Below are 288,358 nucleotides of genomic sequence, written 5' to 3'. Positions count from 1 at the left end.
TTTTTTAGATTTCACATGTAAGTGATAGCATACAGTATTTGTCTTTATTTGTCTGACTTATCTCACTTAGTATAACGCTCTCCAAGTCCATCCATGTTGCTGCAAATGGCAAAATTCTGCTCTCTTTTATGACTGAGTAGTATTCCACTGCATATATGTACTACACCTTCTTTATCCATTCATCTGTCGATGGACAAATCTGTGCTGTTTTAAGCGGCAACAGGAAACTAATACAGATGATGCCAAAGTTTTGTCATGACCGAGTAGAAATATGGAGTTGCCATTTGGTGACGTGGGAAAGACAGTGGGTGGAGCAAGTTTGGGGGCAAGAATCACGAGTTCCGTTTTGAATATGTTTTATTCTTAGAGAGAATCTGGCACACGTGCACCAGGAGATGTGTGTGCGTGTTCATAACTGCATAAGAGTGAACAACTTGACTTCTCCCAAATGTCCGATGACAGGAGAATGAACATACTAATGGTGGTGCACCCTCACCATGGAATGTTACCCAGCCATGAAGTGGATGAGCTCCGTCTTTAACAATACGGATGAACATTAGTCATATGTTTAAAAGACTAATAGTCTTTTGTGTGCCTCAAACTCCAGATAATTTTTTAACGTCCCCAATTTGATTGCTAGACTGCTACACTCTTCCTCCGTTACCTACACCCCGTCACCAAGCGCAGCTGCAGAATCAGCTCATAGGTTCACCAGTCTGCTTTTCAGTTGCTTCTATGATTTTGGCCCCAGAGGATTTTTTTTTTTTGCCTTTTCTTTTTCTTCCCAGAGGATTTTCATTACTGTCTTAAGAGCTCGGTTATACGTGTAACTGGCATTTCTAGATATCTAACACTGAGAGGGTTTTCTAATTAGCTATCCCTCTGAAGAGCTTATCAAAAATTCCGAGGCCTAACACCTTAATCAATAAATCAGAATTTCTGGATCAGTGCTCAAAACATCTCTTTGTTTTTAAAGGTATATGTGTGACTATAAAGAGAAAAAAAAAAAGCAAGCTTAATAAATCACTGATTGACTAGCTGGGGGAGGCAGGAGGCTGTCCTATCTCAAACCTAAATTATGTCTAATCCTGGGGTTGAGACCTACGTGAGCACTTCTGGGGCAGACCCACCAGATGTCTGCCCAAGGGGCTAAAGGGCTCCAGGGAGATAATACAGCCCAAAGGAAGAAATAACCAGGTACAGGATTGATTCCAAGTAGCATTCAGTGTCTGTGACTCAGGCTTTCAGGTAAGAAGGACAAAAATCAGACACACCAAGGTCAGATCCTCTGTGATCTTGGCCTTCAGGTACCTCAGTCTCAGCTTTCTCACTTGGAAAATGGAGATGCTAGGAGTACTATCTCTTGGGGCTTCTGTACATACAAAATGAGGCCATGTTTGTAGAGTTTCTCCCATAGTGCCTAGAGCACAGTATGTGCTCAGTAAGCATTAACTTTGTAAATTAAAACGGAAATCTCCTTTTCACTAAAAGCTTTGTTTCTCTGATTGCTGTTGCAGCAGAATACAAAAGGAGAAAGAGACTGAAAACGGGATGGAGGAAGTCACCCCTGAATGGCCGAGCCCACCAGCTCTGGCACTTCTGGGAGTTGGAGACAAGAGTGCAGACACCCAGGTGATGTCTAGCAAGAAGGGCTTGGGTGTCTAGCGGAGGCCGCATGGCAGAAGCAAGGACAGCAACATTCAAATTGCACAAAGAAATCCTCCAATAGGTTTACTTTCAATCCCAGTGTGAGTACCATCCAGACAGGCATAAAGATGAGTCTTTGTTTTAATATTTATTTATTTGTTTGTTTATTTATTTATTTTTGGCTGCATCGGGTCTTAGTTGCAGCACGCGAAATCTTTCGTTGAGGCGCACAGGCTTCTCTCTAGTTGTGGTGCGTGGGCTCCAGAGCACGTGGGCTCTGTAGTTGTGGCACACGGGCTTAGTTGCCCCGTGGCACGTGGGATCTTACTTTGCCAACCAGGGATCAAACCCACGTCCCCTGCATTGCAAGATGGATTCTTAAGCACTGGGCCACCAGGGAAGTCCCTAAAGATGAGTCTTGATCCTAAAATAAAGAGTATATCAAACTATTCCAGAGGAGATGAGCTCTCTTGAAGCTCTGTGTTCTCCTAAATCCAGTGGCGTGCTGGTAAACCAGCTCTCACAAAATGAAAAATAAAAGTCCTCACTTACAGTGTTTGCCAATTTCCATGTCAAAAATTCTCCTACCCTGGCTGAGACGTCCACTGATATCACTGAATACTGCCTTGGGGAGAGGCATGTTCATCTGGCTGTCATGCTCTCCAGCACACTCCTGCTTCGTCCTTTGAATGACAGGGCCTCTAAAAGCCAGGTGTAGTGACAGACACCTTGTAGCGTTTAAGTGATTATACTGTCCCCGGAGAAGGAATATTTCTATACACGACTTAGCTCATCTTTATCCTAAGACTGCCGTGTACATAATGTATTCTCCCAGCCTAACGGGGACATTTACTGCCCACGAGGGAAATATTGTAAATAGTCCATACATCCCCCTGTTTGCAGACTACCTGATGGTACTTTGTCCCACTCCTCTATTATAACCCTGTGTCTTTGTGGGAAAGAGAACATTTTTAAGGTGCTATTGGAAAAATCGTTTACAATGCTATCAGGTGAAAGAGTTATTGTGATGTGGGTTCCAGTGGTGGAAGTTATACCTGAAACTCGAAGTATATAGGAGAAAAGTCTGTCACAGGGCTTTTTAGCAAGTTTTACATAGAAAGACTCAGAATGATATTGACTGAAAATGTTGAAATTATGAAAAACATCCATCAGCATGCATCAGAATCCCCTGTATGGCAATTAAAGTACGGATTTCTGGACCCTACCCCTTGATTTTCTGATTCACTGGGTCTGGGACCCCAGAATGTGCATTTCAAACAAGTTCTCAGGTGATGCTCTTGCTGATCGTCTGGGGACGAAACTCCAACATGCGTGACACCTTAGTACTGGGATTTCTCCTGAACTAGTCTACTCATGGCCAGTATTTTAAAATTAATCACGCACCATTCATTGAAAGAGAACTGAAGTTCCCTGTTACACAATAAAAACATTTCAAATCTATGCTTGGACTGAAATGAGACTTCCAGAAGACTGATAACATTAGCATGAAGTTTTAAATGAAATTTCTTTTAGGGGTTTCAAGGTGATGTTCGGTTCTTTTTCTCCCCACTAATAGTGATTATTCTATTTTTAGCCTCAGCAGACAGAAGGGTTACACAAATTGCTTGAGATTGCACAGCAAAGTGGAAGAACGTCGTCTCCACAAAGGAGCTTTCTACTTTCTGCCTCCCTCCAGCGCCCAGAACACAGTAGATGTTCAGGAAATGCCCATGGACTTGTGACATTGTGGAAGGGAGGGAGGGAGGGAACCACAGTCCCGGTAGATGAATCTTCAAGGTTCTCAGTGGTAGTCAGAGCTGGGCCCTCACATTTCTGTATTTTTTAGCCATACTCTGAAATTCCCAACTTCCCTTTTCTTTGGATGAAGTTGCTCTATGTACAAAGGTGGTTGGTTTCAGAGCCTATGCCCAGGAGACTCTAAAACAAAAACCCCCAAATGCTAATTTTAACACCTGGTGTAAGCAGGATGTGGAGGTCATTGTTTTAAAATCACATCTCCCAACAGAGAAAAATAATCGTGATTGAAGTGTTTTGTTTTGGTTTGGTTTTTCTGTCTCACAATACTCTGCCCTCCTTTTCTAATTGGCCTGGAAACTGCTATGTCATCCTTAGTATTTCTTTTTGAGCTATTATTTTTGTAAACAACCTTGAATTGAATTAAGATCCACCACCTGCTTTTTAATTTTACCCATATTAGGTGTGATGGTCCAGTGGGGTTTCCCTGTCAGGTGTCAAGATGGTTTTGCAAACCACCACCCAGCAGTCCCCTCACTCCAGTTGCCCTGTCGGACCTCAAAGGGACCCCTCAGCGAGTTGGAGCAGGTCTGTGCACGTTGCCCACGGTGCTGCCGGTAGCTGTTATGGACCACTCTCATTCCTGCCTATATCCTACAAGCTAGTCAGATGGCACAGGTTTGGTTTTTCGGTTTGGTTGCATTGTTTTTATTTTTCTCCTGCTGGTCTGATAGCTTTTAGAGTCGGTGAGCAAGAGGCATTTTAGAAGTGAGATGTGCTCAGCAGTTTGAGGGGCGAATAATCCATTTGAGGGGATTTAGCCCAGTAACCCCATCCCTGGCTCATCACTGGCTGATGGGCCTCAGGAAGAGTGGTCCCTTGGGGGCTGTACAGAGCAGAATGGGACTTCAGGTCCTCATTTTATCCTCTGTTTAATGAGAGGCAGGTCTTCTTCGTACAAAATTTGTTGTTTCTAGAACTTGGGATTTTATATAATAGCTAATATTGCTAAAAACTGCTATTTATTCAGCTTCCCTGATCTGTCAGCCAACATGCTGGCAGCGGCCCTGGGAGGTAGGTTTTATCATTGTGTCACTTTACATAGAGGAAACTACAGTTTAGAGAAGCTGGGTAACTTGCTATAGAAGACAAAGTGGCGGCCAGTTCTATTTGTCTCCGAATAATAATAACTAATGCTTATTGTCTTGGTCAGCTGGGACTGCTCTAACAGAATACCACAGACATTTACCTCTCACTTCTGGAGACTGGGAAGCCCAAGATCAAGGTGCAGCTGATTCGGTGTCTGATGAGTTCCCTCTTCCTGGTTTTCAGACTGCCACCTTCCCACCATGTCCTTACATGGCGGAGAGGAAAAAAACACCAAAATCTCTGGTCTCTCTTCCCCTTCTTATAAAGACACTAAACTCATCATGGAGACCCCACTCTCATGAGCTCATCTAAACCTAATTACCTCCCAAAGGCCCCATCTCCTAGTACCACCACACTGGGGGTTAGGGCTTCAACATATGAATTTGGGGGAACACAAACGTTTACGCCATAACATATATCGAATTCTTTATGTTAACCCCCCTGTGACCATTACTTCTTTTTTTTTTTTTTAATTTGTTTTATTTATTTATTTATTTATTTTTGTCTGTGTTGGGTCTTTGTTTCTGCACGAGGGCTTTCTCTAGTTGTGGCAAGCGGGGGCCACTCTTCATCGCGGTGCGCGGGCCTCTCACTATCGTGGCCTCTCTAGTTGCAGAGCACAGGCTCCAGACGCGCAGGCTCAGTAGTTGTGGCTCACGGGCCCAGTTGCTCCGCGGCATGCGGGATCTTCCCAGACCAGGGCTCGAACCCGCGTCCCCTGCATTGGCAGGCAGATTCTCAACCACTGCGCCACCAGGGAAGCCCACCATTACTTCTTATGATCCTCACAGCAGTCCCAAGAAGAGAACACTATGTCATCTCCATTGTACAGCTGATGAGACGAAAGCACACAGAGGTTAAGCACACTGCTCCAGGTCACACAGCTAGGTGAGGGCAAAGCTGGGACGCAAACTCAGGCAGCCAGCTCCAGAACCCACGCCTAACCACTGGGCCACAGTGCCCTCGTTTATACGTGTATATTTAGAACTGCTTCTCCTGTGGTACCAGCACGACTTCTCCCCAGAACTCCAGGGTCAGGGGAAAATTTGTCACCGACAAGAAAGACACAGTGACTGGGAGGTGGAGGCGTGGGTTCTAGTTCTAGAACTTGCTCTACTTTTCTATCTCCCTATGTGAGTTGGGTCCTTCTTTCTGTATAAAAGGAGGGAGTTATGAGTATCGCTAAGCTGGCTCTCAATTTTAATTGGTGTTTCTCTGCTTATGTCCTTCCGGCCGGCAGCTTCTCTCAGCGCTGATAGCCTCACTCACTAGTGCTTACGAGCATGATAAGGATCCAGCGGAAATCTCGGAACTTGCCGGGTGCTGAGTTGTCGCTTGATAAGGGCTCTCTCAGGAGCCTCCCCCGGTGTCAGCGCCTGGATCCAGACCCCCTCAACAGAAACGCACTGCCGCGGTTCCTTCTGTGGATAAGGGGACCCCCCACACACACACCCACAGAAGGGCCCTGGCTTATGCTCTGCTGTCCCTGTCCTAAATTCTTAGCAATTTTTGAATAAGGGGCCCTGAGTTTTCGTCTTGCCCTGGGCCCTCCCATCTCTGGAGCTGGTCCTTCCCTCCTCCCCCCTCATCAATGGCACTTGTCCTCCAAGTCCACAGGTTTGGTTCTCTCTGAATGGTGATCCCTCATAACACCCTACTTTATAATGAAAGTAGAACCCAGAAGAGCTATGGGGTGTGTCCAAGTCACATAGGAAGATAGAGAAAGTACTAGAGCAAAAACCCAGGCTTCCAGCTCCCCGTCCACTTGTGTCTTTCTTGTCCTTGACACAAATCTCCCCCCTGATGCTGGAGTTCCGGGGAGGAGTCATGATGGTAACAATAGGAGAAGTAGTCCTTAATACGAGGGCACTGCGGCCCAGTAGTTAGGTGTGGGCTCTGGAGCTGGCTGCCTGGGTTTGCTTCTATCTCGTCCTCTGTACAAAGGAAAGGACATCTTCCTCCTAGGGCTCTTGTGAGGATCATTCTAGTGAAACAGGGCCTTTTGATCAATCATTCTAATTTCTTGTGTACGTAGAAGAAAAAATGTAGTTGATTCTTTCTCCATTTTTTTCTGTTCTGAAAAAAAGGGGGGGATGTCATAACATTGAATGTTCTGGTTTTACTCAGAATGATGGTGATGAGATTTCAGGTCATTAGGATTAGCTCAGGGAACAGGTAAGATACTAACTAAAGAAATTAGGGTAAGTAGATAATTAAAGTCTTGAAGACACTAAATAGGGATCAGGTCACACGGCAAGTTCCAATTCTCGGCATCCTCAAGGGTCCTGAATTTTCTGGAAACACTACCAGGAAAGGACAGTCCAGAAGAATCCTAACCTTAAAGAAGGAAAAAAAAAAAAAATCATGTTTAAATTAAAGAGATTAACCAAAGTTAGGATTGATGTGAGCTGAGGTATTAATACTTGGGCAATTGTATAAATGGTGACTTTAACATAATGACTGATGCATACATATGCCCCTTTCAAAGTGGCAAGACATAGACTCTCAGAAATAACTTTTAAAACCAAGGTAGGGGATAGTGGTGATGGTTGCACAACATTGTGAATGTACTTAATGCCATTGAATTGTGCAGATCTAAAATGGCTAAAGTGGTTAAAAAGTTCAAGGCTACCCTTGTCCGTTCATGGAGAGTTGTTCAAGGGAGTTCTCCCCTAGAGGACATGCTCCCCAATTCAAACCCTTGCGAGCCTCCGGCATGTTGCTCACACATGGTCTACTCACGGTCTAATGGTCAGTGATGCTGTAATGAGTGAATGAAAATCAAATCAAGAAGATATTCTTAGTGATTCAACTTTGCAACAAACAGTTCCTGCCACTCTTCTTCCAAATTTCTGGATCAAATTTAAACGTAGAGTATCCTGAGATTGCAAGAATGAGGTGTTTCTGAAACGTTTACAGTTTGCTATTACTTGATTGGATCGGTCGGGATTTTTCTCAATACTGTGCACACAAACAAAACAAAGGAAGAAGTAGATGGCTGAGTCTGACAACTGCAAATGCCATCTGCGAGTTCAAGTTCGCATTTGTCTGGATCAAAATTGCCTCATTTTATTATTTGTTGCTTATATTTATAGTTGTCATAAGTCTGGAACGTTGACATGTGTTTGTGCTAAAAAAATGCCATTTTAATTATTTTTTAAAAACCAAAGTGGGGCTTCCCTGGTGGCACAGTGGTTAAGAATCCGCCTGCTGATGCAGGGGACACGGGTTCGAACCCTTGTCCAGGAAGATCCCACATGCCATGGAGCAACTAAGCCCGTGTGCCACAGCTGCTGAGCCCGCGTGCCGCAACTACTGAAGCCCGCGCACCTAGAGCCCGTGCTCCGCAGCAAGAGAAGCCACCACCACGATGAGATGCCCGCGCACCGCAAGGAAGAGTAGCCCCCGCTCGCAGCAACTAGAGAAAGCCTGCGTGCAGCAACGAAGACCCAACGCAGCCAAAACAAAACAAAACAAAAATCCAAAGTGGGACAATTAGAGAGTAGTTCATTGTCCCTATTATTCATTAAATATGTGTTATACAGCTAAAGAAGAATTATGTGCACTGGGACCCTTTTTTTCACCCCCCCCCCCGGGATGATTGTACACCCCCAAATTAGACATGGCTGATCCTCAAAACTTCAGGAAAAGTGACCAGGGGGAAATAATCAACCTCCCTGCAGAGGCTGATGCAGAAAAGAACAAGAGCTTTGAGCCAGCAGTCCTGTGATGCCCTCCTAGCCAAACTCCGTGTACTAATTCATAAAATAGGGATAATAGTCTTGCAAATTTAACAACAAATGAGGAAGGGGAGTTGGAATTTAATTTCCATATGGAAAAAAGGAAACTTCTTTCTTTTTTCCTTTCTTACTTTTTTCTTTCTTTCTTTCTTTCTCTCTCTTTCCTTTCTTCCTTCCTTCTCCCACGTTTAAATTTTTCTGTGACAACAAGATGAAAACACATATGCTTTGGAGTCTTTGGTTTCTCTGGGAGAATAAGAGATTCACTGGATAATGGGAGATAATTCATATGGTTCAATTTTTTTTCACTGCCACTGCTCTGTGATTCGGAGTTATTCTGTAGGCCAATGTTTGTCATTTAGTTTTGCCTCGTGGTTTGATTGGACAGATTAAATAAAAGTAATTTAACATGGGAATTTGGTGTCGAGGGCTAATTTTTTTTTCTTTTTTAATATATTTATTTATTTATTTATTTGTTTGTTTGTTTTTGGCTTCGTTGGGTCTTCATTGCTGTGCGTGGGCTTTCTCTAGTTGTGGCAAGCAGGGGCTACTCTTCGTTGTGGTATGCGGCCTTCTCATTGCAGTGGCTTCTCTTGTTGCAGAGCACGGGCTCTAGGCACGTGGGCTTCAGTAGTTGTGGCACGCGGGCTCAGCAGTTGTGGCTCACGGGCTTAGCCACTCCACGGCATGTGTTATTTTCCTGGAGCAGGGCTTGAACCCATGTCCCCTGCATTGGCAGGTGGATTCTTAACCACTGCACCACCAGGGAAATCCCTTTTTCTTTTTTTTTAATTGAAGTATTAGTTGATTTACAATGTGGTATTAATTTCTGCTGTTCAGCAAAGTGATTCAGTTATACATATACATACATTTTTTTTAATATTCTTTTCATTATGGTTTATCATAGAGGGCTAATTTTAAATCTAGAATCAAGGCACTCAAATGCACTCAAAAAACTCAATGCCCTGTCTTGCTCTATTTTAGAAGCTTCTCAGGGAAGCATCAAAGGGGCATTTTTTTGAAGGTCATTGGGGGTTAGGAGGTGGAACCCCCTAATTTCCTTGCTCTCAGGAGAAAACCCCGGGGCTAGGGAAGGGGGGTGGATGGGTCTATGTGAACCATGGGCCTTACACGATATTGCACTAATTTCTTCCCCCACACACGCACCCACCCAGGGAGGTGGTATATCACAATACTGACTGTCAAGCCTAGGGAGTTATCAGGAAAAAGAACAAAAAGCCAGAGGAAGCTGACCTACAGGTGAAGAAATTCAAGGCCCCTCCCCCATCCTAAACCTTCTCCTCAATATTTTTTCAAAAGAAAAACTGAAGTCTACAGGTACTAAAACAGAGCATTCCCAACAACTACTTTGGGCAAGGGTGTGTTTAGGGTACACTGTAATTTTCCTGGTTTCACACTGTCAGATCACTGTGGTTTTAACTTATGTTTTTGGACAATTCTGAAGAGTCGTCTTCTGATCTCTGCCACATAGACACTCAATGCTGCCCTGCAGAAGCCTGTACGGAGCGACTCATGATGACTGAAGGCCGCAGGCTGTAGAGAATTAAGAATTCCAGTTCAAATATGCAGCACTGTCTACAGCTCCAGGGCTGGCTTTTTTCAGGCTGTTGACTTTCACGGTTATTAAGGGCGTTGCCGTTTTAGAGACGTGGGAAGAGCCAAGGTTAATATAGCGGTCTTTTTCTTTCCCTTTAGTGTCAAGGCCTAACAATTACAGGAATTAGGACGAGACTTCTAGACTTCCTATTTCATTTTTAGTTTTTAAATTCATACAGATTTAGCAATTGCAAATTTTTTTAAGCGTCTCACTGTTGTTCTCATTAGAAGTGAGGTAATTTAAGCACACTATTGAGGGCTCTCTCTCTGCTATTCTCCTGAGATATTCCACGACCTTGTTTAAAAAGTGAGCATTGTATTAAAAGATATCTTTTTGTGTATCACCTTTCCCGAAAGAATATAACTACAGACTCCAAATTAAGCATAACAAGAAGATCAATTAGGTTTGCTTCATCCCTTGAAAATGATTAATCAATTATTTTCACCACGACTTATTCCAAATTGGATTTTTCAAGGTCAAAGGAGAATCCTTTGAGAGACTGTCATCAGTTTATCCTGGCATCCTTACTCACTGCAACGTACAAACCAAGTATGCTCATCCTCTGTGCCATGGATGGGACTATATGCCCCAAAATTATATGCAAAATGTTGTGTGTGGCACCTTTTTCTGGGAAAAGGGTCTATAGTTTCATAAGATTCTAAAAAAGCACTGGTAAACCAAAAAAGTTAGGAATTGGTTTGACTGAGAATATCACCACTCACACATAGCCAAAAACAATATCACTTCTTGGAATTTCCTTTTGGACTTCATCACTCCAAATGGAACAGGGATCAAGGTTTTCTGGGTAAATGATGGCGAGGCCAGCCTGCCAATGTGTCTTATTGGGTTTGAGACAGGAGATAGATGAGCCCCAGGCTGAGCAGCTGGAGTTTGTCCCCTGTGGACAGGTAGTCCAAAATAGCAGGAGCAAGAGAAGAGCTGAGCCCTGCCCAGATAAAAGATAGAGACCACATATTTCTCATCTCGAGGTCAAGGCGACCTTCTCGAATACACATGCGCAGAAAGGCTCCTGGGAGGTCAAAAGGGGAGTGACGTCAACCTACCCATAGGCCTCTTCACTGGAATCCATCTTGGTTAAGAAATGTGCACACGTACACGGGAGGACCCTGAGATAAACCAAATGTGGACTCAGAACCAGGTAAAGCAAGATGACTGGCCAAAGGAAACCTGGAAGAAAAGCCCCACATGAGTGATTCAAACTACCATGAGGGCGCGACTCTCTCTCTGAGCCCAGCTGTGTGTCTAACCACACGTACCCTTTTTCCTCCTAATAAACACTTTCCTTGTTTCACTACTTTCCAGCTCTTTGTGGAAATTTATTTCTACAAGGCTGACAAGGCCTTGTCACTGGCACTGGTCCCTTGTGATCTAGTGGCTGGGATTCAGCGCTCTCACCGCTGCAGCCTGACTTCAGTCTCTGGCCGGGGGACTGAAATCCTGCTTCAAGCCGCTGCAGGCTGAGGCCACCCGAGATCAGGTTGGAGCCTCCCTTGAGCAACTTTATTGGTTGGACACAATTTCTCTGTTCAAGCAGCCCTTACTCCAACGAACGGGAAATGAATTGTTCAGGAAAATGAAGCCCCTTAAGACCCCTGACTTGACAGTTTCAGATATAATAAGCCCCATTTTGTGGAGGGTGGATGCCTCAATAAGAAACCACGTAACAGAAGACCATTCCTTCTAGGAGTTTGAAGTCAGGTCTTAGGGCTGAGCTAAGTTTCAATTTCCATCAATCCATGACCCGGACCCATTATTAGTGTGGTGGTCCGCCCACCCACCTCTTCCACCGTCATGGACCGTCGCCACACCCACTCCCCACCCATTAGCCATGAAGCTTGGCAGACATCAAAGCCAATCTTGAAGGGGGGAAAATGCCCCAAAAGGACTGCTGTAGAAACAGTGCCTGAAAGGCAGGACTCAGCCCTGGAGATCAGGAATTTGACATGGGTGGTGCGATAGACTGAATGTTTGTGTCTCCCAAAATTCAAATGTTGAAACTCTAACCCCCAATGTGACGGTGTCTGGGGAGGGGGACTTTGAGAGGTAATTAGGTCATAAGGATAGAGCCCTCATGATGAGATTAATGCTTTTATAATATAATGAGAGTATGAGAGCTCGCTTTTCTCTCTTCACTCCACCACGTCAGGACACAGCAAGAGGACAGCCATCTCCAAACCAGGAAGAGAGTCTTCACCAGACCCAGCCAGGCTGGCACCCTGACCTTGAACATTCCAGCCTTCAGAACTGTGAGAAATAAATATCTGTGTTTAAGCCACCCAATCTATGGTATTCTGTTATGGCAGCTCAAACTGACAAAGGCAGTGGTTGAGAGAAGCACAGAAGTCTCTCTTTTAGCATCAGCTACTAGAGTCCCAGACTCCAGCCACAGATGGATGGATCCAGGCATGGAGCCTGAGAAAAGGCGCTAAGGCTGGTGCTTGAGATTAAACATTCCCACCACCTCCTACTCTTTCTTGCCTCTCTTTCTCCCTTTGAAATGTTGTAAGTACCATGTGGACTTAAACCTTGGTTCTAATTCTTCTACTTACTGTCATTTAATTTTTCTGGGCCTTTTATTTCTTCAACTGGGAATAATATTCCCAGGTGCAATAAAGGATTAAGTGTGACAACGTTCATAAAGCTCTGAGCACACACCTTGGCACTTAGTAAGGGCTCACAGAGGCAATCTATTAAAATTAACTCCCAGCCAATTCAATGAAAATTGGGTACCAAGCTGTTCCTTCCACTTGGACAGCTCCACCCATCTGTCCTCCTACTGCCCTTTGCTTACCTAATTTCAACTCACTTTTCAGACCTGGGTTTACATGTAACTTCCTTGGGAAGCTTTTCTAGGAATTCCAGATAAGGTTGCTCATGGCACTAATCTATGGCACTGTAATGTCTTGTCATGTTTCTTCTGTAGAACTATAAGCAAAATTATCTGTTGACTTCTGTAAACAAATTTGTTTACTCTCCCTTTCCTCTTCTCTACCATGAACTCCATGAGAGCAGAGATTAAATCTTCTGAATTGTCTCCCCAGCCACGAGCAGGGTGTCTAGCATTTATAGCTGATTAATAATTACTGGTTGCAAGAGTGCCTGAAGGAATCAATGAATAAATGAAGCAGTTCTTAGTGAGGACTTGGCAGTTGTGTGAGCCTTAGTCTATATATTCCAATTACTCCTCCCTTACATTCTCCTCCTAGTGGTGTTGGGGGGAAAACATTATTTTCCCATTCGGAGCTGAGAGAGCTTATGCTGAGCACACACCAAAAAATATCATCACATTCAATAGAATATTTGTTTCTCTTAAGTCGGTCCCCTGTGTTTTATTTTCTTTGTCCTTAAAAAGGACTGTGTGGGCTGTTATAAATAGGCACAGGTGACTGACAGGAGACCTTTGTGCGCTTGGCACATGCCGTGCAGCTGGGAGCCCCAGGGGCTCGGATGCACCCTGGAGCGCGCCTGCAGGATGTTATGACCCCCATGCTTCCTCCAGGGTGGAGATTTTTTCCTCCACTGTCTGTGGGCTTGTCTCCTCTCAGTATGACCAAATGATCATCTTACCTTGTGATGGGGGATTCTTCACGGGGTCCAACTCCCAGGGCTGGGACCAGTAGAGGGAAATGTACATGGCTCAAAGCAAACCAGAGCTCCATGGGTTCCATCAGCACGCGGCCCAGACAAGACAGTGAGCAGACATCTGCCCCTTTCTCTGTACTCACTTGTTTCTTTTCCCTTTTAAGAATGTACATATTTTTTCTACACAGAAATGTAGAAATACTATGATAAATGAATTATCCAGCTCCTTACCCTTCCAGAAAGGATCTCCTTTCATGATCAATCCACAAACCCCTCAAGAAACAGCCCTACTCTTTCCTACACAGAGAAGTTATTTTGAAATTTTGCCAAGTAGTAGTGGCCTAATTTTGTCCATATACATAGAAAGGATAATGTAGATATAAAGAAATCCATCTTGAGCAAGAAATCATTTGGGTTCACTCTCAACATTAATAAAAGTAAACAAATTTTGTCTAGCATCCTAGCAGCAAACTAGATGTGTAAGCTTACAAGGAAAAATATTTATTTTCTATTTCTTTGATTTGGTATCTATATGAGATTTTGGATGTTCACTAAAGTTATTGTGATAATCATTTCATGATGTATGTAAGTCAAATCATTATTTTGTACTCAAACTTATATAGTGCTGAATGCCAATTATATCTCAGTAAAGCTGGAAGAAAAAAAAAAACTAGATATGTAAACTTAAATAAGGTTTAAAACCCACTAAGTCTCAGTTTATCCACCCATAAACTGAGGACAATAATTTAATTAACATAAAGCAACTTGGTTCAATCAATAATTGATACAAGTTGGCTATTATTATAATTGTCATCATTCTAATCATTGCTAAATACCTACAGCTCCAAGGCCACAGTGCGAACAAGGAATTTGGCTGTTATTCAATCTACAGCATAGGATGAACTTGCAGCTGCCTTAAGTTTTCAACTAAATAAACCACTGTCCATTATTAAATTCCACAAGCTCAAGCTGATCACACAGTCTATAGTGAGGAAATAATTTAACTAGTTGTGCAATATTTAACAAAAAGGCATGGATATTTGTGGGAAGGGGTGGGTGTAGGATTCCAAGAACAGCTCAAGTCAACACTTATGATATGAAAATAGCCCCCCAGATTGTCAGTGTTTTGTTGCAGCATAATTTTAGTTCTACAAATTTAGTGCTACAAATATTACCAGATGGTATAGGTTGACACTAAGCCCCCAAAGATCACATTTTTATAAAACATTTTTGAATTACCAGTGGAAGTCATGGCCACTAGAGGCATCTTCATTGACCTACATGGATTTGGCTGACAGCAGCTAACAGGCATTTAGAAACTTCCTGTCCAAATGGGGCTGAGTACATCTAGGTTGGAGACAGCTGTCCCATGTTCTAAGTTCTATCAGGAGAAGAAAACAAAGATTTCGCTTTGAACCTTATAGGACTTCTGTGATGGTTAATTTTATGTGTCAACTTGATGGACCATAGGGTGCCAGATATTTGGTCAAACATTGTTCTGACTATTTCTGTGAAGGCGTTTTGGGATGAGTTTAACATTTAAATTAGTAGACTGATTAAAGGAGATAGCCCTCCTTCATGTGGGTGGACCTCATCCAACCCACTGAAGGCCTGAATAGAATGAAAGTTACCCTGAATAGCACTCTGAATAAGAGGGAATTTCTCCTGTCTGACAGCCTTCGAGCTGGGACACCAGTTTTTTCTTGCTTTTGGATTAGAACTGAAACACTGGCTCTTGAGAATGCTAGCATTTGGACTGGACCTAGAACATCAGTTCTTGTGGTTTTCAGGTCTTCAGATTTGAACTGGTACTACACCACTGGCTTTCCCAAATCTCTCGCTTGCCTACTGAAGGTCTTGAGACTTCTAAGCCTCCATAATTGCACAAGTCAATTCCTTATAAGATACATATGGTATATAGGATATAAGATATATGATACCTTGTAAGATTGGTTTCTCTCTCTCTTTCTCTCTCTCTCTCTCTCTCACACACACACACACACATCCTACTGGTTCTGTCTCTGTTTCTTTGGAGAATCCTGCCTAATACAACCTCATGCCCTGCTTATCCTATAACAAGACAATTGCTCAAACATGACATGTCAATTCACTGAATAGTCCATGCTCCATGTCTCTCTCTCTGCCTGGGGTGCCTTCCCCCACCTTCCTGTTCTGAAAAACATGTACTGACACTCCAAGACCCAGCTCAAGAGCAAACCCCTCCTAGATGCCTTCCACAAGTCCCTCAGCCAAAATTAGTTGCTCCATTCTCATTTCTGTCAAGCATGGTATAAATTCCTCTATTATAAAACTTATGAAAGTTACGTGTATGCCTATCGTAAAACTCTGGGCCAGTAGTGTGCTGAAAAATATTTATCACAGAGTTCACCATCCAGCACCCCTCTGTATTCCCAGAAGCTAGCACAGAGCTGGAAAATGGTAGATGCCCAAAACTTCTAGACTGCTCTCATTTTTTCCTAAAGTGGTCCCATTCAGGTTCAGCTTTTGGCAGGTTCATGAGGTAGAGAATAGGATTGTCTTCAGAAAATACTCTACTTTCTGTACTCCTTCTTTGTCTTGATGCTTTTACTCTTCCCAAGGCTCTTCCTGGCAGTAAAACTGATTCAATAAACTAATTCAAAGAAGACATTAATGAAAAGCTAGGTGTTAACAGTTAAAAATATACATTAGTTTAAAAGAGAATGCCTGTAGAAGGCAATGCTTAGTCCAAAATCACAGGAACTCAATAGTGGAATTTCATTCACTTTATTTATATCAGTGAGGTAGAAATACGGAGACTAAAAGCATTTTTACCAGAGCATCTCAAGTCATATAAACCAGCCATCTTCATGCTGCAATGAAGGTCCAGTGCCTCCACTTTCCAAGTCTGGAACCACAATCAGCTCTGTAAGCCGTATAGCAGAGTAGACGTTTTCCTGATGGACCTCCACTTAACCAACTCGTTGGGTTAACCAACACCCTCAAATCCATCTGTAAAGCAAAATGACTGGGACCCATAACATGCTGAAAGCTTGGAGCTAACAGGCTCCTGTAGAGCCACAACTTTCAGATGCAAGCAGATAGCCGTGTGCTTATCAAAATCATCTGTGTTTGTTCCGAAGTCTTTTTCTCTGAACTGGACTTGTTTTAACTAAGGATTTGATTAAATCCGTTAACTATTATGAAAACCAATGAGACATGAATTTGAAAAGAAAGATTACCTTTTCTACAAAAACGCAGTTGAATACTGTGTAAAGATGGAATAAAAGTGAGAAAATAACCATTGCTGTCAAAGTAAATAAGGGTGAAACAACCATGAATGACTAGAAGTGGGTGAGGGAGGGGCATCCCCCCAAATCTAGGATTATGTACTTTGATTGTTCCACAGGTGTCCTTAAATTCTCCCTCCATTATAAGGAAACTGAAGTTAAAACTCATAGATAGTATATTAGGGAATGTTATCTACCCAAGAAAGATGACACTGTACTCCAATCAGTAGACCCAAACTCAAAGACAAAAACAAAAAACAAAAAAATCCTCAGCCCTGTATCAAAAGATTGGCAAGACTGTACCTGTAAATGTTTTAAATCAAAGAAATTGTATCACTTTTTTAAACGATTCCCTGCCTTAATCTGCTTCTTCAGTTAAATGAACAGCCTCTGGTCTCATGTGACAATTTCAATCCCATTGGAAGAGAGGTCCTATAATCTCCTTAATTTTTCATTAACCCAATATTTATGAGAGCTGTTCCCCCAGCAACTGGCTCTAATCTCAGTCCATTTCCTTTCTACCTTTCTTTCTCATATTCCCAACCTCCAAAAGGAAGAGAGGATGGGGAGGGACTTTTGATCACTTGATTCTTTTTAGGTGTTACCATGTCATTCCAGACAAACAAGGATGCTTTTGGAATCAAGGACCACGGAAGAGCAAGTCACAAAACCAAATAACTGAGAAAGACAAGCTGGCTTGTCAGGAAATAAAGAAGAGGGCAAATGAAGATGTAGAAGAGGGCAAATGAAGATGTTAAAGAGGGCCGTGGCAGGTTGGGACCCAGGCATACTGATCGTGATTGGAAGCTGAGAAAGAAAACCGTTTTATAGTTTCAAGCCTCAATTCCATTTACCCAATTTGGCTCCCAGTCTTAAAGGATCAGATATAAATGGATCCCAAATTGACACTACAGTCTCCCTGAAAGCTCTTCAAACTCTTCCTTTTACTCTCATTCAGCCTAATTGATGAATTACCATACTCTGGATGTAGCATAAATGTTCGAAAATAACAGCCCTGTCAATGCAGTTAAGCGTAAGAAAAGTTCATCAGACAGGCCTTAAAAATGGAACTAAATGTGGAATATTCTTGTGTGGGAAAGGGTAAATTTAGCGTCTTTGCAAAGCTTGCCCTCTTGGCTGGAGTGGAAACAAGTAAACCAATATCAGCTCTCGAGAGTTCACGTCTTCTTAGTTTTGCCAGTGCTCCCACGAATCAGGTAGCACGTGCTATTATGCCCAATTGTCCAAATTGAAGTTTTACAATTTTTCCAGCATCAAACACCAAAGGCCCAAAATTGGAGCCCAGCTGATCAGTAGGAACCAGGAGCAGTCTGGAAGTCTTTTTCTCCTTGATGTGTCTTTTCTTTTTTCTATGTATGTATGTATGTATGTATGTATATGTGTCTGTATGTATGTATGTGGCTGCGTCGGGTCTCAGTTGCAGCATGCAGGATCTTCGTTGCAGCACGTGGGCTTCTCTCTAGTTGTGGCGCAGGAGCTCCAGAGAGCCTGGGCTCAGTAGTTGCGGCGCACAGAGACGCACGGGCTCAGTAGTTGCGGCACACAGAGACACACGGGCTTAGTTGCCCCACGGCATGTGGGATCTCAGTTCCCCGACCAGGGATCAAACTTGCATCCCCTGCATTGGAAGGCGGACTCTTAACCACTGGACCACAAGGGAAGCCCTCTCCTTGATATGTCTTTTCTTGATGACATGTTTATTTTTTAAAAAAGTTTCTCTTCATATTTCTTCCTCTTTGATTATTGTCTTAGATGATATTTAGTACTGCAATCATTTTCTTTTAATTACCAAGTAGTATCCATTGCATGAATATATCACAGTTTGCTTATTTATTCTCCTGTGTATGAACGCCTAGACTGTCTCAAGTTTTTGGTTATTATGAAAGACACTGTGAATATACTTACATAAAATTTTTATAGACATGTATTTTCACTTCTCTTGGATAAATATCTAGGCTTGGAATTTTGTTTGTAAATTAGATGTATGCTTAGCGTACAAGAAACTGTCAGATCTTTTCCCACAGTACTTGTGTCATTTTACATTCCCTTCAACAATGTATGTGAGTTCCAGTTGCTCCACATTCTTACCCCAACATCTGGCATTGCCAATCTTTTTTGTTTTAGCCATTGTGGTATATGTATAGTGGGACAGGTGATTTTTAAAAGTACTCATTTCTGTACTTTTTGTGTGGACCTTATTAACTACCCCATCTTAGTTGCAGATTGCTGTAAAATTATCACTGGAAACGCTGAACATGGGGAAGAATAGTCCCATTAGAAGATGAGCTCCATGAAAACAGGTATTTACAAAGCTAGCACATAATAGGAGCTTAATAATATTTGTTGGGTGATATGAATGAATAAGTGAATGATTGTACATACCCAGACTTAGTGAAATAGGGACACAGAAAGACTGTATCTGTGAGCACATCTGTGTAATCCCCTTCCAGGCTCTTCCCTGCCATGCTGACAGCCGCTTTTCTTCTCCCTCTGGTGTATTTTTGTTACATCCAAAGGGTATAGTCTAGTGTAAAGACCATTCTCTTCTCTTTTTTTATTACCAGTGTCTGAACTGAAGTATCTAGGGGACCCTTCATCTACCTGGGTCTCATCAGCCTAATGTGTAAAACAAAGGGGAAGTTATCTTAAATTTTTCTATCACTGAGGTAGAGTAATTCTGATTCCTTCCTCACCCCATCTAAAGTCAAGATTCCCATGGCAGCCTTGCTTGTTTTTTCACTCTTTCCTTCCAGTATCTACACAATAGGGACTGGGACTCAGGATTTGCTAAGAGGTTTCTGCACATCGGGAAATTTATGTTAGAAAATAAATAACACTGGGGACATTTCTAGCTACCAAATAACCTTAACTCGTGTTTTCTTTTGAGCTAAGCTCTTTCCTTCTTTGTCAAATTTCACAGTTGAATGAAGGATGCCGTTTACTCAATATAAAAGAAAATTACTTCTGGTCTTCTATTGCAATGAATAGATATTGTTATTTCTGGTAAGAGTTCATGGAATAGTAATAAACCTGGCATTTATTTTAAATGTTCCCAACGCTCTGCTTATGTCCCACAATTTGCTGCCTAATTCTAACCAGGGCAAAGTTTACAAATCCAATGACCTCATCAACAACCTTCAATTTGTAAAGTTATCAGAAACCATCACAAGGGTTAAGTAAAAAAATGTTTTAGGCTTGCAAGTTCAAAGGGTAATATGAAGTAATAAAAGGGGTAGGTGATGTTTTAAAAACTGTGAGAAAAATATAAGTATGTGAATAACTGCCATATGCAAATTATCTTTAAAATATGTAAAAATGCTGCTTTAAAAAGCATTTTCTTTGCAAAGATGGCAACCTGTGTTCCTGGCAGTTGGTAACAGGATTATTGGAACTTTGGTTTTGAATGAGAACCCTCCTGTCTGAATGAGCAGAGCCCAAGGGGTAATTCTTATCTTTAAAATCAGAGAATGTGGGCAGTATCATACTAATGCTGTGAAATGTATTAAAACTTGCTTTTTGGCCTAGAAAATGATCACTTTTTGTAACTTTTCTCTGAGTGATTAAGCAGAATGGGTGGTTTTAATCTTTTTGTATCCATAGGTTCTATTTGTATCCATTGGTTCTATTTGTATCCATTAAAATCAAGCTTGTTAATTGGATTCTCAAATCTTTTTTATCTTTACTAATTCTTTCGTTGCTTGATCGATCAACAATTGTCGAAAGTTTTATTTTATTTAATTATACTTTACTTAATTTTACTTAATTATAATTAATTTTTAATGTAATTTAATAATTATTGAATTTTTTTGACAAATTATGGATACATACATAAGATCCTTAAATATCCATCTTTGGGAAGATGGCTAATTATCTGCCCAAACCTGGGCTTCCTCTCATCATAACTTTGTTGCTGGGAAGTACTCGGGAAACAGGGACTAGGTGAAGCTGTACAATTAGAGCTCACCAATAGAATGTGGGCAGAGATAATATAAGTTTCTTCCTGCCCGAATTGGTAAGAAGCAGTGGACCTTCTCCTACTGCTCCTTCCCAATCTTCTAGCTTGATGGAGCTAAGCACAGGGACCTTGGAAGCCACATGATAAAGAAAGCAGAGCTGCAAGATGTAAGGAGTCTAGTTCCCTGAATCATCTTTGGGGGAGAGACGTCCACCAATCAGGAACACCCAATTTGAAATTTACACAAGTGAGGAATAAACATATCATGACTGTGCCATTACACATTTTGGGGTTTGTTTGTTATGACAGCTAGCATTATCCTTTTTAAAGCATTACTCCTATTTTAAGCCAAAATACATTACTGTCCCTAAAGGTATGAGCTTAATTTCTGATCCTAAAAGCAAATATTTCAGAACAGCAACAACAAAGCCATTTGTTAATTGCAAAAGTAATCATAAATAAATACATGTCTAATAAAATAGTATTTATTTTTAAGATAATAATCACTCTGTCCTTCCTGTTGAGTCATCTGTGAGACTCCAGAATGTTCTGTTGTTCCCTCAAATTATTTTAGCATGACTTAATCTCACTAGTCATTCAATCCTCTACCACCATCATTTCCAATATTAACACTCATGCTAAGGACATTCCTAAAACGTAGATCTCACAATTCCTCAATTTCCTCTTTAATAATGTTCATCTCCATTCCATTTAAGATATTGGGTAAGACAGGTAACCATTCATTGCCAAGGGGGAAGGCGGTGGGGGAAGGATGGATTGGGAGTTTGGGATTAGTAGATGCAAACTGTTATATATAGAATGGATAAACAACGAGGTCCTACTGTATAGCACAGGGAACTGTAGTCAATATCCTGTGATAAACCATAATAGAAGAGAATATGAAAAAGAATGTGTGTATATATGTATAAGTGAATCACTTTGTTGTACAGTAGAAATTAACAAAACACTGTACATCAACTATACTTCAATAAAATAAATTTTTTTAAGAAGGCAGGTTGGGCTTCCCTGGTGGCGCAGTGGTTGAGAATCTGCCTGCCAGTGCAGGGGACACGGGTTCGAGCCCTGGTCTGGGAAGATCCCACATGCCGCGGAGCAACTAGGCCTGTGAGCCACAACTACTGAGCCTGTGCGTCTGGAGCCTGCGCGTCTGGAGCCTGTGCTCCTCAACAAGAGAGGCCGTGATAGTGAGAGGCCTGCGCCCCATGATGAAGAGTGGCCCCCGCTTGCCGCAACTAGAGAAAGCCCTCGCACAGAAACGAAGACCCAACACAGCCAAAAATAAAAAATAAAAAATAAATTTTAAAAAAATAATAAAAATAAAAAAAAAATAAAGTACTACAGTTAATAGTATGTTTAAAAAAAAATAAAAAGCAGGCAGGCGCTTCCCTGGTGGCGCAGTGGTTGAGAATCTGCCTGCCAATTCAGGGCACACGGGTTCGAGCCCTGGTCTGGGAGGATCCCACATGCCGCAGAGCAACTGAGCCCGTGAGCCACAATTACTGAGCCTGCGCGTCTGGAGCCTGTGCTCCGCAACAAGAGAGGCCGCGATAGTGAGAGGCCCGCGCACCGCGATGAAGAGTGGCCCCCGCTTGCCACAACTAGAGAAAGCCCTCCCACAGAAACGAAGACCCAACACAGCCAAAAATAAATAAATAAATTAATTATTTTAAAAAAAGAATAAAGAATAAATTAAACAAACAAACAAAAAAAGGCAGGCAACCACTCAAATCCATCAGTTCACCAAGATATTATACTCTAGTATTCTTTGCCTTCTTTTTTTCCCCTTTATCTTGTCCTGAGTATAGTATGTTCTATCATTATGAGTTCTAGTCTTTCACCCCATCATTATTATCCATGTCTATGCTTCCAATCATAAATGCTGAGCTTACAGCTCACCCCCATGGATACTTTACTAAATGCTAAGGAACAAATGTAAGGATGAGATACTGAATACCGTGAGTCACAGGTCTCTAAAGGGGAAAGAGAGTTGCAATAAACATCCAGGATGAAGCAGTATTGGAGAAACGTTTCTATCCCCTTCTCCACCTCTTTCTTTCTTTCTTTCTTTCTTTCTACACGCAGGGAGGAGAAGTGCTTTATCCAGATGACCCCAAGTCCAGAGTCCTCTCCCCAGTCCTGTTCCCATGCTGGGGGCACGTATGACTCAGAGCCACAGGCCTGTTGTCTTTCTGGAAACAGACCTGGAGGTCCATGCCCACAGCTCACTGTCTCCACTATGGAATCAGCATTGCTCCAAATGGGTCTGAGGTCTAGACTCAGGGAGCTGTGTTTATGCAGATTTAGGGTAGGGGTAGTAGGGTTTACTGAATAATTTCCTGAGTCAAGGTGGATCTAGCCTAATGCCCCAACAAAGTACACCAGAAGTCTTGTACGTGGAGGTAGAAGGTCCCTGATTCACATCTAAGTCCTTGTCTGCTCAGGACCCCAAGCACAAAGAAGGACAAAGTATAAAACACAGACCCTGGTCTGAATATATAGCCTAGAGCAGAGATGGATATAAAAATCAGTAGTTATATTAGCGTGTGTGTGTGTGTGTGTGTGTGTGTCTGTGTGTTTGTGTTAGATGTGATCATAGCATATGTATTAATTGCTATGGAAACAAAGAAAAAAGAGAATGGATGAGATAAAACTCACTTTGCCCAGGGATGAGTGGAAAATAGGAAAGAAGCAAAGATCAAGAGAGATTTCCAAGATGAATAATGTCTGTGCTGAATCTTTGGAACATGAAAAAGTTAGCCAGCAAAAAAGTGAGGAGGCTTATCTGGCAGAAGAACAGTATGTGCAAAATATGGAACCAAGAGAAATCATAGCACTTTCAGGAATTTTAAGTAGTTTGGATATGACAAGGGTATTGGACAGGGAGTGGTTAAAAAAAAAATCAAGATGAAGAGACAGAGGCCAATTCAGAGAGGCCTTTAGAACTAAATTTTTTAAAGCTTTGGTCTTGAATCATTATTGGACTGTGGAATCAGTTTAGTGAGTCATGACAGTTTTAAAATGGACAACATCAGAGTATTTTTGCACTTAGTAAATTTAAATATTTTTTCGTGAAATTTGGGTAGGGAGGTTGGTACCTATGAGTGTTGACTAACTCATTGTGTAAAATGTATTTGTTACCACACAGCTGTTGCTCTCCTCTGGGGGACCCCCCTCCCCAATGAAAATGTTGGCTCTCCACCTTGAAGACACCCACCACAGTCCGGAAGTCCTAGTCCAAGACACACACAGCTGCCAATCAGCTTGTTTGGTGCCTCACTCTGTATCTACCTAGCTAGCTATTTAGTGTATAAAAATAGGAATCACTATAATCTCTAGGGTATTTTACATTTTAAAGATAATCTTCTGTCCCTAATTCTGATTTATAACTCGGGGAGTATCTTTTAGTCACCAATAGATGAGCATCTCATCAATAATAATATCATTCCTTTTCATAATTACAACCAATCAGTCAGTAGGTTAGCACAGGAAATTATTTAGATAGTGTTTTACTTAGGCACTTCAGTAATTTCTAAATCATTGTGCCTCACAATTGGACATATTTAAGTAGCCAAAGATCATCAGATTTTTGAAGAAAGTCTCTGAGACAAAAAGACATAGGCCGATATCAACAAACAAACGGAAGAAGAAACAGAGACAATCCTGAGAACAGAATGAATTCTGTAAACCGCAATTAGTATCCTTAGGAAGAGAAGAGAAGCTATTGTAACCGAGAAGAACAAACATGACTCCATACTGGATCTCTAACCCTTGTTCTCTGTTGCCTGGGCTTAGTCATTCTTTTGTTAAAGAATGTTGCCTATAGGCTGAAATATACAGGATTGCTCATTTTCAAGGCTCTGGCCTTTAAAGGTATAACACTCTTCCATTCATGTAGAGATAAAAAGTTGCAGAACAGAGAATAACATTTGTCTTGTTGGAGGTTTGTAGGAGCATGGTGACCAGATCTATGCGGACAGCTGCAAGAATGAAGGATTCCGGCACCAAGAGGTCTGCAACGACCAGCCACACACCCTCCCCTTCTAGAATAAAAGAAGCCTAAGTTCTAATTCAGGTAAAATGGTTCTTTGGGACACTAGTCCACAATCTTCTTGGTCTGTTGGCTTTCCAAATAAAGTTGCTATTCCTTGCCCCAGCACCTCATCTCTCAGTTTATTGAACCATCATGTGGCAGGCATTACAAGCTTGGACTCTGTAATGGTATCAATCCATTTTAAAAATGGAATCATTAGAGAATGAAAAAGAGATGTTGGAAATGAAAAAGAGATTGGGGAAAAAAATACTCAGGAGATGGGTTGAAAGATAAAGTTAAAAAATATCCCTAAACAAGATAAATATCCCCAAAAGATTAAGAATTCAGAAACCACTACACATGTATAACTGGGATTGAACAATTAAGTAAATGGGTGGCAGATGGTGGGAGCCAGGTTTCTCTCTGTTGGAGCGGGAGGTTACAGACAGACAAGGGAAGGAGGCTAGAATAATCCATGTGGTACTGGATTAGAGTTGGCGGCATCAGTATGAACTCATGTTTAACTTCATATAAAGATGGATACATGCAGAAATACTTACAGATGCATGTATATACAAGGGTTCAAATATGCACACACACTTCCTTGCTCTGTTGGCTGAGTGGACCACCTAGAAGCAATGACAGCCCAGTAGAACAAGTACACCTCACCTTTCTAGTGCCAGGATAAAAAAAGAATTCTTCAATTTTAAAAAATCATGCCGCTTAGAGAAATGACTGATTCTAGGACTAGTACAGGGAAGGTACAGGATGAAACTGGAGGATCTTATAGTGCTGGAAAATAGAAAGTGCTTTAAAAAGAACATGAGGGGCTTCCCTGGTGGCACAGTGGTTGAGGGTCTGCCTGCCAATGCAGGGGACACGGGTTCGGGCCCTGGTCTGGGAGGATCCCACGTGCCGCGGAGTGACTGGGCCCGTGAGCCACAACTACTGAGCCTGCGCGTCTGGAGCCTGTGCTCCGCAACAAGAGAGGCCACGATAGTGAGAGGCCCGCGCACCGCGATGAAGAGTGGCCCCCGCTTGCCGCAACTAGAGAAAGCCCTTGCACAGAAACGAAGACCCAACACAGCCAAAAATAAATAAATAAATAAATTTATTAAAAAAAAAAAAAAAAAAAAAAAGAACATGAAAGGGAGGGACTTCCCTGGTGGCGTAGTGGTTAAGAATCCGCCTGCCAATGCAGGGGACACAGGTTTGAGCCCTGGTCTGGGAAGAACCCACATGCCACGGAGAAACTAGGCCCGTGAGCCACAACTACTGAGCCTGCGCGTCTGGAGCTTGTGCTCCGCAACAAGAGAGGCCGCGACAGTGAGAGGCCCGCGCACCGCGATGAAATAGTGGCCCCCGCCTGCCGCAACTAGAGAAAGCCCTCGCACAGAAACCCAACTCGCACAGAAGACCCAACACAGCCAAAAATAAATAAAATAAATATTTAAAAAAAAGAATCCCTCTGTCCTTCCTGTCTTGCATCTGTGGGTTTCCAGAACATTCTGCCCTACCCCTAATCTGATAAACACTATCTCAGCCTGGTGATTAAGGTTAATATCAAGAGTAATAAATCATGTCCCTTCCAAGAACTCATAACTCCAGTCAAATCATGAGAAAAACATCAGATGGATCCCAACTGAGGGACATTCTACAAAATACTCGATCAGTCAAGAGTCCTTGAGTCTGTCAAGAATATCAAAACAAAATAAGAAAAGTCTGAGAAACTGTCACAGCCAAAGAGGAGCCTGAGGAGTCATGATTTAATGGAATGTGGTGTCCTGGGTGGGACAGCAAAGTAATATTAGATAAAAAGCTAAGGAAATGTGAATGAAGTATGAACTTTAGTTAGTAATACCGACCATATTGGTTAATTAATTTTGACAAATGTACTATACTAACGTAAGATGTTATTGATAGGGCAAACCGAGCATGGAGTATTCGTAAACTCATTAGTACTATCTTCAAAACTTTTATGTAAAGCTTAAAAAAACCTTAAAATTAAAAGTTTATTTTTTAAAAAATCCTAGAATGTAGCACAAAATGGGAGAAAAAAAATCAAAGAAAATATTTAATGTTATTTTAAAAATTAAAATACACTGAATTAAACAAAAAGTTATTGGGTGTCTTACCCAACGCTTATATATAATTTAACATTTCCAGTGTAATATTTAAAATACGGGGTCTCTACTTTAGAATTCATATAAAAATTCTGCAATATATTCAGACAGAAGATTATGGGGAGAAAACATATAAAATTTATGAGTTTTTAAAAAAATCTAGCATCCTGCAGAGAAAGCATTAAAATTGAAAGCCTAGGAAAATATGACAACCAAACCCTCTGATCTAAATTAGGTGAGGTGCATTAGACAAGGCGCAGGGCTTGGATTCTAGTTTGTGTGATACCAGCTAACACTCTAGACACTAATAGGCCTCAAGTTTCTCCAACTAAATAATGAGTAAGATTATCCTAAACAATCCCTAATGTCCCTTGGCCTTCTGATGGCCCATCAGTCTATCAAGTGTAATGGGAGAACCAAGAAGTACCTTGGCCTAGCGCCCAAAGGATTTAGGTTAGAAAGTGAAAAATAATCTACCAACAGTAAGAGTTGATTTGCTTGAATGCGACAATTTTTAAAGGTCTTCAGTAATAATCTAGACACTTTATGACTTTGTATCCAAATGTTTTATCAGAAACAGAGAGGATTGGCTGAGTGCATACGTTGTTTTGCCACTAAAAGCCCCAAAAGGAAATACATAGCAGAATTTTAGAAGGTTTCCAAATACCCCCCCAAACCTTCACTTCTCAAGCAGCATTTGGTATTAGTCTAAAAATATTTACCATTTTTTACAGTGCCTTTGGCCTTCAATGTAAAGTGACCTGTAATATGGCATCTGACCCCATTTTGATGTTTGACCCCTGACGGCTCTCACGTGCCACCACTCCCCCTTTTCCTTCTCCTCCCACTTCCCATCTTGTCTAGCTGATGAGGAAGCCTAGGCGCTCCCCTTTCTGACACCAGTGGGAAGTTCAAACCGCACAAGCTCTGGGACGCGTGTGGAAATCCTCACCTCTGGCTATCTCCGAATATAGTAAAAAGCCAAGCTGGCCTCCTTTCCCTGCTCTCTGAAGCCCATTTTGAACCTGTTTGGGAGCCTGCCCTGCTCCCCGCAGAAATCCTCACCATGTGGGTGATCCAACTTTTCCTACCCTCTTGGCACTTGTGTGGTATCATCAGCCTTGGCCTCCCAACCAAATCTGGGGTGGGATTCCTTCAGGCCTCCACAGGATGACCACAAGAGAGGGGGACTTTTTGTTTTCATGAAACAAACAAGTAAGACTCATTTTCCAGGTGATTCCTACTTAAAAGGACTGTGCCATCTCACAAATCATCCTGACAGCACTGTGCCCAGAGGTAAAATATGATAGTTAAGTCATGTCTTTAGAAAGACGAGAACCATCTGTTTTAAGTACCCAGTTGGGTTTTGGCACAGGTTTATTTAGTTAGAACAAGAGTAAGATGGCAAGTCCATTTCTATCTGTTAATAAACAAACACTAGAAGGTTCGACAAGGCTTATGGACAATCTGTTCATAAAGTAGCTTATGATTCAATACAACCCATCCGTCCTGAGTGAAAAAATGCCCAAGGGTCTGATCATTTGACAGAAACTCTGACAAAGAAAGGATTAGATGAGGCTTTAACCCTCAGGATTTTTAAAATAGAAAAGAGCACAGCTGGCTTTTAGATCATCAGAGGGTGTACATTATTTAGCAACTCCTTTTATAGCCGTTTGTGCTACAGGTGCAATAAGAGAATACTAATTTTATCTGCCAGGGTATTTCCATTTTGTATACGTGTGTGTCATATGATTCTTTCTTAAAAGCCTCGCTTGAAAGCTTCAGTCAAGATGGTTCTGACGAGGTAGAACTGGGGCAAAATGCTTTTATTCTATCCCGGCACGAGTGGGGTACTCTGCCATGGACAGTAGAGGATTTTCTCATTAATATTTCTAAGCTCTGTAATGCTTCCATTTTCAGCTGGATTAAAAATAAAAGACGTCCTAATAGCCCCAACAAAGTATTTTTATCAGGGTAAGAGTAGTAAGTGGCTGAGGTAGCTCCACTGGGATTACTGTATTACATTCATGGAAAACCACCAAGGCAACCTAGGCGACATTCAAGTTTGCCGTTAAAAGTAATATATAGTTGTCTTGTGCTGAGGTCAGACTAATCTGGATAAGAAAGAAAAATGCTCTAAAAAAATAAAAGAAAGAATGAAGAGAAAGACAATATTCCCCTTGTTGGCTTGTTCCTCAAGCTGGGGCCCGTTCAGTACGCACACCCCACTGCTTCCTGCTGGCATGGTGGGAATCAATCTGCTCTTTGTAGCTGTTAAGAAATTGTGGAGGCATTAAAAGGGGAAACACTGAATAGATCTAATGTAGTTGGAGACAAAGGATTGAAGTGATTTGGAGGGAGAGGGCAAGGGGAAAACTGGTCAGGATCTGGGGTGACCGGTCTCCCATTGGAAGGAGTCTGGGACTTTGAGGTCACACAAGGGTCCACCCAGCAGCTCAGAGGTTACCCCTGTTTCTGCTACTGTTAATGTTTCATGTCACCAACCAAATGCAAACAACTGATTTCACTTGGGACTAAATTTAAAAGGGACTTTCACAAAACACCTGAAATGCAATGCTTCTTAAATGTTCCATTTTTAATTAGCCTTTGTGTGTGTCTGTGTAATTTACTCATCCTGCACGCAGTCATGGGAATATATTTTTCCTTTGCCTTTTAGGAAACTCAGGCTCTGTATACATCAATGCTAAGGTGCACATCTATTTTAGGTCTGAGGTACAAAATTGTTTTAATGATGACTTAACTGTGACTGTTTAAAAGTTTCATTCCATACTAGAGAATAAAACAGGATTTTCCTTTCTTTTTGAGTGAATGACCAAAGCATTATTTTGCTAAAGCCATAAACCTCAACTGTAAATCATGCCACGCAGTAAGTAGGTCACTGAAAACTAAAATGATATCAGATGTAGTCTAGGATTTCAGTTCAGCAAGATTATCTTTTTGTAATTGCTGTAAAAAAAAAACAAAACTATTTTTACTAAAAGCTTGGGGGAAACTTAGAGTGTTTTTAAAGCTGTGTTATAAGCAGAAAGTTCTTCTTCTCATGCTAAGTATTTACAAAACCCCATCGGTTCACCTTCCTGCTTTAGTAAAGTTGTTTGCTGAATAGAATTTTACTGACATTAAAGGTTGTGGGTCTTATGGAACCACAGGGCCACTGTTAATATGGATTTTCAAGCATGCACTTGACTTGCCTTTCCTAGACCAACTCTATACACTATTAAGTAAGCAAATAATAAATGAGGGGAAATTACTCTCTATAGGATTCCAGCCAAAGAAGGAAAGATAGAATTAGAATAGGACCACTTTACAACCTTTATGAATGAATAGCCCTAACCATTGACCATCAATGGCTGCAAACATCTCTAAAAGAGAGACCACCATCGGCCATGTGCCTTCTGAAGGATATGGCCCACACTCTCTGTGAATTAATCTCGGCCCATCTACTGCCCCCCCCCCAAAAAATTGAACCTGAACCTGAAAAAGCCTTTAAATCTAACACAATATTTATAGGAAATAGAAGGAATAGAGGAAAATGAAGATGCAATTAGCCATATCCCTCTATGGAATACCCTGCAAGATAAACAACCCAGCTTTTTCAGCAAATAGATTATAAGGAATGAGAGAGAGAGAGAGAGAAATGGAGGGGGAACCTCATATAGATTAAGGGACAGTTAAGATTAAGAGACCCATTGCAAGATACACCTTTTGCATCCTGATTCATCCAAACCAACTAAAAACTAATGTGACATGTAGAGGACTATTGATAATCGACCATGTATTATACTATAGTTAAGCAACCATTATTATTACTTTTAGGGGTAATAATAGTGTTTCATTTATAAGAGAAAGAGAGAATCCTTACCTTTTAGAGACACAAGTTGAAACACTTACTGATTTTTTTTAAATCAAGTCTTATTTGACCAAACACATATTTGGGGGATTACTTCCAGGAATTTCCCCTGACTATTCCTCCCCACTCTCCCCAGCCCCTCCATCATATCTCAGTGATACCTTGTACATATCTCTATCTTTGCACCTACATATTGCATAGTAATCTCTTCAGGTAAGTGTCTTTGCCACTGGACTAAGCATCACAATAAGTCAAGTCATAATTGACTTGGTGTCCCCAGTGCCCGGCACATGGTGAATCTATAAGTGAGTGAATGCAGGAATGGTTCATTAAAACCAGTACTTTATTTTCGGCTATACATGTGTATAGCAGCCACGGAGAGTTTTTTTCCTTCTTTTCCACTTTATTGAGGTGTAATTGACAACCAAAATTGTAATATATTTAACATGCACTTGATGATTTGATACAGTCACTGAGTTTTGAACTCTCCAATGCAAATACAAAAGGGTCTCTGAATCACAGGCAACAGACCTACCACACCAGCCTTCACCCTCACTGTTTTAGCCATGTTTTCCTCCAAAGAAGCAATGATTAATGGTAATAACAACTAACTTTTACGGCCCAATTCCTACATGCCAGGCACTGTTCTGAGCACTTCACAGGTTTTAAATCATGTTTCACAGCACCTTATGATGTAAGATCTATTGTAGTCATCCTCCTTTTAGAGATGACAAACCTGAGGCACAGAGATGTGGGCAAATGCTTGAAGTCTCATCTTGTAAGAGGCAGACACAGGATTATTGCCAGGAAGTCTGGCTCCAGAATATCTTTGCTTGAGTACACTCAGCAGCACCCTTAAGATGACCCGATTCTGCTAATCTAGTACCACGACTTCACAGAAAACAGCAACTCTTAGCCATGGCAGTTTCAAGCACCTGATTCATAAGTTATTATTTCACCCCAACCAGAAAACACTCAGAACTAAATGCAACCTCAGGAAGATAAATAATTAGTATAGATCATTATCAGAATAATTTGACTTTCTTCAGCTATTTACTTGAGTCAGTCAAGTTGCTTTACACTTGAGTCCAGATATTTTGTCCAGCTAGTTAAAGAGTGTCTTTGCTCAGGGTGAGATCAGAAGTAGCACTGACCACATTTGTAAGACATCCATCATCTGGCTGGGATCAAAAACAGATTCCCGATTTAGCTCTTTCCTTTCCACCTCTTGCCCCCATAGGGGTTTGCCTCCTTCTTTGGAATAATATCAGTTAGTCAAGGTTACAAAAACACTGAACATTCCTCCCTCGTTGGAGGAATTTGGGGTTGGTCAAAAATCATTGTTGAATAAAATACACAAGATAGAGTAGATAGAATAGACTTGGCCCCCTTTTTTTTTCCCCAAGGAAGAAAGAGTCTGACTGACTCCAGGATTCTTGGCTCGGCCATTACTCAAGCCCCAAAGACTCCAGTTATCCAGTGAGTCAGCGGCCTTCACCACACTTTAAATAAAGGCCTTCTATCATGATATTTTTCACATGTGTTTTACTCCCAATTGTGTACCCTATAAATGCTAAGCTGTTGAAATTTCTTTCCTCATTTCTTTCTGCAGAGATAATGCCCCAACAGTAATTTCAGGAGGACTATTGCCTGTTCTCTGCTAAGGCTCAAACAACAAACGTTCCAGTTAATTCAACGGTAACATTCCGTAGCCAGTCCTAGAATGACTCCTTCTTTTTTCTTTCTTTTTTTGCCTTTATTTATTGTGGTAATGTATACATACATAAAACGTGCCATTTTAGCCATTTTTAACTGTGCAGTTCAGTGGTACTAGTATATTCCCTTTGTTGTGCAACCATCACCAATATCCGTCTCCAGAACTTTTTTTATCTTCCAAATGGAAACTCTGTGCCCATTAGACACCAACTCCCCAACCCCCTACCAAATCCCTAGCAATCACCAACCCACTTTCTGTCTCTATGAATTTGTCCTTTGCTTTTTTCATGGTTTCAGTAAATGTGATGATCATTATAAGGGTAATGGGTTACTAGAGCAAGGAAACCTCTATCTTTTTATACTTAATTTTCCATTTTTTCAACCTACAATTATTAAATTTGTAAATGCTGTCAGTTCTGATTCTGTGTCAGTCCACTGCCCACCAGACTGCCTGAGGTGCATTTTTATAGTTCTTAATATAATCAAATATTGGACAGGAAAGGGAAAGGGCCTCTGCTTAAAAGTATCCTAGAGAAATAAGTTGCACCACTGGTTTACCAAAATTTTTTAAATGATGTGTATCTCGATGGTATCTCTCCACATGGACACAGCCATGGAGAATTAAGAATTTTCTGGGAATTCCCTGGCAGTCCAGTGGTTAAGACTCAGTACTTTCACTGCCGTGAGCCCGGGTTCAATCCCTGGTCGAGGAAATAAGATCCCACAAACCACGTGGCCCAAAAAAAAAAAAAAAAAATTTCTAAGTTTGAGGCAGTTGATTGATTACTCACTTACTTAACAAGTTTTAAAATAAATAACATTTTCTCTTTCTCACGTGTCTTTGAACTAATACATCAGAAAACAGGCAAAATAGTGAACCTCAGAAGGGAAGAATCAGGGAGAAGCCAGTCAGAAATGAGCAACCAGTAAAACAACTTCTCAGCCCCCGAGGGCAAACGGAGAAGCAGAAAAAAAAAAAACGATTGCTCTGTGTTAAAGGCCAAGTGAACGGAAGGCGGCACCTGGATTCGAAGGCAAAGGGGGCGGGTCCCCGAGTCCGGCGGCAGGTGAAGAGGTAGCCGGGTTAACATGTGTGACTTTGGGCTTGAAGAACAAATTCCGTAAGAGTTATTTTTTGTTCTCATACAAACAGGGGGTGAAAAAAAAGAGTCTGGATAGTAAAATCTGTCCCAATCCCAAAGCCCTCAACTCTGTAATAAAGTAGAAATAAAAAGTGGGTCAGGGGACTAGTGAGCAATGGGGTGGTTCTTCAATGAGTTTTCAAGGGTCTAATTTATTTTTTTGAATTTCTGTTGAAATATAGTTGATTTACAATGTTGTGTTAGTTTCAGATGTACAGCAAAGTGATTCAGTTATACATATACATATATATCTATTCTTTTTTAGATTCTTTTCCATTATAGGTTATTGCAAGATATTGAATATAGTTCCCTGTGCTATACAGTAGCTGCTAGTTGGTTATCTATTTTATAGATAGTAGTCTGTATCTGTTAATCCCAAATTCCAAATTTATCCCTCCCACCCCCTTTCCTTTGTGGTAACCATAAGTTTGTTTTCTATATCTGTGAGTCTATTTCTGTTTTGTAAATAAGTGCATTTGTATCATTTTCTTAGATTCTACGTATAAGCAATACCATATGACATTTGTCTTTCTCTGTCTGCCTTACTTCATTCAGTATGATAATCTCTAGGCCCATCCAAGTTGCTGCAAATGGCATTATTTCATTCTTTTTTATGGCTGAGTAATATTCCATTGTGTATATTTACCACATTCAAGGGTCTAATTTAATAAAATGCCTTTTATTATCATTAGTGTCTTGTTTTTGAAAACGTCTCTCACACCCAAATATCATCGGAGTGATACTACACATACTTTTAACATCTTTAAACAACCTTTCTATGCACTGTGTTTTATTAAACATATTCAATATAATTACATTCAGTATCACTTATATGTGGTGTGTGCGGGTATGAGTGTAGAGAGATCTAAAATGTGGATTAACAAATGAACCACTGCTTTTGGATATTACTCTCCTGATAGGCAAAGTATAAAGAAAAGGGATTTTTGCCTTGGTGAGATTCTCCTTAGGCTAAAAGGCCGAACATTGATCATTCAGTGGTCCCACAACCCCTTCAATTTAGTCCTGAGAACATTCCTGATGGGGTAATTACAGGGAACTTTCTATGAGCACAGTTTCTGCTCACCATTCTACACGCTAATTATCCTTCCAGGGAGCAGGGTTTTGCCCAGAGGTTCCTCCCTCTAGACCCCCAGCCACTTTCCTCTGAGGAAAGCATTCATCTCTTCCTTCCAGCCCAGGCCTAAACTGTGTTGAATTGTTTTGCTAGAGGCTCTTCACAAGTCTAAAAACGATCGTATTTGTGGTGCGATTTTATCCCTTGAAGACAGAGAGAAGAGATTTTCAGAGCTTTCAAACTCCTGTCAGTGACAACCCCAAAAAGCCCTTGGTCTTCAAAAGTGATCAAAATCTCAAACAGTTTTATAGTAAATCTATCACCCAGAACCACTAAACACTTGCTGAAATAAAGCAGAATCTTGAGGAAAAAAACCCACCAAAACTAAAGGGATAAAAAGATGTGATGAGGAGGTGGACAAAAGCCTAGAGCCCTTAATCTTTTTAGACAAAACAACTGTAAAGCTCACGTCAAACATTTCCATTTTTCTTACATAGACTGGACACAGCCAGGCTGTTTCTGTCTTCTGGAAGTGTTTTTTCCCTTGCTTATCCTAACATCTAAACGTAACCTCCAAGAGAACACAGTATCTCAAGTCCCAAACGTTGCTTCTCTGTTGGATCCACTTCTGTCTCCAGCTGAGAAGTTCATCATACCCTAATTTAGTAGCTATTCTTCTTCAAGTTGCAGTAAACATCATCATAGACACAAACACACAGCGGCAGGTAGTGAGAACATCCCTGCCAAAAATATCACAAGCACCCCGCTGGCAAACTTCCTTTCTCTGACTTCCTTCAGCATTTCAGGGATGCGTGAGCGTTTGCCATATGACAAAGCACGCTGCCGTCTTTCATGGAGTAACAACACCCCTCTCGCTTTCCTGCTCCAACGACTGGGTCTGTGTCTGGAGGCTGTGAGCCAGTGACCTGGACCAACAATTGGTTCGGGGATGAGTGTCCATTAGGGGAGAGAAGAGGTCGTTTGTAAAGGAAATCTGCTGGGGTAAGTGCCTTGCTCAGCAAGATGTAATGAGTATCCAATTCACACAGAGATCAATTGTTATAATAGTTTATTGGTGAACAGAGCATTAACAGCTTTGGAAGGGAGGAGAAAATATGTCCTTTCTCCCTCCCAGCTATCTGGCAGCGAGCATCCTGACTTCTGGTTGGAGAGGATGGGGCACAGCCAGGGATTGTCTCCCATTGTCCTGGGTGTCGCGAAGCCCCCAGCCTGGGCCACAAGACGGAAAAGGGATTTCTAAGCAGCACGGTACAAATTTTAAACCTTTTAGATTTTGTTATTCCACTCAACGGAAGCTCTTTAATAAGAGTAAAATATAACTACTTTTTAAAAGTTCTCTTGGGGCTTCCCTGGTGGCGCAGTGGTTCAGAGCTTGCCTGCCGATGCAGGGGACGCAGGTTCGAGCCCTGGTCCGGGAAGATCCCACATGCCGCGGAGCAATTGGGCCCGTGAGCCACAACTACTGAGCCTGCGCGTCTGGAGCCTGTGCTCCGCAACAAGAGAGGCCACGATAGCGAGAGGCCCGCGCACCGCGATGAAGAGTGGCCCCCGCTCGCCGCAACTGGAGAGAGCCCTCGCACAAAAACGAAGACCCAACACAGCCAAAAATAAATTAATTAATTAATCAAAAAAAGTTTTTTTTAAAGTTCTCTTCATATGTATCTCAGGACACAAGTATAGCTAATTAAGTCTTCCCATATTTTAAAGTCTGATTTCCGCTCTTAACTGTAAATTCTTGGAGATAAGAGAATAAGACTAATTGGTCTGCACGGTCAGGGTCCTGGCAGAATCATTTGCACATAGTTGCTTCTGAATTAATTTTTTTTTGGTTTTGTTTGTTTGTTTGTTTGTTGTTTTGGTTTGTTTCTTTTTGGCCTCACATTGTAGCTTGCGGGATCTTAGCTCCCCAACCAGGGACTGAACCACTGGACTGCCAGGGAATTCCCTTGTTCTTTTTTTTGAAAGAGCACATTTGAACCTTTTCATTTTCTTGTCCACTTTGTTCATTCCATCAATTTCTTCTTTCTTCAATTCCATAGTTCTCTCCTACCTCTGTTTCCTTGATTTCTTCCTCTTTGCACGCTTCAACCCATCTCTCCCCTTTTCCTTCCAATGTTCATTTCATAGGTGTCTGTCTTCTAGCATTAACTCAGGCTTTCAGAATAGGTCTTGAAGTTATGATAGAACTAGCAGGTGCTTATTGAGGAAATTGATGAATGAATGACATGGCCATTCCTTCAGATAATCTGGGTCTGCTCCGGAGACTCAACACAGAAGAGTGAGAGGGGAAATGTAGTGGAAAAGTGAAAGAGAAACGGATTCTGTTGGGAGAGAAGACTGGCCACTTCCCCTCTATCCTGTTCTTCTTGACTAATGGGAAGAAGGGGACAGGCTTGTTGAAATAATTGACAAATCATGCCCAGCTGCAGGAAATGAGCAAGCACATAAGAAAAAGTCCCTAAAAGAATAATGACGGAAAAAAAATAGTCATATGCCAAGCAAAAGTTACCAGCTCTCCAGGAAAAACTCATTCATAAATCGGAACAAATGAGTGTCTACCTACTTAACAAAATACAAGAGAAAGAGCCTTCCACGTGTAACCTGTACTACAAAGACCACAAACACTGCCATCAGACAAAAGACAGGGGAGGGAACATCTGTGAAACGCCACAGCTAAGCATAAAATCACTTCACACAGCCGAGGCCACCACCATACAGACGCCTCCCGTATACATCCAACTATCAGAACAGATATCAAAATATTCTATAATAAGAAATGTGAATGGTTCAACAAGGCAGCAGCATTCTATGCTGTACGAGGAAGACCATCTATCTCCTTTTCCTTTAGTTATCTCATTTGAACACAATGAATTTAATTTCATCATGGTGTCTTCCAGTCCTGGGCAATTCCACGTGTGGACAACACCAACGTACCAAGGTATCAAGGGTTATTTCTGCCAGTGTTGCTATATGTTTCAGCACCACACCCCACATTAGTCATAAAGCTCAACAGAACACAAATCTATGCAGAGGTGACAGGCAAAATTCATTCTAGGAGGCTTGATTTTCCCTCCCACCAACTGTTAACGTCATTGTGGTTCAACTGGCAGTCAGATCATTCCCTTCATCCACATTTCCAAAGAGGTCCATGTAGGGAGGAATGAGGGCAGAAATGGAAAAAGGAAGAGGGAAGGGAAAGAAAGATCATGTATCTCCATTTTTTTTTTAATGAAGAAACAAATGAGAAAACATAAAGTCCTTTTTTGAAATTCATTAATATAATTTCTTTCTTGGTAACTAAAATTTAAAAATCAGTAACCATATGGCATTATACATACTTTTTTTTTTTTAACAACTTATTCTTCTGTCATGTCCAAGACTTTGAACCATGGGCTCCATGCAACTCCTCAATTTTTTTTTTTTTTCTGTTTTTTTTTTCTTTAAATTTCTTAAGCTAACTCAAATCACGTCAGCTTCACAGGTTTTCAGCTGATGATGTAACTTCCAAAAAACAAACGTTGGTGGAAGGAATACACTTTTATCCACTACATTCATACCCCGGGCTAGACTCTTTACTGGTCTTCTGTTTCCTAAACTGTTTAAAGTAAATCTTAAGAGAAAAGTAAATATCCTCCAGAGCGACCCTACTCTGTCATTGGTGGTTAACTCATACTGTCTAAAAACCAGGTTTCCAAAGAGAAACAAAAGGTATTAGTCCCAAACGCTGTGGCTTTATTTTAAATAATTCCATTTTAGGCCAGATTAAGCCCACTCATGGATCATTTTCTCTTCTCAAAATATCAAGGCACTTTATAGAGATGTACTAATTTAGCCTCATAAATCTTTTTTGAAGGTGAAAAAAAATCACACTTGTTTACAGAAGGACAAAATTTCAGTTTTCTGTTTTCTCCCTTTCTTTCCTTCTTTCCTTCCTCTTTCTTTCTTTCTTTCTTTCTTTCCCTTCCTTCCTTCTTTCCTTCCTTCCTTCCCTCCCTCCCTCCCTTCCTTTTTTTCCAGTGGTAAAGCAAAGATGACAGCTCCAAACAGCGTGAAGTGTTGGAGAGATGGTGATAAGACTACTCTTTACTCTCACTAGGAAATAGCCAGGCTGACCCTATACCTTCTCTTCACGGAGAAGAGAGATACGGAAGGTTTCCCATGAAAACCACTCTGGCGCAGTGGGAGCCCCAGAGACACTGGACTCGCAGACTGAAACTCAGTCTGTTGGGTTCCCACAGGACTTTCCTCTTTCTGTAATTGTCCCCATCTCAGCCTGCGTTTGGCAATTTGGGGCCTTTCTTGCCATTGTGATTCTGGTAGACTCTATATTTTCTTGCAGCCTTCCAAGGCTTCCCATGCCCCCCAGTTAAATGCAGTGTACCCAGATGGGGAGGGAGGGAATCTTTTAGAAAATAGATCAGTTCTCCCCTTCTACCTTCTTTCTCTTTCCTCTACCTCTTGTCCTAAAATAATCCCATTTATTCTTTCGATATTTTAGTGTCATTAAAATTAAAATGCTCTAATGAGGGGATGGGGGCGTGGGGAGTTGCTGTTCACCAGGTACCAAGTTTCTGTTATGCAGGATGAAGTTCTAGAGATTGAATGAACGAGATGTGCGAACAGTTTACAATACTACGTGGACACAACAATTTAAGAGACTAGATCTCATGTTTTCTGTTCTCACCACAGTAAAAGAAAAGAGAGAAATTAATATGAAATGACTCAAAAAAGTTTCAAACAGAAAAAAAATCCTCTAAGAAGAGTTAATATGTTAAAATGTTTGGGAACCTTGGATAAAGGATCTAAGAGAAACAACAAAAAAAGAGGAAATGCAAGCACATCTCATAAATTGTTTCAACATCCATGTTGAGAGATTAAAAGCAGGCAGAAAACAAAAGGCCTTTATGAAGGATTTAAGAGATAAATTGTATCCTGATCTACAACTGCAGCGTTGTTACAAAGGGTTCTTTAAATATTTCTGATGGGAATGAAGTGAATTACTGCTGACAAGTGGGGAAGGAGGAATGGAAAGGGCAGGAGGTTGGGTAAATAAAAACGGTGAATGTCCTTGTCAGCCAGCCAGACCTGCCTCACCTCTTCAGTGAGGTTTTTCCTCTTTATTTAAGACTTGGGAGTTAATTATCCTGTGCATAATTTGTTTCTCACCTCAGTAGAATCTAGTTCAGAATTTCTTACGTTCTGATTACCCCTAAGCATTGTATTTTTAATGTGATTAATACACAAATACATTCTAAGTATTGTATTTTTAAAGGTATGAAATTATATGGGATTCTCATATAATTCACTAAAAGACATCACCATCCTCTGAAGTTTACAAAAAGCTCTCACCACTCATCATTCATCCATCCAGTCGTTAGATAAGCTTTGATTCGGAACCAAACACAGCACCAGGCCGTGTGCTGTGGGCTGAATTACGTTGTAAACGGAGTCCTTTGTATGGAGACCTGGGCCAAGTAAAATCCACACTATGTGACTTCTTTCAGACATCAGTGCTGTTCATAACTAACACTTCACGAGAACTAGCTAACTGCCAGGCCTGCATTATATCATTTAAGCTTCACGAGTCCTCTGGGGAAAAGGAGCGCCCGTTATTCTACACTACAAAAGAGGAAACTGAGGCCCTAAGCTGCTGAGTAATTGACCTAAGGCGCCAGACGAGGCTCACCCGCTGTGTCTGGCAGCTGCCACCCACCTCTTGTCAGAAATAGTGGAGAAAGGCTGGATCCCAGTTCTTCAGTTCTCCAATCCAGCTTTTTTTAAAGGCACCAACAGTAAAATATATGTGTAGAAAATCTACTGGACCCCAACATACACAGAGCCCCCTCCCTGGTTCTGCTCCTACATGTGAATCCAGGGGTCAGCAAGCATTTTCTGTAAAGAGCTAGCTAGGAGCATTTGGGGTTGTCCAGGCTCTATGATCTCTGCTGAAACTACTCAACTCTGTCTTTGTAGCTCCAGAAAGCAGCCACAGACAGTTCATAAATGAACGGACATGGTTGGGTTCCAATAACTTTATTTTTAAAACGGCCCATGGGCCTGCTTTAATCCACCCTCTTCTGCCAAGCTGTACTTTCCTACAGGGTCTCCTTCAACAACAAAATTCTTAACCTGGGGTCCTCAGGCTTCTAAACTCCCTGAAATCTATGGCAAAAATGTGTCTATACATCTTTTTGTTTGCATGGGGATTTTTCAGGGGTAGGCCCCATAGCTCTCATCAGATTCTCAAATGTTCTAAGACTCAGAAAAGGTTAAACCTAGGTCCTCAGTTCCAATACTCGCTGCAGCCTACGGGGCCGGCTCCATGGCCTGCGAGGACCCTTAACAACCTGCTGTATTTTTACAGTTACTTTTCCCTTTGATTTCTGGGCACCACTCACACTAAACTATTATTACCTGGGTCCCCAAAACATGTGCACAACTTTCAAGTGTCTGAGCCTTTGCAGATGCTTTTCAATCTGTTGGATGTGGACTTCTGATTTAATTTGATTCAGTTCATGAACATCTATTTATGAAGCAGTTTCACACAGCCAGGCCGTATGTCCTGGGAATAGAGAAACAGATCTTATGGTTGAGTCATTTAGAAAAGCAAACATGCAGTTACCAATTCAGAGTAAAAAGGTGCTGTCTGAACCCCCGGGAGGGGTGCCTACCCCAGATTTGGGGGCATCAGGCCATGTTTCCTGAAGGAAATGCTGGTTAACGGGGACCTAAAGAATGCTTAGGATCCTATCTCTGGAGCCAGAAGTTTGTTGAACAAAGAGAAAGAGGGTGAGTGGAAGAGAAGTTACACGCAAACATTTGTAGACAAAACACAGGTGAGTCTGTCAGAACAGAGTACAGGATGGTAAGGGAAAGATTAGACCAGAGAGGTTGGATCACAAAGGATCTTGTGTGTAGATTAAGTGTTTGTTCTTTCTTACAAAGACAATGAGAGGCCCTGTGTGGTCGGCTGACCAGAAGCTTCACTGTAACCGGGAGCTGGTTAGAAATGAAATCACGGCCCCAGCGCAGAACTACTGAATCAAAATCTGCTTTTCAACACGGCCCTGGGTGATTCCTATGCACACAGAAGTTTGAGAAACTCTTCTTTATCGTGGGTGAACTCTGTTCCCTGTTTCACCTGACGAGCTCCTACTCACACAAGTTTCCCAAATGGCCCTCGGGTAACAATCCTTGGTTTGTAATTTGTAAATTACAGTTGCTTTGTAATCAGATTCCTGGGCTTCTCCCTGGACCTTCTCATTCTTCAGGTCTGGGTTGGAATCAAAGAATCTGTTTTTCCAGGAAGTGTTTCAGGATGATTCTTACTTTAGGAAAGTTTGGGACCACACGAGTCCTGATCCCCAACTCAGCAAAATGAATTACTTCCAGGTTCCTACGTTGCTTTATCCTCACTTGTATCACAGCATTAATGGGCTGTTCTATAATTATTTTTTTACATCTCTATTTTCCTTGGTAGACTCTGAGCTCTTCCCTTCTGATTTCCTTTTGTGTTGCCACTTCCTGGCACAGGGCCTTCAACTCAGTCACTGCCCAAGTGCATCCTCGAATGACAATAACCCCACATGACCCATCCTCTGGGCAGACCAAAGGTCAAAGGTGGCATTAAAACGAAAGTAGCTTCAGTTTTAACGAGCGAGCAATGTATCAGTAGGATCTTGATCTGAATATTCAAATCAAGGTCAGGAGAGCCTTCCTGTTACCAGTTAAGCCGAAACTCTTCTTCGCCCTAAAACTGGACACCTCATCTCCTCTTAACTGCTGATGATCAGGGCAACCCTTGCCTGCCTTCCTCCAGACCCCTGCCCTTCCTGCAGCCATCACACCCTGGAAATGCCTTCCTTCCACTGGCCTTTCAGGTCATCTAACAACTGCATTTGACCCTTTGACCTTTTGTGACATCAGATGCCTCTAGGCGACCACAGCTGCATGAAGAAGTTATTTCCTTCAACTTGTTCTAAACTTCCTTCTTAGCCAGTTAGCCTAATTTAAGGAATAACTTTTAAAGAAGAAATTAATTCAATCATTCTGTTGTGGTGGGGATAGGGAGAGGCCAGGGGATATAAATGTTTTTATTTTATTATTATTATTATTATTTTTTTTTTTTTTGCTGTGCCGCATGGCATGTGAGATCTTAATTCCCTGACCAGGGATCGAACCCGTGGCCCCTGCATTGGAAGCATGGAGTCTTAACCATTGGACCGCCAGAGAAGTCCCTAAATGTTTTAAAAATCCCCTCAGAATCCCTTATTTAGTTTTAAGTTATACATATATTTTTTTTTCTGGGTATATAAATAATGTGTCCATTTTGCAAATTTTGGAAAATAAAGAAAAATGTAGAGACTATAAATCTTACCACCTAGAATGTTATGGTTATATTATTTATTAATAGGATTTAGTTTCAAATAGTCACATTAGCATTTTCTCATATGTAAATCATTTTGTCATCTAAGCCTCCTGTAGCTAGATTCAAACGCAGGTCCATGCAATGCTTCTGACGCCTGAAATATTACTGCCTCCCAGGCAGAAAAGTGATGTGAGGAACCCATAGAACCAAGACAACCTGTGGCTCCAATGGAAGGGAAGAGATGGGAACTATGCTCCCATAAGGAATTCTGACTTTGGCAATGAAATTGCTAGGAGGATTTGTCACTCCAACTCTGGGGTTAAGGAAGAAGCAGAAACACCGAAAGGACAGTGTGAAAAATCCAACTCACTTCCCAGATGTGCTTTTCCTTGAAACAGATCTGTGTAAGTACTTCTTGGGACCCTTTTTCAACCATTTTCCTCATTAACCAGTTCTGACTCTGAATTTCTCAAGTCTCTGAAATGTATTGGATTAGGTAAGTGATAGTATACTCTCTGTTTAGTCTGACAGGGAAGACAGCTCACAGGGTGATGAATCACTTTAATTAGTCCATGGGAGAGCTAGTTTTTGATTGGCAAGCTGAAATCTCTTCCCTAAGAGGATCCATGGGAAAAGCCAAAAAAGGGCTTTCTCGAGATTGGGTTTTTTATGGGCTTCTTTCTTTTTCTTAAGTGTCTGTGACTTTATTGTTTTATTTTTTAAGGGCCTTCACTCATTACAAAACATTTAAGTGATGACGAATACAAAGATTAAACTATGAAATCATCTAACACCCAACACCTAGGCTCTGCTCTCCTGTCTAAGTTTATATTAAATGGTTCACTCCATCGAGTCAGGGATGTAGCCTATGTTCACGAAGGTTCCTGAAGGACTCAGCCCCACAGTTTAGTGATGAGCCCTGGAAAATGGAAAAGCTTGACATATCCTTTGCTCACTGCTACATTCTAGATCGGTAAGGTAAGGCCTTGGCTCCTGCTACCTTTACCTTATCTTTTCCCTGGACCTACCCCCTCAGTCTCCTTCTCTCCAAATTGGGGAAGCTTGATGAGCATTTTTAGAGGCTGAACAAAACCACACCAGAATCTTCTGTTCCCCTGCTTGGCATCCAACCCCATATTGTAGGTAATGACATGAGGCTATACCTTTTGCCTTGTTTGGCTATAGCTGAAGCTATAGCGTTGGTTGACGTTATTATTCATTCATTTCACAAATATTTTATCTATCCACTACATGCCAGGTGATGATCTAGCAAGAGCATAAAAGAAGAAGGAAGAGATTATAAGGGTAGTATTTCAGAGAGTGTTAGTATTCAAGGTAGTGGATAATTAACTTTAAGGAGCAAAGGATTCAACTAGGGAGCTGGCTAAGAACTGAGATTCTCAGGCCCCACCTCTGTGACCCTGGCATTATTAACCAGTACCCCTGGTGATTATGATGCATGAGAAACATGATCTCATGATCTCAAAGGATGGCTGGAGGAGAAGGAGATAGTAAAAGAGACTGCAAAGGCATAGAGGAAAGAGGGAAGTCCGACTGTGAGAAGACCTAGCCTTAACTCTTAAGCTCTACAGTTGACCATGGGATTTAAAAATAGATGGGATAATTCACAGGGTTCACTCCAGAACTCATTGGCCTCCTCTTTAGACCGCTTGAACCTCAGTTTACCTAAGGCAAAGCCTTATTCTCTGGGTCTTTTGCTTCAACTCCTCCTTCTAGGACCTCTGAATGGGCACCTTCCTGCCTCCAGACATCTGGATTGACTTCTTCTAATCTGAACTACACATGTTCCCTTTGACCCTCCCCTTTACCAACCAGTGGGCCAATAATGAGCCCCTTATTGGCACAGCCCCAGGACCTCCCACACCTGGGAACAACACTGTGGTCACTCATCCAGTAACCATCAGGACTAGATGCAGGAGAAAAGACAATCATGGAAGGGACGGGAGAGGTCATTTATCAAAATCTTCTACCCAAAGCAGGATTCTCTCCGACAATATCCTTGACCAGTGGGTGATCCAGCATCTTGGAATCTCCATCCAGTGGTACCAAGACAACATGTTCTAATGTCGAACAAGCTTCATTCGTGTCGTGAGCCAAACCCTCTAACTCACTGATCAAGTTCTGGCTTCTGGGTCCTCACAGAGCAGCCCTCACCCATGTCTGCGAGACCGCCCTTGTATATGAAAGCCTCTGTTGTATTTTCTTTTTCAGGTTAAACATCCTCAGCAGCTGCAGAAGCTCTGAGTATGACGTGCTGTTGAGCCTCTTTATTATTCTGATTGTTTCATCTGGAAACAAAGGAACTTTGCTTTAGATTCTGCATTAGTGTTATGGGAGGATGAAATTATATAGATAACCCAGGGAAATTGCACAGAATAAAGTAAGTGCTCAATAAATGCTTTAATACTATGTAAGATTTCCACTTGTATAGCAGGGCATGGAGATAAATAATCAATAAATTAATTTGCTGGTCAATAGTACATGAAAAGGGGGCACCTATTTCTTGCTAAACTCTTATGTGAGATAAGACAAACCATGATGAGTTAAGTATAGTCCAGATGTTGTCTAGTCCTTGGGGAATTTGATTGTAACTTCCTTAAAAATGTGAGGTTGCATGCCTTTGTAGTTCTTTCTCCCAGACAGATGGCATAGATTTAACATGACTTAGGTTGTAAAGATTAGACACATCTTGATTACTTTCTGTAGTATCACTTGGCTATCTTAATTGACAGTAGATTAAAAGTGGCAGATCATCAGAGAAACTCGGAGAAAATCACCATTTCTTTTAGTTTTCTCTATCGAGAAAACAAGTTTGCCATGCAAGGATGTATTTAGAATTTCCAAAAGAAAAAAAAAAAAAAAACTTCTAAGTCACTAATCGAAAATATTTGATATTCTTTTTAGAGTAACTTTTAAAGAAAACAAACTTTTAAAATCTGTCAAAGGAGAGCAGGACTGTTATTTCTGTTACTGATATTATGTCTGATATTTGTTGGCTTACTTGAATTGCCATAAAATATTTATGTTAAAAAAATCTAAAAGGCTGAGGCATGACAATTGAGTTTATTTTTATTTTATTGATCAGTTTATCAAAATAAAGTCTTCTTTAATATCCTTCAGACTGAAGTTTATACTGATTTTTTTTTTAATACTTATGTATTTATTTTTGGCTGCTTTGGGTCTTCATTGCTGCGCGCAGGCTTTCTCTAGTTGCGGCGAGAGGGGCTACTCTTCGTTGTGGTGCCCGGGCTTCTCGTTGCGGTGGCTTTTCTTGTTGCGGAGCACGGGCACTAGGCACGCGGGTTTCAGTAGTTGTGGCTCGTGGGCTCAGTAGTTGTGGCTCGCGGGCTCTAGAGTGCAAGCTGAGTAGTTGTGGCCCACTGGCTTAGTTGCTCCGTGGCATGTGGGATCTTCCCGGACCAAGGCTTGAACCCGTGCCCTCTGCATTGGCAGGCAGATTCTTAACCACTTGCCACCAGGGAAGTCCCTATAATGATCTTTGAATGAACAAAAAATTTATCTTTCATATGTCTTTCATAACATTATCAATGATACAGAGCCTATTATTATCCTTCTTTTCATTTATAAGTCTTTTTTTGTGTGATATGTTATATTTAGTGAAAAAGGAAGCTCATCTGACTTGTCTGTCCATGTCTCTCCCTTCCCCCCTTCTCTCTTTCTTTAAAACAGGATATCTGTCATTCGTTTGGTTTCGAGAATGCTGAGACAGTGTATAATGAAAGCCTGAGTATCCAGCCTCTTTCATCTGTGTGCTTATTTTCTGAAGTGCATTCCTTCACAAAATCATGGTCAACTCCACCCTTCCTAAAATAACACCATGGCACTTCAAGCTCTACCTCACCCCTCCCCACTACCCTAATTGCACATAAAACTACTGTTGTAGCATTTGAGAATAGGGGCTGTCAGGGCTGGCTACATAATTTATGGGGCCCGGTGCAAAACAAAAATGCACGACCTTTTGTTCAAAAAGCAAGAAAAAAGTGCCACTGAAAGCACTAAAATAAAAAGCTTTTTCCTTTCTGTATTCTCTCTCTTGACTTGTCATGGTGTTGTTTTATTTGCTAGCTAATGTCATTTAAGTAAAGAAAAATTAAAAATGTACATTATTAGCAGGGATTTCACTGTCCCTCTTTTGACTGTGCAATGCCAATCTTAAATAAAATATCAGAGCACTTGACTCATAAGCAGAATCACAGAAATCACACAATTCATATTTCATTGCTTGTATGCACATCATATATATTTTATTCTTACACGAACACTGGAAATGCACAAAACTCAGCGAACCGTTTTAATTTCACTTCTTGCTGCACACATGTTTGACCATCACTTTCTGTCTTTGAATTAATGATGAGTAAGGAAGGTTGAAAGGAAAAGTAACCAGGCACTGCCCTGTCTTTCCCTTTCCTTCTATACCATCACTCTCAGCAGTCGTAGTTGGTGAATAAGGGAAATAACATGAATAACAAAGGATACGATACAGTTCCCTGGTGGTTGGTTTCTGCGTTCAAAGCAAAAAGAAGTGAGGCCACTTGGGACATCAGCAGCCCCTCACCCATTTTACCCAGTCAGAGAAGGTGAACACACTCACCTGGTGCTCATTTGGAGTCTCACTCGACCCCCATGCCTCCTGGTCCTCCAGATTTCTGTGCTCCTGGGGCAATACGAACACTGTGCAAATGGAGCAGCAAGGAATGGCTGAGAACAGGGATGCCGGGCATCTCTCCATTGTCCTAGCGGACTTCACTTACAAAACGCAAGTCCAAAGACAGGATTATTAAGAATTTCAGGATGGTGACAGCAGAGGATGAACCTACGCATGGAGCCCTTCTCAGCACCAGGCTTTTCTGAGTGTGGGCTCCTGAGCATGGGGCCCTGTGAAATGGCACAGGTCATGTGCCCAAGAAGCCGGCTCTATGTGCTGTTATGTTGGAGCCCAGTGGCTGTTCTTGTGTAATAGGTAGCCTGTAAACAGTTAGCAGGGGGTTCAGCAGATCTTCAGAAAGCTAAACATAGAACTACCAAATGACCCAGAAATTCTACTTCTGGGTCTCTGTCCAAAAGAATTGAAAGTAGGGACTCAAACAGATACTTGTACGCCTATGTTCATTGCAGCACTGTTCACTTCAGTGAAAAGCTGGAAACAAGACAAACGTCCATTGACAAACGAATGGATAAACAAATGTGGTACATGTGTACAATGGAATATTATTCAGCCATAAAAATAAAGGAAGTTCTGATATATCACAACATAGATGAAACCTTGAAAACATTATCCTAAGTGAGATAAGCCAGTCACACAAGGACAAATAACGTATGATTCTATTTGGATGAAATATCTATAATAGGCAAATTCCTAGAGAAAGTAGACTGGAGATTACAGGGCCTGGGGGAGGGGGAATGGGAGTTATTGCTTAATTGTTACAGAGTTTCTGTTGGGGAGTGATGAAAACATTTTGGAAACAGATAATGGCGATACTTGCACAACATTGTGAAGGTACTTGATGTCAATGAATTGTACACTTAAATATAGCTAAAATGGCAAATGTTATGTTATATATATTTTTCCACAATAATTTTTTTAAATGAATAGGAGCAAAACCCCAAACAATCCAATAAAAAAAAAATGGGCGCAGGAACTGGAGAGACATTTTTCTGAAGAAGACCTACAAATGGCCAATAGGTACATGGAAAGGTGCTCAACATCACTAATCACCAGGGAATGCAGATCAAAACCACAAGGTGATCTCACCTCACAAGTGTTGGTGAGAATGTGGAAAAAAGGGAACCCTTGTGCACTGTTGGTGGGAATAAAAATTGGTGGAGCCATTATGGAAAATAGTATGGAAGTTCCTCAAAAAATTAAAAATAGAACTACTATATGATCCAGAAATTCCACTTCTGGGTATTTAGCTGAAGGAAATGAAAACACTATGGCAAAGAGACATCTGTACCCCCAAGTTCATTGCAGCGTTATTTACAATAGCTAAGATACGGAAACAACCTCACTGTCCGTTGACAGAAGAATGGATAAATAAGATGTGACATAAATATATATACATATATACATGAATATTACTCAGCCGTGAGAAAGAAAGAAATGCTGCCATCTGCAACAACATGGATGGATCTTGAGGGCATTATGCTAAGTGAAATAAGCCAGACAGAGAAAGACAAATACTAGATGGTATCACTTACATGTGGCATCTTAAGAAAAAAAAAAGGCAAATAACAGAGAGTAGAAAAGTAGATGCCAGGGGGTGGGTGGGGGTGAGGCAACTGGGGAGAGGTTGGTAAAAGGGTACAAACTTTTACCAACAAGCTGGATACAAACCTTCACCTACAAGCTGGATCGTTCCGAGGAGCTAGCATAAAACTTGGTGACTATTGTTGATAACACCGTATTGTATACTTAAAATCTGCTACAAGAATAGAACTTAAATGTTCTCACACACATGCAAAAAAGATAAATATGTGAGGTGATGCGTGTGTTAAATAAGTAGATGATGGGAATCGTTTTGCAATATGTGTGTGTATATATATATTAAATGACCATGATATACACTTTAACTATCTTATAAGTTTATCAATTATACCTCAATAAAGATGAAAAAAAAGTAATAAAAATAAAATAAATATATAAAATTAAAATGAGTAGGAAATGAGGATCCCAACATCTAACCTTTTTGGTCAATGCCTTTTGGTTTTTTGTTTTTTGTTTTGGTTTGGTTTTGGTTTTGGTTTTGGTCAATGCCTTTTGGTTTTTTGTTTTGTTTTGGTTTGGTAAGGTTTTGGTTTTGGTTTTGGTCAATGCCTTTGGTTTTTGTTTTGTTTTGGTTTGGTTTGGTTTTGGTTTTGGTCAATGCCTTTTGGTTTGGTTTGGTTTTGGTTTTGGTTTTGGTCAATGCCTTTTGATCACAATCACCTTACTTCACAGGCTAATCTTCAGCTCTGTTGCTGTTACTACATCACTCTGCTTGCTCCAAGTTAAACTTCATCCTCTTAATTATAGAGAGTGTGCAACAAATTTGTGAACCTGGATTGGAAATCAATTTGGGGAGATCATTTTGATAGTTCACAGGATTCTCCCGAAAAGAGACCCAAGTGCCTAAAATAATGCTTTCTTAAATCTAGAGCAAGTTCACCTGTATCTACATACGAACCACCTGAGTAAACTGCTTAAATGTATTTTTAAGAAGCTCACCAGATAGTGTTGCCAAATAAGATACCAATATTGCAATGGGACATACTCTTACTAAAACATTATTTGTTTTTTGTTTTCTGTTTTTATTTATTTATTTATTATTTATTTGGCTGTGTTGGGTCTTCATTTCTGTGCGAGGGCTTCCTCTAGTTGCGGCAAGCGGGGGCCACTCTTCATTGCGGTGCGCGGGCCTCTCACTATCGTGGCCTCTCTTGTTGCGGAGCACAGGCTCCAGACGCACAGGCTCAGTAGTTGTGGCTCACGGGCCTAGTTGCTCTGAGGCATGTGGGATCTTCCCAGACCAGGGCTCAAACCCGTGTCCCCTGCATTAGCAGGCAGATTCTCAACCACTGCGCCACCAGGGAAGCCCACATTATTTGTTTTTATCTGAAATTCAAATTAACAGGGCGTCCTATGTTTTTATTTGCTAAATCTGGCAGCCCTATTCCTTGGTGATTTTGAGGCAGATGGGACACATCTAAACTCCCAGGTTTTCCCATGACGAAGCAGTTTTTAAGTCCTGAAAGCCTTTTGATGAGCAGGTGTGAGATTTTTGACGGTAGTATCTCTCAAGTCCCTGAACATTCTATACCGCCAGCCATGCCCTCCTTGAAACGGTCTTCTCTCTGACTTCCAAGAATCTTCCTGATTTCTTCCCCTCCTCAAGGGCTCCTCCTCCTCAGCCCTACTCAGGGGCGGATCCTGGTTTTGTGGGACCCAGAGCTTATGCAACTTGCAGAACTCACTTCATAAAAAATAATACACCATACAAGTACAACATGAGGCCAGAAGTGAGAATTATGGAGGATGAATACAGAAATCACCACAAATTGCAAATTTTAAAAAGCTTGTTATTAATGAACACTCAACTCTAAATAATGTTTTCCTACATTTTTTGTCGGCCTACCCTTTAATCACTTCTTCAAATGATAGGTGGTTTGGTAATAATATTTTCTATAGAGAGACTAAGAACGGTAATTCAGTCTTTCTCTAGCACGATGAATAGAATTTGCTTTTTGTTATTGATAGTGTAAAAGAGTTTCTTTCCACTTCACAAAGAATAAATGGCAATGTCATGTACATTATTAGGATTATTGGCAAGTTTGGGCAGACTCTGTTCAAATTTCTTTTATATTGAGCTGGGAGATTTGGAAGAACTTTCCACAGACTTGCTTCGTTTATTTCAAACACAGTATTTCCTCTGCTTCTGGTGCTGGGCAGCATGGGGTCACAGTCACGTCTTCATAAGACCTCTGGTTTCACGTCCACAGGTTCCATCCCAGCAGAGTCAGCCATGTACAAGGCAGGAGTATCCTCTGAAGCGATTCTTGCACTCAGCACGCATTCACCTGAAGACAAACAGAAAACATTCCCAAACACACAAAAATACATCTCATCTGTGATGGTTAATTTTAGGTGTCAACTTGGCTGGGCCATGGTGCCCAGATATTTGGTCAAACATTATTCGGGATATTTCCGTGAAGGTGTTTTTTGATCAGATTAACATTTAAATTGGTAGACTGAGTAAATAGGTTACCTTCCATAATGTGGGTGGGCAACTGCAACCTTTGAAGGCCTTAATAGAATGAAGACTGAACTCCCCTGAGCAAGAAGCAGTTCTGCCAGCAGACCGCCTTTGGACTCAGACAGCAAGCCTTCCCTGGGTTTCCAGCCTGTCAGCCCACCCTGCAGATTTTGCACTTGCCAAGCCTCCACAATCATGTGAGCCAATTCCATAACATAAACCTCTCTCTCTCTCTCCTTGTCTCTCTCTCTCCATTTATATATGCACATACACACACACACATACACACGTGTATGTGAGTGTGTGTGTACACATTCTACTGAATCTGTTTCTCCGGAGAACACTGACTAATACACCACTTAACTCCCCCTGACACACATTCCAAAAATGCTCCCACCACACCAGTGTCCCAGAATGTACAGCAGTGCGACAGAGTAGACTCGGAGTGAAAACATACAGCATTCTTCAGGTTATAGCAGAATCGATTACAGTGAAAGCATCTCATAAAATGTTTACAAAACCCTGGGACCACAGGAACACAGTGCCAAGGTCCCTCCCAGGCCTTGGAAGACACTGTACCAGGGAGAGGACCTCGAGCTTAAGTTAGGTGAGCTCCTTGTTCAATTCCCCTCCTGTCCTACCTCCAAGGTGAGAACTCCACCTCTTTCTTCTCTGCAGCCCTCCTTCTTACTCAGCTCTCACTGTACAGTCTGGGTTCTAACTCTACCCCGCCTCACCAATGCAAATACATCTCTCTGACTATGCTTCCTCTCCTCTATCTCCCTTTCCCTTTCAATGGGGCCATTCCCATCAGTATCCAAACCTACATGGTTTCTCCATCTTCAAATAAAACGTCTCTTTTGCTTTTACTTTCCTCTGCAGGCACCTCTCCGTTTTTCTGCTTCCCTTTATAACAAAACTCCCAGCAGCTCTGTATTTAATGCCATCCTGTCTTCTTCGTCCACTGTCTCTTAAACCCATTCCAACTAGCTTTATAGAATATAGAGGAACCAGAAGGCCCCGAGAGCCTTGGACCCCCTGCCAGCTGCAGACAGCTTAGTATCTTATTTTAATGAGAGAAACAATAAGCTTCTGTCTAACCAAAGCCCTGATTATTGGGATTTTCTTTTTTATCATGTGTTCATGTACAGCTGGTCTTCATCAGTGGGAATCCTGACTATGTTGGGATGAGAGTGAATTCTGACCCAGAAGATTTGCCCTAAAAGGGCTCTACCTACTGTATGTGCTTAAAATGAATTTTTTACTTGGGTTTTGCTGGGCACTTGGGTAATCTATTAGTTTGCTAGGGCCGCCGTAACAAAGTTCCACAGACTGGATGGCTTAAACAACAAAAAATGGATTTTCTTGTAATTCTGGAAGCTAAAAGTCCATGATCAGGTCGTCAGCAGGGTTGGTTTCTTCTGAGGCCTCTCTCCTTGACTTGCAGATGGATGTCTTCTTGCTGTGTCCTCACATGGTCTTTCTTCTGTGTGCCCACATGTTACTGGTGTCTCTCTGTATGTCTAAATTTCCTCTTCTTATAAAAACACAAGTCACATTGAATTAGGGCTCACCCTAAGGCCTCATTTTACCCTAATCACCTTTGTAAAGCCCTGTCTCCAAATACAGTCATATTTCAAGATACTGGCGGTTAGGACTTCAACATACGAATTGGCGGTGGGGATGGGTGTCAGTGCTACATAATTCTGCCCATAACAGGGGGTGCAAGTTGAAAGTCTAAATCAGCATAAGACCTGTTTGTGTTTATGGGTTCCCATGAAACTTTTCTATTTTTCACCCCACGTCAAGGCCTTAATTGACAAATTTTCTTGTCAGTACCATTGATGAGAGTTGGGAAGTTTCAAGGCTGTGTATTTCTGAGGGTGTAGCCTTTGAGGAGTCATGTTTTATCCAAGAGTCTCAGCTGTAACTCAAGGCAGCCGTGTCTCCCATCCCTCTTCGGCATGGGGACTCACTTGCCATTGTGGTTTTTACCTTGCCTTTCTTTGGACCTTTGTGGATTCCCTGTACCTTTTAAGTTTTCTTTTAAAAACACCCTTTGGGGTTGGGGGGGAATAATTTTAGATTTATGGAAAAGCTGCAAAGATAGTACAGATTGTTCCCTTTGTGTTAACATCCTATGTTACCTTGTACATTTGTCAGAAATGAAGAAACCAGCATTGGTACATTACTATTAACTAAACTTTAGACTCTATTTGCATTTCACTAGTTTTTCCACGAATGTCCCTTTTCTGTTCCAGGATCCCACGTTATGTTTAGTCCTCATGTCTCAGCCTCCTGGGTCTGTGACAGCTTCTGTCTTTCCTTGTTTTTGATGACAGTTTGAGGAGAACTCGTCAAGTATTTTTGTAGAATGTCTCCCAGTTTGGATAGACATGAATTTTAAAGGCTGCCCATGGTGTTGTACCCAACATAATAACGTGTTCACGGTGAGAGGTGCTATCTCTTCAACATGGTGCTGAAAGAGGAAGCCTCTGCCCTCTGATCCTATCCTTTGATTCTACAAGCTACCCAATACCCTGCAAATAAATTCCTTTCCCCCTTAAGTTTGCCAGGGCTGGGTTTCTTGCTTAATTCAAAGAGCTCCATGACTAATTCACAAGCCATAATAGATCTCCCTGTCGCTGTTCTCACCACCCCCCCGCCATGTTTTTTTCCGGCAACACCAAATTAATATATTTTTAACATATTGAGATTCCTGCAAAACTCTTCATGACCTTCTCCGTTTGCATCATTCTCTGCACTTATTCAGATGCCAGTGCCCAGACCACTGGCATTTTACTTCTTCTGAATATTGTGTTCGGTTGCAATTTCTGTTTGTTCTGGGGCAGTGATGGGCATGAGAAAGTAGAGGCAGAAGGTGTCTAAACAGAACTCTGTGTCCCAGAGGCAAAGCAGCTGAAGAGGCGGTGGGATCCTCTCCAATCAGGTAAGTGGCCAGGGGCAGAAAGGAGAAAGGTGTCGGGCACAAGGGCGCTCACAGGTGCTCCAGGCCAGGTCAGGGCTGTCCCCGCTGGGAAAACACAGCTGCCACTGCCTGGACAGGCGGGGCAGAGGCTCAACACACTCTGGTCCACTGCCAGTTGTAAGGTCAAGTGTGGAGCGAAGGAAACTTGTCCCATCTGTTGTCTTAAAAAAAAGAGGGATGGAAATTAACATTTTTGAGCACCCACTACGTGTCAGGCATTACTTTCTGCATCTTATTCAATTCTGAGAATTAGGGGGTAATTTCCCAGCCTCACACTAAGCAAATTGCCAAGTTCAAAGTTGTAGAGAGGTAGGGACTTCTCTACCTGGTGGTCTAGTGGTTAGGGCTCTGTGTTTCCACTGCAGGGGGCATGGGTTCCATCCCTGGTGGGGGAACTAGGATCCCGCAGGCCACGTGATGCAGCCCCAAAAATCTAAACATTAAGAAAAATCAAAATAAAACAAAACTGTAGAGAGGTAAAGTCTGATTTTGAACTCAGTCCTGTCTTATTCTGAAGTTCATGGTCTTTCCAGGATAGGACAGAAGAAAGAACGTAAGCTTGAGAGACCTCACCCAGCTGTGTGCCACTGCTCAACAGTGGGAAGGTGGGCAATTGCTTGAATTCTGAGTCTCAATTTGTTCCTGTATAAAATGGGTAGAATGAAACCCCCCTTGCTGATTCGATAATGCAAGCAAAGCATTTCGAGCAGCGCTCGGCACAGACTAGCTCTTGTTAATGTACCTTAGCCCTTAGTGATAATACGAATGCTAGTAGTAGTGGCGTTATGATTAGGCTGGGCCAATGTTAAAGTAAACGTGCTGTGCTGACACCGCTATCACTCCTTCGTTATCACCTCTTCATTTCTGCAACAGTGACGGACATTCCTGGGTGCTTGAGATACAGCAGGAGATAAAATAAAGACACACCCCTGCTCTCAGGGAGCTGGCATTCTAATAGAGGAAGGCAGACAACAAAGACGTAAACACAGTAAACAAGGAAACCAGGGATCGGCATATCTTTTTTTTTCTTTTCTGTTTTTAAACTTTTCATTGGATTGTAGTTGATTTACAGTGTGTTAGTTTCAGGTGCACAGCAAAGTGATTCAGTTATGCATATACATGTATCCACTCTTGTTTTAGATCCTTTTCCCATATAGGCTATTACAGAGTATGGAGTTCCCTGTGCTCTACAGTAGGTTTTTAGTTATCAATGTTTTATATAGTAGTGCGCATATGTCAATCCCAGTCTCCCAATTTATCCCTTCCCCTCTTATCCCCTGATAACCATAAGTTTGTTTTCTACATCGTTTATAGCACTTACTATGTGCTAGGCACAGTTCTTGAAAGGGACAAATCTAGATATTTTAGGCTCTGTGGGCCATAAGGTCTCTTACAACTTACTCAGCTGTTAGTGCGGAAGCAGCCACGGACAATCTGTCAGTAAATGGAGGTGGCTGGTTCTAACAAAACTGCATTTCAAGAACAGAGTTTGTGCCACGTTCGGCCCATGGAGCATAATTTGCTGACCCCTGAGGAAAACAAAGAGAATGTAAGATAATTTCAAAGAGTGATAAACACTATGAAGAAAGTAGGTGGAGCAACGTGATACAGTGTGACAGGTGTGTCAGTGCAGAACTAGATGGGCTGGTCAGAGGACACCTGAGCTGAGCCCTGAGCAAGGAGACAAGGCAGCCATGCAGAGCGAATGGGGTGATGGAAGGTGAAGAGATATTGAAGGTACAGGAAACACACATGCAAAGGTCCCGAGGCAGGATCAAGCTCCAGAAGGCCAGTGTGGTTGCAGGGTCAGTCCTGCAGGGTTTTATCAGCCTGAAAGGCACTGGTATTTGATGCTAAGTGTAAAGGAGTCCCTTGTAGAGTTTAAGTGTAACGTAGTGTTGATTTACATTCTAAGATAGCACTCTAGCTTCTGTGGAGCAGAGAAATCACTGTGACACTGACAGTGGAGAGGAGGGACAGTTGAGGAAGAAGGAGCAAGAAGGCAGTGGGGGCCCCAGGAGAGAGAATGCCTTGGGTATGTTTTGCTGTGAAGACCATGGGGTGGTAGCTGGGGGACGACGTGCTTTCACTGAGAGATTCAGAGATGGGGCTACTAGAGCATGTTGTGAGCTGGTCACAAAGGCCTCGTAGGGAAGATGATGGTGGAGTGAGAAGGATGAGGAGGGTAAGGAAAGATGGGACCAGAGAGCATGAGGGGGAGGTGACGCTGTCTGGTGGGAGGAGAAAGTAAAGCGCAGGTAGAATGGTGGCCTCGAGAGAGAAGACGGAGGAGTCCCCACCTGTTTGCAGCTGTGACCTCAGTGAGTGTGGGGTCCCCAGCCTAGTTCTTCTGCATCTTCTTCTCTTGCTGCCTTCCCACTTGGACCTGACTTGGACCTGATCCTGTGTCACCATGGATACATCGCCTTTTCTCTCCTAAACCCTCTTACCCTATGATTTACAGTGGACAGAATCCCTTCATCTCTTGCTCTCTGAAGCCTGCAATACTCTGACTTTCAAGATAACAATGAGTTAACCCAGTACATTTATCAGAGCAAAGGAGCAAATCTCCTGCTCTCCCAGTTTCCTAAGGAGCTGAGCCCACGGAGGGCATCTGATTTGAAAACTCCATCCATCCTTCTTTCTATCGCACAGTCTCCATCCTTCTTTATCTTCCTCTTGCATTCCCAAAATTCCCTTACCCCTCTTCTGGAAGATTCCAGTGAATACCCTCTCCTCTGTGATGGTTAACTACTGCTACAGCCATGGAGGTTCCTCCTCCTGTCGCCCACAAACCTTTACCTTCTTAGCAATTATGCCAAGTTTTTTGAACATGTGTGTGTCATCTCCTTAACCCGATGGAGATAATAAAAGCTGCTATGCATTACTTTAGTTTTTGAGTCTTAACACCCCCCCAAGGGAAGTGCAATAATTTATGAAATAACAGATATAAACAGGGGTGTGCTTACCCTGACTCATGAGAACAAATTGTTAAATTTTCAGAAATGTTGTGAGCCAGTTGTTAAACACAGCCATTCGTCAAAATTAAGTTATATGAACTTACAATTAAATAAATTATATTAAAACCCCAAAGAGTAAATACTCAACACTTACTGCTTACAAATTATTCTAGTACATTTTTACTCTTGTCGATGGACTTGAAGTTAGTGATGTCTCTTGTATCTTATATGGTGGAAATACTGAAAAATGAGGCGCTTCTATGGGGCTCTTCCCAGCTCCACGTTCAGTGAACCGCTGAAATCAGACACGGTGTGAGCATTTACACCACAGACATTGGCAAATGCTGTGGTGTAAATCAGGGCTACCCTTTCCATAGATAGGACTCGTCAAACACGGACTAGAAAACTACTAGTTGTAAACCAACTTAGCTTAACAACTACTAAATAGTTGTAAACTAACTTTGTCTCCTATAGCTCTACACACGCACTCTTGGCCCTAACCATCCTTGGTACCCTTTGCTGAACATGCTTTTCATACCTCTGGGCTTTTCCCTTTGCCTGGAACGTGCTTTCCTCTCTTCCTTACCTGGTAGAAGCCTACTCATCCACTGAGCCCTGCTTCCAGTGAAGCTCTCTGGGAATTTTCTCCTGATTCCCTGGGTTAGTTTGCTAGGGCTGTCATAATAAAATATCGCAGACAGGGTGACTTAAACGACAGAATTGATTTTCTCGCAGTTCTGGAGGCTAGGAGTCCAGATCAGGGTGTTGGCAGGGTTCGTTTCTTCTGAGGCCTCTCTCCTAGACTTGTAGATGGCTGCCTTCTTGCTGTGGCCTCATGTGGTCTTTCTTCTGTGCAAGCGTCCCTGGTGGCTCTTTTTGTGTCCAAATTTCCTCTTCTCTGAAGACACCAGTCATGCTGAATTAGAGCCCATCCTAATGGCCTCATTTTTTATTAATCACCTTTAAAGGCCCTCTCCAAATACAGTCACATGCTGAGGTACTGGGAGTTAGGACATCAACATATGAATCTGGGGAGGGGACATGATTCCGCCCATAACACTCACCCCGGTTTCACTTTTTATTTTAAAGGTCCCCTTAAAACTTTGTGTATGCTTCTACTATAGAAATTTCCAGCCATTTCAAAATTCTCTTTTAGTATCTCTCTGCAACTGGTCTATTGATTTCCTTAGAGACCCTGTCTTACTCATCTTTATATCTTCTAATACTTGACATCACAGATACAAAATGAACATTTAAAAAACATAATTGAACAGATATAGAAAACAGAATTATGGTTACCAATGGGGAAGGGTGCAGGGAGGGATAAATTAGGAGTTTGGGATTAACATATACGTACTACTATATATAAAATAGATAACCAACAAGGACCTACTGTATAGCACAAGGAACTATACTGTAGCACAGGGAACTATCTTGTAATAACCTATAATGGAAGAGAATGTAATAAAAGAAAAAATAATTGAAAGAAAGGAAGTATAGCACAGGGAACTCTACCCAATATTCTGTGATAAGCTATATGAGAAAAGAACCTGAAAAAGAATGAATATATTTATATAACTGAATCACTTTGCTGTACATCTGAAAACTAACACAACATTGTAAATCAACTATACTTCCATAAAATTTAAAAAAAGGAAGAATAAATGAAGTTCTGCTCTGATAAAAGAAATACACATTTTATTATTTTTCAAAATAAGAATAAATAACCTTATGATTATATAGGTATCAAAAAAATTCAGAAAATATTGAAAAGGGTCAATAATAATTTTTGATTGCCCTGCCCTTGTTATCTAGAGATAACATCTATTAAACCTTTTTGTTTTTTCTTTCTGTTCCCTAGTATCTATTTGTTCCTTCTTCCAAGTAACAGTTTTTAGCTGGGTAAATAAAAGCCCAGAATAAACACCACGTTTCTCAGTATTCCTCACAGCTGGTGACTAAGTTCTGGCCAACAGTGAGCAGGTGTGCTGTGCGACGACTCCCGGGAATCTGCGTAAGAGATCGCGGGCCTGCCCTTTGCCCCCTCCGTCAGCCACTGCCCCCCACGGCCTCTTGCCGCCTGGGAAGCTGAGGCTGCCTTCTTGAACTGCGAGGCTGTGAGCCAGCATGGCCCACTTCAGAGAGAGAGCTGGAAGGAGCCGGTGTCCTTGGAGACTTTATGGACCATCCCAACCCTCTGGGCTTCGTTTATGAGAGAAAAACAAACATGTCTGCTTCTAGCCACTGTTTGTGTTTCTTGAGTTTCTGTAGCCTACAGATGAAACATGTTATTTTGTAACTGTTACTTATTCCTATCACCACATCAATAAATATGGATATTATGGTGGATTGAAAATGGCCACAGAGGAGTACGCTTTGGTGGTTCCTAAAAAAGGGAAACCCAGGGGGCTTCCCTGGTGGCGCAGTGGTTGAGAATCTGCCTGCCAATGCAGGGGACACGGGTTCGAGCCCTGGCTGGGAAGATCCCACATGCCGCAGAGCAACTGGGCCCGTGAACCACAACTACTGAGCCTGTGCGTCTGGAGCCTGTGCTCCGCAACAAGAGAGGCCGCGATAGTGAGAGGCCCACGCACCGCGATGAAGAGTGGTCCCTGCTTGCCGCAACTAGAGAAAGCCCTCGCGCAGAAACGAAGACCCAACACAGCCATAAATAAATAAATAAATAAATAAATTTTAAAAATGACTAATACTCTTAAAAAAAAAAAAAAGTCCTGGTACTAAAAAAAAAAAAAGGGAAACCCAGAATTACCATACGGCCCAGCAATGCCACCCCTAGAGATATACCCAAAAGACTTGAAAACAGGTATACCAGTATTCATAGCGCCGCTATTCACAATAGCCATAACACGAAAAAACCCAAATGTCCATCAAGTGACAAATGGATACACAAAATGTGGTCTATCCATACAATGGAATATTACTCAGCCATTAAAAGGCATGAAGTACTGATACAGGCTACAACATAGATGAACCTTGACGACATGATGCTAGGCCAGTCACAAAAGGTACGCATGCTTCCATTCATATGAAATTTCCAGGACAGGCAAATCCCTGGAGACAGGCAGCAAATTAGTGATTGCCAGAAGCTGGGGATGGGTGCGAATCTGAGTGACTGCTTAAGGGTGATGAGGTTTCTTTTTGAGGTGATGAAAATATTTTGGAACTAGATAGATAGCTGTAAACGTTGTGAATGTATACTAAAAGCCACTGTATACTTTAAAATGGTGAATGTGGTGTTACGTATATTTTAACACTCTCCCCAACTCCCCACTTCTCTCTCCAAAAAAAAAAAAAAGTGGCCACAGATGCTTTGCAGCTCTTTCCACCAAGAGAGCCTGGAATCTGGGATGGCCTTAGGTCAGGCTTTGACCCAAAAAACGTGGCAGAAGCAATGTCATGTGACTTCTTTGCAAGTCCTCAGAAGGTCTCACAGCTCTGCTCTTGCCTGAATGGAATCCTGAGTCCTCCACAGAGTGAAGAAAGACACGGAAGAGAGTTGCCAGCCGTCCCAGCTGTCCCAGCGAGGCTCCTGCCCCAGGAGGAAGGCCATGTCCCATCACCGGCCACAGCTGGTACCCATTTGCCTGCAGCTGCCTCTGAGAGCCCAGTCAGGCCAGAGAATTGTGAGAAATAATAATAAGTCATTGTTGTCTGAAGCCATTTAGTTTTAGGGGGCTTGTCATGCAGAAGCAGATAACTCACTCCAACAAGATATGTTGCTGGTCATTTACCAAATTTACCAAATTTACCATAATTTACTCAACCGATCTCCTGCCGAGGGGCATTTAAGTTGTGTCCAGCTTTGTAACTATTCTAAACAACTCTATCCTGGACTTTTTTATATAAACAATTTTCTGCACTTATCTGCTTTTTTCCTAATACTCTCAGCAGCTGCACACTTGCATTTAATGGAAACTAAGAAAAAAAAATTCCAAAAATATTCTTCACTCATTTAAGAAGCAAAAGCAATAGTGGTGATTTCAGGCGATTTCAGGTGGGGAAATCAAAGCCATGCCAGGTTGCTAAAGAGAATTTATAGAGAGCTGGCCCTAGGATGCATCCCATGAATTATACCCTCAAATTTCTCACTTGTGGGCCAGCCTTAGGCTGCTTTTTGGACTGTGGGGACCCTTGTGTATATAAATAATTTGATTTTAAAATATATTACAAAATGCATGAGCCCATGTAATGTACAGTGATTCCTCCATGAAAATTGACAATAATGAATCTTTCAGTATTTGTTTATTCCTCTGAGTGTACATAGAGATTCTTCTAGGGTCCAGGCACCAGCTCTTCCAATTCACATCCAGGAAACATCTCGTCATGTTCTTGTTGTCAAATGTGCCATCCGTGGCTCATTTCTTATTTCTCATAATGAGAAAAGGATAGGGAAACTTCTTCACAGTGTCACGGCTGTTCAGAACCTGGTTGTTTTAAAACAATACAGAAATTCTGACCTCTGCAGTTTCTTCATGTCATTTATTTAGTGCTGTTGCCTCACCGTTTATGACACTACATCATACATCCTGTGCCTGTGAAACTGGCTGCCAGTGACACTCTCAAAGGTTGTCACGGTGCTTTGTTGACGGTGGCCACAAATGCAAGTCCAACCCCGAGTAGGCAAGAAAATATGAATGATAATTCATCTTGGCGTCACGCTACAATAACCACTGAGGATTTTATAGCAGGACCACTGAACAACACATCTTCCAATTAAATCTTCTCTTGAACCCTTCAGGCTGCAATCAAGGCATTCTGAGCACACAGTCGATTTCAATGTTGACTGCACTTTGCTTTCCACACACCAACACCGACGGGGAGGCCAGGGGAGGGGGCCATGAGTGCAGTTGGGAGAGTGGTCCCATTCATGCAAGAAACGTCCATCTCTCATCTGGCTCAGATTAAGGTCCGCCTACAGGAGTACAGCGACACCACACGGATTTGAGGCAAGTAAGGACATTGGTAGCAAGGGCCGATTGACTCTGCAGGGCAGCTGTCTAGGAAATCCAGGAGGAGATGGGTGCAGTTAACCCAGGAAGACTGCCTGACATGAGAAGCAGAGCCAGCGGAAGGACGGCGATGGCCCTCCTGCGTGCCAGGGGTGGATCGCACGCAGGGCAAAGACGCCCGCCACCTCCCCACTGCCCAACGATGCTGTAGGCTCGGGCAGTACCACTGCCGGTTGGAATACATAGGTGAGACCTGACACAGGAGTCTGCACCCAGGCTAAGCCCAAGTTCACTGGGGGACTGTTGGCGAAGAGTACTGCAGTCCTCCTGTGTCCAAGGTGAATGAAAGTCACTCACATCAGCTTGTCAGCATTATTCTGGTGGCCCAATTGCTCACAGTCCTGTGGAAAACACATGGCATTGGCCAGCAGGAAAATCTAGGCGGCTGTCTTCCTGGGACTGAGGTCCAGCCATTAGCTCCATGAGCACCCCCATAAATGCCAGCTCTGGACTTCTGGATGACGCCATGTGCACGGTAGAGGGCTGGTGAGTACCCCAAAGGGGAAAGGCAGAGACTGAAGACCACATAGGACCTGATCTGGGTCCAGAGTGGCCTCTCTGGATGGCACTGCTGGCCCCAGCCAATCCCAGGCACCAAATGGGACTTAGACCATTTTGAGAAAAGCACCCCCAAGGATAGGACCCCACTTTCCTCAGTCTAAGGGTGTCACTCCTCCTAAGGTATTGGCAAGTGGTAGAAAACAAAATCCACTTCAGAGAATTTAAGCAAGAGATTATTAAACAGTATTACACAGCTTGCCGTATCATTGGAAGGACTGAAGGAATGAGCTTTAGGCTAAGCTTCCAGAAATAATTCTTAGAACCACAGCACAGAGGAGGCCTGGCTGGTCACAGGCTGCTTCACCTACCAACTTAAGAACCCCACTAGGGCAGCGTAGGAGTGACGTCCCCACAGCTGACCACTAAAACATACCTTCTGCCCCCAGCTCTGCCACCAACACTGACTCTCTGAATCTCCCGTGTCCTCATGTAGTTTGTTCCCCAGGTTAAACCTTGAGTGGGTGCATCCAGTTGGTAGTACTGAAGTCACATGTTTGGCGCAAAGGCCGCTTGAAGATTATCCATTGGGTTGGAGGGATTCCCAATGTAAGGACACTCTCAGCATGTGGATAGGACCATCAGAAGACACGGGGCAGCCCTGAATGATGGATATCCACTCCATCAAGATGACTGAATTAGGGTTATTCCATTCATATATATAGGGAAGTTGGTAAAAGTGAATGGAGGGTGAAGAAGGGGTAGTTTGGGAGCATGAGAGATGAGAAGGACCTCACTAGAAGAAATCGAACAGATGGTTGGAAACGTGGGGCTGGGACTTCTTTGAGCTTGAGTTATGGGTTTGGGAATCATTTATAAAGAGATGGCAGCTGAAGTACTGAGAATTAATGGCAAGAATGTGAAAGTGGAGAAGAGAATGCAGGCTTAGGATTGACCATATTTTGGAGGAGGGAGGGAGGAGGGGAGCCTGTAAAAATGACAGAGAAAGAGGTCAAAGAGATGGGAGAACCAAACAAATGCAGTGCTTTAAAGCTAGGTAGAACTGGCTACATAAAGCTAGGTAGAATGCGGCTCAATGCAAAACGGAAGAGCAGGCCCCTGGTTCAAAACTCATTAGAATTTTAAGACAACACAACAGAGTATTAAACCAAGCCCAGGGCCCCTTCTGAGCTTAGGGTCCTGTGCAACTAACCCTATAGCTGAACCCCTGTGAAGCTGGCCCCAAAGCTGAGAAATGAGAATTTCAAAAGAGGGGTGATGTCAAGGAGGATGGAATTTGAGAACAGGCTGTGGAATTTGATTATTTTGAGGTCATGGTGATCTTCAAGAGAATGGGGTTATGATCTCCACTCATAAGAGGATGAAGGGTAAATTGCTTGGGATGAAGTGTAGACAGTGAAAAGTTAGGGGTCTGAAGGGAGATGGCCCAGTAGTTCAGGGAGCAATTGGGTTAAGAAGCAGCCATTCTCAAATGGAATAGACACAACCACATTTATTGGCTCAGATAATGTGAGCAGGAAAGACTGAAGATGCAGGAAGAGGGGAATATGTTAGGGCACAAGGTCTGGAAGTGGTAAACATGTGATTAACAACAGAGATGGAGAAATGGTAAACTTGAGAAAGTCATCCTGGGAGCTACTCTGTTCTAAGAGAGAGAGTGTGAAGACAAAAAGAAATCAAAGAGAAAGGGAGGCGTCAAACGTACTCCAAGTGTGCAGAATCTGTCATCAGGGAGGGTTTCATGGATCTTTATACCATTTATTTATCACACCCAACAGGACCAGGACTCAGTACTTTAAAGAGAAATGGATTCATTTATGAAAACAACTCTGTGTCTGTGCGGGATATCAATTTAGAAAGCATTCTTGCTGTAGTGTGAAGTGATGGGGATTTAGCTGGCATTGATTGTCCATTGAGGGCTCTCTGATTAGGTAAATTACATCTTAGCTGTAGCCCATTTTGTTTAGAAAAATGACTGCTAGCAAATCAGTTTTTGAGTGTCTCATCCCTGCTTCATTTCCGAGTTTACTTTTTTGTACTTGTTTAATTCTACTACAATGTGAAATACTTCAGGTATTTCCCCCCCCCCGAATTTTATTCTTTCACAACTGTTTTAAGTTTCACATGAAAAAACAAAACAAAACAAAACTTCCTCAAGGGTTTCTGAATTGTAAGTTATGAGAAATAAAAGGGACACTTGTTTAAAAATTTAAAGAACACGAAGATTCCCTTAATATTTGCTTGTTCAAAAGGCAAAAACACGTGAATTTTTAAAGATCCAAGACTATAAGTGAACCGAAAGGAACTGCTGTTTAGTTAAGCATGGAAAACAGGATTTTAAGGTTGTGTCAGTTATTAACTTCTAATCTGTGTGAAAGAAACTCCAGAACTTTCTCTTCCCGTAACTGGTAATTAAACCATTAGTCTGACTGGAGCAATTAGAGCAAGTGTTTTATAAAAACAAAGGTAATAAAGAAGACTATACACTAAGACACATCCCGATTAGGAACTGCCAGCAGCAACACAACAACAACAAAGGAACTCAATTCGAAATCACAAAGGAAATTAACACAAGCTATGTCAACTGAAAACAAACAAACATGTGGTGGAAACAAAAACAGAAGAGGATCATAGTACTTATTCACATACATACCTGTACAGAAATCTCCCTTAAAGTGGGGAAATGGTCCCATCTATATACAAATAAATTTCTGTCACTTATGGGTTAATTTTTGCAGCTAAATAAGAGAATGTAACTTGAGCCTTTTTTGTTGTTTTATTTTGCAAATGTAACACTCCGTGAGCATGTTTGAGAAATAAGTAGGATAATTAAGAAGGAACTTGGCGGCTTCCCTGGTGGCGCAGTGGTTAAGAATCCGCCTGCCAATGCAGGGGACACGGGTTCGAGCCCTGGTCTGGGAGTATCCCACATGCCACAGAGCAACTAATCCCGTGCACCACAGCTACTGAGCCCGCGTGCCACAACTACTGAAGCCCGTGCACCTAGAGCCCGTGCTCCACAACAAGAGAAGCCATCGCAATGAGAAGTCCGCACACCGCAACGAAGAGTAGCTCCTGAGCGCAGCAACGGAGACCCAACACAGCCAAAAATAAATAATTAATTAAAAAAACACTTAAAAATGGAGGAACTTGGCTTCAGAGAAATGTGTCCATTCTGGCATTAACATTTGTGAGCCTCTCACTTCTCAAAAGGCATAGTTTAATGTTTTAGTCCAAACAGCTTTGACCATTGGGTAACACAGCTCCTTAAAAGGAAGCACTTAACTTTTCAGTGCTTCCCTTTCTCTGTCCAACTTTGTCAAAGCCCTTGTAAATTTAACATACTCCTTTTAAACAACTGATTCCACCCCAAATACTTGAAAGTTTGATATCCTGTTTAGAATGCTTAAAATAACATGCGCTTTGCTGTTTGTTCAACAAATAGAATCTTACTGCTACTGTTTATCTTTACACCTTTTTGAGACTGTGCATTTATATGGAAAATCTGATGACTTCTGAAAACATAAAGCGATGATCCTCAAACATTGAATTGTCTACTTGGGTGATTACTAAAATGCAGATTCTTAGGCACCCAGCCCACCCCTGAGATTCAGTCATGTGTTCTTTTGCTTTTTCTTTTTGACAATTGTCCTAGGGGATTTTGATAAAGTGGTGTAAACTTTTAAAAGAAATATAATTCAGTAAAATTCAACCCTTATGTATTGGATCTGCCTCATAATTCTTTTGAGGCAAGTTGGGGGTATGTTATTATTAACCATATCTTCTTAATCAATAGGGAAGTAACTTTCAAAAATTAATAGTCTATTTTTTTGAGCAGTTCTAACTTTACAGAAAAATTGAGGGTAAAGTGTCCCTATATCCCAGTTCCCTTTATTATTAACATGTTGTATTAGCGTGGTACATTTTTTACAACTGATGAGCCAGTATTGGAAAGTGACTTTGAAATGACCATGCCCAAGGCTGCCAGTGGCTGGGCTGATGCTGGGAACCAAGCCACACCCACATCCTCATTTGAACCAGCTGCCTGTACTTTCTCTTGAAAGATGTTCTATACAGATTAACACCATCATGACTGTAATTGCTCTGCACCAGTATCTGAACACAGATGGCAGCAGGACTCATTCAACTAAGCACTATGGTGCCTGGGAGGGTTGGTATTTATCCTGGCTCCATCTTAACTTTCCACGCAACCTGGGACACAATCTTTAATGGCTTACATGTGTAAACCTGTGAAACAGGGCAATCACAGAGCACAATATCATGAATTAATTTAACCTTGACTCTTTCCAAAGGGGAGTGGAGTGGGTACAACGATATTAATGCTGAAGAACTGCTCTGAGATAGGTTACAAACATGCTTGCATTTTCACACAAGGATTAGGGGGATGATTCATTCATTCATTCATTCAGCCTCTGAAACAGGCTGGGGATAACAATTTGAAAGCACAGTTCCCTCTCTCAAAGAGCTTCTATTCTCCCAACTGAAGATCGGTAGGACACCAACAAACAGACACTTGCAGAATATAGTTTTACCCCAACAAGATATAGTTTCCTCCGTGGTTGTAGGAATAAGCCACGGCCGGTGGTTAGGCAGAGCTGGAAGTGGCATGAGTAGCTAGACATCTCTGGGCAGGCTTCCCGTGGAACATGTGACTTTCCGACTTGAGTCTTAAAGGATGGGTAGCAGTTGGCAAATCCCCTAGAGAGAACTTCTCAAACCATTTGTGGTGAAGAACCAGTTGTTTTTGTTTCCAATCTGCCAGGTACCAATAGGAAAACCCTGCTGTGCCAGGTATGAGTCACCACGAGTCTGACAACACCCAAACTGGTTTATACTCGGTTCAAAGAGTCCACGGATCATGTGCTTGTATGTCGTGGCATTTTAAAAATTGCTACAAAAGTTTCTAAACCTTTGCTCTCAGTTTCTCTACTTGTTACAGACAGGTTCCAAACAGTTTGCAGAACAGTGCAAGGCCAGGTGCCATCCCCTGAAGGCACCTGAGACTTGCTGGAAATGCAGATTATCAGCGCTCATCCCACTCAATTCCAATCTGCATTTTAACAAGATTCCCAGGTGATTCCTGTGCACGCGAAAGTTTGAGGACCTGCCCCAGAGAAACCAGGACTCAGTACCAGGGGTGTTTGATCCTTCATCCATCTCGCTTCCATTTGACTATCTGCTGCTTCCTTTAGGTCCAGGAAAAGTGTTACATTTTTTAAGGTGCAATTGGCCACGTCCTCTTCCAGTTTACAAAACTACATTTTCCCACTGCGACGAAACCGTCTTTTATCCTGGGTGCAGGAGAGAAGCTCCACACGGGTAGGCAGCTTCCAGAAATTCTGATTAGCCTCCCTTCTCCGCTTTGATCTGGCCCAACAGCCGGGGCAGCTCCACGGACCGCGCTTCCGTCCCCGGGGTCGCTCATCTGCCGAGCTGCATTAATGAGATCCGCGTTGAGCCGGTTCCAGAGCGTGCTAAAGATCAAAGGCACACACACACACACAAATCCCCCAACCCCTCCTCCTTGGAGACTATTTGGTCTTTCTCACCAGAGGGAAGAGTCAACTCCCCCGCCCGCACCTAGGTGGGGAGGCGGGGAGGGACCTGGGAGCCGCTCGGGCCCCGCCTTCCCCGCCCGCCCCGGAGCCTGCGGCGGCCCGAGGCGCAGAGTGGGCGGGGCCTGGGCGAAGATGGGGGCGGGGCGCGCCGGCCGGGCGAGGCCGAACCTAGCGGAAGCGCGGGGAGGGGTTGGCTGAGGGCTGGGCTCCTGCAGGGGCGGGGCGTGGCTGATGGGCCCGGTGGGCCGGCTGAGTGGGCGGGGCTCAGCCCTTGGCGGGGCGGGGCGAGGCAAGCGAGTGGGCGGGGCCGGATGAGCGGGCTGGGCGGGCCGTGCTCTCCTGTCCGCAAGTCTCCGTGTGGCCGTGAGCCGGTGAGCCCGGGCGTCCGAATACTCACCGGGGCGGCGCTCGAGCTGGGAGAGCCATTCCGGGCTCGCTTTGTAGCCGTTGTCCCCCTGCCCGCCCCGAGCGCCTCCGGCCGGAGCGCAGAGGGAGGGGGCGCACTCCCCAGCCCCCCGCCTCCCTCCCCCAGCCGGGGGGAAGAATGTGCCACCAGCTGTTCTCCGCTCGCGAGCGCGGCGCCCAGGAGTGAGGAACTTGGAGAAAGAGGAGACAAAGGCTGCAGTTGGGACGGATGAGTTAGAGACTTGGGTTTGGGCAAACAAAAGGTGCGAAAGACGAGAAGGGGAGAAGGAGATGGCAGCGGGGGAGCCCCGCGGGCTCGAGTTTCTGGGAGTCGCGCTGTGACACGCATGGTTTCCCCGGACCTTCTGCTGGGCTGACTTCCGCGAGCTGGGAGCCGGACTCGGGCGAGTTGGGGAGCGCACGGGAACAATGGACAACTTCTTCCCCGAGGTGAGTGCGCTCGCGGCCGGGAGGGCGGGCGCCGGCGTCCCGGGCCGGGCTGCTTTGCGTGAGCCGGTCGCGGGCTCCTTTCCTGCCCGGACCTGGCCTCCCAGGAGGGAGGGAGGTGCTCACCGCGCCGCGCGCACACACGCTACCGCGCGCACTTAGCCCGAGAGGGTGAAACTTTCAGGGAGTCGCCAGAAATCAAGCCCCGGGGAGTCTCCAGCTGAGTAATCCCTGGCGGGATTTATTTTGTCCCGCGCTCCCGCTTGGCCCCGGGATGCAGCGAAGGTGAGCGTCCTTTTGCGGGGGTGGCTGGCTCACCGGGTGTCCCCGCGGCGACCCGCGCGAGGTGAGCTGGCGGACGAGGGGCCCGGCGGGGAGATGTGCCTGCCCGGCTGCCTGGGTGCGGGAAACCCAATAAAACCGTTCATCGGGGACTTTGCCTTTCTCCAAGAAAGGTCTGGTCTGGAATTTCCTTTGCAAAACGTGCCGGCTTCCTGTGAGAGGGGTGCAAACACTTCCAGAGGAGACGCTTAATGAAGTGTGAGAAGGGGGAGGCGAGGGTTTAATCGTTCACTGTGTTCTCGGCCTGTCGGACCTTTGGAGTCTAGGTTCTGGTGCTCACCAAGAAGTGCTCTTTTAGGATTTGAGATCATTCCAGAGGGTGAGATCAAAAGATCACGTATTTGTGCTGACTGTCCTTGGCGGATTTGGAATTCGAATTTAAAGAAAATCGTTTAGAGCGAACATTGGTTATTTTTGAAAGATTAAACTGATGCTCCTTTTTGGGTCATTGAGGGCGGGACACCACGGTTACTTGAAACCCTTGACTTGAGAACCCTTTTCTCTGGGATCGAGAGTTACCGTGGTTTCTTGGTTCCCTTTCCTTTCTTGGTTGTGTTTATTTAACAAATTCTATTTAAGTTTGAGGTTTGAAGTGGCTCAAAGTAAACTTAGTTGGCTTAATGAGTCTGATGTGACTTTCATTGAAAGCCAGGGGATGTTTTGTAAATCCAGGACAGTTTTGGAACCTTCCAGCAAATTAGATTGGTGAGGGTTTGCCTCTATGTTGGTTAACTTGCTTTCTCAGACTTAATTGGATTTATTATTTCAAGTCATTGTACTTTCCGGATGCCCACTTACTATAAATAGCCTGATGACTATTTATAGTGGCCAGAGTGGTATATTCTTGTGTAATAGTAATATCCCCCTTCTTTTTAAGTGGTATCTCACAGGTGATACCCACATTCATGGTGAGAGGTCGACTGGAAAAGAATTAATCATTCATTAATACATATTTCTCCTTTTTTTTTTTTTTAAATGAGACCTATAATTGTGAGACTAGCATTTGCTAGTCCATAGACCTTCGTTTGCATGCCTGTAAGAAGGCACCAGAACTTTTTGCAGGAGTTGCAGGTTAACCAGTGATAAAAGACCAGTGGGCTAGTTTAATTGCTTTCATCTGTAAGAAAACCTGAGGCTCTGCCTGCGGGACTCTTAATTCTTAACTTTTTTTGGCGGGGGGAGGGAGGCCTTTATTTTGCTCTTGTGTTGTGAGTTCTTTAGGAAATTTGATGAGACATAGAATTTGTATTCGATTTGTTGGGGTCCCCGTCCCCATGAAGCCTGTCTGTGGACTGCAGGGGGCCAGTGACCTCCCCTTTGGAAGGGCTCTGCCCCCTAGTGGAAGTGGGGAGAACTGCAGGATAACATGGGGCAGCTGCAACCTCCTGCCCTGGTATCCTCCCATTGGACTTTGAAGTACTGTTTCTCCTTACACTATGCCTTGGTTCAGTGTAAGGAGACCTAGTTGTTGGATTTTATATCCATGGTTAATATAATGTTGAAGTTGGCCTTCAGAGATCTTCTTCTCCATCCCCTGCCTTTCCTAGGTGAAGAATCTTAAGCCAAAGACGTTAAGTCACTTGCCCAAGGTTGAAGAGGTTGTTATAGAACTCACAGCCTTTTTGCTCTGTTGCTGGTGACTTTAGTATTGGGGGATATTTTTATTCAAAGTTATACTTTTACTCTTGTGATGTATTTCTATTACAATATTAATTTCTAATCAGAAATTAATTTCTGATTAATTTATTTCTAGTCAGTATTAATTTCTAATCAGAGTTCCTCCCATAACCATAATTACTTTGAATGGGAAGCCAGCAGGGCCAGAAAGGCTATACAGTGCTATTAATTGAAGACATACTCCTAACATAGATTCTGTCTCTATGGATGTCTTTATGGAGTAAGTGTGGAAGTGATATATTTCCAAGGACGGCAAAATTGTAAGGCCTCTTGTATCTCTAAGTGGTGTCCTGTTCTTTGGTAACTTTTCCCATTGTGACTTAGGGATAATGACTTATTGCTTGTTGGACAGCAATTTGAAGCTAATGTTAACAATTGAAAAAAAATTGAATGAGATGTCGCATGTATTAGCTCTATGTGTGAATGGCCAAATAACAAGGAAACGAGAGCTCCTTGTGACTAGCAGCTGCTATTTAGAGCTAGACCAGAGTTTCTCAAACTGGGTACCATTGACATTCTGGGTCAGTCAGTTCTTTGGTGTGGGGGAACTGTCCTGTGTAGAGTGGAATGCTGAGCAGCCTGCCTGGTCTCTACCCACTGGATGCCACTAGCACCCCCAAGTTGTGACAACCAAAATGTCTGCAGACGTTGCCAAATGAGCCACAGAGAACAAAATCATTCCCAGCTGAGACCCACTGAGTGAGACCCACGAAGCAGTTGCCTCGTGGAATTAATTCCCGTGCGTGTTGCAGGCACAGCTTTCTTGCCTACTTTACGTAGCATCAGGCATCTGACTGCCGGTCACCTGGAAGCTTGTGAGGCTTGTGCCCGGCAGCCGATGGCTACTGACCTCAAAATGTACCTGGGGATTGGAGAAACTGAGCTCCCTACACTCCCCAACTGAGTTTCAGTTTCTTCACGGCCTTGGATCTTTATGACATCTCTCGAGTGAATTGTGTGCGCACTTCTCGGAAATTTGCTTTTTCAGCATTTAGAGGTAAGTTGTTAAAAAGTTACTTCAGGAAGAACCTAAGGTTAGGTATGTCTGTAACCAGAAGCAAGTTTTAAAACAAACTGAAAAGGCTCAACCGGCAAAGTGGCAAGACTGCTGTGCAAACGTGTTGATGTTTTGAAGTGGCCGCTGTTTCCAAGTCCCCAGTGCTGGGTACAGACTAGAATACTGGAGGGGCCAGTCAGTGCCAGCTGGGCACGTAAACGAGCGGGACTTCTCCGTCTTGTTTTAGGAACAGGCATGGCATGATGGCTGTTCAAGCAAAAGATCTTTTGAGGCTTATTAACTGGACATATATGAACACTTTGATTTTTCAGAAGTGTGTAAAATATACACAAGTAAGATACTCATAAACAATACAAACATAGAGCAGGTATTAATGTTTTAAGCGCTGAATTGTTAGTGGAAAGCATTCCAGCTGTACCTGTTTCTTACAGCCTGGGTCACCCTGGGCTGGAACAAACGCACCTCTCCAGGTGTTAAGTGGAAACTCCTTCCTCGTTTCCACTTAATTTGGGGTGGTGTTAATGTCTGTTGTTACCTGGAGTTCAAATAGTTTTTTAAGCTGGAACAAGTTCTTGAGGCTATTTTTCTCCCCTTTTTATAGTATTTTGTTTGTTTCACATCTTACTGATATTTTTTGTCTTGGTAAAAGAAATTAAGACTGTTGATTTTAGCAGCTCCTTCCTCCCCCTCCCCCTGCCCCCCAATCATCTCTCAAGGGCAAAAGGCAAGCACTGAGGACTTCCTTGTCCCACCACATCCTGCAGGCCACCCCTTTGACGACTATAAAGTGGAATCATCAGAACATTCCCTGGTGTCCCCTTTTCCCACAGTGGAGTGACAGTGCCTTGCCCTTTCTGCACACCCCGCAAGGATTCCTGTTGTCACTTTTGGGCCCTGCCATGTTGGGTGCAGCAAAGGCACGGAAGCAGCTGGGAGCAGGGAGCCCTGGTCTCCAGGGCGCTCACCTCTCCCCAGATCAGGCCCAGAGCGGCGTGGGTAGGGCCAGCACTGTTTAACCAGAGCTGTGCAGGGAGAGGGCCGAGTGTTTGTTTTTCCAGCTCTGCTGGCTTTTAAGTGAGGTCACCTTTAAGGACACAAGCCTTGAATGCGCTCTTCTATGGAGTGATGGGAAATAGGGTACCTCCTTATAAATGGGTTTCAAAATTTTGCATTCAGAATAACTGCTACGCAATTCAGTAAGTCCCCTACATAACGAACGAGTTCCGTTCCCAGAGCACGTTCGTTAAGTCCAATTTTGTTTTTAAGTCCAACAAAGTTAGCCTAGGTACCCAACTAACACAGTTGGCTCCACAGGACTGTACTGTAATAGGTTTATAATACTTTTCACACAAATAATACATAAAAAACAAACACAAAAAATAAAGAAAACATGTTTAATCTTACAGTACAGTACCTTGAAATGTACAGTAGTACAGTACAGCAGCTGACATCCAGGGCTGGCATCGGGTGAACAGGCAAGAAGAGTTACTGACTGGAGGAGGGAGAGGAGGTGGGAGATGGTAGAGCTGAAGGATCGCCAGCAATAGGAGACGGAAGGCAAGCTGCAGTTTCACTCACGCCTGACATTGATGGAACACACATTCGCATCTTTGAAAGTTCGCAACTTGAAGGTTCGTGTGTAGGGGACTTACAGTCTCAGGTCATTGATTTGCAGGGCACGCTCAAGCAGGAGCAGCCAGTGAAGTCTACGGGAAGCTGGGCCACACTTCCCTGGGCCTGAATGCCCCTAGGCGGGTTGAGAGCCTCATCCCTAAGAGTAGAAGAGATGTGGCCTCTGGGAGGCTGGCTGTACCCTCCACACCTGTGGGCTCCCAGCCAGGTTATCTGACCTTCCTGGGCTTCCTTTCTCTGTCTGTAAGTGAGCATAATGGTGTTGACCTTGCATGGTTATTAGAATTCAAGATAAGATTTACAGAGCTCTTGGCACCTGGTAAGTGAGTAATAATTCAAGATTATAGTAACTTAGAAATTAAGAACGAGTGGCCTTTGATGGTGACTGAAATCCCACTACTCTATGGTGCAGGGAAATCTTGGTCTTCGGGCTGTTCCCAGTATCATCTCTGGTGCTAAATTGCATTTATTAGTTTTCTCTCTTTTGACCAATACACTTCTGGCTGATTTTCCAGAATTCTGTCTAAAGCATGTCTAGATTGCTTATAAAGTCAAGCTCACATTCTTAGTCTGGTTTCCAAGGCCTTTTGACCTTGCAACTCTCTTTATTCTTTTCCCGCATGTGAATTCTATTCCGGAGGATCTATTACCAATCCTACTGCATACCTTCATATGTGCCGTTCTCTCTGCTGATCGGATGTCCCGCCTGTCTAGGTCCTTTTTGAAACCATCCCCAACAAGTCTAGTTCATGGTCACTCCTCTCTTCCCTATGAGCTTGACTGTACTTCTTTCTGTCCTGGTTGTGTTAGGAATTTACCCCTTTTAGCTAGAGGGCTTTACTTATTTTTTTTTTTTCCTTCTCAGATGAATAGACAGAGTCTTGAGAGGTTAAATAATCAGATTTATAAGTTTTATCACCTCGTTTGTACTCAAAGGTCCTTAAGGATGGGATTCTATCCTTGTGTAGCTGTTATTTTCCTCTCGAGTACAGATTTTTTTTTATGGTGGGAGGGGAGATGCTTCTAACTTTTTCTCTTCATTGTGAAGCATTTTACAGTTCTTTGAAGACAGTAAGAAATATGTTTGCTGTTTATTGAGTGCTTATCGTGTGCAAGGCATGTTTCTGAGCACTTTCCATTCAGTAATTACTTTATTTAACAACCCTATGAGCGAGGCTCCACCGATGAGGAAAGTGAGGCAGAGAGAGGTTAAGTAAGTGGCCCAAGGTCACACAGTTAGAAAGTGATGGCCAGGCTTTGAACCCACACAGGATGTCTCCAGAGGGTCTGTGCTCTTCACTGCCATGCTTGACTCTCCTGTTGGTGTCACTTGTCTTATGCTTGCATCACTGTTTCTTTGATAAAGTACTTAAGACCTTAGGCAGTTAGTGAATGATTTTTGAGTTGAAAACTGCATGGGGGTTTGGGAAAACAAGTGGCCCACGCCCCAGAAACACTGCAAACCCAGCAGGAAAATGTTCATCAGCCTTTGAACACGCCACCAATTTTTATTTGGTGTGCCTTTTACTTAGGAAAGACAATTCCCTTCTGTTTCCTCGTGAGGTGTGGTTACTAAAGCTGCTGGCCCCAACCTCATGAGGATGGTAGGGAGATTTAGATAATAAGGCACTTAGAAAACTAGATTTTTGAGAAGTAGTTATTTTATTAAAAGAAAGGATAGGGCTCATTTGTCTCCCTATTCTAAGTCTCAATTATCAGAGTATTCCTCTTGGAGGTTTTCTGATGGAATCTTCTCTTTCGATTAGAGATTCTGGCCACCTTCCCAGAGTTTCTCTGTATCCGTTGTTTTACTTGTTAGCTTATTAATGCTTGTGGGTGGAGTGATCTTTGACAGGAGAGCGGAACATTTCTCATGGAGCAGTCCTTGAATAAAACATTTTGATACCTCACTAAAAGCTGTTTGGAAAATGTGTCCGCCAGGCTTAATATATGAAACTTGAGTCCCCAGTTTAAATCTAGCCCCTCGTGTCACATGACATCACATCATCTGACTCTGCCAGTTACAGGAAAAAGTGTTAGAGTTCTTGTGGCAAAGCCATGCCACATCTGTTGAAACACAGCCAGAGCAGGGGAGGACCAGATGGCAGTTAGGCATTTCATAGTTCTATCTTCTCCCCAGCTTCAGTATCTACTCTTCAGGATGAAAATTGCCTCTGTAGAAAGGCATTTAAAATTGTGGTAATTAAAAAAAAAAAAAAAAAAAAAAGGGGAGAGATTTATATTAGAAAAGGTAGGCAATGTTGAATTTTTGTATTTTGTGGTGGGGATGTTTATCTTTATTACCTGTCAGTGATTAAAGGGCAAGGTAAAATGAGATTTGGACGTTGGAATAGAAAGTAGCTTTTTCACTTGGCCTCTTACCTAATACTTGGCCTCTTACCATAATTCTTTTAAGTGTCATTTTTGGGGGTCAGTTAATAACATGTAAGCAGTATCCATTGACAGTGATGTACATTGTGGAGAGAAGTGGACTTACCTCTTCGTAGAGTCTGTGTTCATGCTATCTACTTTGTGTGTTAAAAGTCTATTTAAAAGTTTTTCTGGTAGACTTCATGCTCATGTGTGAGTCTACCATTGATTTTTGGGTTTTATCAGCTTCATAGATACTTAAATTGGGTTGCTAGGAATATATGTAGAATTAGGAGTGTTCTTGCTTAAAAACAAAAGCTTTGATAAACATAGATTTACAATACTACTTTTCCATGTCATTCTTAAACTTTTTTCTTTCCTTAATCCTGCAAGGAGTATGTGCTAAGTTTAGAAAATTTAGAAAATGCCATAAGCAAAGGACAAAAACTTTCTTAGTCCTACTCTTAATGTTTTGTGGTATATGCTTTCTTTGCCTCTGTATCTGTTTCTGTGAAAGGGCACCTGTAATGTTTTTCACTTAAGAGTTGCTTGAGAGGGCTTCCCTGGTGGCGCAGTGGTTAAGAATCCGCCTGCCAATGCAGGGGACACGGGTTCGAGCCCTGGTCCGGGAAGATCCCACATGCCACGGAGCAACTAAGCCCGTGTGCCACAACTACTGAGCCTGCGCTCTAGAGCCCGCGAGCCACAACTACTGAGCCCGTGAGCCACAACTACTGAGCCCGCGTGCCTAGAGCCCGTGTTCCTCAACAAGAGAAGCCACCGCAAGGAGAAGCCTGCATGCCGCAACTAGAGAAAGCCCACGCACAGCAAGGAGGACCCGACGTAACCAAAAATAAAATAAATAAATTTAAAAGAGTTGCTTGAGAAAAGCTTTAAATGGCAAGGATCTTGCATGTATACAGACAGCCCCTGTGATTTTCAGGGCCGGGGACAAGAGTACAAATGCAAGCCCTATATCACATCTGTAAAATATTTAAGTTATAAATCAAGCTTCCAAACTGGTAAATAAGTGTCTTCTATTCTCCTACCTTGATAAATATACCTTCATTAGGACACAATCGAAAAATGTCTAAAGCTATGGGTTTTATTGCCCAAAGTCAGACTATGAAAGATGAAGGAAGATAATTATAGTTGCACATGTGTGGGTGTCCTATTGATGGACCAGTGATGTCTGCGTGAGTAATAGACATATACTCCATAGTAAATTTTCAATAGGTCTACTTTTCTTGCCCATATTTCAGCAGAATCACTAATTATATGGTTACAGTCAAGATTTTCACAATAATTTATGTGTTACTGACAGTAATGCTAAAGTAAAAAACCTTTCTTGAGTCATTGTGGTTCTTTAATTAATTTCGGTTTGGGGACGCTTTGCTAAGGCAGCCAGTAGTTATTGTCATTGTCAACAAAATTCATACAGCCATATTTAGGTTAAAAAAAGGAATAAAATTGGGCTTCCCTGGTGGCGCAGTGGTTGAGAGTCTGCCTGCTAATGCAGGGGACACGGGTTCAAGCCCTGGTCTGGGAAGATCCCACATGCTGCAGAGCAACTAGGCCCGTGAGCCACAACTACTGAGCCTGCGCGTCTGGAGCCTGTGCTCCGCAACAAGAGAGGCCACGATAGTGAGAGGCGCGCGCACCGCGATGAAGAGTGGCCCCCGCTTGCCGCAACTAGAGAAAGCCCTCGCACAGAAACGAAGACCCAACACAGCCAAAAATAAATTAATTAATTAATTAAAAAAAAAAATTACTGATACCTGGATCTCACCCTCAAATTTAAAAAAAAAAAAAAAAAGGAATAAAATTGCGTGTGATAGGTTATTGATACTGCAGGAAGCACAAAATATTTTAATTTTATTGTGTAAGTCATATCATTAATATTGTGAATTTCCACTGTTTCTTAAAATATTCCTCAAACTTTTCAATCCTGTGTATATTATAAAGAAAACTGAAAACAGAAGTTAATTCGTTAAAAATCTGTTTTCAGATGAGACTAAACCTTAATGCATCTCAGCCAGAAAATAGTCTACATATAAAAATGTGTGAATCTTTTTCTTCCTAGTCATGGAAATGTTTTTATCGCCTTATATTTTCTTAAAATACGAGTTTTGTTGCCTGTTTCACATGTAGTTCCTGTTTGAAGAAATTTTTCTCTAAAATTTTTAAAAGCACATTTTTTTAAAGTGAAGTGGCCAAGTTAGGTTTTTTGGGGGGTTTTGGAAGCTTTTGCTAATATTAATAGTAAACAATAGTTTATATCAAATAGCTGCTGCTACTGCAAGTTCAAAATTAATATAATATCATTTTCCACCAAAGACCGTGATTTACTCTTTATTTGAGGAACTTCTGTTTGTTTACCTTCTTTTTTCTTTGTGAGGCACAGTGCAGTCTGAAACCTGTAGCCCAAGACAGAGGTCCGAGGTGTCTGGTCTGAGTGGCCCTGCGTTATTCCTGGACATGTGTCCCTATTTGTGTGTCCATTCTAGGGGTATCTAGGTGTTTGCTATTATAGAAAACAGGACACATACATTCTCGTACCCAGGTCATTGCACACTTGTCTGATTATTTCTCGAGGATAAAATTTTCCAGGAGTGGGGATGTTTGTTCAAAGGGTTCGCACATTTTTACTTAGACTATTTGGCAGCAAAAGTTTTCTGAGAGGTGTAGGTGCAGCTTACAGCAGGCACAGCTGAGACAGCCTGTCATGATGTATTTATGATAGCAGGGATTTTGTAACTTCTTCTTAGACTCTTAATGACATGCATTGTTTCACAGAGGAAACACATAATACTAGATTTCTGTGTCCACTTGTTAGGTTCTTCTCTGAACCAGAGTGGAGGAGGGAGGCATTCTTCGCAGTCAATTACAAGTGGGGTGTTGATTCGCATCTGACCCCCAGAAATCCCAGTGCCCGTACCTGATGTTCATTTAAGGCCAAAGCCTACACAGGGGACCTTGCTGTATACCGCCTGGGGAGCCATTGGCCATTTGTTTGGGGAATCGTTTGTACGGATTTTTCTTTTAATTCTTATTCCTTTGCATTGTAAGTATCCTTGTGAGTTAGCCCTGAGCTACAGCAGTTACGTGGTGGTGGTTCTAGCTGTAGGGATTTAGGTAACATACAACACTGTTGACGGGTGTGTGTGTGTGTGTGTGTCTGTGTCTGTGTCTGTGTGTGACTGTAAGGCTTATTATTTTTATTAATTACCCCCGGGAGATCTTTCCATGGACTTTGAAATAGAAGTGTTGAGTTCTGGGTGAAAATAACACTCCACCTTTTACAATGTATACCACTGTCATTTAGTACAGGTTTGCTTCTGTTTATCTCTGCCTACATTTTGTTCTTTCAATGATGTGTGCTAAGGGCCAAGGGGTATGTACAGCCCTCCCGTAGCTTTCAGCCTCAGATTTTCAGAGGTGGGCAAGGGTGCCCTCTTTCTAGGCCTTCTCAACCTCAGCACCCTTGACATTTCGGCCGGATCAGTCATTGTAACGCAGGGCTGTCCTGTGCTTTGTAGGGTGTAGAGCGGCATCCCGGCCTCTGATCACGAGATGCCGTAGCACTCGCCTCCCTGAGTTGTGACAACGAAAAACATCTCCAGACATTGCAGATATGCCCTGGGGAGGAAGGGGGAGTAAAATCGCTCCAGTGGAGAATCATGGTGCCATGGCCACACTTTTGTAGCCACAGCTTAAATTTGGATCACTCCCGAACTTTCTTCACCCTTCCTCATTTATGTCGATTCCTAATTGCTTTTCATCTCTTTGGGTGATGGGGAGCACACATTTATCAGTGTTGAAATTTTATTCTCTTTAGGATCCAAACTCTCCCCGGGAGACTTGGACACTTAGAATCGGTTTTATCATCTAAGTTGTATTGTTCCGTCTGGTGGGAATATTCACGCCCAGCTGTACCCTCTGCCCTAAAGCTTTTGTTGGTCTCCCTCCTAGTGTTTTACCTAATATTCCCAAAGTTCTCTCCTTAGAGCATTAGGGAAATATTTATTATACCGAGTAATCAAACTAGCTGTTGTTCTCCACTAGGAAAAAAGGAGGTCATATTTTCTCAAAGTTTTGAGAACATGTTGAGGTAAGTTGTAATTATTGCCCTCTCCCTATATATTTTGTACAGTTTTATTCTGACATGTTTTGCTTTTTTTTTTTTTTTTAAAAAAAAGAAATACAGACTCAGATGTTGCCAAAATAGCAGAGAGGTCCTGTGGACCTGTCACCCAGCTTCCCTGGGGGTGATATCTTATATAACAATAGATAACAATGGTACAGTATCAAAACCAGGAAATTTTCATTGGTCCAGTTTACAGACCTCGTTCGGATTTTTGCATCCACTCATCTGTATGTGTGCATGTGTAGTCCTAGGCAGTGTTACCACACCTATAGATTCGTGCAACCACTAGCACACCCAGAATACAGAACTCTCCCATGCTTCGTGCTGCCCCACGAGAAACAGTCCCACCCTCCCCCCAGTCCCTAGTAAGCACTGATCTGTTCTTCTCTATAATTTTGTCATTCGAGACTGTTACATAAATGGAATCAGTGTGTAAATCCTCTGAGATTGGCATTTTTCACTCCGTGCCCTTGAGACCCACCCGTGCTGTGTGCATCAGTAGTTGCTTTTTATTGCTGCGTAGTATTCCAGTGTACTGGTACTCTTTTAATACCTGTGCTAACATCCATTATCATTCTGAGGCTAGCAGTTATTTGCGTTAATATGCTACTCTGTCCCATGGCTGCTGAGAGCTCAGATTCTCATGGCCCTCCTTGTGTACTTCTTGCAGTATATTTCAGTGCCGCTGTCACAGAATGTTTTGACTGCGGACTCTGTCTCAAGCAATTTGAGGTCGATTCAGTCGAACCCGGTGCATTTGAACCCTTGCTCACCGTCCTACCTACCAGCAGATTCCTACTCGTGGTCTCTTTCCCCGAGACAGGAGCTGTGTGAAATCAGTGACTTTTGATGGCTAGGCTGTCGAGGTCAGAAACATGTGACAGCCCCACCTGGACCAGCCAGGCGGCCAGTGTTGGAGTTCGCTCAAGCCCAGACTTCTTGGGATGCGGAACAAGAATGCTACAAGATATTCCGGTCATCCACCAGTATCTTGGCAGGCCGGCATGGAAGGAGGGGTTTCTTTGATGTAAGCCAAGACTTCCACGGCCAGGGAAAGTGTCCTGACTTGTCGGGTATGTGGTCGTGGCCACAGTGAGGGATCGTCTGGGTGGAAGATGGAACAGACAAGGCCCAGCCTCCACCCAAAGGCTGGTCACCCTGCAGGCTGGGGGCCACAGAGCACAGAGCAGGGACGCACCCTCACTCTGGTCCTGGGTCTGGCCAGTTTGGGAGGAATGCCCAGTGCAGATGAGCCCAGGAGAGAGGGGAGTATTTCCCAGTTATTCTTACTGGACTCCTTCTTACAGCCTACTTCTTACTGCTTCTGGTCCCATGCTTTGAAAAAAGAGTTTATCGGGCACAGGGGAGCAACACGTAGAGAGGTAAATCCCATGGAAAGGAACTCTCCTTACCGTTTTTAATCCCCCTGGTGAGGGGCCACGTGACAGCTCCCCCAGTCCAAGGACACGCAGCCTGAACTCGCCTGACGCCTACTGCCAGCTTCTGAGCCAGCCCTCCTCCCACCTCTGCTGTCTCCACCCAGGATCCCTGACCTCGCTACCCTCTTCCTTTTGTAATTAACATTTGAGCCGAGAATGAGCATGAGGTCCTAGGGAGACGCCCTGTGCTCTGCTCTTCACCACCTAGGTTGTCTAGCACAGGGTTTCTCCACATGTGAATTTTCTGCCATTGTAACTCCTGTTTTATATGAATAATGCCCACCTGCTCTTGTTTTTCCTGCCAAGTGTGTGTCTAGGGTATGACCAGTGAGTGTTTCAACAGCAAGTAGGTAAGCTGTTACTTCTCAAGTGTAAAAGAGAGATTTTGTTTGTTTGTTTAAACTGGTTTATATATGAGATTAATATATCATATATGTATATGTGTACATATGCGTATGTGCGAATATCTGTAATATAGATACACGTGTACATATGTTACATATACATATATAAAACACACATGTTCAGTTTAGCATCCTGGTTGCTGACTGAGGCAGGCAGAACTGTTGGTGTGCGGGCTGAAGTATCTTATACCGAGGTCCTGTTGCCTAAGGGATTTTGTCCACAGATGTATTGTTTGCTGTCCAGAAGCAGAATCTTTACGAGGCAGTGTTTATGAACTGCTTACAGTTTTCTAAGAAGATGAAAGTTACAAGCAGCCTCCCCACTGTTTTAACACCCTACTTGCCTTATTAGAATGGGGTCATCAGAATACCGCCTTGTTAATCCTGAGTTTCCATAAATTTTTCATTCCTTTGGGGATTCTCACAAAAGGAGATGCCAAGTTCAACTTCAAGGATATGAAGTCAGGTGCACACTGTAAATTCTGGCATTAATTTTCAGACCTTGAGAACCACTGAAATTCTTGGATGTGTCTCTGGGAATGTAGCTCTTTCAGCTGTAACAATTTCCTTCTTGCCTTTGGGTAGGTCTGGTGGGCTAGCTTACTGTATTTTGGGTTCGAAAACCACGTTCACTTAAGGTTCTCTTTGAAAAGGCCAGTGCGCCTTTTCTATAAATATTTTAAAGATGGAATCACCTGTTTTTCAAAGTATATATCAGAAGAAAAAACATCTGATAAAATGAGCTCTTGGCCGTGAAGTTAAGAGGATTGGCTTTTGCCGTACAATATTTTGGATGGTAAGTCAGGGACTCTTTGCATACATTGTGAAGGGTAAATTGTGCATCTGTATTTTCACCATAGTTATTATTTTTCAGTATTTTACCATAAAAATTAAAACATGAGTCATCAGTTTTAAGAGTAAAACAGGTAGCAAAAAGTGGTCTAGCTTGGCTGCCTTAGGCCTTGCCCTTTTGTGGATTGTATGCAGTGTTGAGAAAATGTGCTTCTGAAATTAAAATCTCTCTCAAGGAGTTCAGATGGCTCTTCACCGGCAATGTAACTTTATATTTATTCACTATTATCTTTGAGCTATCAGGTAAATTCCTTTTCCCTGAGGCACAGAGAACTAGGTTCCTTTACCCAGGGTTTATCACCAAATGATGGGGTCAGAAATATGACTTAGGTTGTGTCCTTTTGAGTCTCTTAAAATCCCCGTGGGCTCTTAAACCTCCACCAGATCCCTAAATGGGGATCTTTAGAGTTGGCATGTGCATGTGAAACAAGGAAACAGGATATGTCAGAAGAATAAAAGGTCCCTTGAGGGTGTTCTTGTGCATTATTATAAAATGTTTGATGAAGCTGAATAGCTGTTCCCTCAAGGTAAGTAAGTTTTTGGAAGCTAATTTTAAAAAATGGTATATCCTGTCTTTTTCACACCCAGCTTAGGACAAAATTACCTTTTAAAGAGAAAAAAATGTATATTCTAGCAGTGTACTCTAACTCAAGTCAGTGGTTTATTTGTCCAAGGAGGAAATACGATGTAGATTTAGGATTTAATATATTGCAGGATTTTGGTAATAATTTGAATACATGGAATCTGGCTTAGCCATTGTGCTCTTTTCAGCCTCCACGCCATCTGCATTTTCTTTTGTCCGGTTGTTTAACTTGCAAAAGTGTATTGATCACTCATGTACCATGGGCTGGGGCTGTGCTAAGTTCTTGACATGGATTAATTCATTTAATCTGCCCTGTAGCCTTATACATTGGTACCATTCGCATCTCCATTTTACATATGAAAATAGAGAGTCTTAGAGAAGTGATTTGTTTAAGTTCACACAGCTGGGAAGTGGTGGAACCAGGGTTTGGACCCAAAGGTATTCAGCTGTATGGAACTAGAAATACAGCTGAACAGTGGTTTGTAGAGAAGGAGGTAAAGACAGAATCTGTGTGGAGAGCTTTGGGAATGTGTATTTGCTTCTCCACAGAGAGCAGACCAAAGTCACGAGATACAAGCCCCAGAAGAATTACCTAATTTGCCAGCGACTGCAACAGGGGGTAGACATTTTCCTATAACCAAACAAACCAAAGACATAGTCCTTCCGATTGCTTTTGTGATGGCAGCAACTGAACATTCATCCTGAGTGACAGGCATAGTAGGAGTTGTGTTTGGAGAGAAGATTTCAAAGAATAGCTTCAATGAAATATTTGTAGGTTTCTGGAGAGCATCTCTATGGAAGGCGAAGGTCACACTGAATTTCCTAAGTCATTTTTCTTGGCTTTTGTCTGTTTCTGATAAACTCCAGATTCCCATGAAGCAGTGTTGGGAGAAGGCGTGTTTGCTATGGAATCTGTGTGCAGTTTGTGAATCTTGCTTGTCATCTGCGGAGCTGATGGCTCTGTCTGCCCTGTAGATGTAAGTGGCACTCAGCTGACTGGTCATGGTTTAGGACTGTTCACATCTTCCTCAGTGGAAATAGATGAAAATGCTATTTCATTCAGGTTTAAGGAGGCGTTTTTTTGTTTTTTTGCTTTTTTGGTAATAAAGAGTTTCTTCATTTAGAGCAGTTTTAGATTCACAGCAAGTGATAAAACTTTAGAAAACCATTTTGGACATTGACCTTTCAACGGATGTGAGATTTTTAAAAGATAATGGTTTACATCGAAATCAACTTTTCAAAGCTGTAATTCAGTTCAGCTGGTGATATGGTAGCTGCTAATGTTTTTCATTCCTAAGAAGATACAGATTTTGTAGTTTAAAAAAGAAAGTGCTAGCCTGGTTGAATCAGCAGATACGTTCTTGGTCATAAAGTGTTCACTTTGGATGTTGCCAAGGGCTGGGTGCGTCATTAGGGATGGAATTAGAAGTCTGTTTCATATAGAATAGTGATTCTCAACAGGGAGCGACTTTGGCTCCCCGGGGACATTTAGCAATGTTTGGAGACATTTTTGGTTGTTACCACTGATGGGGGGAGGGGGCTACTGGCACCTAGTGGATAGAAACCAGGGATGCAGCTAAACATCCTAGAAAGCACAGGACAGTCCCACACAACCCAAGTTGATTCAGTCCAAACGTCAACAGTGCCAAGGCTGGGAAATCCTGAGTTAGAAGATTGACTTGATTCTATAACCCTTTTTTATTTTATTTTAATTTTCTGTGTTTTCTAAGTAAAATTTTTCCTGTCAGAGCAGCTCTGTAGTATAATTTTTAGGGATATGTGTTTGTGTTTGTGTATGATGCATTCATCTGATTGTTATTTAATTTTAATATCTGAATTCTATTTATTATAGCTTAGCAATATATCTAGATCGATTGTTATATCTTAGTTATATTTATTCCAAAATTTTCTGTGGCATTAGTGAAAAATAATTAAAACATTTATACATATATATAAATCTATGTATTACGTAGTGGGGTATTAAGTAATTTGTCTAGGCCTTCTTAACTATGAGCTTCCACTTATCCTAAAAAGCAAAGGAACAGGCTGTAGGACAAGTTTGGTCACAGAATATCAGGAAACGGATGTGTATATTTCTGAGATGGAAGAAAGCTAGCAGGGGCCAGCACTCAAGATCTGCCCTCTTGCTCTCTGGACCTCTCTTGTCATTTGTCAATTTCCAAGCACTTGGGGTAGCAACCCTGATAATGATAGAGCCAGCTTCTTTGAACAGGATAAGTGAACCTTTACCAACAAATCCCACACCTTCTCTTTACATTTCTGCTTCTCCCAATTTTGATGAGTGTGATTTTTTTTTTTCTTTCTGCTTAATTTTCACCCAGTATGTTGTTCTGTTGCAAGCCATAGTAATGAATCACTGAAAGCTTGGTAAAGGCAGTTGAATCAGCAGGCAGAACTTTTATTTGCTGAAAATCAATGGAAGAATACTTACTGTTTCTCACCAAACCTTTACTGTTCTCACCAAACCTTCAGGCAGGAGGGAAATTAGGTTGGGTTCATCTTACAATTCTTGGATTTAATTTGCGGTTTAGGAGTGAGTTTTTTGTAAATTTTTGGCTTAACGAGGTGTAAATGACATATAAAATTGTAAGATATTTAAAGTGTACATCGTACTAGGAGTGAGTTCCTTCCATGATTCTCCTCTCCTTTTTCTCCCCTCTAAGCAGGTGGACCAAAAAAGGAAATACTTATTTTCTATTACTTCGTTGCTTTTTAACCTGTAAATGAGACATCCTTCTAGAAGAACTTCAGTGTCATGCATGCTTTGTTTGTTAATTGGGCATCATTTAAATAAAAGGACTCCTCAGGGCTCTAAATGGGATGTTTAATTTGTTAGAACAAGAGTCCATACCACTATCTGCTAACATAACATCAATTTACTAAGTGGATAATTTGTTGCACATTAACTGACCCTGATGTGGAATTAAGGACCCTGGACGTGGTTCATGATGGAAATCTGGGCTTGATATTGGTAATGAGGTTTCAGCGATGACAGCATCACCAAGGCTTGGACTCACCACTCTGGACCAAGCCATGCATGGTAAGGGACATGTACCAAGGACTTATTCACCAGCTCGGTTAGTTCAGATTAATGATAAACTCAAAGATGGTGAGTGATTTCTTTGCTTCAGAGATCGCTGCTCATTAAAGACCAATGTTGATGGAATTCAGCGTGATTCAGTTGTGCCAGCGAGCCTGTGACTGACCTGGGATTCTTGTGAGACCAAGGCTGTGCTAAACCTGGCATCTGGCTGTGGGTGGAATTCCCACCCGTCCTTACTGAGACCATGACTCGATGGAGAGGGCACCAGAGGACACCAAGGAAATACAGCTGACCAATTGATGCACCTTGAAAGGCCCCTCAGATTTATCTAGAAGCTATAAACCTCTAAAACTGACAATAAGAATAGAAGACATTTATGAGACACTTATTTGGTGCCATGTGCTATGCTGAGCCTCTTATATCCATCACCTCATTGAACGCTCTGCAGGTTAGGAACTATTGTTAATTCCATGCAGAGTTGAACAACCTGTGGCTTAGAGAGGTTAAGTAACTAGTCAAGTCACACAGCTAGTAGATGGGATTCCAGGTCTCTTGTCTGACTCCAGAGCCTGTGTGTTCGTTTCTTCTCTTCCAAGTTGATGTCTTGTGAGCTTATTACGGCTCTCCCAGCCAGGTGGATGTTGCCAGTCTGGAAGACTGACTGTGGATTTTATCAAATGTTTGGACTTTTCCCAGGGCAGTAGGATCCCATGCTTGGCAGCGACTTTATTTCAAGGTTATTGTCATGGCTTGTGTACCTAGTTGAGGGTGTGTTTTGTCTAGGACTCCCTCAAATACAGGACAAGGCTGGGGCTCAGAACTCAATATTTGCAAACTGGCAAAATGAAAATAGTGGACTCGGCAGAAATAACGAGCCTACAGAATTAACAGGGACATAGAGGGCTTGTTGGGATATCACTGGTCCCAACGAGGAGATGGTCATGGACATTTTGATTTGCCCTTATGCCAGCCACTCTCTGACAGCATAGCTTTACTGATGATGGATATTTAGGTTATCTCAAGAATGGGCCCTGCATGCTCCCTAGAGGATTCCAGCAAAAGCTCATGAAGGACCTTGGAAAGGTGGTCATGGGTCAGAATCACTTGGAGTGGCTGTGTGGCCAGCAGGTTGGATCAGTGGTGAGCCTTCTTGGCCCAGCTGCTCTCACGTTGGAATATTAAGGTCCTTATCCTTTTGTTGAGATCAGACAGAAGTTGCTAGTGTGCCTTTGCCTTTCCTGACTTAGCTTACTGCCCATCATGTTCCCAGGGACCTGCTTTCTTTCCGTAAGGAGCCCAGGTGAGCTGAGTGTGGTATATCGTTTCTTGCCTTGATTGAGATGATAGAAAAGTTTTCAACACTGAGGTGCAGAAAGTAACCCACATTATGGAGGTTACTCCTTCTCTGGTGTCTCTTCAGCAGCTGTGTCCCATGGCCTCCACTGCAGGGCTGGGCTTTGCTTTGCCTGTTGTATTTGGAGCTCTGATTTTTCTGTCCTCATTTTTGAACTTTCATACGTACACGCGAATTGGAGTTCTAACTTGTCTTCACACACCTGCCCCTGGTTTGGCCACTGCTCAGGATTGATCGTGCTTCTGTGTGGGACCATCCCCTCCTGGTCTCCAGCCCTCACTCTCTGACTCGTTGCCATCTGGGTGTCTCAGTGATGACAGGTCTCTTCCTCCTCCTTCACCTGGAGTATCCACCCTACAGGTGTGGTTTCTCAAGAGATGACTTCATTCACAGACTTGTAAAGAAGGAGGTTCTCTGACACCAGGGGTGAAACTTGAAATTAATCATTCAAGCTTGAGTTTCAGATGGCCGTGCGAGGAGAAGCAGAAAATCACAGTTTGAAATGTTCACAAGTAATTCATGGCACAAAGGCCTGGAGTCCTTCCAAAGTTACCAAGCATACAGCTCCCTGCTCTCTTGCTAGTCAAAGAAGAGTTGATTGTTACCCAAGGTTTGGATTTTTTAAATTAATCGGCAAGAGTGTTAAGAAAATATTGATAGCTGCTTGGACCTTTTAAGATTTGTTTTTGGCACCTTTCAATTCTGAATATGAAAACCATTTGTTTTATAACTGGGAAGAAAGCAGTGACTTTTGAGATTTGGGTTAGTTTATCCAACAGAATGGAAGCACTGTGAGAAACGTAGGCTCCTTTTTGGTGAACTTTATGAAAACCAAAGGGAAGATAGAATCGGTTCTTTATTTTTTGAGGAATAAACAATTTTCTTGCATTCTAGTGTTCACTTGGCGGTTGGCCAGGAAGCGTGCCTACAGCTCAGGAATCATCCCAAACCTAACTAATGGAAAAAGTCTGACTTGCTGGAGGCTGAAATTCAATACTGAGGCGGTGACATGGGGGGGGTGTGTGTTAGTGGTGGGGCAGGGTGGTGGGTAAAAGACGTTGGAAGCCTTAACCCCTGGCAGCTATAAATGGAATACTCACTCACTTGGGTGGCTAGAATTCATGCTTTTAAAAAGAGCTTTATTCTGCCATTTGGTCAGAATTAAGATATGATTTAATGTATTATGTCCAAGACTGGTCTGAAAACATACTCCTTTTCTTTTGATTTGAGCCAAGTTTAATTAAAAGCACTGCTTGACAAGCCCGTTAAATAATTGAAACATTTTCCTTCAAAATCTTACCCTTAATGGAGGCATTATGTGCAAAATAATGCATTTTCTAAAACCTGTATCGAGACCCAGACTACAGGAGGCACTGTGTAAAAGGATTTGCAGATTAGGGGCCGGCAGGTAAGAAAGTGAAATGATCCAGGTTGTGAGCTATAGGGAGCAGTGGGGACTATGGTTAGCTGGAGCTCACAGACCTGAAAGAATTAAGGCTCCATCTTGCTAGGTCTTCTAGTTTTGTTGTGTTTTTTTGCCTTTTCATTTTTTTTTTAATGATTTTGTTGTTGTTGTTGGGGTATAGTTGGTTTACAACGTTGTGTGAGTTTCTACTGTATAGCTAAGTAGAGTTCCCTGTGCTATACAGCAGGTTCTCATTAGTTATCTATTTTATACATAGTAGTGTATATATGTCAATCCCAATCTCCCAGTTCATCCCACCCCCACGTTCCCCCCTTGGTGTCCATATGTTTGTTCTCTACATCTGTGTCTCTATTTCTGCCTTGCAAACTGGTTCATCTGTACTATTTTCTAGATCCCACATATATGTGTTAATATATGATATTTGTTTTTCTCTTTCTGACTTATTTCACTCTGTATGACAGTCTCTGGGCCCATCCACGTCTTTACAAATGTAGGTCTTCTAGTTTTTTTTTTTTTCATTTTACTTTTTGACTGTGTTGGGTCTTCATTGTTGCGCGCTAGCTTTCTCTAGTTGCGGCGAGTGGGGGCTACTCTTCATTGTGGTGCGTGGGCTTCTCATTGCGGTGGCTTATCTTGCTGCGGAGCATGGGCTCTAGGCATGTAGGCTTCAGTAGTTGCAGGACGCGGGCTCAGTAGTTGCAGCATGGTGGCCCTAGAGCACGGGGGCTTCAGTAGTTGTGGTGTGCAGGCTCAGTAGTTGTGGCGCACCGGCTTAGTTGCTCCGTGGTATGTGGGATCTTCCCGGACCAGGGATTGAACCCCTGTCCCCTGCATTGGCAGGCGGATACTTAACCACTGTGCCACCAGGGGAGGTCCAGTCTTCCAGTTTTTAAAGAGAGACCAGATATGTAGAGTTCTGTGAATTGTCCCAATTTGTAAAATGGTGACAAGTAATGCAGAACATTCTGGTTTTTACCTAGTGGACCAAGCACAACTTGACTGGGGCTTGTGTCCTCTACATAGCAAGGCAGTGACGTTTCTTAACTTTGGAACAAAAGAAAGGACTAGAATGGCCTCTATTTTCCTTTGGGTTAGTTTTAATTTGCTTCCAAAAAATATTTACTGTGTTGTGAAACCGTTTTGCAAGGGTGGTATCTAGGTTGAATTTCTGCATTTTCGGAATGGATCCCCACGTGATTCAGTCTTTTTGGCCTATTCTTTGTTTTACTTGGCTAAGCCAAGGATAGAAGCTGGATAATCTTGTCTTTTGGGGTAAAACTTTATTTTTCAATTTTAAAAGTTTACTCTTCTTTTTTTTTTTTTTTTTTTGCAGAGATGAGAGGTTTGGAGGGTTGGATGCCATACCTAGATTCTGCCCCATCCCTCTTCATCTTTGCATTCATTCACCAAGACTGAGCACCTCCCCACAGAACGTAGTCTAGAGGGAAGGCTGTGGAAGCACACTGCCTGGGTTCGGATGCTGTCCTCCTGCTTGCTGGGCGTGTGACCTTGGGCAGGTGCCTCGTGTTCCCGCGTATAAATTGGTTTTGACCATCACCATTCAGTGCCTCATGGTCCTATTTGTAAAATGGGTTTGATCATAACTCTACTGTCTTAGCTCGGGCTGCCATCACCAAATACCGCAGACTGGGTGGCTTGAACACCAGGCTTTTATTTTCTTATGTTTCTGGAGGCTAGGAGTCCGAGATTAAGGTACTGGCAGGCTTGGTTTCTGGTGAGGACGCTGGTCCTGCCTTGCAGAGGACTGCCCTCTGGTTGTGCCCTCACACGGGTGTGGGGAGAGAGAAAAAGAGCACGTGGGCATGAGCGAGGTCTCGTAGAAAGACACTAATCCTGTTGGCTTCACCCTTATGAGCTAATTTAACCCTCAAATAAAACCCTGAACCCATTAAACATTCATTCCCCATTCACCCCTCCCCCAGTCCCTGGAAACCACCAATGTGCTTTCTATCTCTATGGATTTGCCTATTCTGGATATGTCATTTAAATGGTATCGTACAATCTGTGACCTTTTGTGTCTGACTTTTTTCACTTAGCGTGTTTTTGAGTTTCATTCACTTGGTAGCATGTATCAGCACTTCATTCCATCTTACATCTGAATAATATTCTAGTGTTGGCTCTGATTTTACATAAATAAATGTGTATAAAACACATTGTATAAAAATGTATATTTATTGATATATTTTATATATGTGTAATATGTATATTTCTGGACTTATTTATGTTGATTTCTATCTGACAGGAGGCCTGCATTTAGAGAGAAGGGAATGGATGTACTTCTGTGGCCTTGGAGCAGAGTGTCAGGGTGGCTTTAACACAGGTCCCACTTTGTCCCTCTATTTTCAATTGGTTTAACTAATAAACTTATTTTAAAATGGTTTATCCATACCCCACACACCCCTGCCTACGTACGCCAGAGGTAAAAGAGTCTTCAGAAAACGTGATGGTAACTTCATTCACAGGAGCCTGAGGCTCATTCTTTGACCGTCAGTTTGTTCACATGTGTGATTTCACATGCGTGATCACACAGTTGTACGTTGCTTTCATCATTCGCCTTAAGTATTGCCAGCTGATAGGAATTTATAGCTTTTCTGCTCATAACTGCTTAAGATAATATTCAGAGGTGATTTTTGCTTTAGTTTTAAGAGATTCATCAATTTTTTACTCTTTAATAATAGAGAGGTAAAGGTAAGATTTTATATTACATTTTAAAGTAATATTTAAAGCTTAGACAATTGAAGTCACACAGATGTTTGCTTCATCTTCTCAGTAGCTAAGATCTGGAAATGCCAAAGAATGGATTTCCCATATTTCTTCCACGGTAGATGCATTAAAAAGCAAAACCATAAGTATACTTTGCTTGCCTTTTTCTACACTGACGTTGTCTATTCTGTGGGTGGTTTTTTTTTTTTTAAAAGAGGGAGACTATATCTCCTTCTGTAAGCGTTGCAGCATAAAAGGTCTTTTGATATTGTCTGCAGAATCTTTTTGGACATAGTGGCAGCACTTGGGCCTTACTTAGGGATGGATGAAATTGTCCTGTGGGTTTTCATTTTTCAGGAAATCACTCTAAATGAAAATGCCATCAGCAATGATCAGATCATCAGGCTGAGTGATCAGTGGTCATTTCTTTAGTCCTCTCCATAGCAGTTGATACTTTCTCCCTTGGTTTTCCCAGTCTGTTGTGTTTCCTGTGACCAACTCACTCTACTTCCGTTTCCTCTGTTGACTGGTTTTCTGTCTCCCACTGGAGAGGCAGTGTAGTATACAGTAAGCCCCCTACATACGAATGAGTTCCATTCCGAGAGCGCGTTCGTAAGTCCAGTTTTGTTTGTAAGTCCAACAATGTTTGGCTAGGTACCCAACTGACACAGTCGGCTATATAGTACTGTACTGTAATAGGTTTATAATACTTTTCACACAAATAATACATAAAAAACAAACACACACAAAGAAACGTGTTTAATCTTACAGTACAGTACCTTGAAAAGCACAGTACAACGGCTGGCATACAGGGACTGGCATGGAGTGAACAGGCAAGAAGAGTTACTGACTGAAGGAGGGAGAGGAGGTGGGAGATGGTAGAGCTGAAGGATCGCCAGCAATAGGAGACGGAAGGCAAGCTGCAGTTTCACTCACGCCTGACGTTGACGGAACACACATTCACATCTTTGAAAGTTCGCAACTTGAAGGTTCGTGTGTAGGGGACTTCCTGTAATTACAAGAGCACGTGCCCTGGAATGACTTCTGTTTTGAGTCCTGGCTCCACCATGTAATAAAGTTAAAAAGAAGCAAAGAGCAGAAGCAGAGGGAGTAAAGTTTAAGTGACTCTCAGAAATCATGATGGGTTCTTTTTTCTCTTTTTAATTAATATATTTTTTTATTTTTGGCTGCGTTGAGTCTTCATTGCTGCACGCGGGCTTTCTCTAGTTGCGGCGAGCGGGGGGGCTACTCTTTGTCGTGGTGCGCCGGCTTCTCATTGCGGTGGCTTCTCTTGTTGCGGAGCACGGGCTCTAGGCGCGCAGGCTTCAGTAGTTGTGGCTCACGGGCTCAGTAGTTGTGGCACACGGGCTTAGTTGTTCCATGGCATGTGGGATCTTCCTGGACCAGGGATCAAACCCGTGTCCCCTGCATCAGTAGGCGGATTCTTAGCCACTGCACCACCAGGGAAGTCCCTCATGATGGGTTCTTGAATGTAGATAGTTTTCTCCACATTAGCCAAGGGGGCTGAGAGGAGAGGGGGTGAATCAGGAGACATGTCCGTGGAAGGACTGACAGGGTCTGCAGCTTTCTGGCACGTCTTGGTTTGGGAGATGGGATGGGTGAGGATTTCAGCTTTGCACCTGGTGATGGTGGAGACCTTCAAGCTGGGGGTGGAGGAGGAGAAGGCCTGCAGAGATGATTTGAGGTGGTTTGGGCCGTGCTGGATTTTGATGTCCAGTCCTTGGTGGTTAACGAGTTAAAACCGCTGTCAGGTGGGATGTCAGTGGGCATTAAACAGTTTTCTTCCCTTTTGACCAGTGACTTTCAGTAGGGGTGATTTTGGCCCCAGAGGACATTTGACAATGTTTGCAGATCTTTGCTTGTTACAGCTGGGGGTCGGTGTTGTACAGCGAGTAGAGGCCAGTGATGCTGCTGAACTTCCTCCAGCGCACAGCACAACCTCCCACAGTAAAGACTTAGCCGCCTCTGTTGTCAGTGTTGCTGACGTTGAGAAACCTGCTTCAGGCCCTTCCTGAAGTCAGGGATGCCCATTCCTTTAATCCTCAGAGCAACCCGCCGGCTCCTTGTTCCACACTGTAGTGGTGAGGGTTTGGGGGAGGTCCATTTGGGACCCTACCCCTCATTCCCACCAGGACACCCTTTCAGAAGCCTGCCAGTGGCCCAGGGATGGGACAGCAGCTGTTCTGCCAGGCAGTGGGTACCCTCAGGGCCTGTAATGGATATGGCCTGTGTGTGAGAGACACTTATCACTTCTGTGAAAAATGCCAAGATGTCTCTCTTGCTTCGGACAGAGACTGCAGTAGAGGACGTGTTTGTCCTAATCTAAGGGGGCTTTTTTCCCTTTTTTAAAAATTTGCCATGGAAGATATGGAACAGGAAATCGGACTCGACAATGGCTGGATTGTTCTCCCTCCTCAGATGTCACTTTGTTAACAAGTTACTCTTCACTTCCCCCAGCTCTTACCCCGGACCCGTGCATTGTCTGCGTGTGGGTCAGTGCGCAGGGTGATTTGCGTGCGAACCCTCCGGCCGGCCAGTTAATATCTTTGAAATCAGGAGTTAAATTTCTTAGTTCCACCCAGAGAAGGGAGTTTATTCTCTAAAGCAAACAACAAATGATCACTTGGTGTCACTGGGTTCCTGGGAGCCATAAAACATATTTGAAAGTGGGTTACGTCTAAGGTAATGCTGTCTTTTGCTGTGGGCGACCTCTGCAGAACTTTTGTGCTTGGTGGCCCTTGCCAGTCAGTGGACCTGAAATAGGCCTATGGCCCTGGCAGGTGGGGGGTTTTTGATTGTGGGAGAGCGGCTGGCCTTAGTGTGGGAGACCATTTCCTTTGTCAGCCCTCTTCCCCCTGCCCGCCCTCTCTGTCGAGAGCCCTGGGGCTCTGGCTCCAAGGTCAGTAACAGTTTGGGAGAAGGGGGTTTCAAGGTCAGTAAGGGAGATGATTATCCTCAGAAGACAACAGTGAGCTTTGCGGAATGAGACCGGACACGTGTATGAGGTTGAATACACTAAATTCGTTCTTGGAAGTGTTTCCTTCGGAGGGTTTGGAAGCCAAGTGTGTGTTGGTTTCCCGAAAGAGTCAAAACCATCTCTCGAAAAGGGGATGTAGACTGCCCTCCACAGCAAGCGTGATTCATTGCCTCATGTTATATGTGTCAGATATGCAAGACTCATCTTGTTAACAGAGGCTCTGGGCCGTTCTCCGGCAGTTTGTGTTTTGAGTGATGGAGTGATGGTAAACTCAGCGTTCCCAGCTCGGCTTCTCTGTTGCAAATACTTCAGCTCCAGGAATACAGATCCCCCATTTAAACACACAATTCCCCTTTGTGTTTTTATCTGCCCTTCTTGTGTCATTTATCTCTCTCTGCATTTTATTATGGCTATTTTCTGTATTTACTAGTGTTGTTTCTGATTAGATTAAACTCTTGGAGAGCAGACTGTCTTTTATTCATTTTCGGGCTGTTGGGTTGTTCTCTGAGCCAGGTACTGGGCGGGCTGCTTTTACTAATATTCATTCCCTTACTTAACCCCCTAACTGTTTATCATTGGCATTTTGTAAAGTAGGAAACTGTGGCTCAGGAAAGCTCAGTGACAGGAGAGACAGCATTATGTGGGATGAGGAGGGTGATGGACTTGCTTGGGTGCAAATCCTTTTATGGGACATAAGTTACATGTTAATAAAGCTGTTTTTTAAAAAAAGAAGAAACAAACCCGTTCCACCGCCTGTGAGCTCTAGGACCGTGGGCAGGTGTTTTTAATGGCTCTGTGCCTCGTTTCTCACATCTGTTAAATGAGGCATTATCCGTCGCTCGCTCATAGGGTCGTTAGAGTTAAATCAGTGGGCGCACGTGAAGTGCTTAGAATGGCGGCTGGCACGGGGTCAGGGTGTCCCCCTGTTACTGTTTCTCTCCAAGGTTACGTGGTCAGTGGGGGGATTGGAGTCTGGTCTGCTGGATCTCGAAGCCCACGTCCTTGTTCATTGAATTCTGTGACTTCCTGGCCCTGGCGTGGTGCCTTGTCAGCCAAGGGCCAGGTCAACATTTGCAGAGTGAATGAATGCGTTTGGAATTTGGGTGGTGGTGGTGTTGGTGGTTCTCCAGGTACAATGAATTTGCTGAAAGGGGAGAATCTACCTTGGGATTCATGAAAGAAGTAGACCACCGGGTCAGAGTTCTGGAAAATCCTTTTGCACACCTTCTCCTGGACTGAAAAAGCAAATGGCCTCTCAAATCAGTCATTTTAAATGTGGAGAATATGGCGTCATGATGGTCTGGCTCTAGAAGCTTCCAGGGAGCCAAGGCATTGGGGGGGTGGGAATTCCGAGTGCCCTTCTGTGTCTAGAAAAGGAGTCTGGCCAGCCCTGAGGGGTAGCACGGTAGAGCTGGTGGTGAAGAGGCCAGGATGTGCTGTGTTTTTTAGGGTATAGCTATCACTTTTATTATTGGTTTCTACAAATGTGAACCCCAGAATCTGTAATACAAGCTTTCTCACCTATTTAAATGCTGTAGAGGTATGTTTAGGGCAACTAAGACACAGAAGGTCGAGGTCATCATTAATAGGGCAGGGCTGGTAAAAGACAAACATACTCTCCTCGCCCAGCGTCAGGATGGGTGGAGTTTGTGCTGAAGTCCACCATGTTCTTGGGTCACTGTTAGAAGTCTGTCCTTCTGTCCTTCCTAGCACAGGTGGTGCCAGCCCTCCCATCTAGCAGGGAGGGCTGGTATCATGAGTCATTCATTTATGCACCGATTTCTCCGTCATGGGACAAAGGTTGCAGCGAGCAGGCCGGGGCCTCCCAGGGTGGGTGAGGTTGATGCCCAGGCTAAAAGGGTGCATTGCTGGCAGGGCAGCGGGCAGAGACTCAGTGCAAGCTGGGTGGGACCTGAGAAAAATCCAGGCGAGGCTGAAGGGGGAGGAAGCGGCCGGAGTGTGCATAGTCCACAGGCCGCAGGAGGGATTTTGTCTGCATGGAAGAGGCTTTAAGCAAGACAGGGAGGAGGGTTTGCAAGGATCACGCTGGTTCCGAGGCGGCTCATAGATTGAAGAGGGCTAGGATTAGGTGTAGGGGACTAGGGTGGGGGTCGAGGTCGGGGTGGAGGTGGATTGGACATGGGGAAGTAGTGAGAACAAATGGCTTGGCTGGGTTGGACCAATGGCTTGGATGGAGCGACCCCCTAGGGTTTGAAAAGCCAGTTTGCCTCTCAGAGCTGCTCACCTCCCTCTCTGCTGGGTATTTGGGGAAATCTACCAGTTTTTCTGCAGTCAGTCTTCAGATCCCCGCACACTGGGCTCCAGGGTAGTTTTTTACTGTTACTCAAGTACATTCCACTTTCTAACCTATAGCTCATAGAAACCCCAATTAAAAACACAGTTGCTTTAGACAACTCTTATTACATCTACAAGACTTTTTCCTCTTTCTGTTACCACATTCAACGTATCTGGTCATGGATGGGAGCAGGAGAGGGCAGTTTCAGGGTGAAAAGCACATACTTTCTGCTGCTTAATGTATAATTAATTGTCTAGTTTTATTTGTCTTAACTCTAAGCCACCAATAACTCAGATAATGAGCCGACATGTGCAATTATGAGTTCAAGAATTTAGAAAGCGTAGCTGCTAAAATGGCCGTGGGTTTTGTATTACAGTAAACAGATATGTTTTTCTTCCTCCCTTTGGTTAAAAAAAAAAAATGTCACAGGGCAATTTGTGTACCAAGTTCCCCCAAACTGTTTTAATCATCTTGTATACTGGGTATGTGGAATTCACATTCTTAGAGCACTTCTGACTTATCACATTCTTTTATTGTTATTTCAGAGGTTAGAGACAAAGATTGTTCTTTTATCTCCCCCAGGTGAATGTTGAACTAAGGTAGGTGAGGTTGGGGCAGGTGAGGATGAGTAATTCATACTTACCTTTGCTGGTTGTCACTGGGACGTTGTATATATTCCCGAAAATGAGAAAAAGCAAATAAAAAGAAGACATTGCGTTCATGCCTTTGTACACACACCACCATCTTAGCTCACAAAGTTACATCTGTAGAGTCTAACAGAGCCTCCTGGTCCAGTGCTGTAGCCACTAGCACACGGGGCTAGTGGGCACGTGGAAAATGTCTGTTCTGAACGGAGATGTGCACTGAGTGTAAAATATTCACCACACTTTGAGAATTAGTGTGGAAAAAAGAATATAAAATTCTCCATTTTTATATTGATTATACGTTGAAGTTAAAACATATAATCTCTGTGGGGTTAAGTAACAGATATTATTTAACAGGTATTATTAAAATTAATCTCACCTGTTTCTTTTTTCCCCCCAAAGGTGCGTGATTGCTAGAAAATTTAAAACCCTATATGTGGCTTGCATCAGTTTTGTTGGGGAGCGCTGGGCTAAAGAGACACTTACCCAGGAGGCAAGTAGGGTCCCTAGGGAACTGCCCTCCAGGCAGCAGGGAGCTCCCGGAAGTCTCTCCCTGGAGTTCTGGGAGCTGATTTCAGCCACTGTTACCCCCAAGGAGGACAGTGCAACTTCCTCTGTGACTTTGCTCAGCGGCTCCAGGCCTCCCCTGCCTGCCAGCAGTGCTTCTCGGAAGAATTCGGCTTATCTCGCAGTGTGTGATTGATGACAGCAAGAGGGCACACATACTTGCAGGTCAGCGCTTTCTTAGAACAACAAGAGTTCAAGGAGTTCTTGAGATGAATGGGGTCTGTGGAGTTGTAGTGACACCTCTTCAAATGCTCAATGGCGTTTGGTGGGTCACCCTGATGGGGCTGAATTCTGGCTTAGCCACCAGGCACCTTTTGTCCTCACTGGTTTTCTATGATCCGCTTGCATTTTAAACAAACCTCTTTGGTGGTGGACGGGGGCACTTTTGCTCTTTCCAGTCAAATGAAGGAGTCCTTGAACCCTTTTGGCTCTGCCCTTCTAAATGATTGGATTTTGGAGCCCAAATACGATGTCCCCAGGAGAGCCATCACCGTCGCCTGGATCGAGGCAGTGGAGATGAGTGGTGATTTCTCTAGATTTCCAGTGTCTGTTGACAGACCGCTGAGGCATTTGTAGGGGGGACAAAGAAGTTTGGATTGTACGGCGTAAGAGGCCTTCGCGTTTGCCTGGTGCTAGTAAGAGAGAGTAGTACCTGGGCGTTCTGTGGAAGTCTGGAAGGAAGATGCATTGCCATTGGAGCAGCTGAGTTATGGTTAAACACGGATTTACGTGGGTTTGTCCAGGGATGCTGGTTTCACGCACCAGTATGGCACTTTCAGTAGTCTTGGAGTAGGATATTATGGTGTTTTATTGGCGGGCCAGTACAATGGTGGTGGTACTGCAGAGTCCCTAATAATGCTAGTGAAGGACATTTGCTTACAAAGCGTACATTTTTAGGTAATGTTTAGCAAGCCAGTTTTGTTAGAGGTGCAGTTTTGTGAGAACTGCTAAAATGACTTTTAAATAACATGTTTGGAAATGACGTTCGGCTAAATAATTTCAAGACAAACACTTGGCTTGCAATGAGCGTAAATTATTGGGGTAAGTAAGAGCGGCGGAGACATGCTTCGCGTGCGTAGTAAATTACTCCTGAGCAGTGCATTCCGCTTTGTGGGCGGGCTGTTCACCGTGTTAACTGACTTCCTTCCTTTTCCTTCCTTTTCTTTTGCTTTCTTCCCCCCCCCCCCCCCCCCCCCCGCCTCTCTTCCTTCCTGGTTTTGCTTGGATCTAATGCTTTCCCCTCTTGGGGCAGCGGTTCAGATCAGTGGTTTAAGCTAGGTGTTGTACTCGTTTAAGCTGGAGTTTGCTTTGTGCAGGGGTCTGAGAAGGGCATCAGGTGTTTCCTAGGAGTCAGAGGAGTTGTGAGGACCTCTGAATTGGTGAACTTGCCGATGGGGGGAGGAAGGAGCCCTCGATCGTTTGGGTCCTGGCCCCCCCCCCACCCCCACCCCTGCCCGAAGGCCTGGGCCCAGAGTCAGGGTGCGGTCCCACCCTTCCAGCTCTGCCCATCCGGAGTTAGTCCCTGGGCGCTGTGCAGGTTTTAGAGCTCCACGGGCATTTGGTTCTGCTGTAAGGTCAGGGGACGAGAGCCTGCCTTCTGGACCCTTTCTATCCCGTGATAGCTTATTGGATGGTTTGGTCGGCCTGACAGCTGAGTCCTGAGCTTCCTCTCCCGTAGTCGCTTTCCTGCCGTGAAGTAGAGGAGGGCTCTGTCTTGCAGAAAGATGTGATGGCGGGAGGAGAGGCCGGGAGCTGGGCAGTGACCCGAAGCTGGCCTTAGGGGCAGAGTCCTGCCTCAGTGGAGCTGTTGCCTGGCCCCGCTGCCCCCATCCCCTGTCCACCTTGCTCCATAGGAGGGGCCCCTCCGTGTCAGGGGTTCACCCCGGTGGGTTTGCGTTGCATGCAAGCCCTCGCTGCCAGCCGTGAATCGGGCTTTTTACTGAGCGGGCCAGTTGGCGTGTGTGTGTGTGTGCGCGCGTGCGTGCGCGGTGAGGCTTCAGGTGTGGCTGGAGTGGTCTGGGAAGGACGGAGTCGGGTGGCACGGAGGAGGGCTGGGCTGCCGGACGCCGCGCCGAGGAAATTTCCTTTCGTCCCTCGCTGGGCGGGCAGCTCTTGGCTGGGCTGAGCCTGTTGTTCTCACCGCTGGCCCGCGGGTAGTGAGAGGTTTCCCAGGAACGAGAAAGGGGAGCACAGGGCCTTCGCTTTGGGCCAGGGCCGCTTTGGTGCTGGTGGGGCCTGGCATCCAGGGGTCCGGGAGGAACCGGGAGGAACCTCCCTTGGCGTCAGGACTCAGAGCTTCGAGTTACCTGCCCCAGTGGCCCTGGGCCGATTTATTTGCAGGCTCCAGACTTCACCCCACTCCCCTGCCCCCGGGCTTGGCTTATTCTTGTCCGCCCCAGTAGGGTCTTAACTACAGCCCCGGCCCCTGCTTCTGCCCACCTATCAGTTCTACTCGAGGAGATCTTGAGAACTTCCAAGCTTTGAGTGACTCAGAGTCTTATGGACTGAGGTGGAATTAAAAGTTGATACCTCAAAGGCTTGGTTGCTGGGGGTTTTTTTGCGTTTGTTTTCTAACAAATATAGTTGGAAAAAAGTCTACTGCATTGGAAAACAATGTAATTTGGCCCCCATTTTACTGGTAAGTGGGGAGGCTTCAGTGGTCTCTAGCACCTGGTCGGCTAGAGTTTGAGACTTTTCTTTCCTGGACTAGACTAAGGTGAATGCCTTCGTTGTTCGGTGTGTGGAGCTGTTCACAGTTTACAGATGGTGATTAAGTAGAGCAGGTAGGCCCCTTGACAGCGTGTCTTCGTCACTGGTCCTCAGCTAATTGGCAGAAAATTGGGCCTTTCACCTTGAGACTCCCACTGGCCCATGGCGGTGGGTCTTGTTCATCCCTCAGAACCCCGCTCCCGTGAGGCCCGCTTCCTTCACCAGCACCCCTCACGCGGGTACTCTGTGTGTGTCCCCAGATGAGTCCCGTGGCGTCAGGTCTGGACCGCAGGTTTCTGGAAGTCAGGTTTGTCTGTTACGAATCTTTGTCCTGTGTCTCTGGCCCAGCATCTTTGTTCAGTCAATCGGTGACCACGTCTCTCCGTGGAGAATTCCTGATTATCCCCTCACCTTCGTTCTCCAAGTTAGCCTGTTTAATCCCCGCAGTACCTTGGAGGGAGGGAGGGTTTATTTCTGCTCTTCTGAAGGTGAGGAAACCGAGGGCTGTGGAGGTTAATTTGTCCCAGGCCACGTGGCTAAGAGGCAGTAAAGCCAGGGTTCCCATTCAGGCAGTTTGACTCCTGGATTTGAACCACCGTTGGAAACCACTACACTCCAGGGTAACCTAAGACTGTCCTCCCTGATGGAGGGACATTCTACAGAATACCTGACCTGTATTCCTCAAAACTGCCAAGGCCTTTAAACACTGTCACAGAGCAGAGAAGCCCTGAGGAGGCATGGGATCCTGGGACAGGAAAAGGACGTTAGGGAAACACTGGTGTGAAATCCACATGAAGTGTTGGGTTGCATTCATAGTAATGAACCTGTGTTGGCTCCTTAGCTGTGATGAATGTAAGATGTTAACAGTTGGGGGAACCCAAGTGAAGATGTGTGGGGACTGTCTGTATTAGCTTTGCAACTTCTCTGTAAAATCTGAAACTATTCAGAAAATAAAAGGTTGACTTAACAACGGCAAAACCACCACAAACCCCACTGCCTTCTGCCGCCTCTCTGGCCTGTCGTGTGCCAGGTGCCTGTGTGTCCTCCTCCGTGTCTTGTACCTGCCCTCCAACGGAGAGGCCTGTGTCCTTGGAGAAGAATCTCAGATTTCAGCCCAAGTTGGTGATGGAGACATAACCCGGCATTGCCACTGGGCTGTTGGATATGCTGCCTTTTTAAAACAGTGTCATTCTCTACCCAGATCCCTCTGGAACCCAAGAAGAGATGGAATGGGTTTTGGCACAGGAGAGAAATAATTTTATTTAGATAAAATCATGGTAGATATCAAATGGAACAAACACAGGCACTTTGGTCATTTAAACTGTTTCCACCACCCTCAGCACCCCCATCACCTTCCTGATGGGTGTAGCCTGTCTTTCTAAGTTATTTTTAAGTGCTTCGTAGCTGGAAAGCAACTGAAGTTGTAGTTTTGGTGGTTGGGAGGAGAGGTCAGTTCCCGTGGTTATTTAAACTAGGCCTGTGTATTCTTAGGTTCTGTAGCTTGGCATTCAGAGGAAAGCGAAATGAAAGCCATACGATGGCTGGAAGCCCTCCTGGGTGTGACCCGGGAGATGCCGGCAGCAAGACCCCGAATATAGATACTGCCACGCTGGGTCCAGGGCCCTGTGGCTTTGGAGCACTTTGGTAAGCTGTCTCGTGTGATCTTCTTGTGCTTGTACAACAGACAAGTTAGATGACTCCTCAATTTGCATGGAGAAGTCTCAAGTAGTTAACAGCTGTCCTGAGCTACAGGTAGTAGAGCTGGATTTGAGTCCACACCTTCTGGGGAAGCATCCAGTGCGGTTTCTGTGCCCTCTTACTGACATCTTGAGTGACCCTGCATCTCTCTGTGAGCGGCACGGTTCCTGCAGATGCCACCGTGTGTCCCCTGGGCAGTGAGCGGGGCCCTGAGATAGGATTTGGGATCGAGAGTGAATGAATACTTATCCCTCATCCAGTGTGTCTGGCCCTGTTCTAGGTGCTGGGGATTCACTGGCTGGTGAAACAAACCCACCACTGCCTCCTATAATACAGGTGATAAAATCCTAGTATAACATACATCACATCGTCAAAGCACTGAAATAACTCTTGTTTTGACGTTCTAGGGAAAGCGTATAAAACTTACGGTCGTTGACATGGGTGAGTGAATTGCATTCTAGATGTCTTCTGAAAGTCATGACATTTGTCTGCTGCAAAAATAATAGCTGGTATTCCTTTGCTTGTAAATGATGGAGACTCAGTAAAAAACCAGTGTAAACTGGAAAGAGGAATTTCTTGGACCTGTGTGTTGAGGGAGATCAGGGATGAAGGTGGCCTTTGGGATAACTGGATCCAGGGAGTGAACGAAGTCGGGTGCGAACCTGTTTTTCTTGTAGCTGTTTGTCTCTCTCCCCCTCTCCTCTTTTCACTTGTGAGATAATTCACATATAGAAGTGAGCCTTTAAAGTATCCAGTTCAGTGGTTTTTAGTGTATTCACTGAGTATACTACTGGTATAATATTCGCATATACGAACGCTAATATATACTAATAGTTGTGCAACCATCACCACTATCTAACTCCAGAACGTTTTCATCACTCCATAAAGGGAACCCCACACCTATTAGCAGTCACCCCCTGTTGCCCGTCACTGCCTATACCTGCCCTAGGCTGCCAGCAATCTGCTTTCTGTCTCTTTGGCTTTACCTTCTGGACATTTCGTATATACATGGAGTCCTACAGTATGTGGTCCTTGGTGACTGGCTGCTTTCACTTTGTGTAATGTTTTCAAGGCTCATCCATATTGTAACATGTATCAGTTCTTCATCCTTTTTTATTGCTGAATGATACTCCGTTCTCTGAATATACCACATTTTAAAAACAGTCTGTTCTTCAGTTTGTTTGTTTTCCCGTTTGAGCTGTTGTGAATAATGCTGCTGGGAACATTTATGTGCAGGTTTTCCTGTGGCCATATGTTTTCATTTCTCATGTATATAGCTGGGAGTGGAATTCCTGGGTCGTATAGTTAACTATGTTTAACTTTTTGAGGACCTGCCAGACTGTTTCCCAGGGCAGCTGCACTATTTTACATTCTCACCAGCAGGGTATGAGGGTTCTAGTTTTTTCATGTTCTCACCAACATGTTACCTGTCACTTTGGGGCTGGATGATTTCTTGCACAACTCTCAACTCAGGAAGTAGGATTTTATGAAAAAGATTAAGTGTTTCTGAGTTCAGTAAAATTCTGCAAAGGAATTAAGGAGCATGTACGCAGCTGAAATGAGAAATAGCTGTTTCAAGTTTATTTACTTCCTACTGTGTTCTTGGGTCATTCGTTTTTATGAAGTAACGACAAACTCCTGAGTAAGTTTGTGTATTTTTTCTAAAAACAGATGGTAGCCAGAATACAGCCAGGATTTCATTAAGATTATCTTAACCAGTTTTTGTTTGTTTGTGTGTGTGTGTGTGTGTGTGTGTTTGAAAGAAAAGTATTCTTGTCAAGAATAGGAAAGGACAGAACTCTAGGAAATAAGAGGTAGAGGACGTCTGGTATTGCGTTCCATGAGGAGTGAAAACATCTTGTGATATTCTTTTATTGTCCCTTCTGTTCTATATCTCCTACTGGTTCCACTAAAAGGAAGAGTGGAATGCAGTTCTGAAGCCAGTTATTTTGTTTTGTGTCCCTTAGAGAGGATTTCCAGTAGTTTTTGAGAGTTCTTAGAACTGTTGTATTCATTTTACACAGTCTGCAAGGCCTACTCCCAATTACCTACTTCTCTTCCTTGTGTTATTCTTCTGCCCCTCCTGTTACCTAATTCCTTTCTTCAGAAGAAAGACTATATAGGGAGAGAGTATTAGAACAGGCATAGTTTTACCTCTAACATATAAATGTTTTAGAGCAGGAACGGTTTTATATACTGGTGAATCTTTCAGAGTGCCTGGTACATAGTAGGGGGCTCAAAAGATGCTTGCGGAAAGGTGGCCGGGTGGGTGGGTGGATGGATTTATGGATGAAGTGACTTATAGATTGAATGGATTTTAGGTGTGTTGGCTGATTCTTTGGGTCCATTTTCTGTTTTCTTTTAAACACATATGTGTTGGCTGTGTGATGATTGGTTAACTCAGAGATGGAATAATTTGTTTTTTGTTCCTTGGATTGTCAGATTCCTACACTGTCTGAGATTGTCTCAGCAGCTTGGAGATGTCTCGTTTCTTTCAGTGTCAGATTGTCTCTGGGATTATTTCTAGTCACTGTAGTTTGAAAGAATAACTGAAAAGCTGTTTGGAGGAGTTGTGAGGAAGGTAGAGAAAATTAGAATATAAAGCTGGGATGGAATCAGTTGGCAAGTTGGAACCCCATAATCAGGGGTATAAACTTTCTTTTAAAATTTATTTATTTATTTATTTATTTATTTATTTTTATTTATTTATTTTTGGCTGCACTGGGTCTTCGTTGCTGTGCGCGGGCTTTCTCTAGTTGCAGCGAGCGGGCTTTCTCTAGTTGCAGCGAGCGGGGGCTGCCCTTCGTTGTGGTGTGCAGGCTTCTCATTGCAGTGGCTTCTCCTGTTGCAGAGCACGGGCTCTAGGTGCGCAGGCTTCAGTGGTTGTGGCATGCGGGCTCAGCAGTTGTGGCTCCCAGGCTCTAGAGCACAGGCTCAGTAGTTGTGGCTCACGGGCTCTAGAGCACAGGCTCAGTAGTTGTGGCTCACGGGCTTAGTTGCTCCGCGGCGTGTGGGATCGTCCCGGACCAGGGCTCGAACCAGTGTCCCCTGCATTGGCAGGCGGATTCTTAACCACTGCACCTCCAGGGAAGTCCGAATAAACTCTTTAAAGAATTACAAGTTCATAAATAAGGTGTCTTGTCCATTAGCATAATTTGTTTTTGTTTTGATTGGGAGCGGGGGATGCCAATGTGTCTTTGTATCTTCACCTGGGGAACAGTGAGCAAAGATTAGTTTATTGTTGGCAAAATCTTTTACTGTTTTCTTTCTTCTTTTTTCTGTCTTTCCACCTCCTACTGCTCATGTACTCTTCATGTTATTTTCTGCATGGAAGCTACAGCTCACAGTGGTGACAGAGTTTGACCTTACGGGCGGACAACGGGAAAGAATATGGATGCCACACGATCCTTCTCACTGGGAACTGTCCAGGGGCACGGGACAGATTGTCAACTCTATAGTATTGAATGTAGGCAGTCTCAGTTTACAACCGTACTGTTTTTTATGTGTTGATGGTTGGGTGTTTGGGACATGACACGTCTTCCTGTGGGAATAGTGCTATAAATGATCTTTAGGCCGCATAGGCAGGCCCAAGAAATGATGTTGATGCTGATGATGACGTAGCTGACAGCTACAAGTGCATTTCAGCTACAGATAGCTGGAATATATTCCTTATTAAAAAAAAAAAAAAAAAAAGCGTGCCTTTAAAGACTTCTGTAGGCCAGTCTGGGGAGTTACGCAACACTTCTCACACAGTCTTTGGGAGTGTTTGTGTGGGAGGGGTTATGTCTCTGAGTTCTGAAGATGAGTGTCAGCAGTACATTTTCCCCTGGAATTTCATGGTGGCATCAGCTCTGATGGGTGTAGAACAGTTGTTCTTGGCGTTGCCTATTATAGAAAACAAACACCATCGCTGTTCCATAACCACAGTGAAATGGTGCAAACTTGGGATCCTTACGCCGCATGTTTCTGACCTTCCGGGCTGTGTGCTCACAGCCTCCTGTCATTACTTTTCCCTCCTCAGCAGTTGGTGCTGGGCCCGCGCTACCTGAGTTCTGCATCCTTTGAGCACTGAGCCTGAAACAGCCCAAGTTCCACTGGGAGCTGAGCAGTCGTGGGCTCTTTGGAATCTGAGACAGTTGTGCAGCAAGGAGTGCCAGCCTCAGGTCTGAAGCCTCACAGTCACGAGGAGGAAGTGAGTCAGGCGATCACTCAGCCTCGGTGGCCCCGTGCTCTGCCTGCTGCGTGGCGAGGAGTGCACAGACCGCCCACTGCACTAGGGATGCCGGGGACAGCGGCTGCCCAGCTGCTTCACTTTTTCCAGGCCCCCCTCGAGGGGCGGCTGTCTCTACGGGGGAGATGCCTTGGGGTCCACCTTTTCCTTTCATTTCTAAGTTTGTCCCCAGCCAGCAGCGCTCCTTTGTCCCCACTGCTCGTGTTCACGCTGTATTTTTCGTACTCACTTTGTACGCGTGATGATGCTTTACATCGTTCTCACCTGCACCGCTTCCCAACATTCTGACAAGTTGTGCACTGAGGTGTGCAAGGACTTGGAGTTGAAATCTCCCCTGAGGTGAAAGAGCACAGGTTTTGGAGAGGTTTCGTCTCTGCAGTTCCAGTTGTCTGCGTAAAAACATTGTTAGTTCTAAACATGAAAAGTACGTTAAAAAACCCCGAAACAGCACAGTGGACCGAGAGGAGAAAAAGGAGACAGTCCCCCTAGTACTGCCGTCCAGCCGTCTGCCTCGGAGACCTCGTTCCTCCTGCTCGTCAGAGGTTTTGAATCACGTTGTACAGGCCCCTCCCTTCCTTGTGTAAGCACCCAGCCGAGGTCACCGGAAATTAGATCTGCCCCAGGTAGACCGTGTCTGGGCTGATCCTACTTTGGGAGGTTGTGGAAGTTCCTAGAATTGAGACAGTGGAGTCTGCTTTCAGTTAATGGGTCTGAAAACTCCTTTAATTTGGCTGTGGCTCTAGAACTTTCTGTTACTCTAGACCAGTGGTTCCCAACTAGGACAGTCATCTCCCCACAGCAAAAAACTACCTCACGCGAAATGTCAGTAGTGACGCAGTGGAGGAACGTGTGTCAGGACTCTGTATGTTACAAATGCCCTGTGTCCTTTGAGGTGGATTTGAGTAATAAGCATTGGAAAAAAATAGCATCTGTTCAGTTGATGAAAAGGTGATCCTACTTCCAACAACAACAAAAATGGCTCTGAAAGAGGAGAATCTCACTTACATGGGGACGTGCCCCCCACCAAAAAACCCCCCCTGAACTCATAGATAGTACAGATTAGTGGTTGCCAGACGTAGGGGGTGGGGGAATTGGGTGAAGGGGGTCAAACGGTACAAACTTACAGATAAGTCCTGGGGGGGACCTAATGGACAGCATGGTGACTAGGGTTAATAATACCGTACGGTATATTTGCTACTCTCTTAGCAAAGAGAGTAGATCTTAAAAGTTCTCATAAGAAAAAAAGAATTAACTATGTGCGGTGATAGATGTTAACTAGATTTACTGTGTTGATCACTTCTCAGTATATACAGATATCACATCATTATGTTGTACACCTGGAACTAATATGTTACATGTCAGTTATACCTCAGTTTTTTTTAAAATTAATTAATTAATTTATTTTTGGCTGTGTTGGGTCTTCGTTTCTGTGCGAGGGCTTTCTCTAGTTGCGGCGAGCGGGGGCCACTCTTCATTGCGGTGCGCGGGCCTCTCACTGTCGCGGCCTCTCTTGTTGCGGAGCACAGGCTCCAGACGCGCAGGCTCAGTAGTTGTGGCTCACGGGCCTAGTTGCTCCGCGGCATGTGGGATCTTCCCAGACCAGGGCTCGAACCCATGTCCCCTGCATTGGCAGGCAGATTCTCAACCACTGCGCCACCAGGGAAGCCCTATACCTCAGTTTTAAAAATACTGTTTAAATCCTTGTACTAACACATTTTACCCACATCTCGTTTCTGGAATTCAGTATCTTCCAAGAGCAGGGACCCCCATGTCCCAGCCTGTTACATTAGACATCTTCTAAGCCAGGTTACTTCTTTACTAAGTCATTGCCGGCAAAAGAGGAGAGCTTTCTTTTGGCTGATTAACTTACTGCAGATTTAAATAGCCATATTAATCTTTCCATTACAAATCTATTTGACCTCTTTGTCTTTTAAAAAAAAAGAAAAAAGAGCAGATCACATTTCAGGAACAGACTGTGACTTTATCGTGTAGGTTGCTAGACTCCTGAACCATGGTACTCAATGTGGGCCAAGTGAGCAGTTATGGGAGAAAAATAAGTGTGGTGCCCTGTTCTGGGTCTAAGACTGAGTTGTGTATTTGGCTAAAGAATGTTCTCTTTTCTGTGAATCTGTAATTAGAACATGCCACACAGCATGGTATTTAAAGTCCATCATCATTATCTCTTTTTAGGGTTGTTTTCCTACCTTATTTTTAAACTCATTTTTTTTCAAAGTTCAGGGAGGAGAATCATTCTAAAATCAGAAGAGAAAGGTGAGAGTTTAAAAGAAAAAAACTATTTTTTTTAAAATGGGGCAACAGTAAGTTGAAATCTGTGATAGAGGTTTTATCTTCTTAAATGAGGATCACTAAACTTTCTGTGTAAAGGGTCAGAGGGTAAATATTTTAGGCTTTGAAGAGCTACCGTCGTGTTTCCGTGGTAGCGGGGAGGAGATAGGTACAACTTCTTGCCCACGGAGGTACTGCAGTCACACACAGTTGGCCGGGGATTTATGATAATCTTCCAGGGAGGGGGGCCAGTAATTGAGACAGGGATGCCCTCTGCCACAGCCTCACCTGGAGATGAGCTCGGACATGTCTCCTTGTAGCCTTGTAGTCTCTGAGGCCCCCTTGTCCACCTAATGAAGAGTGGAGAACTTAATGAACCCAACACCAGTCTTCAGAGTTTTAACACAGCTCTTCCATGCGGTCATTATGGCTGTGTGTGTATGTTTCTTGATATTGCAGTTGCTCAATTATAGAGACATGACTGGGTTTTTCCCATTATGGAGCGGTTAAGAATGTTCATGTACCATTGAGAAGTACATAGGCTGGGAGACAGTTTTTTAAAATGATTTGCAATGACCAAGGTATAATTACATACAATAAAATTCACCCATTGTAGATTCACGGTTGAGTGGATTTTAGTGCATTTATACAGTTGTGCAGCCATCAGCACAATCCAGTTTTAGAGTAGTTCCATCGACCCCCCCCCAGAGTTCCTTTTTCCACATGCAGGCAGCGTGCCCACCCCGACACCTAGCTCTGGGCATCTATTCATCTAGTTTCTGCATTGATGGATTTGCCTCTTCTCTACTTTTTTGTGTGTAGCTTCTGTCACTTAGCATAATGTTTTTGAGATTCATCCTTGTTGGTGATTCTGTGATTTGTTTCTTATTACTAAGACTTGTGTAGATTTATCGCATTTTGTTTCTGAACCAGTTGATGGACATCTGAGTGTGTGGACAAAAAAATGTTGCCTGCCATTCCCGTAAAAAAATGAATGTGCCCACCATCAGCCACTGCAGTCGCCCCTAACGGTGCCCCCTGAGGGGAATTCAGGATGGAGAAAAATAGGATCCTGACCCTAGATAGTTAAGATGCATATCTAAGGAATAATTTCAATGAGCCCAGACTCTTGCATCTTCCCACACATAGAAAAACACTAAAATCATTAACTTGAGTTGTTGGGTTTTGTGGTTAGCAGTAATCTTTTGATGTTTGACCACATTTTTTTTTTTTTTCCCCCAGCACAAACTCTTATATATCCTGGCTCCTCCCTTACCTGTTTGCAACTGTTAACTCGGAACTATCTGAGAGGCTGGCTCCCAGGCTGTAGTCCTCCATAAGGTCCCCTAATAAAACGTAACTCGCAACTTTTAGGTTGTGCATTTTTCTTCTGTCGACAAGTGATTTCTAGTCTATGGCTATTATGAATAATGCCGCTACGAATGTTTGCTTACAAGGCTTTTTAAAAAAAAATTTTTTTTTTTTTTTGAGTAGGTAGATATCTGGGAGTTGAATTCTTGGGACATATGGTGAGATTATGTTTTGATTTTTAAGAAACCGCCAAACTGTTTTCCAAGGTGGATATACCATTTTATATCACTGCCAGTTTCTCCACATTGTCACCAGCACTTGGTATGGTCAGTCTTTTTTTTATTATAGCCAGGAAATCATTTGTTGGCAGTGGAAAAATGGGATCCCTGTGAACCTCATTTTTGAAGGGATGGTATTACTCGCCTCCTTCTAGGATTGCTCTGAAGATCAAAGAGATGGGAATTTCTGTGCAAGTGCTTTGTCTTGTAAAACTATTACTGCTGATTATGTGCAGAAAAAGTTTTTAGAAGTTGAATTTAACACATATCTGTCTCAGATTAAGATGAAAACGTCCCAAGTTTTAATAAAACATCTATTTTATGATCTAACTTGTTCCACCTACTTTTAAAGGCATATCTTTGCTCCAAGTGTGAGTTTTCTCCGTCAGCTAGGAGCTTTCTCCATATGCCTGCATTGTACATTAGATTATCAGTCTTATTTAACAGTGACAGAATATAATGGTTTGCATATGGTGGGCACATTTTTCTTCCCCACTCAAACTTGGTTGGTCTGGTAAATGTCTTTCTGTGATTTCGTTTTCAAATGCTTGTGGGTGGCCTCTTTCCTGGACCTGGACATATGTGTTCTAGTCGAATAGAATGGAAGCAGAAAGTTTGGGGGCTGAGAGAAACCACCCAGAACAATCTATGTAAAAATATCCATTTCACCAGTTTTACTTTGCAATTCTGATTCTGTGCAAATTGCCTGTTTAAACTTTTTCAAAGAACAAAGGGAGTGTTTTGAATGCATTTCGCTTCCTATCTGGGGAAGATACCGCTGTAGGTTTAGGAAAACTGGCCAGTGGGGCTCTAGGTTTGAAATCTGGGCTGGATTTTGTAAAACTTGTTTATCAGCAGCTCTTCACACCTGTTGAGAAGGACCTTTGGACTAAGGAGGTTGAGCTGTGTGTTTGATCATGTAAGAAGGACTGTGTCAACAAGGGCTTGGTCATACTTTCAAATGAGAAGGTGAAAAGAACCACAAGAAAACTCAAGTAAAAGAAACTGCATGCAGTGTACCCCCTGGGAGTTGGGAGGTTTATATTAATTCTGGTGACAATTTATATTAATTCAGTAATGTTTCATAACATAATCTTTATTCATACTAAATAGACAGTTTTGCTACTTGGTAAACAGGGACATGAAATCCTTTTTGATCAAAGCAAAGCAGGTGATGGTCATAGCAAACAAAGCTTTGGACTCAGGATTCTGGGATGGAGGTCCACTGTGAATTATTTTATGATTTTACCTAATGAGTAAAAGTTTTTACCATATGAGTTTGAAAATTTCCATTTGAGTGAGTGTGTGTGTGTGTGTGTGTGTGTGTGTATGTGTATATATGTGTGTACATGGAGGTATTTGAAAGCTTTCAATGTTGCAGTCTCTGACATGTGAATTTTAAAAAGGATGAAAAAGTAGTTAAGGCACTTGGAAGTCTCTTTCTAGAACATTACAAATACTGCAGTTTTGGTGTGGAATGATATTTGAAAGAGCAGTCTTAGAGATGCCTGTAGTAAATGTCCTTTTTGGAAAGGAGCTGTTTGCTAATAAAGAAATCGGGACTGACAAACAGCCGTGTCCTTCTTTCTGGATGTTACCTGTGTCTCAGCCCAAAGTGGGAATCGGAGGTCTGTGAGTGACCTGTGCAGGCATGGCAACTCGGCCGTGTTGGTGTTACGTGTGTTCTTTAAATGAGACAGTGCAGGGTTTATAGAGAAACACTTCATACTCATTTTTGATGCTGTTTTCCATCTTTATCATGGAGGATTTCAACCCCTCTACGGAGGGAAGGTTGAAGAAGTTTGGAGTTAACAACTTAAAATTCCCACAGTAAAGAGAAAGGGGATACCCATGTGGAGGTCCTTGTATAGGGTTGTAGCAGGGATGCTGGGAGAGTCGCAGAACTCGTAAGGGAAACAGGAGCCGGTGCCGTTTTAACCTTGGGCTCCAGCCACCTTGATCTTCTTGGCGGAAACGCTTGTGGAACCTCATGCACATGTGGCCCTGCCTCTGGGTCCCCCTCCTTCCAGAGCCCCAAGGTCTAGCTTGCTGACCCCAAATGCTTTCATTGAACTCAAGGGTGACTTAACAAGGGATCCTGAGTCACAGTGGTGACAACAAACGTTTTAGGTCCTGGCTGGTGTATTTCAAGCAGGATCATCATTGGCACTGAGGGAGTAACTTGTAAGTTGGATTTTTATATCTTAAACTTTCCCTTTTAGAAGGTGTTGTGTGTGATAACTGAACACTTAAAGGGACCTTTGTGTGTAGTTATGTTTTAGTTGTTGACTGACCTATTAGTGCATTTTTTTTATTTCTGAATTACTTTAAGGAGACAGTGTGATGTGTGGAAAGAGTATGGAATTAGGAATCGGAAAGATTTGAGACCTGGCTTGGTCACCAGCTGTGTGACGTTAGGTAAGGACGTAAGCTCTGAACTTCAGTTTCGGGGCAGGGATTCCTATCTTACCAAAGGTTAGGTTAGTATTAGTATTACTGAGGCTCTTAGCATGTGACTGTGACACCTCATGGGCACTCCATTACTGGAAGCTACTATTTATGCTCTTAGTAACACAACTTAAAGTAGCATAAAGTGATGAGTATAGTTAGTTTACTTTTATCTTGCTTATCCCCTGGCTTCTCTCTGTGTTGAGAGTGGTAGTAATCCCTGAAACTAGAAGTTGAATGTATAACCAAGATATTTTGAATATTTCACTTAACATTTCAAATCAAAACAGAAATTAAGCAGATCAATGAGATGAGGTTGAAAGTTCTAGAAAAGAAGTTTATGTGCTATTTCAAGTGATAATTTTGGTATTAAATTTCCACTGTTTCATTTTTGTTGGAGTTGATGAAATTGTTGAGCAGAGTAGAAATAACATAATGAGATACTAAAGCGATTTCAGCACATTGGGTATACATAAGTCATAAAGGTAATTCTTTTTTAAAAATAATTAAGTATTTTTTTTATTGAAGTAGAGTTGATTTAGAATATTGTGTTCGTTGCAGGTGTATAGCATAGTGATTCACTAGTTTTGCAGATTATATTCCATTATAGGTTAATGGATATAATGTAAGATAATGGATATGATTCCCTGTGCTATAGAGTATATCCTTGTTGCTTATCTATTTTATATATAATAGTTTGTATTTGTTAATCCCATACCCCTAATTTGTCCCTCTTCCCTCCCTTTTCCCTTTGGTAACCACTAGTCTGTTTTCTATATCTGTGAGTCTGTTTCTGTTTTGCATATACATTCATTTGTATTATTTTTTTAGATTCCACATATAAGTGATATCATACAGTATTTGTCTTTCTCTGTCTTACTTCACTAAGCATAATTTATCTAGGTCCATCCACGTTGCTGCAAATGGCAGTATTTCATTATTTTTTATGGCTGAGTAATTTTCATACACACACACACACACACACACACACACACACACACACACACACATCTTCTTTATCCAGTTATCTGTTGATGGGCACTTGGGTTGCTTCCCTGTCTGGCTATTGTAAATAGTGCTGCTGTGAACATTGGGGTGAGTGTTTCTTTTGGAACTAACGTTTTTGTTTTTTCTGGATATGTACCCAGGAGTGGAATTGCTGGATCATGTGGTAGTTCAACTTTTAGTTTTTTAAGGAACCTCCGTACTGTTTGCATAGTGGCTGCACCAATTTACATTCCCATCACCATGTACAAGAATTCCCATAAAGATAACTCTTTATAATTTGACCAGTGAACACCCAATAATTTCTTCAAACTTTTTTTTTATCACTTGTCCTTGAAAACAAACAGTTTTCATGTTGTGAAATCAAAGAAAGAGGAAGTTCAGCATTGAAAAGCTAAGTATCATGGTTGTCATTTTATTTGTCCCGTGGAGAAATTAAAAAGGGAAATGAAATCAATGCCAAAAAAATTGTGCCCCAGGTTAAAACAGTAGGATCTGGAAGTTGTTATCTGTTGGGATATCATCGCAAACTTTGCGGTGCATTTGGTGTCTGGTGGAATCCTACCAAAATTCATACCAGTGGCTTGGGTTGTGATATTTACTAAAACTTATCCCTCTCTTGGAGAGTCTAGTTGACACGTGGATTTGGTCCAAGTAGGAAGTCAGTGGAGTGTCCTGATGCCCTCCAAGTGGGCAAGTGCATGGGGCTTGGACCCGGGAAGATGGAGCCCGAAGGTCCCAAAGAGTTCTTGACTTGGGGTGAAGCAGTGTGGTGACCTTTTTAAACTTGTGGTTTCTGGAAGTGTGATGCTGGGCAAGTTTCTTTACCTCTAGGCCTCCACTTCTCCATCTGTAAAATGGGATGATAATGGTGCTTGCCTCAAAGGGTGTGTGTGAAGAGAGAATCCACATAAATCAATTGCATTTTAATTAATTAATTAATTAATATTTTGTTTCTGGCTGTGTTGGGTCTTCATTGCTGCACACGGGGGCTACTTTTCGTTGCAGTGCACGGGCTTCTCATTGCGGTGGCTTCTGTTGTTGTGGAGCACAGGCTCTAGGCACGCAGGCTCAGTAGTTGTGGCGCACGGGCTTAGTTGCTCTGCGGCATGTGGGATCTTCCCGGACCAGGGCTCGAACCCGTGTCCTCTGCATTGGCAGGTGGATTCTTAACTACTGCGCCACGAGGGAAGTCCCTCAGTTGTGTTTTAGTACTATTTTCTCTGTCCTTTCTCTGTCTGGTGGGACTCTGTCTCAGTCACACTTGTACACGTGTAAGGCTGTGGGTGATGCTTTCTTTGAAGATTCATTCCTTGCTTATTTGAGAAAGATGTTTGCTTTTCAAAAGGTGATTTTTAAGGCATGTAGTAGTCATAGTAATTTTAAGAGTGGTGTTTTGCCACAAAATGCAATCCAAACTCATAGTTAAATCCTGCTTGTTTTGTTTACAGGGAACACGGGTCTGGCTGAGAGAAAATGGCCAGCATTTTCCAAGTACCGTAAATTCCTGTGCAGAGGGCATCGTTGTCTTCCGGACGGACTATGGTCAGGTGAGCGGAGTCCCTGCAGCTTCGTGACATCCGTGTTCTGCTTCCTCGGGTGGCCCTACGTAAGGGCACGTGTGCTCATTCTCGTCGCCCCTCATACCTTAAACATCTTTTCTCAGTGATATAACAGGATCCCAAAAGGCATGTGTAATGCACACCTCGAGTGTGTGAGAGACACAATAAAAAATTCTCCCAAATCGAAATCAAAGTGTTCTAACTAGTACTGGACAGAGGAGCCCTGCACTTGGCTGGTTTCCTTCCTGGGGATCAGGAAGAATCAGAAGTATAGGGTGCAAGCAGTTTGAGAAAAAGTTCAAATATATCAGTACTTCCCAGTTGGTTTCATGACCACTTTCCCTTAAAATTCGTCCGCTTTCCTAGTGTTGGAACTGCTGGCCTGCCAGTGAGACTGTGGCAGTGTCCTGGCCCCTGTAAGGACGGGATGCACCAAACCGCCTGACCTGAGCCTCCTCATGCACCTTGTGAAGCAACTGAAGAAGCTCCTTCTGTGTGTGGGAACCACTGCTCCAGGGTCCCTATTCTTTAGTGGAAAACAAGTAAAAAGCCATGCCACTGAAAACAAATACCTGAATCCAGAAACTGGACCACTGATTATATTTGGACAGTGGTGAAAGGAGCCCAGTTTCTCCATTTTGTAAGGAAACCAATTAAAAATTGTTTAAATTGAAGTATAGTTAATTTACAATGTTGTGTTAGTTTCAGGTGTATAGCACAGTGATTCAGTTATATGTAAATTTTTTTTTTTTTTCAGATTCTTTTCCATTATAGGTTATTACAAGATATTGAGTAGAGTTCCCTGTGCTACACAGTAGGTCCTTGTTGGTTACCTATCTTATATATAGTCGTGTGTGTCTTTAATCCCAAGGAATTTTAACTTTAGAAATGGGTACCTCCCACAGAGACACATATTAAAATTTAAGACATAAAGGACTAAAAGGACATCATATGCCAGTATTTAAAACTCTCAGTTGCTGAATTTTGTTTGCAAGTTGTGTTGAGAACAAAATCTTCAAGGTCAGTGTTGTATAGTTTGCGGCTGTTGGGCTACTTGGTTATCAAAACCTTGAGCAGAGATGATCCTCTTGGTGGTACATTCCTCATTTCTTGGCTTAATAAGCAGTGATGTTTCTGGGCTATTTTGCAATTCCTCAGTTACTTTTTCATCCTAGAGTCTTGAATGGCGCTTCAGTATTTGTCTGGTGGTGAAGATACAGCTGTGATGTGCAGATGGAGAGAGGGGGGTGGGTGCAGGGAGAGGGGAGCAAAGAGACCACTAGGAATCCAGTGTCTCCCAGTCACTGATGCCCAGTCTGGTCTCTTTCCCATCAGGTTCTCGGGTAGTGTGATGTGACCTGTAAACTAAGGACCAAGTGACCCGGCCAGCATTTTTCTGTCTTGCCTTCTCTCCTCCCCTCTTGCCATCTCACTTTCCCCAGATGAGAATTCAGTTTCTTTCAGGCCTTGTACATACTTCTCAAGATGATAATAAAAAAGGAAAACAATATTTAAACCGTGTACCTGACTTGACAGAACTTAATGGGGAATTCTTTTCTTTTTTATCGACTTATTTTTTAATCGCAAAGATACTTTACTTTTTTTCCCTTTTTTCCTCTTAAGAAAAATTGTGATAAAAACCACATAACGTTAAAATTCCCAGCTTAACCACGTTGAAGTGTATAGTTCAGTAGTGTTAAGTCCTTTCGCATTGTCAGGCAGTAGATCTCTAGAACTTTTTCATCTTGTAATACTGAGACTCTGTACCTAGCAAACGCTTAATTCCCCATCTCACCTCCCCCCAGCACTTGGCAACCACCTTTCTACTTTCTGTCTCTATGATTTTGACTCCTTTAGATACGTATATGAGTGGAATCATAACAGTCTTTTTCCTTTTCTGTTACTGGCTTATTTTGCTTCACGGAGTGTCTTGGAGATTCTGAAGGTGCTTTCTGTTCCTATCAAGCTTCGCTTTGCTCCGCTCTGCAGAGGCGTTGCAGCAATTCTAGCAGTCTCTTAGTGCTACTTACTGTGTCGCGTGGTCAGCAGTCTGTGTCCTGTGACACCATTGCCAGCTGGTCAACGGGCAGCCCTCCGTGAGGCATGGAAAGCGTTGGTCAGGCCAGCAGTTCTGTTCCCTCTTGACAGTATTTATGGATTGTGGCTTTAGAAAGAACTAAACCAGAAAAGTATATACTTAAACATGGAAACAACTCCCAAATTTGACTTCGAGTCTTCAATCGGTCGTCAAATCCTTGGTCTTACACTGTCCGCTCTGTCATTGCCAAGTATGACAACTGTAATTAGCTTGGCGACCCATGTAGGAAATACAGGGTTTAAAATGTGACAAGAATGAGTCAGGTTGGAAAGACGTGGATGAGACGTGGATCAAGAGCTGGCAGTGGCCAGAAGACTTTTGTTTCTGTCTCTCCTGACCTACTTCTTCCTCTCTTGACATTACAGATTCCCTGTGGAACATACAGGCGTCGCCACCAAGGGTTAGAAGTTCATTACCTGGTTCTGGTCCCCAGGACAGGCACACCCGCTGTTCATCTGATGTAGATTCCTGAAGGAATCAGGGTCAGAGATGTAGAGCATGACCTTGTCCTGATCAAACCCGTGGTAACTTTTCAAAGTATGGGCTCATTTCAGCCCCATTTGGTATGTTATTAAAGGGGGTTAGGATATTGGTGTTTCTACAAAAAGGGAGAATGGGGAGTTATTTAATGGGTCCAGAGTTTTAGTTTTGGAAGATGAAAAAGTTCTGCAGATGCATCATGGTGATGGTTGCACAACAATGTGAATGTGCTTGATGCCACTGAACTGTACACTTAAAATTTGCCATTGTCATCCTTTTTATGTCAGTGTGTACATCTTACCACAATAGAAAAAAGAAGATATCAGTGTTTGAGGTCAAATGGTAACGGGTAAAAGCTGTCAAGTGGGTATTTTTCTGTATCTTTATGAACAGTTCTAGTAAAATTTTTATGTTACCAAAATAGGACCTCTCAGAATCTGTGAACAGCTTCCAAACTATTAGTTGAATTTCCCTTTGGTTTACTGTACAGGAATCACCTGGGGGTCTTGTTTCGGGTGCAGATTCTGATCGGCAGGTCTGGGCTGGGGGCTGAGAGTCTGCATTTCTCACCGGCTACCTGGTGGTATGGACACTGCTGGTCCATGTTTGAGTTGTGAGGGTTTATAAGACCTTGCGGAGAACTGCCTTAGGGTCGTAGTTACTACAGTGAAAAGCAGGAAGTACTCTCAATCCCCTCCGTGTACCACCCGTGCTACTGTTTCGGACGAAGCAAAGGTAAGGAAAAGAGCTTGAGGTAGCGGTGGAAAATTTTCCCTAGGCCTTGAGAAGCTTTCCCTTTCTCTGTGTGCATTCCATCCCTCCCCCCACCCCACCCCCAATTCCAGCAATCATTTCACCTGAAGCATGGCCAGGGGTTGTGCTAACTGCAGCGAAATAGTGCTCAGGTGGATTAAAAAGCAGTTTTCAAAATCCTGTTTCGTGTTGGAAACCAAGCGGAGCCACAAGTAACTAAAATCCTAAAACGAGGTCACGGGGACAGGGGGTAGATAGGAGATAATACGGTGTCGTTTTTGGTGAGAGCCCTAAAGGGCCCGTTTTCTTATTTCATTCAGTCTCTGAGGGTTTTGCACATTTGCTCAGCTGTTCTTTTTTCACCAAGGAGATAGTTTTATATTAATCTAAAATTCCATCCCACGCCAAAATTTAAACTACTCTAGGTTGGTCCCAGGAGTGCAGAGGACCAAAACATTCCCATTTGACTCATAACTTATGTTATACTCGCTGTGAAGTATTTGCAGATGGGAAAAGAAAAGTGTGAGTGACACGCTAACACACTTTGAAAAAATGCATAGTTGTGGCTTCTGGAGCAGGAAGCACGTGGGTAGGTCAGCACGTGCTCTGCAAGTTAGAAATGACTTGTCTTCTTGCACATGAAGCCTTGGACAGAGTTGTAGCAGAGCACCATGCTTTTGTGGTTCTGCAGGGTCCAGATTTGGCTAGAAGATCGACGCTGGTGAAAAGGGTAGGATGGAAGTTGGCACTGAATGTTTGTCTTTTCTAAAACGTTCACCAGGCACGTGGGTGATCACTGAAGCACCCTTTTGGAACATTGTAGAATTGACTAATGAGTTTTAAATTAGATTTTTCACTTTGAGAGTCAACGATTTTATTATCTTTCCTGAAAAGAGCCTAATTTGATCGCTCTGAAATAGCTTATAGTGATATCAATTTACCTAATTGTATTTTAAGGGGTGGTTTTTTAACTTACCCCAGTCAACTTGATCAAGACACTTACTCTCTGCAACCATCCTGTTGGGTTTTCTGTTTGCATTGTCTCTCTATGGGGTCTTCTGAAATATTTTACTGGCTGGAGAATTAATCGTCCCAATCTACAAGTAAATGCCCTCCAACGTGCCCTTCTCTTATTTGCACTAAGTATAATTAGACTCGGTTTTAAAAGTTATTCTTCTCATTTTATTAATCCACAAAAAGGCCGTTAGATTGCCTGGTTCTTTCAAGTCATCCCCACCCTCCAAGATAGTCAGAATTCCTCAGGCCACACAGGAAACATAACCCTCATTATTTATAATCACATCTCCCATTTAAAGCCATCCCTAACCTTTTGGGTTTGACCTTCACTTTGACTTGTTGGAATTAATACTGTGGGCCCAATTTTGTCAAACTTGATGGGTTAGTGTAGTGATTTTTCATTGCATTTTTGGTTATTTTTCATACACTTTCTGCTCTGTCCAGCTGCTTTTCTTTGCTTTTTTTACCGCTTCACTTTGCCCCCATTGATTGGTGTCTTTTTGTGTCCCTTGAATGTCATATGGATGTGGCAGCTTTCTGACCTCTCCACATCCCATTCGGGTCCACTCCTGTGTCACAGAGAAATCTCCCGCAAGCCTGTTGAGTGCTGGAAAATTGACCATGGGACAGCCCAGAATGTCTCCCATTTCAGAGCTCCGAATGTTACCCTGCAACCCCACTGAGTGTCAGGAATCAGACAACTAGAACTGAGTGATTTCAACTTGAGGGGGGAACAGGTCAGATCTGACTTCTCAAGGGAAGTGTGGAGCCTGGAGCTTTTAACCGAGTTGAGAATGTCATCCGAGAGGAAGCTGACTGCACACGCTGGCCCCCGAGAGCCCAGGAACGCCAGCCCTTTTCAGCAGCCGCAGAAGCCGCCTTCCTGGCTTCACTGGCGAAGCCAGCTGTTGGCAGAGACAGGTGCCGGGGTAAAGAGGTCTCCCCCGCCAGCTCCTTCTCTGTGAGCGGATGCGGAGTGAGTGAGCAGCAGTTGGCATGGCCCCCCAAGTCGGGTAGGGCCCCCCAAGGCAGCTCCCATGAATGGTGGCGGCAGGCGGGGGAAACCCAGCAGGGAGACAGCTAAACTTACAAAGATGGAGGGAAGGAGTTTGGGGGGACGACGTTAATGATGCAGAAGTGGTGTCATTAGGATACTGTGACTCTCAGAGCCGAACTCTTGAACAACAGGACAGATTCTTTGCAGTCAACTGGCCTGCACATAATTCCCTTGCTTTTATGTTGTTTAAAAAACAAAAAGTAGGGCTTCCCTGGTGCCGCAGTGGTTAAGAATCCGCCTGCCAATGCAGGGGACACGGGTTCGACCCCTGGTCCGGGAAGATCCCACATGCCTCGGAGCAACTGGGCCCGCGTGCCACAACTACTGAGCCTGTGCTCTAGAGCCCACCAGCCACAACTACTGAAGCCTGCGTGCCACAACTACTGAGCCCACTTTCTACAACTGCTGAAGCCTGCATGCCTGGAGCCCGTGCTCCGCAACAAGAGAAGCCACTGCAATGAGAAGCCTGTGCACCGCAACAAAGAGTAGCCCCCGCTCGCCGCAACTAGAGAAAGCCCGCGCGCAGCAACGAAGACCCAACGCAGCCAGAAATAAATAAATTAAATAAGTAAATTTAAAACAAACAAACAAACAAAAAACCAAAAAGTATATTCTATCCCCTTTTCAATCTTTTTTCTCCTATTTGGTAAAGAGAAACAGTCTCATATTAATGCACTTATTTGGGGGAAACTTTACCCATTTTTTTCCTCAAAAGGAAAGAAACAGATTATATTTTCGCTCCCTGTAGCCTCTCAAGTGTCAGGTAACCCTGGTGTTGCAGTCGGTGCTTCCAGCCAAATTAACCTGTGGGTTCCGTTGAACCATAGGAAGTCGCCATCTCTGTAGGATGAGGGAGCTGAAAAGGCAGTTTTCCTGTGGTTATGCCTAAGAGTATGTTAATTGCCCTCTATTTTAATTGTGTGTTTTAGCTTATCGATATGTTTTTGATTTAAAGGTAGAATTTTTGGCATACAGTAAAGTTTAACAAAGTAGTTTTTTTGCAGTCCAGTTGAGAGGCAAAGCATATCCCTAAAATAGTATACAACCCTGGATTTTGGGGTACCACTGCCATATTAAATTCTGTTGTGTGTTAACAGCTATGACATTGTATTCCTTTTGGGGTTTTCAACTTTTTGGATGGGTGTGTAAAATATTTGCTATGATTGATCTCTCCTGCAAAGGTCCAAAAATTTTTTTAAAATTTTAACCATTTTTAGAATGGAAGTATAGTTAATTGACAGTGTTGTGTTAGTTTCAGGTATATAGCAAAGTGATTCAGTTATACATATGTATAAATATCTATTCTTTTTCAGATGCTTTTCCATTATAGGTTATTACAAGATATTGAATATAGTTCCCTGTGCTATACAGTAGGTCCTTGTTGTCTATTTTATATACAGTACTTTGTTAATCCAAAGCTCCTAATTTATCCCTCTCCTCCCCTCCTTCCCCTTTGGTAACCATAAATTTGTTTTCTATGTCTGTGAGTCTATTTCTGTTTTGGAAATAAGTTCATTTGTGTCATTTTTTTGATTCCACATGTAAGTGATACCACATGATTTTTGTCTTTCTCTGTCTGACTTACTTCAACAAATGTCCAAATTTGAGTTGAAAGAAAAATGAATGGGTAAATATGCAAGTTATTTTTTTGAACTGGAATTTGGGCTTTCTTGTGTGTGTGTGTTTATTTGTGGTAAATATAAATTACATAGAAATGACTATTTTAAATGTTTTGAGTGTACAATTCAGTGGCATTAATTACATTCATAATGTGTGCAGCCATCATCACTCTTTCCAAAACTTTTTCATCGTTCCAAACAGAAACTCTGTAACCATTAAGCGCTAACTCCCTATGCAATTTGTTGTTAAACTACTTTCCTCTTGGATACCTTTTCTTGTGCTACTTCAAGGTATACAAGTGCGTTAGAAACTGTGGTTTGTTTTCCTTCTTAAGGAATAGACACTGTCAAGAAAGAAGTGGTGTAGACCTAGCTCAAGAGTCCAAGGATGGAGAATTGAATGTTGACTTAGGTCTGCTGACCACCGATGGGCATTTGGCGCTGACCTTGTGATGTGTGCATGGGGCTGGATGGTGCTGCCCCTGTGGGTGGGTGAAGGGCCCTTCTCAAGAGGAAGGTGGCTGTACAGCCATCCAGAAAGCCAGAGGAAAGAGGGACATGCTGGTGACAAGTGGCAGATAATTTTTTAAAAAATCAGATGTATGCGATTTCCTTTGTTAACTTCAGTATGGGTCCATCTGTTATTCTTGGAATTCACTTCCATCAGAACAATGCAGCTGTATTAAGCTGGGAAACTCTTAAATTCCTGTGCTTTTCTCACATTTTGCTATTTCATCCTGGAAATACCCGTCTCTGAGATGGATATTAAACACCAGCCTGTGGAGTTTCCTAGAGTCAGAAGTCTGTACTCTAGAGACTGAACACCACTGGGGCTTTGTCTTGCGTTAAAGACCAAGTAGACTGCAGTTTGTCCAGCTTTCTTGGTTTAGAGTGAAAAAATTGTTTGTAGGCCTGAAAGCCACATGATTGACTATCTAGATCTCTTCCAAGAATCTGGTTTGGCATCTTGTAGCTCAAAGATGGAAAGTCAAATAATTTTCACTCTGGGAATATAGGAAAAAAACAATGTCTGATTGTTGGTGCACTAAGTTCCAGGAAAAAACATGTGCATATTTGTAAATCTGCATAGCTCTGTGCGGACACTTGCTTACTGTAACTTGGGAAGAGGTTGTCACTCTAGCCGACTGAGGGCTTGTCTTTCCCTTTCGAGAACTTGGGTCCTGCAGAGATGTGCCTGGCCTTCCCCACCTTCATTCAGGGATGCATGCCTGGTTGAAGACCTTTTCACAGAGGCCTTTTCAACCTCTCCATCCAAGAGGGCCACTACCTTGACATTGTATCATGTGTGATTATTTGATTTTTTTTTTTTTTTTTCCTGTGTCTCCTCACCAAGCTCTCTGAGAATGGACACACTGCTATGTCCTTAGCTCCTAGAAGCAGAGCCTGGCCCGTGAAGGCACTCAAATGCTGAATGCGTGGTAAAGCTCCATTTGTAGTCAGCACGGAGCCAAGCAAGTTATTAGAATGATGGGTACTCCGTTGAGACTGTTATCATATAACGTTTTAATAAAGAAATCACAAGTCTGAACGGACCACAAGTGACAGAAGAAAAAGCCTCCTGTCACAAGAGTCCTGGTGGGAGTTTCGCTGTGTTATTTCTATCTAAACCACCCTTAGGCCATAAGACCCGAGCAAAATAAAGAGCACTGAAGATAATTAAAGGGAATTTCTTTTTCAAAGGAATTATTTCACTTGATAGACTCCCAAAACATATGAACTGCCCTTTCATTCTTTCATTTTTCAAGGGGGAGTAGGTGGCTGTTGAGTTTGGTACAGAATATTTTTCCAAAGTTTGGCATTTTGAAACCTGAGATGATAATTCTATATACTTCAACATCTACACTGAAACAGGAAGCAGTTTACCGTGACAAACCAGACAAGATCCATTGGTGTTCTGAGGAGCGTGGGCTGTGTCAGGTGTCGTTGACCTTAGCTTGCCAAGCGTGCACATCACTTCTCTCACCTGCCCTGTTCCCAGCACCTCTGAAAAATTCACTGGTGAGAGACCTTAAGATTCCCCTGTCTCTGGGGCCTGTCTCCCTGCTCCTTTAAGTAAATCCAGCTTCAGTGGATTGGGAATCCAGCTTATTTCTGACCCTTGCTTTCAGGACAGGCTTTTGCCTTCCCACCAAGCCTAGAGCCTTTGGACTGACCAGCTGGGCCCCTCCCTGTCTGGCATCCCCGCTGGGCGGGTGGATGGGAGGGAGGGGTTGGATCTCTGTTCACAGTATTTTCTGGCCCCAGTGAGCCTCTAGCTGACCACACACACAGTGATTGTGCAGGAGAGAGCAGATGACTTCTGCCCTGGGTCGTGACCTTCTGTGGCCTCCTGTCCTTGGTTGGGCCAACTTGCTGACTTTCTCCTTTGTGGATATCTCTCGACTTTGGTCTCCTCTTTCCTTCCTGGGTCCATTGAATGAGCTTCCTCTTTCCATCCCTTAGGCTTGCCTATTTATTTGGATTCCAGCCTGCCTCTGGCCTGCCTGTGCATCCCATCTTCGGTCAACTGCTGGATTCCAGGCTCTGCTCTGGGTAGCTCAGCCGACTTTTGCCTGTGGGAGCCTGTGGTATACCCAGACCCTTGCTGCAATCCCCAGGAATCCTGGTCCTGCATTGCTAGTGTCCAGGCACAAAGAGAAGGGCTGATGTTTTGTTCCATTGGACCCATGGTTGCTTTCAGTTTTGTAGTTAGTTTAGCAAATCAAATTGCTCATACTTGAAGGTAAGCAGGAGACTACCTTGCATTCTTGATACCCATGAATACTGAAAATAGTCAGCACATTAATGCCGGATACCAAGCTCAGGTCAGGTGATAACTTACTACTGGGGGAGGTGATGCCGAAAACTGATTAAATCAAGACTCAATTTTTTTTTCTTTTTTTTTTTTGAGGCTTAACTACTGTGCCTTTATTGTAAGTGTCATTTTGTGAAAAATGTATGTGAAGACTTTGGAAACAAAAACAGTTCAGAAAATTATCTATGGAAATCAGACATGGTGCCATTGAATGCTGTGTGCAATTTCAGTAGGAAATGCCGAGGCAATTTATTAGAACAAATTCAGGCAGTTGTTGGGTGTGACTGAGATGCAGCCCATTTCAGAAGTTCAGTTATAGGCCTGTTATTTGGAACCAGTTTTTCCAGAAGACTCAGTGATATGCACCGGGAGTTGGTTACCCAGTCTGTCTACGACGACCTATTGGGGTACCCGCAATGCAAGACTTGGGATGGTGTGAAAGTCCTCTCTTGCCTGATTCCAACTTTAGCTGTATGTTGAGTTCCACCAAGGCTGCCACTATGATGAGACTAGAGAACCACATTCTCCCACGGTCACCTCCCTGGGAGCTGTGGGAAAGGGGGGCACCCCATTTCTAAGCTGTGTCCTCCTCATGAGGGTTGGCGTTTAGGATGGGTGAAGGGAAGAGAGTGCCATTTGCTGGTGACATCTCTCTGCGAGGCACCATGCTGGTGCATATTCCTTCCGTCTGTCCTATTTAATCCTCAACTCCCCTAGGAAGGCGTGGTCAGCCATATTTATTGACGCAGAGATTGATTTTCTGTGAAATAGTATGTCCAAGAGCCCACACTTGGTCAGTGATGAGTTAGTAGAGGTGGGGTTTGCATCCAGACTTGATCGACTTTTCACTTGATCGTGTTACTTCCTCCAGAGGAGTGTGAGGTAGGACAGGGTGAAGCCAGTGATGGGGGTTGTTGCCTGTTTACCTTCTCAGGCCCCGTGACTGCCCATCCTGGCTGTTTCCCTGAGTTCATTTCTTTTCTCTCTTCAGGTCCCCTGGGACTGAGTGTCCTTGTCTCCTTTCTGGTCATGACCTTTGTGCTTTCTCTTGAAGTTACTTTTCAAGATCGGTAGGTTGCACCGGTGGTACCACCTTCCCAGTTTCCTCTTCCTTGGTGGTGGCTTTTTGCCTTTATTATGTTTTATTGCTCCAGGGAAATAGAAGGATCGGCGAAAATCCCCCTTTTTTAAATTTTAATGTTTCATCGTCTTGTGTTCACAGTCTCGTTTCCACACTGCTGCTTCTGCCGGGGTTAGTTCTCAACCCTGGCTGCACATTAAATTCACTGGGAAGCTTTTATCCAAGAGCCTTGGCCCTGCCCCAAAACAGTGAGATCAGAATCTCAGCTGGGACTCAGGCCCTGTGTGTTTTTAGAAAGCTTCCTGGGTACCACTTAATAAGCAGTCAAGTTCAGAACTATTTCGTAGACCGAATGAGCATCGTATCGAAATAGTCCATTAAAAGTTGTTGAAAAAGCACAACTTTTGCATACTGGCCTTAGAAAACGCTCATGTTACCCATGATTTCTAGGCCTTCACTTTTTCTTATATAGCTTCTTTTCTGGACACTTAGATGGTTCTGTGGAATGTCTCCAGTGCCCACAGTATCTCTGTGAATTCAGTTCCCTCTGTCCATCCAGCTGTCTACTGGGCCCTTGTCTCCAAGGGACCCTGGAGTGCACCCCGTCTCCCTCTTTCTCCAGGGAATTGACCTGTTCTTGGTCTTTCCATCTCCACCTCTCTAGTCCCACCCTCTCTAGTTGGATACTCTGTTTGAGTGGGACATTTGGGTTTGAACGTCCCAAACACTTGTGCGGTGTTGGTCCGTGTGTGATTCTCCGACTGGCTGCTTCATAATCAGTCATCAGGGCCCTTGTGAAAGATGCAGCTTCCTTGGTCCTCCTTCCCATCTGCCAAGTTGACGTCTCTGTGCAGGTGGTCCAGGGGTCTGTATTTTTTTTTTTATAAATTTATTTGTTTATTTTTGGCTGTGTTGGGTCTTCGTTTCTGTGCGAGGGCTTTCTCCAGTTGCGGCGAGCGGGGGCCACTCTTCATCGCGGTGCGCGGGCCTCTCACTATCTCGGCCTCTCTTGTTGCGGAGCACAGGCTGCAGACGCGCAGGCTCAGTAGTTGTGGCTCACGAGCCCAGTTGCTTCATGGCATGTGGGATCTTCCCAGACCAGGGCTCGAACCCGTGTCCCCTGCATTGGCAGGCAGACTCTCAACCAGTGCGCCACCAGGGAAGCCCTCAGGGGTCTGTATTTTAACAAGGTTCCCAGATGATGCCTTTCATGGTGAAATTGGAGAACCACAGACTCAGTGGGTTTTGTGACATGAGATAAATTCTCCCCCTCTCACTTGCTATTTACTTCAAATTGGGCTGCTCCCTGCCCTGTGAGGCCTGGGGCTCCGGGGAGGACCTGTCCTTCCTGATGCTGTGACCCTGCAGACAGGTTTGGTTCTTTCATTGTCCACATCTTCCTCATGCCTGCAATCCTGCCTCCTTTCCTCTCTGTGTCTGGAACAGAACCCGGTGTTTGGGCACCTCTCCTTCTGGCTGTGAGGCACTGTGAAGGTTTCTCTCATTTGTATTGGGAGAAATCCCAGCGGCAAAGCAGTTTCCTGAAATCCCTCCACTGAGCTCCACACACGGAGGCTGTCAATGATGGTCTTTGTGTTCCAACAATTCAGTTAAGTTATATTCGTTTCTGAGGGAACCTTATCTGTTTCTACCTCAAGGCAAGAGGGAGGTGGTTGGGGTCTGAAGGAAGGATAAGCCCTGGGGTGAAGAGCAAGGCCTGGGGAGGGGGAGGGGCAGGGGATGTAACGGCAAAGGCAGTAAGGGGCCTGTTTCCTGCACCCCTCCAGCCCTGCACTTGCCCTGTGGCTTGGACAGCCCCACCTGGGCTGGATGAGATGCAGAGCCAAGGAGGGATGGGTGAGTGGCAAGCAGCTGCCCCACACTGGAGAGGACGGGGGCTTATTTCTAACCAATGGGTGCCTGCCTCTTCTGCTAACTTCTGCTTAAGGAGTGTCTGTTACTCAGACCTGCAGCGAAAGCGTGACCGACTTCCAGCTTTTATTTCAGACTGATTGCGCTGCCTTTCTAAGGTAAGGATTCAAACTACACAGGCACTTGGGAGGCCTGGTGTCCGGGGAGGGGGCCTGTGACCTTTCCAAGGTGATAGGTACGTTCAGTATACTGCTCTGTGTGGGTCGTCAGGCTGTCTATCTGCGCTGTGTGCAAATGAAACCTTGGTGTTTTTCTAAAAAGTAACATGTAGCTTGTGTGAAGGCAGCTGTTTGTATTGAAGTTACATATGTCATGAACACAGCATGACTGAACTCAGTAAAGCTGATGTAATTACTCCAGTGTTGAACTGAAGCAGCAGTGGCAAACCATGGCCCGTGCCCAGTGCCTGTTTCCATACAGCTTACAAGCCAGGAATGGTTTTTCCATTTTTAAATGTTTGGAGAGACATCAAAAGAATGATATTTTATGACACATGAAAATGATAAGAAGGTCGGATTTAAGGAAGTTGTATTGGACACAGCGATGCCCATTCATTGGTTTATCTGAGACTGAGTTCAAGCTACAGTGGCGCGGTCAGGAGCCAGGAAGCCTCAAGTTCACCATCTGGCCCTCTGCAGAAAACGATTGCTAAACCTGATCTGAAGGATCATTTTCCCCAGTTACTTCTGATGTGATGTTTGGTGCTGCAGGGGGCCTTCCAGTGGTTCCCAGTCCTGGCTACACATCGGAGTCACTGGAGGGGTTACTAATTGGGGTGCTTGGGCCCCTACACCCTGCCCAGTGGTACAGCCTCTCCGGAGGTGAGCCCGGGACCCAGTGGTACAGCCTCTCCGGAGGTGAGCCCGGGACCCAGTGGTGATACAGCCTCTCCGGAGGTGAGCCCGGGACCCAGTGGTGATACAGCTTCTCCGGAGGTGAGCCCGGGACCCAGTGGTACAGCTTCTCCGGAGGTGAGCCCGGGACCCAGTGATACAGCCTCTCCGGAGGTGAGCCCGGGACCCAGTGATAACAGCCTCTCCGGAGGTGAGCCCGGGACCCAGTGGTACAGCCTCTCCGGAGGTGAGCCCGGGACCCAGTGGTACAGCCTCTCTGGCGGTGAGCCCAGGAATCTGTACTTGCAAGCAGTGCAGCCAGCCACAGGATTCTGTGCTGTGAACCCCCAGCTAGTAGATGGATTCATTGCTAAGCTCCATCATTTTGTTTTCCCTATGAGGGGAAATACCTTCCCCCAGAGGACAAAGATTGACAGTGGCAAAACCCATGTGTCCTGCTACCAGGAACCCTACCTGTAGGGTAGTGGCCCTCAGAATGGAACAGGCATCAGAATCCCCTGGAGGGGCTTGTTAAACCACTGGCTCCTGGGCCTCAACCCAGAGGTTCCGGTTCAGCGAGTCTCAGGTGGGGCCTGACCATTTGCATTTCTACAAGCTCCCAGGTGCCGCTGATGCTGCTGGTGTGGTATGCACACTCTGAGGACCAGCGTGTAGGGCTTGGCAGGCTGTACGTGGGGGTTTTCTTTTCAAATCCATGTTCTAAATACAAGCATCTGATCCACAGTCTGCCCCCCAGAGCATGTTCTGGAGAAGCACAGACGGTCGCAGTCCAAGTACCTTTTTCAACTGCTGCAGCCATAAAGGACTCATTCTCGAACAGTGTCCTGTCAGCAACTGTCTGGTGATCTGAGTTTTAAATACTAACACCTGTCAGTGGCTTAGTCTGTAACTGTGTTTTTTTCTGGGTTAGTGGAGAGCCACGCCCAGGCACAGCAAAACTAAGAAAAGCCTGTGTTCTGTGTTAATTACGTCCCAACACATTTCTAAGGAAGGTTGACTCATGGAAGTATTTCCAAGAATGAGTTGATTGTGCTTATACACTTTCGGAGGTTGCTGTGTAAAGTTGGACACTTAATGCTTATTTTTAATACTGAAGAGTAGTTAAATTGTTAACTTACTGTTTGCCATGCTAGGCAATTATATCGCCCTCATTTTCTAAGTGAGGTGTCAAAGGTGGAGAAGGAAGGAGAGCGATTTTCATGTTTAGGAGCTGCTGTTAGAACTCCCAAGCTCTTGATTATTCTTAGGTTTAACATACTATTTTCTCCCATTGCCTGTGCCATCCTGGACTGACATTGGACTGGTAACCAGAGAGGGGGCCAGGACTAGGGCGAGGCGAGTGGGGTACCAAGGGTGCAGATGTAGAGAAGCACCACTCAGGGTCATTGCAGGTGCTGAAGCTGATTTGCACGAGCCCCAGGATTGGTGCATCCTTGAATTGTACACCCCGGGCACCTGCCTCACCCTAGTCCCAGCCCTGATCAGAACCTAGGAGTTTAAGCAAGACTCCCTAAGAAAGAGGCCCATCTGCAGAATCAAATGCCCTTCTTCCCCTCCCTTTGCTTAAATGATTCGTTGATACTTTTAAAATACTCTGAGAAACGACTCATTTTGAACAGTCCTTTCTTTGATATTTGTTTTCAAATATCTGCGTCAGTACATCTTAGTGAACTTGTTTAAGATTAAATTACTGCACTACGGGCTGCCATGTGGAATATGATGGTTTTAATTATTCACATGAATTTTTGAGGGAAAAAATGTCCCCAAAGGGTTTCCTAGATGAAGCCTTTATAGCAGACTTGTGCAGTCTCCCATAAAATTCTAACATTACATTTGTAAATTCAGCACATGGCCTGTATTAGAAGTTCCAAATGCAGTGGCTTCATTTCAGAGGTTTGAGTCCGTCATTAATCTAGCTGCTCTTTGGGTGTTCCAAATGGCTCTTGTAATAATTTTGAAATAATTAATAGTATTTCTAAGTCTTCCAGTGAGGGTAAGCGAGTAGCTAGCCCTTGAGAACTGAGCAAGTCTTTTTGTCTTCTGGAATGATCCTCTGCTCTGAAATGCATCCATCTTCCTGCCCTGTCAGAGTTCACAGTGGGCTTGCTCTGAGCATCTGCTTTTGCTCTTGAGGGAGCTGATGACATGTTTACTGGGTGATGCTGAAACCCCTCTCTCCTGTGACAATGGGCTAGAGCATATGCTGTCCCCAGTTTCAGGAAGCTTTTGTTAACAGAGGACTCAAAAGAGATCAGGCCACCGGGGAATGTTGCCAGCATGCCTTTGTGGAGGGCGAATCCTGTCCGAATAACCTAATTTCCTTTTCTGAGCAGCAGTAAACCGGGGAGATGAAAATTGCAGATTTTTCAACCTTAGCGATTATTTTTTTCTGATTTAAAAGCATGCAAAATTTAAAATTTAAAGATTGTTTATTTCAAACATTTATGGAACTTTATTTTTTTCCCCCTTCACCAAAAGACCTTAACTTGGCTTAGAAAATAGTTCCACGGGTCACATAAACATTCACTGGAGACAGCACTAGAGAGAGTAGGTGTCAGCACCCCAATCCCCATACTTATTTTGGATGCTCCTCGTTTGGGACATTCTCTGAAATGGTAAGATGATGTAAATACCATAGAGAAAATAATTTCTGCCTTTTGAGGAAAGTCATACTCAGAGGTATCCATTATTGGCTCATTGCTATCTTTGATGGAGATTTTAAAACAGTTTGCAGATGTTACTTTAGCTACAAGAGCAAAAGAGGCTGTAGTCACATTTTAGCACCTAGACTATGATTAGTTAATAACTTTCAGAAGTTTGAGCTGTGGTCTGAAATGAAAAGAATAGACTTTTTTTCTTTTAACAGCTGAATATGGATAATTCACATGCCATACAATTCACTCACTGAGAGTATACAATTCAGTGGCTTTTATTATATTTATAGAGTTGTCTAACCAACACCACAAACAATTTTGGAACATTTTTATTACCCAGAAAAGAAACCCTGCACCCCTTAGCTGTTGCCCCTAAACCTTCCCACCCCACGTTACCCCCCAACCCCCTGGCCCTAAACAACTACAACTACTCTGTCTCTATTATCTGCCTATTGTAGACATTTCATTTCAGTGGAATCATGCAATCTTTTATGGCTGGCATCTTGCACTTAGCATAATGTTTTCAAGGTTCATGCGTGTCATAGCAAATACTTCATTCCTTTTTACTGCTGAATAATATTCCATGGTATGGTTATGCCACATTTTATTTAAAAGGAATAGTTTTTTAAAGCTAAGTAGAAAAGAAAAATATAAAAGAAAAAGAATGGCTAGCCATATATAGCCACTTTTTGTAGGGTTCATAATGGGTCACATATTAATATTTCTGAAGGTGATATTTTGATGTGTAAGCCTGAAATCAGAATAATTGTTCAGAGCAGTGATATAAAAAGGAGAAGTGTTTTAAAAAAAAGTTTAGACGTCGGTACTATTCCTACTTATCGTCTCATATGTGAAAATGGGCACCTTTTTTTCCCCATAGATTGGAGAAGATGGAAAGATGATTAAAGCTTAGAGAATGGGGTTCAGAGAAACAGCCTGGGAAGTGGGTTGTCTAGCCAGGAGGAGGCTGGGATCCTTAGGTAGTGTGGACCAGCTTTTCTCTCTCACTGGGAAGAATGGACCTCAGCCTGGATGGGAGCACTGGTGGCACAGGGACGGACGTCCTGACACTGAGGACCTCAAGGACAGGACGGTCTGCCCCGCAGAAGGGTGGCTCACTTAGCCTTTGAGAAAAAAGGGTTGGCCTCTTGTCTGTTCGGAAAAATAGTAATGCCATAGGTCTTGGACCTCGGATTGCCAGGGGTCATTTCCTCCTGCCTCTACCGTCCGAGCAGGTGAGAGATTGTCATGACTATTTCCTTGTACAGGTGAGACTGTGTCATCATCCTGACCTCAGAGGGATGGACAGCGGTCACTGCAGGTTGCTCGACATTCAACAGCGTCGTCCAAGTGTAGCAGTTTTTCAAGAGAGAAGATGTAACTTTAAGAAATGACTTAAATAGTGAATTATTTATAATGAATTTTTGAGATTCCCTTTAAGTGGCATCTCCAGTCATCCCCATTTCATTTCGAGTTCTCCCCTCACTGGTCCCTATGGGTACCATTGTTGTTCTTCAGCTCCTCGATGGCTGCCTGGCAAAGGCTTTGGAGGAATTCCTGGAAGAAATTCCTAGGGGGCTTACACAGGTCATTTTAACCCAAGCATTTATTGGGTGTCTGCTGAACACGGGAAATTGGGGGAAGGAAAGGACTTAGGGGATCCTCTTGTTTTGGCTGTCATTTTCCGTGTGAGTAGACTTGGCCCGGAGTGCTTTGGATCAAGGTCACCTGAGAGAGAAACAGGAAGCCCTGGCAGCAAAGAGGGCCTCTCAGATGTGGTCCAGGCCTCACTTGGTTCTGCGGGCCTGTCTTCTGCTTGAGGGTGGTGAGGCCTGGAGAGTAACAGAACCTGAGGAGTGATGTTAACCGTTCAGTAGTTGGCCAGCTGGAATCACAGCAGGGATTCACAAACCGTTAAGAAATTCGATTAGTGTCTGAAAGCCAGAGGCAAAAAAGTGATTTGATTTTTTTTGATACCTGCTGCCCAGTAATGCCTTCTGAATGAATGTATTTAGGATAAAACTGAAAATAAGACCCTAATGAATGAGTTAATTTACATATGCACGGAGTGAAGGACTGTTTCTGTACATCCATGATTAAGTGTGCATAGTCATTTGTGGACAGCAGTAAATAAATATCATGTGTGACCTAGAATCTATATTTTTTGTTACCTGGTGACTTTTTAAATCTATACCCTCAACTGTATTACCTTTTTAATATGCCTGAAGTTATATGTAGACTTTGTTTATTCTCCTTTTTTTAAAGTGAAGTATAGTTGATTTACAGTGTCGTGTTAGTTTCAGGTGTACAGCTATGTGATTCAGTTATACATATGTGTGTATGTATACATTCTTTTTCAGATTCTTTTCCCTTATAGCTCATTACAAAATACTGAGTATATTTCCCTGTGCTATATAGTAGGTCCTTGCTGATTCTCTATTTTTTTTTTTAATAAATTTATTTATTTAATTTATTTATTTTTGGCTGCGTTGGGTCTTCGTTGCTGCGCGTGGGCTTTCTCTAGTTGCGGAGAGCGGGGGCTATTCTTAGTTACCATGCACGGGCTTCTCATTGCGGTGGCTTCTCTTGTTCCAGAGCACGGACTCTAGGCACGCAGGCTTCAGTAGTTGTGGCTCGTGGGCTCTAGAGCACAGGCTCAGTAGTTGTGGTGCACGGGCTTAGTTGCTCCGCGACATGTGCAATCTTCCTGGACCAGGGCTCGAACCCGTGTCCCCTGCATTGGCAGGCGGATTCTTAACCACTGCGCCACCAGGGAAGCCCCTGATTCTCTATTTTATATATAGTAGTGTGTATTATGTTAATCCCAACCTTCTAGTTTATCCTTCCCCCCACTTCTCCCTTTGGTAACCATAAGTCTGTTTTCTATGTCTGTGGGTTATGTAGACTTTATTTTTATAGAGCTTGTTCAGTGCATCTATATCTCTGTCTCTGTCCATCCATCCATTCTAACCAACAATTAGCAAATCTTTTCTATTTCCACAACCAAATTAACCAGTAATATCATGTTTGTATAATAATTGATACTTCTAATTTTTTCCCTAAGTTCACATTATTTGGTATAATCTTCCCAGAGGACCCAATTCAGCAAATAGAAGAAAAATCATGATCACAGGTTGCAAATCTGAACCGTCTCTAAAGGTCACTATCTCACATTATTACTGTGAGCACTAGAATAATGTGTGGCAGTGTTGCATAAGACTGATATTTATATAATTCTCTACAGTTTGAATCCTAACTCAATTTGATCTCAATTTGACCCTAACAACCATGTGACCCAAATTTCTAATTTTTAAAGTATCATTCATAAAGATACGTTTGTTGTCACTTCTCTGTTGCGTAGACAGAAGCAGTTTCGGGGCTTGTCAGTTCCTGGGACCTGACTTTCCAATCCAAAAAGAAGCTAGGCAACTGGAGGTGAGATTCCTAAGGGGCCACCGCCTCTGGGTTTGAGTATAACTTTTTCTTAAAAAGTATGAAGTCATATGGGGAAACAAAAAATCGCCAGAACATAATGGCTACTTTTTCATCCTCTCCCTGAAAGACTTCAAGTTCAGAAATGTAAAATTGACCCCAGGGTAGAAATAAAGTTTTTATGCTGTCTACTGTTTAGTGAAAAGCCATTTTACATGGCAGGAAAAACCCAGGGTAAATTATTTACCACCTCACCCCCTCTCGGCAGCTTTTAGAGTGCTTGCTAGAAGGTGTCAGAGTTGCTATTAGGCTGAGCTTACCGATATGGGGCCATTTCCTCATCTTTCTCCCTGCCAATGTCCATTCCCATTCTTAGGCTCTTTAACTGAGAATATATTTTATTTTGCTTTGTAAAATTCTTTTTAAAAAAAGCAAAAAAACCACAAAACTTAAGCAGCTGGGGGTTGGAGTGTCAGGTTTAATACTTCAAGCCAGTATAAATAAGAAATAGATGACTGAATTGATGACTCTCTCTGATAAAAGCATCTTTCCTACAATTGCTGGGCTAGGCAGAATGGACTCATCTGCAGAAGGGATATCAGCAGAGAACAATTTTTTACTTGCCTAAAAGCATTTCTCTTTGTCTTATAGAAATTCCGGGTCTAAAATTGCCGTTAGGATCCGACTTGCTGAGTAAATAGTTTAAATGTCAGTCTTCTCGGTTACTCTGTATAAAGAGAGTCTGAGCCATCTGGGCTTCTTGTGCTTTTATTATGCTGGCTCTAAAGACAGAGCAAAATGGCTTTTTGTTTTTAGGTTAAGGCAGATGTACGCGGCCTGCCATCTTGATTTCTTTTGTATGGGTTGGCATATATTTTAGACGCTTTGAAATGTTGGAAAGATTTCAGACCAAGTTGGGGAAGAAAAAAATATTTTTTTTTTTCCCATGACCAAGTTTGCTAGTTCAAATATTTTGTGAACAAGTGGCTTCTGAAGTAGGTACATTTATTTAACACCACTGGATGTTTCTCTAAATTTGCTGTTCATCTGGTTTTTTTGCCAGATGTTTAACTTATGTCTGAATCATGCAACCAGGATTTGGTTTCAGTGTAGACAAGAAAAGGAAGCCAGAACCTGAAATACTTTGGTCTTGTATTAATGTGCCGTGGGATAACGTTTTCCCTCCCAACCACAAACCCTGCAACAGTCTCTAAATGTATCCTCATAATTCAGCCTTTTTTCTTTGCGGACTTGAGCTTTTATAGGTGTGTGCTTTATTCTGGTGGCATAGAAAAAGACACTCTTTAATGATACAAATTTAGTTGTAAGTGACTTTTCTATGAATGTTTTTCTTAAGACTAGTCTTAAACTTAGAAGCTGTCTTGAATTTATTTTTAGTTACCTGTGGAAAAGCCATTGTGTTTAAAAAAATAAGTGGGGCAGCGGATTGTATCTCTGCTGTTGTCCAGCAGCAGATGAGGTTGTAGCAATCAGTAAATGCACATAATGTGAAGATTATGGCCTGAAGCTATTTTTCAGTTATCAGAATGGAAGGAGAAAACTGCTTTAGAGGTAATGCAAAGAATTGAAGGACTGCAAATAGTTGCTATTTTAACCTTCCTGGGTAATAATCATATTTCCAAATGTAGTTGAAAAACCTCATATGCCTCAAAGATATGCTGATGGCCTAGGCACAACTGAAGAAGAGCCATGGTCTCTACCCTGGAGGACTTATACCTATTTACGTAGTTGCCAATTATGGTAACTGTAACCGGTAATGTTGGTGATGGTGCTGACGCAGGCTGGCCTCTTGGGTTGTCTGGAGGAGAGACTGGTCCTTATGTACATAGCTGGTAGGTATCAACTCCTATCAGCAGTATTAGCTACTAGTGTTTCCCAAAGACTTAACTAGGGACACCAGTCGTAAATGATATTGGGAGAAGCAGGTGGGTGGGGGGAGGTTAAAGGTTTGGAAAGGTGACATTATTTTTCAGAAATGAACAGCATGCATTTAATTTTAATTTCTGTAGTAAAGAAATTAAGTGCAGAAAGAAATAAAGACATTAAGAAAGTGTTTCATTCTTTTTTTTTAATAAATTTATTTATTTTATTTCTTCATTTTTGGCTGCATTGGGTCTTCGTTGCTGCACGCGGGCTTTCTCTAGTTGCGGCGAGCGGGGGCTGCTCTTCGTGGCGGTTCGCTGGCTTCTTGTTGCGGTGGCTTCTCTTGTTGCGGAGCACGGGCTCTAGGTGCACAGGCTCAGTAGTTGTGGCTCGCGGGCTCTAGAGCGCAGGCTGATAGTTGTGGCGCACAGGCTTAGTTGCTCCACGGCATGTGGGATCTTCCTGGACCAGGGCTCGAACCCGTGTCCCCTGCATTGGCAGGTGGATTCTTAACCACTGCGCCACCAGGGAAGCCCCATGAAGAGGTGTATTTTAGATTGAATACAAACTTGGTGACAAAGAGCAGAGTTGCAGCTATGACTCTGCCACCAACAGAATGACTTTAGACAGTAAAATGGTAACACTTAACCTTTCAGGGTTGGTTTGAGGAATAGAGAGGGAGCGTGAGAGCATTAGGGCTGTGCGGACATCATATGTACTTAGTACCTGTCACATATTAATGAAGCATCACTGCAAAGGCAAGCCCTACACAATGAAGATGATCTTCCCCACCTTTCAATACCAGCTGGCTAACTATAAACCTCTTTGTGGCCACCCAACTTCTCGTCATCCTGTTTTAGCTACTTTTGACAGCAAAGAACCAAGATAATACAGGCGTCAGAAGATGATCAGTGAAACCTGTGCTCTTTTGTGATGATCAAAATCTAGGAGGGTTTCTTTTTATGATAGTGGACTCTCTGGAGCCAGGTGTTAGCCTTTATGCTTAGGTGTGGGAGGGAAGGAAGAAAAGAGACTTGACAGGTCCATCCAGAACATTTTGTCTCACACCCAGAAATGACCATCATCCTTCCATGATTTCAAGGTGGTTTTCAGAGTTGCAAAAAGCTTGGCGTGTAGGACGCTTCATCCAAATCCTGTTGAATCTTATGACACTGCAACTAATGTGATAATTAGTCCTCTAATAGCCTGACTTTCTGTTTGGCCTCATTTTACTTGGAAAACAAAATCCATATACGACCCACGAAGACTTTGCTACGATTGGTCCGCATTTTATGTTTCCCAGGGGCCGGATCCTGTAGCTTAGTGGTTCTCAGGCCTTTGGAGTCCTGCATCCAGATACTCTAGACCAGCAAAGAGTTATCCCATCTTTTATATTGTCGGGTAAGGGCACTTAATAACTCTTCGGCCATCATTTTAATTTTGAAAGACAATTTTAACACACCGAAAGCAGGAAGGACAAAATTTCAGGCTAAAAGACAGCAGCTTTTTAAATGGAAGAAATTAAGCCTTATGAAAAACTCATTCCATTCTCTTATATATCTCACTTGGCTATTGAAAATTAGCAGCCTCAGTTAAGCATTTGACATTGCCCACTACAATTAATTCAACAATAGGGGTCTTTCACCTATTGGGAGGAACTGTACTCCCGACTCCAGATTTGTAATTTCTGGGCTTTGTCTCAGTGAGAGGTTTAGTTTTGTAGCAGGCACTTTAAATCATTCTCATCGCTTTTGCTTAAAGATGAGGTTCTGATCATTTTAACATACCTAGTTAAGTCTTCAGTTCTAGGTTTTGTAGGATAATTAATTCAAAGAAGATACACACACACACACACACACACACACACACACACACACACTCTCTTCTGTTTTGGATGAAAACTTACTGGAGAATTTACAAATTTTACAGACCACGTGAGGAGGGGTCTGCCCCCAATTTCTTAACTGTGGTTTCTGTGAAACTTTCAGAGTTGTGCAGACCTTGATTTAAGAACCATTGATTGAGAATAATGTAGTCAGTATAACACGTGTTCTTAATGTCGCTATAACTTTCACCTAATTTCACAGTTGGGTTGACATTAGTTTTAAGGACAAAAACTAATACACAAGGTGAAACTTAGAATTAATGATTGAGTGTGGATTAGGTTCTAGGATCCTGTTTATACCAGTTTTGTGTTCTAATAACGCTGCAAGACCACGCATCCTTTTCTTTTCAGAAAACAACTCGACATTTAGTTCTGGTAGATTCATTTAACTAGCAGAAAGATAAACTGAGTAAATTTTCTTGTTTCATTTTTTAATATTCTGCATTTCATATCATAATTACTTTCATAACTACACATTTGCCTGTTTTGTTTGGCTCTTCTTTTTTTTTTGTAGCACAGTTAGACGAAGTTGTTGGAAAAGATGTGTGGATAAATCTTGGAGTCATTGGATATAATTTTTATTTTCAGGAATCATTTTCTGTTCACTTACCTCACTAAGGTGCTCTGAGACTGGAAAAACAAAACTATGAAAATTAAAGATCTGTGTTAATATGTGATGGGGATCTGATAGGAATGAAATGTGTGTTTCTTCAATTTATGTAAAATACTCAGGGCCCAACTGACTAACCCTGAATCGGATAAAGAATTACTCAAATGAAAAAAGTGGATAAAAGTTGCTTGGAAGAAAATGGTTTTCTGGTAATATGAAAGAGTCATTTTAAGGATTCAGGGGGAAAACTGGGTGGAAACGTGGAACAGAGTGTTTTCTTTTTTGAGGGGAGGAGGGGACAGAAAAGTGAGTGGATTGTGATTTGTGACTAGTTTAGTAGCTGATTCATCGAGTGACTTAGGACAACACACTTTTTCCCTCTTGTGTGTGAGGCTTTTTGTTTGTTGGGATAAATTGCAATGAAGTAATAGGGGTTAAGTGTTTGAAGCTCTTATGTAACCAGGTAATTATTATTTACTGGTGTCTTCACTTAACCTTCCTAGCTTAACTTGTTCAAACAAGTTTTGATGCTTTTAATGAACCTCAGAAGACCTAGAAGCTTTTTGGTTAAGTGTTTAACTTCCCATTTCCCGTGACCGTTTCACTCCTTTAAAAAGAAGAAAATCTGTAATTTTACCCACCACTACGTACTTGATGTGCCAAGTCCAAGTACTTTGCATAGACGTTTTTAAAATACTGTTTCTTTTAAACTTGGTTTTTAGCAATGGGCAGGCGACAGTGACGGTTTTAATATTATTTAGAAAGTTAGATAAAGGAGTTCTAGGACCTTAGGGAAACAAACGAAACAACATATTTTGAAACAGGAAACTATAACATGCACTGAGGGTCCACGAGCCTTGTTTCATAGTCTGACATATTCTGATAGGTGGACCTTCGGCTACCAGCCCTGCCCGTCACATACTAACTGCGTGACTTTAGCCAAGTTAATTGGGCTCTCTGGGTCTCAGTTTTCTCATTTATAAAATTGGGGGTAGAATAGCACCTTCCCAGAGGACCGACTGCCAGACAGAATACAGGTACCTGCCTGGTCATCTAGTTAAGAATTGCCGTAATTTTATATGCACGTGTGTATGTGTATTCATGCATATACGTGTGTATAGATGTGCACACACAGGTTATGGAAATGTTGGGAGTAGGTCATTGCCTTAGAGATTTAAAAGGGGAGGGTGGAGTGGGGAGCACGCTTTAAGCTGGAGCACGGGGGAGGTTTTGTGATGTGTGGAGGTGGGTGCTGCCCTGGGCCGGCTGTGTGTGGTTTCAGCCCGCTGCCAGGGCTGGAGGCACTGGCCTCATACATGAGTAGCCGTGGGCTCAGGGTACGAGGGGGCCAGGAGGAAGCGGGGAGAGCGGAACCAGAGTCCACAGCGGGATCTCCAAAGAAACAAGCCTCTGACAGTGCAGGGCTGAGCCGGCGGGAGCAGACAGGCATCATCTGTTGGCAGCAGTGATGCCTGAGCTCCCAGGTCCTTTCGACCTGTGCGTGGTAGCCACCTGTCTGACGCTCACACAGCCCTATAACTGGGGAGGGGGTGTTTTTACCCACTTTGGACAGATTAGAAGGTAGTGGATTGACTCACGTCAGGTCACATCACCGCAGTGACAGGATCCCTGTGAGGAGGTGATTTCCCTGGGGGAGTTCCTCTCCCTCTGCCTGGAGCCCCTGCGCCTTTATTGCAGCACCTTTTAAAGGCACTTTCAGGATGAGTTTCCCCACCCGCCCCTTCCCTTGACTAGCTCTGGGCACCCTTTCTCATCTGTCTTTTATCTCCTCGGCTTCCTGCACGGGGCCAGGCATGGAGGCAATGCACTTTGAACAAAAGAGCTTTTTGTAAAAGGCAGGTGAGCAGACGCCTTAGACCCCCATCTCAGTCAACACATGGCGTCGGAAACGACACTTATGGGGTGTCCCTGGTGGCACAGTGGTTAAGAATCTACCTGCCAGTGCAGGGGACACGGGTTCGAGCCCTGGTCCGGAAGATCCCACATGCCGAGGAGCAACTAAGCCCGTGTGCCGCAACTACTGAGCCCACGAGCCACAACTACTGAAGCCCGCACGCCTAGAGCCCATGCTCCGCAGCAAGAGGAGCCACCGCAATGAGAAGCCCGTGCATCGCGACAAAGAGTAGCCCCCGCTCGCTGCAACTAGAGAAAGCCCGCGTGCAGCAACGAAGACCCAATGCAGCCAAAAATAAATAAATAAAATAAATTTTAAAAAAAGAACAGGAAATGACACTTATTTACACGTCGACAGGTGTGGGGACACATTTTCGAAAGGGTACAGATACTTGTGAAGGATTTTCTGTAAGACACTGTTTTCTAAGGGCTTACTTTATACTGTGAAACCAAGAATGTACTGGCCACCTGATCTTCTGTTTATCACGTAGCAGTCTGCTACATAGCAATCCCCCAAAAGATTAGTCCCATGGCTTCTCTGATCCAGTCCTCTTTGTCTAGTTATCAGATACTGTGCTCATCTCAGCAGGAAACGTCACGGCTGAGCCCGGGTGTGAGCTAATATGTACTGGACCAGTGAAAAACCTCCAAGCCCGAGCCTGCCGGACTCTGGAATAATGAGGCCAGGACAAAGAGATCATGGGCTTTAATTGTTGGACACACTTACGAAAAGCTTATTAATGAAAAGTAGTTTGTGAGAAGAGTTGGCATAGGATTCAGCTTCCATTGTTAAAAGTTCAAATAGAGCGTGGCTTTGTTGGAGAGTCTGGATTAATGATTAAGTGTCTCAGACCGCAAAGGCGCCTCCGTTTTGATGGTCTGTGGAGCTGGTGAATTGTAACTGTCCTTTCTATCTTGGAGAAATCTGAAAAATTTAAAAAATTTCAAATGGAAATGAACCTCCAGCTCTGCTGTTTCATGCTTACTCACACATAATTTAAAGGGTATTCAATTCATGGAGGCAAATTTCAGTGTCAGTAGAAGGAAGGACGTTTTAAGCCGTTTTTCTAAAATCTGGAAAATCTGTCTTGACTATTGAGTTTTAGCTTGCTTAACAGAATTGTTCACGTTGCTAATAATTTGTTCCTACCTTTTGTACAGAAATATTGTCTCCATTTTAATAGGCTTAGCTCAACCCACAAAATAATTACCCATAATAATTCTTCTAATACACAATGAAAAGACCTTAACAACTTTAAAACTGAATTCATTTGAAAACGTGCATTGTTTCTTAATAATATAATTTTTTGCGGGGGTGAGGGGGTGTTCTTAGGGTTATGTAAGCAGCTTCTAAACATTTTAAAATCGCCTCTTTTATTTTTTAAACAAAGATAGCTCTCCCTATGTTGAAACTCCTTCCCCCCCCCCCACCCCATATACTGGTTTTAAGTTTATTTGTAGCAGCCAGATCTTTAAAATAAGGGCGTATAGCCTATTTTTTGTTGTAGCATATTGGCAACTTATAAGACCTCCTCTGAAGACATGTAAACACTTAATACATTTGATGTAGTTTACAGTGTGTCAGGAGCAGCTCTGTTCCTGTAGCGGTAAGTACTAGACCATAGCCTTTTTCACAAGGGCTTCTATGAACAGAAAGAAGCAAATGTTGCCAGTGAAACGTAAAGCAAAGAGTCTCTTAGGGCAGGTGCGCTTAGGCTCTTCTGTTTTAATTTTTCTTTTTAATCACTGGGCCACAGCCTGTCAGTAGGAAACCTGCCCGGAGACTGCCAGAGCTTGCTAGATTGTTCACCCCAGGTCCTTCTCATCTCCTTCATGCATGCACACGTCTGCCCATCTTTTACCTGGCCACCCAGGCTCCTACCTTCTTCCTTCCTTTCCCACTACACTTGGAATTAAAGTACACAGATCGCCTCTTGTGACTTTAATGAAGTGGGTTGCCAAAGTGAAGGGCATGGGGGAACAGAGACTTGAACCCTGGTCTTACAGGTAATGTTGAACGTGGGGGGTTGTTTATTTATGTATTTATTTTTTACTACGTAGGTGCTGAATTGCTACCAGAATCTCTGAAATTTTCTTCCTCCTCACTTTTTTAAAAAAATTAATTTATTTATTTATTTTTGGCTGCATTGGGTCTTCGTTGCTGAGTGCGGGCTTTCTCTAGTTGCAGCAAGCGGGGGCTCAGTAGTTGTGGCTCACAGGCCCTAGAGTGCATGGGCTTCAGTAGTTGTGGCACGTGGGCTCAGTAGTTGCGGCGCACGGGCTTAGTTAGTCCGCGGCACGTGGGATCTTCCCGGACCAGGGCTCGAACCTGTGTCCCCTGCATTAGCAGGTGGATTCTTAACTACTGTGCCACCAGGGAAGTCCCCTCCTCACTTTTTTATTTCCCTGAAGTGTCCTACTAAATCACCCAAGCATGTAAATCCTGAAACCCTTCTTCTTCCCTAATGTTCGGCTGGTTAATATCCTATAGATTCTGTCCTGCTGACACTGCCCTGTCTGTTCATGGCAACTGTTTCATGGGCCCTTTTCCTGGGTTCTCTCTCCCCGCCCAGTCGCCTGGGGGTGCCTCAGTAGAGCATCAGTAATAATGATGTTCAGCACGTGTGGACCATGGCTGGGTGCTGCACCAAGCTCTTTGTAGCTGTTACTTCACTGTCCCAGGAGCCTTCTGGTCCAGGGATCTTCAGTGTCGCGTCAGGCACGTGGCAGGAGCTTTCAGACTGTGCTCCAGGGTCGAGGGGAGACCGTGGTCTCGGGTCCTCTTCAGTGGTTCTCAGTTGTCACCCATGCGGTTCTCTTCATAAGCTGATTGCAGAAACCTCCACTGCAAACCTCTACCCAGGCAGACCGTCTGGGGCAGGGGCCAGGTGTACCTGTATCCACCACATACACCTGTATCTGCCCCATGTGGCCACAGTGAAGATGCCCATGCTTTATGGAGCTTGGGTGCCTTCCTGACGGGGGCGTTATGGCATTTGGAAGTGTGTGGGGTTCTGTCCTGTTACCACTGAAACTGAGGCCAGAGGCATTTAGGGGCCGGGGCCTGGGTGCTAAACACCCAGAAGGTGAACAGCAAAGGGCTCTCCTGTCTGAATGGTGGACGGGCACTTTACCTTGGACGAGGTGTGCATGGCAAGGCCCCTTGTTAGTGTTGCACTGCTTTTACACAAGCCGGTGTAAAACCAGACAGGGACGGGTTGGTGGCAAGATGGTGGAGATGTGCCTGGAGAACAGCTGGCAGGGAACAGGGGGCGGGAAGGAGCAGGGCACACCCAGGGACAGTGGCCAGGCCAGTCCAGTGTGAGGGGGACGTGGGCATCCTCAGCCTGTTCCTTCCCGGCTCCATCATTTCCGTCCTCTGCTCTCTTCCTGGCCCTGCCCCTCCAGACTGCCTGGGGCTCAGCTCTGAGCCTCTGATTTTTATGGGTTGGGTCCATTTGTCGTGCTCCGGCTGACCTTCCTCGTTCCGGGAGTGCTGGTATTACCGAGTTCCTGCCCTTGGTTCCCTTTTGGAGCCTGGTGGTCAGCATGGTGTCAGAGGGGCTCCAGCTGGTGAGTTTCAGCGTTTAAGGGGGGCTCGGTGTGCCCGCGAGGGAAGGGCACCGGTGTATATGGAGTGTCTGCGTGTGTCACCATCGGGGCCAAGTGCTTAACTCAAGTATTTTTTTTATTTCTTTATTTTTATCTTTATTTTTTTAAATATATAGCTCTATCCTCTTTATGTTTTAAAACATCTCTGTGTGTGATGTATATGCGTAGGAAAAAAATCAGGAAAGAGAAAGCTTTCATATTTTATTTTTTTTAACTTTTTTGGAAATAACTTCAATCTTAAAGAAAGTTGCAAGAATAACAATAGTACAACGAACACCCACATATCCTTTACATAGGTTCACACATTAGCATTTTACTCTTTGCTTTATTGTTTGCTGTTTCTCTTCCATATACATCTAGATCTACATGTATTCACACACACACACAAATAATATATATACATAACATTTTTCTGAACGATTCAAGAGTAAGTTACTTGCATAAAGCCCTTCACCCCCAAATATTTCAGTGAGCATTTCCTCTAAATAATAATATTCTAATTATTATTGGCTAATGGTTTATCAATTTTGTTTATCTTCTCAAAGAACCAGCTTTCAGTTTTATTGACCTTTGCTATTGTTTCCTTTGTTTCTATTTCATTTATTTCTGCTCTGATCTTTATGATTTCTTTCCTTCTGCTAACTTTGGGTTTTGTTTGCTCTTCATTCTCTAGTTCCTTTAGGTGTAACGTTAGATTGTTTACTTGAGATTTTTTTTGTTTCTTGAGGTAGGCTTGTATTGCTATAAACTTCCCTCTTAGAACTGCTTTTGCTGCATCCCGTAGGTTTTGGACCATCGTGTTTTCATTGTCATTTGTCTCTAGGTATTTTTTGATTTCCTCTTTGATTTCTTCAGTGATCTCTTGGTTATTTAGTAACATGTTGTTTAGCCTCCATGTGTTTGTGTGTTTTACGTTTTTTTCCCTGTAATTGATTTCTAATCTCATAGCGTTGTGGTCAGAAAAGATGCTTGGTATGATTTCAGTTTTCTTAAATTTACTGAGACTTGATTTGTGACCCAAGATGTGATCCATCCTGGAGAATGTTCCGTGCGCACTTGAGAAGAAAGTGGAATCTGCTGTTTTCGGATGGAATGTCCTATAAATATCAATTAAATCTATCTGGTCTATTGTGTCATTTAAAGCTTGTGTTTCCTTATTAATTTTCTGTTTGAATGATCTGTCCATTGGTGTAAGTGAGGTGTTAAAAGTCCCCCACTATTATTGTGTTACTGTCAATTTCCTCTTTTATAGCTGTTAGCAGTTGCCTTATGTATTGATGTGCTCCTATGTTGGGTGCATATATATTTATAATTGTTATACCTTCTTCTTGGATTGATCCCTTGATCATTATGTAGTGTCCTTCCTTGTCTCTTGTAACATTCTTTATTTTAAGTCTATTTTACCTGATAAAGAGTATTGCTACTCCAGCTTTCTTTTGATTTCCATTTGCATGGACTATCTTTTTCCATCCCCTCACTTTCAGTCTGTATGTGTCCCTAGGTCTGAAGTGGGTCTCTTGTAGAGAGCATATATATGGGTCTTGTTTTTGTATCCATTCAGCAAGCCTGTGTCTTTTGGTTGGAGCATTTAATCCATTCACGTTTAAGGTAATTATCAATATGTATGTTCCTATGTTCCTATTACCGTTTTCTTAATTGTTTGGGGTTTGTTTTTGTAGGTCCTTTTCTCCTCTTGTGTTTCCCACCTAGAGAAGTTCCTTTAGCATTTGTTGTAGAGCTGGTTTGGTGGTGCTGAATTCTCTTAGCTTCTGCTTGTCTGTAAAGCTTTTGATTTCTCTGTCGAATCTGAATGAGATCCTTGCTGGGTAGAGTAATCTTGGTTGTAGGTTCTTCCCTTTCATCACTTTAAATATGTCATGCCACTCCCTTCTGGCTTGTAGGGCTTCTGCTGAGAAATCAGCTGTTAACCTTATGGGAGTTCCCTTGTATGTTTTTTGTTGTTTTTCCCTTGCTGCTTTGAATAATTTTTCTTTGTGTTTAATTTTTGCCACTTTGATTACTATGTGTCTCAGCGTGTTTCTCCTTGGGTTTATCCTGCCTGGGACTCTCTGTGCTTCCTGGACTTGGGTGGCTATTTCCTTTCCCATATTAGGGAAGTTTTCAACTATAATCTCTTCATATATTTTCTCTGGTCCTTTCTCTCTCTCTTCTCCTTCTGGGACCCCTATAATGCGAATGTTGTTGCGTTTAATGTTGTCCCAGAGGTCTCTTAGGCTGTCTTCATTTCTTTTCATTCTTTTTTCTTTATTCTGTTCCGTAGCAGTGAATTCCACCATTCTGTCTTCCAGGTCACTTATCCGTTCTGCTGCCTCAGTTACTGTGCTATTGATTCCTTCTACTGTATTTTTCGTTTCAGTTATTGAATTGTTCATCTCTGTTTGTTCTTCAGTTCTTCTAGGTCTTTGTTAAACATTTCTTGCATCCTCTAGATCTTTGCCTCCATTCTTTTTCCGAGGTCCTGGATCATCTTCACTATCATTATTCTGAATTCCTTTTCTGGAAGGTTGCATATCTCCATTTAGTTTTTCTGGGGTTTTATCTTGTTCCTTCATCTGGTACATAGCCCTCTGCCTTTTCATCTTGTCCATCTTTCTGTGAATGTGGTTTTTGTTCCACAGGCTGCAGGATTGTAGTTCTTCTTGCTTCTGCTGTCTGCCCTCTGGTGGATTAGGCTATCTAAGAGGCTTGTGCAGGTTTCCTGATGGGAGGGACTGGTGGTGGGTAGAGCTGGCTGTTGCTCTGGTGGGCAGAGCTCAGTAAAACTTTAATCCACTTGTCTGCTGATGGGTGGGGCTGGGTTCCCTCCCTGTTGGTTGGTTGGCCTGAGATGACCCAACACTGGAGCCTACCTGGGCTCTTTGGTGGGGCTAATGGCGGACTCTGGGAGGGCTCACGCCAAGGAGTACTTCCCAGAACTTCTGCTGCCAGTGTCCTTGTCCTCATGGTGAGACACAGCCACCTCCCACCTCTGCAAGAGACCCTCCAGCACCAGCAGGTAGGTCTGGTTCAGTCTCCTATGGGGTCACTCTCCTTCCCCTGGGGCCAATGCGCACAGTACTTTGTGTGTGCCCTGCAAGAGTGGAGTCTCTGTTTCCCCCAGTCCTGTCGAAGTCCTATAATCAAATCCCGGTAGCCTTCAAAGTCTGATTTTCTAGGAATTTCTCCTCCTGTTGCCACATCCCCAGGTTGGGAAACCTGACACGGGGCTCAGAACCTTCACTCCAGTGCGTGGAGTTCTGTTGGTATAAGTGTTCTCCAGTTTGTCAAGTATTTTTTTTTAAAAACAACAATTTGAGATATGATTCACCTCCCGTAGATTACACCCATTTAAAGTGTACAGTTCACTGGTGTTAAGGTGATTCACAGGGTTGTGCAGTCATCACCACAGTCAGTTTTAGAACATTTTTACCGCCCAGAAGGAAACCTCAGACCCATGAGCTGTCACTCCCCATTTCCCCTCCCATCCTCCCCAGTGCCTGGCTACCACTAATCTACTTTCTGTCTCGGGATTTGCTTATTCTGGACATTTGCTATAAATGGGATCATATAATGTGTGACCTTTTGGGTCTGACCTCTTTCACTTGGCATAATGCTTTCAAGGTTCATCCGTGTTTGCATTTATCAGTACTTCATCCCTTTTTCTTGCTGAATAGTATTCCATTGTATAGGTATACCACATGATGTTTACCCACCCATCTGTTGATAGACATTTGGATTGTTTTCACTTTTTGGCATAGAGAAATCATGCTGCTAGGAACATTTGTGTATAAGTTTTTTCCATGGACATTTGTTTTCATTTCTCTTGGGCCTATACCTAGGTGTGGAATTGGTGGGACAGATGGTAACTTTGTTTGCCCTATTGGACAACTAACTCCAAAGCAGCTGCACCATTTTACACTCCCTCCAGCAGTCTGTTAGCTCACATACTTTTAACAGGAGCATATATAGCTATCAAGACGAAAGGAATTTAAAAAAAAACTTTTTTAATATATATATATAGTGATAAAAATAATGCGGATTTATCCAGTCATTTCTAATGCAGATCTTGGGGTCTTTGAGGGAATTGGCTGCTCTGAGTTTGATGCAACTTCTCAGTTTTCAGATGTCCGTGAGGTGAGAGGCTGTCACTTGGTGAATTTTCGTCATCATGTTCGTATCAGTTTCCATCTGCTCTTCTCCCATTATCTTTGCCCCTGGAAAGTAGATGAAGGTGGATTGGCGTGGATGGGTGAAGCCTGAGTATTGTAGGTGTGTTGTAGTGAAAGGAGGAGCGGGGGTCAAGCTTGCAGTGTTGGGGTCTGCATCTGTGAGGAGGAGGTACTCTCTGATGGGAATATGGACCATTTGGGAGTGAGTGAGACGGGGTGGGGACCCCTTTGTCTTTGTACTGTGTTTTGAATCTATAACATTCTAAAATTGAAATTTGAAGAGATACTAGCTTTTATAAGGATATTGCCAAGGTTTCATAAAGATATTGCCAGAAAGGAAGGATGTCCAGACTCTTTTTGGGAGAGCTCAGTGGCGGATGGGAAGCTATACAGAGAGTGATGATATTGACAGAAACATGGCCACGTTTATCCCCCCCATAACCTTTGCTCTTCAGATTAAGATTTCAACCAGATTCCCCTCATTTTCTGTAAGCCTCAGGTGCTCCAGCTTTTTAGCTATTCAGACCGGATTTCTAGCAGAAGATGTGCAGGGCTTTTATAGCTTTTTGCATTCACAGATGTTTACAGAGAAACAAGAATGCCTTGTTGATACTTTTCAGGGGAAAACAAACAAGCAGTATTCTTTTTAGCCCCTTATTTTGTTCATGTATTTTAGTGCATGGAAAAATACCTCAGTACCTAGTATTAATTTTTCTTATTAATTACACTTTTTAAAAGAGATCCTTGCCATCTTAGTGACCTATATTTTATTCAGTCTTTTTCTGGCCTCTGCCTCTTCCTAATCCTTTCAGGAATTCAAGTAGCATTTTGCTGACATGTCTAGAGATTTCCTTGGTGGTGGTGGGGTTTGGCACACAGGGAAGGTGTGGGAGTTCACTGTTCCATGTTCCAAGCTGTTGTGCTTTGTTTCTGCCCTTTCGTATTATCTCCTGGGTGGTGTGTTTTCTCCTAGTTCTTGTACCATCAGTTTGAGCCAAGCTGACCTCTTGCCCCTTTGTAGATATTTTACCAAACTAGCAGCCAAAAATGACTTCTGGTTTCAGTCTAGAATCTGGAGTCATTCCGATTCTATTTTTGTTCACTGGATTAACAAATACTTTGCATGGTATCTCTTAATTCTTACTTGACACTAGGAAATGAGTGGCACACAAAAAAACAGAATGCTGAAAGATAGGATTCATAAAATTGATTCTGACTCTGTTTTGAAACTCCAAGATGTGTGGGTATTTGGCTCAAATAGGCTTTTTTCATTTCACTTAAGAGGAATTACTGTCATATTATTTAGTTTAAAGGCAGTTTCAAGACAGCCCATAAATGAAAAATGTTCACTTACAACTCAGCCTTTGGAGTTAGGTTTTAGGTGACAGACGCAGGTGCTCAGTATATGACCTCAGCATCCTCGAAGGGCCGCTGGTGCTCATCCCTTTAGCGGACAGTTAGTTAAGTAGCCACTGGTGCCAGATGTTTGACTAGGCAATAAGGACCCAGAGGTTTTCATGAGGCCCAGTCCCGGTCCAGTACAAGGATGGCAGCTCACTCCCAACTGCTGTAGACATCACGATTTGCCCTCCTTCACTGGCCCATCTGCAGCCCCAGATCCTCATCATGGTAGCCCAGGAAATCAGTCACTTCCACCCAGGAGCTGAAAGTTTGGCTATGCCCGGTTCCTAGGCAGAGGTAGGAGAGGGGAGATTACAGCGTAAGGTGGTGACAGGAGAGGGTTCTGTCCAAGGTGCTGTGGAAGAGAAGGACACTGCAGTCAGGTGGGGCACGGTGGTTGAGGTTGGGAAGAGGGGTGACCTGGAGGAATGCAGAACAGACCCAAAGAGGGTTCACCGCGGTGTGGAAAGCAGGGAGCGCGGGAGAGGGGGCCAGAGACTGATGCGTCTGGAGAAGCAGCAGGAGCCCCTCAGGAAAGGCATTGTAGGGAAACCACACTAAGGAGATTATTGCTTATCCTGGAAGTGATTGGGAACAAACCCTGAGAGAGTTTCAGTCAGGGCACGATAAGATTACATCACTGGTAACGGTACCTAACAACAGGAATATCTGAGTTGCTCACTCAGTACCAAGAACTGTACCAAATCCTTTATGGGCATTGTCTTACTCCTTTTTCTCCCTAACACTCTACGAGATGTAGGTATTATTATTATCCTCGTTTTGTAGCTGGTGCAGCTGAGGGTGAGAAAGCAGAGTCACCGGAGCAAGTTGAGATTGCTCGGCCAATCGACAGCAGAGTAGGGTTCAAGTCCATCCAAGTCTATGCTGTTCAGACCTGAGTGGCGTCCCCTTCAAGGTCCTAGTCGATCCCAGTTTGGGAAACACCAGACAAAGAAACCAAAGTTTCATCTCTGGAAGTTTCTTTCCATTCTAAGTTATCAATGCCTGGAAAAATTGTCATTAAAAGTAGTAAAAACATTTTTTTAATCATTAAAGTTAGAACTCAAAACTTTTCTTAGCCTCCAAATTGAGAACCACTGGATTCATACCACGGGAGTCTGGAGGCAGAGAAACTAGTTAGGAAGCAGTTACTGGGGTCCAGGTGAAACATGTGAGTGGTGAGAGCCGAGGCAGGAGGAGGGAGTGGAGAGACGATGGAATCCAGGTGGTGTCGGTCTTTTAATCAATTGCCAGGACTTGGAAGGTAGGCATGGTGGCCAGCAAAGGGGAGGGATTTTAGGTGGACTTCGGTTTCTCGCTTGGGAAGCTGGCAATGAGAGTGTCATTCCTGATGTGGACAAGGTCTGTTTTTGTTTTGGGGGTTTTGTTTGAGGTGTTTTTGACACATCAGGGTGGTTTGGAATTACAGGAATGGAGATTCTATACCAGAGTTCAAGTTAGGGGTCTGGACTTGTAACTGGGGAAAAAGGGATCAGAAAGGGGTGCTTGAATTAGAACAAGGAGTAGGACATTAGGACAGAAGTAAAGGAACTTCAGAAGCGAGAGCTGGTCAACCATTTGTCTCAAGAATTGGGGTTCCTGGGCTTTCCTCCCTTCCCTGCTTCTTGCTTTGTAGAGTTTCTCTGGGCTGAAACTTACTATGTGTAAAATAGGTGGGTTAGGAAAGCCCTTTCTAATAGCTGGTAACCCTTGGGGGAGGTTTATTATTTCATTTTGTTTTTTGTTGTTTTTTTGAAAGCAGTTCTGCAATACTCATTTTTAAAAGATTCATTGAATTAGTTATATGTGTCCAGATATGTTCATTGATAATGATTTTGATGGGACTGATTTCTCTTTAAGCCTAGAAATGTTTAAAAACTTTAGAAAACAGGGAAAGTCATAGAAAAGTATAAAAAAACAAAATAAACACCTACAAGCTTGTGACCCATTATTGGAGTTCTGATATATTTTCTTCTAGGCTTTTTGCATGTATTTTAAAACTTTTGTTTTAATTAAGCTTTTTGTTTTGAGACCACTGTCGATCCACGTGCAAGTACTAGTACAGACAGATCCCATGTTACCCTTTTACCTGGTTTCCCCTCGATGATAACATCTTGCAAAACTGGACCACAGTATCGCAACCAGGGTATCAGATAGTTGAGATCCAAAACCTCTCCATCGGCACAAGGATCCAGCAGTCTACCCCACGCCCCACCCACCCCTCTTAGCCTCCAGCAACACCAGTCTGGCCTTCATTTGCACTAATTGGCTCATTTCAAGAATATTATGTAAATGGAATCATACAACATGTAAACTGGGATTGGCTTTTTCAGCTTTTGCCTGTTACAGATAAAGCTGCTCTGAACATTCACGTGTAAATTTTTTGTGCCGACGTAAGCTTTCATTTATTCAGAACAAATGCCCAAGAGTACAGTTGCTGGTGTGTGTGTGTGTGTGTGTGTGGGTATGTGTATGCCTCTGTGCTTGCCCTTGTGTGTGTTTAAAAAAATAAACCTAGGATTATACCATACGTGTGCACAGTATAATTTCATCATAAATTTACCTTAGTATACCTCTGTAATGAAAACACATTAGAAAATAGCGATCTTTTTCTCAACACTGAATTCAACGTGGAAAGTCTAGCTTAAGGAGCATGAAGATCGTCCTTTTCAGGGTAGGTTGGGCCTACCTGGTGGTGGCAACAGCGAGAAAGCTTTAGAAGACATAACCTAGCACAGCTGAAACAAGCGTGATTTTTCTTTGCGCAGAAGATTTTCCTAAACTTTTCTCTTATGGAAAAAAAAAAAAAGTAATAGAGGTTAGCATTTAAAAGAAATCTGTACAGGGACTTCCCTGGCGGCCCAGTGGTCAAGACTCTGCGCTCTCATTGCAGGGGACACAGGTTCGATCCCTGGTCGGGGCACTAAGATCCCACGTGCTGCACGGTGTGGCCCATAAATAAACAAACAAACAAACAAATAAATAAAATCTGTACATAATTCTTCTATAAAATCACAATTCCTAATGTGTGGAAGTGCCGATTTGAGATCTTATTTTCCCTAATATGCAGATAGTCTAGGATGTTCTTTTGTGTGTGCGTGTTTGTGTATTAGTCATTCCTTCCAACCATGCCAGCTCAATGTGACCGTTAACTTTTTTCTGCGGTTCACCGGGGAAGGGTCAGGGCCAGTGCATCGTCTGGGCCTTCCTTCGGTGCCGGTACAGGTGAGCGAGCTGCTTTTCGCACTGCTGGTGGTGTAGCAGGGCTCTGCGGGTCCACGGGCAGATGCGCCGTCCACAGGTTAGCTTCCGGGGTGTCCTCGGCTTCTTGCACTCTTAATCCTCTCCGTCTGCCCGCACACTCTGCAGTGTCCTCGGAGAGTTCAGGCTCAGTGGTTAAGGCTGACTGTTAGTGACTGGTAGCCAGAGCCTCCTGACTTTGTTGGGTTGGACGTATCACCGCTGATGCTTTTGGCGGTGGTATTTGTGCACATGAAAGCAGGAAGACACCCTCCCTTTGGGGGACAACAGTGTGTGTAGCGATCGCTCCCAGTGGTGGTTCAGACACCGCTTTCACGTGGAGTTTCTAGAAAGTTGGCCTCCTTGAATTGCATTTTGTAGTGAGATTTGTTCTTTAATCTCGTCTCTCGAACAGCAGTCTCAGTGTCACATTTGGTACTGACTTGTCCGTGATAATGCATAGGTACAAGTGTCTGCCCCCCTTAAGGAGCTGCTTACGTAGCCCTCGGTCCCTTAGGTCCGAGGCCAAGTGCCACTGCCGTGCACACAGCCCCCGCCTCAGCCGCCCTCTGCTACGCGGATGTCCTGTGCTGTGTCTCGGCTTTGTATCGGCTCTTGCCTGGCTGTGGTCTGTCCCACGTGGCCAGTTCCCATCCGACTCTGGGACTTCCCTCTGTGACAGACCCCACCGTGTGGTTAGGATTGCCTGTTTATTTTTCTGATCCCTCGGTGGTCAGTAAGCTCTTTGAAGGAGGCCATTTAATTCATCATTGTATGCCTGGGCTCCAGCTCACAGCCTGGCACGAATGACCGAGGGAGCTGGACAGAGTAAATAAATGAAAAATCACAGAATAAGTGAGGGATTAAACCCAGCACACTGGGAGGGCGGTGCACAGTGTGCTTTCCCCTCCCCCTCTCCTCTCCTGCTCTCCTTCAGAGGGCCAGGGTTCTTAAACATTGACTCCACTGAACGTGCCAGGGATTGCCAGCCAGTTAGTGGCAGAGCTGGAATTTAAAAGGCTGCCTGTGACCTAGCATCCCCCTAAGGTGGGATGCACCTTTTCCATGATCCCAAGGAATTGAATGCTAGCTGTGCTGTGTGCTATTGGGTAGGTTTCCTAACTTCTCTGAATCTTCTTGAGTTGATTCTTTAAGAAATGAGCAACGGTGTTTCCTCCCCTGCTGAGGATCAGGTGTGCCTGACGCGTGCAGCCAGGGCTCAGTGAGTACCGGTGCCCTCTATCCACCCCTCTTTGCTATTTTGGTTTTATACCCGAATGTCATGCACTGCGCCATGCTGGGCATTGAAAACCCACTGACAGTTTAAATGACTTAATCTCACAACCCGTTTGAGTCTTTGAAAAAGAAAATAATCTTTGTTTTATCTATAATTAGAAGTCAGTTATCTCACAAACTCAAGGGGGAGGTTAAAGTCACAGAATCTTTATTTATATAATGATCATTTTACCCCCCTGTGCCATGTAATTAAGAGGACAAATTTGACCTGAAGGCAAAGCACTGGTGCCATCCCCCCCCCCCCGCCCCCCGCACACTAGGAGAGTACACATGTATCATTTTGCCTTTGATTAGATTCTAATGGAAATTTCTAGCGGACTTCACATTTTTGTGTTCCAAATATTTCTCCAGTCTCCTGGGGCAGCAGCAAAACAGGCCAAGGCAGAGTTTCAGTGAAGTAGGTGGCTTCCTTCTGCAGCCTGTCCTAAGATTATAGCCAATGAGGGCTGGAGTCCGTGAAGCTTGACATGAGGAAGCTTGTTTTGGGTTTACATGATCGCTCACTTTGGCCACATGTCAGGAGGCAAAGGTCTTAACCTTTCTCGTCGATCACGCTTTAATTCATGAGCCAGTAAACGAAAGAAAGGTGGAAAGAAAATTAAGAGAGTCCTCCCCCCTGAAACAATGTGGAGTTCCAGAGGAAATCTAAACAAGGCCAGCCAGATTTGTGCAAAGGGATTAAAATGGAAGAAGAAAGCATCGTGTCAAATAGTTTTCAGCAGATACCGTGCTGGTCAAGATCATCGTAAAAAACGTAGAACTGAATGAGCCGCTCCCCCTGCCCGCCCTCTCCCGCCCCTCACAGCTGGTGTTCAGGCCCTTGTCTGAGGAGTAGGGGTCCCTCTGTCTCTAAGACTCTGGATTCTTTGCTTAGAGAATGTTCTGCGTTGTTCCTTGCACCATGACCCCCTTATAGGAGTTGCTCCCTTTTACTAAGCCCTCGTTGGTGCCAATTGCTGTGACTTTTACTTACATTATGTTCTGTAGTTTTCACAGTAATTCTATGAGTAAGGATGATTTTCATCATTTTTCTTTATCAGTGGGGAAAATCATGGGCCAGGGAAGTTAAGCGCCTGGCTCATTGTTCCTGAGCTATAAAAGCATAGATCTAGGAAAACGGAGTCCAGCCAGATCTGAGTCCAAGGCCATGTTTTGGTCATGACCCGACTCTGCTTCTCCTTGTATGTTATACCCATTTTGAAGGCCAGGATCATTTATTCAGTATTTATTGAGTCTGTATCGTGGACCAAGGCTGGGCACTGAGGAACAAGATAGGCATGCTTCCTGCCTTTGTAGAGTTTTCAAACTGAGTTTTCACGATAGTGAGGTGTGAAGTCGGTTCAGAGGGTCACAGCTGACATTTAAAACAAAGAGAAAATATTGGGATGCACCAAACATGGCGGTGTTTTACGAAACTCGTATGAAACTCTGCGTATGGTAGCTTACAGTGTGAAACACATTTTCCCCTGTAGGCTGTGGTCCAGAGAGTTGAAAGATACTGACCAGAGGTTTCAGAGTTGGGGGTGAGATGGTTTTGAAACGAGGAAGACAATAGGTTAGATAAGTGATTACAAACCGTCATAGGAGCTATGAAGACAGCACACGTGATAGAATAAGGAGGAAGGTGGCAGGGTGTCTTTCAGACAAGACCGCTGGTGCCTTCTGAGAGGGTACCATTTGGGCGGAGACGTCAAGGAGGAGAGTAATGGGATGTCAGTGGCCCAGAACAGCAGGTACAAGAACCCTGGGTCAGGGAGACAGAGATGGAAATAGTGTGGACCATATTGTCTGACTATAATGTAGTACAATTAGCAAATAATAACATCTGTAACTCTACAAAACAGAAATAGAGTTGCAGATGTAGAAAATAAACTTATGGTTACCAGAGGGTAAGGGGGGAGGGGTAAATTGGAAGATTGGGATTGACGTATACACACTGCTATATATAGAATAAATAACTGATAAGAACCTACTGTGGAGCACAGGGAACTCTACTCAGTACTCTGTAATGACCTATATGGGAAAAGAATCTAAAGAAGAGTGGATATATGTGTATGTATAACAGATTTACTTTGCTATACACCTGAAACTAATACAGCATTGTAAATAAACTATACTCCAATAAAAATTTAAGAAAGAAGAAAATAATAAAAAATATAAGCAAACCCCATTGCCTAGTAACCATAATCATCTTTATCACCATCACCCTTCCTAACTTGGGTCAAATACGAATCAAAAACTAAATTATATAATATTGTCATGCTGACCTTTGATTTACCTCTATTAAATGTTTTTATTTTAAAAATTGTTTCCAAAAGATTTGTCTTTATTTTATGAAAGGTTTTGCTTATGGCATTGGCTGACTCATCATTTTTTCCTGGTATGTACCTAGACATCTGGTTGGATGGCATACCAGGGCACTCCTAGACTGGGGTATCTCCACCTTGGCTTCCTGACATTTGGGCTGGATAATTCTTTGATGTTTATAGCAGCATTCCTGGCCTTTACTGACTGGATGCCAGCATCCTTTCCCCTCTCCCACAGTTGTGACAACCAAAAATGTTTACAAAACTTGCCAACTGCGCCCTGGGGGGCAAAATTGAGAACTGCTCTAGAAGAAACACCAGGCTCACGGGAGATGAAGTTGCCCAGATCGAGAACACCCTCTATCCCATCCGTCCAGCAGGAGAGGACATGATGAGGGTTTTTTGTTGTTTTTTTTTTTTCTTTCTCTTTAATCAGAAAAGTTACATTTTTACGACTGGGGGTTCCTAACGAATTGTAATAAGGGAAATCTGTGTATATCCCTATAGACAATAAAAACTCTGATGTAAGCGTGATGGGGGTTTCCTGCCATATTTGTACTATCCTAAGATTAAAATAAAAGGGGATTGATAATGGCTCAGCTGTTTTTTTAATCTAATTAATTGACTTCATGCCTTTTCATTTTTTCATACAGAAGTGGACCCAGCGTTGGGCAAACCTTCTCTGAGTTGTTTTTCCAGTTGTGTTGATTGGTGGCCTTTGTTCTGCTCCCACACTTAATCCAGTCTGTCTTGTGACCAGTGGCTTGTATTTCTATAACAGGAGCTATTTGTTCTGAGCCCCCATTTTTTCTAAATTGATTTCCTGTCTATTAATCGTCTATATTTTGCTCCTTTTCTTAACCATACCACCTTTCTTCTAGTATATGCTCCGTCAAAGTCACTCAGTTTATTTTGAGTTGGGTTTTGAGGAATTCATTTTGTTATTGTGTTTTGGCTGTTGTTTGTTTCCAAAAATTTCCTGTAAAAAGAATTCCATTCTTTAAACCTAGAATTTTCTTTTTTGCTGTTTGGAGATTATCTTGTGCAGCTAGTACGCCGTTCGTTGTTGCCTGGGAATGACTGTTGGTAGTTCGGGGGGCTCTCCTTAAAAATTCTTGAATAAGATTGTGAGTCTTATTAATCCTTTGAAATATTTCCAAATTAGGTGTTTATTCAACCAATGTGCTTTAACACAGTGAATGCGGGGGGCTGTTTCCATTCCTTACTTCCTTAGTGTTCCTACTTTGATGTTACGTGATCAGTGAGGTATCCTCAAACACTTAACATAAAGTAATCCCTCTGGGTGCTTAATCACCTTATACTCATGTGTGTCTTCATAGATATTCATCACCATCTGCGCGATGCTATATATTTACTTGTCCATTTTTGTTTTTTCCTTCCCTTTACTGGAATGTAAGCTGTATTCCCGATGCTTAGAACATACCAGTAAATATTTGCTTGAATGTATGGATTTTCTTCGTTAATTTATCAGACACTTATCAATGTGCCAGGCACCACTGTAAAATCTTTACAAATATTAACCCATCACTGAATGGCTGGTTCTCCCTGCCTTTCTTTTTTTTTTTTTTTTAATTTTATTTATTATTTATTTTTGGCTGTGTTGGGTCTTCGTTTCTGTGCGAGGGCTTTCTCTAGTTGCGGCAAGTGAGGACCACTCTTCATCGCGGTGCGCGGGCCTCTCATTATCGTGGCCTCTCTTGTTGCGGAGCACAGGCTCCAGACGCGCAGGCTCAGTAGTTGTGGCTCACGGGCCCAGTTGCTCTGCGGCATGTGGGATCCTCCCAGACCAGGGCTCGAACCCGTGTCCCCTGCATTGGCAGGCGGATTCTCAACCACTGTGCCACCAGGGAAGCCCCTCTCCCTGCCTTTCCTTCACAAATACATTTTCTCTACTATCCCATTTTTCTTTGAAATAGTCACTGTTTCGAGCAGCTGCAGGCCTCTGTCTTGGCATGATGGTTCTGTCTTTTCTGTTCACAGCCTCTTGTTTTCGTAACTGTTATCTTCCATCATGATTCTGTCTCCCTGAGGTCAGGAGAAGGAATAATGCTAGTTCTCTTGATTTTCCCACTCCTGGAATAGCCACGTGCCCACATCTGTGTGTGCCTAAAAACATACGAGGAAGTCAAATGTACAAAGGTGGGGACTCTATTTACAGTTTTAGCCATTTTTTCAGAGACCAGGTGCCCAGCTGTGAGCTGCTTACTTGGACTCACGCATTGTCTTGCTGTTCCCAGAGCGTTAAAAAAAGACAATGAAATGTTTACATATGACATAAGTATTTAGTCGTTATGTAAATCTTCAGTGTCAGTTGTAGGGTGTGTATGGTTATTTCCAAAAAGCAGAATCACTAGAAATACAGACAACAATTGTAATATTCTAAATTATTTCTATCCTCAAATTCTGGAATTCTCAGTATACTCAGAGACGATTAGTAGAAGAAGGGTTCCCTCTGGGAAGGACTTGCTGATGTGGAGTGAGTCTGCAGGGGCTTGAGCAGGAGACAGTTGTGCTGGTGCCCTGTCGTCTCCCCTACAAGGAAATTGTCCTGGGGAACTTGTGTAACGGCCTTGCCCTCGTGTTGGCAGGAGCGCTGAGCCGGCAGGGTGAAGAGGTCCTCCTGGTGCTGGGTGCAGAGGGTGACACGACACTGCTTTGCACCCCTCAGCTGGCCATGGGTAGCCTCACGGTCACCGTAGGGGAAAAACCCAAGAACCCTGCTCAGTTGTAGTGTTTCTGGAAAACCTGCCTGGATTGGCCCCATAGGCATAGAGCGAGCTGGGGAAGGGCAGGGAGTTTCAGCCGTTCACTTCTGGCAGTTTCCAGGCTACTCTCAGCCTAAATCTGTTTCTTTAATTTTCTTCCATGGTGTTGATGAGTTAAAGTGAAGGGCTGGTGTCCTAAGTGTTCCTACACTCTGGAATTTCCTGCGCATTTTTCTCTAATACCTAGTTATCCTGGCTGTGGCACAGCCCACATTGCACGCACTCCCTCAGTGGCCACAGGCCTGTCCTACCCTGTGGGGCGCTTACGTGGCACAGTGGCCCCCTGGCCGGGAGGAGGGGACCACACATCTCCTGGCGGATGTCTGGGCCCAGGAGGCAGCTGGAGAAAGTGGCTGGGCCTCAGAAGAGATGTCTGGGGTCTGCCCTGGCCTCAGGCAGTTTCTCAGGACTGGTTTTGACTGACTCTTGTGGTTCATGTGGCAGAAACGCCACGGCTGAAGTTTTCATTTTTCTCTGGAAAAATAAAACATGCCACTTTTCGTGGCTTATGGAAGCCATTGGGTTGGTACTTCTGCCTTTCTTAGTGTGTCCTTCCCTTTTGCAGTAACATACCGTTTGTTGCCATGAAGGCAACTGGTTGATATTTTAAAATAGAGTTCCCCAACCTGCAGATAGTATTCGAAAAAGTTGTTGTGTGTATGTGCACACGTGAGCACGTGTGCTTATGAAGACTGCATTTTTTGTGTTATTTACATCTTGCTTTTACATCTTGGTGTTTGTATTTTAAGGATGAATATAGTAAAAGTATACAATGAATAAATAGGAGGTAGCCTCCATCACTGAATGCTTGTTTTATGTACAGGAGTTTGTAAAACTGGTCAAACTGGTCAGTGGATGGAGCTGACTGGATGTGATTAATCCTCTACCTAACCAGTGGTAATAACAGAGCCCTGTGTAGATTTTAGAAATACATGCACATTCTGTGATCAGTGCCACAGTATCAGAGTTGTCTTGTGTACACGCTACGACACGTATGCAGCACTCACCACTGGTGTTTGGAATTTAAAGGAAGACAGGCTGTCAAGCAGGCAAACCGATTGTATTTTACATTTGAGAGGCTTTGTTTTGCCTAAAGATCACGTGAATGCTGTATATCTCAGTTGAGAGGGGATCGTGTCCAAGGATATTTTTCAGACATTCCTGAGGAGATGTGTTCCAATGTCTGAACAAATGTACAGACAATAAGGTGAATTTATGTAACACTTAAATTGAAGGGCTTTATTAGGAAGCTTTGAAATATATCACATGGTCCTTTGAATATATTATATAGTGAAATCAATTTACTTTCTGAAAGCTTGGTCAGCCAGCTTCTTAACTGTTACTGCTTTGTATCAGTGGTAGAAAAGTGAACTGAAAATTTATCATTTCTGTGATTCCCAAAGGATGTTTAGTACTTGAACTATTCATGTCTTTTAGGAACATCTAATGTCAATTTTCAAAATAATTGCTACCTTTAAAAATAGGTAGGTGGCATAAAGGAAATGAAAGAGTTCTCTGCAGTCTGTTTTTTGCTGGTGGATTCTGGATCTTTTTGCTGGTACTGTATTGAGGTCGTATTGTAAGTTGGGGAAACGTCTGTGGAAACCGTTCATCGCTGATAACTAAACCGTTGAATTCATTCCCCCCCATCAGGTATTCACATACAAGCAGAGCACAATTACACACCAGAAGGTGATGGCTATGGACCCCATGGATGAGGAGGGCGTGGATGACATGGCCACCTTGACTGAGCTCCACGGAGGTGCCATCATGCATAACCTGTACCAGCGCTACAAGAGAAACCAAATCTATGTAAGTTCCACTTTCATGCCCTAAAAAAATCCCTCCAGGTCGGTTTTTTTTTTTTTTTTTTTTTTGGTCATGCAGTGCGGCATGCGGGATCTCAGTTCCCCGACCAGGGATCGAGCCCACACCCCCTGCAGTGGAAGCGTGGAGTCTTAACCACTGGACCGCCAGGGAAGTTACCCAAATCCCTCCAGCTTGAGTCAATGTTTATTTTTGTCTTCAGAGAGTATTTCCTTTAGAGAACCTCTAGTTAATCTAAGTAAAATTATGTTTTCAGGTGTTTTGCCAAATTAGAGACTGGATCCATAAATCATGTTCTCATGTTGATTGCCTCGACTTTATGAGGGGGATGACTTTATATCGAAGGGTAACGTGACCTCTTTCTTCTTGTGAGTGCATTCTCTTCGAGAGTAAGTGTTCTGTTTCATAAAGAAGTCACGCAGAGTGGTTTGACTTCCTCAATTAACGGCTGGGGGAAAATGTGGCTTTGCAAACAAGCAGAGCTCAAGCTTTTTTGCTCATTTTCTTGATTTCTCTCCTTTTATGGATTTTCACTTTTTTTTTCTGGCTCTGGAGCCCATCTAGGGGGATATTTATTTATTATTTTTATACGGTTTTTAAAGGTTACTTTCCATTTACGGTTATCACAAAATATTGGCTGCGTTCCCCGTGTTGTACAGTACATCCTTGAGCCTACCTTACACCCAATAGTTTGTACCTCCCACTCCCCCCACCCCTATGTTGCCTCTTACCCCCTCCTCACTGGTAACCACTAGTTCTCTATATCTGTGAGTCTGCTTCTTGTATGTTATATTCACTTGTTTGTCGTATTTTTTAGATTCCACATATAAGTGATATCATACAGTATTTGTCTTTCTCTCTCTGACTTATTTCACTTAGCATAATGCCCTCCAAGTCCATCCATGTTGCTGCAAATGGTAAAATTTCATTCCTTTTTATGTCTGAGTAGTATTCCATTGTAAGTATGTATGTACCACATCCTCTTTATCCATTCATCTGTTGATGGACACTTAGGTTGCCTCCATATCTTGGCAGTTGTAAATAATGCTATGAACATTGGGGTGCATGTATCTTTTCGAATTAGTGTTTTTGTTTTTTTGAGATTATATACCCAGGAGTGGAATTGCTGGGTCATATGGTAGTTCTATTTTTAGTTGTTTTTTTATTTGAGAAACCACCATACTGTTTTCTACAGTGGCTGTACCAATTTACATTCCCATCAACAGTGTATGAAGGTTCCGGGCTTCCCTGGTGGCGCAGTGGTTACGAATCTGCCTGCCAATGCAGGGGACACGGGTTCGAGCCCTGGTCTGGGAGGATCCCACATGCTGCGGAGCAGCTGGGCCCGTGCGCCACGACTGCTGAGCCTGCACTCTAGAGCCCGCGAGCCACAACTACTGAAGCCCGCGCGCCTAGAGCCCGTGCTCCACAGCAGGAGGGGCCACTGCAATGAGAAGCCCACGCACAGCGGCGAGGAGTGGCCCCCGCTCGCCACAGCTGGAGAGGGCCCCCTAGCAGCAACGAAGACCCAGCGCAGCCAAAAATAAATAAATAAATAAAACAAAACCAAAAAAGCCCAGTGTATGAAGGTTCCATCAAGGGGGATATTTGGGTTCCAGGGAACCCATCTTATTTGTGGGATTGCTATTTTGAGTGGAGGCATGTCCTTGTATATAAACGGCAGTCGTGCACATTTTCCCCTTAATTGTTATGAAGTGTGACTGTGCTTATCTTATAAAAGTAATATCTAAAAATCACTTTTATAATAATCCCTTTTTGACATTAAAGTACATAAAGTACTTTATCTGTCAAGAATGATTGACCTGCAGATTTTCTCTTTTCCATCTTCCTGTTAGTCTTTATAATAAACTGGGCAACTGCTTATAGATGTTTATTTTTCAAGTCACATTCAAATTCACACAGTTTTTTTTTAAAAAACACCAAATTTTAATACTGTAAAAACCCTTGATGTTTTAGTAATTTTTGTTCTTTAGGAGTTAATGTTTAATTTTGGCAGTATGCCTGTGATTATGATGAATAACAGTATCAGCCTTTCCAATAGCTAGCAGGTGCTAACTGAGATTCAAGGCCCTCTCAGTATTGGGGTTCCTCTAATTTATCCTCCCTTAGACCAGGAGAGGAGAATTGGGAAAGAGGAGGAATTAGGTATTTGTGGGTTTAATGCGAAATTTTCCTCAGCTTTAAAGAAAGGATGTTTATTTGCCTTCTTTTTAGATTGGAAAAGTGTCATTTTTGCCAGATTGACCTAATGTTTGCCAAATGTCTTCAAACAGCCCTGCCTAGAGAAATTCAGTCGCGTTTTAGTCCTCTGACTGGCTGCGCTTACGTTAAGTCCGTACATTGCAGCATCTTCCATATGTTCTTCAGAAAAGGTAGCATTCATACACGTTTATGTAAAAATGGCTGTGTATTCCATTCTGTGCACGTGCTCGCAGAACACACGTGCATTTACTCCCCTCTGTTTGCATCTCAGAAACCACCTCCTTTCCACCTCTACTGGTGTCCAGGGAACCGTGTACCGTGCCTGCGTTATTAGCATTAAGTATTTGACACTGCCATGTAACTTTGTTTACACAGCAGTTTCCTTGCTCGGTTGGTCAAGGACCTATTTTGTCTTTCTTGAGCCAAGGACAGTGCAAGGCACCTGGCAGTGGTGCTATAAATGTTTGTAAAACAAATGCCATTCATATTAGAAATAACATAGTTGATGATAAAGGTGAAGCTAGATTTAAAATTTCTTTATTGGTATCTGTCTTTTACAGGTGACTATTTTCAGAACTCATATTCTTCTGTCTTTAGATGCAAGTTCTTGTTACACATTTAGTAGTCAAGAAAAAGTAAGTCAATTAGCAGGAAAAAAACTACCGAAGAGGCTTAAAAGGCAGAGCCTTTTAAAAGTCTGTTCCCCAGCCCCACCATGATGATGTTGTAAACCTGACAGCTTAAATTGCCCAGTAAACCACGTGAATAGGATCTTGGTCTTTTTTCCTGGGATGAAGACCTTTTCCCTCTCCTTTGAGGGAAAAACACAGGATTTTTTGTACATTCAGTTTACAGCTCAGTTCAGTTAATTATACCCTTATATGCCTTCCTTTCAGGACCTAGATAATTGTATTATTATCCATATAGCAGCCACACCGATTTTCATTGCTGAAGCTGTTTGCAGTGGGTGCTGGTACCTATCAGACTCTGCCTCATCGAGACAAAACCACCACCTTTGAGGAAAGCACAGCCTTTTCACCTCTTATCCCAGCTCTGAGTGATGCTTGTCCATATCTTTAAAAGAGGGAAAAAATGACTTGACTTATAACAGAGGTGCTGTATTAGTTTTCTTTTACTGGCTTAACAAATTACCGTAACTGTGCCAACTTAACAGAAAGGAATTTTCTTGCCGTTTTGTAGGTCAGTCTGAAGGGGTCTCACCAGCCTAAAATCCAGGTGTGGGCATGATGGCGTTCCTTTCTGGAGCCTCTAGGGGAGGGTCAGTTTCCTGCTCTTACGTGGTGTTGGCAGAGTTCAGCTCCTTGTGGTTGTAGGACTGAGGTCCTCGTTTTCTTGCTGGCTGTCTGCTGATTCCGAGCTGCTAGAGGCCCCCTTCCTTCACATTCAAAGGCAGCAACCCTGGATCTAGTCCTCATGCTTCAAATCTCTTCCTCCTTTCTCCTCATCTCTGACTGCAGCCAAGAAAGGTTCTCAGGTTTTAAAGATTCGTGCAATTAGATTGGGTTCACCTGGATACTCCCCAGTCTCAGAGCTTACAACTTGAACGTATCTTCAGAGTCCCTTTGCCTGCAGCATCACGTAGTCTCAGGTTCTGGGAATTAGGTGGACATCTTGGTGGGGCAGAGAGTGGTACGTTACTCTGCCTGCCATAGGCGCCCTCCTTTGAGTCCTGTTACTGAGAAGGGACTCCTGGTCTCTCCCCCACCACTCTGGATCTTGCGTTATTTGTCGGCTTTCTGGTCTGAGCAGCACAGGTTGCTGGTAAGCAGACCCACCTCCAGGTAGGGGAGTCTGTTGTTTTGTGCTAAGAAGGACCATTAACTCTTTTTCTCCTTGAGGGCCACCCTTATTGTCTGAGGACACTACCAGACCCCAGTAAAATATTTCTTTTAGCCTTTAGCATCCACCGTTCAAATGTGGGTAGAGAGCTATGAAGGGGTAAAGCACTCAGTAGACAAACCAAAGTTGAGCCCACTTTTCTCTACTCACCTCCTCTTGGGCTCTGTAGTAACCATTTAATTTTTCTACGGCAATTAAAAAAAAGTTTTTTAAAGGTCAGATATCATAACCAGCCCCCCATCTGACAGGGCTGTTTTACAATAAAATGGCAAGTGAAAGCACTTTAGGAACTTTGCTGACCTTTGTACCTCTCTCCCCATCTTTCTCATCTAATACCACCAGGTCTTTATTTGGAAAGTTCCTGCCTGGAACTTGGCGCTGCTCCTTCCAGGCACAGAGGCTGTGCAGACCTCCGTGTCTGTAGATCTCCATGACTCCAGCCTTGCCGCTGGTCCTGTTTGGCTCTGACACCCGGTTAGAGCAGCTCTGCTCTTTGCATTGCATGAGCCCCTGCCTCATGCCCTAATACTGGATTCCCTTCCTAGAAAGCCAGTCTCTCATGTCTAACACTCCACCTTGTCAGCTTTTCTCATCCTCTGGCGACTTCCCAGATGAGAACTCTGCTCAACACGTCAGCTCCCGACCTGGGACCCCACCCAGACTTCCACCCTGAGCCTCTTATCTGTGAGCTTCCTGGCACCTTGGAGAGGGTCCCGTGAGTCCCACCCTCCTGTGTCTCTTCCCACCATTGATGAGACCTGGTGGGGACAAGTACCCACACCTGTAAGTCCCTAAAGACTCGGAGAGGAGGGGTATGTGTCGTACAGAGAGGTAAGAGATGGGGAGAGGGAACAAATAGGTGGGTGAGAAAGCCGGAGCTGGCCGTGAAGAGCCCTGTGGAGGGGGCGGCAGTAATGATACTGCAAAGGAGGGATGAGAGTTGATCAGGAGGAAAGGCTAGTGAGACGCCATCCATGAAGGTGGAGAGATGAGAGTGCATTTGGTGCGATGGCCTCACTAAACTGGGAGAAGGTTCCTTTGCTGATGGAATCTGGTGTGTGTTGGGGAACATCTAATAATTAGTGGGATAGGTAGGCTGGAGTCAGGACACCTTTAAAAGCAGTGGTTCTCAACCAGGCGATGTGACCCCCAGGGGATATTTGGCACTTTCTGGAGGCATTTCCGGTTGCTGTAGCTAGAGATGCTGGTGGTACCTCGTAGGTAGAGGCCAGGCATCTGCTAAACATCCCAAGGTGTGCAGGACGGCCCCACCACAAAGAGTTATCTGGCCCAAGATGTCAGTCATGCTAAAAACACTACCTTACTTAAAGCTAGGCAGCAGCGTTTGGGCTTGGTGGTAAAGAGGCTACACTGTCCTTGTTAAAGGCTTTTGAAGAGAGAATTTCCCTGAGAAAAAATTTAGAAGGGTTGATAGGGAAGTGATGTGGTATAGTCTATAGAGGGTAGATCGGCTGGGAGAGTGTGGCAATAATTCAGAGGTGTAGAGATGAGGGTTTTGGACCAGGGTAGAGATGGCGGTGAGCGAGAGGAAATTAGATATGAGACGTGTGGCGGAGGAGGTGAAGGAGCAGGGCTGGCGGTGATGACACCCAGCCTTGTCGGGCCCTGATGGCCCTGAGCGCAGTGCTGGCAGCTCCGCCAGGAGAGGAGAGTGGGCGAGACCAGCTGGGTTCTGGATGCCTGTTGCATTGTATTCTCTGGAGCCCGGATCATTTCAGATTCTGTCCACATCACGTGGACCAGAGCAGCTGAGGCTTCTGTTGTACTGACTGTCAGCTCCGGGTCCACAGTGGAGGAGCAGCCAGCCTGGCTCCGTGGTGTGGCAGTTTTGTTTTCTGCCCAGTGGAAGAGAAACACGCTGTCTCCATCATAAGGTTCATCCTGCTCTGGGTCAGTTGCATGGGCGAGCCTCCTCTCCCAGCCTCTGAGGAATGGCTGGAAACACATCAGGGTGAGGCCGCAGGGAGCCTTGGGGTTCGGCTGCAATTATGGGCTTGGGGAGGCTCCAGAGGAAGCCCTGCTCTCTTCCACCCACCTCATGGGTTCGTTTGTTGGTCTTGCCGGACAAACGGGGCAGAGCTGAGAGTCAAACGAGCCCATTTGAAGAAGTGGGGCTGTGTCTAAAGATAACTGCTGGTGTAAGCACAGAAGACACTTCACAGCTCATGTATTTTTAGGTGTTTCAAAAATACACTCCTCTGGTTAGGTGGCCTTCCAGACCGAATCTGTAAATGTGTTTCATGTTGTTCCTGAATTAACTTCGAAGCCTGCAAAAGGTGTTGGCAGGCAGCAGCCAGTTGAAGACGACGTGTGGATTGCAAGTGAGTTCACCTGGGCTGCCCGCAGTGTTCACGCCGGCCAGGGCAGGCTGTGGAGTTCACTGTTGCAGGCCTGCAAATCTAAAGCTGAGATTCATTTCCTTGAGTTCAGTCTTCCCAGAGAACATTTTTGGGGGTTGTTTTCTGTCCCTTTCCAAAAGCCAGTGTCAAGTAACAGCGCGCCTCTCATGGATGGCCCGAAGACCGAGCAGGCTTGGCATTTGTCTCATACCAGGAACAGCTGAATACAGTGTGGTTTGTCAGGGTGTTTTTTTTTTGTTTTTTTTTTTTTTTTTCACATGAAATCAAGACTGGTGTTGCCAAAAGATGATTGTAACCATCTGTCTGACTCTGTGTATTTTTAAACTTGACCAAACATTTATGCTCTTGAGTTGCCATTTCTACATCGGCACATGATGGTGGCAATTAAGAACTTTGTTTTTGTTAATTTTTTTTTCCCTTTCCTGCCTCTTTTGGGTCAGATTCCTTTCAACAAGGAGGGAATATGAGTCAGAAATTCACTCAAATTAAATGAAAATGTCATTTCTAAATATAAGAGCTTGAATTTAGTAACATCTTGATGTATCGGTTGTGATCAAGTTTTCTTTTCAACTAACTTGCACGCTTAACGGTTTTAATTGTTTAATTGGACAAGGATGGCAAGTAATTTTGTTAGGGAGAAGGTGGCTGTAGAGCACGAGAATGCAGTTAAAACAGGAACCTGTTTGGTGGATTGGCAGTGAATTTGTGTGCCCCTAATATATCTATGTTCATTCAGCCCTGCCTGTGTGCCAGGCTGTGTGTGAGACTCCAAGGATGCCAAATTCATCTTGCTCTTGGTAATTGTTTCTTGAAAGAGTGAATAAATGAAAGGCACTGTCCCACCAGGACCTCCTAGCTTATTGATGAAGGCAGACACAGCAAATCTTTGACAATAGCTCAGGGTGACAATGAGTGTGATAAAAGTGCTGGGAACACAAAGAATGAGCATCGCAGGAAGAGGTACGAGGGGGTCAGAAAATAATTTCCAGCTGAGGCACTAATTGTGCCGAATTTTGAAGGAATTCCTAGAGGAATTCATCCAAGAGGGAGGGTGGCTCGTTCCTGGCAGAAGATCAGCACGAGCACAGATTTCAAATAACGTGGTGCATTTGTCCAGCTGCAGGACATGCAAGATGCTGCAGTGAAGGTTGCGTGCAGCTGGCTGGCAAGGTGGTCAAGAGCAGGTGAAGAAGGGCACTGTGTGTGAGTTAGTGACCTTGAATTCATTTATGAAGGCTGGTAGGGGACAGTGTCAAAGGTGAGTTTTGGGAAAACTCAGTCTGGCTGCAGGTGATGGATGAGTCCAGCGGGTATAACCGGTCTAGGAGGAGGGGTGACCAGCAAACCAGATGGGAAATGATGGGGTTCCAAACCAGTCCTGGGGCAGCTGGAGTATGAAACATACTAAGAGGTAGAATCTAGGTGTTTGATTGGGTTTGGGGGCGGACAGTAGGCTGACTTTTATAGGATGACTGCTAGGTTACTGGATCCACCATTTGGGTAGACCATGGTGCCATCTGTGAAGATGTGACTGTGTGAGAAGAGGCAGGTGTTGGGGGAGCTCAGCCTTGTCCGTGTTGAGTTTGGGCTTAGGGGCATCCAAGTGGAGATGCCCACGCAGGCCGTTGAGTATACAGATCTGCAATTTAAAACTGAAGCTGCATTCAAGATAGAGATCTGGGGAAGTAAGTCATGGCTATGTTTAGCTGTGATGACCGAGAGAGAAGGAAAGAGGAGAATGGTGGGTGGGGAGTAAATCTGGCTAGTGGTTCCCACTTTTTTTTGTTTTTAATTTATTTTTTTTATTTTTGGCTGCGTTGGGTCTTCGTTGCTGCACATGGACTTTTCTCTGGTTGTGGCGAGCGGGGGCTACTCTTCGTTGCGGTACACAGGCTTCTCATTGCAGTGGCTTCTCTAGTTGAGGAGCATGGGCTCTAGGCATGCGGGCTTCAGTAGTTGTGGCACACGGGCTCAGTAGTTGTGGCTCACGGGCTCTAGAGCGTAGGCTCGGTAGTTGTGGCGCACGGGCTTAGTTGCTCCACGGCGTGTGGGATCTTCCCGGCCCAGGATTCGAACCTGTGTCTCCTGCATTGGCAGGTGGATTCTTAACCACCGCACCACCAGGGAAGCCCGGTTCCCACTTCTTAACAAGTCCTTCCCTTTAGAAGAGTTGTGGCACTGACTTGAACCAGTTTCCCTAGTACATTTCAGATTACTTGATCTCCATCCAGCTTTTCAGACCCACATGATGAAAAGCCATTGTAGTTTTGTTTTCATTAACAAAAACTATAATACATACCTGTGACTTACGTAATACTTTCACATGGTAATCGGGTGGGGTAACAGAGGACGTATTATTATTACTGATTGGAATCTCGAGCCTAGAGGGGTTAAGCAGTGTACCAGGGAAGGTAGGTCCAGGGTGAGGACTTCAAGTCTTCTGACTTGACCAAACCTTGCTGTCTCCATCATTTCTTCCTGTGTTGGAATAGTGACTTCCCAATGGTAACATAGATCCTCCGTTTCTACCAGCAGAGTGCATCTGAGGCCACTGGGTCACTTTTAATGTTCTTAGTTATACCCAATTGTTTTTGGTGGGGGACTAGATATAGGTATCATACCCTTATGCCTTTTGAAAACCTTGAATTCGTAGATTCTGCACTGAAGCAATGCAGCACATTTCTCCCAATGTTTCATAGCAATAGGCACTGCAGCTGTTCCAGGTTATTAAAATGGGCAAGGAAATGTATTTTTTTGGTGAGTTGTGTGGAACTTTTCTGACTAGAAAGAAATTTTTACGTGCTTCAAAATAGAATATACTTTCTATTTCTGAAAAGCCATTAAAATGACCAGGAGATTTATTCTCGTGGAATTTGGAATCCAGTATGAGGAAACCAGCACCTGGCCCCTCCTGGTGTTTGAGAGTTGCACGTATCCAGAGTTCCAAAGTGCATGGCGTTATCATGGTGGTTTTGGGGGCAGTAATAAAAAATACCTTTTTATAGAGTGACCAATGGTACGAGCATGGAACACACTGTTGTCTCACAACTCTTAGGATTTCTTACTGCATTGTGTCTTTGCCTCACTTGGTACTTAACTTACAGCTCGGCCCGTCTACCCCCTCCATTCCCAGTTTCCATATTTACTTACATTACATGTTGAACTTTCCTTATTATTCCGCAAAGCTCTTACCCATGCAGCCTTTGTTTTAATGACAAAATAATCCATGCAGAGTGGTATGTTCAGAGTAGGGGGAGAGAAGATAAAGGTGCCCCGGCTGTAATTATTTTTGCTGATGGACCTCAACCATTTCACCTAATTTGAATAAACCAATAGGAACAGTGACTCTTGCTGCCACGTTGTTTTACACATTCCTTTTAGGGAGATTCAGAAGTACCCTTTGGCACGAATATGGGCACAAACAATGAAAACTCAGTGAGTTAAGTAGCTGAAGCGGTCCCCACTCCTGTAACTGTCAGGAGAATAATTCATTAGGACTTGGGCGCTCAGACTCTCTTCCTGAATATTCCTGTGGGTCGGCCCTGAAGATTGTGGGAGCTATTTGAAGAGTTTTATACAGGAGAGTTTTTGTTTTCAGATGTTCATTTGTCACACGTGGAGCTGGGATTGAACATGCAAGACTGAGTGGGAGATCAGTGGGGAAGGAGGCTTTCGGGGACATCTGAGCAAGTGAGGCCAGGGCGGCGGAGATGGAGAAAAAGGGGGTTGATTCTAGAGTTAATTGAAAGTGGGGTGTACAGCACATGGAGACAGTGGCCACTGGCGACGTGGCTGGAGAGTCTGGGACGGTTCCATGCTGTACACGGGTGAGTGGGGAAGGGCGTCATCACAGACCCGAGGGCAGCACCCCACAACCAGGATCCAGGATCCTGCCCTCGCCCTCAGTCACTGGCTCTGTTCCTTCCTCTGTCAGAAGAGGCAGACGCGTGGCCTCTGCGCTGCCCGCAGGTCAAGGTTATGTCGGAGCAAATGAGGGTGTGCGACAGTGTGTCTGGGTGGGTCAGATTGTCCTCTGTGTCCCATAGTTCTGAAATGTCAGTAAAGTTGTTTTGGAAACCTGTAGACTTACTGTCATTTGAAATCTGGTGACAAGCCTGTTAAGAAATGACTCAGGTCATTAGTGAGAAGGTGAAACAGTAAAACATGTGCCTTCGTGTTTTAAGAGCCTAATTTATGTCTGGAACTAGGTGGAGGTGCTTACAGTAGGAGACATTTTTAACTCTAAATGAGGCAAGGTTTCCTATACTCTTAAAAAATAACTATTAAAAAATTGGATTCTTTCTCCATACCAGACAAACACACATTTTATGTATTCTTTAGTTTTTTTGTTTTTTTTTTTTTAAAGGAGAGATATCAGATTATTGAGTTTGGGCTCAAATTCAGTCCGGTTTTTTTGCTGTCCCTGTTGGCACATGTGAGTGCATTGGTTGAAGTTACTGTCAGCTACAAATTATATAAGATGGCGACTCAACAGTGGAACGGTCTTTAGACGTGTTGGAATGATTTTTGAGCCAGAGACACTGGCTGGGCATCAGCTCACGGGCCAGCTCCCACTGCACGGCGGTGACCGGGCTCGGTCTGGGAAGGTACGTGATGCGTTAGGGGGTCCCCCCGGCGTGACCGCCAGCAGAATCCTTGTCACTCTGGGGGCTGCCTCAGTGCTGACCGTCTGCTGTTCAGAGAGGCCGACTTCATTCCTCTGGAATCACCGGAGACTGGGTGCGAGGCAGACGTGTGTCATCTGTAACTGCCACACCGCCGACCACACTGTCCTTCTGAAACACCTTCCAGCTACTTCATTGGGCCAAGTGCAATGTGAATTACTCAAAAGCGAAACTAGGCGTTAGGACCATTGTGGATGTTCTGTCTTCATCTTTGCTGACAAGCCTTGGGTGTCCTGCCCCCGTACGAAATCCACGTCATCCACGCTGTCAGGGTGAGTGATACCTTAAGCCAGCGGTCCCCAACCTTTTTGGCACCGGGGACCGGTTTCGTGGAAGACAGTTTTTCCGCGGACGGGGATGGGGGGGTGATGGTGCAGGCGGTAAAGTGAGTGATGGGGAGCGGCACATGAAGCTTCCCCGCTGCTCACCTCCTGCTGTGCAGCCCGGTTCCTAACAGGCTGCAGACCGGTGTCGGTCCACGGCCCGGGGCTGGGGGACCCCGGCCTTAAGCCATGCTGGGAAACTAGTTCCCCAACCAGGAAGGGGTAGCATGCCTATGAGGTTTTGACCAAAATAATCACTTTCAAAGGAAAGCTTTTAGTAAAAGGTTATGAGGTTTTTCATGAGTGAATCAATACATTTTTAGAAAGTCTCATCTCAGAATTTTACGACCACCATACACACATGTTATGAATGGGGAGTGCAAAAATCTTCACGATTTAGGCATGTTATTTTCTTAAAAAGGTACGTTCATGATGGATTACTCTTCTAACGTTACTTAACTTTAATAGTCAAGTTGACGCCCTGACTGTGGCTCTTCTGTTTCACTTGTAGCTGAGAAAGGGGGTCGGCAGCACGCCTACCTATCTGTATAAAGAGAGACGGCACTGACTGTCTTGACTTCCGCCAAAGTAGGAAAAAGAACATGTTTCACAGGAAAATGGACAGTCTTGATATTTCACAGAATAAAAATAATAATGCATACAGCTACTGGAAAGGTAGAAATAGGCCTGACGTTTTAGACCAACCAGAGGAAGGGGCCAGACACCCAGAACCTCAAGCATCACGTACCTGCCTGCCTCACCTGTGCAAACAGTCGATGTAAAAGAAGCCACCAGCACCTGTGGCCAGAGCGTTGATAGAGGGTGTCTGGCATCCTCCAGGGAACCATGCGGTTGGTTCTCTGCTCTCCTTCAGAAGTAGGACCCTTTCCTTCCCCAGAGGAAAAAGCTTCCACCTTTCTTTCTGGCCACATCCTCCCCATGGTGCTATGACGGGGAAAAGTGGCCTCTCTAGAGAGTGGAGGTTTCCAAAGACCTGAACATTCATACATGAAAGCTCCACGTCTTTTAATTTTTTTTAAATTGAAGTGAAATTTACATAACAGAAAACTAACCACTTTAAAGTAAATTCAGTGGCATTTAGTACATTCAGTGTTGTACAACCAGCACCTCTGTCTAGTTCCAAAATGTTCTCATCGCCCAGATGGAAACCTTGTACCTGCAAAGCAGTCACGCCCCAGTCCTGCCTCGCCCCACCCTCCCCTCTGCCCATGGTAACTACCACCAAGCTTTCTGTCTCTATGGATTTACCTGCTCTGGATGTGTGAACATTTGTGTCTGGCTTCTTTGACTTAGTGTCATGTTTTCAAGGTTCATCTACGTCGTAGCCTGTATCAGTACTTCATTCCTTTGCACAACTGAATAATATTCCAGTGTGTGGAAGTGTACCGCATCTTGTTTACCCATCTGTCTGATGATGGGCATTTGGGTTGTGTCCACCTTCATGCTCTTGCGAATGATGCTTCTGTGTATTTGTTGGAGTACCTGTTTTTAATTCTTTTGGGTACATACCTAGGAGTAGAATTGTTGGGTCATATAGTAATAACTCTTTGACCTTTTTAACCTTGTTTTGGTTCAAAATATTTCCAAAACATGTTATAGACCTCCTTAAATTTGAAAACAGTTAAGACGGGACACACGATACTTGATGTTCCTGGCAGTCACTGTGAATATAAATGGTTACAAATTGCTATAATATGGTACAGATGCACTCAGGATGTTTAGACTTTCTGTCCAGTGTTTCTTGCTTTTCTTGTGCTCTGCTGTGTTGCCACCCCCTGCCGGTGAATGTGAAGAGAAGGCTCTGGAATTAGGTTGCCTGCATTCACATCTCACCTCTACCACTTACTGGCTGTGTGGCCGAATGCAAAATTTTATCACTCTGCCTCAATTTCCTCCTCTGAAAAGTAGGTGTAATAACACCGTGACCCTGCTAGGGTTATTGTGAGTGGCGAAAGGATCAGGCCCTGTGTATTAGTCTGCTCGGGCTGCCATGACAAAAGACCACCGACTGGCTGGCTGAAACAACAGACATTTATTTTCTCCCAGCTCTGGAGGCTCAAAAGTTTGAGATCAAGGTGTCAGCAGGGTTGGTTTCTCCTGAGGGCTCCTTCCTTGGCTTGCAGACGGCCGCCTTCTTCCTGTTCTTCACATAGTCCTGAGGGCTCCTGTGCCCACCCACTCCCCGCCGCCCCCCCAGCCCCGAGTGCCACCTGTAACCTGGGTCCCTGTCTCCCCACCCCCTGCCCTCGCAGACCTACATCGGCTCCATCATCGCCTCTGTGAACCCCTACAAGACCATCTCCGGCCTGTACTCACGGGACGCCATGGAACGCTACAGCAGGTGCCACCTGGGCGAGCTGCCCCCGCACGTCTTCGCCATCGCCAACGAGTGCTACCGCTGCCTGTGGAAGCGCCACGACAACCAGTGCGTCCTCATCAGGTAACCAGCCAGCAACCACCACAGACATGGAGCCCGCTTATTAGCACATCAACTCCCAGGTTTCTCAGATGGCGTTTTCCCTTTTGAATAGCCCGACAACTACAGCTTCCAAAAGACACGAGTTATTCTTTGGTTTATTCCAGTGGTCAGGCATGGTCCTTCTTTTGACTTATGGAAACATTGCATAGTTCTTCCAAATTTAAACTGTTTTATATATTCTAGGGCACTCATCAGAATGCTTGTCTGTTGGAGCAAGGTTTTGGTTTTTGCCAGTATGAGAAGTTTACCCTAGAATCTCCCAAATTTAAGAATTTTTAATGATTTTAATTGGGTGTTCCTAAAGTTGACTTTTGAATTAGCCACAGAAGTGGGACTTACTATGTTATATGTTGAGGGAATGATAGAAAGGCATGCTTATTTCAATTAATTTTTTGTAGGGGGGTGCTGAGGGAAAAGGGTCTTGACATCTGTTTCAGCCGAGTCTTACTCATTTATTAAAATAAACTACCAGACGCCTCACTCTCCAAACACTTACTGCTAGGAACTTCCTAAAAAAAATATCAATAGAGTTTATTACTTTAAAGATATTTGATTGATTGATTGATTGATTGATTGAAGTGTAGCTGATTTACAATGCTGTGCCCACCTCTGCTGTACAGCACTGTGACTCAGTTATACACGTATAGACATTCTTTTTTTAATTTTCTTTTCCATTATGGTTTATTACAGGATATTGAGTATCGTTCCCTGTGCTATACAGTAGGGAAAGATATTTAATTTTTATTGAGTAATTCAAATAGGTCTTATCGCCTGCATTCTAGTGACATCCTATTGGCTCCTGTTATTTGCACTGGAATCATGTTCTGGTGATGATCAGAACACCCCCGGATGAGATCCAAAGCAGATGTGCTGAGTGCCATGGAACGTCCAAGCCCTTCACTCATGTGTCCTTCTGGGCACTCATTCATGGAGCTCGGCTGTTACTGAGACCCGACAGTGTTACTAAAACTGCTGATGGGGCTAGAAAGCCATCGAAAACAGATGTCAAAATCTTCTTTCCCAACTTGTGGCGAAACAGTTACTATTATTTCAAGGGGACGGGAAAGGCTGTTTGGATTTGGGGAGGATGACACATAAGACCCACCCTCTCTGCCCCCGGATTTCTGACCCAGTTGGAAGTAAGGCGCAGGAGGCAGATGGAGTGCCGTATGTCAGCTGTAGACTCCCAGCCAATCGGGAGCCCCGAATTGCCAGCCAATCGGGAGCCCCGAATTGCAGACAGACTGGCCCACCTGGTCGGGGTACAGAGAGGTAACTGGTGGCCAGGACCACTGTCGAAACCAGTTCCCAGATGGGGAGGAGCTGGCCAGCCCTTCCCGCCAGTTCACCTGCTAGAGAAACCACCTCCTTTGGGGAGGGAGTCGGGGGCAGACATGCCAGAGGAGGCCCCTCCTTGAAACTCCAGGAGAGAGAAAGGAGGGCATCTGGGAGGTGCTCACACTGTCCTACGTGGCATCTGATTGAAGATGGATGAGAAATAACGGGCAACATTTCCGGTGCATTTGGACGCTGTGCTGTGGACTTTCCAGGCATCGCTCTGGCACGGGCGCTGTCATGATGCCTACAGGTGCCACGCACACAGCTCCTTTCAGGGACTGTGTTCTTCTTGTTGGCAATATTTACCCATTACTCTTGTTCTGGGGTCCTTCGTTTGTAATAAATCGGAATTATATGAACGTGCAAGGTAGAACACGTTCATATTGTCTCTCCCTGCCTCCCTCTGTCAGCTACTTTCTTTAAGGGAAGGGAAGCACCTGGGCAGATACATTCTCTCCTCTTTATTACCTTAACGGTGCTCATGGGCTGTAGAAACAACTTGGATAGAGGGACTGTGCATTTATCCATTTCAGTAAATATGAATCATTGTAACTTGCAGTTAATCAAAAATGAAGCTAATGCTTAGTATAAAAACAGAGCTTTTAAGAGTCACCTTCCCAATTAATTAACTTGCCTTATGACTAGAAGCATTATTTGTGGGCTCTTTTAGATGACTTCACTAAAGTTCAGGAGTTAGAATTTAAGATCACTATTTCAGCATACAGAATATAGTTTGATAAGATTAACAGAAAGAGTTTAATCTATTTTAGGAAGATCAAGTTGTTTTCCACACTTAGGTACCTAAATATTTGCCATCGATAATTGGCTGTGTTTATTACTTTCAGTGGAAAAAAATGAGAGCATGACTCATATATCACTTGCTAGACAGAGCAGTTTGGGAAGAAAGTGAAAAATCAAATGAGATCATCATGCATATATATGTGTGTGTAATAAAACGGAAAGGGGTTGGCATGTTCCTGCCAAAGACTATGGTATTTAAAAAGAAGGCGGGGCTAGCCGGGAGGGAGAAGGAAGAGGGGACCCCAGACAGAAAGCTCTCATTGTGTAATGCTGATGTGAAAAGAGTAACTGTATTTATCTAAAGTAACTCAGGAAACAGCGCCTTTAAGAATAGATTTCTCATTAAAATGTGTTTTGGTTTTTAATAGACCTCTTGCAGTTTTTTTAGTGGGGCTTGGGGCTGTGGGAATTAAGAGAAAATTGAGTCTAAAAATAGAAATTGTAGGGTACAGTAGCCCTATTTAGATTTCCTCAGGCATGGTCTGCCCCCTGGTGGCTGCAACATGTTACTACTTTCAAAACTTTCATGCTAATTACCTATGAAACCAGAAAATAAGCCTATTTGGAATTAGGCAGGGACCCACGTAGATCAGTTTTTCTCTCACTTTACGAGCCTGTGTCACTGCTAGTCTCGTGGATTCTAGTCCAAGCCTTTTTTGTTGGTCTCACTTTCAAGAGTTTCTCTCTCTTAAGCTCCAGTTTTATTTTACCCTTCTTGTATACGTTTAAGCCAATGCTTATGCTATTATAGTTTCTAAAATATAAATATATGTTTAAAACTTCCATGAGCTTTTTTTAAATCTAACTGACAAGGTCAGATTTTGATCTTGGTTGATCTAGTACATTTTAAGTTAATATCAATTTGGGGCAGGCAGAGTTTAGTCTATTTTGTTTAGTCTGTTTTTCTCTTTTCAGTATATATGAACTTTTAATGTAGTGTCGGCAAGGCCTGTGGTTAATTCATCTGTGCAACTCATTGCCCAGGACAGTGTCTGATAGAAGGGCCAACATCCAACAGCTGTCAATCAAAGGATGGGTGGGCAGAACAACTGTTGGTTTGGGACCTCTGCTTGCTTGGCAGAAGTTTTGGTTTTCCAAAATTGGAGTGATTGTTTTCCTTAACTATGTCTTTTATATTCTGGAATAATAATTGGGTGTTTGGTCTTTTTCTATTCTAGTAGTATTTTAGAAATAATTGAATTGGAATAGTGACCAAAACTTGCATCCTGTGTCAGAAGGGCACCAGCCAGAATAAGGCATGGGGCATGCCATACGCTCATATCAAATGGTAGTTTACCTTGTTAAAAAAGAAAAGACCCAATCACTGCCCTTTAGGAACTTTTGCTTTGATGGGAAGAAACTGATGTAAATAAGTAATTTCAATACAGCCTGCCTAATGCTAAAATAGAAATGTGTACATGGTTGTTCAGAGAAGATGGCAATAGATGCTCAGCAAGGAATCGAAAATATATCTCAGAGAAAGTGACATGTGATCATGAGCCCAGTGGTACGTGGGAACAGCAGCAGGCACAGAGGGGAGGAAGGGCACAGAAGCACTTGCAAAAACATGTGGAAGAACAAGGAACATATGCAAATAGAAGGTACGCCTGTAAGGTGTGGGATTTGCTAAGGACATGAAGGCACTGGTGTTTGAAAGGCAAGGAGGGAACTGCCATTCATTGAGAAAGACCAGAAGCCTTCTCTGGGGGAGCAGAGGCTCGGAGCTGTTGAGGGACCTGCCAAGGAGACTTGAGCATGAGCTACAGGCACAGGACATGAACTTCTGTCTCCCTGTGTTAGTTTCGGAACAGAGTGCCACTTCCTGGTGCAGGGGCTCACCTTATGGGCTTTGTCCTGCATGCTAAGACCTGCGGACCGAATCCTCTAGGCAGTAGAGAAGTTTCCAAAGTCTTGTAGCAAGCAGTGGAGTGATTAGTATATATTTTGAGAAAATCACATGAATCAGGGCAATTTGATTCACAGGATGGAGAATGTCAGGTGTCAGCAGAGGTATCCTGTAAAGGGCCAGGGAGGACATACATATTTTCGGCTCCGTGGCTGAGATCGGCTCCATGACAGCTACTCGACTCTGCCCTTGGAGTGCGGAAGTGCTCGTAGATAGAGCGCACGTGAACTGCCAGGCTGTGTTGCAATAAAACTTTATTTATAAAAACACGCAGAAGGGCAGACTTGGGGGCCACAGTTGGCCGATACCCGCACTGGAGGGGAGACTAGCCTGTGGGGTGGATAAAGGGTCCTGTTGCCATCAGAGGCCCTTTCCTTCAGGTGTGTTTTGATCCTTCCTCCCTGCTTTCCTGGGCACTTTGCTCCATCTTTGAGCCTCGCTGCCCCTGATTCTTGGACCTCTTTTTTTCTACTGGATCATTAGCATTATCACTCAAAAATTTCTAGTATGTTCCATCTTTGAAAAAAAAAAAGATGCATCTTTGTCTCCAGCCCCGCTTCTCCACACGTTGCCCTGCCCTCCTCTGAGCTGCCCCATCATTCTGGTTTCTCCCTCATTCTCCGGGCTCCTCCGTCGTCTTCCACGTCCTCATCTTCTGACCAGCCTGCCTTTCCTTCTCTGCGTCTGCATGACTCCCCAGACTTCAGTGCCTCCCCTGCCACCTTCTCCTCTGAGTTCCACACGTGTGTCCAGGCACCCTGAGGCATCATCACGGAGGTGTCTGATGGGCATCTCAGGGGTGGCACCTCGTCAGTCCCTCCTGAGTTTCTCCCAGAAACACGTTCCTCCTCTCGTGCTTCTCATTCTTAGCAAGTGGACTCTCCATCCTACCAGGTCCCAAGCCTGAGATCCGGAAGTCATTCTTGGATCTAGAAGTCACCCTGCCCCCAACAATTAAGGTCAAATTACCTACGGTAAACTGTACCAATCTCGTATATCCAGTTCGATGAGTATTGATAAACGTGAACCGCTGTGTTACCAGCGCCCATGCAAGGGACATGGGTTCTATCCCTGGTCCAGGAAGATCCCACATGCAAGCTCCCTGGGCTCTCCCGAGTCATTCCCCCGCTTTCCTGTCACTTACCAACCACCCAGACCAGGGCTGCCAGCCGTCCCCTCCCTCCTCCTTCCACCGTCTATCTGGGGGCTGCTGGCTTCTCCTCTTTGCTGCCCCCTCCCCTTAGCCTCTGCCCTCACTTCCTGCTTCCTCCCTTGTCTCCCTCGATCCACCCTCCTCACTCCACACTCCACACCAGGTGACTCTTTAAAACCTTGACCCCGATCATGACGCTCTCCTGCTTAAAAACTGTCTTGAGACTTTCCATTCTGCCTACGAAAAATTCTCAGAACTTTTAATATGGCCTCTGAGGCCCCATATCAGTGCTTTGGTTATTTTTCTTTCCCTTTTTCATTTTCACGATTTAAAAAGTTTTTTTTTTTTTTTTTACGGTATCAACTCATTTTGGTTCATCTGGGTGAACATGTTTTCTCTGAAGCCCATGTTTGTGTTTGTGGTCATGTTGGCGCCAAGGGTTAGGACTGTAGCTGCCACAGGCTAATGAGAAAAATGCAGGACTGGATATGTAAGTGATGTGTTCGCTGTAAGTGAAGGTGAATTAACACCATGATTGCTGTATGAGTTAATGTTTTATCAAGGCTGTAATAAAGGAACCAGGTGGAATACGTGACTCATCGCAGCGCCCGTGGTGGAAGAGGCTGCCGGGCTCACAGGAGAAGCAGTGGACAGTCTCAGTGCCAGGAGCGCTTCAGTTTGCGCAAAACAGCATTAACCAGGGGGTTAGGTTAGTCTTGTTAATTTGGATTTTACTGGTGTTATATTTTGTTTGTATTTCATTATGTAATTTATTCTGGCTTTATAGTTCTGTGGTATGGTAAGCAAAGGAGTATATGCTTAGTCATTATACCATTATAATGCTATAATATACATGCTGTATTATCACATAGCGTGTATAAGCGGGTTCACCAAGCAATTAACTCCACCAGGAGACAGCGTCAGATCCCCCAGGTTGTTAAGGGCTCAGTCCTACAAGACTGCCACTCTCTCCACTTCAGATGCCAGTCATGTTGTCACCTGTGCTTCTGACCCACCAGCTCTAGGTTGGAGCTTCCAACGACCCCCTCCTTGGCTTTGATTAATTTGCTAGAGCACCACACAGAACTCAAACATTTTTACTTCCTAGATCACCGCTGTACTATAAAAGGATATAACTCAGGAACCGCCAGATGGAAGAGGTGCACACGGCATGGTGTGGGAAAGGTGGAGGCGCTTCCCTGCCCCCTCCAGGGAGCCACTCTCCACCTCCACGTGTGCACCAACCCAGAAGCTCTCTGAACCCTGTCCTTTTGGGGTTATGGAGGCTTCATTACATAGGCTTGACCGATTGATTAAATCACTGGCCATTGGCAGTGAAACTCCATCTCCAGCCCCTCTCCCCTCCCCTGTTGAAAAGAACCAGTTCCATACTTGACTGGAAAGCAGTGGCCTCTGAGTGGGACCCCAGCCCCTTCCCTTCCCGACTGGCTGTGCAGGCTGCTCTCCCTTTCCCCAAGGCTCCAAGCCCTTTCCTCAAGCAGGAAAGGGAGGGTCTCCCTCCCCTCCCCCCTCCTTTCCCCGTCCTTCAGTTTTCACCCAGTTAACTCCTGTGCGTGTCTCTGCATTTCAGTCTAAATGTCTTTTCCCCAGAAAGGCCTTCGCTGAACCTGAGCCCTCCATCTAAATTATGAATCCTCCCATCCCCTGAGATTTATACTTGACAGCATTAACTGTAATTTGTGATTCTTTGATATCTCCTGCTGCTGCTGGGTCATAAATACTGTCCGTGGCCATTTGTTTCAGGAGCGTTTTCCCAGCCCTCAGTGCAGCCTGACACACAGCAGGCACACGGATCCTTCGGGAAGGAAGGAATACCTGCAGAGATGTCCCTCCATTGCTTTAAAGATCACGTTTTGTGACCCTCAGTAAATGTTTTCATGAGGAATGTTAAAGTCACAGGCAGGGGAGGGAGGAAGAAGAGGAGAGTTAAATGAAAGTGAGTCCTGTTACCTTGATGTTAATGTCTGGGGACATCTGGCATATTTCTGGGTTTTAACAATTTGTGAGTTATTTATATTCTTTGCCTTGTTCATGCCACACTTCCACAACCTCGTATATACAGTCACCTTTTTCATCTCCTGGTGCAATCCCATCTGAATTCTGTGAAATTGCTCTCAGGAGTAGTACTTCCCAACCCTGACTTCATAGTAGAATCATCTGGAAATTTTTTTAAAATACTGATGACTGAGTTCTACCCTTACAGGTTCGGATCAGGGACACAGCGGGTCATTCTCATGTCCAGCCAAGTTTGAGAACTACTGTTGTACAAATCCGAGTTTCATTTTTGTTTCAAGTTTTACTTAGGTATCAAAAAAGATGTACTTAAAGAAGATGCTTGAAGAAAATTTGCTACAATGAGAAAAAAAAGTGGGCTGAAGCTGGAGGTAGATCAGTATCCTTGAGGGGTGAAGGACAATGCAAATCTTGGGTTTTCTTCTCCTCGACGAGTCTCTGCTGTCCAATTTGAACAGCTTTTTCTCCACGGCTGTATTATTACCGTGTTCGTCAGAGTAGGCTAATTGCTGTGCTAATTGCCATAACATCCCCCAAATCTCAGAGGCGTAACACAGGAGTGGCTTATTTCTTGCTATTTCACAGCCCCACGTGGGAAGGTGAGAGACTTGACTTTATGCCACACATCGCTTTGTTTTGGAGATGTGCCACCCTGAGGGCACCCAAACGGCAGACCTGGAAGGCAGGAAGCCCAGAGGACCATGAGGGTGTTTAGCCACCCGACGTGGAAATAGCGGATACCCCCCTTGCTCAGTTCAGCCGCCTTCTTGTTGAGTTGGCTACGTTCGGTCCAGGTTACCGATCGCTGCCCTTCCTGCAAGGGAGGTTGAAATGCCATCCACCTCTGAGTGCTGGAGGATACAGAGGTGGGTTTGGGGACCGTGTAAAACATGACTTCTGCCTCACACGTTACAACCAGAGAACGTCTCCCTTTCGGTTTTGTTTGTTTTAACAAAATGTAACTGCTAGGTAGATGGGATATATATTTTTAAGTATCGAGAATTATTTAAATCTCTTCTTGCAACTTTCTCTTAGTTCCTGCTACTCATTCAGTGCCCCCTTGTTGAATGTCTCCTCTGTGCCAGCCCCCAGGCTAGGCAGGTGCCAGATACGCAGAGATGAATGCTCAGCCCCGCCCTGGGAAGATTCTGGTTGCTGATAACAGAAGAGCCCACCAGAGCTGGTGTCACTTGCGTGGGCCTTGATTATCTCAGCCGGCAAGGCAGGGGCGGGGTCAGGGTTGTGGGTTCAGCCACTCCCACTGGGTGCTTCTCTGTTGTCTTGCCTTTTGCTTTCCGATCTCAAGATAGCTGTGGATTCCCAAGTATTTGTCGTCTGCAGCCAGAGGGACGTTCTGTCTGGTCTCTTTGTGTGTGTGTGTGTGTGTGCGCGCACGCGCGCGCACGCGTGCATACCTCCCCAGGAGCCTCAGCACACTTGACGTTAAGTCTCTTTGGCTGGCATCCTGACACCTGCCCACGGCCAACCACCGTATCACCTGCGCAGGGAATGGAATGACCGTGATTGGCTTCGATCAGTGGAGATTCCCCTGGGCCTGCAGCATCCAGCAGGGCGCTGACGGTGTCACCTCTGAGTCATTCCCTCTCTTTTATTACATGTGCTTAATCATTCACCGTGTTATCTGCAAAATTCCTCTTTCGTAACCTCCTAGCTCCTGACACTCAGCGGGGGCTGCTGCGTTAGAACCTGTGGAGGCCTCATCTGTTTATCTCCCCCCCTTGAGCAGTTGTGAACCTGCTACCCCGTGATAGTGTTGGTGTTCGTGTACCGTTACTTATGCCGTGGGTTTACTTTTCTTGTAAGTTCTTTGCCCTTCTACTGCTTCTGTTCTCCTTGCGGTACCGAGTAAGGTGCCTTGCACAAAATTGATTGGGTCTCTCCTTCCAGATCTCTCATCTCCGTCTCTTCCCTTTCATCTCCTGCGTGGTTGTACTTGTCCATGGCCTGACCACCACATGCCTAGATCATAACAGCAGCTGGTCTCCCTGAGGGACCCGCAGTCCTTCTGGAGCGCGACCTCAGAGCTGTGTTCCTCACGGGGGTGACCTTGATGGGCTTGGCCTTCGCCTTCTGTCTCCTGTGGTGGCCTCAGAACCATCGACCTCGATCCTTTTGCCCTTTCTCTGCCCCCTCTGGTCTCGGTCCAGTTGACCAGACCAGAATCCCACCCCTGTAGGCCTCCCGCAGCTCCTCTGGCCTCTCGGCTTTCGTTCGCAGGGTCGTCTGACCCCGAATCCTTCCGCTTTCCTCTTTGCCTGGCTGACGTTTGCCGGCCCTTTATGACACAGCTCAGATCCCATTAACTCCTCTCATTTGCCTCGCCCCTCACTCTCCCCAGCTCCAGCGCCCCGAGGTTGCTTTGTTCACTTTTCATTAATCATCGCCGAAGCAGCACCTCTGCAGGACGCTGGATGTTGACAGACCTGCTGTTCAATTCTGAGCTGGGCCCTTAGCCGCCGCCTGCCTCATGGGATTATTATGGGAATAAAGTGCCCAAGTGTGGGTCGAGCACCTGCAGGGTCTTTCCCTTGTCCCCTCACTATTCATGAATGACTGCATTTTTGTGCGTATTTACCAGAAAGTTACCACTCACATGTTCATTCATTTAACAGATGCTTACTGAGTGTCTGCCGCCAGCCAGGCACTGTTGAGGGGTCTGTGACACTTTAGTGAACAAAACACCAATCCCGGCCTTTGCAGAGCTTAGCTGCCACGAAAGGCACTGTCCCTCTTATTACCTGAGCCTCGTGAAGGTGGTACCTTCTGTTTAGGCTGAGGGAGTCGTTGACAACACAGAGGCCACACAGCTGGCAGGAGGAGGGACTCTTCTCTGTAACTTAGCACTTTGAGCTCTTTCCCACTGTTCAAGAGTTGTACAGAGTGAAGTACGTCAGAAAGAGAAAAACAAATAGTGTATATTAACGCATACATGTGGAACCTAGAAAAATGGCACAGATGAACCAGTTTGCAGGGCAGAAATAAAGACACAGATGCAGAGAACAAACGTATGGACACCAAGGGGGGAAAGCGGAGGGGGGTGGTGGTGGTGGGATGAACTGGGAGATTGGGATTGACATGTATACACTGATGTGTGTAAAATGGATAACTAATAAGAACCTGCTGTATAAAAAAATAATTAAAATTCAAAAATTCAAAAGAAAAGTTGTTCTGTGGACGAATTGGACTGACGCTGGCCAAGCTGGGGGGTTTTTTTGTTGTTGTTTTTTGTTTAATTAGAAGCACAAATTTCTGCATGTTGTCTTTCAGTGGTGAAAGCGGGGCAGGTAAGACCGAAAGCACTAAGTTGATCCTCAAGTTTTTATCAGCCATCAGTCAGCAGTCTCTGGACTTGTCCTCGAAGGAGAAGACGTCGTGCGTTGAACAAGCCATTCTTGAGAGCAGGTATTTGGTCATCGTGTTTCTCGTTTCCAACTAATAGGATTCACTTTCCTCACCGTTTGGCTTACTTAAGGAAGAGTTGAGACTCGGGGCTCTCTCTTCTCTTTTTCTTCACTTGGCTTTCACGATTCCTCAAGGAAAAGTCTCCACACACACACAGCGATGTCGAATGACCTGAGCCCCCATCGCTGCACCACGTTTGAGTTGGTGACTGAGTGAGAGGCACATTCTGCAGCTGCCTCTTACCTGGCAGCCCTTGACTGGCTGTTGGGAGGCCTCGTTATCGGCAGAAATTCCAGCCTCCGTCCACCACATCACAGAGGGCTTGGTGGTCAAATCTTTGGAGGCATCTTATGAGCGCAATGGCGCTGTATAGCCTCTCATGTTGCAGAACAATGCCACATCAATGGCAGTGACCTCAGAGCTTTGAAAGAGGGCCATGGTGCAGTAGCCTCTGAAATTCTAATTAAAATGTGTAATTGCCCTGTGTCTGATTGGTGCCATGTAAGGTTTTAGAACCAGTAGGGACTTTCCAGGTCCTATTACTTAGAAATTAGTCCAGGAGTCAGCAGACTTCAGCCTGATGCCGGTATCCTGCAGCCTGTTCGGGTTTTGGTTTTTTTAGCCTTCAAAATTTATTTTTTAAATTGTGCTAAAATACACATAACAAAAAATGTATAACTTTCAATATTTTTCGGTGTACAGCTTAGTGGCGTGAAGTACATTCACATTGTTGTGCAGCGATCACCACCATCCGTCTCTAGACCGTTTTCATCTTCCTCCTTCGGCCTGTTTTGATAAATAAAACTTTATAGGAACACAGATACCCTCGTTTGTGTATTGTTTACAGCTGCTTTCGAGCTCTAGTGGCAGAGCTGAGTAGCTGCATCAGAGGCGACATGGCCCACAAAACCAAAAGTATTTACTGTTTGATCCTCTACAGAAAAAGATGGCTGACCCCTGACCTAGTCTGACCACATTTTACAGTCGGAGGAGACCCAAGGAAGTTGTATGTTCCCCCGGGACATACAACAAATGGGTGAAATTTCCAGGGCTGGGACTTTTTCACTTCCTAGAATTCAAGTGGGGGCTTTTCCTGTGCAACCCCTGGCTCGCGTATATAGGCTGATCTGTATGGGGACCAGCCATTGTGGTCTCCTTGACTCTCTGTAGCATCCTCTGCCCGCACACCCAGCTGCGAGTTCTCTGCCCCGAGATGGACACGCATTATAAACCCATTTCAGCAAGTGCTGGGAAAATCTGGCTCTTGTGTAAATAAACATGATGGCCATTGGTCCCTTTGATTTCAGATTTTTCTTGCAGTTGTCTGCTTTGCCATCGGTGAGGACTGTCGTTGCCAGTTTTAGATGGACCCTAATTAACACTCGCTGCTGTCCTGGCTTCTTTCACAGCCCCATCATGGAAGCCTTCGGCAACGCCAAGACTGTGTATAACAACAACTCCAGTCGCTTCGGGAAGTTTGTTCAGCTGAACATCTGCCAGAAGGGAAATATCCAGGGCGGGAGAATCGTAGATTGTATCCTGTTTCGTTTAGCTTTTGGTCTATAGTACTGTGACTTTCTAGTGGAAACTGTTCTTGCTTATCCTAAGGACCAATATAGCATATGAAACGTTTCTTTCTGGTTCTACCTAGTTACTTCTCCAGTATTACTGTGCTTGACCTGTTAATTATCCTAGGAGATAAGGAACCATCTTTCTTTGGGGAAGTTCTGATATCATGTCCCTAATCTGCAAATTTGGACTCCTAACCAAACATCATATATTTGTTGTTTGAAATCAATTCTTTAACTAGTGTGATACTTCCTGGGTACATGTGTCATGTCTGAAATTGGATTTTGATGAAGCAGTCTGTTCTGTTTGCTTACCTTTTGCACCAGAAGTCTCAATGTCCAAGACACAGGAAATTGTAATTACTTGGGCAACAAAGAATAGAAAACTAAAGACTAATTGAGTGTCCTGTATCCTTGTTTTGTTCCTTGACTTGCCATTGCTTTTCACATGAAGATTTATTAGAAAAAGTAAGTAAACGTGATTTACTTCACATTATCTCTCACAATAACTTTTTGGCAATTACTGGCTCATGGTCATTAAGCAGAGGAAACATCTCTGAACAGAAATCTGATTTCTCTTCACAGAACCGAGTAGTAAGACAAAATCCCGGGGAAAGGAATTATCACATATTCTATGCGCTGCTGGCAGGGCTAGAGCATGAAGAGAAAGGTGAGTGATGGGACAGCTGCAGAGACATACGCGCTAGCAGCTCCTTTTGCCTTTAAACCCATCTGTGAATGAGGAGACATCTGTTTGGACTTTGTTGCTCTTCCACCAATTGAAACGAAATGTGTGAGCTCACCAAAGACACTGCGTTCGTTTAGAGCCAGATAACGCAGGGGGAAAATCATCAATAGAGAAATCGTGAATTTTTTTGGTTTGTTTTGGAATCTTAGTTCTTTTCTGATTTAAAGAATATTTGTGAAAAATACATAATGTATTACAACTGGTTTTACTTTTAAGTCACACCCAAATAACGCTAATTTCTAAACATTTGATTTTTAAAACACCAGTCAACACAGGATCCTCATCAGTTACTTTTTTCAGTAACATTTTCTTCCATCCCATCGAATTTAATAATTCTATTTTCCCTAGATGATGACTAAGAGAGAATGTTTTAATCTTAATAGTGGACCATTAGGAGCATAGAATTATTTTTGCACTTTAAAAAATAAAGTTGCAAGTGGAAACTCTTTTAAATTATGTCTTACCCTGGCCAGTCAAATACTGATGTTGTGTTTTTCCTTTTCTTTTTGTAGAAGAATTTTATTTATCTGTGCCAGAAAACTACCACTACTTGAATCAATCTGGATGTGTAGGAGACAAGACAATCAGTGACCAGGAATCCTTTAGGGAAGTTATTGTAAGTTATTTTCCTATTTTCCTTTATTAAAGGTGACCAAAATAAGAAAAAAAGAAAGTGACAGCTTTCATTTCTGCTTCAAAAAATTTTTTTTAATGAAAAAAGAAATCACATTTGTACTGCTGTGCGAGAATAGGTCCTTTCTTCCTGTTCCAAGTCATGGAAGGGAATCCTCTCTCTTTAGAAGATGGGTGAATGTCTGACACTGAGGACGGATGGGTGGTTGGCTTGGAATAGTGGTCAGAAAAGCAAAACAAAAAAAATCACAGGTTTGGGACTGGAGAAAGCAGATCCTCTGTTTCGGGGCTTTTTACAATTAAAAATTTTTTTGAATAATTGGTTCTACAGTTAAAAAGAAATCTGTCAACAATTAGACCAGGTGACTGTTCGGGTCTCATCCTGTTCTCATAGACTTATTCTAGTAACCGATTCTGATCACACAGAAGTGGTCATTTTAAGACTCTGCAGTGTGGACCTGTGCGGTTTCCCGCAGTTCTCAAATTTCCCGGAACTTTGTTATAAAGTGACTGCATTTAGGAAGCCTGGTCATCGAACATTATTAACAGCCCCACCAGATTGAGTGGGGCTGGTAGATTTCATCAGCGTGGTCTCAGTTCCTTTGCCAGAGTTGTTAGTTCAGCATTTGGAGTCAGCGGATCTAGAACTGATTCATCATAAATGCAGCTAACACCGACTGAGCGCCTACTCTGTGGACTTACCATCTCTCTGCTTCTAACCACCCTGTGAGGGTAGAACTATGGTTGTCTATGTTCTGTGACTCAGAGAGGTTGGTGACCAGTCTAACCACACACAGCACCTAATAGAGCCTGTATCTAGACACAGTCTAACTAACTCCAAATCCCACACTCTAACCAGGAGGCAGGTAGGTAGTCACTGCTTTACGTGCACCCAGATTTGTCTTTCCAGTTGTTGTCGACAACTTGGTTCTATATCCCCATTTACTTTTCTAGATTGTTCATAAGAATGCCTCGTGGAATGGAATCAAAGTATATTTTTAAATGGATATATATCACACATCATTTCCCCACATCTAATGTATGTATCCTTAAACTGAAAATGAAATTAAAAACAGACGAGGCTATAATATCGTGATCATCTTCCTCTCAGCCTTTCTTCTAAAGATGTCGCATTCTGCCATTTATAACATAGAGAGGTGTCTCTGTCATCTCTCATTCCTTCATCCTATTAACAAAAAGCCTCCCACTGACAGCACCTTTTGCTGTGTACCTACCCTAGGCGGCATAGGATTTGGCCCTGCAAATTGGACTTCAAGAGATGTTTAAGTATTGAAAATTTTCTTTCTCAATTTTATTTTGGCGCCCTGGACTTCTTTAACTACACGAGCTTTCTCCATTTACTTTGTGATGGAAGGTGGTCGTTTGCAGTGGTAGAAAGACTCCCAATTATTCAAGTTGCAGTGTCACTGCAGGGCCATACTGACTAGCTCACTGGCCACAGTGAGCCAGTGGGCAGGGAGGCCCTCCCTCGTCCTGGGAGTGCCTGGAGAGAGGGTACTCTGATGGCTTCCTCTTGGGGCATTGTTTTCTGATTCACAGTTGTTTGCTCTTTCTCGTAGCTATAAGGAAGCTTGTGGAGCTTGGCCTGTTTTCAGTGATTGCTAGCTTTTATTTTTAAATTGAAATGATAGGTTTTGGCATTTGAAATTTGGTCCTACGATGAAAGGACATGTCATCTAGAAAGGAAGAAAAATTTACACATGAAATTGACATAATGAATGTACACAACAGACTTATAAGAATTCTATTTATAGATTCTTAAATATTTACTTTGCAGTTGCTTTTTAGTGTCCATATATATAATCCCTACATTCTGCTGAAGAAATAAAGACAATTGGGATAGATTATGCTATTATTAGCATAATAGATTATGCTATGTTGTTTTATCATGTAATTTGTCTTTATTTCCTTCCAAAATCAAATACCATTTAAATTTGTATCTTCATACTTTAATTCCATAAAGCTCCTTTTCCCAGAGGTTTTGAGATTAAAGGAAGGGAAGGGACCACATTCTATTGGGACTCAAGGACATTTGTTTGAAGCATGTGTTAAAATGTTAATGGAGAGAGATTATTTCTGTGAATTACATATGAAAATGTCACCTCTGGTATTTTCAGCTACTAAAAAAAACCCCCCATTATTCCTTTTTATCAACTTTAATGTCAGTATACTCTGGCAATAGGACCTTTTAAGAATTTTGCTTATTTCATTAAGAATTCATGTATTTTTAGAATTCCTTATTGATACCAACTGACATTAATATAAATATGTACCTGTGAGGGATCCTGAGCCATTTTAAGGAACCTGGTTTTTCCGGGGGCAGAGATGGTGAACATATGCTAAATTTCATAGCCATTTTTTTCGCAGCCTTCCAAGTTGCCCTATAAATTGTTGAGTCAGGATGAAGCTATTTCAAGTCAGTAGTAGCAACTAATTTATTTTTACTGCCTGTGTTTGACACACCAGAATGGTGGCTGATGAATTGCGTGGGGGAGTAACAAGAGTCTTTGATGAGTGATAATCTCTTCATTCTTTGACTCCACAAATATTGAATGTTAATGGCGTGCCTGGCCATGGACCAGGACTGGGGTTTCCTGACCATTTAGGTCTTGCTGGGTGTACCCATGGATTTTTGATGGTGTGAGCCCATGCATCCATAAGTTGACTCCTCGTGAGTCAGATATTATAAAGATTTAAAGGGCTCTCAGCCATAAAAAAAGAACAATATAATGCCATTCGCAGCAACATGGATGGACCTAGAGGTTGCCATACTGAGTGAAGTAAGTCAGACAGAGAAAGACAAAAACCACATGATATCGCTTATATGTGGAATCTTAAAAAAGGCTGCAAATGAACTTATCTACAAAACAGAAATAGAGTTACAGATGTAGAAAATAAACTTATGGTTACCAGGGCATGTTGAGGGGAGGGATAAATTGGGAGATTGGGATTGACATATACACACTACTATATATAAAATAGATAACTAATAAGGACATACTGTATAGCACAGGGAACTCAGTACTCTGTAATGGCCTATATGGGAAAAGAATCTAAAAAAGAGTGGGTATATGTATACATATAACTGATTCGCTTTGCTGTGCACCTAAACTAACAACAACATTGTAAATCAACTATACCCCAATAAAAATTAAAAATAAATAAATAAAGGGCTGACTTTATATCTCAGTTTTGCCACAGTTAAAAACTTCAGTCTCGGGCTTCCCTGGTGGCGCGCGGTTAAGAATCCGCCTTCCGGGCTTCCCTGGTGGCACAGTGGTTGAGAATCCGCCTGCCAATACAGGGGACACGGGTTTGAGCCCTGGTCCAGGAAGATCCCACATGCCGCGGAGCAACTAAGCCCATGCGCCACAACTACTGAGCCTGTGCTCTAGAGCCCACGAGCCACAACTACTGAGCCCACGTGCCACAACCACTGAAGCCCGCACGCCTAGAGCCCGTGCTCCACAACAAAGAGAAGCCACCGCAATGAGAAGCCCATGCACCGCAACAAAGAGTAGCCCCCGCTCGCCTAGAGAAAGTCTGCGCGGAGCAACGAAGACCCAACTCAGCCAAAAATAAAATAAATTTAAAAGATAATAATAAAATTTTAAAAATTAAAAAACCCCAGTCTCGTTCAGTATTGGAAAATATGGGAGTAGAAGCAAATTTTATATTATAAAATAGCATCATCTTGCCTAATATAAAATTACACAATGAATTACCAAAGACCTTAACTTGTGATTTACTGTGCCCAGAACAAGCCTCCCCCCAACCATTTCATTCATTTCACTTGTTCACGACTCACCTGAGGTCCCTTGGCTCCCTTGGATGGCGCTCCCCACCTCACCGCTGAGACCCTGAGTGGATGTATCTTTTGGACCTGAAATCCGTCCCTCTTCCCTGTTTGTTTCTAGCGTGAAAAGCCTGCCTTCCTTCCTTTCGTCCTTAGCGGTTGGGATTCTATCATGTATTTGTCGTCACCACCCCGCCAGGCACACACCTTCACAGTCACCTGTTTTCTATGTGCTTAATAAAGACTTTATTGAAAACATTTTGTACAACTTTGTGCCAGTTTTATAACTAAATTGCTATTTAGCGCTTCTGAACTGTGCTGAGAATTTCCCAGGGTTTTTTTTTGTCTTGAGCCATATTGTTGAGAAAAGATAATTATAAGGAGGCTTAACAACAGTGTAAACCTACTATATTTCAATAAAAATTTTTTTAAAAAAGAAGGCTTAAAGGGGCTACTCTTGCCAAAGGGGTGGAGATTGCTACTAAAAAGACTGTAAATAGGACAGTAGGAGACAATGAGTGGAGACTTGCTGGCGGGTTTAGCCGCTGCGCCCACGCTGGCGATAGTTGTTTGCAGCCATTAAATTACCCCATGGTCTGATTAATGCAGTTGCCACTTGTCACCACACTCCTAACTAATTAACTAATTCGCTTAGAGTTAAACTTGAAAGTGAAGAAGTCACAAATTTGTTCATACAGTGAGCCCATTTTATTCACTTGCTTTCATATCTCCATATGTAATCTTTGTATGTATTTTCAGAACTTAACCAAGAATTTTTTTCACAGATTATCTTTTGATATTTTTCATTCTACAGTTTGAAATTGTCTGCTACTGGGAACTAATGTTTTGAAGATCCTTTTTTTTTTTTTTTTTTTTTTACACAGGTATAGAGGAGATTTTTTTTTTTGTTTAGTTGAAGTGTAGTTGATTTACAATGTTGTGTTAGTTTCTGGTGTACAGCAAAGTGATTCAGCAAAGTGATTCAGTTGTACATATATAATATATTCTTTTTTGTGTTTTCCGTTATGGTTTATTACAGGGTATTGAAGATGGTTCCCTGTGCTGTACAGTAGGACCTTGTTTATCTATTAGTTTGTATCTACTAATCCCAAGCTCCCACTCCAACCCTCCCCCACGCCCTCCCCCCTTCCCCCCACCCGTGGCAACCACGAGTCTATGGAAGATCTTACTTCTTTAGTGTTATATAGAGTCCAGGCAGGTGACTTAAACTGAAAATTTTCATTTCTGTGGTCATCCTAAAATGAGCTTAGAAATTTTTTATAAATTAGTGTTGAATACGTCTTGTGATACATGAGGAAAACTTTAGTCATAGAAAGGGAAAATATTAACTTTTTCACAGCATAGGTGCTTTATAATTATTTTGCTGAGGTCTGATTTGGTCCTTACCACTGTTTTAAAAGTCTTGAGCATAATAAATAGTCTGTATTTCTTAGCCATATTTCTTTGCTTTTAGAATAAGTAAATTTGAATAATTATTTTCCTGTAGGCTTTTAAAGATTGATAAACACTAGGCTAATAGTTCCTCTTCTTTGTGTCAGTTTCTGTCTGTACCCATGAAATGATAGTCTTCTCTACCTTGGTTAAACAATTCATTGTCTTTTAATTTTTTGTAGTCAATTTTATTGCGTTATAATGTACCTATAATAAAATGCCGTCATGGAAAGTGTATAAAGTGAATTTTTAATTTATGCACCCGTATACCCACAACCACAGTCAAACCGAAGGACAGTTCTACACCCTAAAGGTTGCTTGTCCCCCTTCCTAGACAATCCCAGCCCCAGCCCCGGCCCTAGGAAACCTAGGAAAGTGTGTCTTTTCTAGAGTTTCCTGTAAATGAAATCATACAGAATCTATTCTCCTGTGTCTAGCTTCTTTCACTCATCCAAACCACACATCACTCAATTCTTTCTTTTTCTGGTGAGTAGTATTCCACTGAATAGACAGCAATCTATTTACCCATTCATCCATTGAGAGACTTGGTTTTTACAGTAAAAACATGTCAACAACATTAAAAGACATCATCAAATGCAATGTCCATTAACCTACCATCAGTAACATGGCAACTATTTTTAATTTTGTAGATTTTCCTCCCAGATGATTTTCTTGAAAAAATTAGTTACAAAAATAATTTTTTACTTTTTGTATACAGCTATCATAAATATCGTTTCTATATAATGTTCATAATTTCCTTTAAAAACTATATACTGTTCTAACAAGTTCATTTGCTATATTGGACTTGTCTGATTGTAGGAGAGCTAGATTTTTTTTTCTCTCTGAAAGTGTTGTTAAGAAAACACTGTAGTGAATAGTTTACAAAACTTTCTTTCCTGTTGAGATTTTCCTCAGAACAAATCTCCAGTGTTGCAGTGAAGGGAGATTACACAAGAGATGGACTTTCTAAGGACATAAAAAGAAAAAATCATAGAGCTGGATAGACAGTAAGTTCCTAGACTTTGGGTTCATCAGGCCTGACTTTGAATCTTGGTTGTGTAACCCTGAGAAAGTTAAGTAACCTCTCTGAACATTATAAGATTATGTACATACGTGGCCCAGCACAGTGCTGTCCCATAATCTTGTTTTCCAAAAAGATTATACTAACTTATACTACCAGTGACCAGTGCATATATACCTCACTTTCACCCATTTTATCATTCAGAAAAATTTTTGCTAATTTAATAGAAGTTATCTCATTCTCTTCAATTTGTGCATGTTGGATTTCTAGGAAGGAAAACATTTCTCTGTGGATTTGCATTTCCTCTTACAAGAAGTGCCTATTTTATTTTCATTGCTCATGTGTCTCTTAATATAGCTATTGCTCCTTGCCTTACAATTTTTTTCTTTTAATTCTGTTTCCCTGTCTGTTGTTTTTGCCCTTTGTTTCTGGCTTTGTTTTTTTCCTTGTAAAGAAATTAAACTCTTCACATTTTAAAATCAGTCATTTCCTTTTGCAGTTTCTATGGCTTCAAAGGGCTGTGTGGCTTCCTTCTTCCCCATCTCCTGTGGTCATTGTAACAATTATGGGTCCGAGTTCTCTTTGTAGCTTATGTTCGTCAGTATAGCCAGCGATTCTGTCCTCAGTTGTGTGTTCACGCGTGTGTGCGGTGTGTGTGTGTTTGAGGTGGGGTATTTACCTATTTTTCTGATGAGACTATGGCTCCCAACTCATAAGAGTAAATGAGCAAATCTTAGATCTGATTCAGAAGATGCCTGGCTTCAGCTTAGATACTTGTTGGGGAACAAAGCCCCTGTAGGTGCCTGTTTATTTTTATTTTTCCCAAATCAGCATTATGGTAACTTCCATTTAGTATCCAGAGGCCAAAATAAGACTTGAAAAATCCTTTGGAGAAATGGAAAATAGCGATGTGATGACTGTTCAGGGAAGACAGATCTAGATCCACTCAGGTTTTCCGTCAGCATCTCTTATAAAAGGAACAGTAGACTCTCCTATCTGTCCAGCCCCTGATAGAGAATTTCATTCCACCTACTGCCTTTAAAATTAAGACAAGTCCCCAAAGTTTACACTAGAGGAGTCTCATGAAGTATCCCCCCCACCACCATTTTTTATGTGTAGGAAAATAATAAATGTTCCATTACATTTTGATACATGTAGGAAAAGTATTTCTTTGTCACCATCATTACTGTGACTCTGGGGTAATTCTTTTGTGGCATAAATAGGAGTCTTGTATGTAAAGCAGGTATTTACTTTTATCTTACTGATTGGGTTATCTCTAAGTATTCTACAATTCTTTCTTAATGTCACGCTTTTCTTTTATGTGTACCCGTGTAAAGTCTTTATCATTTAAAAGTGAGGGGGCGGGACTTCCCTGGTGGCGCAGTGGTTAAGAATCTGCCTGCCAATGCAGGGGACACGGGTTCGAGCCCTGGTCCAGGAGGATCTCACATACCCCGGAGCAACTAAGCCCGTGCACCACAACTACTGAGCCTGCGCTGTAGAGCCCGCGAGCCACAACTACTGAAGCCCATGTGCCTAGCTCCCGTGCTCCGCAACAAGAGAAGCCACTGCAATAAGAAGCCCGCTTGCTGCAACTAGAGAAAGCCCACGTGCAGCAACAAAGACCCAACGCAGCCAAAAATAAATGAATGAATTAATAAATTTTTAAAAAATCTTTAAAAAAGGGGGCATACATCTATTTCTTGCTTTCTTGCCTTGAGAATAATACTTAATAACTTTACTGAGTAATGAGCATTTTTCATTTTCTTTAGTATGAAAACAGATTAAAAATTAAATACCTTATTTTCTTCTAGACGGCAATGGAGGTAATGCAGTTTAGCAAGGAAGAAGTTCGGGAAGTTTTGAGGTTGCTTGCTGGTATATTACATCTTGGGAACATAGAATTTATCACTGCTGGTGGAGCACAAGTTTCCTTCAAAACAGGTAAGATTGCTCCTCCCGCCTTTACTTCCTTGACTTTTGCCTCATGGGAAACATAGATCTAAAATCCTTACTATCTGGCCTTTAACAGAAAAAATTTTTCGAGCCCTTGAGTAAGAGCTACAGAACTTTGTATCTGATGTGAACGGTCAGCTAATAAAGGGTCAAAGCATCTGACAAGTGATTACTGGCTGTGTTCTCAAGTTTACTAAGAAAGAAGGACAGTGAGCCCAATAAGAGGAAATAGGAGCGACAAGAATTGGATGTAGGAGAAATGTTATGAATCAGGCATAAGTGTTGCCGTAGCTATTCATGGTTATTGAAGGCTGCCATAGTGGAATGGTTAAGACCATCAGTTTTCAAGCCAGAGTGATTGGTTCGTAGCCCAGCTCTGCCACAAGCTGTTTCCTCGGGTTACTTATCCCTTCAATACTTGTGACTTCTCATCTGTGAAGCACACGACAGAGACGTGTTGTCAAGTTTGAGTTAATATACACATAACAATATCAGTTATCTTCCTAGAGTGATTTATTTTTTAAACTTTTCTGATAGACGCAGTGGATAAGGGTGTGGAGGCTGGGAATTGGATGAGTTGAAGTTCAGAGTAGCCCTAGAGTTGTCCAGGGCTGAGGCCTGTCGTTCTCAAACGTTTGGTCCCAGTGCCTCTTAATAACTTTAAAATCACAGAGAATTCTGAAGAGCTTTTGTTCCCGTGGGTCATATCTGTTGATGTTTACTGCATTAGAAATTAAAACAGAGGCAGTTTAAAAAAAATAAATTCGCTCTAAAATAACCATAATAAACCCATTGCATATATTACAATAAATATCATTATTTTATTTGAAAGACCATCTTCCAAAACAAACCAAAACAAATCAGTGAAGACTGACATTGTCTAACGATTTTGTAAATTCTTACAATATCTGATATAACAGAGGACAGCTGGATTGTCCTGCTTCTGCCTTCAGTGTGTTGGGCTACCTCATGTCATGTAGCTTCTGGAATATTCTTCTGTATACTGGTGAGGGAATGAGAGTGAAAAATCAAATAACATCTTAAGTCTTATTTATTGAAATAGTTATGACCTTGCTAACCTCTTGAGGGTCTTGGGGAACCCGCCTCAGGGTCTTTGGACCATACTCAGTCCAAGCACCAGGTTCTTTGCTGTAAACCGAAGACTTATTAAAGGAGTGAATAACCTACCAGTAGAACGTGTGTCCTATAGGTCTTGCCTGAGGGACTTAGGAATATTCTCTGCTTTACTGTGTCGCTCTGTGGAGTTGGCTTTGCACCCATTCGGGGTCCCATGGCCTGTGTGTCCACGTTTGCCTTGTTCTTCCTCCCCAGCCTTGGGCAGGTCTGCAGAGTTACTTGGGCTGGACCCGGCACAGCTCACAGACGCCTTGACCCAGAGATCCATGTCCCTCCGGGGGGAGGAGATCCTTACGCCTCTCAACGTTCAACAGGTACGCGTGTGGCCCTCAAAGCAACTTTTAAAGATGCTCCTGGATCTGCAGATCTGTGGCTTTGATTCGAATAAGTAGCTGCAGTGAACCATTTGAATGAGTTTGGCTCAGGATCAAAATAAAGAAGACATCCACACTGAGGGGAATAGACAAAGTGGTTCAGTTGTCTTCTTAGAGACAGTGTAGCAGAGTCATTAGCAGAAATGGGCCTGATGGACATTGCCCAAGTTTGAGTCTTGCCTCTTCGGCTTATTATATTTTGTTCTTGCGAAATTTATTCACTGTGCCTCAGTTTCCTCCTCTGTAAGACAAGGATAATTATACCTAATTCATAGGATTCTAGTAAGGATGATAATAAAAAAATATATGCTAAATGCTTAATGACTGGTGCAGAGTAAGAATTAAACATTAGCTGTAATAATAATAATTATTATTATTATTAATGAAAACAGTGCAACAGTATGTTGTATTACTTATTTTTGCTTCTGCTACTGCCTTGAGCCTCTTATATGTGCTAGCCCATCTCATAGCTGCTTCTTGACTGGATAAGTAAAAATGCTAAGCATGCCATGAAGAAAACTTTTATGTGTACAGAGTAAAATATGAGAAGATGATAATGAGAGAGGTCAGGTCTTAATTATTGTTTTAAACCTGATAAAATTTGTAGCTACGGGTTCAGATCCTTTCTTATAACTCAGTATAAAGTTGAATTTGAAAGCCAGATACTTCAAGGAATTCTTGGTGAATCCTGCTGTAAAGTAAATAAGCAAGCTCCAGGTTACCCTTTCTTTAGACAGCTGTGTTTGCCTAGATGGTATTGGCTTACTTGACATGGGGTGCTAGATGTTGAGTGAGTGTGTCTCCCGAGTGGGGCGGGGATGGACTAGCCTGTCTGGGCTGCCTGGGGTCATCTGGGCACCGTGGCCCTGTCTCCTCTTCCCACAGGCAGTAGACAGCAGGGACTCCTTGGCCATGGCACTTTACGCACGCTGCTTCGAGTGGGTGATCAAGAAGATCAACAGCAGAATCAAAGGCAAAGATGACTTCAAATCTGTTGGCATCCTTGACATCTTTGGATTTGAAAACTTTGAGGTATGCTTCCAACGAGTGGGATAATCTTAAGCAAACCTCTTGAAACGAACATGGATATGTTTCTCTGCAGATTTTTTTTTTGCCTTTTTAAAAAATGTTTTATTGGAGTATGGTCGATTTACAATGTTGTGTTAGTTTCTGCTGTACAGCAAAGTGAATTAGTTATACATATACATATATCCACTCTTTTTTAGATTCCCATATAGGTCATTACAGAGTATTGAGTGGTGTTCCCTGTGCTCTACAGTAGGTCCTTACTAGTTATCTATTTTATATATAGTAGTGTGTATATGTCAATCCCAATCTCCCAATTTATCCTTCCCCCCCTTTCCCCCATGGTTACCATAAGATTGTTTTCTACATCTATGACTATTTCTGTTTTGTAGATAAGTTCATTTGTACCATTTTTATTTTAGATTCCACATATAAGTGATACCATATGATATTTGTCTTTCTCCGTCTGACTTACTTCACTCAGTATGACAATCTCTAGGTCCATCCATGTTGCTGCAAATGGCATTATTTCATTTTTTTTTTATGGCTGAGTAATATTCCGTTGTATATATGTACCATGTGTTCTTTATCCATTCCTCTGTCGATGGACACATAGGTTGCTTCCATGTCCTGGCTATTATACATAGTGCTGCAGTGAACATTGGGGTGCATGTATCTTTTTGAATTATGGTTTTCTCTGGGTATATGCACAGGAGTGGGACTGCAGGATCATATGGTAGCTCTACTTTTAGTTTTTTAAGGACCCTCCATACTGTTCTCCATAGTGGCTGTTTGGCCTTTTTATGTAATAGGGAGGGCTCTAAAGACACTTGTTGAATGGTTTCCCCCTTTAGGTGAATCACTTTGAGCAGTTCAATATAAACTATGCAAATGAGAAACTTCAGGAATATTTCAACAAGCATATCTTTTCTTTAGAACAACTGGAATATAGCAGGTAAGCGCTCATCAAATTCCATTTCAAATTTTTTAAGAAAATGAGCGCCTACATTGGATAGTTTTGAAGCTATATTTTACTACAACCTGGCCCTTTTTAATCTTTGTACAGAGAAGGCTTAGTGTGGGAAGATATTGACTGGATAGACAATGGAGAATGCCTGGACTTGATTGAGAAGGTAACACACTGTTGAAGAATTGTTAACAGTCCCAAGGGTGTCCAGCTGGGCTGATTCATATTTATGGGAACAAAAGAGCTTGTACTAACACATACATCAAAGATGTGAATGTTTAGAGCACAATGGACCGTTTGGAAACACACATGTAAATGTGCAAGGTTGAATTTAAATACTTGGCTGCTTCAAACCCATTGTCTCGTTGAAGTCAATATTTTAAGAATCAACAGTGTGCAAATTGGCTTCCCATAGATTTTAAGTCATCATCAAAAACTCTGCAGTTCCGATAGTGGATTGGCCAGTTGTAAAAGTTTTGTCCACCAAATTGCAGGGGGTTCAGATTTTTTAGTATGGAATGAACTAGATTTCTTAATAGTGTGTCACTCTGAATTTTTCAATCTGAGAAGTTACTATGCCCTTTTGACCACTTACTTGATAGAGAGTAGAGAGGAAAGGAGCTGTAAAAATATACAGAGCCAAAAACTTCTAATTCATATTTAACCTTTTTTCCCCTCTTCTAGAAACTTGGTCTCCTAGCCCTTATCAATGAAGAAAGCCATTTTCCTCAAGCCACAGACGGCACCTTATTGGAGAAGTTACACAATCAGCATGCTGTATGTCCAAACCTGCCAATTCCTCCTTGTGTCTGAATAGCACATCTGTGGATTAAGATGTGACACCTGACAGATTTCGGTGCTGTTGACCCTACTGTGCCTCCCACAGTGAATTTTTTTTTTTCTCAAACAAAAGCTTTTCTCTGCTATAACTAAATGGAAATAAGCCAAAGACATAGATTGTAGGCTACTTGTCAGAATATGCCCATGTTTAGCTCAAGTATAAAATTTAACATTTTTAACCTACTGTAATGACACAGACCAGAGTTGCCTGGTTTTGATGAAGTGCATCACACGACGTGTCCTAAACCTCTGATAGGGCGTGGATTTTGCAATTGTTTTCACTGTCAGTTATAGTTATACTGTCAGGAAATCAGTGAGTGAATTTAGGCATTTCTATTTTTTTTTTTTTTTTAGAATAACCACTTTTACGTGAAGCCCAGAGTTGCAGTCAACAATTTTGGAGTGAAACACTATGCTGGAGAGGTAACTCCCTTTTTTTAAAAAAATTTATTTTATTGATGTATAATTGATTTACAATGTTGTGTTAATTTCTGCTGTACAGCAAAGTGATTCAGTTATTATATTCTTTTTCCATTATGGTTTATCACAGGATATTGAATATAGTTCCCTGTGCTATACAGTAGGACCTTGTTGTTTATTCATCCCATCATGTTGTTAATCCCAAACTCCCAATCCAACCCTCTCCCACTCCCCCCCCCACCCTTGGCAACCACAAGTCTGTTCTCTAAGTCTGTGAGTCTGTTTCTGTTTCGTAGATAAGTTCATTTGTGTCATATTTTAGATTCCACATGTAAGTGATGTCTTATGGTATTTGTCTTTCTCTTTCTGACTTCACTTAGTATGATAATCTCTAGGTCCATCCATGTTGCTGCAAATGGCATTATTTCATTCTTTTACTACAAATAGCTGAGTAGTATTCCATTGTATATATGTACCACATCTTCTTTATCCATTCCTCTGTCAGTGAACATTTAGTTTGCTTGCATGTCTTGGCTATTGTAAATAGTGCTGCTGTGAACATAGGGGGTGCGTGTATCTTTTGAACTAGAGTTTTGTCCGGATATATGCCCAGGAGTGGGATTGCTGGATCACGTGGCATCTCTCTTGTTAGTTTTTTGAGGAGCCTCCATACTGTTTTGTATAGTGGCTGCATCAGCTTAGTGTAGGAGGGTTCCCTTTTCTCCACACCCTTGGAGAGGTAACTTCTTAATCAAGATCCTTGCTGATATTTGCCCATTTCGTATTTAGAGAATAGTAATTTCAGAAGCCAGTCATAAATATATTGAACTAACATCTCTTCACGGACCCAGCTTTTAAAGGGGATGCTTATGGCCTGAAATGATTCTTTTGATCAGTTCTGCCTTCTCTTGTTTATTTTGGAAAACCAGGTGCAGTATGACGTGCGGGGCATCTTGGAGAAGAACAGAGATACCTTCAGGGATGATCTTCTCAACTTGCTGAGGGAAAGCCGGTGCGTCAGTCTCCTCCCCGAGATGTCAGACTGATGTTTGTGCAGATGCTTTTAATTCACGAATATAGAAAAAATTAATGTGCGGGCAACTGATTTATCATCTTCTTCCCCGGGCAATATTTCATCAATAAAGTGATCCGAGAGATAGAAAATGGTACTAGCGGTAGTGACTACCATTTAATGAGGTAGCATTGGAATAGTAAATCCATCATGTTATGCAGGTGAGGAAATTAAGACTTACAGTGATTAAGTGACTTGCCCAAGATCCCTCAACTAGATTTGATCTGGTCTGCTTGGCTCAGGGACCTAAGATTTTAACCAGTATGACGTACTATCTTCATAGCAAGCTTAGAGCTGTGCGTTAAATTGACTTCAGCCTCGGGTGTGTAGGACCCTATGTCTCTCATTAGTGTAAGGGGTATCGAGAGAAATAAACAAGTATTAATTCAGCTAAAATGATAGATTAATTACCCATTCATTTATTCATTCATGAATTGTAAATTCACATCATTAAATCGGTAGTTAAGGAAAACATGCTGAAAGTTTTAGTGATTAGTTTAGCTATTTGTATGTATTAAACCAGGAGGCTTCCTATTTTTAGGAGGCTTTGTGAGAGAGAAAGGAGGAAAACAGCCCTTGCCTTAAAGTTGTCAATACCTGTGTCAGATCCAGCGTGAGTCTCTAACACACATATTTAATGTCTAAGGAGGGAAAGCACAATTACTAAGAAGCTGGAATACTTTTAGAAATGAAAGCATTAGGTGGCCCCCTGTCACTTAGGTAGAATTGGGGTGAAGGGAACCCCTCTAAAGTGTCAGCTTAGAAGCTCAGGGTGGAAGTGTTTGATCTTTCAACTTGTTTTAACCCTCTTTTATGAGGATTCCCTAATTACAACCTTGTCAGCTATTTTTATTTTTAGATGAGTTTTCAGGTCTGTAAAAATGGTGACGTTTTAAAAATACCATAGCAGGTTACCTATCTCTCAAAGCAGATTTAAAGTGATACATTTAAATAAAAGCAGTGTCTTGAGGTTAACTGGAACATTTTGTTGTGAAAAAGAGCACAGGCCTGGAGACCCGCGAGATGGCCTTTCACTGGTTGCCTCCGTCATAACGTCAAGCGGCTGTGGAAGTGGGGTGAAGAACGTTGTTTCAGCCCCAGGTTTCTCTCTGTAGAAGGAGGGGCTTGGGCTATTTGCTGGCCCCGCTCTCTTTTGCCTTTGGCATCTGTGACGTTTTAATGGAACCCAAAGCTTTTCTCCAAAGTGCTCAAAGCACAGAGAAGTTCAAAGAGCGAGAATGAAACATCACCCTGGGATGAAAGTGAGAAAGGGTCAAGCAGAAGAGAAGTGATGAAGGAAGTGCTGGCATTGTCCCCCTGAGGGGCGTGGATGCCGGACCGTCTCTTTCCTGGTCCCCGCGAAGCCACCCCACACACACACCCCACCCCGGGTTTATAGCCCAGAGCATCTTCCGTGCAAGGAAGATAAAAAAAAAATCCTGAGAAGCCTTTTACTTTCTCAGCAGTGGCAGTAGATTCTACAGAACGTTTAAATAATAATAACAACAAACATCAGCACTTAGGATGTGCCAGGCATCACACTCAGCCTTTTGCCTTCGCTTCCTCATTTCATTCTCACCCCAGCTTTATAGCATAAATCCCAAAGTGACCCCCGTTTTCCAGATGAAAAAACAGGCCTAGAGAGAGGCAAGCATCGTGTCTAAGTCACACAACTAGGAAGTGGGGGGGGGGGGCTCACTCCAGAGTTAACATCTTTCCACCTGTTACCTGGTCGCATCTTCGCCACCCTGAGGTGCACGACACAAACCCCTCCCTTCCCCAGGGCGTGGAGTCTGCAGAAGCTCAGCAGAGCTCAGCGGTCCTAAGTGGCTTGTCGCCCTGAGTCATCTTCATGCCAGTCCCCTTCTCTTCCGCAAGACTCTGGTGCTCCGAAGCGGCCACGTCTGTTTTCAGTGCCTAAAGCTCTTTGGCAGTGGTTGGTGTGAAATCTTTGGATGCTGTCTTAGCTCTTCCAGGGTTTGGTGTGTTATTTTCAGTGGGGAAATGCATTGTGATTACAGTAATCCAGGACCTAATAACTGAGTGTGCACCCCTCATGGCCCTCCTGCTCTCCGCTCACACAGATTCGACTTCATCTACGACCTCTTTGAACACGTTTCAAGCCGCACGAACCAGGATACCTTGAAATGTGGAAGCAAACATCGGCGGCCCACGGTCAGCTCGCAGTTCAAGGTTAGTCTACGCTGCTGGCCTGGGCGGATCCATCTTTATTGTGATTTTAAGAATTGAAAATAGGAAATGGGTATCTGTGAGGTCTGTGGAAGTGTTTATTTATTTATTTTTTTCTATCATCCTTTTAAACCAGACAGGGCTTTAGGAAGAAAATATACTTTTTTTTTTTCCTGAGCCAGATGAAAAAAAAAATGTAGATTTTTTTTTTGTCTTGTTAAAAATAAATAGCTACTTATTCTAAGCTTACGAAATAGTAAGTCTTCATAAGAAGGACTGTTTAGTCATTTGGGGTCACTCTGATTTGTATTTAAAGACTCATGTGCATATAAAGTATCTTTCTTCCTGTGTCTGGATTGTTTTTATTTTTCCCAGGTATGTTTACAGTATAACTAGGACGAATAACCAAGTGCATGGTTAAACAAGATCAGTGTCAGTTACCTTGTCCACATGTCCAGAATTCAGGGAAAATAAGAAACATTCTTATGTGCATTTTAAGTATGTAAGCCTTTTAGGTAGTTTAGAGGCAGATAACACGAAGACCATTTCTCTAACTTAGTTGTTCTGCTTTACCCCCAAATCTTAGCATGAGGGGGAGCTGGAGGCATGTCAGTCAACAGACCTTTATTAAATTTGCCCTCTGGGAGGCTCTCTTCCATTTAGTTAATCAAAGTTGGATGCTTTCGAGGTGGGCGGGTTCTGTGTTAAGGTCTGTTTACAGCATGGCTGGGGATGAGCTGGCCCACAGCACCACGGCTGACAGTGTTGGGCAGGTGTGACCCTTACAGGATACAATAATAATAATAATAGCTGCCGTTTATCATACACCCTCTATGTTCCAGTCATTGGGGGCTGATCACTTTATATATGCTACCTTGTTCACTTCTCCCATATTCTTAGAAGTACGTATTCTTGTCCCCACTTTACAGATGAGGAAGCTGAGGTTTAGAGAATGGAGGCTTGCTCAGTCCCTCTGAGGACTTGAGGACTTGAGTCCCTCTGAGGATTTGAATTGAACCTCGGTCTGTCTGACTCTAAACCCTAGGCTCTTAATCATCCAGCGGCATTGTTACATTGTCTTTTTCTGGGTCAGTGTTGCCTGGAGTTGTCTTGGAAGGCTTTGTGGATGTTTGGGACTTAAATTGGACTAGGAATCAACGAAATGGAAGAGAGTGAGCAGGGCTTCCAGGCAGAGACAAAGGCAAGAGGCGGACTCCTGAGTCAGGAATGTGAGTCCTGTTCCCAGAGGACGGGACACCTTGTATGAAGTTAAATGGGTACCATACCAGAGTATGAAGGGCCATGAATTCCAGGACATTCTGTCATCTGTGAGAAATCCTAAAGCTTTCTGAGCACAGAAATAACTAATCAATGTAGTAGACGACCCAGTTTCTTCAACAGTAAAATTGTAAGAAGGAAGAAACAGACAAATGGAGATGAGGGAAAACCAACAGATTAAAACAGACTGAATAGATATATCAACCAACTACACTACTACGGGGACCTTATTTGCATTCTGATTTCAAAGAATACACTATTTAAAAATTATGAAATTCGAGACAGTTGAGTATTTTAAAATGAAACTTGAGCTAGTTGCACCTTTTCACATTGATATTAAGGAATTTGTGTTAAATCTTTTCAGGAACGATATTGTGGTTACCTCTGTATGTTTTAAAGTTTTTAGCCTTTGAGAATACATAGTGAAATATTGAGGAATGAAATAACACAATGTCGGGGATTTGCTTTCCTACTAGAAGTGGGCGTAATGTGTAGGGGGATGGGGTTCAGATGAGGTGAGATGAGCCGGCAGCTGAAGCTGATAATGGGTACTCATTACAGGCTCTGTCTGCTTTGGTAAATGTTAAAAAATCTTCACAATTAAAAAAAACTTAAAAGACAGTAGTATTACAGAAGATTGATCTGCCTGGTGATTTGAAGGAAGAATGAGAGATTTTAGCTCAAAGACCAGTGAGGTACTGGTGTAAGCTGTCATTTTGATGGAAATAATTAATTAAGAGGAACAACTTCACTGGAGAGTGGATACTTCTCAGGTTTTCTGTATAAACATTGAAATATCCCAGGGTGGTTTTTTTGCTGGTTAACAGAACAGTTTTTTGTTTGTTTGTTTATGGTACTATGTCAAGGAAGTAATAAATGAGTTTTGCATATGTAAAATGACTTCTATGACAATTATAATACCTTTGTTTTATTAGAATGACATGATTAAAAATAAAAATGCTATTATTCCTCAGATATATATTGTTTTCTTTTTCTTATTTCTGATGAGTGCCTAGGGTGCTGAGAAATTTAAAGACACAATAAGAGACTAAATCAACATATACTTTTTCCTTTCTAATAGGACTCCCTGCATTCCTTAATGGCAACGCTAAGCTCCTCTAATCCTTTCTTTGTTCGCTGTATCAAGCCAAACATGCAGAAGGTAAGATTTACGACAGTTCTAGACTGACACTGTCTTATTTAAGGACACCGCCTCCTGGTGTGGTTACTCAGAGATTTGGTTTCCCCAAAGTCCTTTCATTATAGATGGTTGGAAATGTATATGACATTATTATAATATAACATTCACTGGAAAAAATCCCTTTGTCTTTTGGGCCTATTTGTCTGCTTTTGAATGATGCCATTATGCTTTAGAGAAATCTGGTTTAAAAGAAAACATTGTGAAGCCTTTGCATTTTTTTTTAAGCATTGGTTTGAAGTTCTTGGGCAAGCTCCAGAATGTGATATACCTTTTTTGGAAGAAGTGGTTGGTGTGTTTTTTGTTGTGGTAGAGTTCTTTTTCATTTTATTTTCTTTTGCTTTATTGTTAAACATGACAGTGTCTGTATTCTAAGTAGTAATAATGGATTTTAAGGACTTTTACTCGTTGGTTGTAACTAATTAGCAAGACTCCTGTTGTCGGAAGTTTTTGTGTCTAGGCTCTTGGTTTTAGCTTTTTAATGCCATGTCCCGATCAGAAACAATGTGAGTTTTATACAGAGAATCTATCTGAACAAAAAGATTTAGTATTAGGTGAATGCAGCTGTTGAGTCTAATGCTAAATGGGCAGCTTGCCATAAAGTGCTGTTAAAAAACTGAAATTATTTTGATTTGGCAAACATCTGCTCTTAGTTACCCCTGTAAAGAAAGGAAAGCCCCCAACAAAATAATAATGTCAAGGGCCTCTCATGTGGAAGAACTAGATGCTATCCTCATAAGGATTAAGATAAGGAATCTGACCTGAACTGTTTCCCATGAGACTTGTGTTATGTTCCATAATGCCGCTGTCAATAACTTTGCTGATGCTAAATCTTATTTTTACTTTGTTTACCAGTTACCTCTGACTTAATATTACAGTGATTCCTCACTTAGAGTTTAAGGGTTTTTTTTATAAGAACCACAGTGTTGAATTCTGTCTTCTAGGAAGGCAAAACTCAATGAGGGGAGAATAATCTGTTTGGTTTGTTACCTTACTCTGAGGTGTGATGGGGAGAGTTTGGCATTTGTGTGGCGTAAAGTAGCTGAGACTGGGGTTCTGTAGATCTGTGATGACTTAATGTGCATCGGTTCTGGCAGTTGACATAGTAACTCATCTTTTCGTTTTTCAAATTTATAGTAAAATGTTTTAGGTTATCACAAAAAACGGCAACTAACTTAACAATACATAGCTTTCTTTGACATAATGTTGGAAATTAATAGTTAAAACATAACCATGTACCATGTCAGCTGGCTTATATCCACCTGCTGTGCTTTATAAAACCCCAATGGGCAGGATCTACAAGATGATATAAATGGGCTTGGCGTTTTGGGTCTACATTCACAGGAGCTGTGTAACCTCTGCCAGTGTTTCTTTCTTCTTTTTACAACAGGGGTAATAACACCATAACTTAAAGATGCATGTTTTCCCGCAATTTAAGGTCTTGGGTATTGAGATGCATCTTACAGCTTTTTGGCGAACCGTAGTTTAAGTGGGAACTCTTTTCTCTCTTCTTAGTGGTGCAGTAATTGTGCAGTTTTACAGCCATTGGCACCTTAGATTCAAAGAAATGGAGGGGACCTGCCAGTGCTTATTTATAAGGATAGAAATTTGAATTTTAAAATCTCAGTCCTCCATGTTTTTGTTTTCTTTCTTGGATGGCATGGACTTCGTTTTTCCTTTAAATCGTAATCACTTTTGAAATCAGGCCTGCTTGAAAACACATCAACAGCCAGAATGTTGAAGAAATTGCCTCTTTTTGATGTTTATTTTTCCTTGCTGGGACTTGGTTGTGCCTAATTGCTTTGGTGTTTGCATTTTAAAAAATGACCCAACCCAGTCTCTGGTTCCATTTCTGTTGGCTCACAGCCCTTTTCACCTCCTGACCGGTGGCAGGCACTAATTAATAACCTGCCAGGAGATGGGCTGAAGAAGACTTTGAAAAACGTCTCCGTGCCATTTTCAAGGCACCCAGCAGGTCAGACGTGAGAACTGACTTGTCTGAGGCCTAAGATGTAGGTGTAGTATTAAGTGTGAAGGGGCTAATTAGACTATGGAAATAGTAAATTACAACTCGCTTAGCATTCATTTAGTTCCGTTGCAAATATTGGAGTGTTACTGGTGATGATATAGGAAATACATGTAAACAACCCTCATTTAGAGTTTCTTATGACTTTTCTTTTGTCCAAAGATAGATGCTTCTAGAAATCTCACAGGGAAAATCTTGCTTGCCTTTGCCCAGAGATGGGGAATGTGTATTTCCTCAGTCCTCACCTCATGCCCTCCTCAAGTCAGACGTTCATTACGGGGGCTTGAGAGGATGTATTCAGATGTACGTATATAGAGGTGTTTTGTACATCATTCAGGCATGTAGATCATGGATTTGGGCAGCTTCTAGAGGTTTCTTTTGGCAATTCTGTGACCCAAAAGGCATAAGAACAATGGCTGTAAAGCCTGTGGCCTGGAGAACTGTGGCCTTAGAAAAAGTGGAGTAGTGGCTTGGTGCTTTTAGGAGCCTGTGCAGTACACCCAAGGCTCCCGTGGTGGCCTGGCCAGTGTGTGCACACGGCCCCGTGGGCCCCAGGCCTGTGGTACAAGCTGCCTCCTCTCCTTGGCGAGTGTGTGAGGCTCAGGATGGGCACTTGGGGTCCAAGCATCTAGAAATCCTTTTGTGGGAATATTATGGGTTTTCGTTATTTGGGATTTTTATGTTTTGCTTTGAAAAGCTGGTGTAAGCAGGGAGAACATAACTGACATGCTGGAACGATTATGTCAATTCAACTATTATAGTATGTGGACTTTTTTCTTTTTGTGAACAATTTGTAGCTAATCCTGAGCGTTGCAAAGAAGGCACTTCACTAGCGTTGCTGAGAAGTCCTCCTGGCGCTAAGTGATGAAGAAAATAAAGGCATACCTCTTGGTAGGGGCTGGCCTGCAGCCAGTTCTTTGCCTCAGATGGCACTGAAGGATGCAATCCTCCCCTCAGCTTAGAATTTTCAGTTTACAAAGGGCAGACTTCTCCATCAGACGGGTTTTAGTGGGTGACGTGGCCTCATAGCTTTTTTCTGTTGTGGTTTGCTTTAGGCAATAGTGTTTCTGGCCAGAAGTGCCCAAACCAACCCCAGGAGATTTCTGTATCGAAGAAAACCTGCTTTGCCTCCTCAGAATTTCTCCCCAAGGGTGTCCCGTGATCTCTGCCTTCTCTCCCTACCTGGTGCAAATAACTTCTAGTCAGAGAAGTCTGTTATTAACATTCCTTAGAAAAACCCTGCGGAGGTGCAGGACAGAATTAAAGAAGGGGACAGACCGATAGCTATCAGGAGAACCGTCCGGGCGTGAGAACTGGTTGTCTGCGCTTCCCAGCCCCGAGTGCGAGGCGGGGCCCACTTGCTGCAGGAGCGGAGCGGGGCTGTCGCGTGGAGCGCGCCTGGCTGGCTCTCCTCTCTCTTCTTCTGTGGGTTGGACGTGAGAAGCTCTCGGGTTCTAGGGAGAAGCATCCTCAACTCCTGCAGGGTCATCTTTGAGCTTTTTTTCTTTTTAAATAAATTTATTTATTTATTTATTTTTGGCTGCATTGGGTCTTTATTGCTGCACGTGGGCTTTCTCTAGTTGCGGCGAGCGGGGGCTACTCTTCGTTGTGGCATGCAGGCTTCTCATTGTGGTGGCTTCTCTTGTTGCAGAGCACGGGCTCTAGGCACACGGGCTTCAGTAGTTGTGGCGCGCGGGCTTCAGTAGTTGTGGCTCGCGGGCTCTAGAGCGCAGGCTCAGTAGTTGTGGCACACGGGCTTAGTTGCTCTGCGGCATGTGGGATCTTCCCGGACCAGGGCTCGAACCCGTGTCCCCTGCATTGGCAGGCGGATTCTTAACCACTGAGCCACCAGGGAAGTCCCCATCTTTGAGCTTTAACCCAGCGTAAGCGTATCCTCAAAGATTTTGTCAGGTCTTCTCCAAAAAGGCAGGATATGGGTCCCCTGAGTGGCCCTGACCCTGGGAGCTGCTGGGGGAAAGCTTCTAGCAGAGGTGGCTGCATGGGGTCAGGTTTATCTAGGGGAAGAGTGAAGAAGAGGGGTGTCCATGCCGAGGGGAGACCGGAGACCAGGCCTGCCAGGAGGGAAGCCGTGCATTCTGTGAGCCGGACTGCAGTCGTATTTGCCGGAAAATGAAACATCAAGCAGGAGAATGAAGCTGGAGACACAGGACTGGCCTGGCTGTGGGCGTCTTGTCTTAAAGCACTGTCTCCAGGCCCCGAGACATGAGGACGTGTGAACCGTGTCACGCCGAAGTCGTCTTTAAGAGACTTCAGGGGAGGCCAGTGCTTTCCTCTGAAGTGACTCCTGCTGACCTGTGTCCCTCTCTTTCATGGGGCCGCTGCTGACACCAGACTAGGTCCCTCTTTTAGACGACACTCAGGACCACACATGAAGTGAGAACGCTGCGCTGGCATTACGGAAACACGAGCCTTTTGTTTCCAGAGGCATCATGATTTGATTAATGGCTTCATGAATCGAGCACATTTAATCCTGGGGACTCATATTTTGTGTGAACCAGGTGCTGCCTGCCATTTTTTTCCCTAGTCGTTTTTGTTGTTTTTTTTTTTAAACAGAGGCCAAACATTTCTTTAAATAATTCTGATGATATTGTAGCATATTTCCTACCTTGAATTTTTTTGTCCTATTTTATTCTTCCTAGATCTTTTTCTCTCTCATTTTATTCATCTTATTTCTCTTGAGCCTTACTGAAACTTTATTCCAGTGACCCTTTACATTTCTTTTTAGGCTTTGGTATCTCTACCTCAGTGCTACTTTCTGAATAAGGTATTCCACCAATACGGAAGACCTTGGCCAAGTACAACTTTGCAGGGCCTGCCTCTTCCATCTTTGTGCCCCGCCGTGTAGCTCAGCCAGCATCCAGACTGTCATATGTGCTCAGTAAACGTTGAATCAAATTGCTCATAAAAGGACGCCATGGAGTTGCTCATGGTGTGTGAGTACTTGACTTTGCCAGAGATGAAGACTTAACGCACTATCTTGAATCCTTACTGCTATGCGTTCCATTTTGGTTTGTTTAATTGTTTTTGGATCATCTTCGATTTGTATAGTTGGAAGTTACCCTAGGGATACACCACTAGGTCAGTATTAGAGTGATGTCCTTACTGTGATCCAGTCTTTCTATGTTAATGTGTTATCTCTCCCTCTCCCAGCTGGCCCCCTTCTCAGACATGGCGCCCCCCGGCCCCCCGCCAAACCTCCAGGGTTTGGAGCCCTTTTGGAACAGCCGAGCACAGCACTGGAGACTCATTCACAAACACTTTAAGTTGGGCTTGGTGCCTCATACTCAGACACTGAGATCTCTAAGTGGGATCCCCCTCGGGAATGTGTTCCCTGGGCATGATTGGGTATGCAAATCTGCCAGATAACAAGGGTTTAACCTAGAAGGTTAAACACTGGATTTTAGCATTTTGATTGAACTTTCTGGAATTGTACATCATTCAGTCCAAACATCTATTACTGTATTGAATCGAAGACTCCCATGGTTGTAAAGGGCACCATTATTTATACATCCCTGTGGAAGCAGAAGCTCTACCTAGTTAACCAGGGCACGATGCTGTCTTATCTCCAGGCGCTTGCTTTTTAATTTGCAAGAATAAAGTGGAGGTCATTCGTCCACCGCAAATCCTTGCTTCACTGATAACACACTTACACCTTGTCACCCTGTTTCCAGGCCTTTCTGCAGGTAAAATAGCTTTCTGTTTCCCCGATGACTCTAGAGAGGAGGATTTAGACTACATTTAAAGGACAGCTGGACTCAGTGCAAGTACTTCCAATAGTGCCTGTGATTTTCAAAGACATTGAAAAGCTGTGATGAAATCCACGCACATCCGTGTGTGGAATTACGGCATGATGGTCAGCAAGTCACAGACACATTCAGGCAATTTGAGAGGGGAACATATTTGCGTTAAGAATTGATGAAATATGGTCGGTTTATCCCCTTTCAATGAGACGCAAAAGGATCAGCCTCCCTCTTCCTAAATAATTCCCAGGAACAGAGAACTTACTCTTTCCTTACACCTAAAGGCACCCTGTTGTCTTTTTAAAAGCTCTTACTATTTATGGGAAAGGTTGTACTTGTACTGCATGAAATCTGCATTTCCGCATCTTCCGTTCACTGGTTTTCATCAGTGCATAGGCGGCCCTGCTCCACTCCCGGCTGAGACATGGGGTACAAGGTGCCCTGGGTCTAGCGAGCTCTGATACACAGAGGCCCCGCCCATGTGGGCAGGCTATTGCTCAGGTGCAGGGCCCCTGAAGCATTGGGATGAAATCGAAATAGATCAAAGGTGTGTGACTGGTTATCTGTCGAGCCTGTTGTCACTGAGCGGTTGTGTGGCTTTGGGATTGTTTCCTTTTCTCCAAAGTGTGTAAAGTAACGGTGCCTGCTTAGGGGAGCAGCTGTAGGTATTAAATGAGGTAACGGGGACATGAAACAGCTACACTGAACTGTATGAAGCAGCCCATACTTGCGTTACGTGTTTGGGTTGGAAAATATGCTCACTTCATCCTCACAAGGTTAACCCCCAGTTTAAGCTGAATCAAGGAAAAGCTAAGACTATTGCCAGACCTCTTCCTTTTTGAGTTTAGTTTTAAATCTCATACCCTTGGCAGATTGTTGTAACTAGCTGCTGCTTTTTGTTTTTCTTTTTCTTTTTTTAATTTCCTTTAGTCTTTGACATGGTTATGGGATGAACATTTTGATTTCATTTTTTAAAAAAAACGAATAGACCTTCTTTTTTAGAATATTTTAAAATTTACAGAAAATTTGAGCATAGAGTACAGAGAGTTCCCGTATCACTCTCGCCTCCGACACACACACACAGACACACACACACACACACACACTTTCCCCTATTATTCACATCTTGCGTTAGTGTGGTACATTTGTTATCATTAGTGAACCAGTACTGATCTATTATTATTAAAATCCAAAGTTATAACATTAAAGTTCACCGTGTCCTATGATTGAGTTTTGACAAATGATACCATTGTGATGTGTCAAAGTGCTAAATGTTCATCATCTATTCACAACACAGTGAACGTTTTTTTCAAGTAAAATTTTATGAGAATAGGATAGTTTCTGATTGCCTGGCCAAAGGGTGAAGATTGAGAATGAAGTTTCTATAGCACACAATCTGAATGACACTGCTTTATAGAGAAGAGACTGATGAAAAAATGGAGGAGGAGAGAGAGCGTGGGAGAACCGGGAAGGGAGGATGTTTTAGAACTATCTGGATTGTCAGACTCTCAATCCTCCCTACATTCACTTAGTCTTAACAGCCTCTGGAGATGATTCCCCTTCCTCTGCATCCTTACTGGAAAATGCCCACTTGGCATTCAGTAACCTTCCATAATTCTTCCTGGCTTTCTGATTGGCACTCCTTTTGCCTCTTCTCCTGTAACTGGAGCACTCTTCGCCAGCATCTTTGACTTTTGAGAACATCGCCTACCCACAACCTAAAAAAAAAGCAGCTCTACCTTTCCAGGAAATTTTAGTAGAGGAAGCATTAAAGCTACCATTCTTCTCCCTAAACAAAACAATCCCGCTAAACCCCTCAGTGGTCACTTGAATCCTGTTTACCGAGTTGTCATGGCAACTATTCAGGAGCGCTATGCAAAGACCAGGATAAATAACCAGAAATGAATCTGGGCTCAAGGGAGGGGTGTTGTTCTCAGGGTGGACTTTCCAAGATCACAACCACATGCTTGGTTTTGTCCTGGGGCGTTTTTCCTTTTTAATGTTAGTCATCTTTGAAAATTCAGAGTCTTTGGACCTTCAAATGACTTTGCATGTTTGTTGGTGCATGCAAGGTGATTCGTTTGCTCCGACGGTCAAAAGTATCTTCGGCAGTTGTTATCCCGCCAGCCTCACCAGGCTGGACTTCTTTCAGAAGAATCAGGAATTAAGCAAGCAGAGCCCAAGACACCACATAAAAGACTGGGAACAGCAGTGAGCTGAAGAAAGCCCGTTTTTGTGTCTATCAGCTCAGATGCTTGTAGCCCGGACTGCTAAAGATGCAGCCATTTACAGTGGACAAAAGCTGAAGGGGGCAAAAGAAACCCAAGGTAGGGGTTTTTCTCTTATTTGCACTGCTTAAAAGTTTCACAGTGATTGCAGTACTGTAGACTTTTGTAGAGGAGTTTTTTAAGCCTGAGGAAAACAGGTTTTTGCCGTCTCTCTGAGTACCAGAAGTGTTTAGTTTCTAAACAAATGGGTAAGTGCTGATTTTGATTGCATGTACAAGTTTGAACTACTAATGCTTTGTAAAAACAAAAGACATAACCTCTTGGATAAGGCATTGATAATGCAATATATTTTTTGGTATGGAATTCATCTTTTATAGGAAAAATCATTTTTAATATTAGGTTGCACCGGGAAATGGTGAGTGGTCGTTTCTTTTGTTTGAATTTGTTATGTCAAAGAATTTCCCTTTAAAAAATTATATGCTACAGTTTTGCAGCTTTTTCTTGCCCTGTGCTTTATACCAGCCTTTAAAGAAATCTGCACAAGAATCGGCATCTTTATAAGTTGTATTATAAACTGTTTGATACACAAGTATGGAACTGGGAAAAGTTACAGGAATTGAATGGTGATTTGTTTAATATCATGTGCTTGTTTCACACAAGCATAAACTTGCCGATACTTTGCAATCTGCCTGGGAGAAACCTGATGAGACACATTTTGCTGAGATCCTCTTGTTCCCCAGAGGAGAACTCCCTAAAGAAAGAACATAATAAAGAGCGTCTGAAATGCTAATCTCTGCTTCTACTGCCACTTGAATGTGTTCAGCTGATTTCTATTCAGTTGCTAAAAGTGCCCTTTAAGGGAATAAGTGTTTTAAATGTGAAGGTGGTCTTTCATATTAAATTGAGTTACGTTTAAAAGAAAAGAATAATAATGTGGCTGGCTGCCACTTAGCCAAATCTGCTTTCCCCGAAATAAATTTCTAGTGCCAAGTGAAAACCGAATGTTAGAACATTTTATTTTTACCATCAGTTTTTGCAATCTTAAGGGTAATTAATCTGACGTAAAATTAATAACCATCATAAGAGAAAGACGAAGTGTAAGTCACCTTCAAGAAAGTGCCACATATTTCTGACTCTTTCATCGTGTTGTACTTCTGGGTTTTTTCACCTGTATTTCTGTGCTTAAACATATAGATCCCCAGTTCCAGAATCCTATTGTTGTTTGCAGTGGGGGAATACACCCACTCTCAGATGAGTAATATTTCACTCTCTCTGACGAGCACCATGGCATGGTGAAGGGTACGTTTGCGAAGGCACCCCAGACTGCCCTGCTTGCTTCCCACCTGGGAGGTGCCATCTGCCAAGATGGGTAAATATTTCCCCTGCACCCACTGTGAAGGGTAGCCACACCACCTCCCTGCAGCCCTCTGGCTGTACATTTTTTGGCTCAGCTTGATGAACTTCTAGAATAGCATCCAGTCAGAACAGCAGCCCAATCCAACATTTGAGCCATTCCCAGTCCCAGACCACCTATCAATCATAGGCAAACTGCGATTGTGTGTGTGTGTGTGAGTGTGTGTGTTTTCTAGCCTAAGTGGCTCCGTGTTAATGTTTTCGCCGGCAGCCCCCTTAATGTGAGATTTCTGTTTGTGACTTTGCTGTAAAACTCACCACTGCCCACCCAGCATCTGTATGAAGGATCGACTCTAAAAGCTGCGTTTCCCCTCAATGACTGGAGCGAAGGGTCCGGGTTTTGGAGACCAGAGAATGGGTACTGGGGGAAGATTGCAGTGTGGTGCTTGGGCTCAGAGTCTGAACGTCCCTGGCTTTTCTCAGACTTGGAGAAAGCTCTCTGCCTTCACCCGCTCCTCAGCATTTCCCTGTGTTGGCCTTTGACCCTGGGGAGTTCCCCTGTTCCTTCCTCAGGCCAGCTCTTTCCCTAATACTCAAAAATACTACTACAGTGAACAGTAACTATTCAGTAAACATCATTACAATAGTTACTAGGTTTTGCCTGCATCCCTCCCCAGTATAAAAGCAATACTTATTGATTATAAAAGATTTGGAAAATATGCAAAATACAAAGAAAAAAACCTCTTTAATTTACAGTTACCTATAATTTTACTACCAAGAGACAATCCTTACATTTTATTGTATATATACCTTTTCCTTTAAATTGGGATCATAGTCTACCTCAATTATGTAACTTACTTTTTTTTAATCAATATTTTTTATTGAAGTATAGTTGATTTACAGTGTTGTGTTCATTTCTGCTGTACAGCAAAGTGATTCAGTTATACACATATATATATTCTTTTTCATATTCCTTTCCATTATGGTTTATCACAGGATATTGAATATAGTTCTCTGTGCTATACAGTAGGACCTTGTTGTTTATGCATTCTATATATAAAAGCTTACATCTGCTAACCCCAACTTCCCACTCCACCCCTCCCCGAACCCCCTCCCCGTTGGCAAACACCAGTCTGTTCTCTGTGTCTGTGATTCTGTTTCTGTTTCATAGAAAGGTTCATTTGTGTCATATTTTAGATACCACATGTAAGTGATATGGTATTTGTCTTTCTCTTTATGCTTTACTTCACTTAGTATGATAATCTCTAGTTGCATCCATGTTGCTGCAAATGGCATTAGTTTGTTCTTTTTTATGGCTGAGTAGTATTCCATTGTATATATACACTGCATCGTCTTTATTCATTCATCTGTCAATGGACATTTAAGTTGTTCCTGTGTCTTAGCTATTGTGAATAGTGCTGCTATGAACGTAGGGGTGCGTGTATCTTTTTGAATTATAATGTTGTCTGAATATATGCCCAGGAGCGGAATTGCTGGATCATATGGTAATTCTGTTTTTATTAACTTTTTTATTAATATATCTTAAAGTATTCCTGTGGTTTTTTTCACAACTGTATACACTTGTCAGTGGCTGTGCTTTAAGTCAAATTTCTATTATTGGATTATTTCCTTTATTTCTTATTGTAAACAATGCTGCTTACTGTATTATTCATGTGTGTAAATATTTGTGCTCATTTAAGGCTGTTTCCTTAAGGTAAATTCTCAGAAGTTTATTTGCTAAAATCAGAGTATGCACATTGTTATGACTTTGATGTGTACATACACACATGGACAGCTTGCCCTTCATTAAGGCCAGCAACAGGAAAAGTTTTTGCTATGTGTAACAGTGGATTCAGAGCCTTACTATATAAAGAGCCCTCACAAATCAATAAGAAAATAACAAATATTTTAGTAGAAAAATGGGTAAAACACATGAACAAGAAATTTGCAAAAGGTGTGATACAAATGAAAAATAACCTGACAACGTTAATAGTATAATCAAAGAAATAAAACCTAAAATAGTGAGATAGCCTTGCCAATGTGAAGATTGGATGAGTTTTTGGTTTTCCGTTTTCAGTAACATGTTCCAGGGTCTGTGACTATTTGAGGAAACTCCCATTCATGTACTTTGCCACTGGGAGTTTAAATTGTTGCAGCCTTTCTGAAGGACAGTCTCGTCCTGTCTTCCTGATTTAACTTTTCTTGCCTCCCCTGGGACCATAGTCCATCAGTTTTTCTCTCTTGGGCTGTAAAGGGTTCCTTCTCCCAGGATCCCATCTCCTTGCTGATACTTTCATTGTATTTATTTATGTAAAAGAAAGGGGAGGTGGGAGTGAATAGGAACTTGACCGGGTTCCCCCTAGAGCAGTCTTCTTTTCACTGCTGAACATTTCTAAAAAGAGGCCGTGCCCGTTTTCTTATTTCTGAGGCTATGCCATCCAAGCTGCCTCTGCCTCTGTCCTGCTGAAAGCTTCCAGGTAGACTTTTTCTCTGCCCTGCCCTCCTAATCTCCACCTCCCACCCCCAGGGCTGTGGCATCACCAGCCATCTCCTCCTTCCTGGCACTTCTCTGACCAAGCCTCCTCCCCCCTCCCTTTCCCCTCCCCCTCCCTCTCTTGACTGGTTCCCTGGGTGTAGGCCTGGCTTCGGGTGCTGCCCTCACCTCCTCACCTGTGCTGTTCCCAAAGAAACGCTCACTTCTTTCCTTCTCCTCTCAGCCCAGGTGAGTACCTTTCTGCTGTGTTTTCCCAGCCTGAAACCCTCCTCTAAGCTTTGGCCTCATAGCCCAGCTTTGTAACCTACTTTTTTCCTGGGTCTGTGCTTGGCCAGCACTTCAAACTGAAATGTGTCCATAATTAAATTTCACATCCTTTTCCTTCCATCTCCTTGTTTAACCTTTTTTAAATTTATCGGGTTAGGGCAGAGTGTCTCAACCTCGGCACTGTTGACATTTTGGACAGGACAGTTCTTTGCTGAGGGGCACTGTCCTGTGCATTATAGGACGCATAGCAACAGCCCTGCCTTCTGCCTTCTCCCCATAGATGCCAGTCCCACCCAACTCCCCCCCCCCCCCCCCCCCGGCCAAATGTTTATAGACACCTCCAGATGTCCCCCAGAGGGCGAAATTGCCCCTGGTTGGAAGTCACTGGGTTAAGTTGTCAACGCTGATTATTTCTTGGGTTTATCCTTATTTTTCCGTTGCTCTTGGTAAAAAAATGGCATCTACAACTTAATTTTTATTATAGCACTTGTTACGGCTTTGAACCTTGTTTTAACTGATGAATATACGGTGAAAATAATATCCTTTAACATTTTTCACAGGTATTGAATCATTAAATGAAAACATATATTACTGTTTTTTTTCCTAGTAAGTAGTATTAGAAAATTTAAAATTTGGGGGGGCGGGGGTGGAGTGCCCTGGATATCAGCATATCCTGCAGGATTACGTAATCGCTCTGTGCTCTCCACTTTCTCAGATGAATGGATGTCCTAGTTTCAGCCACTGTGAAAGGGTAAAACAGCTCATTAAAGTGTGCCAGATGCTTCCTTTGCCAGTATTTCACTAAAAAGGGAATACTGTTTAGCTTTAAGAATTCTGCGATAGACTCAAAAAGTTTGCCATTACGAAATGAAAGTGTCCCTGTTAAAAATGTGTGAAAATTTCACCAGTGAAGGAATGTTTTAGATACTATTTAACGCTTTTTTCAAAAGTCTCTTTAGATGCAAGAAAATGAAGTTTGAACATGCACAGTAAGTTTGAGTTACTGAGATTTCAGTCTCTGAGCTTTAGGCACAGGACAAGGGTTTGCATATGAAGTCTTTCAGGCATCCCTTGATGTTGTTTTCAGTGGGACAGTTTAAATAAGGTTGTTACATATATAAGTAGCAGAAGGTTTAAGGTTGTTACACTATGTAAGTAGAGGACTGAGGCCAATTTTGCTGAGCTGGAAAAACAAACCCCACCAGATGATTCCAGCCACATGTAAAGAATCTTGAATATGTTGATTGCAGCTTGAGAAATGGCAGAAGGGAAATCAGCCTGACTTGACTTCTTTTCTTTTTTTTCTCTTTTCCTTTTTCTTTTGTTTTGGTATTAACTCTGAAAAGTTGGCCTCTGTATTTGATTCAATGCCTTCATTACATCAATTCCAATAAAGCTTGGACTGTTCAGTTTACATTGAACCGTGGGTACACACAGTGGCAGCCCTGAGAGCCATTTGGTCAGAGGCACCTTGCAAATTAGGGAAATGAGGTCCTGTGTGGAGGTGGAAGGGCAGGTCGGACCCGGTGGTGGTGTCACGTGATTCGGATTTCCCGGGTTCAGACACAACCTGTTAGTGCTGGGGCCTGGTATCAAAGGTGCAAAAAGGTACAAAAAACTGCAAATCTCTGTGGAACTGACCATCTCTTGGACCAGCCATTGTCTGTAGCCTCATTGCATCAGCAGATGGGCCACTTCTGCTCAGGAACGCCTGCTGTGTCTGGAGCTGTGCTCGGGGCATTTCCTGGTTTACACAAACTTGGAGCTCTGCCAGTGTTGACAGAGTTAAAGCCTTTCCCTTCTCGTGATCGATTAAAAAAAAAAAATTAACTACAATACAATTGCCACTTGTTCTGCATTACTCACCTTGCCTGCTCAGAGCACATCCACCCTCCCTGTTACAACATGTGGGTATAAAGTATTTAAACGATTGAGAAAGCAGTTTGGGAATATTCGAAGGGCCTTTAGCAACTGGCTTGGGTACTCAGGCTTTTCTGTTCTTGGTTCTGCTTTGGTAAACTAGCCTAAAACCCGGACTGCACTCTGTTGGAGACTGTAAACTGCCAAGGATGCAGAGCCGAGAGAGGGTGTAGGGAGAGACGAATAGACCTCACTGACGTGTAGGGATAGATGAAGCAACACTCTTTGGTTGAATATTAACTGTATTCAGGGGTTGGGTGGAAAAATATAGGAAGAAATGAACTGATGAATAGGTCATGTCTAAATCATTTCCGTTTCAGTTAATAAATCACGGGCTGGCCTCGGATCATAGCTGACGATGCCAAAACGTTGATGGGGGAAAAAGGTAGAGACAGACCCAGGAGGACTTTTGAGAGCATTCACCAGCGTACAGTGTATCATAGTAGTGTTTCTAAACAACACTGATCGCACCTGGCCTGGTCCCATGGTTTTGTGGCCTAAAGCACAGAATTTAACCTCTAAAGCGAACCTAATCCCAACCAGCCCAGTGACTCTGTAGCAGTCATTTAACCTGGGCTTGTTTTTCTACATATTCCAAGGCTAATGGCATAAGGTTTCATAGTTCTCAAAGGACAAGTTGATTGTATTGCTGTTTGTTAGCGAATAAGGCAATCTGTCCTTCAGACACTATAGAGTAAACAGATTGATAAAACAGGTTAAACTTTCACCATTTCTGGATTAAAATGATGAGCGAAGATGCGTCAGGAGGCTGCGTATCATGTTGGACTGAGTGAAGTCTTACAGGAAATGCTGGACTCGCTGTCATTCGCCGGCCACGTGACATTGGTCTAGCAACTCAAGTTTGCTTATTGACGGAGTGAGGACAGAAGTCACCCATTTTTTGTGTGGTTACAAGGTTAACTGTGATCATGTCTGTAAAGCTTCTAGCTCAGACTCTGGCACACACTGGCCACTGATGGTCGCGGTGGCTGATAAATAATAATGAACATATTTGTCGCTCTGGAAAGAGGCAGCGTATGTGCGTTGGTGTGGCCCTTCCATTAGGGGCCGTGACTGTGACGGTCCCGACATAAAGAGGCGTTCGTTTATTCTTGAACTTATTCACCACTTACTAACTCAGCACCACATCCTCCAATAGAATTTATGAAGCATATGCATCCATTTGGGGGTAGATGTGTTTAAAAACAAATTCATGGAAAAAGTATTATCAGAACCCTGAAAAGTATGCTTTAAATCTAAGAATGGGAAACATGGTAGGGGTTAATAAGTAAATTGGATTACTGAAGGATGTGCAGGAAATAATGTTATTCTAAAGACGGATGAGGAGAAAGAGTGCATTATTGTCATATGTATGTTTTCTGTTTCCTGTGTCTTCCTTGGATTTTCTCATTGGGTCCTTTCCCCAAGTAGAAGGCCAAGAGGGGCATCCAGATTTAAGCATCTTGAGTCACATGACTCAGAAGCCTATGGTCTGGCTCTGCAGTGCTGGGACTCCAGCATGAACCAGTCCTGTCCAGGCCCCAGGGATGGGAATAACCTGGCCTTTGGGCATCGCCTGACCTCCCGTTTCCTAGCAACTTCCAACTGCTCAGCAGAATATTTTGTGGCGTTCCTAATTTATACTTAACAGATATTGGCTGTGTCTAAGGCTGGCTAATTTCCCATTATTGACTTGCAGACAACCACTTTAATACATGAATAAGCAAGAGAAAGGACTCCTAGGAATCTGCGCTCCCCATGTCCCCTTCTCACCAGGCCCTCATTTTCCTTTGGGAAAGTAGAATTTACCAAGGACATGCCAATACGATGCCACTTCTCTCACAGAAGACCGCGTGGAACAGTTTTCAAGTAAAGTTCTCCATTTGATTTTTTTTCTGATAGCCCAGCCTGTATTGATGAATATTTATAAATCAGCTACATCCATTATCAAAGAGGTGGCTCTTTCCTTAGTGAATTCTTTTAAGCAAACGTAGACTGGTAGCTTCTGCTCAGTTTCTTCCTGTATAAATGGGGTGGTGAGATGGGGTGATTTCTCAAACTCCTTCCAGCTCTCAACTAACATGAATCTGGTGAAATCATGTTTTTTCTAATATTTGACATTTCTGGGTTTAGGCTCAGATTTTTCCGAGGTGCTATTTTTATTTTCCTACTTTTTATGACAGTTCAAACTCTTTGGTCCCAATATGGCTTTTTATTTATTTGCCTCTAAAAACCATTGTTTTTCTCTGCATCCTAAGTTTTTAAAAAGAACAGTTTTTTTTTTTTGGAACTAAGTATGGTGAATGACCTCTGGTTTCCAGTGGGTCAGAAGTTTTTTTGTCTCGGAAGTTCAAATACCTTCAAGCAAGAAACCATACAAGTATGTGCTTCTGATTATTATCTGTACGCTGAGTTATGCTACCATGATGGCATGTCTTAGTACCTACTGATGTAGCATTGTAAAAGTAATAACTCTGGCCGAGTATTACAGCTCTCAGTTTGACATGTTTTCCTGGACGTTGGTGAATGTCTGGCTACTGGACACCATCCTCTCTCTCTTTCCTCCTCATCCCCTGCTGTACACTTTCTTCCTTAGCATCCGTATCACATCGACATGACCTTGGTGATTGTATAAACGACTGGGTAAGTTTCACAGCTATTTTAGCGTTTTCATGACTGATTTGAGCCTCCTTGCCAACATCTACAAAGAGCGACAGCTGCCTCCCTAATTTGTATTTCTCAGCATGGTTTTTCACAGCGAGTCTGAATAAAAGGAGACTGTGACCTGTTCAGTATGGTGGATGGAGAAGTAGAAATAGAACAGCAGTGAATAGAGAGAGACTCAAGTCTAGTTTAGCAAGATAAAAAGGGTTTAATTACATTCGTTAGAGAAAATGGCAACAGATTATACCCAAGAGGGAGGCTGCCCTGTGAGGATGTCCAGATGGGGTTTATGCTAAGGTTTGGACCTTCTGTTGGCTTTACCACGGTTTGTGGTCTGATTTAGGACAAATGTTTAGTCCTTCCCTCCCTCCCCACTTTGTCTCTGTGTTTTTCTGAGGTTGTCTTTCAACACATATTAACTGACTCTCAGGATGATCAGTTTTTTTTTTTAAATCTTGATCTACGAACCCCTAATTTTACATGTATGTGACCTATTCAGAATTTAAATTTGCCCTCCAACCTGCCATCTCATCCGTCCATTATTTTTACTCCCTCCTTGAGTGAACATGTTGCTTTTCTTCACGTAGACCTCAGTCCCTTAGTTTCTCTTGATCGTGAACCTGCATTGGGATTTCATTATCTTCTTGCCTCAGTTGGATTCATTGGTGGGCACACATATTTTAAAGAGTGCTCAAACCATCACCTGTCCAGCTTCGAATGATCACAAGGTGAGCCCAGACACAAAACAGTGTCCCAGGTCTGGGAGGAGGCATGAGCCATTTGGTCATGAACTTGGGGCGTCTGTAAGGTGCCGTGGCTCGCTCACCTCGCCTCCCTCCAGGTGGACAGCCTCATCTTGGGTGACGCTCTTGTTCCCCTCTTTCTCCAATTCCATGGTTTGCTGGACAGTATTGAGAAAAGCGCTCCCGTGGATTCTAGGGCACGTTTGCGCCAGCCTCGGAGGAGGAGACCTCCCTGCTCTCGCCTCCCTCCCTCGAAGCCTTCCCACACCCCTAGCGTGATGTCAGCCTTCCCACTCCTGCACATGACCTCACCTCGCGAACCAGCGGGGGCCTGAGGACATCTGTTCTTAGGCAGCTCGCCCGCCCTCCTCCTCCGCAGCGTCCACCCTCCCCCACTTTGTCAGGTCTTCGCTGTACTTTGAGAACCACCTTCCTGACACCACCCTGTCCCAGGCCTCCTGCCTATTTGGCTGCTTCCAGTGAGGCCACCACCTAGCGGTTCTCACCGTGGCCATGGAACCTGGGTCCATGCATTCTGTCTTCCCTGACCTAGATTTGAACTTGACCACAACCCTGGGATGTCTGTCTGGCTTTGACATAACACACCAGCTCACGTCGCCACCGCTGACCTCTGCTCCATTGCTCATTTGGCTTCTGAGTGTTTTTGCGGCTGACAGTATTAACCACTATAGAGTATCAAGCCATACTTCAGCCTCGCGTTTTCACCATGGATCTTGATCTCTCTGGAGTCTAAGCCTGTTCCTCGTTGGCGTCCCCTCCTTCCTAGGGGTGATCCTTCCCTTCCTCCACAGGACCTCGTCCATCTACCAAGAGACCACACAGGTGTGTCACACACACACACACACACAATACCCTTGATGTCCCTTTGGGCAGACCCCAACTCTTCAGTGACAAGACACAAAATAACTTGGCCAGCAGTGACCTACACAGCATACAAATACATAAGGATCACATTTTAGAAGAAGCATTTGTTTAGAGGCTTCACAATATTACGGCTTCACAGCGCTGCATCTGCAATTCCCTTGGTCCTTCCACAAGGTTGCAAAATGGCTGCCATAGTGGCAACCATCACATCCTCACAGAACATCCTTATTCAGTTCTTTCAACAGATAGTTTTCGAGGATCTGTTGTACTCTTGGGATGCATCTCTGAATAAAGCAAACAAAGGCTTTGGCCTCTTGGAGTAAACATTACCTCTGAAAGGAATCAGGGCTGGCCCAGAAGGAGTGGCTCTCCTTTTATGAGGAAGAAGACACAAAAAAAATCTCAGTAGATTTGCCTCACATCTCCCTGGTCCTGGCTTCTCTGCTTGGTTCTAGGGCCAGCCTGGGGCCTGTGGCTGAGCCTCACTCCACAGGAAGTTAGAGTGAATATCTGGCAAAGGTGAATGTGTTTGCAGAGTTGACTTAGAATGATCTCATTCCCAGGACAGCTGCCCTGAGTACAGTGGGAGTTCCATTAACAAGGGAGGCTTCACGGGCCCCACTGGAGAGTAAAACTTGAGATGAGGAGTGGAGGGGATGAAGCTGGAAATGCTTTCCGCAAATGTTTGGATTTTATCTTGTGTACAGTTCCGAGAACTTTTTTAACAGAGATGTGATATCAGATTTTCTGAATAGGCACTTTATGCTTGTAACAGTTTTGAGAAAGGATTTAGATAAGTACACTTTCCTTATCTGTTGAGCCTGATTTGATGTTAAACATTAGAAAGGGGAATAAGTCTAGTACTTCATGCAAACTTGATAATAGTGTAATAACGGCAGGTTTGTGTACACATGATTATCAAGAAATTTCTTAGCATTACCCAAAATTGACATTGGTACCTCCTAAAGCAGCACCTCTCAAATTATATATAGCAAGAGAGAACTTCTCTTTATTCTTGCCAATTCGTTGCGGACTAGTGCCTTTTTTTTTTTTTTTTTAAATACCACGCCACGTGGCATGCAGGATCTCAGTTCCCCACCAGGGATCAAACCCGCGCCCCCTGCAGTAGGAGTGCGGCATCCCAACCACTGGACCGCCAGGGAAGTCCGGACTGGTACTTTTGAAAAATAGAATAAAAATGATGTGGCCATGTCATCTTGCTGTAGAAGTTCTTAAATGCTTACTCTCACTTTCGGTGTCCATCTCCTCATGGCCTGGCACCTGTCACAGGCCACACTTGGAGTCATGCCCACCTGGTTTTCCTACAAGAAGGAAGAGCCCAGAATCTAGACAGAGGTCCTAGTGCCTGCCAGTCACGTGACCTTGGGCACGGCACACAAGTTGTATCCGATTCACTTCCTCCATGCATGTGATGGAATAATCTTCCTGGCTTGCCCGCTTGCCTTAATAGGGTTCTTTCAGATTCAATTAAGGTAACGAAAATCCTTTGTACAGAGTCACCCATATTTAAATAATAGATACCATTGTTTGCTGCTTTGCGAGTTTAATTTAGGAAGGAAACCATCTCTTCTTTTCCGTGGTGAGAATCAAACGCCAGCTCCACTGTTGGCGATGCAGGGGGTCTCATTTTTGCAGGAACACACTGCTTTCTGTCTTCCCCACGTGAGTGGCAGAGGGCACCCAGGGGCCTCATCCCTGTGAGGGGTCTGATGCACAGGCACGAAGACCGGGAACTTCCTGCAGCGTTTGCTGGGAATTCATGGCCCAGAGCGAGGCAGAGCAGGGGTGTCTGCCTGCTTCCCTTGCATGCAGGGGAGGAGAGGAAACCCAGCAGCGAGCAGTATTCGACATGCACAGCCAGCGGGAGGAAGGGCGGTCAGAGCAGCAGGTGCAGGGCCGGTTGTTAAAGGCAGGAAACCGGAAAGGCATAAGAATGGAAGAAAGAAGCCATGGAGGAGGCCTGTATTCTTGTAACTCAAGGAAGCGCTCGACCAAATGTTAATACGTGTGGTTTTCAGGACATTTATGCGGTTTGGAAACAAGTTTGTGACATGGGCACAATGGCAGCTAAGATTCAAAAGAGGAAGTGTCCCACGGACCCACTTAAGGTGCTCGGGCCAAACACTGGGAGCTGTTAGGCATATAGCCTTTGTAAGCATTTACTTGCCAAGTTTGGGGGAGAAAAGGTCACAGTGTCTTTGTCCCCATTCTGGCCTGTTCAGTCTAACTTTGTTACAACTTCCCCCAGTGGTGCTCTGTTTTTTGGGTGCTGAAGATGCTGGGTTCAATGACTTGTTAAAAATAAAACAAATTTGATGCCCTGGGAATATTCTGGAGTGACTTTGGAAACGAAATGTAAATTCATTAGGAAAATGAAATTAACATTTTGTTTGAGAGTCGTTGTGCTGATATTTCATACTTTATTTGAAGTTAATGGAAATTCTTCGTGTCTCATTTCTTTGTTTAGAGACATTGGCCTCAGGAAAACTCTTCATGAGGTCTCGTGTGTTTCACGTTATTTGTGTGAGTGTTGGTTTTCACCTTTGAACAATGGGTAATGTTTTCAATGAGAAGAAGTATGTGTTACTTGTCTCTCTTTAAGCCATGTATTAAAATAGTCTGACAGTTCATTTATGTCAAAGATGCTCCGAGTTTCAAACAAATGCAAGTAGAATATAGTATCAAGCTGTCCAAGTCCCTTATAGAGCAGAGGTTCAGCCTCATTTATTAGAGCAGCACTAATAAATAGGAGTAAAATGTGTCATGTATGTAATTAAAATTTTTCCAGTAGCCACACTTAAAAGAAATTTTTGTGAAATTAGGCTTTAGCCCAACAAATCCGGAATGTTATTTCAACATGTAATAAATTTCAAAAGTATTGACATATTTTTTATTTTATTTCCATATTGATTTCTCGAAATCTGGTTTGTAATTACCTTTGGAACACAGTTCAGTGGGTACTATTTTGAGTGCGCCATTTCCCTGGCTTTCATTCTCCAGCTCAGGTTGGCAAACTTCTCCTGTAATTGACAAGATGGGAAATATTTTAGGCTTTGCCACTGTCATGTGGAAGCAGTTACAATGCATGGCTGTGTTCCAATAAAACTTTATTTACAAAACAGATGGCAGCCCAGATGTGGCTCCAAGGCTGTTCTTTGCCAGCCCCGACTCTAACTGAATGTATTGTCTCATTTGTGTTTTAATCCTCAGAAGTTGATTTCTGTTTTGGCTTAAAAGTCTGCTACCAAGATAGCTATTGTGATGAATTTCATTCAGGAATATTTAGGGCAAATGTATCAGGAAACAAACTCCATTGTTAAACAATGAATACTCTGGAGCTACAGGAACTTCCCACCCCGCCTCCCGAACTTGCACCTTGCGGAGGAGCAGTGTAGCTAGTGGTTTTCATGCAGGCTTGACCCTCACTCTCCCCTGGCTCTGTCTCAGAGGAGCTTCGTGACCCTGGATAAGTTAATTAACGTCTCTGTGCCTCAGGTTACGCATCAGTAAAACGGGAATAAGGATGATCGCCACCTCAGAGTTGCCAAAGTTAAAGAAAAGCTAGCATTACAAAGTGAGCATGCTGCGTGGCACTTAGTGCTTGGTACATGTGAGCCTTCGTTCTTACTGCTGCCATGACTGCTGCTGCTACTAGTCTGTTACTACTAATAGTAGTTCTGCTGCTACTACCACCACCACCTTAGAGATTCGTAAATGCAGTCTAATCCGAGCACCAGAACAGAAGCACATCGACCACCCACAGACGCTCATAGCATCTGCTCACACAAAGTCTCTTTGGACTTGAACTTGTGGATAAGTAGAGGAGTTACAGCATTCTAGGGAAGCTTTGGCAGAAGCTGCAGAGATTCTGATGTTGGAAGAAGTGGGTACCTACCTATTGCTCCTCTGTCTTGGTAGCTGCTGTGTGATGTGGCTCAGATCACTCATTCTTTGGACCTGTTTAATGAAGATGTTGATAGCTGCCCTGCCCACCTCACAGGGCGGCAGAGATGAACACATGACATCTGGTCTATACAGTGCTGAGCAAATGTCAGCTAATAGCATTTCCCAAATGGCTGCCTCTCCTCACCTTATATCACAAATTTAATTTGATCATCATGGACTGATTTAACTCATAGGGTGGCTGTAAGGGTTACGAGAGATCCATGTAGAGCGGAAATGGGTCAATGCTCCATGAATAGGTAGCTGCTGTTTTTATTAAAGACACAACTTTTTATCATAACCCATCCCTTTAGGTTTCTATCCATCATTTGGACTAGAAATACTATTAAGTGACCTTGTTATATAGTGTGACAGATAAACTCCCCAAATGCCATGGTCTGACATGCTGGAACATAATAGAAAATTGGCAGAATTAAATTGCAAGTTATTCTTCTCGTCAGTAATTAGTTTCTGACTGATTAAAATGTCAAACTGATGTTGACACAGTATAAACAGGGAGTCCGCAGTGTCATCCTTTCATAGAACAAGAGCCTGTCTCACATATAAGGCATCTCAGTAATCCCCTTTCCTTAGAGGTAGAGGTTGGGCAGAGATGGAGGAGGTTAGAAAGCTTCACGCTGGGGTGATCACCTTCCTATTCTGTGGGGGGCTCCTAACAGTTGGCACCAGAGGTACAGGACTGCATTCACCATGAAACAAAGGGGGTCAGGGATGGAGCCAGGGATGGAAGTGTTGACAGGAAATTTTCTGGTGTGGGGACTCCAGGGTTCCACTTTATTTCCTTTCATTCAGTAGAAGCTGAATAGAAAACAGCAAAGGGTAGAACCAACCTAAATGTCCCTCCATAGGGAGCTGATTAGACACATTCTGGTAATGATATAGTGTGCTGCTGTGAAAAAACACGGGAGATCTGTATGTCCTCACAGGGAATTCTCCAGGATGATCTTAGGCGAACAGAGCAAAACGTCAAACACGTCTGCTTTTTTTTTTTTCCAAAAAAAATGAAGCTTGTATTTATTTGTATGTGCATGCATGCATCTGTATACATGCACACACAATCCTACATTTATACATGCATAGAATACGTCTGGAAGAAAACACAGGAAACTGGCAAGGGTGGTTTTCTCCAGGAGAGCTGTGGGTTTTTCATTACATATATTCTCTATATTTTTGATTAAAAAAAAAAAAAAAACACCTTTGCATGCATTATTCTTTCATGTAATGATAATGGAGAAAACAAGGCTTTACTTGTTATCTCCCAATGTCTTTTACATCTGTCCTCATTAAATACTATGCTGAAAAGTGCCTTCAGTACATCTTGACCTGAACTCTTTCCCATAGAAACACATTCCAGTTGTGTCATATAAACAGCTGAAAAAATAGGTGTGTATTGAGCTGTGTTTTCGGCTTCTTCTCTAGAAACACATTTTGAGGACTGCTTGGACCTTGTGACTGGCATGCTTTAGAGTTGGGGTTAAGCCAGCGTTAGAGTTGGGTTGTTCCGCTGCTGTTTTCATGGAAGCAAATCAACTCTAGTTGGGCAGAATTAGTTTCATTAAGGTTTTCTTCCACCATCCATCTACTTAATTGTTCCATTCCAGTGTAAACATATAGCGGTATCAGTATCGTGACTCCTTTTGCCTCTAAGTCTTAGACTGAGTAGACTCCATGTCCAAAGCTACTTTAGTTGCAGGTTTTCCCCCCCAAGTCTTTCCCGTGATGTTGTTTCATACATTTGTAATACATTTAGGTTCTTTTGTGACAATCTGAGTTATTTCCTGGGATGATCCCCCAGGGTTCATTCTTTTGCTGTAAAGTTCTGCAGATTTTGACAAATGTATCATGTCACATACCCACCGTTATGGTATCATATGGAATAGTTTCCCCAACCTAGAATTTCCCTCTTCTTTATCTATTCAGCCCTCCCCCAGGTCCTGGCAACCACTCATTTTTCTACCATCTCTATAGCTTTGCCTTATTCAGAGTATCATGCAATTGGAATCACATACATACACTTAGCACTATGTGTATAAGGTTCCTCTCTGTCTTTTGAGGGCTTGACAGCTTTTAAAAAAAAAAAAAAAATCTGAATAATATTCAGTTGAATGAATGTACCCCAGTTTCTTTTCCATTCACCTACTGAAGGACATGATGATTGCTTCCAGCTTTTGATGGTTATGAATAAAGCTGTTATAAACATTCACGTGTATGTTTTTGTGTGAATATAAGTGTTCAACTCAGTTGGGTAAATACAGTCAGCCCTCCTGATCCAAGGGTTTCACATCCGGGAATTCAACCATGTTCAGATCAAAAATATTCAGGAGAATAAATTCCAGAAAGTTCCAAAAAGAAAAACATGAATTTGCCACATGCTGGCAACTATTTACATAGCAGTTACATTTTATTTATATAGCTATCTAGGTAGCATTTACATTGTATTAGGTATTATAAGTAACCTAGAGATGAAGTATACAGGAGGATGTGCATAGGTTATATGCAAATACTACACCATTTAATGTAAGGGACTTGAACATATGTGGATTTTGGTGTCCATGGAGGGTGGGGTCCTGGATCCCATCCCCTGTAGGTACAGAGGAGTGGCTGTACCTAGGAGTATGATTGCTGGATTATATGTTAAGACTATGTCTAGCTTTGTAAGAAACTGTCTTCCAAATTGGCTGCATCATTTTGCATTCAGCCAGCTGTGAGTTAAGGTTCCTGTTGTTCCACATCCTTGTCAGCACTCGGTGTTAATCAGTTTTCTGGATTTTACCATTCTAATAGGTGTGTAGTGGCATGTCATTGTTTTCATTTGCAGTTTCCTGAGATACCTGATGTTGAGTGTGTTTCCATATGCTTCTTAGTCATCCCTATAGATTCTTTGATGGTGTCTCTGATCAGATCTTCTGCCTTTTTTAAAAATTGGGTTGTTTTTTCGTATTGTCAACTTGTAAGTGTTCTTTGTGTATTTTGATTACAGTCTTTTTCAGCTGTGTATTTTTCAAACATTTTCCCAGTGTATTGCTTGTCTTTTCATTGTCTTAACAGTGTCTTTCACAGAGAAGTTAATTTTAATGAAATCTAACTTACCAGTTTTTCCTTTCATGTACTGTGCTTTTGATATTGTTTCTAAGTTATCACCAAACAAGTACATTGAAACAGCTGTAAACAGGACCACCCTTACATTTATGCAATACAGTAGGATAAGTGGGTACCTATCTGAGGTGTCGAGTCCAGTGGTCAACAGTTTAGTGAGAAATTCATAAGATTCAGCTCCTGCCCGAAGGAATTTATACTCTTATGAGGGTTCACATGGATATGTCTAATGGGTATAAAAAAAATTGTGAGAAATAGATTCACAGACATAGAAAATAAACTTATGTTTACTAAAGGGGAAAAGGGAGGGGGATGAATTAGGAGTTTGGGATTAGCAGATACACATTATTATATATAAAATAAACGACGAGGATCTACTGTATAGCACAGAGAACTATATTCAGTGTCTAGTAATAACCTATAATAGAAAAGAATCTGAAAAAGAAATATATATGTAAATATATATATATAAAACTGAAGTACTTCTCTATACACCTGAAACTAACACAACAGTGTAAATCAACTATACTTCAATTTAAAAAAAAAAAGTGACACGAGGAACAGCATGGTCAAGGTCACAGATGGCACCAGTTGGATACATCCAGAACAATTTTATTGAGGAGGGAGTATTTGAGAAACCCCTAAAAGATCCATGAAACTCAACAGTTAGAGACAACGGGAGGACATTTCAGGTGGAGAAGTTGGCTTCATCCGAGATAAGACAGGAAGTGAAGGTTTTAGTCAGAAAACAGCTAGAGTTATCTCTAATTTGACTAAAACGTGGAGGGTGTGTGTGGGTGTATTGACTGGAGAGGTAGATTGGAGCTTACTGGGGGGGGCCTCCAATGTGAAATTGAAGTCCTTGTCTTAATTTGGGGTGCACTGTAAATTCATGAACAGGGAGGGGGTATAATGGGGCTAAGGCTATGCCTTAGGAAGGTTTCATGTACGCATGTGTATATTATTTATGTTCAAAGTTTTCTTCGCATTAAGTAGTTGGGGTTTGCATGGATCTGAGGTGAGGACCACAGTTTCCACCTATAACAGAGCTTGAAGTTCCTTGCTTTTAAACGGTGCTTGTCTGGGAAGGGTGCGGTTTGAAGGCTGTACTGGGTGAGTGAGAAATTTCCATGCTCTGTAATCTGACCCCCCAGGCTTTAACCAGTCACGTAACCATGATGCTTCCCCTTCCTCGCCTGGGAGGGGGATGGAGTTGCCTCTTTTCTCAAAACGTGGAACTTAGCACGTGGCAACAACTGTGTCAAATGTTGAACAGCCCCAGAGAGAAATGACTGATGTGAGACAAAAGACCCTTTGTCTCTAGTTTAATTGGCTTTTGTTTACTTCCTTTTCAAGGTCAGGAAAGTTATACTGCTGCTTTAGTAACCATGCTTTTGAAAACTGTTCAAAGCATGATAAACTTACGCTATTTATTAACTGCTTCTGAGAATTTGATGTAACAAAGACAGCAAATAAAGATCGAGGGGCTTTCCGTCTTAATTTTTTGTTAATTAGTAGGGAGTGAGGACAGGAGTCTTGTCGCCACTCAGTGTAAGGTTGGGCATGATATCTTATAAGTGTAACATAATTGACTTGGTAAACTCTAATGTAATTTTTAATTCTTAAAGTTGATGAAGGGTTATCAGGCTTCTTAAGATTTGTTTGCTTGTTTGTGTTTGAAGTTGAATTAGGGTAAAGGTATATCCCATGATCATAATGCAAATACAGATATACCTAATATATTAAATCGTCTCTGTAATGCTGGTGTCTCTCACTCCACAATGTTTACATAGCAAGATGAAGAATCATGTAATGGTTTTACCCAAGAATCAACTTATTTTACATTTCTTGGGACGCTGGATACTAATCCTCCATGATACGGACTGTGTAATAAGTCCCTCCAGTGCAGAGCTAGTATGTATGTAGATAAAGTTTACAGCATTTCACAGAGGAAGTCAGTCAGGAGCCATTAAAAAACACAATGAGAAAAGTAGAACTCTTTCATTTTAATTAATTTTAGAATGTTATACCACTCACTTTGAGAAACAATCTACCAGTGTTGGATTGGGGGTAAATCTTATCGATATAAAGTTTTAAAAAATTATTTTTGTATTAGGCTACTAAGGTAGGGCAATAAAACAAGTGTTGGCATAATGCTCAGATCCCATATCTGGTTACTCTGTGCTCTGAGGACCCGTATCGCCAGGCCCAGGGCTTGCTTCCATATTCCATTCCAAGCAGATTGGAGCCAAAGAGAACCTGCATTTGTCGGGTCAGAGCAGAGGCTGGGTTTGCTCTGGGTCATCCCATACAGTTGCCTCTGGTTGCTCAGTTAATGGAAGGTTCTTAATAAATACTTTTGATTGATGAAAATAGTAAGTAATGTTTACTTTTACCTCACCTCTAAGACATTGAGATCCTATCAAGTGGCTGGTTTTTAGACTTTGAATAAATTAAGCGTCGTCTTAAAAGGGAGAGAAGGACCCCCTTCTGGAAATAAATTGTAGCCTGTGTTCAGAAGCACCCGCCTGAATTATCAAGTTGCATTTATTATTAAAGCAAAAGCAGTCATGATTAAATATGTTGTCACCTGCGGGCTCCTTCCACGGGATGGAGTTCAGCGTGTTCTGAGTGTGTTCTTCCGTCCACTGTGGTGTATCGGCTCTTCTCGCGCTCCTGTCCTTGGCAGGTGGTATCCAGGGAGGAGAGGCAGGTGGAGTTGCAACCACAAGTGGGTCAAGGAACATTTGAATTCTGTCAGTCCTCTGACGCTGAGACACAAAGTAACGGTGTTGTCAGCCTTTCGTTGTCTGTGTTAATGGGACCAGTGACCGGAGATGGATTTGCTCAGTTCGCTATTTGATTTTCCAAAAGGTTTCCTCTGTTCACTAGTTACTTCTGTGTGTAGGTATTTGGCTGAACTCACAGTGTAGTGAGCCGGTTTCTGCTCTGCGTTGCTGTGGCCCTTAGAGTTGTGATTTTTCGTATCGCCTGTATTTACACCAGGTCAGCACCTGACAGGTTGTCCCTAAGGCCCCCTCCTTAGTGTTAAAATTTTTAGAAAATGTCTCCACGTGCCCAAAAGACCGAGTGTTCCTGGAAATGCTACAGTATAGGGTGCATTCTCTGCCTGGATTTCATTGTAATCTTTTCCCTAAAGAAGTTTCCAGCTCACTCCTTTGAGAATTATATCCTCTGGAAATATGCCTCCGGTTTTATAACATGTCAGTAGAAAAATATGGTTCGGATCAAGTTTGATTCACATACTAGTTTTCAGGAATGCAAAGCTCTTTGAGCTTTAATTGTTTGATTTAAGCAAATATTGACTGGTTTGAACAAGTCATTTAGCCTTGCTCACTTCCAGTTTCCTTATCCGCAAAATGCAATAATATTACTCATCGAACCTACCCATCGGGTTTCTGCCTTCGAGTGCTGTATGAGTTGAAGGATTGCTGTGGGTACCTCGCACAAACAAGAGGACTTGGTTCCTGCAAGGCTGCTAAACAAGCATTTGAAATTCTATGTGTATAATCATCAGTAGATCTTTGAGGTTAGAATAATAGAATTCTTCTTTTTCAAAATTATTAATGTTTTTAAGATTGTATATTTTATGGTTGCCATCTTAGACTATAAAAATAATATAGGCTCCTTAAAGGAATTGAGAATCTGTTAACATCTATGAAAAATGATTCAAAAATTAAGGCAAAATAAAATACCTGGTTGACAGAAGTTAGCATTGAGAAGGAAACTTAACTTTGAGCTTCCTGTCAGCCAAGGCAAAAAGGGTAATACAATGCATTTTCTACTGTGTGTTTTCTTTTAATCACCGTATTTATTTTCAGTTTATTTTATCTTGCCTTAATTCCTCTTTGGCACAAGGTGTGTAAGTAAGTTACCGTGAGTTATAATAGTCATCGATTTATGAATGTAGACTCAGATTAAGCATGTCATTTCTTCTAGAGAGAATAGTTTTCTCCCCTGATATCAGATTTTAAAAAAAAATTGATCTCATAGATCCATGTTAAGTGATATTACCTAACAGTGGATGACAGCAGAGTGAAATAAGAGTCACTTCTGTGCCAATCATACGTCTTTGTCCAGCTTGTTCTCTCCCCTCAGGGTGTCTCTTCTCTTCAGGAGACTCTGAGGCATGGAGAGGGTCTAACCTCAGCAGCAGAGCTGGATTTCCCACCACCCCCTGACTCGGTTTCCAGTCGATGTAATGCTTAATCAGTGTGTGTGTGACTTTGGCCATCAGAGGACAGTTCCTTCTCTCTGCAGTCCTGGCTGGCCCCTGCCAGCCCCCCCTGACCTCTGCGTGGCAGGCTGCATTCCCACCCCACCCCCTCTCCCTGGACTCTTCTCAGGGCTTCTCCATTGGTTTCTGTGAGACCTCAAATGCTGAAAAGCATTAGAACTTCAAGGGTCCACAGGTAATTAACTCATTCTATTTTCTTTAATTAAATAAGCGCAGATTGACTGTCCTCTTACCGAGGACAGGTGACTATTTCCAAGTGCACCGTCACACTTCTTATTGTCTCTATGCAGTATTTTTGAAATTATGGAAGGCTAGGTAATGTTCGGGGTGATCACATTCATTAACAAATAAATGCATTTTTTCTTTTCTTTGTTGTTGTAAAAACTCCCCTGTCCTGTGTCCCTGTTTGCCAGCACGTCTGTTGCCCTTTATTTAGGTTTTTAGCTGCAGAAGCTTGGGCTTGCCCGTAATTGATTTTTGTGGAGGCTTAGCATGCTCTGTTACCAGTCATTTGTTTTGTCTAGGCATTCTGAAATTTTATTTTTTCAGATTGTAGAGGAGAGAGTTCTAATTTTTTTTTTTTTTAGAATTAAATTACCTGAAGCTAAATATATTTAACCCTGTCTCCAGGATACAAACTCTCTTGCATCCGTCTTTTTGTCCATTTTAAATGCCTCCGTGTCAGTCTGGCTTTTACAGTACCTTTTTTTCCTAAGCTTTATTGAGCTATAAATCACATACCATGCAACTGACTCATTTGAAGTGTACAATTCAATGGTTTTTCATAGATTCACAGAGATGTGCAACCATCACCGCAGACACTTAAAACACTTTCATTACCTCAAAAAGAAATCCCCTTAGGGGACTTCCCTGGTGGCACAGTGGTTGGGAATCCGCCTGCCAATGCAGGGGACACGGGTTCGATCCCTGGTCCGGGAAGATCCCACATGCCGCGGAGCAACTAAGCCCGTGCGCCACAACTGCTGAGCCTGTGCTCTAGAGCCCACGAGCCACAACTACTGAAGCCCGCGTGCCTGGAGCCCGTGCTCTGCAACAAGCCAAGCCACCGCAATGAGAAGCCCGCGCACCGCAACGAAGAGTAGCCCCCGCTCGCCGCAACTAGAGAAAGTCCACGCAGCAACGAAGACCCAACGCAGCCAAAAATAAAGAAATAAAATAAACAAATTTATTAAAAAAAGAAATGCCCTACTTCTTGGCTGTCCCCCCTCTGTCTCCCCATCCCCTCCACCAACCCTTAGCAGCCATCACTCTACCTTCTGTCCCCGTAGATTTCCCGTCCCGGACGTCTCACATGAATGGAATCACGTAACGCGTGGTGTTTCGTAACTGGCTTCTTTCACTTAGTATAATGTTCTCAAGGCTCATCCATGTTGTAGCAGGTAGCAGCGCTTCATTTTTTTATGGCCAGTAATATTCCGTTTTATGGATAGAAAGCCCATTTTGTTTGTCTCCTCATTAGTTGATGGGCATTTGGGTTGTTTGCACTTTAAGGTTCCCTTAGAGCAGCTTCACCCCGATCTCCCTGCTTCTCTGCCTCTTACGTCCACGTTGTTCAAAGCAGGACCTCTACAATCCATTCTGTACCTGATTTTTTTTTTTTTTTTTTTACTTTGTAAAAAAAAAGTGTCTTCAAAGATATATAGCCAAATAGAACTTTTTCATATTGTACATACGTGATTATTGCCTTCTTTTAGTGCTGTCTCATTTTCCCCCCTTTTTTCTTAGCTGTCTCTTCTTCCCACCACCCATAGTAGTGCCCCCCACTCAATAACAGCCTGGCATGTCTCCTCCTATCCTTCTCTGCACATTGTGTATCTAAATGTGTATATTCACACACATGTACACACATAGAGCAGGTGTTTTATTTGATGGGGTCATTGTTTTACAGCAGTGAGACTGTCATACATACTTTTCTGCATCTTCTTTGTCTCACCTTGCAAAAAGGCTTGAGAGTTAACTGGGGCGTCTTTAATTTGGTCTTATTTTTTAACGGCCGCCTAACACTTCATGATGGGCATGATATCAAAATAGACCCAGCCATGCCTCTGGTCTTGTTTCCAGTTTTGCTGCCACCAACACGGGGATCCTTCTACAGCACAGGTCTGCCCCCGGCGGGCAGCTCCTGATCCTGGAAACAGTGGCATCAAACTTGAGTGCCGTGTCCACCAACAGCTCAGGTCCCTGCCCACCTCCCCGTTCCGTCCCGGACTTAACTACTGAACATGCCAGGTTCTCTTTCCACCTCTTGGCTTTGGTTTGTGCTGTGTTCTCTGTGTAGAATGTCCCTTCCCCTCCAGCAGTGAGTAGGAGTTGTGAGAGCCCAAACTCTGGGTCAGACCTGGGTTCAAATTCACGTGACACCCATACCCCCTCAGTACTTTTCTTTGTCCCGTGTTCCCAAGGAACGTAACTTTAATTTTTAATACGGTTTTATAGTAGGCCATCTACTATATAAGTAGTGATGTTTGGCATACCTGTCACCCTCCTAAATTTCAGGGTCCTTGGAAACAGAATCAGCCCTGTGAGGCTATGCAAGTGAGGGTCAGAGGGTATAAGGGAAATCTCTGTACCTTCCTCTCAATTTTGCTGTGAACCTAAAACTCCTCTTTAAAAAAATTAGTCTTAAAAAAAAAAAGCTGTGGAGACAGTAAAAAGATTAGTGGTTGCCAGCTGTTGGGGAGAGGTAGAAGTGAATAGATGAAGCACAGGATTTTTAGGGCAGCAAAACCACTCTGTGCAATGCTCTGATGATGGACACATGTCATTACATAGTCATCAAAACCCATAGAATGTACAGCACCAAGAGTGAACCCTGACGTCGGATATGCACTTGGGGTGATTAGGATGTGTCATGTGGGTTCATCGGTTGTAATGAATGTACTACTCTGGTGAGGGGTTTTGATATAAGACAAAAAAGAATCCAGCCCCCCGCCTTTTTGTTTCCAGCAAGCATGAATCACAAAACCTTGGCGCATAGTAGGTGTTTAATCATTGATATTCAGTAAACGGATCAAGACCAGACTCCTGGGACTATAATTGCCCCGGTTTATGGCTGTTACTTCCCAAATCCTCCCTTGCTGTCGGCCATCAAACTTCACAGTTAGGACACTGCCGGCAGTCTTGGGAGGGAGGACCTCCAGTTCTGGAAAACGAGTTACCAGTACAGACTGGAGTGCATTAGGTGACGTTTTGAAAGGCCACATGCTTTGAGTTGTGACTTGCCCACCCTCCAGCTGTGTCATCTTTGAACATTAAATTCACCAGAAAGAAAGGGAAGTTGAGACCCACCAATGGAAATACAGGTCTACTCCCCTTGTGATTGCCCTGTGTGTTGCCCAGGGCGACAATCTGCGAACAGATCCCCCTTCCCCCGGTTAAATTTCTGCGAAGGGGCAGAAGCACAATCACAATGGGAGCCTGGAGAGTGGCCACTCCTGGTGGCTCCCTCCCACCCTCCCTCCCCTCCCCAGGCTGTATGAAATCCTACAACCACACCACACTAATTAGCCCGAGAATGGAAGGGGTTGTCATGGCGACCGAGCACTTTTTAAAGCACAGGAATGGTGTTCATTATTGTTCAGTGTCTTTAGCTGTGGCGAAAAGGTCAGCGTGGCAGTTGTTTTCCATATGAATTTTGGCCTGAGAGCCAAACCGAAGGTGGAATGTTCCTCGGAGGGACTGGAAGATGGTAAGTGCGGCTGCACTTTTTGGATGGGGTGTCCCTTTAGTAATATTTTTCAGAGTGTTTTAATAACTAGTGCCAAACTAAGGAATTGTACGGACTTCGTTATGTAGAGATTGAAAGAAAAGGAGCAAGGAAAAAAGTATGGGTCAGGAACAGTGAAAGTTTGAGAGAGATTTAGGGAGTTTTTTTTTAAAATTTACTTAACAAGTCTTTGAGCATCAAATGATTAGATATGAAATTCGTAGGTTTCTCTGTGAATTAACAAAGTTAACTAAGTCTGATGCCTTATTCAGTGTTTGTTTTATATTAGCTCTCTACTGGTCGTTGTGGATTGCTACTGTTCAGATTATATTCCCAAATAAATCTAACAGAAGCATTTTAACCAAATACCCTCAGAACAGTTGCCTCTCTCTGTGTTTCAATCCGAAGATAAGGTAAAGGAGTTATCAAGGCTAATTTTTTCATGCTTTTATTTTACTCTTTCTCGTCTAGGGATATTTGAAATAATTAAGACCAGAAACCAGTGAGCCCCAGTTCTTTGGATATTCGCCCTTATTTATTGGCTAGACTCCGGTAGAATACTGCTGAGTAGAGACATCTGACCCCAGTGTTTGTAGGAGAAATTAAATATGAGACAAGTCATCCTGCTGGATATGATGGCAGCTTTTCCATCAAACGCTGCAAGGGAGATTTGCAGAGCATTCTTCAGATTTATTTTTTTGCTAGCTTGGAAAGCATACAGAATAACACGGCTTTCAGCCTGATTTTGTGTTAATGACTGGCTGTGTTTTTAAGGCTCGCAAATTTAAGCCACTTACCGTCTTTGCACTTTTTAACAATGTACTTGTGTTCTATGGCGCTATTTTTCAGTCATTTTGTACACAGTTGTGTAAGATAAGAAAATACGAATTAATTAAAGGGAAATGGGGTGTTTGGATTAAAAAACAAATCACTGCCCAAAAAGCTGTGAGTGGGAAATGGCATACTTTTGGGCTTTACCCTGAAAGACCATTGTCCTGTCAGCAACACCAGTTTGTTTGGCAACTGAACAGATAAGAGAATATGGTTCAGAATGTTAAGTCTTGGCTTGATTTCCTCTGTCTTTTGTTTGTATGTTCTGGGATTAATTTATTTAGTGATCATAGCATGGAGCTCGATAAATGGGGTATCTGACTAGAAATTGAGGAAATTAATTTTTTTTCATTTTTGTCTGTTTTCTCCACGTACAAACTCTCCTTTTCCTCCCCAGCCCCTAACCCCTCCCCCAGCCCTCACTGGGTCACTGCATTTTTCAACTAAAAAAATGCCTGGAAATTGAATTTTAAAAAGTAAATAAAGTGATATTTGCATGACACTTAAGATTCTTTGGAAAACGTAGCATTAAAAATGGTGGTCCGTTTATGATATTTGTAAAGTAATCAGAAATTTGAACCTGGATATTAATATCAATGAATTATTGGTATCTTTTAAGATATGATAGTGTTGTGGTTCTATTTAAAAAATGATACTGGAACACTTCCCTGGCGGTCCAGTGGTCCACACTTCCACTGCAGGGGGCATAGGTTCCATCCCTGGTCAGGGAACTGATCCCGCATGCCGCAAAGCACGGCCAAAAAATAAAAAAAAAAAAGTGATACTGATATATTTACAAATGAGAGTGTACTATCTGGGACTTGCTTCAAAAAAAATCCAAGGCCAGGGAGTACGTGGGCTAAGGATGGGGGGCCGGATTGACACGGGTGCTGGCTGTTGCAGCTAGGCTGTGGGTATGTGGGGTGGGGTTTGTTTTCTGTACATTTGTGTAGGTTCAAAATGTGTGTGTGTAAAACCATGGGGGGAGGGCGGTCTTCTTAACGTCATCTTCTCACCTCTTGGCATGTTTTAGATGCCCGACCAGTTTGACCAGGCAGTTGTGGTCAACCAGCTGCGGTACTCCGGGATGCTGGAGACGGTCAGGATCCGGAAAGCTGGGTATGCCGTCCGAAGACCCTTCCAGGATTTTTACAAAAGGCAAGACGGAGCTGCAGAGACCCTCTTTCTTTGCAGAGGGGTTGGGGAAAGGATTTTAGCACAAGGTGACGCTGGGCATTCTTCTTTTGCAGGTATAAGGTGCTGGCGAGGAACATGGCTCTGCCCGAGGACGTGAGGGGCAAGTGCACGGCCCTGCTGCAGCTCTATGACACCTCCAACAGCGAGTGGCAGCTGGGGAAGACGAAGGTAAAACTTCGGAGAAAGAACGACCGTCCCATCAACCCCCTGAGAGATGTTTGAGTTCGGTGTTCTGTGATGACTACTAACCAACTGTTTTTCCAATGTCGGGAAGATACCCATCGTATCGTGCCAGCCATATTCTTTGTCCTCCCAACGTGAATCTTTTTTCTGAAGTCCTTGACTTTACAGGGACTCTGTTCTTGGGGACACATTGAAGCATCGGATCCTAAGTGCGTGTGTTTTCATTCAGTCAGTCAACAAATGTTGGCTGATGGGCAACTCAGTGCCAGGGAAGAACTGGGCAGCCTCTGGCATCTAAGAAGTGAGACCCCAGACCCTTCTAACTTTGCATTATTAGAATAGAACACTGAATGTTCTCCCTGCACCACAGGAGCTGTTGTGTGGGAGACCAGCAAGTAGTCCGAAATCCATTTTTTTAAACATGCAGGTGTGACTGAGGCCTTTACCCCTTAGCTGAGTGATAAGCAGTCTGGCCTCAACAGCAAAAATTAGCCATAAAATTGGCAGTATGACCTCTTCTCCCTGTATCAGGAACTTCCAGAACCCTCATTTGGGGTTCCATTCTCCTTCTGCCACCCACCTCCAGGGTCTTATCACACAGGAGAGGCAGAAATGCAGGCAGCTGGGGGTCGGCCTTTGAGTGTATGGTTGTCTTCAAAAGTAAGAGGTGTTCCTCAAGCCTCATCCTCCTGACTCTACAAGTAGGAATGCAGCATCAGAGAAATATTTTAAAGATTCTGCTCAGATTATGTTTTTAACCTAGGAGTTTCTTTGTTTAAAAAAAAAGAAAGAGGAGGAAGAGGGAAAGAGAGACACATATCTTGCAGTTTGACTGTCTTCATCTCAGAGCTTCTCTGATAAAATACCATAGACAGGGTGGCTTAAGCACAGACATTTATTTCACACAGTTCTGGAGGCTGGAATTCTGAGATCAGGGTGCCAGCATGGTCAGGTTCTGGTGAAGGTCTCTTTCCTGGTTTACAGACAGCTGCCTTCTTACTGTGTCCTGACACGGTGGAGAGTGAGTTCTGGTCTCTCTTCCTCCTCTTATAAGGGCACTAATCCTATCATGGGGCCCCACCCTCCTAAACGTAATTACTTCCTAAAGGCCTGACTTTCAAATACCGTCACATTGGGGGTTAGGGCTGCAGCATGAGAATTGGGGTTGGGGGGGGGTGGCAAACATTCAGTCTATAACATTGATGTGAGATTAATGACAAGTATTTAGGCATCACCTGGAGGCCATTTAGCAAAGGAAAGTGTATAATGAACATACTCTTCTGCTCTTGAAGGATTTCAGCTGGCCAGGGATTTAAGATGCAAACATCTAACAAGGTAGAGATGGCATGCAGAGGTATTGTATTAGTCATCTATTGCTGTGTAACAGACAACCATAAACTTAGCAGCTTTAACAACACACACCAATTACCTCATGGTATCTATGGGTCAGGGGTCCAGGCACAGCTCAGCTGGTCCTCTGTCAGGGTCTCAGAGTGTCAGCTGGGGCTACATTCCCTTCTGGAGATTGGAGTCCTCTTCCAAGCTCACGTGGCTCTAGAATGCCATTCTTTGCAGTTGTAGGACTGAGGCTGCAGTCCCACTGGACCCTCTTTTCCTGCTGGCTGCCCCCTGGGGCCACTCTCAGCTTCTAGAGGTCCCCCCACAGTTTCTAACCACCTGACCCCTCTCCCAGGCCCTCCCACTTCTTCAGGGCCAGCAGGAGACGCTTCTGCTCCAGTCTCCTAAGGTGGAGTCTTATATAATGTAACATATCCATAAGAGTGATATCCCATCACCTTTGCCATGTTCTAGAACAAAGTCACAGGTTCCACCCACACTAATAGGATTAAACAAGGGCGTAACTCATTGGGGGTCACTTTGGGGTGTGTCCTCCCAGGTTTATAGGTCTCTTTACCTGGAATTCTCCACCCTCCCCTCCACCCCGTTTAGCCAACTCATCCTTCAAGTCTCTGCTTAGATGCAGGCTTTGACAGGAATCCTTTTTGACATTCTTCATTGCACCCTGCACCAAAACTCACCCCTAAACTGGGCTAAGCCCCCTCCTCTGTCATTGACATCTTTCTGTTTTCTACCCTGTTATAACACTTAACATGCTGTCATGTTGTCTTGGTATTGCCTGGTGACTTGTCTACAATCACCCAATAGAAAATGTAGAGTTCATTGTTCGTTCTTCTACACAACACAGTGCACGTAGTAGGAGTTCACATAGTAGGAGCTCAGTCAGTGTCTGTTAAATGCTAAAAAACTATAAAGTGATGGCACAAAATTGTTGTATGTTGAGTCACTCAAAGAACTTTCTAAAGAAGTTGGTTCAAGTGGAGCTCTTGGCAGTATAATATAGTCTGCTCTGATTTTTTTAATTAAAAAGGTATTACATTCTCTGTAAACTGATATCCTCCTCCTGTCTCACTGCCTTATACCATGGAATAACATCAAAGATTATTGACTCACCCAGCCAATACCGGTCTCTTTTCTGAGCTCTGAAAAATCAATCCAACTTCATTTACAATTTACGATGGGAATCAGGCCCCAGCAAGACTTAGAACTGGGTGTAGCACAGGGACACGGAGACATAAAGACATGGGCATTGCCCCCAGTTTACTAAGTTGCTGGGAGATAAGTCATCCCATACAACTGATAAATTATGCAGTGTGATCTCTTGAAGGAATAAGGACACAGCTCCAGGAGAGAGCTCACTGTGAATTGGCATGATCAGAAGAGTATTCAAGAAAAGGAAATGTTTAAAGAGGAGTTAAATTTTAATTGGTGACACCCTGGAAGTAGGAGTAGGATGGAAGCTTATCATTTCACATAAATATTAGGAAGTAAATGGAAATATGAGAGCATTTAAATTGTATCCACTAAATAGCCCTGACCTTGACCAACATTTGACTTAATTATACTCTAGCAGTGTTTCAGTCAGTGTTGCCGCCAGAGGTCTTTGCTTTTAAAACCTTGAACCTCTAACAAATATCTAAATCTTCTGGTAAAGAAGTTTCTGTCAACACTTACATGACAGAGGGAAATGTGGGCAGCGCTGTAGTCAGCAAATTAAACATGGCGCCAGGTCTGAATTCACTGGCTTAAAACACATCTGGTCTTTGGAAGGCAAGGATTCTTATCTGCTGGGGAAGCATCCCTAAAGAAGCCAGGAGGCCTGTCCAAGCCTCTGGAACAGCCCGAGCAGGAGATCCTGCCGTACGTCCCTGCTGAGAAGCCAAGTTTAGGGAGACGGAGGTGAACAGCTGCTCCCCTCTTTTTTTCTGGTTTTGACTTTTCCCTCTGCCTTGTGACTCTGGCACGTTTTACTTTTCTGGTCCGTGGACTACATTGCCAGACCTTATTTCTTCTCTGGCAATAAAGCCTGCAAGAGGTATTCTATAAAGACATTTTACTGGAATAATCCATAGGCTCTTGAGCTATGTAAGCAAATGATAGGAAAAGCCATGAGAAACTATTCGTATTGGATGTTGAGTCAAGGTCAGCCGAGCAGCCCCCTGAGCGCGCACTGCCCCTTCCTAAGCTGCTTGATGATGCCTGACGAGGCCGGCGCCTCCGCTCACAGCAGCTGGATCCTGCTGAGTCGATCTTGGCCGCATCCTGGGGACATGGCAACGTGGCAGCGGACACCACTGGGCTGGAAGAACTGGCATCACTTTCTGTGTGTTGTTGCATAAATTCAGGGTGGATGTTCTTAATGAAGCCAAGTTAGGTCTCTAAAGCATTTTACTCCGTTTGCCCTTCGGGTTATGGAAAGAATCTATTGATAGATAAAGATGTGGAAGTAAATCTAATAGGCAGAGCATAGAGCTCTCTTTGATGGGCGTGAAACTAAGGCAGGTATTTCTCTGACTCTGATTCCAACCAAGACAGTCCCTAGGCTTCTGATAAGGTGTGAGACGCTCTTTCCTTCATAAAGCTTCCTATTTGTTCATCTGATGAATGTACTGCTCGTTGGCATCGATGCTTTTGTTTTATGATGTCACCACCACCATCACCACTCTTGTTCAAGATTTGACTTCATTGCTTTTTCTTTTAAACACTAACCAGAGCAACAGCGTTAGACTAAGATCCTTAATATCAAAAAATCGTCTCAAAGAGAAGTTTAAATATTTCTTTGAAGTCCAGTCTTGATGAAAACTGCTTCATATTTCTGAAAACTTTTTCTCATTGCTGAACTAACAAGCTTTATGCTCGTAGCTGATGTTTGTTACATTAAACTTTTTTTTTTTTTGCTCAAGATGCAGTCTCTTTATGCATCAACAGAGCATATTAATTGCAATTATAGGAAGAGAATTGTATGAAAAGCTTTTCTGAGAGAATTATTTGGTGGGAGAGTTTTACAAATGCTCAGGAACCCACAGCGGGAGTAGGTAAGGCTTCTGTGAGTCACATGATGGTGGGAGTCTCTATTTGCTTTTTTGCCCAAATGTCTTGGAAGAGCCAGAGCAGAGAATCTGGAAAAATGTGCCCTCAAGAGGACAGAACGCATCATCCTAGGCCAGAATGACTCACTGGAGCATAAATTGAGAAGTCGTGAGTGAGGGAGTGCGTCATTTAACCACCCCCCGACCAGTGCCTCCAGGTGACCGTTAATAGAAAAGCATAAAAAAAATTGTTTGTTTTTAGGAGATAATTCCAAACTTCCTTATGCATCACATTGAAAATTACAGAATTAAAAGCTACCATGATTGAGGGAGGGAGGGTCTCAGTATTTTCATACCTTTTCAAATATTAGGAATTCTGATACAAATGCCAATTACCAGACACACTTAGGCTTATATAAATGGTAAGCATAGGATTGAGGTGCCCACGGGCAGAAACAGGCCAGCAAATAGTTACAATCTCTTTGTCCCGATTCTATTGATAGTTTTCTTGCCATGGCTGAACCGAGATAACTTAAATGATTCAGTTCTAATTGCAAACAGTTTATAGAATTACATTCTTAAATGTCAATTTTTTTATGTGCATTATTTTTGAGGCCAAGATGCTTTGATCGTAATCATTTGACAGGCATGAAGGGAGAGTTTCCACGTGATGGCAAAGTAACATTTTACAAATTTCTTGGATTTTTTTCCCCCTCCCTTTCTTTCTTTTGTCCTTTCTTCTTCTCCTTCTTCTCCTCCTCCCCCTCCTCCCCTTCCCCCTCCTCCCACTCCCCCTTCCCCCTCCTCCTCCCCCTCCCCTTCCCCCTCCTCCTCCCCCTCCCCCTCCTCCCCCTCTTTCCCCCTTCCCCCCCTCCTTCTCCTTTTTAATGTAGCGAGTCTCTCTAGATATCTTCTTACTTAGACTTAATGTAGTACTGGTGTTGGTCCATGAACTATTTGTCCCAGCCCACAGTGAGATAAGTATTTATAAACTTGATGGCAATTTCACAGTCATCTTATGCCTGTTGAACTAATAATAACTGAGAAGACGGGACTTGGATTTTATATACTCCTTTGGTTTTTGCTTTCCAGTAATACATTGTTTACTATATTTTACAAAGGTCTTAGTCTGTGGCAGATGGGAAGTTTAAAACAAAAAAAGAAATCCTTTCCCCACCAGGAATTTGAGATTCCCTGTGCTGGACAGCATGGCCGTTTGTGTTTGGAGCAAATCAGAGAAAGAAAAAAGCCTTACCCACCAAAGACACAGCTGACTCAGAAACGCCTTACCTGTACCTGGCACATTCTGTGGACGTGACATGTTGCTCTCTCCTGGGCAGGTCTTCCTTCGCGAGTCCTTGGAGCAGAAACTGGAGAAGCGGCGGGAGGAGGAGGTGACGCGGGCGGCCATGGTGATCCGGGCCCACGTCTTGGGCTACTTGGCACGGTAAGAAGTGCGTGGACGGGAGGGGGCGTCCCCCGTGTGTGTCACCAGGTGGGGTGGCCCTGGCCATATGCTTTCATTTAAAATAGACCTGGATGGGTTCAGGTCAGGACCAGGCTAAGGAGAGTCGCAGGGCAGTGCTCGTAACTAGCAATGCCAGCACCTAGTTGGCTTGACCTGGGCAGGAAATGGGAAAAGGGGCTCCTGATGTCTCAGAGCAGCGACATCAGGGGACGGGGCGACATATTTAAACATCTCCCTAGTTCCTCTGGGTCACATACTGAAGCCACAGGCAGCTCGCCTGTTGACTTTGCTGTCATCCCATTGGGTCCACAGTGGCCCCCTCTCCAGGGTTTGCCGAATGAGGCAGGTTCTTTTCCTGTGCATCTGAGTTCTGTCCACCTCTGCGGACCTGCGGGCCACCCGAACCCTTGCTCGTCACCGTACGTTACATGTTCTCAAGTACACAGCCGTCCTGCTGTGGCACATCCTTTTCTTTTTTCCTCATAAGGACAGGAAAATATATCACATCTCCTGGTTCTGTTTACAACCCAACTTCCTGCCAGGACCTTTCAAAGTCAGTATTAGGAGTGATGTGTTTATTTAGCCAACATGATGATAGGGTCTTGCTTGAGTTTCGTTTGTTGTTATTCTTTTGTTTTTCTTCTGTTTTGTTTTGCCCACAAGGGCCTCCTTGTCGGCTCCCTATAATGAGTCCCTGTTATGAGCGGATCAGCCCCAAACGAGGTCCTGCTCTCTTGTCTTGTAACATTAACGTAAACTCACGTAAAGAGCTCGAAGCCTCATTACCTCCACAGTTATTCTGTTGTGCTGTTTCTCTTCTCATTTTCAGAAAGCAATACAAGAAGGTCCTTTATTGTGTAGTGATCATACAGAAGAATTACAGAGCATTTCTTCTGAGGAGGAGATTTTTGCACCTGAAAAAAGCAGCCGTGGTTTTCCAGAAGCAACTCCGAGGTCAGATTGCCCGGAGAGTTTACAGACAGCTGCTGGCAGAGAAACGGGCAGAGGAGGAAAAGAGGAAACGGGCAGAGGAAGAAAAGAGGAAACGGGAGGAGGAGGACAGGTATGGGACCTTTCTTGGCTTGGATGAAACAGACAGGAGGACACCTTTGGAGTTTTTATGCTCTGTATCCAGCCTCGCAGCAGGAATTCCCAGTGGATGCGATGGAACCTGCTGTTTGAAACAATAACTCTTGGTGGCTCAGATAAAATTCCTTAGCAGCGTTGAAGACCCAGTTTTGTGGTATTTTTATTCATGCAAAGAATAAGTATATTGCCAAAGGAAGAGACCCTATCCATCCTTCACACTTCTAAGTTGTCTTTTGCAAAGCTTCTGTTAAAAAGTTCGCTCTCTGAAAAGTGGGTCTCGGATTTTTTTCATTGCTTTCGTTTATTTTCACTGTCTTTTTTTCTTGACTATTTTCAGAGAAAGAGAGAGGGAACGAAGAGAAGCTGAGCTCCGCGCCCAACAGGTGAAGAATGCCGTGACAACATGACATCTTGTCTGTTACCTTCCCAGTTCAAACACTTTGCCTCAATGATTTGAAACTAAAATAAAGATGTAGGGAGAAGGATTCAAAGCTAAAATAAATATACAGGAGGAAGAATTTTAGAGCTGTTTATGCTGCAATTTCTAACCCATTACAATTGGGTAAAAATGTGTGAATGTCTAAGATTTCAGTGTGAATCACGACAGCATGATAGCTCTAGACCAGTATAATCACTATGTTCGTTTGCTCGGGCTGCTATAACATAAGTGCCACAGCCTGGGCAGATTAAATAACAGAAATTGATTGTCTCACAGTTCTGGAAGCTAAAGGTCCAAGATCAAGGTGTTGGCAGGGTTGGTTTCTTCAGAAGCCTCTCTCTGTAACTTGCAGATCGCTGCTGTGTCCTCACGTGGCCTTGCACCTGTGTACCTGCTTCCTCGGTGCCCCGTGTGTGTGTCCCCCAATCCCCTCTTCTTTATAAGGACACCAGTCAGTTGGGTTAGAGCCCTGCCTCACGGCTTCACTGTAACTTAATCACCCAGGAGGAGGCAGCGAGGACGCAGCGGGAACAGGAAGCCTTGCAGAAGCGTCGGAGGGAGGCCGAGCTGAGCCGGGAGCTGGAGAAGCAGAAGGAGAACAGGCAGGTGGAGGAGATCCTGCGCCTGGAGAAGGAAATCGAGGACCTGCAGCGCATGAAGGAGAGGCAGGAGCTGTCCCTGACCGAGGCCTCCCTGCAGAAGCTGCAGCAGCTGCGGGACGAGGAGCTGCGGCGGCTGGAGGACGAAGCCTGCCGCGCCGCCCAGGAGTTCCTGGAGTCGCTCAACTTCGACGAGATCGACGAGTGCGTCCGCAACATCGAGCGCTCCCTGTCGGTGGGCAGCGGGTCCGCGGGCGCGCGGGCCGACCTGGCCGAGGGTGCCTGCGGCGACAAGCCCAGCTTCAACTTCAGCCAGCCCTACCCGGAGGAGGAGGTGGACGAGGGCTTCGAGGCCGACGACGATGCTTTCAAGGACTCGCCCAACCCCAGCGAGCACGGCCACTCGGACCAGCGCACCAGTGGCATCCGGACCAGCGACGAGTCCTCGGAGGAGGACCCCTACATGAACGACACCGTGGTGCCCACCAGCCCCGGCGCCGACGGCACCGTGCTGCTGGCCCCCTCGGAGCACGACTCCTCCTCCGGGGAGCCCACCTACTGCATGCCCCAGACCCCCGGGGGCCTGCCCTCCCCGGACGGCGACTACAGCTACGACCAGGACGACTACGAGGACGGGGCCGTCACCTCTGGCAGCAGCGTGACCTTCTCCAACTCGTACAGCAGCCAGTGGTCCCCAGACTACCGGTGCTCCGTGGGCACCTACAACAGCTCGGGGGCCTACCGGTTCAGCTCGGAGGGGGCCCAGTCCTCGGTGAGTACCCACTGTCCTCCCGGGGCCCCGGCTTGCCCACGCCGGGGTGGAAGTTGTCCGTCATCCGCGCCCCCGTTGCACCATCCCTTGGAGGAAGACATCCCCCCTAGAACGGGCCAGGATTCCAAAGCCAGGCTCTTAAGGCTGGCCTTAAACCCCTTTCTCTTGCCAAAAGCAATCGTCGCATTAGTAAGTGGAACTTGGTGCCTGTTGGAGGTTGAACGCAAAACCCAGAACTGCGTCTTGCCCAAAGCCTAAGAAAACTGGCATTTTCAGTGGAGACTCTGGCTGTGTCTGTGCTGGCTTTGCAGCGGGTTGGGAAATGAGACCCGCCCTAAACCGGAACGAGACTTGCCAGGGGCACTTCAGAGACCTTTCCTGACGGTAGCTTCACCCGCCCACTGCAGGACGTTATGTATATTTTTCTGGTTGTAAGGGAGGAACCTTTAAGGGCTTAAACGTGCTCTTTCCAGCTTCTGGATTTATTTATAGTTTACTTTTATTTCTTCCCTTGACCATGCGTTAAATACTCCCTTGACTTTCTGAGGCTTGAAGATATTTTTATTTATTTGTTTGTTTATTTAAGAATATATTTTTTATTTTTTAAATTAATTTATTTATTTTTGGCTGTGTTGGGTCTTTGTTGTTGCACGCAGGCTTTCTCTAGTTGCGGCGAGCAGGGGCTACTCTTCCTTGCGGTGCACAGGGCTTCTCATCGCGCTGGCTTCTCTTGTTGTGCAGCATGGGCTCTAGGCACGCAGGCTTCAGTAGTTGTGGCTCACGGGCTCTAGAGCGCAGGCTCAGTAGTTGTGGCGCGCGGGCTTAGTTGCTCCGCAGCATGTGGGATCTTCCCGGACCAGGGCTCGAACCCGTGTCCCGTACGTTGGCAGGGAGATTCTTACCCACTGCGCCACCAGGGCAGTCCTTGAAGATATTTTTAGCACAAAAACTTAAAGGGAATTAACTCTTGGATGGTTTGATTAAAATTGTACACTTAAACAGCAGCGTTGTACTTTGAATACATAGCCTTGGGATTAAAATATGTCTCATGTGTTACGTATCAAGTCAACTGACCGTTTGACACCAAAGGTCAGTATTTTGTAACTCTGAATTCTTTTGATGACCACACTCCGTCGCACTGTGACGAAGCAGCATGTTGCTTCTTTGTCCGTTGTTTTCATTTTTTCAGTGTTGACCTGTGCTGGGCATTTCCTTTACTTGTTTTCTGTCCTTTTTGCTCACTGTTGGCTCTCTCTCTCTCTCTCTCGGTCCAGTTTGAAGATAGTGAAGAGGACTTCGACTCTCGGTTTGATACGGACGATGAACTTTCATACCGGCGGGACTCTGTGTACAGCTGTGTCACGCTGCCTTACTTCCACAGCTTCCTGTACATGAAAGGTACGACCTGCAGCCACCCTGGTGCCTGGGTTAGGGGGTGAAGTGATGGGAAACTGAGGCTGAAGGAGGAGGGCTGAGAAAGTCATCCCACATACCCCTTACCTGGTGTGAGGTCGTGTTAGGTGGATGGAGGATGCCGTGGTTGTGTGATGCGGGTGACCCTAGCGGACCACGCGGCGTTAGGACAAAGGGTCTGCAACACTGTCACCGCGTTCAGTCCCTCTCTCCCTGTTGCCTCCATGTCTCTCTCATATCTGTGCTCTTCTCCTTCCTTCCTTCCTTCCTTCCTTCCCACATCTTTTCCGCTCTCTTTCTCACACATACATACAAACACACATGTATGTTGCTGGGGTTAGTGCAGCCCATTACCATGATCAAGCTGCATTCTTCCCTCCCACAGGAGTATTAGACACCCTTATACATGGGAAAGTAAAGATCTGAGAGAGGATCACCCCTGGCTTAAACTGCCTGCGACGCCTACTGTCTATCCCCTGCTCATGATAAGAATTTTAATCGTATTTTTTGCATTGCTGTTAAACTTCGAATGTACTGTGCCGAACCTTAATACTTGGGGACCTTGAAGCATCCTCCTTCTGGAAAAGTGCTTAATCAGGACCTCGTACCCATGCCTTATCCATGTTCTTGACCTTGACTTCCAAATCAGTGACAGGAATCATGAGAAACCATAATCATCACCAATTTTTGGTAGGAGTTTTACGCGGGTCATCTAAAGAGCGGATTGGTTTCTCACACGGCCCTCGACTCGATGAGGGGAAAGAGGCCAAATCTTGGGGATGGGGCAGACATAACAAGATCCATCGTCCCCAGATGGTTCAAGTTTTTTATGTTTTCTCTGACCCTTCTCTTCACTTTCTTTTCTACTGCCATCTTTCTTTCTTCCCTTTTCCTTTTCTTCTTCTTCCCCCATGAAAACCTTTTTATTCTGGGTTCCCTTTCCCTGTTTCTTCTGTTCTTTGCCTTTGCTTCTGTCTTCTGTTGGCATATTTATCTTTTCTCATATCTCTTTTGCCCTCCTTAATATTATTTTCTCTTCTTCATCTATGTCTTTTCCTTTTCATTTGTTTTTTTTTTTTTTTTCTTCCCCATCTTCAGTGTCTGTCTAACTGCTAACATCATTCATTTGCTTTTCAAAGTTCTGCTGTTCTCAGCCTCAGATCCCCCAGGTGCTCACAGAAACCCCTCCAGGTTTATTTTTAGGGGAGAGATTCCTATTGGCCAGAGTCACTGGTTGATGGAAATTCTTGTAGGAGCGTTGGAATGAAAAAGATTGAGAAATTCTAACCGAATAATCGAGAGTTCATTGGATGAAGGAAAAAATGTAATCACAAATCAGAACCTAATAACCCAATAAGCATCTAATTGTAGCATTTTAAGATTTTCTCATGCATTTCTCAGAATAAATGAATATAAGCTTTTTATTATTCATATATTTTCCTCCCCCCTAATTAATCTAGTTCCCTAAGTTAGCTCAAAATTCCCTGTAAATCACTTATTTATAATATATGGCATTCTTTTATTATATAATTGTCTGATTAAAACACATAAGATTAGGAAAAAGTAAAGATACATTCAGAGCGCTAAAATCCCAAGATTAAAGCATTAAAAGCTCAAGAAGGTAAGCAAGTGAATTTGTGGCACACTCATCTCTTAATAAAACAAATTATTGTGTAACTGCATCACCACTTAATCTCTGATGCATTACCATTTAATGTTTAATAAAGCCTTAAAGTTGTGACCAAAAGTTTCAAAGAAACCAATGATAAGGAAAATCTAACCAACCACCAGATTCTATTTTGTGAGCGTAGATGAGTTTGCACCAGCCTACTACTACTAAAGGTGTTTACAGTCACGAAACTAAGAGTTGATCAAATTCTCTAGATGAGATATGAAGGGAACACCCGGAATTGGGGGGGGGGGGGCAGGGCTGGGAGTGAATCCCATCAATAACATAAGAGCAGTATAGTGACTGGTGGTGAGGGCTCTTGGGATGACTTGTAATCTGTGTCTTTGAAACAGCTGTGAATAACCTTTATCATTCAAAGACGATAAGATAATAGGATAACTTTGTACTACAGTTTCCTCTTGGCTTGTTTTGAGAAACCTAGATTAAAGCCACACATCAAGAAGAAAGAAAAAACAGTTTCCTTCTGGTACTCCCTGGCAAGTTTGCTGTTTGTTAGGAAACAGCTCTGGCGCTTGGTGTGATCACAAAGGCTTCTCAGCTAGGTGAGCAGAAAGTGCTGTAGATGCGAGAAAGGGCAGCGGTCTGTAAAAGCCAGCGAAGCAAGTGCGCCTTGCACTGCAAAGAGAAACCAGTGTTGTCTTTGCGTCTTTTGTTCCGCTGTGAAGTTGAGATCTGTAATCATTGAAGCAACCACTGAAAAAATTAATCTTAGAAGGTCTGTTTTAAATTTATTTCTAATCTGTAAAAGGAAAGCATTTTCTTTATACTTACTTTCAGTATCCACGTTTAAATGTTCTTTATTTTTATTATTGGCTGATCAAAAAAATAACTTGTGGACACTTGATAATTACTGAAGTAGATGCAGTATTTATTCTTCAGTGGGTTCGCTGAAGCAGATTTTTGAATCATGGTTGTAAGATGTCACTCTTTGAGCATCCTTGGGGAATCTAGAATGCTAAAATAAAATTATCCTGCTAGAAGAGTATTAGAAATATATTCTGTATAGAAATAATGTCTGTATATCCTTGTCTAATTTGTCTCAACCAAAAAAAGTTTTCCACTAAGTAAATTACAGCTAAATTCTCATTTTTAAGGTACTGTCACAGTTTGGTTTGGAGTCTTACTTTGTTTCATATTCTGAATGTTACACCTTATACGTAGAAGCCATTTTCAGACGATAATGCTTTTCTTTTCCGATGTAAGTTAGGGTTTATCGCTAAACTCTGGAGTCACTGATAAATCTTGTTCCTCACACTGACTAAACAAGGAAGGAATGTGTCAACTTTGATGCATTTTAAGCTAATTTCCCCTTCCTGGGGTGTTTGGACAGAAGCATGATCCATCCATATGGAAGTGGTTCTCCCCCGACTCCCATCCGTGGTCCTGCCTCAACCCAGGGTTAGAGTATCAGCCCCTGACTGGTCTTGCTGTTAAGCTCCTCACCAGGATTTCTCAGCTAAGTGAGTAGGAGCTGCTTTGGAGAAAAGGAAGGGTTCTTGTGTAATCCAACCAAGCCAGTGTGATACCTGCCCAGTGCCCCCTGAACACGACCCAGCAGTGCGATCACCCATCATCGGGGGGTGTCTGAGGGCGGGTCATTTGGTGCAACGTTAAGGATGGGCTGGACCTTAAGACCTACTGATCTTATGATCCAATATGACGGATTTTCTTAAACCCCTTCCTACCCAACCCTGGGGAGACAGGTGGCCTCATGAACACCTGGAAACGCCGCTGGTGCGTCCTCAAGGACGAAACCTTCCTGTGGTTCCGCTCCAAGCAGGAGGCGCTCAAGCAAGGCTGGCTGCACAAGAAGGGTGGCGGCTCCTCCACGCTGTCCAGGAGAAACTGGAAGAAGCGCTGGTTCGTCCTCCGCCAGGCCAAGCTGATGTACTTTGAGAATGACAGCGAGGAGAAGCTCAAGGGCACCGTGGAAGTCCGGACAGCCAAGTATGTTGATGTGCCCTGGCCAGGGCTGCTGACCGGGGCTCGGGGCTGCTTCATCAGTTAAGTCCCTGCCTACAGGCTGTCTGGGGCAAGTTCTTTGAAGCAGTAGATTGTAAGAGGTACTCGGTGAGTCCTCATCCTTCCTTTCAGTGGGTTGAATTATTAGGAAATCAGGGAAATAAAACTCCGTCTGTGAAATTCACTTTTTGTGAATTTTCAGACATTCAGCTCTGGGTTATAAGATGCTGGTTGGACATAAAACTAGCTCTTTGGAAATGTCATTGGCGGTACCCAGGAATCGTGGTGTGGATATTGAGCCATTGGCTGAGTATCTTGTCATCCTTTTATGGGTCAATCTGTCACTTTTAATTCTTCTCCAAGCCCAGCTGTAGCCAACAGATGGCTAAATTGGGAGCAGACAGCCAATCGGGAGGTGTGTGAAATGAATCATTTGTCTTCCACCTTTGTTGGGTATACGAGCCTCTTCATACCCAACAATGAGAGCAACAGAGCTGCTGTTTGAATCCAACACACCCCCTTTTTCTGCCACTTGTTTTTTTTTTTTTTTTGGCCATGCCACTCAGCTTGTGGGATCTTAGTTCCCTGGCCTCAGATCGAACCCAGGCCCACGGCAGTGAAAGTGCTGACTCCTAACCACTGGACCTCTGGGGAGTTCCATTTTGCCACCTTCTTATAGAACCAAAGCATTGAACCACTGAGGGCCTATTTGTTAAAAAATTAAGTAAGGTTTTCAGAAAATGTTGGGAATTGAGGGGCAGCTTGTTTTCTTGGGTAATTAGATACTAAGCATAAAATTTATTTTGGTGTAGCCACACTCCACTCAAACTGAGCAACCATACATGTTCAGAACACGGGTAAAAATAAGCTTTGAGAGACCAAATTAACTCCCTGAAGTCGTAGACCTGAAAACGACATATGGTTCCTGCTCAACCCGCATTAGAAACTTTAGAAGATGATTCATTGCAAAGTGGAAAGTTTACTCAAGGGAAGAAAGTCTTCTTTGTATGTAATTTTAAGGCCAAACTGTGAAGTGCAGACAGCACAGAGTATCAGACTTTTCACGGCTGCCCCTTTGAGGTTCCTTAGGAGGCCATGCTCCGTAGTCAGATGAGTTTGTGGGAGTTTGAATCCGAGTCCTACAAGTTTCAGCAGCATGGCATAGCCCTGTACCTCCTGCAGCCTTCCCCTGGCCCTGCATACCGTGATGGTCCTCTCTTCACCCTGTAGGAGGGGGGCCACAGATGCCAGGAGGCTGAGAGAGAGAATTGTGATGGTGCATTTCACCCGTGTATTTCTGGATGTTCCTTTTGCTACTACTCTGTAGCAAACACATACTTAATAAAGCCCTATTCTCCAGGTGTTCTGTGAAAATTACAGAGGTAGGGAAGTGTTAGCCCTTCCTCAGCTGTTCGTCACATTCTGTAGAGAAAAGGCAATGAGTTGCTAAGGTCTCACCATCGTAAGAGTTTTTTTTTTAATTTTATATTTTGAAGGTTATTATAGAAAAAAATATGTTTTTTATTATAGAAAATTTCAATCATAGACAGGCATCGGTGGGAGACTGGAATGAAATCCTTGTGTCCATTTCCCAGCTTTCAGTGGTTGCCCACCGATGGCCAGGGGTGTTTCATTTGTGACCCTACCCTGCACTGTCCCGCTACAAACTGCATTTTTTAAAGCAAGTCCTGACATCATGTAATTTCACTTGTAAATATTTAGTACACACTTAAGGATCAAGACCTTTTTTGATATATAGTCACAATATCATTATCACATTTAAAAAGGAACATGAACTCCTTCTACCGTCCAAACTCTGGTCATTGTTCAAATTTCCCCGGTTATCTTATACATGGCGGTGATAGTGTTCTTGTGGGTTTGGGTTAGTTTCTTTCTTCGAATCAGAATCCAAATAAGGTTCATAGTTTTTAATTGGTTGACAGATTGCTCAAGTCCCTTTCAATTTATACACCACCCCCTTCGTCTTTTCTTTCACTCACCATCTATTATTGAAGCTCCCACCTCATTTATCCTGTGGTTTCCAGAGTGTTTTCGGGGCCCTGATAGTATCATCACTGCCCCACCTCCAGGGAAGCTTTTTATAAATGCGAGTCCCTGGGCTCCACCCTAGGAAGCCCCACCTGGGTTTTCTGAACGTTTCCCAGGATTCTGACGGACCGCTGCGGTTCAGAACCACGGCACCCCATCGTTTTACACGCAAGGTAGCCGCGTTCTCAGGAAGCAGAGTGGCTGGTCCAGGATGACGTGGTCTGGACAGTTTCCCCTGGGGATTATTGTCCCACTCCAGAGTCTCCTGTGCTGATCACCCACCCCCACCGCCAGTCGGGGCCACCCCTCTCCTTCCACTCCCAGGAAGCATCACAGACTCTTCTCTGAATTCTCATCTTCTTGGTTTTTTAAAAAAATATTTTATCTCATCTCAGTGGTTCTAGCTAAAAAGTCATACAATCTTTGTTTTTTTCTAACCAGACTGCTTAATATCGTAGTTGTAAAATAGATGTTTTACTGTGAACAGTTGTACTACTTCAGCTGACAAAGCAAGCTGGCTGTATCCCCAGCACCTTTCTTCACCAAATACATCACCACCTCTGGTCCCATCCTAATAGCTGCTTGTGTTTTACCCTGATCTTAACCTGGTCCACTGAGTTTAAAACTCCAGTGTTGTTTAGAGAGTGTTAGGATGAGATCAAGATGGAATTGAGATCTAGAAACACACAAATGCTGCTCTTCACCCCGAAGCCCCTCGTGGAAATTATGTGCCCGTATCAGAGTAAGTTAGAGGTGTCAGCTCCTGCCTTAAACCTTGATGGAAGGCTGTGATGAACAAGGGAAAGAGCTCAGGCCAGACTGGCTGCCTTGTGGAGGTCCTTCCTTTGTAGAGCAGTCAGGGAGCCCAGGGAAGGTGCAGGCAGAGTAGGGGCTGCTGCTTTAGGGCCTGAGCTGGGTGGGCCTTGGGTGGGCCAGTCGGGGAAGAGAGGTCCCCCCCTAGAGCAGTCAAGGACCCACACACACATACAGCCCCAGCAGATCGCCTTTCTGGAGAGAGAAAAGCCTGCTTCCCCCTGGACGCCACAAGGGTCTTCATCGTTTCTAAAAGCAGAAAATCAAGGCTGAAATGTTGCTATCTGATTTTTCAGTTACTGTGAAATTTTTTTTTCTTGCCCCTTATTAGGAATTCTGTGTTCCTGATTTGCGTTTGGCGCTTGTGTTCCTTTGCAGGGAGATCATAGATAACACCAGCAAAGAAAACGGGATTGACATCATTATGACTGATCGGACCTTCCACCTGATCGCTGAATCCCCAGAAGACGCCAGGTGAGCCGCTGTGCTGTCGACTTGGTCATAACTACATCCCTCGCTCCTGTGCAGGCCTGGACATCACACGGATCACTCTTGAGCCTACTGGCACCGAAGAGATTTCAGTTGATTTTCTAGTTGGGTTTTTCTCTTAGGCTGGTTGAAGAACTGAGAGTCGGAAGAGATGGCTGTACTCGTCTCCTGGGGACTCTTGCACTGGGCACTGTGTTCCGTACAGTAAGCACACAGATTTCCAGCTTCACATGCCACTGGGGAGACCCCTTGTTGTGTACACTCAGGCTTTTATTGTCACCGGCAGCATATGTAAATTGTGCTGCTACACACGGTTGAAAGCCACCCTCTGGAAGCTTCTGAGCTTTGAAAGGGAGCAGCTTCTGTCTGCTTAAGGGTTGAAAAAACAGGAACACTAACCCTTGGCTGTTTAAATAAATGCTAGGACTGTGGCGTTGGGAGGTTGCTTAAGGCCTTGATAGTGAAGAATTCCGTCGGCTGGAACAGATAGTTAACACTTAGGGAACTTACTCTGTTGCAGGCAGTGTTCCAGAATGCTTGACATATGTTAACTCATTTCATTCTCACAACAACCCTATATAGGGTATCACTGTTATCCAGTTCTACAGAATAGGAGACTGAGGTGCAGAGAAAAGGTAGTATAATCTGTAAAGTAATGCAAGCTCAATTCTAGTGAACGGAGGCACAAAGCTTCTTAAGGAGCTTAGGTTTTTGACTGGGCTCGGAGGACGGTGGTGTCCCTCGTTGGCTGGGGCAAGTTGTCTGAGTTTTCTGGACCTTGGTTCCCATCGTGGTGCTGAGATGGGGCACAAAATTAAGAAGAACTGGTGTTTGCTCCTCAGTGTGATGCAGGGCAGGGTCACACAATAGAGCATCTGTCTCTCTTCCTGCTGCTTTGTTGGGTGTGTAGGGTCCCGTTGGAGACGCCCGTCATCCACTCTGAGCAATGCCAGAAAATACCTTCTAATTTATGAGGCTGACATCCTTGGGCCTGTGTTCCTCACTTTTCAGCTCAGAAAAATCACTAGAATCTTCTAGTGAGTTCTCGGGGCCTTTACGGCCGACCCCTTGCCCTTTGAATGTTTCTGTGTTGATATAACACCATGGTAGCAGCATTAAGGGCAAAGAAAATAATTCTTCCCATGGGAACAAACTAAAACCCCACTTGGGTCCATAAATTATGACACAAGCTGGAGAAACAAGCAGACCTGGCATTAGAGCCCCATCATTCCGTCTGGGACTCCTAGAGACCACGTGTGGTTTTTTGTGGTCCAGGGAATGCCCACAGCTTTTCAGCTGAATTATAGGCCCAGCTGTCCTGTCTGTTTTGTGCCATAATGAACCTCCTAAATTTAACATTTGGAATATTTTAGCCAAGGACTTCTTGTTTGCCCTGACCAGTGGAACACGTTTTTAAAAATTACTTTTCAGATTTCAAGTTGCGCTTGATTTAAGGGGAGAGGTTTGTATTAAGGGGATCACCTGTATAGATGGAAAGCACAGCAAATTTTTATTTTGCGTGTGGGTGTGTCTGATCCCATGTGGCCTACATTTTGAATGTATGTGTTGTTCAGTGTTTGATTTCAGATATTTTTGAGCTTTATAAAGCAATGACTGAAGTCTTGCCTTTGGGTTAACCAGAATTGATGAACCAATTCATATTAAGATGTTTCCCTTGGTCTCCCTAAGAGTCTGTATAAGTTGAGTATTTTCAAGCTCTTGGTTACATCTTGCTCCTTCAGGATTCACAGGAGATAGATTTTAGTGCTTTGCTGTAAATAACTTACATGACTTACCTTTAAATATAGGTATTAATTTTTTACTTAAATATCCCATTGGGTACCAAGTACTTTCTCCTCTGCCTTAGTTATAGGAGTGTGTGTATGTGTCTGCTAAGCCCCCTCCAGGAGAAGGATGTCCTAGCATCTCTCTCACATTTGGTACCTCTCACTTCAGTTGCTTAATAAATGGTGGATGGATGAACTGACAGAGACGGGTGGGTATTCATGGTCATTTTCCTCAAGCACGTACTGTGTTTCTAGTTACATCATGACTTCTGTTCTGCTTGACTTTTCTGGAGTTGACACGTTTTCTTTTATTATCTGATTCTAATGTGGCTGCAAGTGAGAAAGCTCATTTGAAATGAAGATGGAAGAGTTCTCTGGTCAAAATAATTTTCTACTTTCTACTCCAGGCAGTTGTTTTCTATTTCCAGCTCTCCTGTGGTTTTATTCACTTAAGTGGAAATCCTATCAGGTGGCTGGAAACCCCACCTGGGAATGAGCAGGGAAAATAGACATCCAGTGGCCACCCTGAGGTGATGCTCTTACATTATTGGCCTTCTTACCTCGGAATTTAAAATTGAGAAGGCACTTGAATGTTCCCTAGGTTATAAATAATGTCTTCAGTAAAGACCCTTGATTGAAGTGTGTGGGTAGAACTGAGGATTTCATTTTCTGCTGCCGATTTCTCTAGGAACTTACCATCATTATTAAATGTCTACTAAGGTCCTTGGGGCCAGAGGGAAAGGGTCTTCCCACTGATCTGAAGTTGCATCAGATGGTACTTAAAGGCACCTTGGCTCTTTCTCCTAACTTTGCTCCTCGGTGTTATGAAACCCACATTTACCCGTGAGGAGTAGACATATTAAAAGCAAGTTGCTCAGAGGAGATGTCGTGTTCCCAGAGGATGTGGAGAAGGGTGTCACTGTATTGCACGCGGAGGCTGGCCACCCCTTGACTGTTGCTCTCTCCTCCCCACAGCCAGTGGTTTAGCGTGCTGAGTCAGGTGCACGCATCCACGGACCAGGAGATTCGGGAGATGCATGATGAGCAGGCAAACCCACAGAACGCCGTGGTGCGTGAGCCTGGGTGGGGTGTGGAGGGGGGCGTCCCGACAGAGGGGACTGGGAATTTGTAGACAGTCTTTTTTTTTTTTTTTTTTTTTTTTAATAAGAAATAGTATAATAATTAAAGAGAGAAACGGGAACATCTTGGTTAAAAATCATACAGAAAAACAGAGTAAATTATAGAAGATTGTAAGTAGTAATAGATTACAATTCTCCCACCTCAAACAAAAAAAAATTCCAATTTGTATGAAACCGTGGAAGCCCATTACACTTTTCTCCAAAGGATATATAGTGAATTCCAAATTGTATTGTTTCTGACATCACTGTATCCCAGACACATAAACAGGGCCACAAAATCATGTTTCAGAGATAGTTTGATTTTCTCACAATTATAAAATTTGATGATAGATCATAGTGTAAATCAGAAAAGTTGTATGATTGAAAGACGTTTGTAAACATCCTTCACTGAAAGTATTTTAGGAACAAGACAGAAGGATTCGTTTATACTTTATTTAATGAATGGACTGTAGATTTTGCCCTGTCTAGTGGCTGTCTGTACTGAATGAAGGGGGACGTTTCCTTAGATAACTACTGTTTTGCAGTTAACAAAGAAGGAGGCTTTTTTGTTTGCCTGTTTAGAGAGTCATCATCTAGGGGTGTTATCATGATGTGTGCTGTACTTGAATGGTTCTCTCAATGGTTCTCTGCTTTTCACTTCTTTCCAGGGCACTTTGGATGTGGGGTTAATTGATTCTGTGTGCGCCTCGGACAGCCCTGATAGGTAAGCTCAGGTGTGACTCTTAACAGAAGTAACTGCTGGATACCTGCGTGCGCCCACAGGCTCTATGCTCTGGGCTGGGGAATGACTCTAGGCTGTGTGTTCCCACCTGGTCAACCCCAGCAATCAAAGACTTCCTTCTTGGTACCCAGTTTGACCTCATCCGAAGTCTTCCTCTCTCTGGGTGTCTTGGGAGTGTGGCAGGTTGGAGGGGTCAGGAGTAGGGGAGATCTTGGAAACCTTATTTAGACAGTCATACAGGGACAGACTTGGGACTCATACAGGATGAAAATGCCTGTATCCCAGCACAGGGGCGGGTGTAGTTCCCCTTTCTAAAATTTAATAATGAATTTGAAAAGGATTTTGATGGCAATTTATATGTGGAGTATTAAAAAACTAAACCACAAACATTTATTTTCCTTGACATGCCTACCTGACCTGTGCCCTTAAGATAGCATGTGTTTGGTTTTGTTTTTTGAAGGCAGATCATCTTCGGTGACGGTCTCGGGGGTCTTTGTACCCAGTGACCTTCGCCTTTCCCATCTCTATTTTGCTTTGCAGCTTAGGAATTCTGAGTACGAATCAAAATTGACTTCTGCCTTCAGTGACATAGCTTTAGAGAGAGAATAGAAATGTATTCAAATTGACACCAAAAATAGTGTCTCCTGGGCCGAGTGAGAATTCCGGGGTGTCCATCGCCCCACCATTGACGAAGCCTCTTCTGAACCATAGGTTCTTTGTTTCTACTCGTCGCCCTGCACCTTCTCCTACCTGGCTCAGGAACCTTTAACACCTGTGTGTCACGTCAGTCATTAAAGCCCAGATGCTTGTTCTGACAGTCAAGTTCTGATCTGCGTCTCTCTCCTCCTAAACCCCTACATCAGGCAGGCTGGGCACGCAATGATCCATGCGAGAACCTTCCATCCCTACCCAGGCTTTTCTGTCTTCCTCAAGTGCTCGCCTTTCTTCCTTCCCAACTACAGAAAAATCTTGTTTTTTAAGGAGCACCTGTCCGTCCATATTATAATCCTGTTCATCTTCCTTTTCCTTGAACTCTTGCAGTGCTTAACTTCAGCGAACATTTGAAAACTTGCAAGACGTTGTTCACAGTCACTAGCTTCGATGATTAGGAATTAATATGAGCAAGAGCCTATGGGAGACTCGGGGCATTGCCAGCTAAAAAGAGATGCAGGAGAAAGAAAATTTCCATTATTAGGTTATCCCTGCCTGGGAAATGCACCCTTGTCAGATTGCATTGAAGGCATGGACCCAGGTGGCTCTTTGTACCAGGCATAATCAAGTGGGTGAGATGTTCCACTTACACCTATTTACTGACCTTCTGTTACTGGTATCTGACATTTCATTACCTACCCGCAGAAATATTATCCAAAGCCATACCCAGAGGCAGGAAGAAATTTACTTTGGAGAGGCATCAAAAAAAAATTTTCCCTCGCGGTCACCTCAGTTAGCCTTCCTGGAACTGAATTTCATCTGCAAAGTTCAACATGAAGAAATGTTTTCCCTTCCAGGACCTTCAGAATGTGTTGCTCCGGGTTTAAAGGTTAATGAGGCATAAAATAAATCCTACAGAAATGAGCAAGGTTTGCCTTAACGTAAAATACAAGTAGCACTGCCGTTTTTATCCCTGTGACCCGTAAGCTGGGAAAAAGGCATGTAGTCCTGGGTCACACGGAGGTGGTGATTTCAGTGGAGCTAAGAGGTTTTGCTTGCTTCTCGCCCCACTGCTCAGACCCAACTCATTTGTGATCATCACGGCCAACCGGGTGCTTCACTGCAACGCGGACACGCCGGAGGAGATGCACCACTGGATAACACTGCTGCAGAGATCCAAGGGGGACACCAGAGTGGAGGGCCAGGAATTCATAGTGAGAGGTGATGCCACTGATGCTTTTTTACCTGGAGTCCTATTTTCATTTACACGGATATCTGCCACGTTTCCATTCTGAGCCACTTCTCTGAGTAATTTCGCCTCTTGACATTGTTAAAAATCATCAGCTAAGAAAGGATCGTGGCCGTTTGTAGCAGATCTATAGACATCTGAGCCATTTGTAAGCCGGATGCAAATTGTTACCTGGTATGTCATGCTGCTCATCCTGGTTTTTTTGAGCTGACACTTCATTCTTTCTTTCCAGGGTGGTTGCACAAAGAAGTGAAAAACAGTCCGAAGATGTCTTCGCTGAAACTGAAGAAACGGTGGTTTGTGCTAACCCACAACTCCTTGGATTACTACAAGAGCTCGGAGAAGAATGCTCTGAAGTTGGGCACCCTGGTCCTCAACAGTCTCTGTTCGGTCGTCCCGCCGGACGAGAAGATCTTCAAGGAGACAGGTAAGCGGTGTGGTGTGCTCAGGGCTGGCTGGGCCTGAGACGTGGCCTCTCCAGTCATGGGAGGTGTGGGTTTGCTCAGAGCGAAGGAGTGAGCTTCCTACCTGGGGTGTTTACGTTCCCCGCCCCCCCCCCCCCCAAAAAATCCCTTTTCCTGATTTATCTTTTGAGGCTGCCCGTGATTAGCTATGTGAACACTTGATATGTAAACCATAGTAAAGGGGTCCTGATTTATTGGGTTGCAGAAAGATTCTCCTAAGGGCAAGGAGATGTAAACAGGCAAAAGTTTTCCTACAGGAAGCCTTATTTTTCTATGCCTGTGTTTTCGTCTTTCTCGCCGTTGTACCGTGAGAGTCATAATGCAGCCTAAAAAAGGTAAACCCTGACTGTCGGTGAACATAACCTAGCATAATAAAAAGCGGTCACGTAAGCTTTTTTTTCCCCTTTCGGTATTACAAAAGGTGTTTCTAGGTTGTTTATTTTGATTTTTTGTTGCTAGTTGTGATTTTGAAATACAGTTCCTCCATTCAAAAAAATAACTCATGTATTTTTTTACTGTAGTCACTCCATTCCACTTTCAGCTGGTTTCTGAACACCTGGACTGCTTCCTTGACACAGTGGTTTCTTTTGAAGGGAGAATCTAAAGGAAAGGAAGACAAGGAACAGGAAGGGAAAAAGAAAGTCAGCAATCTGAGGGAAGAGTTTTCACTCTTGTTCCAGAATCTTGAACTGGACTTTAGTTTACGCCTGTTCCTTCTTTGAGAGCAGACGTTACTAATTATATATTTATTATAATTCTGGGCTTATCATTTTAATGTTTGTCTTCCCTTCGCAACTGTAAATTCCACGTGTCTTTGGGTACCCAGTGCAGGGCAGGGCACGTGGAGGAAGTCAGCAAGTAGCTATTGAATTAATAAAGGGGCTCAGGTGGAGACGGCCCGGGTGCTGGATTTCTGGGACTCCGGTACGGGGACGGTACCCTGGTCCCCCAGGTTCATGCTGCCATGTGTGTGTGCGTGCGCGCGTGTGTGTGCGCACACGCGTTGCTGTTGCAGGCTACTGGAACGTCACCGTGTACGGACGCAAGCACTGCTATCGGCTCTACACCAAGCTGCTCAACGAGGCCACCAGGTGGTCCAGCGCCATTCAAAACGTGACGGACACCAAGGCCCCGATTGACACCCCGACCCAGCAGCTGATTCAGGATATCAAGGTGAGAGGGAGGGAGCCCAGCTCATAGTGGTTCACAGTAGCTCACAGATTCTCACCACGGGAACATCAAGACGTCAGCGTTAGTCAAGCTTCATTTTCATTCTGTAATCAAAACTAGCTCTTGGTTAATTTCATGTTCGTGTATCCTGGCTTCTAAAAATCTAAATGCTAGACTGCATTTAGAAAATGCAAAAATTGACGTCCAGTTGAAATTTGACACTAAAATTATCTTGTCTCTGGGGAGGTGTTACGTATCGCCACTGAGGCAAACCTGATTGTAGAGCTGTGTAGGCGGAGGGACAATGGTCTGTAATTTGGGGTGTGGGGCTCCCCAGTCACAGGAACGTGGTGTGATCTGTGTTGGGGACAACCTGCATGTCACAGGTTCCACCTGAGCCCAGGTTAGGGACCTTCTAGAAGTAACACAGTAATTCTACTTTCACTCTGCAGTTTCTAGATCACACAGGTGGATTCACTAAGAGGCCACATGGGTCTAGAAAGCTTGGACTCCTTATCAGGTGCCTCCAAACTCAGAGAAGAAGCTCCCAGGTCTCTGGACCAACACTGAACTTGTTCAATTGTAATTTCCTGTTTATAAAGATTAGTGGCTGTGAGTGTATATCGAATGAATAATGAACAAGCAAACGAATGAACCATTAAATGGCAGCCATGAACAAGGATCACAGCACTCATTTTCCAGGCATGGAAACGGAGACATGGGATATTCTGGTTGCACTGCTCACTTAGCTGGTCAGCCCCTGATGCAGAAGCAGGTCAAGGGAATTGTTTTTATTCTGTTCCTCCAAGTTATCCATGTAGGCAGGTTCCCTATGCAAAGGAAAGAGCCAGAGCTGTGACAGAAAAGATGCCAGAATGATAGTGAAGCGGGTATTTATTTACTGAGGTACATCAAAGGAAATAAGCTAATTAGATCCAGGAGGCAAACTGCGCCTTTGTAAAGGTGGGAGAGGGTCTAATATATTAGTAGTGTATTATTGCCCACCAAATTCGAGTCAGCCTCTTGATTCCAAAATGGTATGTTTTCTGGGTGTTTGGAGCCAAATTCCTGCAAGTCAGTTATCCTACAAACTGCAGAATTGTCCATGGAACCCAAGGAGCTTGAAACTAATAATGTCATTTCTAGTCTTAAAAAAAATGAATTTGTTGCAGCTTTCTTGTGAAAAAGGAGAGAAAAAAAGCACATATCAGCTGAACTTTCTCTTCAAAGCTATATCTTATTTACCCGTATATTTACTAAGTCATTGGAAAACAGACATTAAAGAGTAAATAGAGTTTTAAATGTGAAACAATGCTTCTTAAGAAATGAGACAAATATATTTACTAATTCACTTGAAATCAGACATTAAAAGAGTAAATAGAATTTTTGGATATGAAGCAATGCTTTTTAAGAAATGAGACAGGTTGCCCTAATTAAGTCCATACCAATTTATTTAAGTAATTAAAATATATTTCTTTCTGGTTTTCAATTGGGCATTATTGAAAAAGTTTCATAGCAGAAATGAACTTGCCGCGACAGAATGATTCATGGCCTCTCCTCCAACTTTTCTGTTGATTTAAAGTTCTAAAAGTAACTTTGGCTTTTTCAGATCCCAAATTAATGTTTTAGGAACATAAATACATGATGAAATTCTCTGAGAGGAGCTCTTAAATTTCAGGAGTGAGAAAGGAGGCCCAAGGAAGAACAGTCTCGCTGATAACGTATTAACGTGTCGTTTTCAGGAAGAGGATACAAAAGACCAATGAGAGAGCTAGCAAAATGTGTTTTTAAAATGAATTATAGACAAGGATGACATGATTTGGCCAAATGATTCATGGCTAAATAATTAGCAAGAAAAGTTTAATTTTTTTTCAGTATATGTAATTTCCAGAGAGAAGATTTTTCAATAACATGGGAAAATATGCAAATCAAAGAAAGAGAATGAGCTGTGTACGAAAAATGTGTGTGTGTGTGTGATTTGTCATCAAACGTGGCTTGTGGGTATCTTCGTGCTTGAGATGATTCACGCTGGATTTCCACCTCCATCCCTAGGCTACAGGTGTTTTGTGACTTGTGAAAAACATTCTCGTTCAGGAGGATGCAGACGGCTTTGTCCTTTTACATGTACGTTTCTTACGATAAGCTCGTGGGCTTTCCCTAACGGCTCTGTTCTTCTCAAGGAGAACTGCCTGAACGCGGACGTGGTGGAGCAGATCTATAAGCGGAACCCTATCCTGCGCCACACCCACCGGCCCCTGCACTCCCCACTCCTGCCCCTGCCCTACGGAGACATCAACCTCAACCGTGAGTCCCGCATTCCTCCGGGACCCGGGACACTGTGCTGTGGTTTCCCCGTTAACTCTTTAGCTCTATCGTATTAGTGTTGGTTGGTTATAGTGATGTCAGTATTGTTGTAATTAAAAAACATGCCAGCACTCCCCAGGAGCGCAAAGTACCTTTAATCTACTGGAGAACCAGATCCTAAACAGTTGTCTTGCATGTCAAATGCGGGACCTGCTTGGCAACAGACCAGCTTTTCAGTAAGCATTATTGCGCAGTAAAATAGTTCAGTTACTTGTCCGCCTCTGTTTGGCTGATTCGAGTGTCCAGAGCACGTGGTGGACACTGCATCCTGAAATAGCTCTGGTCCCCATTCCTGCCTCTTGTCTGCTGCTCAGAGTGTACCTTCTCCGAACCCCTCGGGTGACTCGGGTTTGTTGTGCTTCTCCTAGTGCTCAAAGACAAAGGCTACACGACACTTCAGGATGAAGCCATCAAGATATTCAATTCTCTCCAGCAGCTGGAGTCCATGTCTGACCCTACGCCCATCATCCAGGGCATCCTCCAGACGGGGCACGACCTCCGCCCTCTGCGAGACGAGCTATACTGCCAGCTCATCAAGCAGACCAACAAGGTGCCCCATCCGGGCAGCGTGGGCAACCTGTGCAGCTGGCAGATCCTTACCTGCTTGAGCTGCACCTTCCTGCCCAGCCGGGGGATCCTCAAGTACCTCAAGTTCCACCTGAGAAGGTACGAGTGGCCCGGGCGGCGCTGCTCACGTCGGGAGTGCGGTGGACACGGTTCAGATAAGCTGGACCTGGAACAGAAGACACCTTGCGTGGGTCGGGCTCCTAGGTCACCCGAGCTGGCTTACGGGGCACAGACGACCTTCTTCTCTCTAAGCCACACGGGGCTGATCCAGGGACAGGTCCCTTTGGGTGTAGTGTCCTGAAGTGTAGGACGTTGATAAATTTAATTACCACTACTCTATATAAACAGGGAAAAAAAGAAAACAGACCTTGGATATTTGTTCCAGATCAAACAGGTAGAGGCTGTCTGATTCAGCTTCTGATTAACTGTGGAAAAAGGATTTTCATGCAATAGTATGAGGCACGTGGCTCTTTCAAATATAATAGCTCTGCAGAGGTCAGCTAGTAGCAGAAGTTGCTCCCGGTCATACTTGGGCTCTTTGGTCTTTGGATTTTCTCTCTCTCTTTCTTTTCTTTTTTTTTTTTTTTTTTTTTTTTGGTCTTTAAGCAGCACAGGATGTGCTAGGGAAGCGCCTGGCGTTTGCTCTGCGCTGGGACCCCATTCACCGTGTTGGTCTGCAGCACGTTGAAGCCGCCCGGCTCCCCGTAGCCAGCCATCCTCAAATCTTGCAATTAACAGTTAGTGTTTGGCTCCTAGGATACGGGAACAGTTTCCAGAAACCGAGATGGAAAAATACGCCCTCTTCATTTACGAATCTCTCAAGAAAACCAAATGCAGAGAGTTTGTGCCTTCCCGAGATGAAATTGAAGCTCTGATCCATCGGCAGGAGATGACGTCCACAGTGTATTGCCACGGCGGGGGCTCCTGCAAGATCACTATCAGCTCCCACACCACGGCCGGGGAGGTGAGGGAGAGGCCCAGCTGCCCACGTGCTTACTTATGTCAGGAAAACTGGGCGCAGTTAGGCTGGCTGTCGTGCACAGTTGTGGCATAGCGCAGCTGCTCAGTAACCAAGGAAACAGACGTAATCCTGCTAATCCAAGAAGCAGTCGATACCTAGTAGAGATTGCAGACCTGACTCAGATACGTCCGCTCTGACAAGGGTTTAGCCTCTCACTTCTGCAGTGCTTTTCTGTTTGCCGCACAAATATCTAGCACGTTGGGTCAGGTGAACATGTTTTCATTTTTCCTTCTTTTTTCAATTTAAACTTAGTACTATAAAACCAATTGGCTAAAAGGAATAGCGCAGTAAAACCCGGAAAAGCTGGTGTAGCAGAAATATCAGTGGTAATCGCTATGAGTTCGTGAATTTATCAGGCAAACGGGCTTTAGTTTTCATGCGCTTACGGGTTTGCAAGAAACCGGCCAGCATCTGCCCCTAGCTATGGGCAAAATAACCCTGTGTTCTCTTTGGCAAGGAAGAGAGAGAACTGATTTCAAGAGAACCAGGGAAAACAGCGCCTTGGAGATTCCATACACGACAGTGTTGGGAGGTTGCTTGGACCCTCACTTTTGCTGGCAGCTCCCTCTGGGTTCTGATGAAGGCATATTCTAGAACCACAGCTTTGGAAGCTGAAGTCCCCGTGTTTTCCAGGTGGTGGAGAAGCTGATCCGAGGCCTGGCCATGGAGGACAGTAGAAACATGTTTGCGCTCTTTGAGTACAACGGACACGTCGATAAAGCCGTCGAAAGCCGGACCATTGTAGCAGATGTATTAGCAAAGTTTGAAAAGTAAGTTCCTTCTCCCTGAAGTGCCAGCAGATTAGAGGAAAGACGTTAAGAGCAAGAGGGTTTGAACTTCGATTCCATTTTTGGCTTCAGGGTACATTTGAGTTCATCTCATTTTACGTGCGTTAAAATATATTTAATTTCTCATCTCTCTCTGCTGCCTGTTTCTCTTGATTCCTAGAGAGAGCCACTGTCTCAAATAGGATTCACCCCATCATTGATCCTCTACCCCATTCTTTCTCTCGGTGTCCTGCTGTCACCATTGTCTTGGAATTTTCTGATTCTCACGTTTTCACTTGTCATTAGCTTTGAAGCTGGGCGAGTAGGCAGAAGCCAACTTACAAACTCTTCAAACTGCATTTTGTATCTCTTGGACCTACAATATTCACATCCCCCAGGTAACACAAAAGATACTCCTCCTTTAGCATGATGCCAGTACCAATGACGAGACTCCAGCAGGGCTGGGCCCTGCCCCTCACCAGCTGCATAAGGGGCAGGAGCAGCTTTAACTAAGAAGTGTGGCAAGGGACCACGAGGTTTAGAACAGCCCCAAACTTCCAAGTCCCGGAGGAAGTGACATCCTCTCCTCAGGGTGGGCCTGGTCTAAGTGCTTTGTTGGAAATAAACCAAAATGGGGCGGGGGGAAGAGGGATATTCCTACTTTATGTAAACATAGCCTCCCAAATATTCATGTCAATTTTTATAAATATTATTATAGTTTGAGAGTCGGCAAAGGGAATGAAGGAATAGGCTTTGTTTCTTTGCTTTCTGTGCATAGCTAGGACTAACCAGACCGGGACACTCGGGAAATACTTGCTAGCTCGGTTTACGTGAAGGCTGCCTGTTTGTTGTCTTAAAGTAAAACTAGGATGAAAGTGTGTTTTTCACCTCTGGGTAAAGAAAATTAGCAGGGAACTCTGATAAGCTTCACTCTGGCTCTATTTTCTCTCGTGCCATCCCCATCTCCACCCTCTCTGCTATCTGAGCACAGACAGGATGTCTGAATCCTTGCCGAGAATACACCATATGCAGTGAACTCCCTGTGGGTCACCCACGGCCCATTTCTCATTTTGCTTTCTGAGTCTCTCTCGACTTCCGTCTGTAGGCTGGCTGCCACATCAGAGGTGGGTGACCAGCCCTGGAAATTCTACTTCAAACTTTACTGCTTCCTGGACACAGACAACGTGCCAGAAGACAGCGTGGAATTTGCGTTCATGTTTGAACAGGTACATGGAGCTCTTGGGCTCCTTTGCAGACGAGCAGGGGTGAAACCCGTTCATACCCCTCGTACATTAACCGCTAGTCCTTGGAAATCACGCGTGTCAGTAGAATTCCCAGCGTGGACAGGGTCAGCTGCTCTTTCATTCATTTGTAGAAGGAAACTTCTTTTTTTTTTTTTAAGGATTTCACTTTTATTTATTTATTTATTTATTTATTTATTTATTTATTTATTTATTTTTGGCTGTGTTGGGTCTTCGTTTCTGTGCGAGGGCTTTCTCTAGTTGCGGCAAGCGGGGGCCACTCTTCATCGCGGTGCGCGGGCCTCTCACTATCGCGGCCTCTCTTGTTGCGGAGCACAGGCTCCAGATGCGCAGGCTCAGTAGTTGTGGCACACGGGCTTAGTTGCTCTGCGGCATGTGGGATCTTCCCAGACCAGGGCTCGAACCCGTGTCCCCTGCATTGGCAGGCAGATTCTCAACCACTGCGCCACCAGGGAAGCCCCAGAAGGAAACTTCTACACGTATTATATGAACTCCTGGGCCAGGAACTGTTCTAGTTGGGGCAGGGGAGAGGGTACGGGGGGAGCAATAAGAAATAAGATAGATACATGTGTTCAGTGGTATCCATGCGAGGGAGAACCTTAAGGCAGCACAGGAGGGTACAGTTTTATGGAAGGTGGCCTTTGATGGAACAAGGGAGCAAGCCAGGCGGGCGGGGTGTCGCACAGCCGTGCCCGGCCCATAGCGCCGCTGACCGCCTCGTTGCAGGCCCACGAAGCCGTCATCCACGGCCACTACCCGGCCCCCGAGGAGAACCTGCAGGTCCTGGCTGCCCTGCGGCTGCAGTACCTGCAGGGTGATTACGCGCCGCACGCCGCGGTGCCGCCCCTGGAGGAGGTCTACTCGCTGCAGAGACTCAAGGCCCGCATCAGCCAGTCCACCAAGAGCTTCGCACCGTGTGAGCGGCTGGAGAAGCGGCGCACGAGCTTCCTGGAGGGGACTCTGCGCCGGAGCTTCCGGACGGGGGCGGCGGTGCGGCAGAAGGCGGAGGCGGAGCAGATGCTGGACATGTGGGTCAAGGAGGAGGTCTCGTCCGCGCGGGCCAGCGTCGTCGACAAGTGGAGGAAGTTTCAGGGGATGAGCCAGGAGCAGGCCATGGCCAAGTACATGGCCCTGATCAAGGAGTGGCCCGGGTACGGCTCGACGCTCTTTGATGTGGAGGTGAGAGCTGCCCGCTGCTTCTCGGACCAGGTGGCACCGGGCTCTGTGCGACCACCATGGTCGGGTTCATGGGGAGCGGGGACCTGGTGGAACACTTGGCTCTCTCACCCTCTCTTTTTAGAGCCCCCAGATTTTACCCTTCACACTCGCCACCCACCCGAAGTTTTCTTCCTCCTTTACAGTAAATGCTCTCGTAATGTTAGAAGTGAGTGGAAAATTAAGGTGTCATCTATTCTTAAGTAATTTCTGATTCTTTCTTATTCAAGCTATAGCCCCAACGAAAAAGTGCTGGTAAAAATCTGCATTAAAGTTTAAAAAGAAATTTTTTTAGAACTGTGTCCATAAAATTAGAAATTTTGGGTAGCCTTGGATTTTACATTTTTATCTTTTTCCCATGACTGTTTGAAGGGAAGAATTTCTATTTCACCATTTGAATTTGGCTAAATTCACATCAACCCAGTACTGATTCATATCCTTTTTTTTTTTAAGGAGACCATGTATTGAAAGAAAATCTTACTGATGATTGGGATCAAGGCTTGGCTAACTGCAGCCCGTGGGCCAAATCCTGCCTGCCTCCTTTTTTGTAAAAAAAAGTTTTATTGGAACACAGCAGGGCTCATTCCTTTACATATTTTTCTCTGGCTGCTTTTACACTAAAATGGCAGAGTTGAGTACGTGTGACAGAGACCACAAAGCCTAAAATATTCACTCTCTGTCCCCTAACAGATAAGTTTGCCAACCCTTGGTCTAGATAAGCCAACCCTTGGTCTGTTTTTCTTATGATCATAATCATTCAGCATGTTATCTGATGACTTTTAAATGAAGCTCTATAAAAATCTAGATGTTGATCATATATTCCAAGATCCTTTCGTGACTTTTCATTGGATGCTATCTTTGGGTTGGTTGGTTGGTTGGTTGATTCAATTACATTTGTTTTTAAGTATAAATCAGATGCTTTGTACAAGTACTTCCTCTTTTGTGTCACCAGTGTGTCTCCCTCCTGATTCCCATGGCCCTGGGTTGTCATCCCCTACAGCCCGGCTCTTATTTTCCTCCACTGATCCATGCAGGAAGGTCTGTTGTTAAACCAATGAGGTCAACCACCACACGCACTAAAGGTCCTTGCTGCTCCTTGTCACGAGACGTGTTTTTCAAGAGGAGCCCAAACTGCTCGGCACAGATTGGGAGAATTTCCCTCTGTGATCCTAGATTTTGTATTTGAAGAATAATCATCCAAAACAGGCTGGGGAGGCAGAACTAGAGATAGAAGAGAGTAGCCCTGGCTCGAGCTGCTTGATTCGCCGGGGAATCATTGTCAAGTTCCACGGCTACGGCCACCTCCGCGTAGCTAATTCAGGTGGCCAGGAGGGTGAAGATGCTGAGAGGTGGAGAGTCCAAGCAAGATGTTGCATTTACCAAGTAGGATTCCCCAAAGGCACAGGATTGATCAGCCGGTCAGAAATCCATCAAGGCAGCCAAAGAGCCACCATTTCTCATACCTTGTATTTCAGTTCCCCCAGCATAAGGACACACTGAATGCACTCAGCATTCTTTGCGGAGTGCTGGACTCAGAGCCTCTCTTGTGGTTTCTATGTTCTGTTTCTAACGTTTATGATCTCTTACACTAACTCTTGCCCCGCAGTGCAAGGAAGGCGGCTTTCCCCAGGACCTCTGGCTGGGCGTCAGCGCAGACGCCGTGTCTGTCTACAAGCGCGGGGAGGGGAGACCGCTGGAAGTCTTCCAGTACGAGCACATTCTCTCCTTCGGGGCCCCCCTGGCCAACACGTACAAGATCGTCGTCGATGAGAGGGAGCTGCTCTTTGAAACCAGTGAGGTAAGAGGCAAATCTTTCATCCGTGGCCTTGACAAAAGAGGAAAACGACACCCCGTTTCCTGATGCCTTTGACCAAGTAATTTTATTTGGATATTTCGCTTTAAGATATAGGAAGATACAGCATGGTGTTCCCTCCCCAGCTGCAGGTTTCTCACAGGCCAAAATCTGACAGCCCCACATTTGTTCTGTGTACCTTTGCAACAGAGAAATTTGGTTCCCTTGTACCCTTGTAGGAAAAGAAGAGAAAGGCCAGTGATATAGAGGTCCAAAAAAAAAAAAATATATATATATATATATAGCTTGGCAATAAAGCCTCGTGAAACTTATTAGACGAGGTGGCAGTGGATCGCAGCTGTGAGACGTGGGTCTGGCAGTGTCCACGGAGCAGGAGGGAGCGAACGGCAGAGCGTCCCGGACAGAGCTAATTCTGGCTCACAAAAGACACCTCTATATATGTATGCCATCCCGCTCCGAAGCGTAAAATGTAGTGATAATAATAACGATAATACAAGAAGCCTGTTGAGGTCTCCACATAGGGAGCTGCTAACAAGCCAAGGTGGGAAACGGGCATGAATCGCACGCTGCCCGTTTGGCTGTTGGCGTACAGTGATGGAGAGGAGGTGCTCTGCAGGAGGGCGGAAAGAGGTGGGGCTTTGACCGGAGGGCCCCAGGCGCCAGGCTGCCGGGTTTGCACAACTCCAGTAAACAGCGCGGAACTGCCGTGGGCTCTTTGATTGTGTGTGATGTGTAACAACAGTGCTCTTACAAACGGTGTGGGGTGGGATTGGAAGGGAAGAGAGATCAGGGAAATGGGAGCCAGCTAGGATGTCTTCACAGGGACGCAGGCCAGCCATCAGGAGGGACGGGCCAGAAGGGGTGGCAGTGAACGCACCATGAAATAGCTACTGCTGGACTCTCGGAGCTGGCAGGGAGCAGAACGGGCGCACGAGGCTCTGCCAGCTCCTCGGGCCTCAGCTCTGTGTCTCCAGCTGCATCACGAGGTTTTGACCAGCACGATAGGATGCAGTCTTTAAAAGCTGTGATTGTGGGCTCTGTCGTGTACCCGTATTTTCAGTGGGGACAGTGATCCCAGCCCTGATCCTACCCACACTCTGTAGTGTCGTCGGGTGGGGGACTTTTTATCGTGGTTACATCAGGCAACCACCAGGTGGCACACGTGATACGTGGAAAGGCCACGAGTCCCCCTTCTACCCAACGAGGAATAGGGAAAAGCAGCTCTAACTCCTGGCTCCCTACACAGCCTGCGCCGTGGCTTCGCACGGCAGGCTGGTGGCTTTTGCTGGGAGGACGGGCCCCCGCCTGCCCGCGCTGGGCAGAGGATGTCTGGTTGTCAGCCTGGGTCCCCTGGCCCCTCAGAAACTTGTGACCGTGGGCCGATTCTGCTCCCCCGGCAGGTGGTGGACGTGGCCAAGCTCATGAAAGCCTACATCAGCATGATCGTGAAGAAGCGCTACAGCACCTCGCGCTCCGTGAGCAGCCAGGGCAGCTCCAGGTGAAGGTGGCCGTGAGTCCCCGTGATTGAGCATCTCCACGTGCCGCCCCCTCGGCCCCAGCCGGCTCCTGCACCTGCAGCCCAAGGCGAGGCCGCCCAGGCTTTCCAGAAGCCCCTCGTCGGAGGGCGGTGTCTCGGGGGACCTTCCGTCCTGTCCACTCCGGTGATCAGTGTCTCAAGCTGTCGACCCAGTTTCCGAAGCTTTACTTCTTTTAGATGACACATGCCTTAGAGAGGAAACGAAACCCACGCTGCCACCAAAGCAGCCAGAAGTGCCTTAACTTGTGGAACCGACACTAATCCACCTTAACTGTGCTACTGAAGAGAAATGCTTTCCCTCCCTTTTAGGGGAGACGTGCTAAGCTTGAGGGGGGTGGAGGGGGGGCGTTGATCCATCTATTCTGCACTAACCTCCCAGCCTGATTTCCCCCCGGGAGGGAAGGTGAGGGAGTGGGGAGGGGGGACGGAGCGCAAGAGGACGGTCTATTTTAGTTGGAGTGCTGCTGGCAGCCTTCCTCACGGACAGGTATTAACTTTTTCTCTGTGTTTCATCTTTTAAGTGCACGCGCCTGCCCGTGCACGCATGTGTCCATAAACCCATCACTTGCACCGTTGTTCCGTGAGCAGTGAAAGCAAAGGGAAAGAGGATGTGCAATGGCGTGACGTCTGTATATTTGAATAGTTCAGAGTGAGAGTCATCAGCTGTTACTTTACAAGGTGGTTTTATTAACAACCCGGAACCCTGGAGTTTCCTGTCTTTGCTGTATTCCGAGAGTCACATTTTGACTCCAGTTTTGTTTCACGTGTAGCAAAGTCTGCAATCTGTGTCTGCTGTATTATAAACAGATATGCAGCCTACAGATAACTGTATTTATAAACCACTCTTCAACAGCTGGCTCCAGGGCTGTTTTTAGAACTGTATGAAGGCATTTTGGAGTCTTTAGTTTCTATGAGATTTAAGTTAAAAAATGTTTCTTGGAAGGTTAGCTCGTATCACTCTGGGTAGATTGCAACATAACCATGTTGGAATATGGGGGAAAGATGCTACCTTCCTTGAAAGCATAACACATGAGTGGATCTTTAAAGGACCCTGACGTTCAATGCTGAGGTTTTAATAAAATACACACCTATTTTATCCCACGTGTATAATGGTGGTCTGCACAAGGCCCCTGTAAATAAATCAGCATTTATGACCAGAAGAAAAATAATCTGGTCTTGGACTTCTATTTTTATACAGAGAAGTTGTAAAGACTTAGGCCAACTAAGTCTACCCACAAAGAAAAAGGAAATTTGCCTTACCCCTATGGACAGCCATGCGGAATCATTGTTTGTTGGCTCAAGAAAGTCTGACAATAAAAGATATTAGTTAACATGCAGTGTAATTTCTTTATGGGGCAGCTCTAAATACCATATGGACTTTGTTTTTGTTGGGTTTTGGTTTTAATGCTTTGGGCTTCAAAGGGTTGAAGCTGTGTGTTTCATCCACTTGATCACCAGGTCTAAAAGCAAACACATAGACATCTCAGCCGCTTTTTTAGACACAGAGCATGACTCCAAGAAAGCTGAGAAGGTAAAAGACCAGGTTCGATGAAATCACGGAAATCTAAGGACTTGAATTATGGGTGTCGGAGCGCCTCCTATAGCTGAGCCCCAAGATGCACGATGGCGAAGTCATGGTCCTACGTCCACTGGCAGCCCTGATCACTGTGAGCAGAATACAGGGGGCGCTTGTTTAGCGACCCATTTACCCAAAGAACCAGCCGGGGACGTGGGTCTCACCTGCACAGGCCCCTCGGCCAGCCACAGCACGTGAGCAGCACCAAGCCCCTCTGTCCCTCTCTAACCGCTGTGTGTCCGTGTGTCCTTGTGTCCGGGAGCCCCCTCTTCCCGCTCCACAGGGATTGGGAGACAACCTAAAGCCAGGTGCTGCCCCAGCACCTGTGGCCTCGAGGTGACGACAGGGAAGGTGAGCTAAGACTCGGATATTTTGTTGTTGTCTTTGTTTTCATTTCAGGCCCCGCGAGCAGCTGGCAGAAGTGCCTTTTCCACTGCCCACCACTCAGGATTCCCTCTGTAACTTCTCACACCCCAGAAGGCCGCCCCGCATGCCCAGTTACAGATGAGGAATCAGGCAGAGAAAAGCAAAGTGACTCGGCTAAGGCATTGCAGCAACATCAGAGCTAGGACCCAGGTCTCTTTACACAAAGGCCTTTCCTGGTCAATAGCTTCATTGTAACATTTTATTTGGAAACAATTATAGATTCAGAGGAAGTTGCCATGAAGGTGAAGAAGAGGCCTGTACACCCTTCACCGGGTGTCGCCAGTGGTAACATCTTACACAACCGCAGAAAATACCACAACTAAGAAACTAACACTGACTTTTCCTCCATCCACGGAGTTTATTCTGTTTTCACCAGATTGACACGCACTCATTTGTGTATGAGATTAATAGGTTTGAACGGGGCCCATGGAGTAATTTTGAGTCGGCTTATTGCAGAGAAAGGCATCGATATGAAACATGGCAACATGGCATCCTGCAGACTTATATAACCTAGTTGTTTTTTCATTTGTCTTAATTTTTAATTCTTTTGAAAGAGGATACACATAGGTGAGGTTTTTTTTAATTCAAACAGTGGGAATAAAGTGACTTTTCCTCCCAGCCGTGACCCCCCGGTTTGCCCATTTTCCTTCCCCAGAAACAGCTATTTTTACCATTTTCTGGAATATCGTTCCAGAAATGTTTCAAGCATACACTCACATAAATATTCCCATCCCCTTCCCTTTTAAAAAATACATAAAAGCATAAATTCTTTTGCACCTTGCTTTCTTCCCCAGAATGTTTTAGATGTGATTCCACGTGGTACCTCTAGAGGTGCCCAATCCTTTTTGTGTCCTAGACAGCTTTGGAGAGAGGGGGATAAAAAAGGCCCCTTGATTTCTCTCTTAAAATAGTTCAGAAATGTAAGAAAGCAAACTCTTATTTATAAGACTTTTTACTCAGCACCTTAAGTTGAGATCACATGTACACTTATAGTAAAATTCTGTATTTAATCTATCTCATCCATTGGGATCTTTGATATATCCTAGAAATACGTGTATGTCTACTGGGTATAAAAGTACGTGCTTTAGGGCTTCCCTGGTGGCGCAGTGGTTGAGAATCTGCCTGCCAATGCAGGGGACACGGGTTCGAGCCCTGGTCTGGGAAGATCCCACATGCCGCGGAGCAGCCGGGCCCGTGACCCACAATTACTGAGCCTGCGCATCTGGAGCCTGTGCTCCGCGACAAGAGAGGCCGCGACGGTGAGAGGCCCGCGCACCGCGATGAAGAGTGGCCCCCGCTCGCCACAACTAGAGAAAGCCCTCGCACAGAAACGAAGACCCAACACAGCCAAAAATAAAATAAATAAATAAAATAAAATAAAATTGGTTTCCAAAGGCAGTTTAAAAAAAAAAAAAAAAAAAGTACGTGCTTTAGAGAGCATGAAAATCCTCACCCACCAAAGCTTACTATCTAATAGGGACCAAAACAAGCACACGTAAAACTAAATTTAACCAGCACGTTTATGCCTGTTTTGTACAGTTGATCAGAGAAGCATCATTGACATGCGGGGAAATATTGGACCTGGATTCGAGATTTGGCATTGCGATTTTCAGAGTATATAATTTTGATCTTTTAGGTCAGGGGTCGGGAAACTACAGCCCAAAGGCCAACCAGCTTTTTAAATAAAGTTTTACCGGAACAAATCTCTACCTGTTGATTTGTGTGGTGTCTAGAGGTGTGATTGCCCTACAACAGCAGAGTTGACCAGTTGTGACAGGGCCTCCTGCAAAGCTGAACGTATTTACTCTCTGGGCCTTTGTAGAGTTTGTGGACCCCTGTTTTAGATGATTATAGAAGTATACCATATCCTTTATAACCGATCGTTGGCTCTATTTAGAATTTTGATTCCACACGTTAGGCAAGGAATATAGTCTGCAGGTTGGAGATGGTTGCTTTGGGTTTCTTGTCCACTATATTGAATGACCTCCCTGACTTCCCTCCCTGCACTTCTCATCATAGATTGGATTAGCATCACCTCTCGTTTCTACTTGATCAGTTCCCAGATTTTGACTAGAGCTTCTCCAGGACAGAAACTGTCTTCCCCACACACACCCCAAGAAAGCCAGCGCGGTGCCCGCTGGGAGCGCCACGGGCTGAGCTTAGCCAGACATAGTGAACGAGTCCCAGCCTCAGCTCTCGGAGAAGTTCTGGAGATCAGACAAATGCAGGTGAAAATGCTAAATGGCCACCCAAGGTCGCACAGCAGGGGGCAGGCGAGTTTCAGGAAGTAGTGTTCCAGGTGCCCAAAGCAGGTAGGTGGATGTGGCTGGGATAGGGGATGGGGGAACCCAAGGGGACGAGGTGAGGCCCCTCGAGCTGGTCTTGCCCTGCGGCAGGGGGTAGGGATTCCTGGGAGCGTGAGCACAGGGGTGGAGGTGTCAGGGCAAAGGTCAGAAGCCATGCCACGGCCCCCTTTGCCCCCAGCCCCAGATGGCATCTTCACTGGCCTCTAGGCTTCCACCCTTGGTACCCTTCACCTCCCTCCCTGACCTCTGTAGGCTGTTCTCCACAGACCAGACGCCCGGAGGGGTCTTTATCAAACAAATCCAAAATAACCCTCTTCTACTTAAAACTCTCCTATAACCTTCTAACCAAAAGATGCATCTCTACTACACGCCCTGTGTTTTCTGCCCCACTTGTCTCCGGCTTTGTCTCACGCACGCTCTACCTCACCCATGTTTCAGCCCATAAGCTGGCTCTGACTCAGCAGCACATATCTCGGCCCTGCTTTCATCTTGCCCCCCTTTCGTCAGCCCCCCAACTTAGAGCATCTGCTGCTCAGCAGTGGGAAGGTGACCCTGACGTTTCCTGCTGAGACCCAGTGTCTGTACTCAGGATGACAAAGCTGTAATTCCCAGGCACCCGGAGCTCTGGCAGCAGCTCATTTACGGGCTCCCCGGGGGAAAACCGTCCCACTTTGTAATGTGTGCTGATTCTCATGGTGGCAATATTCCCACCACGGCTGACTTCAAGCTCCAAGGTGACATCACTGAACGCAGAGTTGAAACGACATGCACGGTCAGCTCTCCAAAGCTGGTAGAAGCTGGGTCCTGCGCCCCATGGAAAGGACACATCAATAATAACTTTTCAGTAAAAATCAGCATCTCATTCAGAGGAAAACCTCTGAAGGAAGTAAAAATGAAGGCGCTTAGAAAGCCTTAAGCATTTTGAGTGAGGGAAAATTACGTGGAAAAATTAAATATGTTTTCAGAGGATGTAATTGGTGCCTATCTTTAGTTTTCCCAGGAACTTTTATTTTCTCTTTCAAGTAATAACAGGATCGAGTTGATTAGCAGTTTGAGACATAAACAGGGTCTACTGCCTCTGAGGCATCCAGACATTTGCTCGGTGGGAACCAATTGCCAGTTCTCACCATTCTCTCCTGACATGCCAGGAAAGAAAATTAATAGTTCCTATAACTCTGATCTCTTGGCGGAATTGTTCTTTGTAAGTTTACTTAGTGACTTGACACTGAGGAAATTTAATAGGCCTCTTGATTAGAGATAAGATAACCCCAAGGATCAACACCAACCAGAACATAATTTAATTAATTTACTAAGTATTTACTAAATTCTTGCTGTTTGAATAAAAAAGCAAAACACTCAGTGGGGTTTGCAAAGAAAACCCAAGAACTGTCTTGTTGCTTAGAGCCCAGTTGGAGATAAAATATATAAATATATGAAATAGGAAGTCGATTCGTATCAGAGCAAGAGTGTATGTACCATTGCATATGTGTTGAAAGTCCAGAAAACAAGAATGCTAGGAGGAGGGTTTTCAAAGGTGAATAATGAGCCGAAAAATGCAGATTCGTGATGTGTAGTCTGAACTCACGCCCGTGGAACAACGAATGAAGAAACTCCATGAGGCAGAAGGGAGCAAAATGTGGGTTTCTAAGTAATTCCTTCTTACACTCCCCTTTCACTGTGTTTTTCCCTTGACCATCTCTCTGATGTGACCAACGGCATTAGTTACCATTTGCTCAGCACATATTACGGTGCCTGGTACACCACCACCGTCATCTCATTGTGTCCTCCCAGTGACCATGATGTAGGTGTTGGCAAACCTATTCTACGTTGAGGATATTGGGATTTAGAAAGTAATTTATTTAACTAGCTGTAACAGCTTTACTGTGTTAACAAGTCACTCCAAAATCCAGTGGCTGAAACAACAACCCTTTATTGAGGGCATGATGCTATATAGGTGGGCAGTTTGAGCTGGGCTCAGCTGGGCAGTTCCCTGCTGGTCTCACTCATGACTCTGCAGGACAGCTGCACACAGATCACCTTTGTTGATCTTACCTTGGCTTCCTCCTGTGTCTGGGGCCTCAGATGGGATGGCTGAGCTCTGCTCCGTGGGATCTCTCATCCCCCACTTAGCTGGCATTGGCAGATTCACATGGCATTTGGCAAGGTCTCAAGAAAGCTAGTAGGGACAGGCAGAGTCTCTTGAGGCTTAGGTTTAAAACAGGCACGTGGTTAATTCTGCCACATTCTATTGGCTAAAGCAAGACCCAGTGCCAGAGCAGAACCAAGAGATGGGGAAGCAGACTCCATGGCGTAATGGAAGTTCTGCAGAGTCACTCAACCAGAGGTTGGAGAATTGTGGCTATTTTTGTAATCTGCCACACTGGCTGAAAAATCACAAAACTACGATGGACAGAGGATTCAAACCCGGGTTCATCTGACTCTGAAATCTTGCTCTTATCACAAAGCTATGTTAAAATCCGAATACTTCCTCTATGTTTCTTTGTAGGGCCACACGCATCCTATGTGGCCAAGTTTACCACCATCCCACTACCGGCTTCCTCTAATTAGACATGCACTCTTAATGTAAACAGTCACATGCCCATATTACTCCCTTTTCCAAATGTCTGCTCCTATTTTTCTGTTGCCTGAGATGACCTTTCTCCCTGCTCATATTTTCTTCATCAGTGACAACCTAGATTTTAATTCCTCCACAAAGCTCTCTGCTGCAGAGACAGCTAACCATTCCCCAGTCATCTGTCCATTCTCTCCTTTTACCATAACGGATGCTAAGCTACAGAACACGTTTCCCAGCCGCTGGCTTTAAATCACCCTTCGTGCGAAAACCCACTCCCTCCCTCTCAAGGCTCATCAAAGTCTTATCTACCCAGGCATCAGGTTCAGGCTGGAGGCCCAGGACCTTGTCATCTAAATCAAGCTCTGGTGTGCATGAGGCTCCGTGGGTGTGGTCCCAAGTACAGCTCACTGATTAAATTTTTGCTTACTGGAAGATCTGTGCACTAAAGAGACAAGTCTTCTGTTCTTTACATACAATAATGGGGCTGGCATACAATAACAGCTATGGACACTAATTTTAAAAAGAGGGAAATGGGAAGCACGTAACAGTCACTAATCTACGGCATTTACGGAAACGTAAGGATGAGTCGGAGGGTATACCCAAGAGCCCATGGAGAATGATTCCTGGTTAGTGGAACTGAGTCCTAATCGTGGAACCGGCAACATATGTTCAGCTGGATTTCAGAAACGCATGAAGGAGAAATGTCGATAATTGGGGCCAGAGGACCAATCATGGTGGCTTTAAACGCATCCACAAATTCTCTGATAACCCTCCCGTGAGAAGGTGGCGTCTGATTCTCCTCTCTTTCTAACAAATAGAATGTGACAGAAGGGACAGCGTTCAACTTCCAAAGCCAAGTCATGAAAATGGACACAACAGCTTTTGTTTGCCTCTCTCTCGGAACATGTGCTTTTGGAGCCCGACAGTCACCATGCTGGAGAGACAATGTGGAGAAGCTTAGGGAGAAAGATGCCTGAGGCACCAAATGTCAGCTAATCCTACGAACAAAAATATGTTGGAGATAG

At 43.7% G+C, this 288,358-nt stretch overlaps 1 protein-coding gene across 1 annotated transcript; it reads left to right on the top strand.

Annotated features, from left to right (window-relative positions):
* The first annotated feature begins 69,308 nt into the window (after positions 1 to 69,308).
* On the top strand, positions 69,309 to 281,781 carry MYO10 (myosin X). The gene is made up of 41 exons (XM_068535172.1): positions 69,309 to 69,827; positions 116,779 to 116,877; positions 163,438 to 163,596; positions 177,357 to 177,544; positions 188,104 to 188,238; positions 189,648 to 189,772; positions 190,261 to 190,274; positions 190,392 to 190,476; positions 191,067 to 191,170; positions 199,292 to 199,421; positions 200,766 to 200,884; positions 201,830 to 201,976; positions 202,825 to 202,925; positions 203,037 to 203,103; positions 203,622 to 203,714; positions 204,132 to 204,200; positions 205,127 to 205,209; positions 207,354 to 207,462; positions 209,819 to 209,899; positions 245,206 to 245,330; positions 245,423 to 245,537; positions 251,281 to 251,387; positions 252,238 to 252,471; positions 252,835 to 252,880; positions 253,441 to 254,307; positions 255,582 to 255,705; positions 259,114 to 259,357; positions 262,613 to 262,708; positions 265,486 to 265,579; positions 266,297 to 266,352; positions 268,100 to 268,242; positions 268,503 to 268,697; positions 269,750 to 269,907; positions 272,085 to 272,208; positions 272,637 to 272,934; positions 273,592 to 273,799; positions 274,490 to 274,626; positions 275,729 to 275,849; positions 276,612 to 277,064; positions 278,707 to 278,898; positions 280,314 to 281,781. Exons 1-41 carry the CDS (start codon positions 69,807 to 69,809, stop codon positions 280,413 to 280,415), a joined length of 6,168 nt encoding a protein of 2,055 aa, XP_068391273.1. The 5' UTR covers positions 69,309 to 69,806; the 3' UTR covers positions 280,416 to 281,781.
* The last annotated feature ends 6,577 nt before the right edge of the window (positions 281,782 to 288,358 follow it).

Source organism: Eschrichtius robustus, chromosome 2 (genome assembly GCF_028021215.1).
Source record: "Eschrichtius robustus isolate mEscRob2 chromosome 2, mEscRob2.pri, whole genome shotgun sequence".
Lineage (NCBI taxonomy): Eukaryota > Metazoa > Chordata > Mammalia > Artiodactyla > Eschrichtiidae > Eschrichtius > Eschrichtius robustus.
Note: the sequence above shows the minus strand (reverse complement) of the source record. Positions and strands in the feature narration are given on the sequence as shown.

Excerpts from the sequence above, each read along its gene's own strand:
- MYO10 (XM_068535172.1), top strand. The coding sequence starts at position 69,807 with ATGGACAACTTCTTCCCCGAG. Across the intron at positions 209,900-245,205 it reads TCAAGCCAAACATGCAGAAG|ATGCCCGACCAGTTTGACCA; the intron begins GTAAGATTTACG and ends GGCATGTTTTAG. Across the intron at positions 278,899-280,313 it reads TGCTCTTTGAAACCAGTGAG|GTGGTGGACGTGGCCAAGCT; the intron begins GTAAGAGGCAAA and ends CTCCCCCGGCAG.